This window comes from Mustelus asterias, chromosome 2 (assembly GCF_964213995.1).
Source record: "Mustelus asterias chromosome 2, sMusAst1.hap1.1, whole genome shotgun sequence".
In the NCBI taxonomy this organism is placed as follows: domain Eukaryota; kingdom Metazoa; phylum Chordata; class Chondrichthyes; order Carcharhiniformes; family Triakidae; genus Mustelus; species Mustelus asterias.
In genome coordinates this window covers 22,399,944-22,655,946 of record NC_135802.1, presented here as the reverse complement: position 1 = coordinate 22,655,946, position 256,003 = coordinate 22,399,944, and the positions used below count along the sequence as shown (strand labels likewise).

The 256,003-nt window shown below is 42.7% G+C and overlaps 1 protein-coding gene across 5 annotated transcripts; it reads right to left on the bottom strand.

Annotated features, from left to right (window-relative positions):
- Positions 1-54,728: 54,728 nt before the first annotated feature.
- rbm33a (RNA binding motif protein 33a) lies at positions 54,729-227,816 on the bottom strand. Of its 5 annotated transcripts, XM_078232278.1 has the most exons (20): positions 227,583-227,800; positions 223,731-223,809; positions 192,962-193,010; positions 191,741-191,811; positions 170,590-170,920; positions 165,341-165,481; positions 149,077-149,242; positions 137,838-138,025; positions 134,754-135,036; positions 131,838-131,896; positions 125,815-125,938; positions 125,254-125,573; positions 123,786-123,956; positions 113,551-113,877; positions 95,642-96,274; positions 86,991-87,026; positions 86,817-86,894; positions 82,073-82,261; positions 59,878-59,966; positions 54,729-58,034 (listed from the first exon to the last, which is right to left on the bottom strand). In XM_078232278.1, the coding sequence occupies exons 1-20, from the start codon at positions 227,599-227,601 to the stop codon at positions 57,983-57,985; spliced, it is 3,405 nt and encodes a 1,134-aa protein (XP_078088404.1). In that variant the 5' UTR covers positions 227,602-227,800; the 3' UTR covers positions 54,729-57,982. The 5 variants fall into 5 exon arrangements, with proteins under 5 accessions (XP_078088404.1, XP_078088395.1, XP_078088386.1 ...); XM_078232269.1 differs by having other exon boundaries at positions 86,817-87,026; positions 165,341-165,445; positions 227,583-227,816; XM_078232260.1 differs by having other exon boundaries at positions 86,817-87,026.
- Between the last annotated feature and the right edge of the window lie 28,187 nt (positions 227,817-256,003).

Genomic DNA, 256,003 nt, shown 5'->3' with positions numbered 1-256,003 from the left:
CGCTGACATCGTTTAAGACTTACCTGGATAGTCACATGAACAGCCTGGGAATGGAGGGGTACAAATGATTGGTCTAGTTGGACCAAGGAGCGGCACAGGCTTGGAGGGCTGAAGGGCCTGTTTCCTGTGCTGTACTGTTCTTTGTTCCAATGAGTTGACCATGAGTCTCCCAAAGTCACATACAGGTGTTGTTGATATCAGAAAGTTCCCCTCCAAGTCACTCACCATCCTGACCTGGAACTACATCATGTGACTTCACTGTCACTGGGCCAAGATCCTGGACCTCCTTCCGTAACAGCACTGTAGGTGTACCTATACCACAGGGACTGCAGTAGTTCAAGAAGGCAGCTCACTACCAGCTTCTCAAGCACAATAAGGGCTGGGCATTAAATGCTGGCCTGGCCACGTGATGCCCACATCCCATAAATTAATAAAGAAGGTTATAAACACTTGTGTTGTAGACCATCCATTCATGCCTAAGATGAAAGGGAGTTTGGATCAAGGATGGCTAATTAACATTTCCATCTGGATGCAGGGTTAATGTGTTTCACATTGCCATGGGGAAGAGGGCAGAGGGAGCCATCTTTTGAGATCAGGTTACAAGATTCCCTACAAGTAAATTAATGTGACAAACATACACCGGGAGCTCAGGGCAGTCAGAAGAGAGAGAAGCCAGATTGACTTTGTGAGCCACAACTGGATGTGCGAGGGAGATGGTCTCTAGATGAAGAGTTGCATGCTGCAGTCCTCTAAGATTTCCGCAAGATTTATTCTGACATGACCGGGGGAAGAAGAATGATCAGGGCAGATGATGGATTTAAGGATTCTCCAAAAACTGAGGAAAGCACTTGGAGATGGTCATTCAAAGTTACTAATCAGTGAAATGGAGATATGGAAATCTATTAGAAGCTGGAAACAACTATAATTGGTATGTATGTAGCCTTATTGACTGTAATTCCATCGTGACCGCAATGTGTAATTCACTTAGATGGGAAATGTTCCTTTCTGTGGTGTAAAGAGTACGTTGCCTACAAAAAAAATGTTTAGTCAATAGTGCTTTTGGTCATTTGTTAAAATAAAAGTTTTAGCCCATGGAATCTTAAGGGGAGGATCTTACCAAAAAATGGCTAAGTGTTGGCTCTGGTGAGAAAAACAGTGCGCTACTCTCCTGAGAAACGGGTCGGTTTTCTCTCCTGATCCACACTCTGAAACAAAGAAACAGCTGGGTGTGTTTCATGCCATCATGTAGAGGGGTGGGGCTTCAACGCACTGGCAAAACCTGACTGCACTGAGATTGGGGTGCCATGTTTAAAGGACACCCCAATCAAAGCAAAAAATAACCTCTCCCCCACCCCACCACTGAGGTCTCGGGGCTTCCTGTCACCCCTTCTGATTGGAGCTGGCATTCACCCCCACTGTCGCCCCTGATTGGAGCCATGATTTATCCCCACCCTCCGCCCAGATTGGAGCCAGCATTTACCCCAACCTCTCCAGCAGTCACTGCCAGCATTTGCCCCCTTCCCCCTGAACACCGGACCTCTTCACCCCCATCCACAGAGCCATTACCGGCACAACCCCCCAGAACATCAGACCCCTTACCCACCACCCGCCCCCCCCCCCTCCAGTAGACAGTGTCTGCACCCGTCCCTCAAACCGCCATCACCAGCATCCCCATCTGCCACATCTGTTCCCACCACCACCACTTATAAATGAATCCTTTCCCTCCCCCCATGAGGCTCCCAAAGGGTCTGTCCCTGCCCCTTGGCACAGATTGGCGCAGCAAGATTGACATTGTAAAGCTGGCATGGGCATGTGTGTCTGGGAGCAGTGCCAGCAGGCGTTGCCAGGCCACCGCCTGGCCATGTCCCTCTTCCCTGGGGGCTATATTCACCTTTATGCCCCTGGGGTGGATTCCCGCACCAGGGTGAACCTTTTGTAAGTTACGCCAACATGACCTCAGAACAGCATGGTTTGAAAATACGGCGGGGGCTCAATATCGGGTGGGGGGGATGGGGTTCTTTAATCCTATGGAATAATTTTGTACTATATGTAAATCAGGTTCACGCCCACTGTGGGTATGAACATGACTGCGTTGCCGGTGAGAGGTGGAGAAAATCAGAATTCGCCGATCTCACCAGCAAGATTTGCGACTTTGGGTTTCACCCGATACTGAGCTCCTGCTGCCGATTCTGCGGAGATTGAACGCGGGCTCAGGATCCCACCCTTATTAAGGGCGGAACTTTACCAGCACGTCTGCCCGAGGTTCGTACGATCCCGCCAGAGGCCAATGGAGAATGCCCTTCTCCGAGCCTCGCCCACCCCCGGAATTGGGGCGGGCTTGCCAGTAAAATTCCAGCCTATAGACTCATTCTTTCAGCTGTTAACCAGAAGTCAATTCTTCAAAAAAATCTTATCAGTCTCTATGGAGATAATGACAGACGGAAAGGTTAAGTTCCGACCTTCAGTCGAATGCACTGCCGGTTTATGATGAATGGGGCAAGACTTCAATTTCTATGGGAAGTTGCCTCAACTTTGAGAAGAACTCTGAGGTCATGAACTCTGGAAATGGTCTGGACCTGTAAGGGGTTTATCCCAACTGATTGTGGTTAGGTGTGTGGCTCATGGGTCAACCTCCAGGGGGATGTCACTCCCAGGATGTCACTGCCAAGGTGTTAGTACCTGGGTGTTAGTGCAGGGGACAGTGCACATTTGGCACTTCCGAGGGAGGGGGGGCTGAGGAGGAGAACGGGGCACTCAGGGGTCGGTCAGGAGGTACGGGGGGGGGGCGGTTGAGGAAGGCTGTTGGGGGCAGGGGGCTTCGGATCACCCTCATGCCTGTGTGTTGTGGTGGTGGTGGGGGATTGCACCTCTTTGCTGAGGGTGCTCCCCCTGCTCAGCGGGGTCGGGGGGAAAAGGGGCCTTATATGAAAACAAAGATCAGGGAGCCCTCAAAAATCGGCACGCCATCCTCTGAACAGCCAGGTTGGTGGGGGTGTTTCACACTCTGCATGAATTTAAATGATTAAGATGGGTGAATCGCACCTCAAACCCACTGTCAGCAGGAAACACTTCCATTCTCCTGCCAGCGGGACCACTTAAAGTGCAAACGGGTGATTTGCACCCAGAATATATAATTGGGAAATGTTACAGAAATGCAGAATATTTGCAACACAAAAGGAATTCAATGCATTGGACGGAATTTTACTGGCTCACCCATCGATGGAAATAGGAAGCACCCTGGAGCTAATGGACTCTGGAGTGCTATAAAAACAAACAAACTTAATTCCTCCTTTGAAATAGACTGGAGTTGTCAATCATAAAACTTGCAAAATTTAATGGAACATAAAGAGGGGCGGCACGGTGGCACAGTGGTTATCACTGCTGCCTCACAGCACCAGGGACCCAGGTTCAATTCCCGCTTGGGTCACTGTCTGTGTGGAGTTTGCATAATCCCCTCGTGTCTGCGTGGGTTTCCTCTGGGTGCTCCAGTTTCCTCTCAGTCCAAAGATGTGCGGATTAGGTGGGTTAGCCATGCTAAATCGCCCCTTAGTGTCAGGAGGGACCAGCTAGGGTGGGTGCATGGAGTTATGGGGATCAGGCCAGGGTGGGATTGTGGTCGGTGCAGACTCAATGGGCTGAATGGCCTCCTTCTGCACTGTAGGGATTCTAGGAAGTGCTTGTATCAACAGGACTAATCCCTCTTTTGAAATAAACTGGGACTGTCAGTGAGGGGGCTTTAAAGAGCTCTTGGGCAATCTGATGCTTTTCAAGGCAGGCTGAGGAATTTCCTCCTTTGAAATAGACTGGGATGTCAATCAGAAGGATTTTAAATGCTCATGGACCATGAAAGGACTGCAGAGTGAACCACAGCAACAGAGAAATGAGCCTTCAACCCAAAAACTGCTTGAACTTCACATGCCGAGGATTTCTAAGATAACATGGTGAGTACTAGCCACGTGACTCCCATCCTGAAGCCCCACCTCCCCCAGCCTGAGCCCCACCAACCTCCATCTCCCTTGAAGAATCCCCATGCACGCTGGCAGCGGATGGATCACCCATGGGCACATTGGAGGTAAGTGTTCAGCAGTACTCCTTGCTCCCACATGGAGTCCACGAAACCTTGCCCTTGCTTTTTAGTAGCAATTTGCATCTGGGTGACTTTCCACTGGTGGGGGAGTGAGTGGGGAGATGGTGGTGGGGCAGTTGGGGGGATGAGTGGGGAGGTGGTGAGGGGGGGCAGTGTGTCGGGGGGGGGGGGGGGTGGGGGGGGTGCAGGATGGTGAATACTGGAGGCCACTGCATTCAACTTTAATCTCGCTAATGAGATTGGAGCGCCACCTACAGAGAGTGAAACGCTGAGCGTTGAGGTAAGTGTGGCAGTTTATATAAGTGGGGGAGGGACGTATTTGCTGAATTTTGTTTCCCTTACTATCTCCACTGGTCCAGTGGGGCAGGTGTAGACCAGATGTTACAATTCAGAAAGTGACTTGGGACCAATGGGAGCAGCTGATTATTGAATAAGTCCTGGTGGGTATTTCCAAGCTATATTAAAGTTGGATCTCATGGGATAAAGGGGGAGGTGGCTAGATGGGTGGAGAACTGGCTTGGTCATAGAAGACAGAGGGTGGTAGTGGAAGGGTCTTTTTCCGGCTGGAGGCCTGTGACTAGTGGTGTTCCGCAGGGCTCTGTATTGGGACCTCTGCTGTTTGTGATTTATATAAATAATCTGGAAGAAGGAGTAACTGGGGTGATCAGTAAGTTTGCGGACGACACAAAACTGGCAGGACTTGCAGATAGTGAGGAACATTGTCAGAGGCTACAGAAGGATATAGATAGGCTGGAAATTTGGGCAAGGAAATGGCAGATGGAGTTCAATCCTGATAAATGCGAAGTGAAGCATTTTGGTGGGAATAATGTAGGGAGGAGCTACACGATAAATGGAAGAACCATAAAGGGTGTAGAGACGCAGAGGGACCTGGGTGTGCAAGTCCACAGATCTTTGAAGGTGACGTCACAGGTGGAGAAGGTGGTGAAGAAGGCATATGGCATGCTTGCCTTTATAGGACGGGGCATAGAGTATAAAAGTTGGGGTCTGATGTTGCAGATGTATAGAACGTTGGTTCGGCCGCATTTGGAATACTGCGTCCAGTTCTGGTCGCCACACTACCAGAAGGACGTGGAGGCTTTGGAGAGAGTACAGAGGAGGTTTACCAGGATGTTGCCTGGTATGGAGGGGCTTGGTTATGAGGAGAGATTGGGGAAACTGGGGTTGTTCTCCTTGGAAAGACGGAGGATGAGGGGAGACTTAATAGAGGTGTATAAAATTATGAAAGGCATAGATAGGGTGAACGGTGGGAAGCTTTTCCCCGGGTCGGTGGTGACGTTCACAAGGGGTCATAGGTTCAAGGTGAAGGGGGGGAGGTTTAACACAGATATCAGAAGGACATATTTCACACAGAGGGTCGTGGGGGCCTGGAATGTGTTGCCGGGCAAGGTGGTGGAGGCGGACACACTGGGAACGTTTAAGACTTATCTAGACAGCTATATGAACGGAGTGGGAATGGAGGGATACAAAAGAGTGGTCTAGTTTGGACCAGGAAGCGGTGCGGGCTAATTGTTCTTTGTTTCTCGTTTCAAGGCTTCATTCTATGATCATCATGCTGGTGCCAGTACAGAGCGAGACTGCGGATAGTTGGGAACCTGTCTCGGGGGCAGGGAATTCAGATGGTGTTCGTAAAGCAGAAGTGGAAATGAATAGGGTTGGGAAGCATTTTCTGATCAGGGCCAGTGTGATCTCCTGGACTCGTTTCGATCGCCTCAGGGGGTCGGAAAGGAATTTCCCAGATTTCTTTTCCCCATATTGGCCCTGGGGTTTTCACTCTGGGTTTTCGCCTCTCCCTGGAGATCACATGGTCTGGAATGGGGGGGTGGGGGTGAGTTAATAGGTTGTGATGAACAAAGCATCGTAGCTGTGAGGGACAGCTCGGTGGATAGGATATTAGGATGTAGATAGGCTGGAAAATTGGGCGGGGATCCTGGATTCAGGATTCAATCCTGGACCGGGGAGCGGCGCGGGCTTGAAGGGCCGAAGGGCCTGTTCCTGTGCTGTATTGTTCTTTGTTCTTTGTAAGTCATTGTTCAAGCAAGGGTAGGGAATTATTTGATTTATTTCTTTTTAAAAGGTCTTCTAATGTTATTAAACTTAGAAGGGTTTAGACAATGCAGGTGAGCCCGAATATGTGGTTTGCTCTTCTTGCTCCATGTGGGATGCTGGACACATTTCCAGTGTCTGGAACCAGCATGCATGGAGGAAATGTGTCCAGCTGCAGCTCCTTTTTTTTTACATTTACATTTATTTATTTATTAGTGTCACAAGTAGGCTTACATTAACACCGCAATGAAGTTACCGTGAAAATCCTCTAGTCGCCACACTCTGGCGCCAGTTCGGGTACACTGTGGGAGAATTTAACATGGCCATTGCACCTAACCAGCACGTCTTTCAGACTGTGGGAGGAAACCGGAGCACCCGGAGGAAACCCACGGAGACACGGGGAGAACATGCAGACTCCGCACAGACAATGACCAAAGCCGGGAATTGAACCCCAGCCCCTGGCACTGTGGGGCAGCAGCTCTAATCACTGTGCCACCGTGCCGCCTGGGAGCTTGGGTTTCAGAGCTGGAACAGCGGCTGGGGACACTGTGGAGCATCTGTCAATCCGAGAGCATTGTGAATAGCACATTTAGAGAGGTGGTCACACCGCAGCTGAAGAGACTTGAGGAAGGAAGGGAATGGGTGACCACCAGGCAGCCCAAGGAAAAAGAGGCAGATAATTGAGGCGTCCCCGAGGGTCTCGCCCACAAATCAGTATTCCATTTAGGAGGCTGATAATGATGTCGGTTCCTCCAGTGGGTGCAGACAGAGCCATGCTTCTGGCACCACAAGCAGCCCGTCTTTACAGGGGGGAGGGGGGGTGGCGTTAGGCAGGACAATAGTAATAGGGGATTCTATAGTCAGGGATAGAGATAGATGCTATTGTGGCCATTAACGTGACTCCAGGATGGTGTATTGCTTCCCTGGTGCTAGAGTCCGGGAGGTCACTGAACGGCTGCAGAGCATGCTGAAGGGGGAGGGTGATAGACCAGAGGTCATTGTACATGTTGGTACCAATGACATGGGGAGAAAGAGGGATGAGGCCTTGCACCAAGAATTCACGGAGCTAGACGGCAGACTAAAAAGCAGGACCTCTGGATTAGTCCCAGTGCCACGTACTAGCAAGCACAGAAATAGGAGAATAGCCCAGAGGAATGCGTGGTTTAAGAGTTGGTGGAGAGAGAGGATTTTTGTTTCCTAGATCACTGGGACCATTTATTTGGAAGGTGGGACCTGTACAAGTGGGACAGTCTACATCTGAACCAGAGCGGGACTAATGTCTTTGCGGGACGTTTTGATAGTGCTGTTGGAAGGAATTGAAACCAATTTGGCAGGGGGAGGGGACACAGACTATTAGCAACAAAAGGAATCATACAGAATCATACAGTGAAACGATCAAATCAGAGGGAGTGGAGATGTATTAAATTTCAAGGTAGTAAGGCAAGGCTGGATGGCCTCTACTTTAACGATGTGGAGATGCCGGCGTTGGACTGGGGTAAACACAGTAAGAAGTTTAACAACACCAGGTTAAAGTCCAACAGGCTTATTTGGTAGCAAAAGCCACACAAGCTTTCGAGGCTCTAAGCCCCTTCTTCAGGTGAGTGGGAATTCTGTTCACAAACAGAACTTATAAAGACACAGACTCAATTTACATGAATAATGGTTGGAATGCGAATACTTACAACTAATCCAGTCTTTAAGAAACAAAACAATGGGAGTGGAGAGAGCATCAAGACAGGCTAAAAAGATGTGTATTGTCTCCAGACAAGACAGCCAGTGAAACTCTGACATGTCACACTATTTGTAACTCCCACAGTTGCGTGGACCTGCAGAGTTTCACTGGCTGTCTTGTCTGGAGACAATACACATCTTTTTAGCCTGTCTTGATGCTCTCTCCACTCCCATTGTTTTGTTTCTTAAAGACTGGATTAGTTGTAAGTATTCGCATTCCAACCGTTATTCATGTAAATTGAGTCTGTGTCTTTATAAGTTCTGTTTGTGAACAGAATTCCCACTCACCTGAAGAAGGGGCTTAGAGCCTCGAAAGCTTGTGTGGCTTTTGCTACCAAATAAACCTGTTGGACTTTAACCTGGTGTTGTTAAACTTCTTACTGTCTCTACTTTAACGCCAGGAGTATTGAAGGTAAAACAAATGAGTTAAGGGTGATGATTCACACGTGGAATTGTGATATAGTAGCTGTCACAGAGATGTGATTGAGGAGGGGGCAGGACTGGCAACTCAATATTCTGGGATTCAGAATCTTTAGGCAAGACAGAGGAAGGGGTAAAAGAGGAGGAGGCATTGCATTATGCAACTGCAATTGGGACCAGCTGGGAGGGGACCATGGTCAGCATGGACCGAAGGGCCTGTTTCCGTGCTGTATTGCTCAATGACTCTCGATAGGGAGTCAGTTACTACAGCAAGGAGAGATGATATCTTGGAGGGGGCATCGAATGTGAGTAGTGTTATGAAGCGGAGGTGGATCCCCCTTCTCAGAACTAACATCTAACTACCCAAAGAGGACTACCTCACCTCATAATCTGTAAAAGATAAGTGTGAAGTGGTACGATCTGTTCTTCAGCAACTTTTAACGGCTAAATCAAAATAACTCCATGACACTCTCTCTAAAGTCAACAAGTAACAATCTATTTATCTAACAGTGAACAGGTTAACTAAACTATTAACAAACCGAATAAACACGATTCTAATGGAATGCTGTTCAGATAAATACAATTCCCATTTATTAACAAAAAAATAGAATTTTAGTCACTCTCTAAATTATAACCAGGTTTAGTGTTTCCGGAATATTCTGGGCTTTCTCTGTTGATTCTTCTGTCTGGAACTTCTGTCTTCTTTGATATCTAGATGAGACTTTGAGCTAAAAGCTATGAGCTGTGGCAGGTGGCAGCTGCTGTCTCTGCTTATTGTCCCACTGTCCTCTTCTTTTGTGGACCCCGACCTCTTCTTTTATACCTGTGATGACATATCAACATTCCTTACAATATGATTGGTCCTTGGTACCTAAGTGCCTCATTCAAATTGATAGGCTGAATTAAAATAATTCAGAAGCCTGACAGCCTATTGCCTTGGTAACCCTGCTGCTTGGCCTTTAGATACAAATGTTTCATTTTGGGCACTATATGTACAGTGGAGCCCCGTTGTAACGCGCCCCAATTTAGCGCAAAATCGGATATGACACAATGACGCGATGGAGCCTTTTTTTTGCTATTTCCAGTTTAGTGATTTAGCACGACCCCGATTTAGCGCGACCCTGATAACATTCGCGATGACATTTTGTGGACCCCGACCGTCGCGTTACAACGGGGCTCCACTGTACTTACATTTTTTTAACCCTAAACACAGAAAAAAAACACCACCTTTTAACAGACAATTTTACCAACTTCGCAACACCTCCCTCCATAAGAAAAAAATGAACCATCATCATGAAAAGATGACTTCATCTTTTTTTCTCTTTTAAACTCACGATAAAGAATCCACGATAACATTTTCACGACCCGCAACATGTACAGTCTGTAAATTAAATGCTTGTAACGAGACTTCAATGAAATAATCTGGTGTCCTTGTCCTTAAATCTTCCCCGAAATGTCGAAGGATTCTGACCGGTATACACAATCGTCTCTGATGCATTGTTTGCAATGTAAACATTAAAATGTTGTGAGGCCATGACCAAACTCAATAATACTTTTTCAATTGTTGAATATTTTGCCTGGTGGATGTAGAGTTTTCTTGAAAAATAACCGATTGGCCTTTCAATTCCACAATCATCCTCCTGTAACAACACAGCTCCAACACCTACACTGCTGGCAACGATGGTGACTTTGAAGAGTTTCAAAGAGTTTGGTGTGGCTAAAACGGGTGTGGTGGTTAACGCTGCTTTTAAATTCTCAAATGCGTCCTGGCATTGTTCTGTCCACCAGAATTTCATATTCTTTTTTAACAAATCCGTCAACAGTGCCACTACGCTACTCAAGTTTGGTACAAATTTCCTGTAGAATCCGCTCAATCCTAAAAATTGTAGCACTTCCTTCTTCAAGGATGGTCTTGGAAATTCCTCGATGGCATTTGTCTTCACGTTTCTTGGTGTTATCCGCCCGTATCCAATGTTGTGCCCTAAGAATGTCACATCCGCCTTCGCAAATTTTGTTTTTGCCAAGTTTATGACCAATTTTGCCTTCCGTAGTCTCGCGAAGAGCTCTGCCAAATGTTCCATGTGGTCTTTTCATGAATGGTTAAAGATCACTAAGTCATCAATGTGGACAGCGCAATTAGTCAATCCTGCAACAACTCTGTTCATAAGCCTTTGAAAAATGGTTGGTGTGTATTTCATCCCAAAGGTTGAGTTGATATCACCCATGCGGGCTGAATTTCCAAATTATTTCATCGCACATGAACTACTTTGACAGGGTTTGGTGAGATCCAAAATGATAAATTTAAGTAATAATCAAGGACAGGGGCGGTGCTTATTAATGATCTGAAGTGGGGGAGGGGAGAGCCTCTCAGAAGCCTCATTAATCATAGAATCCTATAGTGCAGAAGGAAGCCATTCGGCCCATCAAGCCTGCACCGACCACAATCCCACACAGGCCCTATCCCTGTAACCTGACATACTTACCCTGTTAGTCCCCCTGACACTAAGGGGCAATTTAGCATGGCCAATCAACCTAACCTGCACATCTTTGGGGTGTGGGAGGAAACCGGAGCACCCGGAGGAAACCCACGCAGACACGGGGAGAACGTGCAAACTCCACACAGACAGTGACCCGAAGCTGGAATCGAACCCGGGTCCCTGGCGCTGTGAGGCAGCAGTGTTAACCACTGTGCCACCGTGCCACCCCATGGACTGGTAAAATGTATTTCTTAGGAATCAGTGTGGAATGTCACACATGAGATTCCTCAGAGGATAGCACAGAGGGATGGTTACTCAAGAGGCTTTGCAATGGACTGAACAGAGATAATGGCTGCAATTTTACCATTCCACCCACCACAGGAATCAGAGTGGGCGAGGGGCGGACCATGGGAAGGTTCATTGACCTTAGGCGGGGTTTTACGGTTTCAGGACAAGCGAGGGGGCAAAATCCCACCCAGTACCTCTGGGGTATTATCAAAAGAGATACTGCAGAAGGAATATAGCTCATGAGTTTCCTAACGGGACTATCTGGAATGAAGTGTCCTTATAGTTCTCATTAATAGTCAGAGTGGTAGGAATATGGCTCAGCAGGGTGGCTAAGGTTGACAGGGTAATCTACTCTTGAAGATAGAAGAAGAAACCACTCGCATTGATATAGCACCTGGAGCTAACAGGCATCAAGATAATTTTCAGAGCCACTGGGTGGAATGTAGGGGAAGTGGTATCCAATTTGCACGCAGCAGACCCCTCCTCATCATCTGTTCTAATGGTCTTGGTTGTGGTGGAGATGGATTCTTATCAATGGATTCTTATCTCTCTAGGTCAGGATATAATCTCATCTTTGGAAAGGGAATGCCAATGACCTGGAGAGATGGCTCTTCAAATGTTTCACGAATCACTGTTCACAAAAAATATCACTCACTTGGTCAATTACTCTGAGAATCCAACAGGAGAAAATGTTACAATAATGAATTGGTAATTCAGATGCTCGCTAACTGCCTGTTAAGAGGTAGGGTCACCTGGAGGTGACATGGGCTGGTCCATAAAAGCCTGAGATATTCACAATACCTTCAATCTTCAATCCGTTTCAACTCATTCATACGTTGCTTCACCAAGAACGTCTGGAGTTGACTATTGCCAAACAGAAAATTGATCTCTTCGTAGAGAGCTTTGCTTGCTTCCCCTCACATGCATCCTGCGTTCTGAACTGCAAGATCTGAGGCCAGTTGTAATTCGACCTTTGAAGTTATCTTCTATTTAACCATTCGCTCTTTTTGCTTTCATCCCCACAGCAATCTGAAGTCACATGGGAATTTCTGGGAACTAAAATGCTTGCTCGGAAGTCCTATCACACCCTTTTCAGAATATTCTCAAGTTTCAACTTTGAAATTAAAGGGACGTTCTCAAAACAAAATACAGGTTTCTCCCCAAAGCACAAGAGTGCAGGAAGCATTTCACTGAACAAAGGGCAATGGAAATCTAAAATTTTCTTCCCCAAAAGGCTATGGATGCTGTAATTTAGACTTGGAACAAAAAACAATACAGCACAGAAACAGGCCCTTTGGCCCTCCAAACCTGGGCCAATCACGTTGTCTTATCTAGACCAACTGCCTCTATCCCTCTATTCCCCTTCTGTCCATGTGTCTATCCAGATAAATCTTAAATGTTGATAATGTGTCTGCCTCAACCACCTGACTGGACATGCGTTCCAGGCCCCCCCCCCATTCCTCAACGTAATAAATTTCCCCTGCACATCTCCACTGAACCTTTCCCCCCTTACCTTGAACTTGTGTTTTATAAACTTCTATCAGGTCGCCCCTTAACCTCCGACGTTCCAGTGAGAACAAACCAAGTTTCTCCAACCTCTCCTCATAGCTAATGCCCTCCATACCAGGCAACATCCTGTAAACCTTTTCTGTACCCTCTCCAAAACCTCCACATCCTTCTGGTAGTGTGGTGACCAAAACTGTACACAAAACTCCACGTGCAGCCTTACCAACAACTCATACAACTGTAACATATTGTCCCAGCTCCTCTACTCAATGTCCTGACTGATGAAGGCCAGTGCGCTAAATGCACAGAGACCACTCTGTCTACCTGTGACATCACTTTCAACAAACTATGTACTTGTACTGCTAGGTTCCTCTGTTCCTCAACACTCTCCGGGGCCCTACCAATCACTGTATGACTCCCACCCTAGTTTGACTTTACAAAATGCAACTTTTCACACTTATCTGTATTGAAATCCATTTGTCAATCTCACTTCCCTCAATGATCAAGATTCCCCTGCAATTTTGGATAACCTTCTTCACTATCAATGATAACTCCTAATTTAGTATCATCTGCAAACTTACTTACCATACTTTGTACATTCTTATCCATATCATTGATATAAATAATGAATAACAAGGGTCCCAACACCAACCCCTGAGGCACACCACTAGTCACAGGCCTCCAGTCCGAGAAACAACCTTCAGCCATCAACCTCTGCTTCCTACCATCGAGCCAATTTTGAATCTAATTTGCTAGCTCTCCCTGGATCCCAGGCAACCTTACCTTCCAGACTGGCCTGCCGTGTGGGACCTTGTCAAAGACCTTGCTAAAGTCCATATAAACAACATCTACTGCCTTACCCTCATCCATTGTCTTGGTTACCTCTTTGAAAAACTCTAAAAGATTTGTCAGACACGATTTCCCAAGCACAAAGCTGTACTGACTATCCCTAATCAGACCTTGACTATCCAAATGTTGGTAGATCCTATCCCTCAGAATCCCCTCCAGTAACCTACCCACCACTGATGTCAGGCTCATTGGCCTCTAATTCCCTGGTTTGTCCTAGCTACCCTTCTTAAACAACAGGACAACATTTGCCACCCTGCAGGCTTCCGGAACTTCGCCAGTGGAAAGAGATGAATCAAATATCTCTGCAAGAGCCTCTGCAATTTCTTCCCTTGCCTCCCACAAGATCCGAGGATGCACTTGACCTCGGTCCAGGGGACTTATCCACCTTAATGCGCTTTAAGGCTGCAGATACCTCCTCCTTAGTAATATGCACGTGTCCCAAGACATCATCACTTGTTTCTCTTATTTCTTTGGCACCCATGATGTTCTCCACAGTAAACACCGAGGCGAAATCTTCATTAAAAATATCACCCATTTCCGGTGACTCCACACACAGACAGCTGATCTTTAAGGGGACCTATTCTCTCTCTAACCCCCCTTTTACTCCTAATATAGCTATAGAACCTCTTGGGATTTTCTTTAACCTTACCTACCAGATCCATCTCATACCCTCTTTTTGCCCTTCTGATTTCCCTCTTAAGTGGACTCTTACACTTTTTATAGCCATCGAGGGATTCACTTGTCCCTGCTTGACTAAACCCAATGTATGCTTCCTTCTTTTTCCTGACCAGAGCCTCAAGGTCCCTCCTCGACTAGGAATCTCTAAACTTGCCAGCCTTTCACTTCATCCTTACAGGAATATATTTTCTTACATTCCTGTGTATTTTTTATTTGTTCATGGGATGTGGGTGTCACTGGCTAGACCAGCATTTATTACCCATCCCTAATTGCCCTTGTTCAGAGTCAACCACATTGCTATGGATCTGAGGTGTAGGCCATGCATGTTAAGGACGGCAGATTTCCTTCTCTAAAGGGCATTAGGCGCAATGTGTTCATGGTCACCGTTTAGTTCTATATTTTTACTGAATTCAAATTTCGCCATCTGCTGTAATGTCCCCAGAGCATTACCCTGGGTCTCTGGATTGCTAGTCCAGTAACAATACCACTACACCACTGCCTGCCCAGGAAGGACTTTTAAACAAGGCTGTTGGGCCAGATTCCTCCCTCAACTCCTATGGCCTAAGTACGGGGAGAAACAGCAAATGACTACAATTAAAATGTAAAACACGCTACATATCAGCCTTATTCTGGTGTGATTATTCTTGTACCCATTACTTAGTGTTGAATGATGTTGATACGAAGAATTAGTCACAGTTGATGGGGATATGGACTATATTACCAATATCATTTATTCAACCTTGGAAGTCACGATTAATTACTCTTTACACTATGTGCTTCTGAAGTACTTCTTTCTGGAGTTTGTTTTGTTGCTGTTATGTGCTGCGTGTGGGCTGCTTTATCACATTTTTTCATTCATTCGTGGGACATGGGCATCGCTGGCTGGCCAGCATTTATTGCCCATCCCTAGTTGCCCGACGGCAGTTGAGAGTCAACCACATTGCTGTGGCTCTGGAGCCACATGTAGGCCAGACCAGGTAAGGACGGCAGATTTCCTTCCCATAAGGACATTAGTGAACAGGTGGCATGGTGGTTAGCACTGTTGCCTCACAGCCCCAGGGACCCGGGTTCAATTCCAGTGACTGTCTGTGTGGAGTTTGCATATTCTCTCTGTGTCTGCATGGTTTTCCTCCGGGTGCTCCAGTTTCCTCCCACACTCCAAAGATGGGTTAGGTTGATTGGCCATGCTAAATTGCCCCTTATGTGAGGGGGACTCGCAAGGTAAATACATAGAGTTACGGGGATAGGATCTGTGTGGGATTGTTGGTGCAGGCTCAATGGGCTGAATGGCCTCCTTCTGCACTGTAGGGATTCTATGATTCTATGAAGATGGGTTTTTTCCAACAATTGACAATGGTTTCAAGGTCATCAGTAGATTCTTAATTCCAGATATTTTTTTGTGAATTCAAATTCCACCATCTGCCGTGGCTGGATTCGAACATTAGCTAAGTTTCTGGATTAATAGTCTAGTGATAATACAACTAGGTCATCGCCTCCCCTCAAAGGCAGAAGAAAAGTGTACGGCACTGTTATACTGGCTGTCAGAGTGAAGGGGCATCGAAGTGACCCGAAACCTAGATATGTGGTGAAGCAGTGGGATTATCAGCCAATATGCCACACGCCAATGGACTGATAATATTCAGTGCCTATACACCAGAGAAGAGGAACTGAAGGAAAACTGCCATTAATTGGGTGTCATGGTGGCACAGTGGTTAGCACTGTTGCCTCACAGCACCAGAAACCCAGGCTCAATTCCAGGCTCGGGTCACTGTCTGTGTGGAGTTTGCACATTCTCCCCGTGTCTGCGTGGGTTTCCTCCGGGTGCTCTGGCTTCCTCCCACAGTCCAAAGATGTGCAGGTTAGGGTGACTGACCATGCTAAATTGCCCCTTAGTGTCTGGGAGATTAGTCGGATAAATAGGGTTACAGGGATAGGGCCAGGGTGGGATTGTGGTCGGTGCAGACTCGATGGGCCAAATGGCCTCCTTCTCCACTGTGGGGATTCTATGATCACTCTCCAGTTATGCTCCTTCCCAATTTCTCCATTACAAATTCCACAGCGCAGAGTCGGGGTCCCGAACGAAGCATTGCCCCATTGCTTGGCCCATCATTACTGCAATGTTGTAAAGCTGACTGACAGTTCCAAGTTAAAATAGCTAAGATGTGAAAAAAGAAAATCTTGCATTGATATAGCGCCTGTCAAGAGCTTAGGATGTTAAGTTCTTTACAGCCAGTGGAGTACTCCATTGAAATAGAGTTGTAGAGGTTTACAGCATGGAAACAGGCCCTTCGGCCCAATTTATCCATGCCGCCCTTTTTGAAAAACCCCTAAGCTAGTCCCAATTGCCCACATTTGGCCCATCTCCCTCTATGCCCATCTTACCCATGTAACTGTCTAAACGCTTTTTAAAAGACAAAATTGTACCCGCCTCTACTACTACCTCTGGCAGCTCGTTCCAGACACTCACCACCCTCTGTGTGAAAAAATTGCCCCTCTGGACACTTTTGTATCTCTCCCCTCTCACCTTAAACCTATGCCCTGTAGTCTGTAGAAGTGTAGTCACTGTTGCAATGTAGGAAATGTTATTCTGTTATCTTTGTCTCCATTCCTATGCCTGAGGTGCCCAGACATGCAAAGCTAAATCCTCAATTATCTGCCGGTCTCCATTCTCCACCAGTGGAAATCTCCATTCAGTAGGTGACAGAGCTTTCTCTGGAGACTGTATGAATTAAGTGTGGGAAATAAAAACTGCCCAAGAGGTCTTGAGGTCCGAATGCAATTTAGTCAAGTAAGCAGACTACTAACTTATAATAGGGCTGACTTGAAACAGAGTATGAATGTTTCCACAGGCAGGGCAACAACTGAATGTGTGTGTCGCTGAAATATAGGCAATTTCAGCCTCAACGGCATCCAATTGAAGTACAAGGAGACTGAAATTGAAGAGACGAGCAGTGACAGTGCAGTGAAAGCTTTATCACTGGGTTTCTATTTTTGTGCCTGTCGCATTGCTATTCACAGCACTGTTTGTTCAGAATCCATTAGAGAATTGGAATCAGGCTACTTCTCGTTCTCTCTCACTTCCAGAGGGACAATGTTGATATAAATAAGGCAGATTACACACCTCCATGGACAGGGAACAACACCTCAACAATGTGACCCAACCAGCACCTTCAACAAGAAGGTGTGTGGCACGATGGCACAGTGGTTAGCACTGCCGCCCCACAGCGCCAGGGTCCCGGGTTCAATCCCAGCCTTGGATGACTGTCTGTGTGGAGTTTGCACGTTCTCCCCGTGTCTGCGTGGGTTTCCTCCGGATGCTCCGGTTTCCTCCCACAGTCCAAAGATGTGCGGGTTAGATTGATTGGCCATGCTAAATTGACCATTAGTGTCAGGAGGATTAGCAGGGTAAATATGTGGGGTTATGGGGATAGGGTAAGGGTGGGATTGTTGTTGGTGCAGGCTCGATGGGCCGAATGGCCTCCTCCTACACTGTAGGCATTCTACAAGAAACTCGGAGGTTGGGAATCAATAAATGGGGTTGTTGGTGGGAGCTAGTTTAAAGTTTATTTATTTGTCACAAGTAGGCTTACATTAACACTGCAGTGAAGTTACTGTGAAAATCCCCTCGTCGCCACACTCTGGCACCTGTTCGGGTCAATGCACCTAATCAGCACGTCTTTCAGACTGTGGAAAGAAACCAGAGCACCCGGAGGAAACCCACGCAGACACGGGGAGAACGTGCAGGCTCCGCATAGAAAGTGACTCAAGCTGAGAATCGAACCCGGGTCCCTAGTGCTGTGAGGCAGCAGTGCTAACCCACTGTGCCACCATGCCGCCCACAAACTACCCCTGCCACATATGCTAGCCATCAATCCCATTGTATTCTGCACACCAGAGAATGTGGTTTGAGGAGGGGGGAGGGGTTGGAGGTTGCTGGGCGGAGAGGTGGGGGAAGCATGGGTAAGCAAGTGAGAGGGTCAGGGGAAGTGTGGGACCTAACCTCACAACACACCTACGTATTGAACAAAACAATCCTCATGTTACTAACCTGTGTGGGTTAGCATAAGTGTTAATGCTCTGTATAAAAGGTAGGTTTGCACTGTAGTAGACCGAAGGTGGCTCGATGAAGAATGAAACTAAAAGGCTTTATTGCGAACAGGGTAATTATATGCAGGACAAACAAGGAATGAATAAACTATAAGTGCGATTGCTCCCCTGGATTCCCAGGCTCCAGCTGCCAGTCCATCCTCGACCCGTGATCCATGCCTCCCTGCCAATTGGCTCTGCTTCTTGCCGGAATGATCCATAGAGTCCTCACCGGTCACGTGGCCCTCGGAACGCTCCCTCTTTCAAGGGCCACACTACTGCACTGCTCCCCCCAAAACCCCAAACACTCCTAAAGAGAGACAAAGAACAACAGCAGTACACACGTCACAGACTCTCATACAAAAAGGATATCCCGAAAAGCCTCTGGAAAACTCATCAAATCTTCAAACGGTCCAGGGTCTTCCTACCTCTGTTAGGGCGCCTCTGTTCGGTGGCTACCTCATCCTTATTTAAAGGGCCAGACTGGACAGATGAAAACGGCAGGCTCATTAACCCAGGATCCAGTGGCTATTCAACAACTTCAGGCTCCTCTGGTCTCCCCACCCATGGGTTGCTCAGGCTTCACACTCTCCACTGAAATTCCAGTAGCCAGGCTTGTACTCAAACTAACTGCAGGGGTTGCCTGGGTATCCCCTGTGTCCAACACGACTCTCCTCCTCAGGTGGTCCACGTGTTTCCTAAGCCTGCGGCCTTGTACCTCCACGACATGGGAGACAGATCGATCGGTGGACAATGGGGAGGTCCGTTGACCTTGGGCGGGATTTTTCGGTCTCGGGTCGAGTAAGGCCAAAGAATCCCACCCGTAGCTTTTGAATCGACAATCTTCCCCACAGTGAAAACACATTTCAGCCTTCAATGTGGCACTGCTTCTACCAGGCCCTGTTGTACCCGCTCCTGGACTGTTTTTCAGCACAAACGATTTATCTTGTTCAATACTCCTTGCAAACCTTGCAACTCTGTCACTCTCTGTTCTGTGCATTCAGTCACCCGGGCCAGCTTCACAGCTTCTTTGAAGGAGATTTTGGTCTCCGCCAGTAATCTTTTTTGAATCGTTAAGTTGTTTATACCACAGACTAGTCTGTCCCTTAACATTTCAGCTAATGCTGTGCCAAATTCGCAGTATTCTGCCAATCCCCCAAGTCTTCCAATGAAACCTGAAACAGCCTCCTGGCTTATGGATTGCCTTATGAAATTCGCATCACAAAATGATAATCGAGGGGTAAAAGATCCCATCGTACTATTGGCCAATATTTACCCCTCAACCAATACCTGAAAGAAACAGGTTATCTGGTCATTATCGAATTGCTGCTTGCGGCGGGATCTTGCTGTGTGTAAATTACCCATTGAATTTCCAATGTTACACCCGAAACAACAGCTCATTGGCTGTAAGGTGCTTTGGGATTTCCTGAGGTCATGAAAAGCACAATGTCAATGAATGTAAGAGAGGAAATGGCTCTTAAAAACACTCAGGTTCACAACGGCCCCACGGCTGTTTGCAATGTCAGTGCTGATCTCAGAGTGCTGCCTCCGGCAGATATGTAGTCGGTTTGGAAAGTTGACAGGTGTGTTGTGATGCTGAACCTCTCCGATTTCAAGCAACCTCTGATATAAATGAGTTGTCAAGAACTGTCACATTTGTCAGTGGCTTCGTTAGTTTTACCTGTTTAACCCTGAAGATGTAAAACTAAAATGGATAGAATTCATCCCTGGTGTGGATACATAGATATCAATGTATTCCTTTAAAATAACAAGTATTGTTGGACAATTATAATTACAGAAAGTGCTTTTAATAGTGTTTTGATTTTTTTGCAGTTGTTACAAAGTGCCTCCTGTTATTACAGCGCAGAAGGAAACCTTCCCAATTTTGTTTCCCAAATTACAATGCAATATTGTGACTGGCATTTTTTTAAAATGCAATTGCCCCTCAATATTGCCCTTATTGCAGGTCTTCACATCAATGGCACACCTTGGGCAAGGTGCCATTAGACTTAAATGGCCCATTCAGTTGGTGAAAGTAGAACATTGAGTTCAACAGCTTCAGAGCATGAACTCTCCCCCTCCACCTTCACCCCATTTCCATTTATTTTATTTCATTTCTTCGTATCATCTCATTCGTCCATTTTTATCACTTTTCATTCTTCCTTCTACTTTTCCACTTCGGAAATCTCGCTCTCCATCTTGCCTCCAAACGCACCCCGCCCCCGCCCCCGCCCCCCCCCCCCCCCCCCCACCCCCACCCACTCCACCCCCACTCCAAAGATGTGCAGGTTAGGTTGATTGGCCATGATAAATTACCCCTTAGTGTCAGGGGGACTAGGAGGGTAATTATGTGGGGTTACGGGGATAGGACCTGGGTGGGATTGTTGTCGGTGCAGGCTTGATGGGCCAAATGGCCTCCTTCTGTACTGTAGATTCTTTGAGTCTATGATCTAGGGCCAACTGCCATGTTCCTCAGGCAATCCCTTAACAACCTGTACCTCTGGTCTGCCATTCACACATTCTGATCACTTAATGAACACTTTTCACACCTTTCTCAGCCTTTATCATCACCATTTCGATTCACTTTGTCGAATTACAGCACCCCCACTCCCCCCCCACCCCCCTCCCCCCTCCCCCCACCGCCCCCCCCCCCCCCCCCCCCCCCACCCATCCTCATAGTATAAATCTTGTCTGATATTCTTTGCTTTCAGTTCTGACGAAGGGTCATCCAGACTTGAATCATTGGCTCTTTCCTCTCTCCACAGATGCTGTCAGACCTGCCGAGTTTCATAGAAATCATAGAAATCATAGAAACCCTACAGTGCAGAAGGAGGCCATTCGGCCCATCGAGTCTGCACCGACCACAATCCCACCCAGGCCCTACCCCCATATCCCTACATATTTTACCCACTAATCCCTCTAACCTACGCATCTCAGGACACTAAAGGGCAATTTTAGCATGGCCAATCAACCTAACCCGCACATCTTTGGACTGTCGGAGGAAACCGGAGCACCCGGAGGAAACCCACGCAGACACGAGGAGAATGTGCAAACTCCACACAGACAGTGACCCGAGCCGGGAATCGAACCCGGGACCCTGGAGCTGTGAAGCAGCAGTGCGTTTCTCCAGCATTTTCTGTTAATGTGTCTGCGTGTATGTATGTGTGGTGAAAGTAGCACCCTATCAAAGGGATAAAAACAGAAAATGATTACTGACCTGAAACATTAATTCTGGCTGGGATTCTCTAGTCTCGGGTCCCACCCACAATCAACAGGCCTTTGGCTGGTCTGTCATAGAATCCTACAGCGCAGAAAGAGGCCATTTGGCCCATCGAATCTGCACCAACTACAATCCCACCCAAACCCTATCCCATATCCCTACATATTTACCCACTAATCCCTCTAACCTATGCATTCCGGGACACTAAGGGGCAATTTAGAATGGCCAATCAACCTAGCCCGCACACCTTTGGACTGTGGGAGGAAACCGGAGCACCCGGAGGAAACCCACGCAGACACGGGGAGAACGTGCAGTCTCCACACAGACAATGACCCGAGCCGGGATTCGAACCCAGGTCCCTGGAGCTGTGAAGCAGCAGTGCTAACCACTGTGCTACCATGCCACCCTCTAAAAATTTCCATTCCGTCTGCAATGATTCCAGCCATGGATGGTACTGGAAAATCCTGGCTTCCATTTCTCCCTCCAAAGATGATGCCAGACCAGCTGAGAATATCCATTCTCTATTTTTATTTCCAATTGGTGATTGGTTGATGAGTATTAGGTTTCTTTTAAAACAAACACTAGGACTGAGAAACTATAAAGTTTCTATAAACTATAAACTATTAAGTTTATAGTTTAGTTAATTAAACTAATTAATAATATTTCAGTCGGGATCACTATAACAATAAGGGAATATTAAGAGTATAACCAGAGAGCAGGGTTAGAAAATTTAACTAAATTAATAGTTTATTAACTAAATGCCAAAAGAGGGAATATAATATAACTTTCTCCTTAGATCTGCGATGATACTGTGCCTTTAAGAAATGTATTTGTGTCATGTTTCTTATGCAGGATTTGTTTCAGCAGTCAGTTCTATTAACCGGTGCTGCTTTGTCTGTAACCTGCAGCCCTGTTACTGCAGAAACATAATTACTCCTAATTCTTGGAACGTTTGCTTTAATCTGAGCTAATGTACTTTTGTTATTTTAGTCATTTTCCAGAACTTGATTAGGTCGATTGACAAGAGAAGTCCTGAGACTGGGCGGAGCTAGGCTTAGAGAGAAAACAAGCTGGCAGTTGATGACTGAGTTTGGACAGAGCAGAGCAGCTACTCTTTCACACTCTCTGGAGTTCTACTGCTTGAAAATAGATTATTTTCTATAGAGGCTGCTGTATGGGAGTCATAAGACAGGTGTCTTTTGTCTCTCTGTCCAGAGGTGTTAAAAGGCTAGAGGTCTAGTAACTCGTGTAAGTATGTATGTTTTTGCTAATTGATTCTAAGGAGGGGGTTTTAGGTCTGTGAGGATATTGCTTACATTGGAACTACAGAGATAGCTAGTTGTTAAGAATTATGCCTTGGCATGTTTAAGTATTTCAATTTATAAAAGTTAGGCAAATTCTTTTTGTTATATTTTAAGTAAAGTTTGTTTTAATAAAAGTTCCTAGAGGATCAATCGAATCATACCTGGAGTGGAACATCTTATGCACACATTAATGCCAAAATCTAAAGTAAAATTTGGGGTCTAGGTTAACTTTATAATACACTTTGGAGTTTCTGATTTAGTCCCTAACAAACTGGGGCTCTTGTGGGATTAATATCAATAATCCCTTGTTTTGTTTAGGATTATTGGACTCAGAGACAGTGAGTGGTAAGTGTGTTTTCTTTTCAGGTGTTGCATTTGGGTTTTAATAGGGAGCACCTTGTGGAATAATGGCTCTTTCAGAGGCTAAAGGATTGCTGGGTGTGGAAGAAGTCACTCGGGGTGGTTTAGAAAAGGTGGTTAAAGCAAAGCTTTTGGAATTGGCAAAAACACTGCAGTTGACATTTACCTGACCAGGTGCTGAATCTAATTCTGCTCAGTTAGAAAAAGAAGCATTGAGTATAATTTTTGGCGTACAAAAGTTTCATCATTATTTATATGGTCATCATTACACATTATTGACTGATCATCGACCCTTTACTAGTTTTGGGCCATTTAAAGGCACATCATCATTAGCTGCTAGCCGTTTGCAAAAAGAGTCACTGATCTTATCTGCACATTCTTCCAATATAAAGCATCATCAATCAGAGTGCCATGCTAATGCTGATACACACTTACTTTTACCTATTGAGCAGATACCACCAGCTAGTTTTGCTAATATTCTTTAGTTTTCACTAGTAGATTTTTTGTCTGTGACATTCTCAAGTCCAGAGAAGTATCACAAATGATCCCATGATGAGGAAGGTGATGGATATGGTATTGAGAGGAATGATAGCTGGAACTCCTCATCCGCATCCTGATTTGAAACCATATGTGTCAAGAAAGCTTGAATTGACTGTCCAAGGTGGGTGACTGTAATCCAAGTGATCATTCTTCCTATTCTGCGTGGAAGTGCTCCTGAACAACTCATGAAGGACATCCCTGATTTGATTTGATTTATTATTGTCACATGTATTAACATACAGTGAAAAATATTGTTTCTTGCGTGCTATACAGACAAAGCATACCATTCATAGAGAAGGAAAGGAAAGAGTGCAGAATGTATTGTTACAGTCATAGCTAGGGTGTAGAGAAAGATCAACTTAGTGCAAGTTAGGTTCATTCAAAAGCCTGATGGCAGCAGGGAAGAAGCTGTTCTTGAGTATTATCCTGGTATAATCTGGATGAAGGAATTAGTAATCAGTTATTTTTGGTGGCCGGGTCTGGATTGAAGAAAAAGTGGGAAAGTGACAATCCTGTGCATAAATAAGAAATACACCACCGTTGTCTCCTTTACACCCTTGGTTATAGCCTAAACTGCCCTGGCAACAATTGCAAGTCAATTTTGCTGGTCTGTTTGAGGGTTTTATGTTCTTAGGCATAATTGATGCACACTCAAAGTGGCCAGTAGTTGTTATCATGAGACCTACTTAATCTGAGCAAGCCATTGAAAAACTTGATGAAATTCTTTGCAAGATTTGATAAACTGGAACAGATTGTTAGTGATACTGATTCATGGTTTACTTCACAATGGTATTCAGCATGTAAAATCTGCACCTTATCAATCATCAACCAATGGAATAACTGAAACTCATACAATCCTTGAAAAATTATTTAAAAGCTTCAAGAGAGCCAGGTTTATTACCACATTCTGTGAATAGTTTTTTGGCATCTTACAGAAACAAGACTCACGCAACTAGCCAATGTAAACCTTTATTACTATTCTTAAAGGGAAAGTTGAGAACTACGTTTGATTTCTTATTACCTCCAAAGACATCAGAGATAATAAAGCTTCAACAACAATTTCAAGTTCCTAGACAAGAAATGAGAGCAAAACAACACTCATTTCAACTAAGAGATCGAGTGTTAGCGTGTAATTATGCCACGAGTGGGAAATGATACCAGACATAGTTTTAGCAAAAGCAGGTCCAATTTCTTACCCTGTTCAAACTGAAGAAGATAAACTAGTTTGGTAACGCCAAGCTGACCAATTGTTATCATCTCAAAATGAGTTCTCAGAATCACCTCCAGAAGTACCAACTTCTTTAATCCTTAATATTGTGAATTCCACTACGGAAAACTTATTTGAATCAGAGTTCCCTGATGATTGTGTTTATACGACTCTACCATGTGAAAATTTGTTCCAAGAGAAGAAATGTTTACTAAAGTTCCAAATCATATTTCTAATGTCAAAACAGCCAAATTTCAAAATGCCATAAACAACCAAAGAGGACATCCTCCTGACTGACTTTCTTATTGACTTTGTATAATGATTAATGATGCATAGTAATGTGTCTAGAGTATTATTGATTCTCTGTACAACATCATATAAACTTGTTGTCATGACCCCAGGAGTAAAGGGGGAGGGATGCGATATATAAGCTTCATCCCAGAGTATTTAAGGAAGTGGCCCTGGAAATAGTAGATCCATTGGTGATTATTTTCCAAAATTCTTTGGACTCTGGAATAGTTCTTACAGATTGGAGGATAGTTAAAGTAAGCCCACTATTCATAAAGGGAGGTAGAGAGAAAACAGGGAACTATAGACCAGTGAGCCTAACGTCGGTACTGGGGAAGTTGCTAGAGTCCATTATTAAGGATTTCATAACTCAGCATTTGGAAGGCAGTGGTATAATCAGAGAAAGTCAGCATGGATTTACAAAAGGGAAATTGTGCTTGACAAATCTACTAGAATTCTTTGAGGATGTAACTAGTAAGGTTGACCGAGGAGAACCAGTAGATGTGGTTTATTTGGTCTTTCAGAAGGCTTTTGACAAGGTCTCACATAACAGACTACTATGTAAAGTTAAAGCACATGGGATTACAGATAATGTCTTGAGACAGATAGAAAGCTGGTTAGCAGGTAGGAAGCAAAGAGTTGGCATAAATGGGTCTTTTACTGATTCACAGTCAAAGACTAGTGGGGTTCTGCAGGAATCTGTGCTAGAACTCCAACTATTTACATTATAAATGATTTGGAAGAAGGAACTGAATGTATTATCTCCAAATTTGCAGATGATACAAAATTGGGTGGGATGGTGAGCTGTGAGGAGAATGCAGAGATGCTTCAGCGTGATTTGGACAGGCTGAGTGTGTGGGCATCTGCATGGCAGATGCAGTATAATGTGGATAAATGTGAGGTTATCCACTTTGGTAGCAATAATAGGAAGACAGATTATTACTGGAACTGGTGTAAGTTGAGAGAGGTGGATACTCAATGAGACCTTGGGGTCCTTGTTCATCAGTCGCTGAAAGTAAACGCACAGGTACAGCAGGCAGTAAAGAAGGCAAATGGTATGTTGGCCTTCATAGCAAGAGGATTTGAGTATAGGAATAGGGATGTTTTACTGAAATTATATAGGGCATTGGTGAGGCCACACCTGGAGTATTGTGTGCCATTTTGGTGTCCTTATCTGAGTAAGGATGTCCTTGCTATAGAGGGAGTGCAGCGAAGGTTTACCAGGCTGATTCCTGGAATGGCAGGTCTGTCATATGAGGAAAGACTAAGTCGGTTAGGATTATATTCACTGGAGTTTAGAAGAGTGAGAGGGGACCTCATAGAAACTTATAAAATTCTAACAGGGTTAGATAGGGTAGATTCAGAAAGAATGTTCGGAATGGTGGGGGAATCCAGAACTAGGGGCCATAGTTTGAAAATAAGGGGTAAACCTTTTAGAACTGAGGTGAGGAGAAATTTCTTCACCCAGAGGGTGGTGAATGTGTGGAATTCACTACCTCAGAATGTCGTTGAGGCCAAAACATTGTGTGATTTCAAGAAGAAATTAGATATAGTTCTTGAGGCTAAAGGGATCAAGGGATATGGGAGGAAGGGAGGATCAGGATATTGAATTTGATGATCAGCCATGAATGGCGGGGGAGACTCGAGGGGCCAAAAGGCCTCCTCCTGCTTCTAGTTTCTTTGTTTCTATGTCCCTCAGCGCGGTGGGCCGGCACTCACCTGATTTTATTCTTAGCTATCAAATCCTAACTAGTGCATCACTTGCAATATCTTCCCTTCCTGCTCCCAGACTGTGGACTCTTTCCTTGACACTCCCTCCCTCCATTCTGCCTCTTACTATCCAAAAGCACGGCATTATTTTTCACATGGACGCTAGTGACACCCACCTCACCACTATCTCTGTTTGAGTTTTCAGATGTAACCAGTCTGATTGGCACGAGATGTGGGCGTCACATTTATTGCCCACCCCTAACTGCCCTCCATTTCAGAGGGCAGTTGAGAGCTGTGGGTTTGGAGTCACATGTCGGCCAGGCTGAGTAAGGACGGCAGATTTCCTTCCCTAAAGGGCATTTTAGACAATCGACAATGGTTTCAGGATCAGCAGTAGACTTTTTTTTTAAATTCCAGATTTTGAATTCAAATTTCACCATCATTTAAATCCGGGTCCCCAGATCTTACCCTGGGTCTCTGGTTTGCTAGTCTAGTGACAAGACCACTCTTCATCGCCTCCCCGAGAGGCAACTGACTTCTGGGCTGCCATTTTATTATTTAAAGTTCATTTATTTATTAGTGTCACAAGTAGGCTTACGTTAACACTGCAATGAAGTTGCCGTGAAAATCTCCTAGTCACCACACTCCGGCGCCTGTTCGGGTACACTGAGGGAGAATTTAGCATGGCCAATGTACCTAACCAACGCATCTTTCAGACTGTGGGAGGAAACCAGAGCACCCAGAGGAAACCCACGCAGACACGGGGAGATGGTCTGAATGGCATCTTTCTGCAGTGTAGGAATTCAGGGATCCTATGATTCTATTGTGGTTCCACTATTTAAGAAGGGTTGTAGAGGTAAGCCAGGGAACTACAGACCAGTGAGTCTCACGTCAGTGGTACGGAAATTATTGGAGAAACTTCTGAAGGAGAGCATCTATCTCCACTTGGAGAGGCAAAGCTTGACTGGGGATAGTCAGTATGGCTTCATCAGAGGGTGGTCATGCCTAACAAATTTGATTGATTTTTTTGAGGAGGTGACCAGGTGTGTTGACCAGGGTAGTGCAGTCGATGTAGTTTATGTGGATTTCAGCAAAGCCTTTGACAAGGTCCCACATGGGAGACTTGTAAAGAAGGGAAATTCCTATGGGATACAGGGCAATTTGATAAAGTGGATTCAAAATTGGCTCAGTTGTAGGAGACAGAGGGTGATGACAGAAGGTTGCTTTAGTCACTGGAAACCAGTGTCCAGTGCTATACCACAGCGATCCGTGTTGAGCCCCCTATTTATCGTCATTTATATAAATGATATTGATGACTATGTGTGGAGGGTAGGATTAGAAAATTTGCAGATGAAACAATGATTGGCCGGGTGGTTAACAGTGAGGTGGAGTGTTTTGGGTTACAAGAAGATATCGACGGAATGGTCAAATGGGCAGATAAGTGGCAGATGGAATTTAACTCTGAAAAGTGTGAGGTGATACACTTTGGAAGGAATAATTTAACAAGGAAGTACTCAATGAATGGTAAGACACAAGGGGCAGCACGGTGGCACAGTGGTTAGCACTGCTGCCTCACAGCACCAGGGATCCAGGTTCAATTCCCGATTTGGATCACTGTCTGTGTGGATTTTGCACATTCTCCTCGTGTCTGCATGGGTTTCCTCCCACAGCCCAAAATATGTGCTGGTTAGGTGGATTGGCCGTGCTAAATTGCCCCTTAGTGTCAGGGGGATTATCAGAGTAAATACGTGGGATTACGGGGATAAGACCTGAGTGGGATTGTGGTTGATGCAGGCTTGATGGGTCAAATGGCCTCCTTCTGTACTGCAGGAATTCTATTCTAAGTTCTGTGGAACAAAGGGACCTTGGCGTGTTTGTCCACAGATCTCTTTAGGCGGAAGAGCACGTTAGTAGGATGGTGAAAAAGGCATATGGGACACTTGCCTATATTAATCGAGGCATAGATTACAAAAGCAGGGAAGCCATGTTGGAGCTGTATAGAACTTTGGTGAGGCCACAGCTGGAGCACTGTGTGCAGTCTGGTCACCACATTATCGGAAGGATGTGATTGCACTGGAGGGGGTGGAGGGGACATTTACCAGGATGCTGCCTGAGATGGAACATTTAAGTTATGAAGAGAGTTGGGTAGGCTTGGGTTGTTTTCGCTGGAGCAGAGAAGACTGAGGGGTGACCCGATTGAGGTGTACAAGATTATGAAGGGCATGGACAGAGTAGATAAGGAGCAGCTGTTCCCCTTTAGTTGAAGGGTGAGTCATTTGGTGACATAGGTTCAATGTAAGGGGCAGGAGTTTAGGGGGGATGGGAGGAAAAACATTTTTACGCAGAGGGTGGTGATGGTCTGGAATGCGCCGCCTGGGAGGGTGGTGGAGGTGGGTTGCCTCACATCCTTTAAAAAGTACCTGGAAGAGAACTTGGCGCATCATAACATTCAGGGCTATGGGCCAAGTGCTGGCAGATGGGATTAGGTGGGAGTTCAGGTGTGTCTAATGTGTCGGTGCAGACTCAATGGGCCGAAGGGCCTCTTCTGGAGTATTGGGAGTCTTTGTGAGCAGTTTTGAGCCCCGCATCTAAGGAAGGATGTGCTGGCCTTGGAAAGGGTGCAGAGGAGGTTCACAAGAATGATCCCTGGAATGGAGAGCTTGTCATATGAGGAAAGGTTGAGCACTCTGGGTCTGTGCTTGTTGAGTTTAGAAGGATGGAGGGATCTTATTGAAACTTACAGGATACTGCGGGGCCTGGATAGAGTGGACGTGGAGAGGATGTTTCCACTAGTAGGAAAAGCTAGAACCAGAGGGCACAACCTCAGGCTAAAGGGACGATCCTTTAAAACAGAGATGAGGAGGAATTTCTTCAGCCAGAGAGTGGTGAATCTGTGGAACTCTTTGCCACAGAAGGCTGCAGAGGCCAGGTCATTGAGTGTCTTTAAGACAGAGATAGTTAGGTTCTTGATGAATAACGGGATCAGGGGTTATGAGGGAAAGGCAGGAGAATGGGGATGAGAAAAATATCAGCCATGATTGAATGGCGGAGCAGACTCGATGGGCCGAGTGGCCTAATTTTGCTCCTATGTCTTATGGTCTGCTCTGTGTGATTCTATGATTCATCAGAATGATAGAAATGTGGGTCTTTAAGCCTGTGGAAGGGGATGAGGGACAGGAAAAACAAAGGAGATGGTCTGTGATAGGATGGAGGCCAGGAGAATTTAGTTGACAAAATAAAGGTTGTGCCTAAATGAGGTGTGAACTATAAACATTAATGCCTCAATTTGGGGATATCTGGATGTCGTGTCATAGTCGGCCACAAGGTGGCAGACCTTCACTTGACCAAAAGCTGCCCACATAAAGATAGAGCTTCCTTTCCCTCACAGGCCTGGTTTTAATTTTCTTCCAAAGCGAATAGAATTATTTTCCCGAAGGATTTGTGTCAAGTAACAAACCATTGAGAATTTACTGTATTATTACCCAAATAACACCCGAGGGTTCAAAACATTTTCAATGTCCATAAAGTGCCCAATTTCTGTTGTGGGTAATTGATTTGTGAGTCAGTGGTATTGAGGTGAAAGCCTGGGGATTGCACTGGGTCAGAGTTCAGCACCTTGGAGAAACTTGACCATTGCACAAGCAAGGCCTTTACGTCAATTACTTTAGACCCGGGTTACCAACCTTCCTGCCACTGAGAACAGACTCTCCTTCGTCGATTGACATTGCATCCTTTCTGTGTGGATTCTACTCCATGTACCATGCAGAAAACGCAAGGATTTATAAATATTTCATCATCGTAGACTTAAAGGTTGCCGTGGCAACTCACTAGTCATCTTAGTGAGAACCGACACACGGATAAAAAGTCGGCATTCATCCTCTGCCCGTTGGGGAGGGCAATTAAAGCTGACTGGATATCAGCTGATGAATAAATAATATCAGTTTAATCATCATTTTAGCAATTTGGGTGATGAATGAAAAAGGGGGCAATACTCCGAATGGCCACTGTGGGGCAGTGTTGACACACAGTATTCCAAACCACTGAAGAATGTGAGGAATTTGAGGAGTTGAAGGGAATAATTAGGCTGCGAATATGTCTGAAATGGCAGCATGCATTGAGGGCCAGTGTCGACTTTTAGCTGTCCTACCTTCGGGCATGGTCTCTCCATTTCACGAATTAGGTTACTCGCCGTGCAACTGCGGCCCGTCAGGCAGTCTGCGGGGAAATCATTTGCCACGCGACAGTGTTAGATATTTTCATCCCGGGCCCACGTGACTCTCCCTTTCCCAAGACTTCAAGTAATCCCTCGAATGGGCCGCCCTTCAATTCTTTGAACAAAGGAGGATTAAGGAGCGCAAAATTTGTAGCAGGGAACATAATTGTGTGTTTTTTAAAAAAGAATGAGTCCAGCCTGAACAATTTTACTGAACAGTCTACAGATAAGATTAAACCGCACGCTGAGCCAATAGTCTCATTGGCTCATGAACAATCTCCCCGGGCCAGAGTTCCTTTTCTTCATGAACATCGTTCAAAATTTCAGAATGCTCGGGGTCGCTGAAGCACCAATGCAGGACCTGCTCGCACCTAAAATGTGCGGGTTAGGTTGATTGGCCATGCTAAATTGCTCCTTAGTGTCCCAAGGTGTACAGGTGAGGTGGATTGGCCATGCTAAATTGCCCCTTAGTGTCCCACGATGCACGGGTTAGGTGGTTTGGCCATGCTAAATTGCCCCTTAGTGTCCCAAAATGTGCAGGTGAGGTGGATTGGCCATGCTAAATTGCCACTTAGTGTCCCAAGATGTGGTTAGGTGCATTGACTATGCTAAATTGTCCCTTAGTGTCCCAAGATGTGCAGGTTAGATGGATTGGCCATGCTAAATTGCCTCTTAGTGTCCCAAGATGTGTAAGTTAGGTGGATTGGCCATGCTAAATTGCCCTTTAGTGTCCAAAGATGTGGTTAGGTAGATTGGCGATGCTAAATTGCCCCTTAGTGTCCCAAGATGTGGTTAGGTGGATTGACCATGCTAAATTGCCACTTAGTGTCCCAGGATGTGCAGGTTAGGGGGGATTGGCTATGCTAAATTGCCCCTTAGTGTCCAAAGATGTGGTTAGGTAGATTGGCGATGCTAAATTGCCCCTTAGTGTCCCAAGATGTGGTTAGGTGGATTGACCATGCTAAATTGCCACTTAGTGTCCCAGGATGTGCAGGTTAGGGGGGATTGGCTATGCTAAGTTGCCCCTTAGTGTCCCACGATGCACAGGTTAGGTGGATTGGCCATGCTAAATTGCCTCTTAATGTTCCAAGGTGTGCAGGTTAGGTGGATTGGCTATGCTAAATTCCCCCTTGGTGTGCAAAAATATGTAGGTCAGGTGGATTGGCCACGGTAAATGTGTGAGGTTACGGGGATACGGCCTGATTAAGGTACTCTGTCAGAGAGTTGGTACAGACTCAATGGGCTGAATAGCCTCTTCTGTACTAGAGGGATTCTATGATTCTATGATTTGGAGCTGGGGTTTTGCAACATAAAAGAACACAAGAAATAGGAACAGGGGTAGACCAACTGGCCTGTCGAGCGTGCTCTGCCATTCAATATGATCACGGCTGATCTTGGGCTTCACTTCCATTTTCCCGCTCACTCGCCATCTCCCTTCCCTGAGAGACCAAACATCTGTCCATATGGCCTTACTGATGGAACATCCACAACACTCAGGGGTAGAGAATTCCAAAGATTCACCATCTTGTGAGTAAAGAAATTCCTTCTCATCTCAGTCCTAACAAATCAATGGCATTACAATTGTTGATTGGATATGGGTTTCGATTGAAATATCTGATATATATTGGTTAAGGGTTATACATTATTGTGGTTGTTTTGTTTTCACTTGTAATCGATAAAAGTTATTGCTAATTTTCGTTCTGTATAATGTTGACTATATTCTTAAATAAACTTTGGTTGATAAAAGCTCCCTAGTGGGTCATTTGAATCATACCTGAAGTGGAACATATCATGTTTATCCTAGCCAAATTCAATGCAAAACTTATGATCCCAGGTGGGCTCCATACAACACTTTGGAGTTTCTGACCTGAACTATAACACACCACAGCCAATATTGTACCTCCGACTGGAGAGGCAAACAATGTGGGAGACCTGGCAGCTTTCACTGTGCAGGCTGGTGTCAGGTAACGGTGGGTGGGGTGGGAACCTCCTTTGAGGACCTCCCAGGCCCCTTTGAAGGCACCCACCTACAAAGCCGACCCAACTTTGACCCTCCCTCTCTAAACCACTTGAAGCTGCTCCCACCAGCCCCACCCCACTCATCAAAGCCCCTAACCGTGGACTCAGAACCCACATTCTCAAGGGCGATTAAGAAGGGGCAATGAACGCTGGCCCAGGAAGCGATGCCCTCATCCCCTGAATGAATAAATAGGAGAAAAAACTTTGCTAGGTTCCTTGGCACGGTGGGACATCCTGAAGTCCCAGCATTTTCCAACGTTTCTGGCCGGAACTGCTGGGACCACTTCTGGTTGGTCAAGTTATTCCTGAAATCCCACATTCGTGCAATTTTTTTCATCAGCTGCGTGCCGTACAAATTACTCCCTGAATCAAATCAATTTGACATCAAATAGTTCTCTATATGGTAACAAAGCACCTGTTAGCAATGGGATTCATCCCATAAGGGAAGGTGCTTGGAGGCTTGTGTGGACTTTTATAAGGTAGAATTTAATTCAAGCAAACATATCATTGAATACAGATAAAATATAAAGAGTCACGTGGCAGTGCAGAATTTGAGTATTGCTGCAAAAAGAGAAAGGCTGTTGAAGTTTTTTATTTTGCACCCATCAGGACAGGTTCGCAATACCAAATCTTAAAAGGAACACCTGCATGGAGAAGAGAGTGCTGATTGATTGGTAAATGGACTCTGATTGATAAGAGTGTTGCCTTGGAGAATGCACTAGAGGACAGTTGGCTGCCAAACTTTTATTTAAATTCAAACCAGGAAAGACACCTCTGATTGGTAAAGACATTGTCCTGGGGAATGAACCAGGCGATGCCTTGACTAATCAGAGTCAACTTCCCCCGATTTGACAATAAAGTGCACATTAAGAGAGGTTGGGGTAGAGTTTCTGGTAATTGATTCCAATTGAACGAGTCGTAAAGTATTTAAACAAGAGTTACACCCAAAACCACTTAACCTCACGTTCTGTGTGATCTTTTCCACTGATTTAAATTTACCCAAAGCCAGTCCCCATCCACACAGGTGGTCATAGGCCCATGTCGAAATGGTGAGATTCTGATGATTGTGGGTGTTTAGGAAGGCCCTTGCACTTGTTTTCTCAGGCACGCAGGTACCACACATGCTTTAAATTGGGATGGCCAATGTCACGCTGACAGTTCTCAACAAAAGGATCAAGAGCAAGTAAGAGGCCAGAGGGAGGGGTCCAGGTGGAGGGAGAATGTTGGAGGCAGGTAAGAGAACTTGACAAGGAGATTGTTTCCACTTCGGGCTGAAGACTGGAACTAGGGGACACAGTTTAAGAGTAAGAGGTCTCCCTTTTAAGACTGAAATGGGGGGGAATCAGGCCAGGAAAATGGAGTTGAGTTCGATGACCAGCCATGATCTTGTTGATTGGCAACGTGGGAGCGAGGTGCACACTTACCTACTCCCGCTCTTGTTCCATTTCCTGAGGTTCACTATGATATTGAAGAACACAATTTTTAGCTTCACAAAACTGCTGGAATCCAACCCAATATTACATTGGGCCAGTAACATTAACAACAACAGTAATAATATTACATTGGGCCAGGGTGGCACAGTGGTTAGCACTGCTGCCTCACAGCGCCAAGAACCCGGATTCGATTCCCGGCTTGGGTCACTGTCTGTGTGGAGTTTGCACATTCTCCCCGTGTCTGTGTGGGTTTTCTCCAGGTGTTCCGGTTTCCTCCCACAGTCTGAAAGCCGTGCTAGTTAGGTGTATTGACCCAAATAGGCGTCAATACACCTAACCAGCTCGGGGAATTTCACAGTAACTTCATTGCAGTGTTAATGTAAGCCTATTTGTGACAAAACAAATAAACTTTAAAACTTTATTAGACATGGAAACATAGATTAATATAGCACAGGAGGAGGCCATTCAGCCCATCAAATCTGAGCTGGATCTTCAATTGAGAAATTTAGTTGCTACCATTTCCCTTATCTTTCTCAGGTCCCTACACTTTTTGTTCTCCAAGTATTTAACAATTCAGTTTGAAAAGTACTATTGCATTTATGTGCACCTGTGTATCAGGCAGTGCATTCCAAACCCTAACCACACATTGCATAAAAATGATTTTCCTCATCACCACTCATTCTTTTGCAAAACATCTTAAATCTCTACTCTCCAATTAGCAGCCCTTCAGCCTCCATAAGTGGATCACACTGTGCCCTCCAAAGCCTTTATAACCTCCAAGAATGAGCTGGACTGGATTTGTCCTGTTTTTCTGTGGGCAGGACAAATCTGGACAACTTTCCCTATTGCTGGGTGGATGCTGTAACTGAACAACTTGACTAGAGGATGACTGATCCTAGAACACAAGGAGTGAATCGAATTGTCTGGAGGCTGGTATCTGTAACGTTGGGACACCTGAAACAGTCCGAGAGGAATCAGCCGCCTGGCACTTCTGGCTGAAGAAGGTTACAGCTTCATCAGCCTTGTCTTTTGCACCGATGTGCTGGGTTCCCCCATTAATGAGGATGGGGATATTTGTGGAGACTCCTCCTCCAGTGAGTGGTTTAATTATCCATCAATCATTATTCGATGTGGCAGGAGCTTTGTTCTTGTCCATTAGTTGTGATATCACTTAGCTCTGTCTATAAGCATGTTAGTCTTTAACTATTTCCAGATCCCAGGTTACTGTCTTGCATGGTTCTGCCACCAACAGGCCGGCTGATTCCAGAATGTTCCCTCTGCGTCTATTACCATGTGACTCTATATGGGGATGGGGCCTGGGTGGGATTGTGGTTGGTGCAGACTCGATGGGCTGAATGGCCTCCTTCTGTAGTATAGGATTCTATGATCATACCATGGGTGGTGTCAGTCTCCAGTGTCACATTGAGCCATGCTCTGCTGAGCACTTGTACGTTACCATGCTTCTGCTGTTTCACCTGTAGAAAGTGTTATAGCTTCACCAGATTGACACCTCATTTTTAGGTATGCCTCGGGCTGCTCCGTCTCCATCAATGTTTTCCTTAGGCTGAGTATAGAATCCTGGCTTTTGTATTCCATGCCCCGATTAAATCCCATAAGTTTCATTAACCACTTTGTTAACCTACCCTTCTAACTTCAAAGAATTCTGCACAACTGCCCACATCTCTCTATCCCTGCACCTGCCTCCCCCACAGCCCTGACCTGTGGTGATAGGCTTTAGTTTGCTGCCACCATAGACTGTATTATAGGTTCTTTGGATGTCTCAATAATGAGATCATGACTTCTATGTTTAAGCATGAACCATTTAGTTAGTCTTTAACTATTTCCAGATCCCGGGTTACTGTCTTGCATGGTTGTGCTACCATGCAGGCCGGCTGATTACAGAGTGTTCTCTCTGAGTCTGTTACCATGTGACTCTATACATCCTACGGTGGGTGGTGTCAGTCTCCAGTCCCACATTAAGTCTTGTTCTGCTGAGTACTTTTATATTACCATGGCATGCACACAATATCACAACGTCCCCTTTTTTACCCCTAAAGAAAACTGTCCTCCTTTCTCATTGTAAGAAGTCTCACAACACCAGGTTAAAGTCCAACAGGTTTATTTGGTATCACAAGCTTTCAGAGCGCTGCTCCTTCATCAGGTGAGTGGAGATTTGGGTTCACAAACACGGCATATATAGACAAAGGCACAATTGCAAGATAATGGTTGGAATGCGAGTCTTAACAGGTAATCAAGTCTCTACAGGTACAGCCAATGTGAATGGACAGAGGGATAATCACAGGTTAAAGAGGTGTGAATTGTCTCAAGCTAGGACAGTTGGTAGGATTTTGCAAGCCCAGGCCAAATGGTGGGAGTTACAGGTAGTGTGACATGAACCCTTTCTCATGGAGCATTACAATCTTCTTCCTTTCCAATGGAGCATGACAATACAATCTTTATTTGTTATCCCTTCCGCCCTCACCTCAAGTCTCTGACTTTACAAATTCAGGTGGTCCCGAGTCTTGGCATTTCTTCCACATCTCGGTCTCACATGTGGAGGAATCGGAGCAGCAGTCAGTGTTTCTGGTACTTGGCGATCTCCATTTGATTTGCGCTCCGAGCTACGTTTCTCCTTGGTAACGACCCGACTGCTTCTCTCAGACTCTGTCGGTTGGCCCCGTTCCTTTCAAGGGCAATGTTCGTTCCCAGAGTGGGTTCAGGTTTTCTTTGTCTGTGGCGTCTGCAGTGTTCTTGCTGGATATTTATGTTTTGAAAATGGAACCTTCATTTCCACTTGTTCCACAATTTCAGCCAAGCGTCAGTTTTATTTTCAAACCATTTTGCAAGCTTATGGATCTTTTCATTCAGCCCAGTGGTTTTCAGTCCGGTTTCATTCAGTCCAATTTTCAGACATCCAGTGCTTTTTCTTCTACTCGTGCCGTGTGCTGTCCTGTTGGATTTACAGTTTCTGTTCTTTCTCTATCTGCAACAGGACTTTGGAATTATAGAATAGAATCATAGAATCTCTACAGTGCAGGAGGTGGCCATTCGGCCCATTGAGTCTGCACCATAACAATCCCACCCAGGCCCTATCCACATAATCCCACGTATTTACACTACTAATTCTTCTAACTCACACATCTTGGGACATTAAGGAGCAATTTAGCACGGCCAATCCACCTAACCTGCACATCTTTAGAGTGTGGGAGGAAACCGGAGCACCCGAAAGAAACATACGCAGACACGGGGAGAATGTGCAGACTCCGCATAGGCACCCGAGGCTGGAATTGAACCCTAGTCCCTGGCGCTGTGAAGCAGCAGTGCTAACCACTGTACCACCGTGCCATCCCATTTCACAAGAAGTTTGTCCTTGTCCTTCATTTTGTTTTCTCTGTTGGCCAACTCTGTTCCCTCCAAGTCTTAATCAGTTCAGTAACTGTGCCACTCTTTGCTTCATCACCCGCTCGTAACTTGCAATGGATACAAAATTGGCTTGATGACAGAAGCCAGAGGGTAATTGTTTTTCAAACTGGAGACCTGTGACCAGTGATGTGCCTCAGGGATCAGTGCTGGGCCCACTGTTATTTGTCATTTATATTAATGATTTGGATGAGAATATAGGAGGCATGGTTAGTAAGTTTGCATAAGATTGGTGGCATAGTGGACAGTGAAGAAGGTTATCTCCGATTGCAACGGGATCTTCATCAATTGGGCCAGTGGGCTGAGAAATGGCAAATGGAGTTTAATTTAGATAAATGTGAGGTGATGCATTTTGGTAGATTGAACCAGGGCAGGACTTACTCAGTTAATGGTAGGGTGTTGTGGAGAGTTACAGAACAAAGAGATCTAGGGGCACATGTTCATAGCTCCTTGAAAGTGGAGTCACAGGTGGACAGAGTGGTGAAGAAGGCATTCGGCATGCTTGGTTTCATTGGTCAGAACATTGAATACAGGAGTTGGAATGTGTTGTTGAAGTTGTACAAGACATTGGTAAGGCCACACTTGGAATACTGTGTACAGTTCTGGTCACCTTATTATAGAAAGGATATTATTAAACTAGAAAGAGTGCAGAAAAGATTTACTAGGATGCTGCCGGGACTTGATGGTTTGAGTTAGAAGGAGAGGCTGGGTAGACTTTTTTCTCTGGAGCATAGGAGGCTGAGGGGTGATCTTATAGAGGTCTATAAAATAATGAGGGGCATAGATCAGCTAGATAGTCAATATCTAGAGAGACTAAAACTAGAGGGCATAGGTTTAAGGTGAGAGGGAAGAGATACAAAAGGGTCCAGAGGGGCAATTTTTTCACACAGAGGGTGATGAGTGTCTGGAACAAGCTGCCAGAGGTAGTCGTAGAGGCGGGTACAATTTTGTCTTTTAAAAAACATTTAGACAGTTACATGGGTAAGATGGGTATAGAGGGTTATGGGCCAAATGCGAGCAATTGGGACTAGCTTGTGGAATTTTTAAAAAAAGGGCGGCATGGACAAGTTGGGCTGAAGGGCCTGTTTCCATGCTGTAAACCTCTAGGACTCTATGACTCTAACTTGGAAGGTTCTATGGCTTTTCCTCTCAGTGCCTCCTCTTTGCTGTTCAATGGCACAATGGTTAGCACTGTTGCCTCACAGTGCCAGGGATCCAGGTTCAATTCCGGCCTCGGGTTACTGTCTGTGTAGTGTTTGCATTTTCTTCCTGTGTCTGCGTTGGTTTCCTCCAGGTGCTCCAGTTTCTACCCACACTCCAAAGATGTGCAGGTTAGGTTAATTGGCCATACTAAATTGCCCCTTAGTGTCAGGGGGATGAGCAGGGTAAATGTGCGGGAATAGGGCCTGGGTGGGATTGTGGTCGGTACAGACTCAATGGGCCAAATGGCCTACTTCTGTACTGTAGGGATTCTATGAACTGCTTCTTCAGTTTTCAGTCTCTTTCTTGTAGCTTTCTGTTTCTTCCTGGAATATGGAACATTGCTAAACCTCCTCTGCGAACTGGTCCTTCAGTCTGTTCAGAGTGACGCAAAACTCATTTTAACTCTCTTCACAATCTTCCAGAGGAATAAACCTTGATCTAAGGAATTCTTGTAACAAGTGAAGTTCTTTTGACAGGTTTTTCTTTTCTCTGCAAAGCTCGCTTTCTTCATCTTAAGTTCTCCTATGGTTCAGTCGAGCCTCCTTGAGTTTCTTCTGCTGTGTTTCTATTCAGCTGTTTAATGTTTATGTTGCTGAATGGTTACGCCTTCCTTTTGCATTTGATCTTGAAGGACAATCAATTGCTCTTTCAAGTGTATATTTTCTTGTTGCCAACTCACTCTGAGTTTCAGTTCACGTTTCATTGTTATGGATATCTCCAATGCAGCTTTTTCTGAAGTAATATTCAACATCTTTTCAGCTGTTCAAGTTTTTCCATAGCTACATATTAATTTTTCAAGGGGTCTTTCAGGGTCACAACTTCTCTGCCTACCTTTTCTGCCCGCTGCTCTGCCTGGCTGTACATCTGGTTGTGTTTTCCCAACTTGTGGGTCATTCTTTCCTCCTGGTACCTTTGTGTCAAGGCTGAAATTTGTTTGTTTGGATCTCAAACAACTTGGTTCATTGAAGACTTCAGTTTATCATGCGTTTCCAAAGGTATATACTCAGCTTGAATCTTCACATTTTTTCAGTTTAGTTCTGATCCGAGCACTTTCCTGTAGAAAAGTTTCATTCTCAAAAAGTTCTATCAGTTGCCTCTCAGCCAATTCTTTCTTCTACACTAAACTCTTCAGCTCATACGTGTCATTGCACACATATACTCAGCAGCCACCTTGTGGTTAACTCGAATGTTCTCTCTCTTGCTCTCAGGTCTTCTACTTCCTTCACTCTGGAGTCTTCCCATGGTATGACCCTTCTGTGGAAGGATCATTTAGATCTGAAACATTAATTCTGTTTCGCTCCACAGAAGCTACCAGAACTGCTGAGTTTATCCAACATTTTCTGTTTTATATTAGTCACTTAGTCTTCCTTATATCTGCCAAGAAAGCTTGGCTAGGATATAGGTTCAGCAAGGCTGTTGGAAGCCTACTTCTGCAGTTTGTTTAAATTATTTCATGAGATGTGGGAGTTGCTTGGACAGCATTTATTACCCATCCCCAGTTGTCTTGAGAAGATGACCGTGAGCTGACTTCTTGAACCGCTACAGTCCATGTGGTCTAGGTACACCCACAGTGCTGTTAGGATGGGAGTTCCAGCATTTTGACCCAGCAGCAGTGAAGGAACAGCAATATATTTCCAAGTCAGGATGATGAGTGACTTGGAGGGGAACTTCCAGATGGTGGTGATCCCATGTGTCTGTTGACTTGTCCTTCTAGTGGTCATGAGCTTGGGAGGTGCTGTCTAAGCAACCTTGGTGCGTTCCTACAGTGCATCATGTGGATGGTCCACACTGCTACTACTGTGGTCGGTGGTGGAGGGAGTGGATGCTTGTAGAAGGGGTAGCAATCAAGCAGACTGCTTTGTGGTATGGTACGGCAGTTGCTCCATTTCTGACCAGAAAGCCCTGCAGCAGCTAGTCAAACCTGACCAATGCATTATTGGCACCCAGCTACCAGCCATCCTGGACATTTATCACAAACGCTGACCGCGGAGATCTCTCAGCATCACAGGAGATCCCACCCATCCCAGCCACAGACTGCTTGCCCCCCCCCCTGCCATCTGGAAGACGCGATAGAAGCATTTGAGCCCGTATGACCAGGTTCAGATACAGCTTCTTCCCCAGAGCTGTTACCCAGTTGAACTCCATCCTTTAACACATTCCCAGGCGATGGGTATTGTGCAATATGCATGTGTACACTTAATGACTATTGGCACTATTTTATAATGACTACTTGCATTTGCTTTTTTTTCTTTGTATCTTGGGAACCAGCAAGCTCACTTTTCATTGTATTTGTACTTGTGCATTATGCAATGACAATAAAGTTGAATTGAATCGTCCTTGAGCGTTGTTGGATCTGCACCCATCCAGGCAAGTGGAGAGTGTTCCATCACTCTCCTGACTTGTGCCTTGTGGATGGTGGACAGGCTTTGGGGAGTCAGGTGAGTTACTCTTCATAGGATTCTGAGCCTCTGACCTGCTTTTGTCACCATGCTATTTATATGGCTGGTCCAGTTCAGTTTCTGGTCAAGGTAATTTCCCAGGATGTTGATAGTGGGGGATTCACTGATGATAATGTCATTGACTGTCAAGGGGCGATGGCTAGAGTCTCTCTTGTTGGAGATGATCATTACCTGGCACTTATGTCATTGGAATGTTATTTTCCACTTGTTAGCCCAAGCCTGGATATTGTCCAGGTCATGTTGCATTTGGACATGGATTGTTTCTGTATCGGAGGAGTGGTGAATGCTACCAGCAAACCTCCCCATTTCTGATCTCATGATGCAAGGAAGGTCATTGACAAAGCAGCTGAAGATGGTAGGCACCACCCTGAGGAACTCCTGCAAGGGTGTCCTGGAACACCTCCAACATCTACAACTATCTTCCTTTGCCCCCAGTTTTGACACCAACCAGCGGATTTCCCCGAAGAGTCATGGAAACGAAGAAAATAGGAGCAGGAGGAGGCCATTGGGCCCTTCAAGCCTGCTCTGCCACTCATTACGATCATGCTTGATCATCCAACTCAATAGCCTGAACCCAGCTTCCCCCCTATCCTTAGATCCCCCTCGCCTCGAGTCTCGAGTGCTATATCTATAGAAACGTAGAAAATAGGAACAAGAGTAGGAGTAGGAAATGTTAACTAGGTTTCTCTCTCCACAGATGCTGCCAAACCTGCTAAGTTTTTCCATAACTTTGTTTCTGTTTCAAATTTTTTAAAGTTTATTTATTCGTCACAAGTAGGCTGACATTAACACTGCAATGAAGTTACTGTGAAATTTCCCTAGTCGCCACACTCCGGCGCCTGTTCAGGATAATGCACCTAACCAGCACGTCTTTCAGATTGTGGAAGGAAACCGGAGCACCCGGAGGAAACCCACGCAGACACGGGGAGAATGTGCAAACTTCACACACACACACACAGTGACCCAAGCTGGGAATTGAACCTGGGTCCCCGGCGCTGTGAGGCAGTAGTGCTAACGACTGTGCCACCGCTCCAGTGCCTGTAAGTATGTTGCTTTTATTTCCCTCCAGTTTTAGTTTGACTGTCTGAAATACATCCCTTCACGATGCGTTTGCGTTTATAGTGTAGGCACTGCCCGACAATTAAAGGTGATCACTCGATCAATTCTGGACAGGAGGCCTATTTGAGTTGAAACAAAAAGTGCTTAAAAGTGTGACTGAATGATGCATAGGACTTGTTCAGTACCCTGGCCAGATTGCATTGAATGCAATCAAAAATTTTAATGATGAAGAAATAAATCCTCTACAATAAACCAACAACTCAGTAAAACATATATGTGAACCAGTGACGTTAACATATGCATGTAAAACAAAGGATTATTCATCAAGTTTAGAACAAAGAACAAAGAAAATTACATAACAGGAACAGACCCTTCGGTCCTCCAAGCCTGCACCAATCATGCTGCTCGACTGAACTAAAACCACCTCCCTTCCGGGGACCATATCCCTCTATTCCCATTCTATTCTTGTATTTGTCAAGATGCCCTTTAAAAGTCACTATCGTATCCGCTTCCACTACCTCCCCCGGCAACGAGTTCCAGGCACCACCATCGTGTAAAAATCCTGCCTCGTACATCTCCTTTAAACCCATGCCCCCTAGTAATTGACTCCTCCACTCTGGGAAAAAGCTTCTGACTATCCACTCTGTCCATGCCTCTCATAATCTTGTCGACTTCTTTCAGGTCGCCCCTCAACCTTCGTCGTTCCAGTGAGAACAAACCAAGTTTCTCCAACCTCTCCTCATAGTTAATGTCCTCCATACCAGGCAACATCCTGGTAAATCTTTTCTATACCCTCTCCAAAGCCTCCACATCCTTCTGGTAGTGTGGTGACCAGAATTGAACACTATATTCCAGTGCGGCCTAACTAAGGGTCTATAAAGCTGCAACATGACTTGCCAATTTTTAAACTCAATGCCCCGGCCGATGAAGGCAAGCATGCCGTATGCCTTCTTGACTGTCTTCTCCACCTGCGTACCTGTACACCCAGATCCCTCTGCCTATCAATACTCTTAAGGGTTCTGCCATTTACTGTACATTTCCTTTCTGTATTAGACCTTCCAAAATGCATTACCTCACATTTATCCGGAACTAAACTTGAACTAAATCAAAGAAGGTCAAGTTGGAATGGCTTCAAATTCCCCGGTCTTAGCTACAGAAGCTGAGGGCCTAGTTCAATTCCAGATTGGTATTATTTTATAAATTGGAAGAGGCCACAGAAGAGAGAAGTCAGTATTATTGTCCCTCAAACTCATCAGCTCTTTGGAACATCAAGGATTTGGACTGTCAGGAACAGCATTGTAGGAATTTCATATTTGGTTCTGCTTACTTATAAAGCAATGGTTTTAAGTTTGCTTGTAGGGATGTTCAGCCTGTAGAAACCCTACAGTACAGAAAGAGGCCATTCGGCCCATCGAGTCTGCACTGACCACAATCCCACCCAGGCCCTACCCATATCCCTACATATTTTACCCGCTGATCCCTCTAATCTACGCATCCCAGGACACTAAGGGGCAATTTTAGCATGGCCAATCAACCTAACCCGCACATCTTTGGACTGTGGGAGGAAACCGGAGCACCCGGAGGAAACCCACGCAGACACGAGGAGAATGTGCAAACTCCACACAGACAGTGACCCGAGCCAGGAATCGAACTGTGAAGCAGCAGTGCTAACCACTGTGCTACCGTGCCGCCCCGTGTCTTTGGCAGTAGAACAGGAAAACGCATCACAATATTACTCCAGTTCATCATTTGTTATTGACTCAATGGTCACAGTACAACAGGAGATGGCCAGTAAATGAAGCTGTGCCAATGCTGTCACATCTTGAGGATCAACACACAATGATGCCATGCTGTACACAGCATAATGTTAATCCCTACAATGCAGGTGGCAATTCAGCCCATCTAGCCTGCACCGACAACAATTCCACCCAGGCCCTATCCCTGCAACCCTACGTATTAATCCCTCTGATGTTAAGGGGCAATTTAGCATGGCCAATCCACCTAACCCGCACTTCTTTGGAGTGTGGGAGGAAACCGGAGCACCCGGAGGAAACCCACGCAGACACGGAGAACGTGCAAACTCCACACAGAGAGTGACCCAAGGCCGGAAATGAACCTGGGTCTCTGGCGCTATGAGGCAGCAGTGTTAACTACTCTGCTGTCCAGAAATGACCAACTCTAAAGGATCATCTGGACTCAAAACATCAGCTCTTTTCTCTCCTTACAGATGCTGCCAGACTTGCTGAGATTTTTCTAGCATTTTTTCTTTTGGTTCCTGGGAAGTATTGGCTATTTTTGAAGATTTGAGCAGAATTTGTCAAAATATTATGTTCCAGCACCAGCAGATAATAACATGCAAACCAGCCAGCAAGTTCAGGAAGAGATAGGTTTTGAGATCGGTTTTGAGATAACTTTTTCAGTCCATTTGACCATATGGTTCACACAACCAAAGCTTCTCTTTTACTTTTGAGTACTTGCTAAATTGTCATTATGATTGCCTATTAAGCTCATTACAGAATGCTAAATCTAGTCGGTAATAGTGCTCGTACACTTTTAACATATGATGATTGTAAATGACAACTAATTATTTTCAGACAATGCTGAAAAATCTCAGCAGATCTGACAGCATCTGTGGGGAGAGAATTCTGTCAGAGATGCTGTCAGACCTGCTGAGATTTTCCAGCATTTTGTTTCCGATTCCAGCATCCACTGTATTTTGCTTTTAACTAATTATTCTCTCTGGCCTGGAATTAAATTGTAGAGCCTCATTTCTCCAGGTACTCAATCGTTGTTGGGAGATTTTCAAAATAATAATTTTTTTCCATATTTTTACTTCCCTTTGTATTCTTCTCTCTCTTAATCCAATCTTTCTCCCACTCAATTTCATCTGCATCCGATTTTATAGAATCAGGAAAAGTCTACAGCACAGAAAGACGCCACCTAGCCCTTTGCTCAAAGACAAGCCATCCAGCCTAATCCCACTTTCCAGTATTTGATCCATAGCTCTGCAGGTTATGGTGCTGGAATTGCCTAAACAGATGTCTTTTAATGAGTTGAGGGCTTCTGCCTCAACTACCCTTTCAGGCAGAGTTCTAACCCGCCCACAACCCTTTGTCTGAAAAAGAAAATCCTTATCTCCCCCTCTACCAATCGCTTTAAATCAATGCCTCCTAGTCACTGATCTCCCTGCTAAGGTAAATAGGCACTTCCCATCCACTAACCAGGCCCCTCACATTATTGAACATCGCAACCATATCTCCTTTCAGCCTCTTCTGTCCAAGAAGAACAAGCCCAGCCTGTCCAATCTATCCTCATAGCTATGATCTTCCAGTCCTGATAACATGGCTCCTAATAGGAGGAGGCTCCACAAATATCCCCATCTCAGTGGTGGGAGAGTCCAGTACATCAGTGCAAAGACAAGGCTGAAGTATTCACAACAATCTTCAGCCAGAAGTGCCAAGAGGATGATCCATCTCGGCCTCTTCCTGAGGTCCCCGCCATGCCAGCCTTCAGCCAATTTGATTCATTCTACTTTACATCAAGAAACGGCTGAAGGCACTGGATACTGCAAAGGCTATGGACCTTGGCAATATTCCTGCAATGGTACTGAAGACTTATGCTCCAGAACTTGCTGCACCCCCAGCCAACCTGTTCCAATGCAACTACAACACTGGCATCTACAGGGAAATGTGGAAAATTGCCCAGGTATGTACTGCCTCTAAAAACAGGTCAAATCCAACCCGGCTAATTACTGCTCCATCAGTCTACTCTCGATCATCAGCAAAGTGATGGAAAGTATCATTGACACGGTTATCAAACGGCATTGACACAGCAATAACCTGCTCACTGATGTTCAGTTTGGATTCTGCTAGGGTCACTCAGTTCCTGACCTCATTACAGCCTTAGTGAAAGCATGGACCGAAAGCCTAAACTCAAACATGACTATATTTGATATCAAGACAGCATGTGACAGTGTGTAGCATCAAGGAGCCCGAGCAAAGCTGGTGTCATGGGGAAACGTGGGAAAACTCTCTGCTGGTTGGAGTCATACCTGGCATAAAGGAAGATGGTTATGGTGGTTGGAAGTCAATCATATCAGATACAGAACATCACTGCAGGAGTTCCTCAGGGTAGTGCCTAGTCCCAACCATCTTCAGCTACTTCAATGACCTTCTTTCCATCAGGTCAGAAGTGGGGAGTTTACTGATGATTGCACAATTTTCAGCGCTATGCATGACTCCTCTGATCTTGATGCACTCCTTGTTCAAATGCAGCAAGACCTGGACGATATCCAGGCTTGGGCTGGATATTGGCAAGTAACATTCACGTCACACAAGGCCAGGCAATGACTATCGCCAACCAGGGAATATCCAACCATCTCCCCATGACATTTAATGGCATTACTATCGCTGAATTCCCCACAATCAACTTTCTGCGGGGGGTTATCACTGACCACAAACGGAACTGGACTAGCCATATAAATACTGTGACGACAACAGCAGGCCAGAGGCTGGGAGTAATTCACCTCCTGACTCCCCAAAGCTTCAAGTTAGGAGTGTGATGGAATACTCTCGACTTGCCTGGATGAATGCAGCTCCAACAACATTGATGAAACTCAACACCACCAGCCAGCTTGATTGGCACTCCATTCCCTACTTTCAAAATCCACTGCCTCCGCCACAAACACACTGTCAGCAGTGTGTACCATCTACAAGGTGCATTGCAGCCACTCACCAAGGCTCCTTTACAGTGCCTTCCAAACCTGAGAGTTTTATCACAGGGAAGTACAAGCTCAGCAGATGGATGGGAACACCATCATCCTGACTCAAAACTATGTTGCTATTATTTCACTGTCCCTGGGTTAATATCCTGGAACTCCCTCCCCAACAGCACCATTTAAATAGCAATTGTTGTGGACAAAGGATCTCAAAGAGAATTCTTCAGCCACGTCAGATCCAATCGCAAGCACTTCAGCCTCTCACCCACAGTACCAGCCACATGGCAACATCTATTCACATAATGCAGTAAAACACCCCAAACAGGAGTGTTATCAAACAAAATTTGATACTGAGCATTGGGGCAGACGACCAAAAGTTTGGACAAAGTGGTAGGTTTTAAGGAGAGTGGGTGGCACGGTGGCACAGTGGTTAGCATTGCTACCTCAGTGCCAGGGACCCGGGTTCAATTCCCAGCTTGGATCACTGTCTGTGCAGAGTCTGCGCGCTCTGTGTCTGAGTGGGTTTCCTCCAGGTGCTCCTGTTTCCTCCCACAGTCCAAAAAACATGCTGGTTGGGTGCATTGGCTATGCTAAATTCTCCCTCAGTGTCCCCAATTAGGTGCTGGAGTGTGGCGACTAGGGGATTTGCAAAGTAACTTCATTGTTAATGTAAGCCTACTTGTGACCATAATAAATAAACTTTAAACTCAAAGGACAAAAGGGCAGTAGAGGTTAGGGAATAAATCCAGGAGATTAGGGCTTTGGGAGCTGAAGGCACAACCGCCAATAGTGGAGCAATTAAGATCAGGGATGCTCAATAGGCCAGAACTGGTGGACTCCGGAGGCTTGTGGGGTTGGATGTGGTTACAGAGATTAAATAAAGGATGAGTCCATGGAGGGGTTTTTAATCAAGGATGTGAATTTTCTTTAACTTGAGCTTTTGCTTAACCAGAAGCCAATGTAGGTCAGCACAAGGGCCACAAGAGATCAGCACTTGATGCAAATTAGGACACAGGCAGCAGAGTTTTGGATGACCTCAAGTTTAGGTAGAGATGCAAGCCAGAAGTGCATTGTAATCAAATCTGTAGGGAATAATGGCATGGGGCATAGTTGATCAATATTGCAGAGGCCAATATAGAGTTTTACTAATGGCACAGATATGTGATTGGAAACTCAAATTAGGCTCAGATACTACCCCAAACCAAGTCTTCTTCCACAAGTTCCAATTGCAGCTCTCCTCATCTCTATTGCCACATTCTGTCTCCTCCCATCCAGCCGAGCGTCTGCTCGACACCAAGAGGAGTCATACGGGCTCAAAAGCTTAACGCTGTTTCCCTCGCCACAAATGCTGCCCAGACCTGCTGTAATTTCCAGAATTTTCTGTTCTTATTTGAGAAATTTCCAGCATTTGCACTATTTTGCTTTTATTATCCCCAAGGGTTCTCTGATTTTTAAAATATGATGAAAAGCAGTTGGCAAAAATCATAATTCTTTTAAGTTTTTCCTTGCAAAAAGAGAAACAAACCCTTGTATTTATATAGTGACTTTTGGCATTTTAGCATGCTCCAAAGTGCTTGAAAACCACTCTGTGGTGCAATGTACGAAATGTGATTTGTACACAGTAAGCACCCAGAAACAGCAATGTGATAATGACCATAATTGGACTTAATGATATAGGCTGAGGGATCAATATTGGGGGGGGGAACACCAGGGATAACTCCCTTAGTGTTCTTTGAAATATGGTGCCCTGGGATTGACGTTGGGGGCGGGGGGGGGGGGGGGGGGTGGATATGGGGCCTCAGCTAAACATCAGCCAGCTGCCTTGGAATATTTTCAACAGGACTGAAACTGGGGTTCAAAACAGGTTAGAGCCTCAAGAAAATCAAAGTACAAGTGCTCACTGTTGAAAAGGGAAGATAATTTAGGCAAGATTTACAATAGCATTGTCCAAGATTATTTTGTTGCAATTCCTTCCAACTTCCTCTGTGCTGGCCCGAGAATGAAATTGGCCTGAATAACATTAGTAACCTTTTAGGGGCAGGCAGTGTAGTGGTAATGTCACTGGACTAATAATCCAGAGGCTCAGACTAATGTTCTGGGGACATGGGTTCAAATCCCACCATGATAGCTGATGGAATTATAAATCCAATCGATAAAATCTGGAATTAAGAGCTAGTCTCGGTGATAGTGACCATGAGACCATCATCAATTGTCGTAAAAACCCATTTGGTTCACTAATCACCTTGAGAAGGAAATCTGCTGCCTTTTCCTGGCCTGGTCTACATGTGACTCCAAACCCACAGCAGTGCGGCGAACTCATAATTGCCTTCTGAAATGGCCCACGAGTCATTCAGCTCAAGGGCAATTAGGGATGGGCAACAAATGCTGGCCTTGCCAGCAATGCTCACATCCCATTAAAAAATAAATGAAAAAATCCAGTTCTAAGTAGATTGGAATCTACACGACAAAACTGCGCTATATGAAACTTGGTGAAAAATAAAAGCTGAATAAGGTAGAGATGTCTGTCACGTGTGACATTATCATATGAACTGGGTAGCCAGCAGAGACGGAGAATTGTTCGTGATATCATGAATGTCTGTGCTCCAACTCAAAAAGACAAAAGATGCCAAGATTATTTTAAGATTTTTTTTATTACCAAACCGTTCCAACTCACAATTCAGTAGTATTAGTACAATTCATTTTAATGCAAAGTCAATATTTTAAAAGTCAAAATATTAAAATCAAAAATCTTATCCACTCCACAAATTAAAAAATTAAAAATTCAAACAGATAATGCATTTATAAAATGTAACACAGTAATACATTTGAAGCATCAAACAACTCCGAATCCATTCATCAGCAATTAGAACCCTTACATTAAAGTACTCTAATGTGATATCACAGTATCAATATGTTTAAGCTGCTGTAACTCCTAAGAGCATCTACTTAAACCTCAATTGTAAACTCAGGTTAGGAAGGATCAACTTCAGTTTGACTTTGAATACAACAACCCTTTTAAGTTAACCGTGCTCAGTTTTCATGTGTCGAATTGCTAAACTGATAATCGTTTCTACCACCGAAAACAGTGGCAAGTGAAAGGCAATCCCTCTATATTCCTCCTGTGCGCTTAAACTGTAAGAAAAACAGCAAGTTAGTGACATACATTAGGAAAATCTCAACATATATTTGACAAGCTTGCATGGCAATGGGTCATCTCCTCCTCGAACCACCTGTAACAGAATGTAATTAGCAAATGCCATAATAGACAAGGCATTACCAAACCCTGCGCCACTCGTCAAATACTGAAAACGGAACAGTTTCTTAGGTGGCGTCCATGTTCTTTAGCTATTTGTTATTGATGCATGAAATTTTCAAGCAGCAAAGTTTAACAGCATCCTACAGACCGACAAAGCAATTTTTCTCAGCCATTGAACTGGGAATAAGTAAAAGTGTTGCTGCTCGTGCCAAATGCAGTTAGATATGAATCCGTCTTACTGCCGTGTAAAAAATTACAACAGCTCGCAAACAAATTTAAACACTGCTCAATATTACACTAGCAACTGTGAAACTCTCCCTAACAGCAATAGAGAACTGAATAGTTCCATGTCAAACAAAACCCTAACTATCAACCAGAAAACACACATACAAAAAATACACCCCACTTGTGCGTGAAAAACAAGCGTAAAAACATTTTCTGAAATGTACGCACACTTGACTGCAGCAAAAATTGAAAACACACCATATCAATACCAAATAGATTTCTATAGCAGTTAAGAAACAACGATATTTTAAAAAAATAAAGCATTCAATTCCCTGTGGAAGAAACAAAGTTAATTCAGACAAAACTTAACATCCAGACGGATAGAATCTTCTTAGAATACTCCATCTGTAAGGAGAGAAAATCTGTTAGAGAAACTCCATCTCCGATGCCAGCTGACACTTCTTGTTTCCTACAATAAAACACACGTGTGAATGACGTTAAGCATTTAAACCATTGTAACACAATCTAATACCAGGCAACATACATTTTCCCTGCTAACCCTCAGCCCAGGCTGGGAAAGAATACGCATGGGGACTGCTTGCAGTTTCAAGGTGGCGGTTTTTGACCTAGCAGTATTTCCTAAGATGCTTGGGAGGGGTGGGTACCTGAGGGGGGGAATGGCATAACTTACACAGCGGCTTTTAGCATCCCAAAGTTACTGGGTAATCACTGTTACTTTATGCTGGTGAGCTTCATTTTTCAAGCCATACATACTTAGTGAATGAATTTCTAAATGGTAAGGACAAATCTCTGCAAAGGCACAATCTACTGCACTGGTTAAATTACTTACTCTAGCCATCTACTACAATATTAAAACATTGTCTATTGTCATAGAAAACCATCAAGCTCACCAGTAGTACTTTTTGAAACTACACTTATAAAGGGACTGACAGTGCTATTTATTTTCCAACTATTCTGCCTAGCTGTCAAATTGTGGTAATCTAAGAAATCAAATATTGATGTTGTGGAGGAAAATTGTCACACTCTGCTCTGCAGAAAGGATGTAACTCCGTGCATACAATGTGGCAAACAAAAGACGTCTCAGATAAATAAATTTTTGAGCTTGTGTTTTTCCTGTTCAGATAGCATTGATAAAAAGAATTTTCTCCAGAATAAACACAGTTCACTGGAGAATGTCAGGTAGCAAACACATTCAGAAATCCGGTACCATAATTATAGAAAACTAAAGATGCAGCAATGTAAAATAAAATTATCCTGAAATATCAGGAAAGGGATATTCTTTTCAGCATTACACAACCGTAAGCCGAATACTTTTACACAGGAACTTTGCAGCTTTAAGTGGTTACAATGTACACTTACTCTGAAGTTAACACAAAATCCCCTTATTCTGAGTTTCAGAACATGTATGAAAATCTTGTTTACCTATGCAAAGCAACCCACAAACAATCAAATAAAACTGCTCCGCAGCAGATGAAAATTTCAGTAGGTTTAGACACACACAGGCAACATGTTTTTCTGGAAAGCCTGGATCAAGAGTTTCAGGGACCAAACAGCGTAAAAGCTGATGTTACAACACAACTGATCCTTCCCAACTGTGTTCTATACAGAGCTCTGATAAAAGCTACACCAAGATTCAATGTGAATCAGTTTGTTCATAAAACACTTGCAATATGATGGTCACAATTTCCAGCACCAACCTAGTCGGCAATTAAAAAGCAAGTCTTGTACAAAATCTTTTAGATTAAGATTTTAACCGCATGGCACCACAGCAATGCTTAGTATTTAATTACCCGCTGGATATTGTCTAACGAACCAGTAACCAGTTTAAATGAATAATACTTGCATACAGACTCATTAAGCTCTGTTGCTTAAAAGTAAATGTAGTGCAGATTTTTTCAAGTTTAGGGAAGGAACATACTTTTACATCTCATACTAATAAATATAGTTCGGCATCAAAGCAACTATTTTGAACTTGGGCTATTTTAAAAATAAGAGGATAAAATGTTGTATTCTAATAATTTAAAAATGTCAGTTGTAAACATTGGACAGAAAACAGAAAAAAGTGATTATTAATAGTTGTGGAAAAAAAGTTATTTATAAAGCACCAACATAATAAGTATAAAAGAAGGGATGGTGAACTCTACTGAAATGTCTGACTTGTTGTCTAACGTTAAATACAGCTTGAACACCAGGGCTGTATAACAGCTCAACAAACATCAAACTTTGAGCCATGATTGATCAATTCTTGATCTCTCTACCTTTTATATAAACATTAATAGAATTTCCATTCCACAAGTGCAGGAAATAACACGATATATAAATAAATCTGTAACGTGAGTAAGTGAAGCCAAATTGAAAACAAATAAAGCAACACCACATAAATAAAGCGAGACAAACTTGAACAATGCCACACTTAGGAACATCACAAGTGCAAAAGCGGCACCAGTAACACAATACTAAACTAGCAGGGAATATAGTTCAGGCTTTAAACTATCACAGAGCTGGTTGTTTCATTCCAACTATTTTGACAAGATAGTCACAACCTAATCAAAAATCCAATACATTCACACTTGCTGACAGGCAAAGATATTAAGGATATTAAACTAAAAGGGGGCACGTGGCTACTCCTGGTCCCTTAGTTTTACATTTTAACTCTTCAATCAAGGGCGGTGCTAGTTGTGGTCAGTTTGAATTTCCACAAAGATAGTGTTATTCATATCCACTACTACAGGATTTTTATCTTATCTAATAAACCTAATTAGCTTATTATCTATCCTTTCAGGTTTTATGTAGCTGATTCGAGGTGGGAGGGGGTGGTGGAGACATGACAATTACAGTACCAAATTCAGTGAGAATCTTCTTTTAATAGTTGATGCTTTGCTTAGTGTCTTTCAACAATCCAGTTAAGACTACTCCAAAATTTCAACTAAATATTCAACTATTAAGCTAACAACCTAAGAATGAATAAATTTTCCTTTCACAGCTGTTAACCTGCAGCTATTTATAACACTATGGTGTTAAATCAAAGAAAAGGTACAATTAAATGGGAACATCCTTTTTTGGGGAGGGGTAGAGGGGAGCAGTGGCAAGAGCTCTTCCCATGTTTTCTACATACAGCATTTTAAAATTTCTCCCCGACCAACTCTTGCATTGAATGGGTGGTCCACAATGTGTCAAACATTTTAAGTTACAGTAGCAGCAAGCAGATGTTGGGAGTGAAAACTTGCTTAGAGCATGTTTCATGAACCATCAAGTTATGAGTTCCCAAAACTAGCAGAAACCGTGGTCTACATTTTAAAATTGGCATCAAGAGCTCAGCTGACATGGTTTAGAACACGAAACCACGGTCCCCATAGTAAAGTAACAGCATAATTCAATGTTTCCTCGAGCACATCATTTGTCTGTGGCATTAGTTTACCGCTTCCATAGTCATAAAATGTTGGTTATCCTAGCACATCAAGACAACCACTAATTTTAGAATACTGTATGTAGGAGACGTAAAAATGGACAATTGTATACATTGCAAGCAGCCTCCCTCTACAAAGGTGAATCTCTTTAAACTAGCAATGTGTCCAGACTCATCACTGACAATACAAAGTTATACTTTCTACAATGTGCAAGGCAACCAATTTAGAAGCTATATAGTGCAAACAAAATATCAATAAACCTTCAGAAAATAATGCAATCTAATTTAATTTAAATCATTCTATATTAAAACTCAACTATAACAGTCAAATTTGTGTTTAAACCACTGTGCACCCCACTACTCACACAAGGGCTTTACTGTATGAGGGATTTTTAAAATTTGGCTCCACATACACACAGAAGCGTTGGTAAAATATCATCCCTGAGTAAGAAGACCCATGTAAATAAACAGGAGAAAGTACATATGGAAGAACTGTGATCTTTATAAAAATGTATTAATACACAGGATGTCTTGTTTCAGGTCAATAAGTCATTGCATCCAATAAACTTTGAAATAAAATACATGGAAAAAACAGTCAACTTCAGAAATAATTAGCAAATGCACAACGTCTAAAAAGTAGATGAACACCACGTATGATGACTTTAAAGCATTTTGCTCTAATTACATGCTGTCATACAAATGTTTCTTTGCATTTTAAGTGAAACCAACTAATGTGCAGTGAACAACTCTGATGATGGTTGCAGCACATCTTCCCCTATGCGCCTACAGTTTTACCACACTTATGTCCTTAATATGACATATCCTATCCTGCCATCTATTCCCTCTAGCAACATGGCCATTAACAAGTGACTTCTATATCAACCGGAAAACACTCCTCTCTCAAAAGCAATGCGAGTCACTGCTTCAATATTGCAAACATTATATATATATTACATACAATATATATATAATACGCTAGCCATATATATTGTTGCTGGGAATATGCACGAGTTGTCGCCCATTTGGTTTTCCAAATTGAAGATGTTAGAAATGTAAACATCAAAGGAAAACAAAATGTCTGACTCGAGTTTTATGCACATCACACAAACCCAAATAAATGAGAGAAAAAAATAAAGGCCAGCAACCCTTACCATTTGTAATACATTTTAATCCATCTATATGTGATCATGATACAATCAAATTGTTCCTCATCTAGCAGGGACTGGCACAGACAGGCAAGATACTTCTTCCTCAAGTCTGTGGTGGGCCTGATAAAACTAAAATGAAAATCTGCATGATACTTTCAATCCTTGCGCTAACTCAGGATTCAGCATCCAATACAAAAAAGGACAGCTCGCACACAAGTTCAGTTTATTCCTAACTCTACAACCGCCACCTCCTATCATTGGAAATTTCCTACTGCTTATTCTTTTTTGTAGGTCTGCATCGTCAGTGATAAACCTCCAATGTCAAGCGTAAGAAACTGCATTTTACAACCACAAATCAGCATTAACAGAAAATGCAGTTAACATACTGATCTATCTGATGAAAGCAATTAAAAATCCTCAATGAGCTGCAACATCTGACAAATCTGGGAATTAATCAATGAATCTGAAACATTTTGTTCCCCTATAATTGTTAGATAGTTTCATTAAATGGGGTTGCAGAGGGCAAACTCTCTCAAAGAATGTATTAAAATCTTACTGTAAACACCCAGATATTTTTCACCTCATTGCAAGTCAGATTCCAAAGCCCCTTTGACTATCAAATCTGCCATGACAGTTTCTACAGCTGTACTCCAGCTAAATACTAATCTGAATGCCGACTAGGTCAAACAAAAGCTGACTTAATTGCACAATTTCCTTCTGCACAGAATGATCGAGATGCAGGTGATACAATTAGCTGAATGCTGCAACTCCAATTCACAATCTTCTAAATAGGAGGAAAATTACTCTCCCTCACACAAAGATACTTGATAAAACGTGTTCTGAGATACAGACTTGCGAGAGGTCTATGCAGCACACACTTAAAAATAAAAATAAAATCGTTCTCTCTTCTCACACACCCCCCCACCCCAACCCCCACAACAAGCCCCAACCAAAAAGTGCCTTGAGAAACAACTGCATTTCTGAAGGTCTCAGTTTTTGTCATCAGCAAGAAGCAGAGGCCCATCTGTTTTGGCAGTCTGGTGGTTGGATAATTCCACCAGCAGATCCAAGACGTGAAACTGAGCAAGTCAGGAGTCATCGCCTGTGGCAGTGAAACATTTGTTTATTCAGATGGCTGGAATTCAGCAGATATGATGGTTAAAAAAAAGTCACTAACCAGCAGACAGGCGAATGAAAACCTGATTCTGGGGTTTAATGTACATCAATGTCTGTTGGAGCTCAGCAGTTTATAATACTTAAATACAAACTGAAAATGTTTCACAGTAAGTAATAAATTACTACCGCCACAGTGATGAATGCTCTACGGTACAACCATGGACAAAATATTCAACACACTGCGGAAAGCCCAGAACTCGTCCTCAGTTCAAACACAATCTCATGGTCTATTATGTGGAGCAAACCAACTACAGATTAGCATGTAGCAACGTGACAGGACTCTCATTCTGCTCGTGCCCTGGCAGTCCTCACACACTGTCTGTAATTGAATCTATCCATAGCACTAAACCCATTTGCACCCTTGTCTACCACTCAAGTAACAGATAGCTGCTTTCCAGACGATCAGGTATTTTGGATATTTAGCACAAAGGTTAGGCCTTCAAGATGATTTTGCCTAGAATAGGTTGAAAACCTTCACAGTTTAGCTTTTAAGTTAAATAGTCTTTGAGATTTCATTGCTTGTTGAACAATTAGAAGGGATCGGAATGTGTTTTTGTAGTCTCTCGTTTTTCACTTCAAGTCATTTTCGGTTCAAATTATGCCTTTCATTAAGATTAATAATGTGCATCTCAATGACAGAACTGATTGATATTATTTTCAACTATTTCCCAGTGAAGCTTTTGCTAGAAAACAAAAATAAAATCCCAATCTCCAACCAACAGGCAAGTCCCCTCATCAAATACACTGCCTTCAAATTTCTTTCTAGCATTATCAATCTTATGGTTCAGCACATTTCAAGAGGTTTAAAACAATGGACTAATTTGCATTTGAAACTCAAAGTCATCGGCATGCATTTCTCAATGCAATTCTGAGTTCCTTTCAGCTAATTCTTACTTTAGAAGGGCAAAATGATGCACTATTTTGAAGCTAGCCATGCTATAGGTACAAAATAGTTTAAAAAGGGGCCTATATTTAGCACCTAAATATAAACCTGCAAGGAAAGTCTGCAGCAACCATTATCTAGTGTTATTCACCATTGAAGTCCTCTATTACGTTTGATAAGCAGCTGTCCTACTTCTACAGTGCCTACTTCAGTCACTGTTCACAGTTAAGTCATTCTTTTGTGGCATTTTGAATCCACAAGAGGTGTTTTTGCCAAAGACTTTGTTCCATTTGGTGACAATAAACAATAAACATGTAGAAACAAGAGTACAAACATAGTCTTCTTCAGTGGCATCACATCCTTCATCCCACACTGGACCTGGGCCAACTCCTTTGGTTTCACCAATTTAACAGCATACACACTGGCTAGAAATTGATCACCGTATGATAGTTCAGCCATTTCACATCTTCACTTGACTTGATCTGAGCTTCTGCACTAGAACGAAGCTTTGTTTTCAATCAAAGAATAATCATTCATCCATGATCAGTGCCACATTGATATGAGACAGATCAATCATGTGCCTGCAAAATGTGCAAGGAACAAGTAATGCAAAACAATCAAAAAGGTTTCCAGGGTTAAATGAATGCATGTAGACAGTCAACAAGTGTTGTAAATATCGCTCCTGTTCATTTGGAATTTTTTTAAACGTTATGATTAAACATGAAATAACAAATGAAAGCCCAAGTGTCGCCACTTTATGGGGTTTGATGTCTTAGTTATGTTGCACCTACAAAGCAAAAATTCAAATGCGTAGCTCAGACAGCGCAAAATTGGGAAATTAGAGATGATCAAACGTATAGTCAACGAGCCAAGTTTCATGTTAACTTCTGATGGTGGGGAAGGTGTGGTGATACAAGGAGTTAGGGAGACAGCGTGCAGCAGAATGTTAACTGATAGCTCTGCTACTAATGATGGAACAGAGGCAGGGGTTGCGCATAGTAACTGAAAGAAACATAGAAAATAGGTGCAAGAGTAGGCCATTTGGCCCTTCGAGTCTGCACCACCATTCAACATGATCATGCACTCAGTATCTCACTCCCGCTTTCTCTCCATACCCCATGATCCCTTTAGCCGCACGGGCCACGTCCAACTCCCTCTTGAACGTATTTACCAAAATGGCCCCAACAGTTTTTTGATGATAGAGAATTCCACAGGTTCACAACTCGAGTGAAGGAGTTCTTCCTCATCTCAGTTCTTATTCTTAGACGGTGACCCTAGTTCTGGACTTCCTCAACAATCGGGAACATTCTCCCTGCATCTAGCCTGTCCAGTCCCATCAGGATTTTATATGTTTCTATGAGATCCCCTCTCATTCTTCTAAAGGAACAAATTTGTATTTATATAATCTCAAAATAATTGTAAAGGACTTTATTACTAAGCAAGTACTTTTGCAATGTAATGTAATTCTGAGTATAGTAGGCCATTTAACCCCTCGAGCTTACTCTGTCATTCAATTTAAATAATTTTCTGCTAGTCTATCCGTCCAGCCAAAGTGGACAACATTTTCCCCCATACTTCTGCCAATTTTGTTTGCAACTCACAACCTATTTACAGTACATCCCTTCGCAGACTTTTTGTATCCTCATCACAACTTACTTTCCTACCTTTGTATCATCAGAAAATTTGACAATACATTTGATCCCTCCATCCAAGTAATTAATACTGGATTTAGAACAGTTGAGGCCCTAGCACTAAGCTCTGTGGTATTCCACTAGTTATAATTTCCCAACGAGAAAACAATCCACTCGTCCCGATTCTTTCAGTAATAACTGAGGGGATGAATGACTGTAGCACTGTATGGAATGGATGACGGCAGCAGAGGTCTAGATGACTTTGTTGGCTATGAGCATTTTAGAAAAGTCCAAGTCTAGAGATGATAGAAGCTTTTTAACCCATGAAAAGCTGGCTGAAAAAATTTACTTGCCCAGAGCAATCTTGAGGGGCCTTGAGATTTTTAATGCTTGGGTTCCTTAACACCCTGCAGGCCAGCTAGGAGAGGCGTTCAGTGGCTACTTGGTAGGCCAAGGAAGTGGCGCATGTGGAGGTGGGCATGAAGTACAGGGTTCCACAGGCTTGAAGCAATCCCTGTACTTTGCCTTTGGGATCTCCACTTATTTTTCTGCAGGTTTTATATGTCAGAGCAACCACGGCAGTGGTCTGAAATAGTAGGTAATTGGGTCTCTATCCTCTCTTAGAGAAAGGACCCAGTTACCATATATTAATGAGGTGTCTGTACAATTAGGCTGAAGGTACAACTTTCCACTTGGCTTATATGCTTTATTGCTAAACTTGACCAAATTGTACCATAAGCATTTTCTGAAAATTTCCTTTTCCAATGTTAAAACAGCAGTGATGACTATTTACCTGTGGAATTTCTGCTGAAATGCTGATGCATGGGCAGGTTCCCTGAACTTTGCAAGCGCCTTGCGTTGCTCTCGCATCATCTTGAAGTCCTGCAATAACATGTTAAAAAGGCATAAAGAAGGTGTTTTGTAGTGTGATCTTGGAAAAAGGGTGGTGGAAGCAGATTCAATAGCAACTTAAAAGGAAATTGGTTAAATGTTTGCAGAATTAATTTGGTTTTAATGAGCAAGGCAGTAGGGTTAATTAGACAGCTGTACCAAAGAGCACAGATACGATTTTCTGTGCTGTATCAGTATGTGTTTCTATAATATGGCAATTCATGTTTACTTACTTCCAGCTAAATGACAGCAGAATAAATCCCATATAACTTAAATAAACAAAATTGTGCTAATTACAAGCTGGCAATAGCTATTAACAGTAGTCAAGTAAAATTACTAGCATCCAAAAATAAAGCACATCTCATTCAATCCATTTACTTAAAATGTAAAAATATTATTAAAAATTCATCAAGCTCTCCTTACTATTAATTTTGTTAATCTTCAACTTTTAGAACAAAGAAATTTACAGATCAGGAACAGGCCCTTCGGCCCTCCAAGCCTGCACCCACCATGCTGCCCATCTGAGCTAAAACCATCTACACCCTTCTATCTCTCTATTCCCATCATTTCATGTATTTGTCAAGACGTCCTTTAAAAGTCACTATTGTATCTGCTTCCACTACCTCCCCCTGCACGAGTTCCAGGCACCCACCACTCTCTGTAATAAACCTATCTCGTACATCTCCTTTAAACCTTGCCCCTCGCACCTTAAACCTATGCCACTTAGTCATTGACTCTTCCACCCTGGGAGAAAGTTTCTGACTATCCACTCTGTCCATGCCCCTCATAATCTTGTAGACTTCTATCAGGTCGCCCCTCAACCTCCGTCGTTCCAGTGAGAACAAATCAAGTTTCCCCCAACCTCTCCTCATACCTAATGCCCTCCATACCAGGCAACATTCTGGTAAATCTCTTCTGTACCCTTTCCAAAGCCTCTACATCCTACTGGTAGTGTGGCTATCAGAATTGAACACTATTTCAAGTGCGGCCTAAGGTTCTATAAAGCTGCAACATTACTTGCCAATTTTTAAATTCAATGCCACAGCCGATGAAGGCAAGCATGCGGTATGCCTTCTTGACTGGCATGGTGGCACAGTGGTTAGCACTCCTGCCTCTCAGCACCAAAGACGAGGGTTTAATTCCCAGCTTCACTGTTTGTGTGGAGTCTGCACATTCTCCCGTGTCTGCGTGAGTTTCCTCCGGGTGCTCCGATTTCCTCCCACAGTCCAAATGATGTGCTGGTTTGTTGCTTTGGCCATGCTAAATTCTCCCTCAGTGTACCCAAACAGGCGCGCCAGAGTGTGGCAACTAGGGGATTTTCACAGAAACTTCATTGCAGTGTTAATGTAAGCCTACTTGTGACACTAATAAATAAACTTGTGTTGCCACTTTGTGATCTCTGGACTTGTACACCCAGATCCCTCTTAAGGGATTTACTGTGTATTTCCCCAACTGTATTAGGCCTTCCAAGATGCACTACCTTACATTTGTCTGGATTAAACTCCAACTTTTGTGTTATTTTCCTTATTCTTCTTGGATGCCTCAAGTTTTCTTTCACAATGGATTGCCTGAACATCAGATATTGTGTTATGGATGAGTCAGAAATTTTTTGAACTCAACTCAAAGATCAAAGCCATGCTATTCAACGCTCATCAGAAGTTCAGCCTCGAAGTTTCCCTCCCCACCTTCAAATCCCATCTCCTTTACAGATGCTCTCAGGTTGAGTCTAATCATGCACAATTTCAGTGCTCTGTTTGATCAAAAATAGTTTTAAACCTCACACCTGATACATCGTCAAGATTCCACTTCTAACATAACACCAATCGTAGCCAGCCTTATTTTCTCCATACCTTGCATCATCCACATCTGCAACTTCCTCCAGCCTGACATCCAGTGTGTATTACTATTCTTCTGATTTTGATCAGGGCACTATCACAGTATATTCTGACCTGATCCTCAGTTGACGCCAGAGAAAGAAATCCAGTTGGTTTTGAATACTGATACTCAGGCTCGGAATTATGCCTCAATATCTGCCTTCATTGAACTGATTGGCAGACCAGAGATTAATGTTTGATATTGGCTAAATGTCATCTAACTGGTACACAGTTATCACATCAACCACATCAACACAGTTATCTGCAGAGCCATCAGCAGCAGCTCATATATTCTGAAAGCATTCTTTCAATCTAAAGAACTCTGCTAATCAACAAATTCAAAAAGAAAAAAAAGTTTCCAGTCCTGGTTTCCAAGAGGTTCTCAATTTTCTAGAAGTCCTGATCAATAGCAATCCGCTGCTAACTTGAATGCTAGTTGGAAGTACCTAAAACTCTGGAAACTTCAATACCAAGCCAATATACAACTTAGAAAATACTGACCAGTGAGGTAGGTTAAACAGTTAATATTTACTCAATGCCCACATAGACAGTCATGTCCTCTAGTAAAATTAGATGGTATGCAACCAGATAAGAATCGTGGTAAGCAGAGAGAGCTGAACAAGATAACTGATAGCAGGCCCTGATGGACCAGCATCATAATGCAATGTTTTGTTATTGCCAAGTATCATGGAGCATCCAATCTAGTCCACCTTCGAATCAATTGTGTTAACTTAGTCCAAAGCTACTGGAATCATACATCTCAGCAGAAAACACAGTATTACAGCCAGAGCAACATCTTAAGGACAAGACAAAGCAGTCCACTTTATCAGCACCCTGCCCACCACTGGTGCATAGTGGCAGTAGTACCATTTACAAAATGAACTGCAACAACTTGGTAAGGCTCCTTCAACAGCAACTTCCTAACCTACGACCACGATCACCTAAAAGAACAAGGACAGCAGACTTATGGAAACACCACCATCTGCAAGTTACCTTCAAAGTCTCACACCGTCCTGACTTGAGACTACATCCCTGTTGCGGGGTCTTTTCAGAGACTAGGTATTGCCAAAAACTTCAGCTAATACAAAGACTCACAAAGTCAGTGTCCCGGTTAAAGACGTATCTTTATTTCACCAACGATTGACGGGAGAGATTAGCATTGGGCAGTCCAACGCCTCTCGAAAAGAGAAGGCCATAAGCATTCCAAAACCACCCCGAAGTTACAATGCATTAGTCAGGTCAATTGTACATTTCTCAAGTTTTACTTTTCACGTCTTTCCAGTAGTTATGAACCAGTCATCATTAGTACAAATCAGTTACTGCTAACAGTTGTCAAATACCTTAGCCAATTAAATTATACCCTCTGACATCATGGCATTTCATTGGTCCGCAGAATCCGGATGCTTCTCCTGTCACTTAGCAATTCCAGATGCTTAGCTACAAAGGTCAAAGTTACTGTTCCCACCAACTCTCATTTACGTCAATGGCCGAACCAGACAGTTGAAGTTCTCAAGTCTGAGAAGCACCAACTTATCAGGACAGCTTGAACAGCCCTATTCATAATGTGGCTTTGGGAACCATACTGCTCGTAACTTTTACTGATAAAACTATACGCATTCTGTGGTTTCATTGTTCCAAAGAATGTGGTTCATCTCGCTAAGTCTTCATTGCATCATGCCCCGCAGCAGCCTGCCTTTGGCTAAAATGTACAATTACTTTAAAAATACAGCTAAAATACATTTTAAAATCCAAAATACACGTTTAAATCAGAAATAATTGTTCAAATCTCTTACTTGTTTAAATCTCTTGCTGTGTTTATACTGTCTTCATGTCGACAGTTCTCCTGTTAGTCTGAGAGTCTGATCTGAGGTCATTTCACTCAGTGCTGGTAATTTATTAATGTCTTAAATCCCTAATAGTTGGAAATTTCCTTAACCTATTATGAATTTCTCCAACAATCCCCATGTATGGCTGCAGGACTGATGCAGAAATTAGTCACATTTCTGGAAAAAGTGAAGGTTATTCCAAAGGGATAGTTTCCACCTAATCCAAAGTTACACCTTGAACATATCGTAAATAGAGCAGTGGTAAAGGATTTAACCAAGGGTGGTCCAACACCTAGCCCGATCCCCAAAGCCTCTGTATCCGGTCCGCAAAAACACTGTTCAAATTACGGGAACTTTGAACGTAAACCTAATAGCAGCAAATTCAGGAATATATAAATCTCTGATTGGAGAGTGAATGGACACACCTTTTACCCTTCCCCACCCCACATGCTGTCTCTTGGCCTCCTGCACAAGTACCAAATGAAGAACAGGACCAAGATGACAGAGCAAGTGGGAAGGCTATGAGGAAAAGGCAAGGGGTCAAGAAAGAAGTGGTTACCAGGTTGGCAAGCAGGAAGCAATAAATGTCCAGCAATCGAGAGGAGCTTGGAAAAGGTCCCAGCAGCAGCTGGAGGTTGGGAAAGGGCCCAGGAGTGGGTAGAGGTCAGGGAGAGTGTGTGTGCAAGTGAGCGAGGGAGTCCGAGAGTGAGTCTATTGTCTGAATTCTTTGGATGGTGGGAAATGAGACCCTGCCATTGGAAGGCACCCTGCCAACTTTGTGGCACAATGGGACAGTGGTTAGCATTGTTGCCACACAGAGCCAGGGATCCAGGTTCAATTCCAGCCTCGGGTCACTGTCTGTGTGGCGTTTGCACGTTCTCCCCTTGTCTGTTTGGGTTTCCTCCAGATGCTCCAGTTTCCTCCAACAGTCAAAAGATTTGTAGCTTGGGTGTATTGGCCATGCTAAATTGTCCCTTGGTATCCAGATGTGTAGATTAGGTGGATTAGCTATGGTAAATGCGGAGGGTTAAGGGCGGGGAGGGAGGAGGGGCATGGGGGTAAGATCAGAGGCAGCCAAACTACCCTCCAGTGAGCAGTAATTGGCTGTACGTGGGACCTCTGCACCTCAGCTCGGAGAAAGTCCTGGGCCTGAGCGCGCTGCTGGCCACTCTTCTCACCAGTCCTTCCAGTAACAGCGCTGTAGAGGCCCTAAGAGAACGTTGGATACTAAGTCCGGGAACTGTGTGTGAGCAAGTGCCAGAGCATGCACGCGAGGAGTGACAGTGAGCACGAGCGTGTGCATCAGTGTGAGCAAGTGAATGTCAGTGTGAACGAGTGTGTGTGTATGCGCACAGTGTGAAAGGGGGAGAGAACGAGAATAAGGGACAGGCTGGATTTAAACCAATACTGCAGGATGGTAGGGAAAAAGTGATGGGTAGGTTTGGTAAAGGAAAGCATTTCCTGATAACACTCGATGTGGCCCCAGCCAGATTTTAACGGTTAGCTAAACAACTAGTTCCAGTGGCACCTGTCCCTTACCAGTATTGTACAGAAACAGCCAGTAGTCATGCGTAGTCTTCAAAAACGACTGTAGATGAGATATTCAGTCATTCAGAAGAGGCAACTTCCGCTTCGATGCCCTACATACTAAGGATAATTCTGGTGCTTGTGAAAAACTAGGTTTGATCTTCCTGGTCCATGTGGTTCAGTGACTCACTGGATAAACTCGCTGAGCCATCAGGGAGCTCGTTATACAGATTTTCACCAAAAGACAGTTTGTACTACTCACTCAGGGCTACCAATCCTCAGTCGTTTTCTTATTCAATTGCCTTATTTGCATATTTTATTCTGTTTTATGAACTAGAGGTACTTTCTTGCAGTCTGACTTCCTAACTACCCACTCAGTCTTTCATTTAGTGTCGGTTAATTAGTAGAGGCATTAGGTCTGACACTCAGTGCTCATTAAATTACCAAAGTGGGAACAGAATATCGACAGCTTTCTTCTGCTGCCATTAGCATTTTAGAATCTTTTTCAATTGAACACAACTACTTTTGAGTTAGTTAGCAGAGTGACCTGAAGACCTTTCTGTGAAAGACATTTTGACAGTAAACCTAAAGGCATATCAGGGAACACCTCCTTATGCCAAATGAGCATTATGGGTTGTGTGTGATAGCTACGGCTGACAGCTGAACTTAAAAGTTCCATTTAAAAGAAAATGCACGAGCTATACACAATTCCCCCAAATGCCTTTTTATATTATAGCAACAAGTCTGCAAAAAAATATTCTAGTGACTGCTACTTTTTTTCATCCTTGCCTCTTAAAAATAATCCAATTTTTTCCCCAACATGAAGCCGTACTTCGAAGATGGAGTACTTTGTAATCATGCAATAAGGAATTCATAATAGTGAAAACTCTCAGTAGTTCAATCAACAGAACCACCACTTTTAACAACTGTGTACCATTATGAATCTCAGAAATTCATTTATCTAAAGTGGCTTCATTTTCAGGAAAGGATATGTTTGTAGTCCAAGGGATATTTAATATAGTACTTTACTTTTTGGACTCTACAGGTTACACTCAAGAGAGCATGCCTCAGAGCATTCCACAATGAGGGGGAAAAAAACATGGTGCGCACTGAATCATAGAATCCCTACAGTACAGATGTAGGCCATTCGGTCCAGTGAGCCTGCACCAATAACAATCCCATCCGGGCCCTGTCCCCCACGTATTTATCATAACTAATTCCCCTGTCATTAAAGGGCAATTTAGCATTGTCAATCAACCTAACCGACACATCTTTGGAGTGTGGGAGGAAACCAGAGCACCTGGAGGAAATCCAGGTAGACACAGAGAGAACGTACAAACTCCACACAGTGACCCGAGGCCGGAATTGAACCCGGGTCACTGGCGCTGTGAGGCAGCATTGCTAGCCACTGTGCATAGGAAAGGCAAAAAACAAATCGGAGGCTGGTTGCAAGTCTTCAAGGAGCCTTTTGTAAACAGGGCAGCCAAGTGCTCCACATGACAGAAATAGTGCCTGAATAAGCTGGCTGTTCATGGCAGAGAAGTGGAATTGAGGGGTGAAAAATTTAAGTTTAAGTTTTTAAAGTTTATTTAGTGTCACAAGTAGGCTTACATTAACACTGCAATGAAGTTACTGTGAAAACCTCCCAGATGCCACATTCCGATGTCTGTTCAGGTACACTGGTGAAGAATTTAGCATGGCCAATGCACCTAACCAGCACGTCTTTCGAACTGTGGGAGGGATCCGGAGCACCTGGAGGAAATCCATGCAGACATGGGGAGAACATGCAGACTCTGCACAGACCCTAGCTGGGAATCGAACCCAGGTCCCTGGTGCTGTGAGGCAGCAGTGTTAACCACTGTGCCACCATGCTTAAGAGGAGTGCAGCATGTGCCCATAGATACAAGACAGGAGGTGATCACATAAATAGAGGCAATCAAAGCCATGGGAACATTTGAAATTCAGGGTAAATCAACATGCTGGGGCATGGGAACATAGTGCAGCTTGGACATGGGTACTGGAAATACAAGACAATGTGGGTACACTGTAGGTTGCAGCTTGCAGGAGAATTGACACTTGGTTCAGAGAGGTGCTAACCAGAGTCAGATCAAGCTTCATTTCACAGATATTCAGTCGAAGGAAGTTTTTGCTTTTTCAGGTTTTGAAAATGAACTATTTTATTTCCAGCGAAGACTCTCACTTCCACCCTAACACTCCAAAGTCCCTTAAAGATCGATGCTGGCCACCTCCTCATCTACATGTTACCCCTTCAGGTTTACATCTGCCAATGCATAAATTTCCATACATCCATTGAAATGCCCTCAGCTGTACCATGACCATGTCTGTGGTGTCACGGCACGGTGGCACAGTGGTTGACACAGCTGCCTCACAGCACCAGGGACCAGAGTTCAATTTTGACCTTGAGTGACTGTGGATTTTTTGTATTCTCACCATGTCTGCATGGGTTTCCTTGGGGTGCTCCAGTTTCTTCCACAGTCCAAAGATGTGCACATTAGGTGGATTGGCCATTTTAACTGCCCGTGGTTACAGGGATAGAGCCTGGGTAAGATGCTCTTTTGGAAAGTTGCATGTACACTCAATGGGCTGAATAACCTCCTTCTGCACCGTAGAGATTCTATGATTCTAATCTGTGGTGTCAGCCTGTCCAACATCAACCTGAACATTGGGAAAACCAAAACCAGTTTTTATTTCAGTTCTCACCATTGACTTTGTTTCCCATCACCACCAATTCCACTGCCTTCCCTGGAAACTATGCCCGTCTCAGACAGTTGCAAAACCTTGAGATTCTATTCAATGCAGAACTGAGCTTCACTGTTGCTCCAACACATTCCTTGCTCTCAACACCTACCAGTAGCAGACTCCAACCTATGCAAATCTCTGCTGTCCCACACCAATTCCCACTCATCCATGTCTCTCTGGCTCCCTAATTTATTTAAAGCCCTCAAATCCCTCCAGGTTTGTTTCCCCTCATTTCTGCAACCCTATTCAAGCTCACTTCCCCCCTATCACAACAGTGACTACATTTCTACAAACTAGAGGACATAGGTTTAAGGTGAGAGGGGAGAGATACAAAAGTGTCCAGAGGAGCAATTTTTTCCACACAGAGGGTGATGAGTATCTGGAACAAGCTGCCAGAGGTAGTAGTGGAGGCGGGTACAATTTTGTCTTTTAAAAAACATTTAGACAGTTACATGGGTACAATGGGTATAGGGGGATATGGGCCAAATGCGGGCAATTGGAATTAGCTTAGGGGTTTTTTTTTAAAAAAAGGGCATCATGGACAAGTTGGGTCGAAGGGCCTGTTTCCATGCTGTAAACCTCTATGACTCTATAACCTACAAGACTTCTGACTAGCGTTTTATGCAACCCACTTCCATTTCCATTACCCAAACACTGGGAGTACAGCTACTTTAGCTCTACTCCCCAGAAGTCTCTCAACCAATGTGGGAAGGCAAAAATGAGATTGGTCTCTATACAACAAAATTAATAACTTGAGCATATAGTAGAATCGCAATATAAAGCTGTTACTAAGAGGAGAGAAAACATGCAAGTAGTACATTTAGATTACAGCTCATGTTAAGTAATGAACACATGTTGCTCCCATGGACTGAAGTGAACAGAATCTCTGATAAATAAAACATTTAAAATAGATTCGCCAACTTTTTTCGTTCAATCATCATCAAAAATGATCCTTTAGAAGAAACAACACCAAAACACTTGGTTATAGCGCAACATATTACTTGAAATTGTGTTGTGGCAAACTAAGTCTGCACAGACAGATGAATATATTAAAACAATTGTGTTTTCTTTCATCAGTCAAGCAGGATAATTAAGAATGAGCTGGACTTCTTAAGGCTGCAGCTGAAGGCCATACAAAAAGTGCATTATTTAAAAGGCATTTCATACAGCGTGTTGAAGAAGCCATGCACAACTGTTGATACAAAATTTGCAGGTTTTCGAAGAGTTTAGTAATACAGTACTATCTGACAGCATTTATCAAATGTTGGCTTTGTGACAAAAGCTTCCCCTTCAAGTTTGCGCAATTAAAAAAACATAATTGATCATTCTGTGTGTGTGTAGCAAGGGGAATCTTTTTTTGAGAAGTAACTGGAGACATAAACCTAGAAGCATTCTCTGTTACAAACACAAATTAAAAGGTAAATTATTCACTCTAAGATTCAGCAATCAGCTCCCTTTGATGAAGTTGCACACAATACGTCCTACCTAACTGGAAAGATTGGTGTTATCTGTCCCTTGAACAAATCCTGGCAGAAACCCAAGTAATGCTGTTCCTGCACATATTAACACCTAATTAGGGTCACATTGAAAACAGAAGAGGGATGGAGAATGAAAATAGAAAGAGAAGGGAAAGGGAGTAAAGTAAAAATGAAATCTTCTGTTAATAAGACATTAACTGAATACAATTTATTCTCAATAAAGCAATGCCCTTTTTGTGCATTACAATTTGAATTCACCAATAATCCAAATTAAACAGAGGAGCGAATAATTTAAATCACTAAATAATTTTGAAACAAAGAACTTCAAGTTACAAATAGAATGCATAAGGAAAACATCACAGAACCACAACCCTGTATCATGATCTGCTACAAATATCTATCAAATTTTCCCTGGTCTCTGATTCAACTGCACCCTGTGGCAAAGCATTCTGCGTTCCAAAAATCCTCTAAAGAAATCTTTACTCATTGTGACAATTTTTAAATTGATGACCCCTCATCACTAATGCTCTGGAGGAAACAATCCTTCCCAATTTACCCCATCAAAACCTTTCATAGCCTCAAAAATGTCTATTAAATTGCCTTGGCCTTCTCTGCCCCATTGGAAATAGTCCCAGAATCACAGCTCTCCTCATAACTCTGATTTCCCAGCCAAAATACCATCTTGGGTGAATCTATGGTGAACTGTTATCCAAAATTTTACACATTAGATATATGTGCCAAAGATTTCAGATGTGACAAAACACACTTGTAAATAAAGTGAGTTGGAAAGCGTGTCACTGGTCATATGCTGTACAATGAGCATTGAACTCACAAGCATGTGTACTTCAATCTTTTTATCTATTAAATAAACAACAGAGTGCAAGTGTGTTTTGCTCATTATTACTTCATTAATTAGTTTATCAGTTAACAGCTAAGATTGTGTCAGTAAACTTCAGCACCATGGAAACATTGTACTGAAGGGGGAGCTGGCATTGTGGTCAGTTTGACCAATCAGGTCAACATAAGAAAGCAGCCAAGGTAAAAGAAGTGGTTTGAACAGGGCACGTTGTGAAGGACAAGTGAAAATCTCTGGATGGAGACTAGGGATGGGTCTGGCAAGTCTTGCTCTGCGGGTCAACATCCTCAGCCACATCCCCAAGGATATGCTGTTCAGGGAAGCAGCTTATGTCAAGGGACCAGCAGAGCATCCAAAGCTCTGATTCAAGGATGTGGTCAAAAGAGACATGAAAGTCCTCAATATCAATCTTGACAAGTGGAAGACTCTAGCTGATGAATGGTGCAAATGGCGATACCAGCTGTGGGCAGGACTTCACCACCATAACACATGGTTTCAGAAGCTCCAAAGCAGATATCAGTCCTTCACAAGGCGCCAGTGTTTTGAGTCCAGATGACCTTTTGTCAAAGCTTGAGCTTTGATAAAGGGACATCTGGACGTGAAACGTCAGCTCTTTTCTCTCCTTACAGATGCTGCCAGACCTGCTGAGATTTTCCAGCATTTTCTCTTTTGCTTTCCAGAATTGGCTTGGTCAGCCAGCAAAAGAGGTGTAGATGATCTCACCTGACCTCAGGATGCCAATCACAACTGCTGGCTAAAGCCCCAGAAGTTGCACCAACACGAATGGTGTTTGGTAAATTTATGGCAGAATACCCAATGTTGGTGAAATAGAAAGACTACAAAGTTTCACACTGCACGGTGAAAGATGTTAAGCAAAAACACATGAAAAGTACATCTACTTGTAAATTATGTAGTGGGTTTTCTCCAAAAGCTACATGTCTTGTCAGCAATTTCTACTGGCCAATACTGCTTCATATAACTGAGCTGCACGCAGCACCTCCAGCTACGGTTTAACCATTTTTATATGAAGACAGTGGGTCGGGCCTTGTTTTGGCAGGGGGGGGGGGGGGGAATGGGAGGGGAGGTGTTTAGTTATGTGCCATCGTGTGGATTGGGGAGATCCTGTTGGGTGCTGCAGGTATACATCTGTACAACGGTACCCAGAGTTAGAAGAGGTTTTAATTTTCAAACCTTTTCAGGATAACTATTGTTGCAACCCAATTGGAATCATCCAAAGTTTGAGATTTGAATCGCATTTTTCAGATAGCTCCCAGAGCATGGCAATTGCCGAAGGAAACTTTGCACTTCTGAGAAACTGCCATGTAAACCTTACCGGTGAACTTCCGAAGGAAATGCCCAGGGCATCTTTTTTTTCTTCATTAGTTCCATTTTTATTGAAACAGAGATGGGAGATACAATATAGGATTGAAAATTTATGAATGATTTTGATAGGATAAATAGGGAAGGAACTATTCTTCTTGTTGAAGAATCAGTCTCAAGCTTTCAACGTATACTAAATAGGTCTAATACAAATAGGAAATATGCAGTAAATGGCAGAACCCTTAAGAGTATTGATAGGCAGAGGGATCTGGGTGTACAGGTACACAGGTCACTGAAATTGGCAATGCAGGTGGAGAAGGTAGTCAAGAAGGCATATGGCATGCTTGCTTTCATCGGCCGGGGGCACTGAGTTAAAAAATTGTCAAATCATGTTGCAGCTTTATAGAACCTTAGTTAGGCCCACACTTATTGAGTATAATGTTCAATTCTGGTCACCAGACTACCAGAAGGATGTGGAGGCTTTGGAGAGGATACAGAAAAGATTTACCAGGATGTTGCCTGGAATGGAGGGCATTAGCTATGAGGAGAGGTTGGAGGAACTTGGTTTGTTCTCACTGGAATGACGGAGGTTGAGGGGCGACCTGATAGAAGTCTACAAGATTATGAGGGGCATGGACAGCGCGGATAGTCAGAAGGTTTTTCCCATGGTGGAAGAGTCAATTACTGGGGGGGGGGGGCATAGGTTTACGGTGCGAGGGGCAAGGTTTAAAGGAGATGTACGAGATAGGTTTATTACAGAGAGTGGTAGGTGCCTGGAACTCGCTGCCAGGGGAGGTAGTGGAAGCAGATACAATAGTGACTTTTAAGGGGCGTCTTGACAAATACATGAATAGGATGGTATTGGAGGGATATGGTCCCCGGAAGGGTAGGGGGTTTTAGTTGAGTCGGGCAGCATGGTCGGTGCAGGCTTGGAGGGCCGAAGAGCCTGTTCCTGTGCTTTTCTTTGTTCTTTGAAAAAAAGCTATGTTGCCACTTGAGCCTGCTTCCGCCATTCAAGAAGATCGTGGCTGATCTGTTTGTGTTAAGAATTCCACACCAGGTTACTCCCGATAACCTTTGATTCCTTTGCCTAACAAGAATCAACTCCCCCCTCATCTGTCCTAAAAGAGCAACCCTCAATTTTAAAATAGTGTCCCTAGTTCTGGACTCACCTGGAAGAGAAAACATGCTTGCCATGACCACCTTGTCAACTATCCAAAGTAACCATTTAAAATGAGTGTGAGGTGAGGGGCCAGGGAAAATGCCCTCTGGAAAAACCTGGCTGAAAATGTGGAATGGCTCGCCAGTGAATAGTTGAAGCACTGCACCTTTATTGTGCAAAGTAGGCAAACATTTGAAACCCGGGGTTCTGGGGATGCAATAGCACTAGAGTGTGTACACAGGAGGTTCACCAGAATGTTGCCTGGGATGAAGCATTTGAGCTACAAGGAGAGACTAGATAGGCTTGTTTTCTTCAGAGCAGAGAAGGCTGAGAGGGGGCATGATTGAGGTGTATAAGATTATTAGGGGTATGGACAGGATGAGTAGTGAGCAGCTGTTCCCCTTGGTTGAGGGGATATAGTTTTAGGGTAAGGGGCAGGAGATTCAGAGCGGATTTGAGAAAAATCTTTTTCACTCAGTGGTGGGAATGTGGAATGCATTGCCTGGGAAGGTAGTGGAGGCCAGAAAGCTTATAATCTATAAAAAATATTTGGATGAGCACTGGAAATATCAGAACATTCAAGGATATGGAACAAGTGCAGGAAAATGGGATTAGCACGCCTGTAGTGGTAGTTTTTGTCAGTGCAGACTCGATGGGCTGAAGAGCCTTTTCTGCGCTGTATGACTCTATGCAGGGCAGTATAATCAATTCTGAACTGTTCTAACCAAAAGCCAACACAGACAGGATGGAATGAAGTCTCACACTGTCATCTAAGTAGTTAGGCCATTTTAAAAGGATCTGAAAAATGTGAACATAGTGAGAAAATGGTGAGCAATATGATAGTCACAGCAAACCGTCAATACATTTATACAGAATGGCACGGATTCACTATACTCCGTGAAGCTGAATTTAAAGCCAACCCATCATGGCATGCCAAATGGAAAACTGAAACAATCCAACAGCAGCAAATGTCTCACACATACTCCACCAAAATTATTTTGCAAGCAATTTCCCAATGTTAATATTCATTGGTTGCACCCTCATTGGAAAAGAAATACCAAGAATTACTCTCAATAATTAACATTTTGACTTTGGATAATGCAGATATTTCAATGAGCAGTTTAAATGCAAATGCCAAATTGTTATTACTGTTTAATTCATGGGCAAATCAACCAACAGCTAACAATAATGAATGAATACGGGGGATTTATTTCACAATTAATAGATCAACTGGAATGATGCAGTCATTGCAACAAAAAATTACTGTGCAGTGCTCACACAAAAAAGCAGGAATCAATCACATCCCTATTAAATACTGGGAAAAAAGTATGTCCAGTAGAAATTAGCACTGGCTTCACAAGTTCTAAGTTAATGCTGCATGTGCTCAGATTTCACCATTGTATAAATTCCTCAGTCTTGTTTCTACCAGCTCCCATGGTTATTCATGGCACGCAGAACTAAATTCCAACTTCTAAACTTTCCCCAAAGCAAGCACCAGGTGCTTAAATTTGTGGCTTATGAAATAATTCATGTCCACTGGTGTGAAGATACCATAAAACAGGTCAAAATGAAAAGACTTGGGGGCTAACAACAAAAATATTGAAAACAGTTTTAATAAAGAAAAACGGTAGTGTTATTCTACATTCTCGTAGTTCAGGTCTTTTTAACATGACCTATCTACTCAGATTACAGTGTGGTCCTTCAGTCCATCCTGGCAAATATTTTAACTAAGTTTTTAAATTGTGGAGAAATCCACTTCACAAACATCTCCTAACAACAAAGCATTTTTAAAAATGCTACTACTTTGCATTTTAGAGTACTCTTAAAATCAGGTCACCCATAATTGAAGTCATCTCACAAATTAGTCAAGGGTGATGCAAGCCATGAAACTGAAGTTGGTGTCTACATTTTTATTGACGATAACCAAGTATTTTAATAATTTGAATTTGAAAATTATCAAATCATTTAAATCCAACAGCATTGGATTTTACATGCAAGGCAGGCTGACAAGTTTTAAATATTGGTAGCATGAGCTGGAGGTTGATTTAGAAGGGCTCATAAACATATATAATTCGAAATTGATCATCTTTCTCAAGTGCAGATGGAGTGGCTGATAGACAATAACAGTTGGCTTTTGCTAGCCTGGTTCAGACAAATGTCAGGATTACTTTTGGCAAACTATTTCTAGTCTGTAAGACTAATTACAAACATAGCAATTACAAGCAGTAGCAGGTCACTCGGCGCTAAAAGCCTGCTCCGCTATTCAATATGATCCTGGCTGATCTGACTGCAACCTCTGCCAACCCGATAACCTTTCACCACCTTGTTCATCATGAATCTATCTATCTCTGCCTTGAAAACATTCAAAGACTCTGCTTCTACCGCCTTTTGAGTAAGGGACTGCCAAAGGCTCACTACCCTCAGAAATAAATTCTCCTCATCTCTATCATAAATGGATGACCACTTATTTTTAAAACAGTAACTCCTAGTTCTCTATTATTCCACAAGAGGAAACATGCTCTCCACATCCACCACAGCAAGACCCCTCAGGACCTTATGTTTCAATCAAGTTACTGCTTACTCTTCTAAACACCCAGCGGATACAAGTCCAATCTTTCCTCATAAGCCAACCTACCAATTCCTAGCGTTAGTTCCCTGAACTGCATTGAAATCCTTCCTTAAACGAGACCAGTACCGCACACAGTACTCCAGACTCGGTCTCACCAGTGTCCTGTACAACGGAAGCATAACCTCACTACTTTTATATTCAACTCCCCTCTCAATAATTGATAACATTCTATTAGCTTTCCTAATTATTCGCTGCATCTGCATACGAGCCTGCAAGTGATTCTTGTACTAGGGCACTCAGATCCTTCTGCACCTCAGAGCTCTGCAATTTTTCACCATTTTGATTACCTGTTTTTTTAGTCTTCCTGCCAAAATGGACAATTTCACATTTTCCCACATGATACTCAATTTGCCAGATCTTTGTCTACTCACTGAACCAATGTCCCCTTGCAGCCTCCTTATGTCCTATTCTTTTCTACCGATCTTTATATCAGCAAATTTAGCAACTATACCTTCGATTCATTCATCCAAGCCATTTATATAAATTGTAAACAGTTGAGGTCCCAGCACTGATCCCTGTGGCAAACCACTCATCACATCCTGCCAACCAGAAAAAGACCCATCTATGCCAACTTTTCTTTGAGATAACCAATCTTCAATCTGTGCCAATGTCACCCCCTAAACCTTGAGCTTTTATTTTCTTCATGAGCCTTTGATGTGGCATCTTATCAAATGCCTTCTGGAAATCTAAATACAATACAACTACTGGTTCCCCTTTATCCACAGCACAAATTACTCCTTCAAAAAACTCCAATAAATTAGTTGAACATAATTTCCCTTTCACAAAATCATGCTGACCCTGTCTGATTGCCTTGAATTTTTCAAAGTGCCCCGCCATAACATTTTTAAAAATAGCCTTCAATGTTTTCCCCATGATAGATGTTAAGCTATTTGGCCTATAGTTTCCTGCTTTCCATCTCCCCCACTTTTTCCTGCTTTCCATCTCTATTTGCCTATCCCTCAACCTCATTTGCCAGTTCACTTTAGCTAGCTCTGCTTTCAGTCCCACATAATTTCCCTTATTTAAGTTTAAAACACTAGTCTTGGACTCACTTTTCTTCCTCAACTGAATTTAAAATTCAAAATCATATTGTGATCACTGCTACCCAGGGCTGCCTTCACTATGAGATATTCAAATAGTCCTAGTTGGTTGAGCAATACCAGATCGAGTAAAGCCTGCATATAAAAGAGCAAATAATGCAGATGCTGGAAATCTGAAATAAAAACAGATCATGCTGGAAATACTCAGCAGGTCAAGCAGCTTCTGTGGAGGGAAAAAAAAGCAGAGTTAACATTTGGCGTCTGCAGGAGTCAAACTGCTGAGTTTTTTTCCAACATTTTCTGCTTTTTGTTCTGGTATAACCTGCTCTCTGGTTGGCTCCAAAATGTGCTGTTCCAAGAAAATATCTCAAAAACATTCTATGAAGTCCTTCTATGGGCTATCTTCACCCATCTTATTTTTCTGGTCTATATGTAGACTAAAATTCCTCATGATTATCACCATAACTTTCTGACAAGCTCCCACGATCTCTTCCTTTACACTTGGTCCCATCATGCGGTGACTGTTAGGGGACCTGTACGCTACTACAAATGACTTGTCTTTATCATCATTTCTCACTTCCTGCCCTTCCTAAAAATCATGTGCCCTTCAATATTCAAGCCCTAATCTATGTCATCCTGCAGCCTCGTCTCTGTAATGGAAATCAGATCATACTTACTAATCTCTACTTGCACCATCAGTTCATCTGTTTTTCAAGTGCCACATGCATTCACATACAGAACACAAAATCACAAGAAATAGAAGGAGTAGGTCACCAGGCCCTTGAAGCCTGTCCCATAATTTAATACGATGACTGATTTATGCCGGCCTCAACTCCTTTTCTATGTCATTTTCCCAAAGCCCTTTATTCCTCAATCTAGCAAATATTTTTCCACCTCCACTCTGCATACTTCTAATGATCCAGTTTCCACCACCCTTTGGGGAAGAGAATTCCAGAGATTCACCACTCTCAGAGAAAAGATTTCTACGCACCTCAGTTTTAAACGACCAGCCCTTTATCTTGTAGCTATGTCCCCTTGTTCAAGACTCTCCCACTAGTGAAAACATTTCATCATCTACCCTGTCAGCCCCTCCTCAGGATCTTATATGTTTGAATAAGATCACCCTTCACTGTTCTAAACTCCAAGGAATGCAGACAGACTATTTAGTCTCTCAATAGCTTAACCCTCCCATTCCAGGAATTAGCCTGGTGAATCTCCTTTGGACTGCCTCCAAAGTTACTATATCCTTTTTTAGGTAAGGGGACCAAAACTGTACTTAATATTCCAGGTGAGGCCTCGCCAACACCCTGTACAATTTCAACAAAATCGACATATTTTTAAACTTCAACCCCTTTTGCAATAACGGCCAAAATTCTGTTTGCCGTAACTATTTGTTGGGCCTGCCTACTAACTTTGTGATTCATGCACTTGAACACCTAGATCCCTCTGTACTTCACTCACCTGCAGTCTCATTCCATTTAGATAATCTGCCTTTTCATTCCTCCTACCAAAGTGCATGACCTCACATTCCCACACATTATCTCCATTTGCCAGGTTTTCACCCAGTCACTCAATCATCAATATCCCTTCCACCTATCTTCGTATCATCAGAAAATCTGGAAACCTTGCATTCTGTTCCTTCCCAATTGCGGGCCAAGAACTGATCCCTGTGGTACTCCACTAGTTACATCTTACAGAGCCCTTCATTTTATCCTTTTATAGTTTTTGTAATTTCTAGTTTTGTTTTACTTTTAGATTTGTACACTCTATCCCTGCCTGTCACCTTTTCTTTATCATTTCTCATATTCATACCTTTCTCTTTTGCCTTGTCTCTACTCTTTGGTTTACTACATCTTCCCAAATTTGTTCCCTTGTCCCCACTATTTAGATTAAAATCTTCTCTAAATAAAAATCAAGTTGCAGACTGGGAAAAATACTGATTGGCTTCAATCAGCTAATACATCTGATCAGATCAAACTATGCTACAATGTTTTGTAACATATTCATGCCTCTACGGTTCGAGAATCTTCCTCTTTATTTTGCAAGCCAAGATGTCGATGGGATGTAGCCATTACATAAGAACATAAGAACTAGGAGCAGGAGTAGGCCATCTGGCCCCTCGAGCCTGCTCCGCCATTCAATAAGATCATGGTTGATCTTTTCGTGGACTCAGCTCCATTTACCCACCCGCTCACCATAACCCTTAATTCCTTTACTGTTCAAAAATCTATCTTTGCTTGAAAAACATTCAATGAGGTAGACTCAACTGTCTCACTGGGCAGGGAAATCCACAGATTCACAATTCTTTGGGTGAAGGAATTCCTCTTCAACTCAGTCCTAAGTCTGCTCCCCCTTATTTTGAGGCTTTGTCCCCAGTTCTAGTTTCACCCACCAGTAGAAACAACCTCTAGAAGCAGGTTCTATCTCATCTGTTCTGTTCATTATCTTATATGCTTCTATAAGATTCCCCCACACTCTTCTAAATTCCAGTGAGTAGTCCCAGTCTACTCAGACTCTCCTCATAAGCCAACCCTCTGAACTCCAGAATCAACCTAGTGAATCTCCTCTGCACCCCCTCCAGTGCCAGAATATTCTTTCTCAAGTTAGGAGACCAAAACTGTACACCAGCACTTTATACAGCTGCAACATAACCTCGCTGCTTTTAAACTCCATCCCTCTAGCAATGAAGGACAAAATTCCATTTGCCTTCTTAATTATCTGCTGCACCTGCAATCAACTTCTTGCGATTCATACACAAGGACACCCAGGTCCCTCTGCACAGTAGCATGCTGCAATTTTAAACAGTCCATTTCGCTGTTATTCCTAGCAAAATGGATGACCTCACATTTACCAACATTGTACTCCATCTGCCAGACCCTCGCCCATTCACTTAACTTAGTCCCTTTGCAGACTTTCAATATCCTCTGCACTTTGCTCTACCACTCATCTTAATGTCATCCGTAAACTTTGACACACTACATTTGGGCCCCAATTCCAAATCATCTATGTAAATTGTAAACAATTGTGATCCCAACACTGATCCCTGAAGCACACCACTAGTCATTGATCGCCAATCAGAAAAACACCGGTTTACCCCCACTCTTTCATAGAATCATAGAATCCCTACAGTGCAGAAGGAGGCCATTCGGCCCATTGAGTCTGCACTGACAACAATCCCACCCAGGCCCTAACCCCATCACCCCACATATTTACCCCGCTAATTCCTCTAACCTACACTAAGGGACAATTTAGCATGGCCAATCAATCTAACCCGTACATCTCTGGACTTTGCTTTCTATCAGTTAACCAATCCTCTATCTATGCTAATACATTACCCATAATGCCATGCACCTTTATCTTATGCAGCAACCTTCAATAAACTCATGGCTGATTAAGGGGATGACCAGGCCTGAAACATTAATCCTACCTGGCTCTCTCCACATATATTGCGCATCACATTCAACTTATTCCAGAAACATCTTATTTCAAATTCACAGCATTGGCAGCATTTTCCTTTTTGCACTTGTGTAATGAAACCAAAATATTTCAAAAATATTCATTTAATATTTGTCATTTGACAAATATGTTGTTTGTCATTTATATTAATGATTTGGATGAGAATATAGGGGGCATGGTTAGTAAGTTTGCAGATGTCACCAAGATTGGTGGCATAGTGGAGTGTGAAGAAAGTTATCTCCAATTGCAACGGGATCTTCATCAATTGGGGCAGTGGGCTGACGAATGGCAGATGGGAGTTTAATTTAAACAAATGCGAGGTGATGCATTTTGGTAGATTGAACCAGGGCAGGACTTACTCAGTTAATGGTAGGGCGTTGGGGAGAGTTACAGAACAAAGAGATCTAGGGGTACATGTTCATAGCTCCTTGAAAGTGGAGTCACAGGTGGACAGAGTGGGGAAGGCGGCATTCGGCATGCTTGGTTTCATCGGTCAGAACATTGAATACAGGAGTTGGGACATCTTGTTGAAGTTGTACAAGACATTGGTAAGGCCACACTTGGAATACTGTGTGCAATTCTGGTCACCCTATTATAGAAAGGATATTATTAAACCAGGAAGAGTGCAGAAAAGATTTACTAGGATGCTACCGGAACTTGATGGATTGAGTTATAAGGAGAGGCTGAATAGACTGGGACTTTCTTCTCTGGAGCGTAGGAGGCTGAGGGGGTGACCTTATAGAGGTCTATAAAATAATGAGGGGCATAGACAAGGTAGATAGTCAATATCTTTTCCCAAAGGTAGGGGAGTCTAAAACTAGAGGGCTTAGGTTTAAGGTGAGAGGGGAGAGATACAAAAGTATCCAGAGGGGCAATTTTTTCACACAGAGGGTGGTGAGTGTCTGGAACAAGCTGCCAGAGGTAGTAGTAGAGGCGGGTACAATTTTATCTTTTAAAAAGCATTTAGATAGTTACATGGGTACGATGGGTATAGAGAGATATGGGCCAAATGCGGGCAATTGGGATTAGTTTAGGGGTTTTAAAAATAAAAGTGCGGCATGGACAAGTTGGGCCAAAAGACCTCTATGACTCTAATAGAGGTACAACAACTTGGATTTATACAATGTATTTTCTATAGAAAATATTGCAAAACAGTGGGGCTGTGGGGAGGGGAGGGAAAAAAATATGAATTAAGCAATAAGCACCAAGATTTGGTGGAAAAGTTAGGACAAGTGGACAATAGTTTCATTGAAAGGCAAGGTGTTATCTCAAGTCAGAATCCAATAAAACTGGGGCAAAGTGGAGGGAGACTCAGTTGTGGGGGGGGGGGGGGGGGGGGGGATGGGAAAAGAGTCTCGTTTGGTTTTGCTTCAGAATGAGATCAGGGCATTCTTCCAGATGTACACCTGTTTTTTATTCATTTGTGGGATGCTGGTGTCACTGGCAAGGCCCATCTCTAATTACCCTTGAGAAAGTGATGGTAAGCCTACAAACTGTTAGTACTGGCACAAAGTTGTTTTGCTTCACACTGCCATTATACCAAGTGTATATGTACTCTAACTAGCTGTACTCCACTTTATATTGATGTTAAAAAACATTTTATTAATGCATTACAACATGTGCTAAATACTTTTTCAAAAATTGTTCTGTTTACAATGCAGTTTACAATATGAAAACTTTACCGGTTATAGCAGTAAATAGCTATATATTAAACACCAGAACTACCAGAGAAGCCTGTTGAGCTGAAAAGGTAGCCAAGGGCAAAGACTGTAAGACAAAGGAGAAAGCAAGGTACAGAGAATTAAGGGAGATTATTGAGTGGAATTTTGGAGATGCACAGCAATCCATGTCTAAAGAGACACCTCTGTCAATAGGGTGACAAGCTAGGACAAACCACTGCCATCTGTGCATTAGAGAAAACTGCAATCAATGTAAAAAGCTGCATGCTAATATCGTGAAATAAACTATAGATGCTAAAATTTCAATTGATAGTGACCGCTCATTACTATTTAATCCAACAGGGCAATATTTACCAATAAGAAAATCTAGTACACTTTGATACAACTTTAGATTAATGGATTAAACTGGACAGCTCAGATCAAAATTGATTTTTTAAAAATGCCTTACAATAATTTGTGTGCTAAAAAATGCATGCAAGGGGTCACCTACCTGAATAGGTCCAACTGACATCAGCAGGTTTTTCAACTGAAAATCAGTGGTTGAAGAAGAAAGCCCTTCAATTGACACCACACATGGTTGAGGTCTGCATTCCACCACTCGCAGATTCTGTTTATGTTGCATCATGCGTCCTCGGCCCATCTGGCCTGGTAATGCTATGCCGCGCCCCTGCATAATGACCTGTAGAGAACACAACACTCAGCCAATTTATTTTGTCCTTGGGGTGTCAGCGTGTGGCCTAAAACTTTGTGGGTCATATAATGGCTTCACAGCAATAACTACTATGTGAAAACTACGGTTTAAGATGGGATTACATTTTTAAAGCTGCTGTGTCCCATATTTAGTAACTGAGAGTCCCAAATTCATGAATCAGCGTCAGTATGTTCAACTGGCAGCAACATTAAAACAGCGAAGCTCTAATCCATATGCATTAGAAATAATTTATTTGCCTCTACCAAATAAATGACAAAAGAACAACTGATGTACTATTTTGCTTAAATACCAGTTCTGTACTGAAATTACACACGGGGGGATAAAAAATAAAACTGAAGCAATGTTGTTGTAATAATTTGAGAACATCTGAGGACACAAGATTTGCAGAGGCACTCGCACCTAAAAACGTTGGATGTTGAGATTAAAGATAAATCTTTGCATAACAATCCAAGAGATGACAATTGAAAAGTAAATGAAATAAACTATTACTTTTCCTGTCTAATACACACATTGATATCTGCGCAAACTGCATCAAGAAGTACTAATAAAGCCGTCTCTCCTATAAAATAGTATTTAGTAAAAAACTTGTAATGTAGCCTTAATCTCCTGAGATGGGAAAAAAACAATTTCAAAATTTGGGGCAAGTTCCAAAGTTGATCTGAATGTAAGCCACAAAAGTATGACACTTACTTAGGAAGACAAAGAAATCCTGACACTATCAAACTAAAGAACGCAAAAATCTCTTTCAATTTCAGTTCAAATTAGCTGGCAAATAATAAGATTTAAATCTTGGGAATGATCATTACCGAGCATTTATTTTTAATATTTCTTTTATATTCTCTCTCAGAATGTGGACATCATTGCCTAAGCCAGCATTTATTGCCCATCCCCAAATGCCCGAGAAGATGACGCACCACTACCTTCTCAAGGGCAATTAGGGATGGGCAACAAATGCTGGCGTAGCCAGTGACACTGTATGCAGCATAAATGTTACCTGTCCCATGTCAACTTAAGCCTGAATGTTATCTAGGATCTGTATAGTGTGGTACTACATTTGCACTACATTGTAAGGTATGCCTGATACTGCTCCTGACTTATAATTCTGCTGTTTCTGATGGCGCACCTCAGTTACCAAAGTTTGGGCTGCCAAATTTGTCCTTAGTCTAAAACACTTTGCATGGTGATTATACCACAATACATTATGGAGTTTATCCCTACTTTGGTCATTTTAGTCTTCACAAGGAATATCAATGCTATTATGGACAGACATGTTTGCAACAAGTATGCCAGTGAATGGAGTTCCTCATGTATTGGTTCTCTCATTAACTGGCACAGGTACAAAAAACAGATATGTCCATTGGGGTCTGCCAACTCAACCTGTGACAATAGTATTTTGCCATTTTTGCTGGCAGGCATAAGTCTTCTACCCCAAATATACTGTGCCCTTATTTCCCTCAGAGCTTGCTTTAAACAGTGTTCAGTATGGATGAGAGTTGACTGAACAGTTGAGAGATGTGCAAGGGGTGGTGATCAGCAGGAAGCTTCCTTGATCCTGTTTGTCCAAAACTCATGGATTCAGTTCAATGTTGAGGACTCCCAGGGCCGTTTCCACCCAAACAGTATTCAACTATGCCCTCAACTCTGGTGGATATCTCCAATCACAAGAGGTGATACAGAGGTACACTCAGGGCTGGTGATGGAGGAATCTGGTATGCTGTGATTTGATGTGTTCTGCCAGTTATGAATCTGCAAGACTGTCAATTGGTAATTCTGAGAGCTATTTCTCTTAGTTTGGACACCAGCCTTCGGGTGTTCTTGTTTCAGGGTCAACTGAATGGATTGAGATACCCTTGGATCTTGTAGTATGCTACCCAAGTTCCTGCCAAAAGGTTAGATGATTTTGTTTTAAATTAATGAACTTTGTTGCAACTGTTTACAACTGGATAATTTGTTAGCCTACTTTGGAAGGAATCAAGATCACATGCTTTGACTTATTTCCAAATGGATTTCCCTGCTTCAGAGATTATGAAAATCATCCTTATGAGGAACATTGCTGAGAAAAAGTACAGCAAGATCATCTCAAAAGTTCACTTATGTTATGCATCATCCCGACTTGGACATAGTCATGCTTGTTCATAATCACAGGATCAAAATACTGGAACTCCCTTCCGAACTATTGTGGGAGAATTAACATTTCAAGGTTGCCCACCAGACCCTTCTCAGGGAAACTAGGAATGGGAGATAATTGTAGCCTTGCCCGCATCCAGAGAGAAGGAAAAACAATTATAAAAAGGAGACATATTAAATATGCTCAGCAGGCAAGGAGGGTTTTTCTGTCCAGTTAATCCAGATCAGATGAAAACCTAGACCATCCTAAACCCAAGTTTTGGCAGACCAGGAGGAATTTAATATAGAAAATCCTGGAACATCAGGAAATGTTAATCATTCAGGCTTCTAGGAGATAAAGACAAAAATTGACAAGTTCAATGTTCGAATAAAATCTAAGATACAAGCTCGTCTAGAGATTTCTCTCAGCTACAAGCCTAAGGCGGGTGTGTGAAAAATGCGTGCTCTGCATACATTCAGAAAAATGATCGATGTTGAAGGTTGCCTCGATGTGACAATTGATGATGAATGGAGAAAGGGCTGCACAAACGTTGGCATGTACACCACTGATTCCAGTAGCTCGAAGTTCTGAAACTTTGAACGATGCTCAAGGGCTATATTCGTCATTTGGAATAAATATAACTGAAGACTTGTGGTGTAATCATAGTTGATATATTTCTGTAAACATAGGGTTAACTTGGTATGAAATTTCAGTTCAATGGCAGAATCAGTGCAAATGTCTTAGTTTCTGGCAACTCCATTTTCTAGATTTTCGTTAATTCTTTCCATGACTCTTTTGATTTGCTCTTCTGACTTGCACCAAGAACATGTAGATCAACCCTTAGTATATGTCGGGCTATATTAGCCGATACTATTGCGGTTACAGCACTGGACAAGCAACCCAACAGTGAGAAGTTTAAATTTCACCATGACAAGTTTTGAAATTGAATTCAATTAAATTCAACTAGTCTGATAATTTACAAGATAGCACCAGATAAAATAATCATGAAAGCTGCAGAAACATTAACCATCCAACTAGTTCAGCCTTGTAACTCGCCCACACCAAAAGAACTTGCATTTATACGACAACTTTCACAACTACAGAATCACCCCAAGTGCTTCACAGGCAACAAAATACTTTCATGTTTTGATGCATAGGACAGAATCATTCCGGTCACGAAGCAGGCTCAAAAACAGGGGAGAAAGGTGGATGGGAAGGGGGTTAGGTCAGTGGGCTGACGAGTTTCCACCTGCAGTCAATCGAGCTGGAGGCAGGCCGGAAGCAGCAAAAGTTTCCCTGTCATGGACAGGCCTGCAGTTGTGGTCACATTTTATTTTCAAAAAATACAGACCTCTTCAGAAGGAACTTCAAGTTGAAGTCCTCATCTTGCAGTAGCAGCACCCATCTCTGCTGATGGGGCTATGTCTCCCAAGGCTGCAGGAATCCTGACTGGGCCTGCATCCTCGGGTCACTGCCCATTGTGCTCAATGAGATGGTCAATGTGGAGGTGGCAGACGGAGAGGTCAGCCTCCGGAAAATCATGTCAGTGGGCACTGTGCCAGAAACTGTGGGGTTGGGAACCGGAAATGGCACCAACCCATGGTTATTTTTAAAAGGCATAAGGTCATGACCATAGTCACTGTTGTAATGAATGTAAAAGATCCCATGGCACGACTGGAAAAACAAGTGAATTCTCCCACACTCCCAGCCAACATTCAACCCTCAAAACATCATCATTAAAACATTATTTCATTGCTGTTTGTGGGACACACTACAATAGTGGCTACACATGTTGGTGCATTGTCTAATCAATATGTTGCTCAACATAACCCAGTTTCAATGTAATGAAAACTGGAGAACTATGCGATGGGTTGGCAGCAGCATTCACTCTGCCATATTACTGACCAGACAGCAAAGGTGCAAAATATCCCAATGTTTTAAGGTATTCCTTCCCTCTCAATCTGCCAACTGCTATCAGTGGCAGAGGGAAGACATGGGAGAGCACTTTGTTTGCCAAGTGAGCAACTCTCAAGGTAGCATAAAGTAGGAACATCCATTGCTTCTCATGGAGACAGATGCTCTCTGATGGTGACATCACTAAGAGTAACAGGTAAAAAAAAAAAACAAATATTTTCATTAAAACATCAGTCAACCTGCTGTGATTATTTCTTTCTGTGCAAATAGAGGAGTATCTTTTGGGGGCAAGGGAAGAGGGAGAGAAAGAAGAGTGCCGATCCAGACTCCTTTCCCTATAAAGAGGCTATAGTTAATTACCAAAATTTAAGAGCTGAATACTAAGAAGGGTTAATGGATTTAAGACAATTAGCCTCTTACTGTTTTGTGGCTGAGGGCCTGTTCTACCATCACAGCATAAGGCAGCTGCATTTATAGTATTTGAAAAATACATGTGCTCACCCTGTTCTGTTGAATGGCTGAATTCGTTGTCATTCCTAACAATTGTGGTACAGATTGCTGCCGCTGCTGCTGTGGTCGCTGCTGCTGCTGTTGGGCTCCTTTTGTCAATGTGACCTTTCGAACAGGCTGCTGTTTGTGAAGATGCTGCTGGTGCTGCCGCTGCTGAAGTTGGACTTCAGGATGAGAAAAGCCAGTGTTCTCACTCCCCTGCTGTAAGAACACAGCATCATGCTGCTCAGTGTCTTCACTCAACACAAAACCTTTTACCACTCACCATGTGCTAAATGCAGTATGACCTTGCAGAAACTGGAAAAATATACTACAGATGCATTCACTCCATCTACACAAAGACGATGTGATAATTTAAATGCACGTTGCAGGACGAAAGCAAAAGATTCCTTTGCCTGTAACGAGGGCAATAAATATCCCCCGGACATATTTTAATTCCCTCACTGCTAACATGTTGCTCACCCACAGTTACAGCTCTGAAGCATGGAAATGAACCACTTAGCAATTTTCAACACTACTGCATATAAACATTGTCTGGTCGCTTCCATCTGGACCCAAAAAGGAACCCAAATCTGTGTTGCCTCTGAAAAATCACCGCTGACAGGCAAGTTAGATCAACTGAGCACCTAAATTCTGATGTAGGGTTGACAACATCCTGACTATATCATGATCCCAGTTTGGGTGTAAACAACAGCTCTGTGGTGGCCTGGTGGGTAAAAGGCATCATCTGGTGCAGTATCAAGATAAACAGACCAGAAGGCTGCATGTTTCCATCCTTACCTGTGCTGGTATCAGTTATTAACATACTATAATTGCTGCTTTCGCTGTTTAGAGTCATGCAGGAAGAAGATGGTAATTTTGGAGCAGTATAGGGGAGCTGTCAGTGACATGGATTCTCACTCTGCAACTACAGAAGTTGGGTACTGTAAAAATGGTGAAAAAATATATTTATACTACTCCCTTAGTGTTTCCCATAACAATTTAATTCAAATCTACCATAACAGTACAAAGTCTAACCCTATCAAACAGTATGACGTGCAGAGTTTGCAATTATCACTGCTCCCTTACCTGCAATAACTATCTGCAAATCTCATTAAAAACCTTGAACACTGTCTACTTACAGTCCTCCCTGTTACATTTCTCATGGCAACCTCAACGTGAAAAACACTTCACGTGGGAGAACTAAATAGACATTTTATAACTAGAAAACTATATATATTTAAAATAATTACTGGTTATGAATCATTCAAAATTCAAAAAAAGTTAAGAAAATTTCTACTGCTCAAAAGAAAATCACATCTCGAAGTAATATGATTACATTTACCAACTGATTTTTATTGTATATTTTAAACCTTAATTATACTTTTAATATCAAATCCTCAAATTACATCAAAGGCCTGGGGTTCAACTTGAGTATTTTCACTTGGGTTTAATCACATCTGTGCATCTGGAGCAGAATGCAATTTGTTCATCAGCTGAGGTAACATTCTCTCACCTGACTGAGGATTTGGGGGCTTCTTTGCTTTTTCTAAAAGTCTTTCAAATAAAATGGAGATAATTTCTCAAAATGCTACTTCAGCTTTTCCCCACGTACAGACAGAACCTGGAATTAGCAACACCTCTGATTCTGGTTTAGTAGAAAACAAAGGTTTTATTTTTTTAACAAGTGAATATTATTGTTGAACACTCATTTCTGTTCCTGCAGAAAATGCACTTCATTTTTTTATCTTCTGATGCATTTCTGAGCATTGGCTTCCTTGTACAAAAGCACCAATGAGCATCTGAAGCAAATCTTCAGGAGTCCAGGAGTGTTATCAAGGACAGGTAGTTAAAATGGGAAAATGCGGCTCAGTGTGGGTAAGCATTCAGGAGGAGTTTTGAATGAGATGAAGACAGAGTTTGAAATAGAGGGCCAACCAGGTGAGCATCGGCGTTAGTATCATTGATGTTGAGGTGACAAACACAGGAAGGGCTCCAGACAGAGGTGGGCTTTGGGAGGAATGGAAATAGGGGATGCAACGGTGCCATCTTTGCAAATGACAAGGATAGGCGATCAGAAGCTCAAGCTTGAGGGTAAATAAAGATTCTGAGATGGCGAACAGCCTGGCTCAGCAAGAGATAGGAGCCGAGGAGGGGGACGGAGTTAGTGCCAAAGTGTTGAGTTTGTAGCCAAGACAATGGAATTCGTCTGAGACTTCTGATTTTAAACAAATTACCTTCAGTATCTTCATAAGCAAGAATTCTTTTGTATGTTGATACATGGCGCTTCAAACATTTTCTGTTTCTCTCAATACTATTCCTAGTTTTTAAGCCACCTAATTAATGCATACCAGCTGAAGGAACAGTCTTGTAATAAATAGATACTTGGATTAAAATAATGACCTGCTTATGCATAGTGAACAATAATATGATTAGTACATTTCCAAAGTGAGGTTTTTTTTTTGCCAGATATCAAATTGCACCACAAGGTACCAAAAGTATTCTGCTTGTACAAATTTTATAATCTGTTGCTTATTTTTGCAGTTTACAGCATAGTATCAAACTAGTATTCTCAGACTGCCAGTATACTCTCGGGGTTAGATTTTTATTTGTTAGTCAGGATAAATAGCATGCTGTTTCTGTTGCCTATGCCAATTAAAAAAATACATGTTCTACATTAATAGTGCTTTCCTAGATTAATTTAAAAGTTGGACAGAGGATAATCAGGATTGGATCGCTGGATTCACAGTGAGAAGTTTGAGAACAGAAAACAGAAACAGAGAATGGTGGAAATACAGAGTCAGGAATTGTGGAGAGACCAAGTGAATGGAAGTAACTTTACCATAATCCACCCATCTGAAAACTGACAGGATCTGGTACAATGCTGATTTTGCACCTTCCCCAAATTCACTCTCTGATCCAGTCAGTTTACTGTCCTGACAGCTAGGTTAAAATTACCTTCAATGTCTCATGGACAAGTCCTTCATCTCAACTGGAAAATACTATACATGAAAAGTAATTAAAAAGGCTCAAGGCTCAGCTGCCAGCAAAATATGGCAAATGTTTATGATACAGATCAGAGGGAGCCCAGGCAGGCTTGTAGGGAGATTGCCGGGAAGAAGTGAGAGTCAACATAGAACACAACAATGATGGGGGTAATGGTTGGATAAGCATATGACACAGGCAAAATTGTGGGTGGACTGCTGTTTATGGAAAGTAAAAGATGGAGGATGAATGATGGGAGAGGACTGGAGATGACAATGACATGGAAATGGAGTTCAGTGTCAGATGGGTTGAGTCTGAGATGGGGCCAGGTAACATTATTAGCAAGGTGGAAGGAGATGCTTTTTGTGTTGGAGAGCTTACAGGGATGGAAGCTCAGCTCTGGGTCCTTGTAATTTATTCATGGGATGCGAGCAACACTAGCTGGGCCATCCCTAATTGCCCTTAAACTAAGTGGCTTGCGAGACCATTTCAAAGGGCATTTAAAAGTTGCTGTGGATCTGGAACCACATGTAGGCCAGACCAGGTAAGGACAGCTAATGTCCTTCAGGGAAGGAAATCTGTGAACCAGATGGATTTTTATGACGATCGGCAATGTTTTCATGATCAATAGACTTTTAATTCCAGATTTTTATTGAATTCTACTATGCTGGGCATTGTTGATCATTGCTTTGGCTTTGCAGATTGCTTAATTACATGCAAGTTTGATTCTATTCATTTATTCCCATTCTACTGTACAACTATTTCGGTGTAGGTACAGAGATCCCCGACATTAACAATTTTAACTGACCGACCACTCTATTAATTGAAGCAATTCCTCAATTTTTTAAAAAACAAGTTTTTAAGAAAGAAAGTAAATTAACTTTTTTAAACTGGCAAAATAAAGATATCAAGCCATTTGAATCTTCCCAGGCTGTGGTGATATGGTTGGGGGATGGGAAAGATGAGGTGATCTTTATGTCCATATGGTACAGGGCAGTTATTAAATACAAGCACATTTAATCCAAAAACTAGTGCAATCTTACAATATTGAGAACTTTGCATTATAGCAGAAAAAAAGCTATAATTTACTAAGTATAGTAATAGTTTCAGATTTTCAAAATCGTGATTGAATAAAACATTTAAAACTATCAAAATAAAACATACATTTTCTTTAAATCAAGAAAGGGTGGGGTTGGTTCTATAGAAACAGACTATTTCGAGTAGCTGAGCCCTCAAAGACAAGGGAAAGTAAAGCTCCTTTAACACAGAATTGTGAAGCTATGGACTTCACTTCTCGGAATAGTGTATGAATCAGAAACTGTGTCAACTTTCAAGCTCAGTTTGGATAAATCAATGAGAGGAAATGGATTAAAGGGATATGGAAGCGGTGATTCATTGTGATTAGGGTTATTTGCATGGAGAGCAAACAATCCCAGAAACTGCCTGGGCCCAATAGCTGTGTATTTTTTGTACGCTATCAAGTTTTGCAGGTACCTTTACAGATCAACTGACAGCACAAATAGAGATAAAAATCAACATGATCTGAGAGCCATTACAGAAACATGGCTTCAGGAGGGCATAGATTGGGACCCGAATATTGAAGGTATGTGACATTTAGGAATGACAGGAAGCTCAGAAAAGGTGAAGGGGTGCTTCTGTTAATAAAAGACAATAGACAGGGATGACCCAAATCTAGGAAACCAGGATGTAGAAGTGGTTTGGGTAGAGATGAGGAATGATAAAGGCAAGTAGTCACTTGTAGAAGAGCCCTGTAATATTAAGCACACAGTACGATGGGGCATCAAGGAATAAACAGTGGGAGCTTGCCAGAAAGATGCAGTGATTATCATAGAGGATTTTAATCTACATACAAGCTGGAAAAAAATTGTGTGCGCAAAGATAGCCTGGATATGAAATTCACAGAATACTTTTGAGATAGTTTCTTAGAACTGCACACTCTGGAGCCAACCAGGGGCCAGGCTGTACTAGACCTGGAACTGAGAAACGAGATAGGATAAATGACCACGTGGGAAAGGAGCCACTAGATAGCAGTGATCATAATGTGATTGAATTTTACATTCAGTTTGAGGGAGAAAAGAATGGGTCTAAGACTAGCATTGTAAACTTAAATAAGGGCAATTATGAGGGCATGAAATAAAGCTAGCAGAGTGAATTGGCGATTCTGGGTCAAAATCCAGAAACCCTCTCCCTAACAGCACTGTGGGAATACCAATGGCACATGGACTGCAGCAGTTCAAGGCAGCAGCTCATCACCACCTTCAAGGGCAATTAGGAACAGGCAATGAATGCTTGTCCAGCCTGTGATGCCCACATCCAGTGAATGAATTTAAAAAAAATAGGTTAAGGGATAAGTCAATAGAAATGCAATGGTAGACATTTAGGCAGTAAGGTGGTACAGTGGTTAGTGCTGTCTCACAGCACCAGGGGCCCGGATTCGATTCCAGCCTTGAGTGACTGTTTGTGGGGAGTTTGCACATTGTCCCTGCATCTGTGTGGGTTTCCTCCGGGTGCTCTGGTTTCCTCCCACAGTCCAAAGACGTGCAGATTAGATGGATTGGCCATGTTAAAATTGCCCCTTCACATCTCTGGACACTAAGGGTAGATTAGGGGGATCAGTGGGGTAAATAAGTGAGATTACATGGATAGGGCAGTGGGTGGGATTGGGTAAGATTCTCAGTCAGAGTCAATGCAAACTCGATGGGCCGAATGGCTTCCTTCTGCACTGTAGAGATCCTATAAAGCGATATTTCAGAAGACACAGAATAGATACATTCCAACAAGAAAGAAAAATTTCCAAGGGGAGGACCCACTAGTCATGGTTAAATAAAAACTTTAAAGATAGTTTCAAACTGAAGAAAAAACATAATTGCACAAAGATGAGTCAGAAGATGGGACAGAATATAAAAAACAGCAAAGAATGTCGAAAAAATTAATACAGTGGAAAAAATTAGAGTACAAAAGAAATCTAGCAAGAAAAGATAGAAAGTAAGAGTTTCTGCAGATATTAAGACAAGTGGTCGTATAGAAAGTGAGTCCAGGGAATTAATAATGGAAATACGAAGATGGCAGGTGAATTTAACAAGTTTGTTGTAGCGATCTTCACTTTAGAGGGTACAAATTAACATTCCAGAAATAGTGGTAAATCAACAATCTGAAAGGAGGGAGGGAGGAGCTCAAGAAAATTACAATCACCAGGGAAGTAGTACTTAGGAAATTGTCAGAACTGTGGGCCCACAAGCCTCTGGGTCCTGATGGATTTCATCCTAGGGGCTTAAAAAGAAGTGGCTAATTAGATTATGTGTCGGTTTTAATTTTCCAAAATTCACTAGATTCAGCAAAAGTTCCATGAGATTGGGACTTAGATAAATTCAAAGTAATCAGGCAGAGTCAACATGGTTTTGTTAAAGGAAAATTATGTTTAACCAATTTATTGGAGTTCTTGTAGTAACATGATGTGGGTAATGGGGAACAGGGTTGATGTACTGTCATTAGATTTTCATAAGGCATTTGATACTGTGCCATAACAAAGGTTATTGTGGAAAATTAAGGCTTATGGTGTAGGGTATAATATATTGGCATGGATAGAGTACTGGCTTGCTAACAGGAAACGGTTGGCATAAATGGTGCTACAGGGATCACTGCTGGGGCCTCAATTCTTCACAATTTATATAATTGAATTGGATGAAGGTATGGTTGCTAAAATTGCTGATACAAAGATAGGTATGAAAGTAAATTGTGAAGTGGACATCAGGAGGCTACAAAGGGACATAGGTTAGGTGAGTGGGCAAAAATCTGGCAAATGGAGCATAATGTGCGAAAATGTGAATTTATCCATTTTGATGGGAAGAATAAAGAATCACATGATCTAAATGGTGAGATTGTAGAGCTCAGATGAAGAGGGACCTTGGTGGCCTTGTGCATGAATCGCAAAAAGTTAATCTTCAGGTACTGCAAACAATTAGCAACGCTAATTGAATTTTATCGTTCATTGCAGTTATACAAGGCATTGGTGAGGTCACAGCTGCAGTGCTGTGTACAGTATTGGTCTCTTTATTTAAGGAAAGATAGAAATGCATTCAGAGACTAGTACCTGGAACAGGTGGTCTGCCTTATGAGGAAAGGCTGGACAGACTAGCCTTATATCTGCTTGAGCTCAGACTGAAACATACATGATCTTGGGAGGACTGGACAGGGAGGATACGGAGAAGATATTTCCTCTCATGGGCTAATTTAGAACGAGGGGTTACTGGTTAAAAATACGTGGTTGCCCATTTAAGACAGATGAGGGGGAAAAAAACTCAGTGTTGAGCGTCTGTGGAACTCTAAGGCAGTGGAAACAGAGTCTTTGAATATTTTTAAGGCAGAGGTAAATAGATTCTCGATAAGCATGGGGTTGAAAGATTATCAGAGATAGGCAGGAATGTGGAGTTGAGGTTACAATCACAACAGCCATGCTGTTATAGAATGGTGGGACAAGCTTGAGGGGCCGAGTGGCTGACCTGCTCCTTATTCGTATTTTGTATGTACGTTCAGAAGAGCATTTTCTGTATGATGAAAGAAACACCCGCTTCTGTAAATACCAAAAAAAGACTGCCTCTTTAGAAATTCCTTTGCACCCCTTTAAAAAAAATTATCCATGATTTAAATTCAGCAAATACGAACTCTCCGAGTATGAACTGCGTACATCTGCCAGCGCACTAATGTGTTTTTATTAAATTCTATCAGTTCTGTCTAGGGGAAAATCTTTTCCACAAGTCCTTCAAAATCTGACTGATCAAATCTTATTTCTATTCTAAAACCCAAGCAAGAGGTGATAACACCAACCACATTCAGCAGTGCAAATTGATTAATCCCCTTTTATAGAATTGCACCTCTCTTGATTACACCTATCAAATGTTAAGTACCATTATTCTGGAGTGACAACACATGGCAAATTCCCCATCCATTTGCTGCAGTCTTTGTGGTCCTGCTAGCCTGTACTAACCCTGATGAAAAATTAATTTCCCTTATCTACAACTAAGCCACGAAATCCAAATCCTGCAAACTGGCAACTCTTTCTGTACAGGTATTATGAAAACCTCTGAAGATTAATTGCACGTCAGGTGACATTAAATTAATTTCTGTATTCCTGACAGACATTTGATACTCTGTACGGAGAGAAAAGATAACATTGTCAGAGTACACAGAACGACAGCAGTGCAGCTTCCCGGGCAGCATCGCAAGGATTCCCTTTATAAAAAGGCTACACTGCCTGTCAAAGGTACTGCCACCAATCCAGCTGCCGGCAGACTTTGCAAGACAAGAATCTATTAAGTGATACAATGCTTTTATTACCACTTGCAAAAAAAAAATTCAGACTTCTGTCCAAATCCCGATGACAGTTATGGGAAAATAAGCAGATTTAACATTCTGCTTCAACCCTAAGCCACAAAACCCTAAATCATTTGAAGTACTATTAAGATCAGTCAAAAGTTTAATTAGTACACATGGGCTTTACCTACAGAAGATTTTACTTTGGGGCGCATGCTGTTATAGATTATTTTGCATTTCTACAAGAAACACCCTCTGGCAAAAAAAAATAGATTTAAAGCTGATTCACCATCAAATCAAAAACGTTGATATATCTTCAGAAAACAGTTCTATCATCCAACATTAACATATACCAAATGTTGCAGGCATATAAGAAAGAGATGTAACATTAAAATACAAAGGCAGAACATCTGCAATATGCATACAACTATGACTTGGGTAAACTAAGTAATCAAAGACTTGCTTTTTTCAAAATTAGCACCAATTGCATGTGCACCGTTACAAAGAAACTTGGGTCTTACCATAGTTGGAAGCTTGAGCACCCTTATTTTGGGATTAACGTGAGGCCCATCCCCTCCTCCACTGTTCATTCTTTGCATTACAGTCCGTTTTACACCAGGCTTTAATTCTTGGGCCTTGACTACAGGAACAGTCATCTTCCCAGGCTGCATACTCGACCCTGGTATGTTAGTAGGTTTACACGGGATCATTTTTGAAAACGGAAGTTGATTTAAGGGTGCAGGTCTGACCTGTTTGGCTTGGTTGAGGTTCTTTTTTATTTCTGCCTGTATCTGCAGAATATTTCCAGTTTGATGAGTTTTAATGAATTGCTGCTGAGCTCCTACTCCCAAGCCTGGTTTCTTTGTGAATAGTCTGTTCTTTATGTTTGGTTGTACTAGGCTTACAGCCTGTAGTGTGGACGTGTTAATGTTCTGAGGAGCCTGTGGTATATTTACTAGTTGTTGTTGTGATGGTTGTTGTGCAGCAGGCGGCTGTTGCTGCTGTTGTGCAAGTCGTTCAAGCAGTTCTTTCTTTCGGGCACCAGCCTGTTGCTGACGTCGGAGTTCCTTCTGTTTCAGGATTTCTTCGCGGAGTTTTTTCTGCTCCTCAATTTTCAAACGATACACTCTTGTTTCCTCATCTTCATCTGTAGGCTAATGCAAAAAAAAACTGAAACTGTTAATTAATTCAGCAGCACAAAACAAATTCAATGAGTTGATTTTAGATAAGTTTAAAACTGCTGACTTGACAGCAGAAAGTAAAAGGAAAGATGCTGCAGTCAAACACTGCAAAGTAAGTTACTGTCAGAACCAGGCCTTCTGGAGGTGGTCATCACATGGAAAGAGGGTGGTGTGGTGGTAGGGGAGGGGGAGATTTGGTGGAAGTCAACTCACATCCCTTTAAGTTGGTCCCTGAGGGATGTTTGCAGATGCTGGGAAATAAAAAGAAAACGTGCTCATTCTCTCCCCACAGAAACAATGCGAGAAGATGCAACAAGTCGAAAGATACTTTCCCAAAGTTTGAACAAATATACATGCTAACAGTTGCTCTGAAAGTAAGCATTGAAAGTAATACACTGAAAATTCATGTGCAGATATTGTTTCATGTGGTTCAAAAGGAAGAACATTTAAAATCAGGAAAAGCAGGAAAATAAGGAACTCATCAGTTCCAATTAAAGAGCCAAGACATGCATAAGTACGATGGAGCTGAATGGTCGTATTTTGCTATGTCAATTTTTAAATCTATGTTAAAATACAAGAAATACACAGAATGCAAATACCCCTTGAAAAGTTAATATCTTGTCTTCTCAAAACTGGAAACAATTATAAAAACAATTGTGAAGGAACTGCTTTAAGAGTACTTTGCTTGAAATGTTAATTTCCAAAACTGGGGAAAAAATCCACCATGTAAATTAATTGGAATGATTCCTTCCTCACTCGCTCACAAAATACACATATATACATCAACATTGTAATTTTTCCTCTAGTTAGTCACTGTACATTAATCAATGTACAAAGATGTTTTTGGTGAACAGAAAAAGTTGAGAAGAATTTACCATCTGTAAAGGAGTAGTGCATGTTTGTGGGGGTGTGCTGGGGGAATTACCTAACCCACTCAAGCCAGAACTTATCATCATTTTCCTGTGATCTCAGCCAGAGCCTCCTGGGGCTGTTGCCCAGTTGATTTGATTATTTGAACCGGGGTCCTGTATTCCAATTTTGGACTGAACAAGAAAGTACGTCATCCATGCTGCAACCAGTTTGAGTTTAGATTTCACTTCCATGTACCAAAGTGGTCCTACAGGTCATCCGGGGGGGCTCCAAGCCATACTACCAGTTGCATAACTTCTTTGGGCCCAGAAATTCACTGGACCACTTGACGCAGAGACAGCCTGGGACCAGCAGACATGTGATGTCCAGGAGTAGCTGTCACCCTCATCCTAATGAGTTGTGGAACACATAGGACCACCTACAGTGATGATCAAGTGGCCAACCAGGGCCTTCCACAGGCCTACCACTTACATGGGAAAATACGCCCACAATAAATGTTTGTTTCTTATTTTTGATCAGTTGCCACTGACAAGGTGAACATTTGTTGCCCATCCCTAATTGCCCTTGAACCGAGTGGTTTGCCAGGCCATTTCACTGGACAGTTAAGATTCAATCACATTGCTGTGGGCCTGGAGTGACATGCAGGATGGCAGATTTCCTTCCCAGATGTGTTTTCCACCAATTGATGGTATTTGTTATGGCTGCCATTACTGAAATTAGCTTTAGATTCCAGATTTTTATCAACTGATATTGATAACTATATCAATTATTGATATAACAACATAAATTCCAGCAGTTGTCGCGGCTGGTTTTGAGCCCACATTCCCAGAGTATTAGCCTGGAACTCTAGATTACCAGTTGAGTGACATTACCACTATGCCACCATCCCCCCGCCTTGCCTAGCAATTCAAACAAAGTAACAAAAGTTGGAGGAATAAAATATTTGAATATATAATAAAGCTGAAATATAAAACCATAAATATATAACATTATTGCTGGCCACATTATGGCTATTTAGAGATTGTATGGACAAATCCACAGCATGCTGTCATACTGGTAATTGTCACATTCTGCCCATTATGAAAGCAAAAGGGAAAAGAAGCTGAAAGGGCAATGAACTTAATTATTATTGATTTTCTACAGAATTTCTCATTCTGGGCTCAAAGAAATTTGTCACTTAATAATTGGCTCTAATCAACAGTTCACAGTCAATCATTCTGACCTTGAGCTAATTGTGTCTCTGGAAATTATTTCCAATTGTCCTTCCAGACTGACTACTAACACATCTAAACAACACAAAAATAGTCCAATAATAAGGTTTAGTTTTACAGTGCAGGAAATGGTCTGCTTTTGCACCCATATTTCAAACGTTAAAAGTTGAAAACTACTCTTACTCTGACACAGATTTAAGGAGCTTACTAAATACTACTTTTCAGATGAATGGCATGGGAAAGCAACGCTTAAATGATCAGTACAACATCTATTATAGTTCAGCCAAAAGAAAATAGGGATATTCACTTCCTTTTTTTAAAAAGGTCTTGACTCATGCTAAAACCAGAAAGTGATGTCAGCAGAGATCAATTTGGTCATATGGTTTACCACTGCTTTTAAACTATTTGCTGGGCACGCTGTATTCTATATGGATTACGTGATCTGGCCTCCATCTGGCAGTATCATTCATTGATCACACTCATTTTGCAGTTTCATTCTATTTAGTTGAACAGTAACAAGTTTGGAAATTGGCCTTAAAGAGTGAGCACACGAGGACAGCCTCAACCGGGATCTTGGGTTCATGTCACATTATCTGTAACCCCCACGACTTGCTTCGGCTTGCAAAATCTCACTAACTGTCCTGGCTGGAGACAATACACATCTCTTTAACCTGTGCTTAACCCTCTCTCCACTCACATTGTCTGTACCTTTAAGACTTGATTACCTGTAAAGACTCACATTCCAACCATTATTTTGTAAATTGAGTTTGTGTCTGGATATGCCCTGTTTGTGGACAGAACTCCCACTTACCTGACGAAGGAGCAGCGCTCCGAAAGCTAGTGGCTTTTGCTACCAAATAAACCTGTTGGACTTTAACCTGGTGGTGTGAGACTTCTTACTGTATTTACCCCAGCCCAACGCCGGCATCTCCATATCTTAAAGAGTGAGCCCATAGATGCGAGGGAGCTGAGATAAAATCAACAGTCGAGAGTACCACGGCTTCAACTAGTTTTGTCAAGATTCTTAAAATAAACTGGCTCAGCAGGGCAATGACATATATTCTTGACGCATCTGAGTGTAACACAGGACCAACTCCAAACAGATTTTCACATCTATACGGAGGCACTTAACTCAAGGAAAGATCATAGTAGTGAAATACGCATTAATACCCATAAACTTCTCTTGACCGACTGCTACTTCCAGCATTTTCAGCTTTTGTTTTTACATTCCCTGCTTTTGTCTCCCCACCGCACAACACCCCCTCCCCAATCCCGTCAGTTGATCCAGATCAAAACTCTGAGTATCTCTAAGGAAGGTGCCCCCAAATGCATTATTCCTTTATAATTGGAACAGAACTGTTGCAAGAGGACAGTGAAATGCCAGGTCTCCACAGGAAGTTCATTAATTTAAATATCTTTCTCAATTCCTTTGAATTCATACTCATTTGTGGAGGGCAGGTGAAGGAGAGCACTGCTGTACTTTAGTTAGCAGGTATCCCTTACCCCCTTGTATTCCCTCCCCTCCTTTATTTCAACATTTAATAAATTGATTTATATACAAATAAATGCTAGAGCTGCACCTTTTCAAATTAAGGGAAAACAATGTATATTAAACTGAACAATTGCAGACTGGTCTCCTTCTGTGCTGTAACCATTGTGATTCATAAATCAGATTTTTCCCGGCTTGGAAATTCCTGGCCAGCATCCAAGTTCTGCAGAACAATCTCCATGTTGCTGTTGTCTTTCTCAGACAGTGGTTCTTTGAAGTGAGAGCTGACCAAATGGCAGATCGCCATAGGTCAGCAATATCAAAGTATCTGTTACCAGGTAACAGGTTTTATTTTGAACCCAAATGTTTTTACTATTGAACAGTTTTAACAGGGCAGTAACTGACAAGTAAATCACTCTTCAATTTTTTTTTAAATGAGCACTTTTAAAAATACAGGTCCCAATATTAACTTTAGGGTGTGAATCCATTTGAAGGAGGCAGGTCAAGCGATGGTTTGCGGTGTCAGAATTGACTGTGGTCACAAAGAAAGGAAGAGCTGTCTGAGCAAAAAAGGCTCCGGTCCAGGAGAACTTCTGTTCTCCTGCGACTCCAGAGTAGCCTTCAAAAATTAATTTAGAAATTACACTTACCTAGCCCTCTTCTGGCCCTGGAACTCTTACGCCAGTTTTCTCCCTCCGCCGCTCCCCCCCACCCCAGACTTAAATGAGTATTTTGTACCATCTCAAATAGAGAAACTGCGCAAAATATGAGTGGTACATACAAGGGAGCCTTAAAATAAGCAACAGTGAATTTAATCATAAGTAAGACACAGAGAGTAGGCCATTCAGCCCTTCAAGCCCAGTTATAGATGGCAGAGGGAAGTTATGTGTGGAACCGGAGGAGATTGGTGAGGCATTGAACCAATATTTCTCTTCGGTGTTCACGCAAGGGGACATGAATATAGCTGAGGAGGACACTGGGTTGCAAGGGAGTAGAATAGACAGTATTACAGTTGATAAGGAGGATGTGCAGGATATTCTGGAGGGTCTGAAAATAGATAAATCCCCTGGTCCGGATGGGATTTATCCAAGGATTCTCTGGGAGGCAGGAGAAGTGATTGCAGAGCCTCTGGCTCTGATCTTCAGGTCGTCGTTGGCCTCTGGTATAGTACCAGAAGATTGGAGGTTAGCGAATGTTGTCCCATTGTTTAAGAAGGGGAACAGAGACTTCCCCGGGAATTATAGACCGGTGAGTCTCACTTCTGTTGTCGGCAAGATGTTGGAAAAAATTATAAGGGATAGGATTTATAGTTATTTGGAGAGTAATGAATTGATAGGTGATAGTCAGCATGGTTTTGTGGCAGGTAGGTCGTGCCTTACTAACCTTATTGAGTTTTTTGAGAAAGTGACCAAGGAGGTGGATGGGGGCAAGGCAGTGGACGTGGTATATATGGATTTTAGTAAGGCGTTTGATAAGGTTCACCATGGTAGGCTTCTGCAGAAAATGCAGATGTATGGGATTGGGGGTGATCTAGGAAATTGGATCAGGAATTGGCTAGCGGATAGGAAACAGAGGGTGGTGGTTGATAGTAAATATTCATCATGGAGTGCGGTTACAAGTGGTGTACCTCAGGGATCTGTTTTGGGGCCACTGCTGTTTGTAATATTTATTAATGATCTGGATGAGGGTATAGTTGGGTGGATTAGCAAATTTGCTGATGACACCAAAGTCGGTGGTGTGGTAGACAGTGAGGAAGGGTGTCGTAGTTTGCAGGAAGACTTAGACAGGTTGCAAAGTTGGGCCGAGAGGTGGCGGATGGAGTTTAATGCGGAGAAGTGTGAGGTAATTCACTTTGGTAGGAATAACAGATGTGTTGAGTATAGGGCTAACGGGAGGACTTTGAATAGTGTGGAGGAGCAGAGGGATCTAGGTGTATGTGTGCATAGATCCCTGAAAGTTGGGAATCAAGTAGATAAGGTTGTTAAGAAGGCATATGGTGTCTTGGCGTTTATTGGTAGGGGGATTGAATTTAGGAGTCGTAGCGTTATGTTGCAACTGTACACAACTCTGGTGCGGCCGCACTTGGAGTACTGTGTGCAGTTCTGGTCCCCACATTACAGGAAGGATGTGGAGGCTTTGGAGAGGGTGCAGAGGAGGTTTACCAGGATGTTGCCTGGTATGGAGGGGAGATCCTATGAGGAGAGGCTGAGGGATTTGGGATTGTTTTCGCTGGAAAGGCGGCGGCTAAGAGGGGATCTTATTGAAACATATAAGATGATTAGAGGTTTAGATAGGGTGGATAGTGATAGCCTTTTTCCTCTGATGGAGAAATCCAGCACGAGGGGGCATGGCTTTAAATTGAGGGGGGGTAGTTATAGAACCGATGTCAGGGGTAGGTTCTTTACCCAGAGGGTGGTGAGGGATTGGAATGCCCTGCCAGCATCAGTAGTAAATGCGCCTAGTTTGGGGGCGTTTAAGAGATCCGTAGATAGGTTCATGGACGAAAAGAAATTGGTTTAGGTTGGAGGGTCACAGTTTTTTTTTAACTGGTCGGTGCAACATCGTGGGCCGAAGGGCCTGTTCTGCGCTGTAATGTTCTATGTTCTAAGTCCACCTCACCACTCAATATTATTGGAATCAGATTGTGACCCAACATTCATTTCCATGCCTGCTCCTTAATCCTTGATTCACTCATCAATCCAAAATTTGTCAGCGTTTAATATATACAATGACTCAGCCCCTACTGCTTTCTGGAGAAGAGAATTTCAAAGATTAACAATTCTCGGAAAATTACTCCTCATCTCAGTTTTAAATGGAAGTCAGTTTATTTTTTTAAATGTGCCCCTAGTTCTAGATTTCCCCACAAGGAGAAACATCCTCCCAGCATCCAATCTGGCAAACCCCTTGGAATTTTAAATGTTTCAACAAGATTATCTCTCATTCTTCTAAACTCCAATGAGTATAAGACCAGCATGCTCAACTTTCCTTATAAGACAAGTGAACCTTCTCTGAGCTGCCTCCAATGCAATTACATCCTTCCTTAAGGAGACCATAGCTGTACACAAAGCTGTTTCACAAAGGCCCTGTACAACTGCAGCAACACTTTCCTACTTTTTTCTTCAATTCCCCTTGTGATAGAGACCAACATTCCATTCATCTTCCCAATCAATTCCTACCTGCTTGCCTTTTGTGATTTATATACCAGGATATCCAGATCCTCTGCACCACAGCATCCTGCAGCTTCTTGCCATCCATATAACATTCTGCTTTTCTATTCTTCCTGCCACAACGGACAAGCTCACATTTCCCGCATTATACTCCTTCTGCCATATTTTTGCCCACTCACTTCACCAATCTATATTCCTTTGCCGATTCTATATCCTCTTCATAACTTGCTTTCCTATGTATGTTGGTGCCATCAGTGAATTTAGCTACAAAACACTTGGTCCCTTCATCCAAGTAATTAATGTAGATTGCAAATAGTTGAAGCCCGAACGCTGATACCTATGACACTGCACTAGATTGCCAACTAAGAAAATGACCAATTTATCCCTGCTCTCTGCTAGCAAACCAATCCTCCATCTATTCTCAAATGTTACCCCAAAACACCACATTTTGTGTAGCAAACTTTTATGAGGCAAGTAATACAAGCAAAAAAGAGGGAAATGAAGAAGCAATGGAAATTAAGAAGGACATACCTCCACAAACTGGCGGCTTCCATCTCAGGATATTAAAAGAAATAGGCAAAGAATTTGCAGATGGGTTAGTTAAGGCTTTTCAAAGCATCCAGGACTCAAACAACAAATCAAATAATGTTGCTCTGTTTTCAGAAGGAGAGAAACCTGTCAGCTTAACAGTAATGGTGGGAAAGTTACTGCGATCTATCAGAGACAGGGCCATTGGGCATTTGAACTAACAGATGACTGGAAACAGTCAAGTGTGAATGTCACAGGTAGGTCACATCAACTAATCTAGTTAAATCTTTTTGAGGTGATCGCTAACATAGTAGGTAGGGGACTGTCTATGGATGTTATCAGTTTGAACTTTTGGAGGTACTTGAAGTTTGACAAATGAGATTATTAGAAAAAAATTGAAAGCATACATAACTTTGGGTAACTCTGTGACATGGCAATTTGTTGGAAGGCAGGTGACAAAGAGAAAGGGTTAAATCCCTGCCGAGCAGAATGCGATACAAGGTCACTGCCAGGGACCTTTATGTTTCACTATACACATGTACTTTCAGAGGGAGAGAGAATCTTGTCATCCTTACCTGGTCTGATCTACATGTGACTCCAGATCCACAGCAATGTAGTTGACTCTTGAATGTCCTCTGGATGGGCAATAAATGCTGACCCAACCAGTGCACCCTGGAGTACTGTGCCCAGTTTTGGTCGCCTCATTACAGAAAGGATGTGGAAGCCATAGCAAGGGCGCAGAGGAGATTTACAAGGATGTTGCCTGGATTAGGTGGCATGCCTTATGAGGATAGGTTGAGAGAGCTCGGTCTTTTCTCCTTGGAGAGGCGAAGGATGAAGGGTGATCTGATAGAGGTGTATAAGATGTTGAGGGGTATTGATAGAGTGGATTCTCAGAGGCTTTTACCCAGGGCTGAAATGGTTGCCACAAGAGGTCACAGGTTTAGGGTGCTGGGGAGTAGGTACAGAGGAGATGTTAGGGGTAAGTTTTTCACTCAGAGGGTGGTGGATGCGTGGAATCGGCTGCCAGTAGTGGTGGTGGAGGCGGATTCGATAGGGTCTTTTAAGAGACTTTTGGATAAGTTCATGGAAGTTAGTAAGATAGAGGGTTATTGGTAAACCTAGTAGGTAGGGACATGTTCGGCACAACTTGTGGGCCGAAGGGCCTGTTTGTGCTGTAGCCTTTCTATGTTCTATCTACAATGAGCTGTAATACTCTCCACTTGCCTGGATCAGTGCAGATCCGACAACACTGAAGAAGCTTGACACCTCCCAGGACAAAGCAGCCTGCTTGATTGGCAACCCATCCACCACCTTCAAAATTCACTGCCTCCACCACTGACATGTATTAACAGCAGTGCGTACCATCTACAAGATGCGCCGCAGCAACTTCACCAAGGCTCCTTGAATAGGCAAGGCAGGTCACAGAATTGTTCACAATGCATAAGGAGGCCTTTCTGCCCACTGTTTCTACACTGGCTCTCCAATTGAGCAATTCACTTCGTGCCACTCTTTTCCCTTCTTCCCCCCCCACCCCAAAGACTTTTTCCCATATCACTTTTGATGCACAGGAACACTCCACATGCAAGGTCCTCTCCAAGGGCATGGAACTATATCACTATTCCCTTCATGGTCACTGGGTCAAAATACTTTCCAACAACACTATGTCTACCAAAACCACAGATTGTAAAATTCAAGAAAGCAGCTCACCACCACCTTCTGAAGGGCAATTAGGGATGGGTAATAAGTGCTGGTCTAGCTAGCAATGCCCACATCCCACAGATTAATAAAATTCCCTCGAATGCCTCAACAGAATCTGCCTCCTGTTCATTCCAGATCCTACCAACTTGCTGTGCGAAAATGATTTCCCTCATGTTGCCAATGTGTTCTTTGCCAATATACTTGTGCCCTCTGGTTCCTTCCACCAAGGAGGAAAGACACCAAGGAGAGGAAGAACTGATCCTGGATAACCAAGGAAGTTGAGGAGAGTATTAAAACATAAGATGGCAAAGATTAATGAGATAGATTCAGAATGCAGCAAAGATGGACGAAAACATAATCAGGAAGGAGAGAATAAACCACGAAGGCAAGTTAGCAAGAAACGCAAGAACAGACATTAGGAGCTTTTTAAGTGCATTAAAAGGGAGAGAGGAGTAGAAGAAAGCATTAGTCCCTAAGACAGTGGTTCCCAAAGGGTGCGGCGCGCCACACTGGTGCGGCGAGAAAGGATGGCAAGTGTGGCGGGAAGATTCAAGGACAATCAAAGAAACATTTAAACATGGTTTAAACAAGCATTGTTTTATACTTTCTGGATGTCCCATGATCATATTATAAAGTAATTGTGTTCTATGTTATGAATCAAGCACTGCTCGGAGTTGTTTTTGAATGTATTTCTTATCAACAAAAAATTCGGTGTGGCGTGAGCAAATTTTTATTCCGAAAGTGCGGCCCAGTGAAAAAGGTTTGGGAACCACTGCCCTAAGAGAATGAAACTGGGGAAGTCTGTGAAATTCCCTGCCCAGTGAAGCAGTTGAGGCTACCTCATTGAATGTTTTTAAGGCAAGGATAGATAAATTTTTGAACAGTAAAGGAATTAAGGGTTATGGTGAGCGGGCGGGTCAGCGGAGTTGAGTCCACGAAAACATCAGCCATGATCTTATTGAATTACGGAGCAGGTCGAGGGGCCAGATGGCCTACTCCTGCTCCGAGTTCTTATGTTCTTATTCAGTAGTTATGAGGAATGGGAAATGGCAGAGGAGTTTCTGCCGACTCAGTCCAGACCAGTCACGATTTTGAATACGTCTATTAAAGCTCCTCTCAACCTTCTCTTCTCCATGGCAAACAGTCCCAACTTCTCCACTCTATCTACGTAACTGAAGTGAATTATATATTCACTTAACAACAGATGAATAAAGAGTTGTATATTCAAGCTTTGCTGATGACACAAGTTAGAAGCCACAGAAGTTTCATAGAGTTTCAAAAAATCCCTACAGGGCAGAAGGAGGCCATTCAGCCCATCGAGTCTCCCCGACCACAATCCCACCCAGGCCCTATCTCCGTAACCCCATGCATTTACCCAACTAGCCCCTCGATACTAAGGGGCAATTTAGCATGGCCAACCCATCTAACCCATACATCTTTGGACTATGGGAGGAAACCAGAGCACCCGGGAGGAAACCCATGCAGACATGGGGAGAATGTGCAAACTCCACACAGACACTGACCCAAGCCGGGAATTAAACCCGGGTCCCTGGTGCTGTGAGGCAGCAGTACTAACCACTGTGCCGCCCAGTTGCATGGATGGAAAGGGGCACAGACAAATGAAAAAGTGGGGAAAAACTATGTTTGACTGAGTTCAACATGGGTGTGGGTCTTCTTTGTTAGGTTTGAAAAAACAATTTCAATATTTTCTGAATGGTGAAACTAGAAACTGTGGTGGAGCAAATGGATTTAAGGTCCTTGCATACTAATCACTAACAGCACAAGTACAGACTGCGGTCAAAAAAGGTTAATGAAATGTTGGCCTTTATCTCGGAGTCTTGAATTTGAAAGTGAAGAAGGGATGCCCAATTTGCAAAAAAATCTCTCAAATTCCATGTGGAGTGCTTGGGAACTGAATCTCAGAAAAATATACTGGCTTGGACTGAATGCAGCACAGATTTGAATGGTATTGCCATGGCATCAGGAGGATAGGTTGCATAAATTTGGCTTGTATTTAACCACAGGACCATTAAAAATTATGGCACAGAAAATGGCCACGTGGCTCATGTTTGCACTGGCGCAGGTTCAGGGAGCTGAGGGCTGATCAAATCAAGGTGTTTAAAAAGAGAGGGGGATTTGGTAAGGTGAAGATGGAGAATCTATTTCCTCTTATGTGGGGGAAATGAAGGAAGGGGGGTGCAATTGTAAAAGCTAAGCGCAGCCTTACAGGTGTAAAATCAACAAGCACTTTTCTACATGAAAGTTAGTGAAATGTGGAATTTGTGCTCATAGGGGCTGGGATTGCTGGAGCAATTGAAATTTTCAAGAGTGAGTATTTATAACAGCAAACCTGGTCCGATCCGACATTATGAAGGAATGGTTGACTCAAAGCAAAACTGACGTTGCCATGTACAGTTAAGGCTTCTGGTTTTCTCCCTTTTCGTACATACCCACCATAACAGAATAATGAAACAGGGAGAGGAAGCATGGAGAGGATTAGTCAACTGTTTACTCAACAGTCCTTGGCTATCGGCTCAATTATAACCCAGTTAAATTGTGAATGTTCATTGTGTCATCTGGCATAGAGTGTAAAATTAGCACTAAGTCACGTTTGGGTAATTGGCCCAGATGGGGTGAAAATATGCTCCTTTTTGAAAAGACCTAGATGAACTGCAGTACTTTAAGTTTAAAAAGACCAGGAAATTATCTTGTCAACAGTATAATGAAACATACTATTCACGGTAAAATTATATCTGCTTCCTTATTAAATTATCATTTAATGGTGGGGCCTTAATGGAATCAAATTAATTGTGAGGAGAGTTGGTATTCCCTCCACATTGATATCTAACCTGAGTAGTATTAGGTTAATAGTGATTTGGATTTTATGGACAATGACATGGCCGACAGGTGCTGTCAATGTTTTTGCAGGCTTTTGAGTGTTAACGTGTTCTTATCCAGTGTTTAACACAGCGTGGCACCCTCTACAGGCTAGCTGTGAGCAGGCCAAGAAACAGCGAGGCTCTTTAATCAATAGACATGCACAGGCTACCCTAGGAAGTGTAAAGCAGGAGGTATAACTTAAGATTTAAATCATGGATTGGAAACAGACGGGATTGAAAGAGATGAACAAAGTCATGTTTTTTTAAAATTTCTAACACCAATTAACTATTGAAGGAATGAGACTTCACACTTGCAAAATTACATCTTCAGAGTTGAAGGTGTTGCTTGGCAAACACTTCTAAGTGCATTTTTAAGGGCTCAATATCCCAAATGCATACCATTGCTTCTCTTTCACAGCCAAGGCCATGGGTGAGCTACTGTGTACCATATGGAGGAGCAGGGCATCTTTGACAATAACCTCCCGATTTTCTGGTTTAAATTCACATGCCCAAATGCCAGATGTTGCTGTCTTATGTACGCCATAACAATAGTGAGTGCTGCAAGTGTTCATGCCTCAATTGGGGTCGTGTCAGGGGCTCTGGTTTGAACAAAAAACAAGTAGGAGGTTGCACTTTGGAACGTTCCTCTTCTTGTATCGGGAGAATGACAATGAACTGAATATACACACATTTGCTTCAGAAATAGTCATTCAAACATGGTCTTTAATGAAGATTCATATACCAACAGAGAAATAGTCAAATTCCATTTGTTTCTTTTGCCCCCGCCATATAGAAACAGAGACATAGAAACATACATAGAAAATAGGAGGAGTAGGCCATTCGGCCCTTCGAGCCTACTCCGCCATTCATTATCATGGCTGATCATCAAATTCAATAACTCTGATCCTGCCTTCCCTCCCATATCGCTCAACAACTTTAGAGTCCAGAAATCTATTTCCTTCGTAAATATATTCGGTGATTTGGCTTCCACAGCCTTGTGCTAGAGAATTCCACAGGTTCACCACCCTCAGCAAAAACATTTCTCCTCACCTTAGTCCCTAAATGCCTTACCCAGTTTTCTGAGACCTTGTATTAAAGACCATGCTTGTGAGATTATTTCTAAAGCAAATGCTGGTACAGCCAGCTCATTTGTCTTCCTTTCAGACCAGAAGAGGACTCTTTCACCTGCCCAATATATTGCAGTTTTTGAAATTATTTTCAAACAGGGAAGTTAGATCAGGTTGCCTAATATTCTCAAAGTGCCATAACTATCTGAACTTCAAATGAGGCAACATATTGGGATTGGAAGAGAAATGCGGGAGACACCCAAATCAAAAGAGTACCCACTATTGAAAAGTGGCATGTTGCTCAGGTTCTAAGCGTATATGATGGCTGCCTATGCAACTCTCAAATGTACATTCTTCAGTAAAGACCAGCAATAATTTTATGTTTAAATTAGAATGCCAGCCAGTACCATGCTTGACTGAAATTCTTCAACATGCTGAGAAGAGATTACACCATAGGTTGATGTATGGATATTCTGCCCCTATGATTCATCAGTGAACTTCTGATTTCAAAGTTCCCGTTAGATTGAATCACACCAGTGTTATTTAATCATAAGAAAATCCAGACATCCAAGTGTTTCCCTTAAACTGGATGACTGCATAGATGATCAGAATCAGCATCTCGGACATGGGTGCCAAATTCTACAGAACAGAAGAGCACCTTGCACTGCGTACAGGGAGACATTTCAAAGCACTTCATAATTAAGAGGATACAGCAAATAAAGTCTTCTGGACAGGAGGCTGCTTTTTCATTTCCAAAAGCTGAAATTTCCCTCTGTGCCAAAATAAATTATAGTAGTGCTTATTTTTGGAGTTTGGGAAGGTGCCAAAAGCATTTTAGTTGCAAGTAATATCCTGAGCATTTCCTCCTTTAGCCATTTCACAGAAAAATTAACACTCCCTTTCTGGAATTGGTCCCAAAGTCGCAAATGAGCAAGGTGCTCAATTCTTTAGGAATCAGCAATTAAATATGACCTTTATTGAAGGATCCCCCCTGTGGAGCTGTTCCTTCGAGAAGGACAGAAATCTGAGAATTGATTGCCTTGGAATAGGGATAAGATTTTGTCTCTGGGTCCGAAACAATGCAGCTGATTAAAGCTGCCAAACCTTAGATAGGATGCAGAAACACTGATTTAAATTACCTGCTGCGTGACAAAATTCAATCCTATTTTGGATGAGCAAAATGTTTCAGCAATAAAAAATAGGATACTATAGCAAAAATTAATGTAATTGAATGCGACTTTTATTTGGTGCACTATATTTTGCAATTACATGATTTTCAGGTGAGAGCAGGGTCAAGATATTTGACATTTTGATATAATAGTGGAAAGCTATTTTCACTAATTCAATTAGCTGCCGGGACCCCCGGTATTTCAGGTGGACCATTCTCTTGTTACTTATACCACCCTACTTTTCACTTTGCCAAGTACCAGGCAGCATGACGGTACAGCAGTTAGCACTGCTGCCTCTCAGTGCCAGAGACCTGGATTTGATTCCGGTCTCCACTGTGCATGTGGAGTTTGCATGCTCTCACTGTGTCCGTGTGGGTTTCCTCTGCATGCTCCAGTTTCTTCCCATTGTCCAAAGATGTGTCGGTTAGGTGGAATAGCCATGGTATATGCATGGGGTTACGGGGAGAGGGTAGAGGGAAGGGCCTAAGTAGGGGTGCTTTTTCAGAGAATTGGTGCACACTCAAAGGGCTGGATGGTCTCTTTAAACCTTCTGGGGATTTGATGGTTCTATGGTCTCCCAATAAACCACAACATAAACAGCATTTGTCCTACAATCTCTTTCCATGCCTGACAGCTGCACAATCTTTCCACACAAACAACAATTTACACAAATTCTCAAACCAATTTTGGATACTATCTTTGTTGCTTACAGTGCAATTTCCTTTGTTACATTAGAGATCTAGCAAAAACTCGGCGACCTCTTGATCCTGGCTCTGCTGTGCTTTGCTAAAAAAAAAATCAACCAAGTCTCCTATAACATTCTAACAAAGTGCTAAAACTCAGAAACTATGGCACAGATTCTGACTATCATCTTTAAACGCCAATGAGATGAGGTGGATAGAATAAAGACACTCCATGGAGTTCCCCAGAGCAAAACCAGAAAAAGGTCGGTCACTGGATTGGGACCGATAGGGAGGAAGATTCCGATTGCTTTTCTGCAGTCGGACAGAGCATACTTACTACTCTTGGCCTCATAGTCAAATACCTTACTTCTGAATTTCCGTGTGGCTGGATCACCTGCTGCAACTGTTCAATCTTAAAACACCAAAGTCAATGATGAAAAGAGCCACAACATGATTCCTCATCTTCAGAGATATATTTGGAATGGTCTTTTAAAGGTATAGATATAGAAAAGCTAAATCTGAAAAGAAAGTTAAATTCACACCATACAGCATTCTGATTTGGACATGTATTAACATTTCTACATCAGCGCTGGATCAAATCCTCGAATTTCCTAATTTAACAACATGGTGAAAATACCTTCACCACATGGCCTGCGACGGTCCACGGTTCAACAACATCCTTGCAAGAGCAACTAGGGATGGGCACCAAAGGGCCATAAAACAAACCCAGCCGAAGTTAAATTTAGAACAGATTATCGATAATGAAAACTGAAAGTGCTGGAAAAACTCAGTAGGTCTGGCAGCATCTATGGAGAGAAAAACAGAGCTCAACTCTTGAGTCCAATATGACACTTTTTTGGAACACCTCAGTTTATGCAAACAGTGATGAATACCTGGAATGAACGCCATGATAGAGAAGCAGAGATGATAGCATCTATTATTCCAAAGACCGACTTGGATTTATGCAGCATCTTTCACAATTTCAGGACATTCCCAAGTACTTTACAACCAATGGCACACTTTTGAAATGTAGTCACTGTTGTAATATAGGGAACAGAGCAGCCAAATCGTACTCGGAAAACTTCCACAAACAGTAATAATGACCAGTTCGGTTTTAAATGATATTGAGGGATAAATATTAGTCAGGGAAATATCCCACACCCAATTAGATGCTGTAGAGTGAAGATTAAGAGTTGCTCCCACTGGGGGAATCAAGACACACAAAATGGTCTCCATTATATGCGCCTGAGTCCAAAATGTTTCATACACCAGAGATGCTCGAGCTTCTGTCTTTAAAGAGCCATTTTGGCGCACATCATGAAGGTTGCAGCCAGATTATGAAATATGTATCCTCAGTTGATGTGATTTAAAGATTTAGCTGGTCAGGTTACATGACACAACAATATTACAAATTATTGGCCCAAGTCTTCCGACCAGAGTCGGAACAGCTAGGTCCAACACTGATCCAACATAAAACTACACACTGAGCTGGATACATTTACAAAAGAACAAACTACCAATCCACGATGCAGAAGAACATCACTCAACATAGGAATCCACGGAGCGGGGGGAGAAGAGAAGAGGAGAACGGAAGTAGAGTGGGATAGGTGGGCAGGGGAGAGGGGTGAGTTGGTGAGCAAGTCATCGGGTGTAAGTCCAGGGTGGAAATAGTGGGGGTCCCATCCCTGGATGGCATGAAGATTGAAACTCTGGGTCTGTATTTCGTAAATGTGCTCCCAAATAGGAAGTCATCAGAGCTACAAGGGTCAGTTCATCTGGGATTAGCGACTGCATGATGCCCCAATGCTATAGGTCAGACAGCCCTGCTCCCTCTCAAATTCTTAACCACTAGTTATACAGCAACAAAGGAAGTTTTTGTTCATTTTAAAGATCAAACCTTTAAAAGAAATGAGCGATTGAGTTATAAAAATCTGTTTGGTTAGTGGACTGAATTTCACACATAACATTAATACAAAATAGGTAAAATTGCACTGAAGAACTGCCATATTATTAATGTAATGAGCAAACAATTAATCTAATATGGTCAAAACCATCATAGATTTCTTTACTCAACTTTCATTAAATTAAGCAAACACAGCAAAATTACTTGACGGTGGCTCACACAAAATCCACCACAATTTCTACTACTTCTCTGCTGAGTCACAACTTGCCATTCTTTGCCCTGCCAACAATGCAGAATGTCATTCAAGTACTTAGGTCATATTAATAATTTTATCCAAAATGCAATTAGGTCAATGCATCACAACTGGGGAAAAGAAATACCCAATTTAAAAGACAAAGCCTTTATAAATATTGCTTTCCAATCTGACAAGCTCTTGAAGTCATTACTGCCGCCTGTCGAACACAGCATTTAGCGTAAACAAGTCAGGGTTCAGTTACCCCTCCTGAATCTGCCAACGATTTTCAATCACCATTGCAGAGTTTTGAAAAACCTGTTGACAAACATAGTTGAGAAAATTCTGACCTCTGATACTGTAGAATCCTGTGAAGGAGGCTTTTGTTTCTTGTTTTTTTGCTGCAAGTTCTTCTGTGGCATCCTCACCCCAGGTGCAGTCTGAACAGGAGGTGCACTTTGAGGAGTCTGTTTCATTCGAGGAGAGGTTACAGTTGAGGCTGTGGGTTTTGTCCAAGAAACAGATGTAGTTTGAGCAGCAGGAGCGGACAAAGGACGGTGATGTCTTATGCCACTGTTATGAGGAGCGATAGGCAATTCACGGAGGTTGCTATTTCTTTGAAGAGAGGCCTGAAACTGATTTGGTAGCTTATTCATGTTTTGAATTCCAGGTATATTCTGTAGATACAAAAATGTACAGGAATTTGCAGTTCAGAAAAAAGCAAATCAGTTTAAGAAAATCCATTCATAAAGTTCCATATTTGTGCAAAGACTCAAGCAATGTGAATTTTTCAGAGAAAAATCCTTGTTAAACAGCACAGAAACAATGTTTGAAGCTGACGGCCGCATGATTTTAAAAATAAATTTGGTTGTGCAGCACAAGTATTGGAGACGAGAGGATAAATATACCACTAGGTGTATAACTGAGGATCCAGACCAGAAGGCCCCATATTCAATTCCTTTCTCAACGATGGAAGTGGTCAATCTCAGCCAGGCTAAAATTTAAAATAGTACAACTGACCACAACATCTCAGAATTAGGAAAAAGAAAAAAAAATGGTCCCAGGCAGGATGCAATGACTTGGGGCTCTTCAGTCAACTCACCAATTTTAACCTCTCCCAAACTGTTCCACCCACTGGAAAGAGAGCAAAGGAGGGCCGGTTAAAGTTGATTTCACACACTGGCTAAACTCACAAATGAGAATTTGGATGCAGAATTTAAGAATACTCCTACACGTGAATCTGTACCATAAGAGCCTTCATGAAAAGGGAGAAATTTGGGGAGCAATGGAGAGACATGAGAGTGCAAAGGGACTGCAGTGAGAGCAACCACACCAAGTTTCTGTTAACTGGAGGCAGTTCTATCCATTTAACTTAATGCTTTAAATAATTCTATTTATAAAAGATAAGAGATAGCAATTCAAATTTAAATATTTATTTGCCTTTGTGAAAAGAGCTTAATAAAAATACCTTTACAACAAATTATCCAGCAACATTTTTTAAGATTGGCCCTTTTTCCAGACAGATTGTTGGTACTAATAAGAAACAATTCAGATAGGTTGCTTCCACGGACATAGAGGTCACACAGAGCGCATGGAGAGGCAATTAGGCTTAGACAATTGCAAATTATTCACAGCCTAGGTCAAGCCACCAGATCAGGATTTCAAGTTATCAGGTCATCCATGGGATGCATGGAAATGCAACACAAAAGATATGGTAGATAATGAGTGGAATAGATGAGTCTGTTATAATACATGACACACCATTGTAGAAATAGATGACTATGATGAAAGCATGACAAATTAGGCATAGTTATGAGTCTATTATAGCAACTTACATTTTCCACCTTTAACATAGAAAACATCCCCAAGCATGTGAGAGAAGTGAAAACAGTGGGAAAAAATAACACTGAGCTAAAGCTGCAGACATCAGAAAGAGAGATTAAAAGCTTGGTCAAAGGGTGGCTTTTTGAGAAGAGTCCATAATATCTTAACGACCACAAAAATGATAAATGAAGGAAGGGTACAATGCTTGAAATTAATTGTGGGTCTCCCAACAAATCAGTCCTCACAACCATCTGTCAAATTCCTGTCAAAAAGCACCCAAAATATTTTATTCTTACTCATAAAGACGATAAATTATGGAGTTCTCAAAACAATATGAAAAAATGTTACTGGCTGCACCAAAAATGCTGACATTATATTGCATTTATTTCTACTGCAAAATCTGTAATTAAGTGACAGACTGGATGCTGGTAGACACCCCACTGCTCTCACCGACTATCCGAACTGGATAACTTTGCATTTATACACATTATACTGTATTTGCCCACTGACTCAACTTGTCTCCCCCAATCCTTTCATCTCTTTCCCGGATCTCCTCTCCCAATCCCTCGCGAATCCTGACCTAACTGTCCCCCATCTCTCCCCCAGGACTCTCCCTGAACCCCAGAACTATTCCCCTGATCGCTTTCCAATCCTGCAATCACCCCTGGACCCTCTAAAACACTCTGTAAGCCCCAGTCCCAACATCCCAGCAATTCTCACATTGAGCAACGTAAATGTATTTGCTCCTGGGCGTAGTTTATTCTACCTCGTTCTCCATCCGGGAGCCATGCCCATCAATCACACTGGCTTCTGGGCAAAGGGCCTGATCAAAAAAAAAAGATGCATGCCATGGAGTTAAAAATTTCACAGTATTGCAGAATCCTGCCCACTGCTTGGAAATCTCACCTGAGTAAATGTGAGGGACATTGTCTAAACCACAAAGTTTAAATTGTGATAATCATTCAACGTGAAAGTAAAATACGAAGAGGGAAAGGAGGAATTAGGAAAGAAACAAGAGACAAACAAAAATACATTTTCTCAAACAATAAAATCTGAGGAAATGCGGCTCTAAAAGTAAATGTTTGGGGGCTGAAAGTGCCCTATTTTATAATTGGTTCACAACAAGATAAAAATGTGTGCGTGTTTAGGATTCTCACAGTCACCTAATCTGTTTTTTCAGCACTCTGCCCAACCCTGCTTCAGGGAAACGAAGACACGAGTCCTGGGAAGAGGGGCAAGAGAGACACCCTCCCTCCCTTCCCCATGAATCCTCTGCAGTCACAAAGTGGCTCAGGAATCTTTTTGATACCACTGCGTTGTGCAACACTCTATTCTAGGTACTCAGTCAAACTGGGAGAAATTCCCATTTACAAGTCTTTCCATCATGAACGCTCTTCCCCAGGTTTATAAAACATTCCATCGATGACAGAAATGGAGTGTGCAGCATTTTATACTGGAAATCCCTCAGTGCAGAGTGGAAGGGCAAAGTGCTGTTGTCGGGACAGACACCGATAATTGGATTGTGACTATAGCAGCTGTCAGATGTGTTTTTAAAAAATGGGAGCCAAGAACTGCAGAAAAAAGTCATGAAGCAAAATCAGTCTATGATGATAGCTGGCAGAACTAGAATTTTAAAACATTTCATAATTGTTGAAATAACTTTAAAGGAGCTGCTAAGTGAAGGTACCTATATCATGTAGGTAAAATCCCCCCATCACTAGCAACAACTCTCCGGCACGGATAAGAAATGGTTGAAATTTTGATGACAGTACTCACTTTAAGCCATTGCTACAACTTAGTAAAAAATAAGAATTTGATGAAGCAAAGGCAAATGAAGGATTAATAAGCTGTACGATGGAGTGACAGGGCATTTATATCATCCCCACATTAGTCAGTTTCTCATCATAGCTACACATTGAAACATCAGTGAGCACTAACTGGTAAGCTTGGGGAGTGGAAGAGAGAGCGTGCGAGAGTGACCGAGCGCGAACAAGGATGAGTGTGAGAGAGCGACCGAGCGAGAGAATGCACCATTCAAAACATTCTCAAATTTTATTTTATAACACCAGAAGCCCTAATGATCTTTTGGCATGGTCAAGCACACTGTAACTTAGAAACTTGTGAGTGCCCTGCATGGAATCTTTCAGGTTGCTGCACAGCAGAGGAGGAACGCTGGTGTCAATCCCCTTTCCCCAAGTAAGCTACCTATTTGAGATATGTTACACAAAAGGCCAAAGATTATTCATCCCCTCTTTTCAGGATACTCTACGCAGTGAAGGCTAACTGAGTGGAGTATTTGCATAAGATCGCTTTGCACCACTATCTGCCAGCACAAGCAATGTTCTGCAAATGTGGTCTCCATGGCACTCTTACCAAGGAACGCACTTCAACTGGAGAGTTCAACAGAGTAGACATTCCATTACAAAAAGCAAAAATAAGCACAACAATATTCCCAACTAGTTTTGCAGAAAAATTAACAGAAAATGTTCAAAATACCTAAATGAGTCAGCATCTAGAAAGGGAAAAAACAAGCTATGACAGTTACACAGCTGATGCATCATCATCTGGTTACTTTATAAAAGTTGACATATCCCCAAGAGCTCGCTTTTATTCCAGATTCTAACATTTACTGTTTTTCCTCTTATTTTACAGATTTTGTAGTTACAGCTTTAAGCAACACAATAAATGATTTCAATTTAATAAACATTATCAAATGTCAGGCACCTTAAAGCAATGTACATATTTTATTTGTAAATGAATTATGGTGATGTGTAACATGATACACGTACAGCTTATCAGTGATATTCAATGTCAAGTATAACTGCACATATGCTGTGCAACTCACCTATAACTTGCTGATAATTTGAACATTTTTTGCGTATCCAATTATAACTTAATTTGATACACTTTCCAGTGACAAGTTTTAACAAAACTTTAAACGGCATGGCAGATGCAGTATGTGGATAAATGTGGGGATATCCATTTTGGCAGCAAAATTAGGAAGGCAGATTATAATTTGAATGGATCTAAATTGAGAAAGATGGATATTCAGCGAGACCTTGGTGTCATAGAATCCTACAGTGCAGAAGGAGGCCATTCAGCCCATCGAGTCTGCACCGACCACAATCCCACGCAGGCCCTATCTCCATAACTCCATGTATTTAGTCCCCCTGACACTAAGGGGCAATTTAGCACCTAACCCACACATCATTGTCCTTGTGCATCAGTTGCTGAAAGTAAGTGCAGGCACAGCAGGCAGTAAGAAAAGGCAAGTGGTATGTTGGCCTTCATAGCGAGGGGGTTTGAGTATAGGAATAGGGATGTTTTACTGCGATTGCATAGGACGTTGGTGAGGACACATCTGGAGTAATGTGTGCAGTTTTGGTGTCCTTATCTGAGGAAGAATGTTCTTCCTATCGAGAGAGTGCAGCAAAGGTTAACCAGGCTGATTCCTGGGATGGCAGATGTGTCATATGAGGAGAGAGTAAGTTGGTTCGGATTATATTGGATTTTAGAAGAGTGAGAGGGGGTCCCACAGAAACTTACAAAATTCTAACAGGATTCAACAGGGCAGATTCAGAAAGAATGTTCCCAATGGTGGTAGAGTCCAGAACTAGTTTGAGGATTAGGGGTAAACCCTTTTGGACTGACGCGAGGAGAAATTTCTTCATCCAGAGTGCTGAATCTGTGGAATTCACTACCATAAAAAGCAGTTGAGGCCAAAACACGTGATTTCAAGGAATTAACTATAGCTCTTGGGTCCAAACAGATCCAAGGGATATGGGAAGAATGCGGGATCAGGCTGAATTTGATGATCTGCCATGATCATAATGAATGGCAGAGGAGGCTCGTAGGGCCGAATGGCCTGCTCATGCTTCTATTTTCTATGCATATTCAAGCAAGGTAAATTTTCATATTAAAAAGAAACAATCATAAATCAGAATTTTCATATGATAACTTTACATATTTATAGCTTTAGATAATGAGCCATTAATATATGGAAGGCAGCATTTGAAGATTTGTATAACAGAACTGCTTGCAAAAGTAGATGTCAATTGTAACAGAGCCATTAAGAGGGTGAATGATTGTTGTGGATTCTTTTGGGTGCTAGCTTTATTTGACACCAGGCTATAGCCCAACTATTTGGTGTGCTAGTTGTAAACCTCAGATTTCCTTTTACATTCAAGCAAAAGGTTTAATATTTCTTTGTTGAAACATTTAAAAATACAGACAGTGAGTGACTTTAAAATTGAAATAAAGCCAATTATATTACAGGGTCTTTCAAAGTGGGGAGCGCGACTCACGCGTGGGTCATAGGGATGTTGAAAATGGGTTGCCAGGTATTCTGTTTAAAAAAAAACACGGGGTGGTCTTTTGTCCTTTTTAAAATATGGCTCTGTGATCCTGTTCAAAAGAAAAGAGGGATGTTCTGTTTATATCGCACGCTTTGTCAAAGGCGGTATGGCGATTAGGACCTCGCAATTCTGACAATGACATAGCCAGCATGAGGAGGAAAAGCTTAGTATTGCCTGATGCAATTCAAGTTATGTGCATTTTATGAAAAGGGTAAGGTGTATTTTTAAATGTGCAGTAAATCCGATTTAGATTGTGACTGTAGCAGCAGTACTGCAGCTTGCCTGGGCAGTGGGTCACGAGGAGTGGCCATTTTGTAAAAGTGGGTCACCGGAACAAAACTTTTAAAATTTTATGACATATACTGGAAAATGCAACAGTGACTGAGGAATTTATTAAAAGTCAAGTCGGCAAACTTTCCAACAACAAAACTGATGGCAGGTCAAATTCAGAATACAAACAAATTGCAAGATCTAGAACTATTAGAAAACTGAGCCTGAACATGGCAACTACAAAGAACAAAGAACAAAGAACAGTACAGCACAGGAAACAGGCCCTTCGGCCCTTCAAGCCTGTGCCGCTCCTTGGTCCAACTAGACCAATCGTTTGTATCCCTCCATTCCCAGGCTGCTCATGTGACTATCCAGGCAAGTCTTAAACGATGTCAGCGTGCCTGCCTCCACCACCCTACTTGGCAGCGCATTCCAGGCCCCCACCACCCTCTGTGTAAAAAACGTCCCTCTGATGTCTGAGTTATACTTCGCCCCTCTCAGCTTGAGCCCGTGACCCCTCGTGATCGTCACCTCCGACCTGGGAAAAAGCTTCCCATTGTTCACCCTATCTATACCCTTCATAATCTTGTATACCTCTATTAGATCTCCCCTCATTCTCCGTCTTTCCAAGGAGAACAACCCCAGTCTACCCAATACAGAACAACCCCAGTCTACCCAATACAGAACAACCCCAGTCTACCCAATACAGAACAGTATAAAAATTGTATGGGATATTTTAAAAAAGGGGGTGGTGGGGTGTTGATGTTGCGATGGAGAACAGTCAAAGTCTAAACTTGTTAGACTATCCCCCTCCTCTTGATGTCCTATAAGGGGTGGGAGGTTTGAGATGGAGAAGGATGGTCAGTCTAAACATTTTAGGCTTTGCCCCTTCTCCTCCATCATTACCTTCTTTTATGTCCCATGCATTTTCTATCAATGTCAAATCTGTTCTTACTCCCTACAGATGCTGCCGGATCTGCATTCTGTTTGTTTCAGCTTAGAGCATCCATGGTATTTTGCTTGTAATGAGTTGAGCCTGCTCCACCATTCAATGAATATAAGTGAATTAAAAGCCAGATGATATATGGTTAAACGAGGAAATTAGAACAGACTAATTAAAAAGGAGAAGTTAATAATATGATATAATCTTTTCTTATTTCTAAAATTTGCTATGTTCTAATAAACCTGCATTGATTTTTATTCCTATGTCTTTTACTGCATGTCAGTTCCACAGTTCTTCATATTACGCTCAACCTTAGATGCCCTGAAGATACAGGCCATGAAGCTTGATTATCAGAAACTGTTTTCTGTCATTTATGGTTAACCACAGAACAAGGACCTCAATTGATAGCTGACAGATTGTACGGAACTCTAAAATGAAAGTCCCAGAGGCCCATAGGCTGCTCTCCCCTTTTTGAGAGAGAGCTGACTGGTGGTGATTTAACCTGAGGATCTCCACACCTCAGGCGAGGGGCAAGGTTGAGAAGGTGGAGGGGGCACCTCCATGAATAAGCTCAGCCAGTACGGGAATTTAACCCACGCCATTGCTCTATCTCAAATCAGCTGTCCAGTCAACTGAGCTAACCAATCTCCGTCATAGGATCCCTGCAGTACAGAAAAAGAGCCCTCCGAATACACAGGATCTGCTCGGATGAGGAGGATCGCAACAGACACCTCCAGACGCTGAAAGATGCCCTCATAAGAACAGGATATGGCGCTCGACTCATCGATCAACAGTTCCGACGCGCCACAGCGAAAAACCTCACCGACCTCCTCAGAAGACAAACACGGGACACGGTGGACAGAGTACCCTTCGTCGTCCAGTACTTCCCCGGAGCGGAGAAACTACGGCATCTCCTCCGGAGCCTTCAACATGTCATTGATGAAGACGAACATCTCGCCAAGGCCATCCCCACACCCCCACTTCTTGCCTTCAAACAACCACGCAACCTCAAACAGACCATTGTCCGCAGCAAGCTACCCAGCCTTCAGGAGAACAGTGACCACGACACCATCCAACCCTGCCACAGCAACCTCTGCAAGACGTGCCGGATCATTGACACGGATGCCATCATCTCACATGAGAACACCATCTACCAGGTACACGGTACCTACTCTTGCAACTTGGCCAACGTTGTCTACCTGATACGCTGCAGGAAAGGATGTCCCGAGGCATGGTACATTGGGGAAACCATGCAGACGCTACGACAACGGATGAATGAACACCGCTCGACAATCACCAGGCAAGACTGTTCTCTTCCTGTGGGGGAGCACTTCAGCAGTCACGGGCATTCAGCCTTGGATCTTCAGGTAAGCGTTCTCCAAGGCGGCCTTCACGACACACGACAGCGCAGTATCGCTGAGCAGAAACTGATAGCCAAGTTCCGCACACGAGGACAGCCTTAACCGGGATGTTGGATTTATGTCACATTATCAGTAACCCAGCTTGCCTCCTGGGCTTGTAGAATCTCACTAGCTGTTCTGTCTGGAGACAATACACATCTCTTTAACCTGTGTTGAATGCTCCCTCCACCCACATTGTCTGTACCTTTAAGACCTGGCTGGCTTTAGAGATTCGCATTCTAATTAGTATTCTGTAACTTGATTTCTGTGTCTGTGCACTGTTTGAGAGCAGATATCCACTCCATCTGACAAAGGAGCAGCGCTCCGAAAGCTTATGGTATTTGCTACCAAATAAACCTGTTGGACTTTAACCTGGTGTTGTGAGACTTCTTACTGTACAGAAAAAGGCCATTCAGCCCATAAAGTCTGCATCGACTCTTTGAAAGAGCATCCCACCCAGACCCTCCACCCTATCCCTGTAACCCTGCACATTTTGCCATGACTAATCCACCAAACCTATACATCTTTGGACACCTCCTCCTTCTCCCTGTAACCCTGCACATTCTTCTTGTTCAGGCAACAATCTAATTCCACTTTGAATGCTTTAAGTGAACCAACTTTCACCACGCCAGACAATTCATTCCAAACTCCAACCATCCGCTGTGTAAAAAAAGTTTCTCCCCACATGACTTTTGCTTCTTTCACTAATTACTTTAAATTTGTGCCCTCCTGTTCTTAATTCTTTCATGAGTGGGAACAATTTCTCCCCATCTATTTTGCCAAACCCCTCATAATTTTGAATACCTCTATCAAATCGCCTCCCTGTCTTCTTTGCTCTAAGGAGAGAGTTCTAACTTCTCCAATCTGTCTTCAAAATTGAAGCTCTTCATCCCTGGAACCATTCTCATTAATCTTTTCTGCACTCTCTCCAATGCCTTCACATCTTGCCCAAGGCGTGGCACCCAAAACTGGATGGAATACGCCAACTGAGGCCAAATTAGTGACAAATTCAACACTACCTCCTTGTCAAGCAAAACCAGAAAATGTTGAAAAATCATAGCAGGTCTGACAGCATCTGTGGAGAGAGAATAAAGCTAAGATTTCTAGTCTGGATGACCCTCCGTAAGAGCTCTAACAGACTCAAAACATGAGCTCTGTTCACTCTCCACAGATGCGGTCGACATGCCGAGATTTTCCAGCATTTTCTGTTTTTCTTTCAGATTCCAGCATCTGCAGTTCTTTGCTTTTACCTCCTTGCTCTTCTACTCTAAGCCAGTATTAATAAAGCCAAAGATAATATATGCTTTAACTGCTCTCTTAACCTGTCCTGCCATGTTCAATAATTTATTCACATATACACCCAAGTTCCTTGTCCCTCTTATTTTATATATTGTCTCTCCATGTTTTTCCTACAAAAATTAACCACCTCCCACTTCTCTGCATTAAAACTCATCTTCCACGATTTCGCCCACTCCACCAACTTGTCTATATCCCTTTGAAGACCCTCCTCACAGTTCACGATGTTTCCAAGATTTGTATCATCTGCAAACTTTGAAACTGTGCCCTGTTCACCAAGGTCTAGGTCATTAGTGTGTGTCTGGAAAAGCAAAGATTCTAACATTGACCCGTGGGGAACTCCACCACAAACATTGTCTTCAAGAATTCTGTTTCTAGGGTAACCAAGCACTGAAGCAGTTTATAAAACGAAAAGCAACTAAATAGCCAAATCTACATTTTAGATTAATACTTTCCACTTTACGGTGTGAAAATATTAAAACAGAAAGGGTGCTCACATGTCGAAGCTTCATTGTATTCTGCCGCTGCGGTCGTTGAAGTCGTTTATCATTTACAGATGTAGGAAGAATCTGCAAGTGCGGCCTAAACTGGTGCGGAGGGTTAGGAATGATCGGCTGAGGGGAGCAGTTATTCTGGTGCTGTGGTAGGGGCTGGAGCTGCATGGGTGGCTGAAAGGCAGAAATAAGTAAATACTAAGTTAATATTTCAATACTAGGAAATTATGTTCTCTACTGTGCAAGAAATATATATTCATGACACAGTAGCACTGTAGATTAGAGATAATTTTCTGCTCCTTAGGCCTACCCCTGCGTGAGTGCAACAAGCTGGAATTTACCCCTCAATGCAACAAACAGGTCAGGGACAACTAGCACTCCTTTTAAGATGCACATGTGAGCGGCCATACAGCAAACTTAAATGCACTATTCAGAATAGCAAACAAGCTATACACCAACCAAGAATTGAGAGAGAACACATTACTCCCAAATACAACAAAAGTCATGCATACAATGTGCTTGTAGCACTTAAACCTGCTTTGCTCTTACTAACCACTGAGCTCCAGCTACATTTTCCAAGAATAGAGGGTTTCTTGTTTTAATTTCATCAAAAGTTTCATCATAATTCATCTATAATTTCTTCCACTTTCTCCTTTTCCTCTCTAATTACTGAATTCATATCAACTGGGAGCCACTTATTTTCATTTACTCTTGCATTACTTAAATATAGTTACAAACATGCTTAATGCTTCAACATAGCTGGTTAAACCTATGCATAAAATTTGCATACTTAGTGTTTCAGTAAACATATTGCAATAATGGTCGATAATACATTTTCCAAAACAAAATCACTTCTACAAGTTATCCAGTGGACAGGAACAGTTTATCGTTCAATTAAAAAAAAAATGATGATCTATGACTGCTACATGATGTATAAATGCTGACATATTACATTACATATAGCTTGTTTTTAGTTCATAGCATTTATATTGTAAGCAAAAGAATAGTTTTTACATGGTTTAACTGCCAGATATCATCAGTCACTTAACTCAAGGTAACTTAATTTGATATTTTCCTGCATTATTTGCAGTACTTAATTCAAATTATTAAACAATTCAGTTTTTAAAACTTGTATTGATTAGTCCAGCGTCAGTCGACTGCATTAAACTGCTGAACTCTTTTTATCATTTAAGCAGCAGAGGGCGCCCCTATCTGCTTCAATTATGCACCCCAGGCATTTTCACGTTGATTTCACATTCGATACAAATGCAAGAAATAGATTATGCTCCCAGGCACACAGCAGAGCTGCCATATTGTACAAGTATCACATCCACAGAAACCTACTGCACAAATACATAATTTAGCGTCATCGCCTTTGTCTCCCACACAAGAGACTGCTTAGCTAATCATCACTGTCAGAACCAAGGTTAAATTCTGATTACTTTGGCTACTCGTTGAGTCTTTCTCTTACCTGCATATTTTGTTGAAGGTGAGGTGATGGTGGAAATGGTTGTCCAGGACCTTGTGGAAATTGCTGTCTTGGAGGGATAAATGGTCTTGGATTTAATGGGCCAGGCTGGTTAAAGGGGGGCATCCCCATATGACCCTGGGGTTGAAGGCCAGCTCTGATTGGAGCGTCCCTTGGAAACATGTGATGTTGCCCTGGCTGGTTGAAACCTGGACCTGGATGGCTGTACACCATGGGAGGTTGCAAAGACATAGCATGGTTGTTCATAAGTGGGGGTGGAGGACTTCCCTGCTCAAATATATGTTGTCCTTGGAACCTTGGTTCTGTGAATTCAAATATGCATTCATGTTATGACAAACTGTGCTGTGTTAACACTTCCTCCAACACTATAAATTGACCCTTTCACTGCAAGACCTTTAATTATTACAAAATACCCAAAGTTGAATATCCAAGATCAATATTTTTCAAGTTATTCATAACTTGCATTAGTCCAAGAATATACTTTCCCCAGCAATTTTTCAATTGAAGACTTTTGCCTTTAAAAATACCATATACTTTTCTTACCACCAATGAAGAAGTGCTCTCTCTCTTGAGGGTGCGGTCCTCTCCATGGTTCCTGAAGAGGTAGCCTGGGTGGCTGATTAAAATTAGCAGGGACTGGAATAGGTGGTTGAAATTCTGGAGGGCTCTGATAATGAAAATAAAATAGTCATAAGGTTGCAGTGAATTGCTTCTTGCAAATTATAGGATCAGATTCTTGGAGATAGTTTTTTTCAGGTGAGTCACAACACCGAACATCTGATAAATCCTACCAACATAAGAAATAGTAGGCGGCCATTAGGTCCCTCAAGCCTTCTCTGCAGATCATGGCTAGTCTGTATGTGTTGAGTTCCACATCATCTATCCCCGATAACCTTGGATTCCCTTCCCGAGCAAGAATCTATCTACCTGCGCTTTAAACAAATTCAGTGACCCCCATTTCCACCGCCTTCTAAAGGCAGAGTTCCAAATCATAGTTTAGATTACACCATCAGTATAAACCAGCTGATGGGCACCCTGGATCATCAGACTATCAATTTTCATTCCTAAAGGTTTCAATGCAATCATCAACTCTCAACAATCTAACATAGCACACTACTATAGTCCCAATTCAAATTGATCTGTGATTCTCTAATGATTTAGAAACTTAAGTTGTGATCAATTTGCTTCTAGTGCTTTTAAAAAACATAATATGATGGGCAAAGATACAGGGCGGAGAGTTAATTATTCAACGAGTTTGATGAGCAATTGACTTGTTTCAGTCACTTCTACAGAAGCAAGAGTTTGCCTGTGCCAACAATTCATTATATATTGTGAATAGTTTATCATACATTGTATTTACATGCTAGAGCCTGCGTGCGCACGCACACCACACATATATACACACACGTAGACACCAAATAAGCAAGATAAGGAGCTTTAATCCCTTTGCAGAATAAGATGACACTTAGCTTTCTCATTTTATCCTCTCAGACTCTTCCCAGTTAAGAAATTAACCTTCTTTGGCATATGATCCTTACATAAATTGTGCTTTTGCTTTTCCACCTTGTGTTAATTATATGATGTTATCAATGGTAATCCATCTTTTCATATGGAATGATGGCACTCGCTTACAATGGTAAAACAGCTAAAACTTCACATAAGGTGCTCAACAAAAAGTTAATCAACTACTGAAAGAAGGAACAGCCAACCAAGAGGATCAAATGGCTATTATATCACTTATCAGGTTTTTCAATAGCTTCAGCTGTATAGCCACAAAAACCTTTAATTAAATACCTTAACAACATTGTTGAAATCTTATGAATTGTTCAACAAATTAATAGCGTCCATCTTCAAGGCAGGCATTTATTATTAATCCTACTTAAAATGTAAAATAGTTATACGTGAAAATAAATCTGATATTGTGGGTGAGCACAAGTTAATTCAACTGACTGTCACTGACCGGAGAAAAAAAGGCAAAACCTAAGTAAATTAAATGACTGCTATACAGCCTGCATTACTATTACAATACACAGTGAAGGATGTTCAGTTACTGGATATAGATCCCCTTATCTTCCAGACCAGAAGTGACAGTATCAAGCACTCGTGAGAAAAAAAAGATGTCATGAATAAACCTGTACGCCTATCTCTTTACATTCACAGAGGCTATATACACCAGAGTGGTTATTAACCCCAGAGATATCCCTCAGGCGTACATATTTTTGTTTTTAAGTGTAGCCACATCACATGTTAGAAATATATAAATTTGGATCCTTTAGATCTTTATTTAATGTTCACATTTGACAAAAGGTGTAACTATAACTATTGCTTTCTAAATGCTAATGTTAACTTCAGCTCATTTATAATAACCAACTGTAAAGCCTACTGAGCCTCAACACGTGACAGTTCATTAGAACAGTTGTAAATCTGAAATTTAAACATTAGCCTACAATTTAAAAAGCCTTCAGACTAGGATTTTTTTTTAAATTTTAACTACTCTAGCTTCAAGATGAGCTAATGAGAGCAAAGAGTTGGAAGCAACTATTGTAAATATTTCGCACTATATCTAACATCTCTCGGCCTGAATTTTCATTTTAATAATCCAAGTGCACACACTTTGCAAATGTTAAAGGATATATATAAAAATGGGAATATGGTACATTAGCCTTAATTACCATTTTAAGCTCTATATTCACTCAGCTGCCTTTTCAAATCAAGAAATTTGAAGATTTTTTAAGCTGCATTCCTGAATACAATTGCATCAGAATGCAAACTAGTGAATTTGATATGCAGGACTTAATTACAAAGAAAATTTAAATCTTATTATACTCTTGCGCCTAATGATAGTTTTACTGATGTTAATTACCTCCAGCAAGGTTAGTAGCAGCTTCAGGAAGAGAGACAGATTGGTGAAATAGGCAGACCATGCACAGAAGCAATTCGTTTTGGAAGGAAGAATGAGAAGGGGCAATATAAAATTAATGGAAAATTTTGGAGTTGGTGCAGATACAAAGAGGCCTGGAGTTCAAATATACAAATCTTTGAAGGCAGCAGGACAAGTTGGTGAGTGTGTTAACAAAGTATATGGAATGCCTAGCTTTATAAATAGAGGAAAAGCTTACATAAGGATGTTATGCTCAATCTTCATAAATTATTGGTAGACTTTAGGCAGAGTACCAACTCTGAGCACGAACTTAGGAAAATAGTCAAAGCCTCCGAGAGGGAGCAGAGAAGATTTACTACAATGGATTATGGATTAGGAACTTTAATTGTGTGAAGAATAGAGAATCTGGGATTATTCTCTTTAGAGCAGAAACCGCGTTATAATACGTGTTCAAATTTATGAAGAGTTTTGATAGGTTAAATATAGGGGAAATGGAGAGAAACAATTCGCATTGGCAGAGGAGTCTGTAGCCAGATTTAAGCAAACTAGCAGGGAAACTATAGGGGAAAAAGAGAAAAATATTTTTATGCAGCAAGTTACGATGATCTGGAATGCAATGCCTGAGAGGGTGGTGGCAGAAAATTCAACAGCAATTTTCAACAGGCAATTAGAAAGGAAACATTTGAAGGGTTATGGGGAAGAGGAGGAGTGAAACTAAATCAGATAGCTATTTCCAGGGGACAGTACAGGCACAATGGGCTGAATGGTCATGTAAGCATACTATGCAGCGTAGATAGATTGTACATATTGCACAAAACACTCATCAGAATATTAATATTCTGATAATGTTATCTTAAATTAATGTAATACCAACAATTAAAACCCTCAGTTCCTATTTAACTTGGGTTAACAGTAGGACATGCATAATAGGCTGATAGTCTATTCTTGGTCAATTTTGCAGGCATCATTAGAAAAATGCTGATTAATTTCTTTCAAATTCACGCCAATTTGCTCTCCTGTGCTCTGGATCACATAGAACCTTTGTTCATTGTAATTCCATTGGAGCCAGTCACCCTCTAGTGTGACCATTATTCCTGTAGGAGCTGCAGGCCATTCAACTGCAGAGACAGCACAGGGAAGCCACATATGCAATTCCAGATGCTCGACAATCAGGAATCTTGGCCTGTTAATTCCTCAGTAACTCAGGTGTTGAGGCCACTTGTACCTGACAGCTTTGCTGGCAGAGATCAGCTAACTATGCACAACAGAGATATCCCCCATTAGAGTTAATAAAGAGGCAGGGGTTAATTTATTGTTTTCCCAAAATCAGACAAACTCTCTCATACCCAGGGTTTCAAAAAAAATGTAAATAGTAAATTTTAACATGTGTTATCTCTTCACCACAAACCAGGTTTGATAATAATAAGCTGGCTTTCAAATACTTCACCTTATCCCAAAATTAGTTTTCCATTGTTAATTTTTTATTTTATTTATAAAACTCAATTACACGAGAAACTACTTTAAAATAACATGAATTTGGAGGACAGCCCCTGATTAAAGCTCTACAGCATCGTTACGTTTTGAGAAGAATAACAATCCATTTTCTTCAAATTTTTCATTGAATCGTTTTGGTACAGGAGGCCATTCAGGCCATTCTGTCGGTGCCAGCTCACTGTAAGAGCAATTTAGCTAGTTCCACTCGTCTGCCTTTACCCCTTGTAATTTTTTTAATTCCATGTAATTATCCAATTCCCTTTGAAAGCTGCAAATGAATCTGCCGCCACCACACTCGGGCAATGCATTCCAGGTCCTTACCACTCGCTGCACAGAAAATACTTTCCACACGTCACCTTTGGTTCTTCTGATCATTGTGAACCTCCCTCTTCAGGATGTTGACCCATCAATGGGAACAGTTTCTCCCTATATACTCTATCCAGCCCCCTCATGATTCTGTGCGCCTTTTTAAAATATAATTTAAAGAGGCTTTGATGCAAACAAATTAATTTTCTTAGTCTGATCCTTTGGCACCTCAGCATTTTCTCAGCTCAGCTCTTTCTGGAAACTGAAAACTGAAAAGAAATGAAGAGCCAAATTTTAGCACCAAATTTCAACAAAGCTGTGAAGGGAGTGGCCTCAATTAGGGAAAGGAAATTCCAATCCAACCCGTCAGCAATAATGCTAGTTTCACACCACTCATTCCCAAGCTGCTGGTATTTTTTTTCAAATTTGAAAGGTTGCAATGCCACCAGTAATCATGAACAGGAGCTGTCACACAACAAATACTTTATACCTTGGATTTTTAAAAAATTGTTCCTCAGTAAATTTTGTATTTTCTAATCTTCAAATAAACATATAAAGTACACGCAGGCACACACACTCAAATCCAAACCATATTATATATAGCTACATTGAGCTCTGCAGATGGAAACTCGTGGATATGATTAAATTTGATAGTATGATAATGTATGCTAATCATGATTAATCAGATGCCTGGTGGCAAATGGAAGTTGCTTGGTATTATGTCACCTGCATTTTAAATTGTGCACTGTATACGCCAGTCTGACAGTATTTGACAGCTGGTGGTATCTAATACTGCATCTGCTCTCCTCTGCCCAAGATCTGATGAGAGAAAATGCCCATCATTCCTTTACCACCTATAAAGGTTATAATTACATGGCTTTCCAAAACATGGCTTGAAAACACAAAAAGCTCAGGCGGAAATCTTACACTACTCAGAACACAGCTCTGCCTCATTTTAGCAAGGTCCATAACCTAAATGAAATATAATTTGCTGCAGCAACCTTGTTCGTACTCAATCTGCATAAACTGATATGAGAAGCTCTACCCAGGAAGTGTCAATCACCACCACCTGATGTCTTGTACCCTGTAGACTACAATGCAACTCTCCATGGTTCTGAACATTAAGTACAGCATACTACTGATTCTCTCTTAGTTGATCTGCTTTTATTTTTGTCTCCATTACAATCATGTCTGCAAATTGTGTAGGCTCATCTGCTCTTGTTTACTGCAAATCTGGCAGTTCTTCCTGATTGACAAAAAAGGACTAGTTTTGAGGGTGGATGGGTAGGTAGGGATGGAAGCTGCAAAAATTACAGAAGAGTAATATCAACTGTTTAGATATTCACCCTTTCCCACTGTGGTGTTCCAGATTTATTTTGCAAAATACTGATTCAGATATACAATTAAAAAAACCTCAACAGCATATGCTCAAACCAAAAGAAAAGCAAATGCAAAACCATGTAGATATAACAATGAAATGTCAGGAAATAAATTAATACACAGGATTTAATCAAGCCCTCTGACCTTGACTAATACTACCAAATGGAACAGTGGGAGTATCTCTTGATTTGAAAAATAAAACAGGGTGTTCATAAAACAAAAGTCTGTCTTATCTATTCTAATAAATTTTATTTTTTGAAATCACATGAAGTCCCTGTTACATATCCTGTCGCTTCCCCATTTGTAGAGCTTTCAGTAAAATCACCAAACCTATCACAGAATAAAGCTCATATCAAACATTTCCAGCTGTGCAGACAACCAACAATGTTTACAGATTCTCAAAACTTTATTTAGCTTTGCTGGTATTTAATTACTATGTTAATACTACTTTACAGGGGTACGTGCAATCAATATTGCAATACAAAGGGAAGCAGCTGCTACTCACTAGGAATCTCTGGGGGCCCACAGCAGGCCTCGGCTGGTTTGGCGTAGGCATCAAGGGCACTGCAATTACAATGAGGAGAGAAAAAAAACACCAATCATTACCTTTGTGTTCTGACCTTACAAAGAATTCAGGCATATGTGCTGCAATAAATGCAACACCCAAAACGGAAATCATTTTGTTAACATTTAAAGCAAATTGCCAGCTATTTCTCTGTATTTTAAAGCAGAAAAAGCAGCTAATGCACAACCATGAATATCGATCAAGCTAGTTAAAAAAGAAAATCAATTGGGCCTGGACCTGTAACAGTTAATGTTGTCCAAACAGATTTTGACATATGTGAACTTCCAATTAAACACCACTTGATCCCATCACAAACTGATTAAGCAAACCAACTGGCATGTGTATATTTTGACATCAGCATTTGAAAGTACTCAACAAACTTCACTAGGTGCCTAATGCAACCAATTTGAACTCACATTTTTTTAAAGAAAACTTTATGAATTAACAAAGTTGCTATATTTGGGAAATGTAGTACAAAAAAAATTAATTCTGGGGGGGGGGGGGGAGAGAGAGAGAGACAAAACTTTCCAGGCTTGTTAAAGGTGTTTCCATTCTCCAAAAAATGCAAATTACATTTTCTCCTACTCTGCTTGTTATTTTTGTGTCCGATTAACACCTGACTCTTTCCCCTCACCACCCCCATCTACATCCTAAAGCACTATCATATAGTCAGGTACACTTGCCCAAACTATCAGGCAAACACTGCTTCATTTAATAAGCATCGCACTGACAAAGTGACTGTATAACATATGCCAAGATTTGAAAATGTTGAAGCAAGTAAAATAAGAGAGATATCTAGAAATTGGCAGAAGAGCGACATCACAGAAACAAATCTGAATCACAAAACAGTTCTTTTTCCCAGATAAAAGAAACATCAAATATGAAACAACACAATTTTGGAATCAGATACATATATTACTTTGCTAACATCCATTTCTGTATCAACATTCACAGAAGCTTGCAGGACAGTGTTAAAAGCACACAAATAGAGAGTAATTCCTAAGCAAGCTAGGGTGAATTCGGCAATCTAACACAGCATTGCACATGGGAGCTCTGGAAGCCTTTTAGAGCTCTGTGTCCAAAATTAATTCATTGACAGCTGTACCAGTAATTCAACCATTGTTAAACCATCTTCCAAATTTGAAGATTCAATAGCAAGCCACAAACAAAATAGATTTGTTTTTTTAAAAATCTATTAGTGTCAAATTAGCTTTTATATAAACTTAAATATCAATGGCTATGAAATTCTAATGAGCCTTGAATAGGTATACGTACCTTGCATAATCAGTATATGCAAGCAAAAACAAGGCCAAAGACTTTTCTCAAGAGCTAATTTATTGCACATTTTCTTGATTCGTTCATGGGCTGGTGGCATCACCACGATGACTATCCATCTCAAATTGACCTCGAGAAGATGGTGGTGAACCTTATTGAGCCACTGCAGTCTATGTGGTATCGATATTCCCAAAAATGTTGGTAGGTCAGGAGTTCCACATCTGTGAACCCTGAATCAATTTTGCATTGGCCACAAGACACACAACAGGAATTACATTGAACACGAGTGTAAACTGCTGCACAGCCATTAATTTTGAATTGTAAATCCTAATGGGTATGGTATTATAACTTCAATGCTGAAAAGTAAAATTCCTTCAATAGATATCTGAAAATACTTGCTGCAAAATCATGGTTCTCCATACTTTGACATCATCTGTTTCACTGAAGACAAAAGCTAAATGACTCAAGTAGTATGACCGAAAATCAATTCATGGCAACAGTTTAACATATCACTGATGCAAGGGGAGCAACATCGACTGGGTCAAAATTGAAGTTACAGAAAGAATTTCAGCCTTGTGAGAATCACTCTCGTTTAGGTTGAACGTATTTACTTTTAGGTTGGGCATTAGCTCCAAAAGAAAAGACAGGAATTACTTCAGCTGACATCACTCTGTTAAGATGTAGGTGGAAATATTATCAAATTATAGAACAACAACAATTATACAGCTGTATGAATCAGTCAATAAGAGTAGAGCGATGGTGCTAAAGCAAAATTATAATTTGACTGCACCACTTTTGGAGTGAATTAATAGAACAGTAATAATGTTGAAACTTTAAGCAGCAGTAAAAATTCTGCATGCTGGAAATAAGCCTCCCCCAAAAAATGCTTCAATCCTGTTAATGTAAACAGTATAAAAATGCATAATTAAGCCAAAGGTAAAAAATGTTATATTCTTCTTAGGTCTATTAGCAAATATTTTTGTGGCATTCTTTCTACACTTGCAGTCCGATTAATTTGTTGTAATGGGCAAGAGAAACAAAGAGTAAAACATTTAACCTAATTAAACACATATTTTGTTTTAAGATTAAATTTGATTTTTGACAGCAATTCTCATTCCTGAATCTTGCCAACACATTTTAATTAAACTACATTTAAAATAGTACCCAGCCTTCCCAACGGCACAGCCTACTGAATTCAGTCTCTGGTCTTTCACAGGTTGGCTAATCTCAGATTTAGCAATAGACAGAATCAGAATCAACAGCTTCAACTGTTCCCGGTCCATTGAGAGGGAAGAATAGCTAAACTTTCTGCTCCTGACATCGAGTAACCTGTACTAGAAAAAGATTGCGTCTGTCAGCTGAAGACAAGAGCAGGTTCAAATATCACTCTCAAAGAAATGCCCCCTGAACATTTTATGCCTAGGCTTAAACGTGAAAGGTCACTTTGGCAAAATGTTGCCGAGAACCCTGGTGTTCAGACAGTGCAGCACTGAACACGTTACTGTCTTCAGGACAGGAGAAAACAGAAAGGGGGATTATCTCCCAGAAAGTTGAATTTACACACACTTTTGCAGTTCTAACCTTGCACAGGTGTAACCACTGGACCTCGGAAATGAGGGTTTATATGAATGTTCTTTGGTTGCTGTGCTGGGATTACTGTTGAATTCAAACCAATGGAAGCAGTTTCCGAGTTCTGCTGCTCTTGCTGCTGCTGCTGTTGCTCCGGTTGCTGTGGAGTGCAACTAGACATTTGAGGTGTGGGAGGATGGCGCTGGGGTACCAGAAGAGGCGGTGGCTGTCGTCTCTGTTGTAAATTACCTCTACCAGGTTGATGCTCTGTCAAATTCATTGCCATACGAGGATTCTGGGGAAAGAAATAGCTCATTTTAGTGTTTTCACCAATCAAAAAGCCAAGGCAAGATCTTTACAGTCAATAAAAACTTAATTTTATGCAATACATTAGACCAAGTAATTTATTACGATTCAAATGTTAAGAATATCCATAGAATCCCTACAGTGCGGGAGGAGGCCTTTCGACCCAAGTCTGCACCAATCCTCCAAAAGAACGCGCTAGCTAGGCCCACTCCCCTGCCCTATCCCACACATGGATCATGGCCAATTCTCCTAACCTGCACATTTTTGGACAACATAATTTCTGATGACTTACCAATGCAACTAACAGTAATAGTGTTGAAACTTTAAGCTGCAGTAAAACTTCTGTATGGTGAAAACAAACCTCATTGACCCGTGTTCAATTCAGGCCCTGGGTGACTGTCTATATGGAGCTTCCACATTCTTCCCATGTCTGCATGGGTTTCCTCCGGGGGGGGGGGGGGGGGGGGGGGAGATAAGATACTCTTTCAGAGAGTTGGTGCAGACTCAATGGGCCAAATAGCCTCTTCTGCACTGTAGAGATTCTATGAACTCTGATACCTCATTCAAAATGACCATTAATTATCTGAAAAGTCGTCTCCAGATATATGATTGAAAAAAAAAATCAGAGATGCTCACCAACCTTTCAGCATATACATCCCATTGCTGGATGGCAAATCAAAACAGGAATCACAGCCAGACAAATTTTGGGACCTTACTAGCCTTGATAGTATTTACATTTTAGGTAAATCCAATACATTTAAAGTAACCCATCTGTCTTCTCTTCACCTACCAGAAATCACAAAGCTTCACTAATGTCTGGCCAAGAATGCTCGATTCAATCTTTTTGGAGATAGTCATTGCTTGACACGTGTGGGGCGCAAATTTTATCGGCCACGTATCAACCCAAGCCTGAACTATCTTGCTGCATATGGACACTAACTGCTCAAATGGCACTAAATGATGACCCTCTCCATCACTTTACTGATGATTGAGAGTAGACTGAAGAGGCGGTATTGGCCAGGTCGGATTTGTTCCGTTTTGTGTGTATAGGACATACCAAGGCAATTTTCCACATAGTCGGGTCGATGCCAGTGCTGTTCTGGAACAGCTCTAGGGTCATGGCTGGAGCACAAGTCTTCCATACTATCATCAGAATAGTCTTCAGCCATTTCTTGCTATCATGTGGAGAGAAACAAGCTGGCAGAAGACTGACATCTGTGATGCTGGGGACTTCAGAGGAGGCCAAAATGAGGTGAGAGCGACTGCCCTTGACATCAAGGCAGGACTTCACCAGGTACGGCATCAAGGAGCCCTAGCAAAACTGGAGTCAAAGGGAATCAGGGGGAAAACCTTCTGCTGGTCAGAGTCAAACCCGGCACAAAGTGGTTAGAGGTCAATCATCGCAGATATAGGACACTGCTGCAAGAGTTCCTCAGGGTAGTGACCTCGGCCCACCCATCTTCATTTGCTTCATCAATGTCGTTCCTTCCATCACAAGATCAGAAGTGAGGATGTTTGCTGATGACTCCACTACACTCAGCGCCTCCTCGACTTCATGACTCCTCAGATACTGAAGCAGTTCATATCCACACGCAGCAGGACATGAACAGCAGCAAAGTGTACCACCTACACCAAGGCAGCAACTTCCAAACCCACGACCACTACCATCTAGAAGGACAACAGCAGCCGATACCTGGCAACACCACCATCTGGAGGTTCCACTCCAAGTCACTCAAGATCTTGACTTGGAAATATATCGCCATTCCTTCATTGTCATTGTGTCAAAATTGTGAAATTTTCTCCCTAACAGCACCTTGGGTGTACCTACACCTCAGAAACTGCAGCAACTAGAGGTGGCCAATAAATGCTGGCTAAGCCAGCGACTCCACATCCCAAAAATGGTTAATAAAACATTTGCAGCTGGTGCTTGCTTTAGAAAAAAAGCTGGCAATATTCTGAGCATATGAAAAAGATCAAGAAACTGTAGATTGTCTCATCTTCAGATGGAATTTTACAACATATTGGCAGTATAAGCTACGCATCAATATGTTTTTAAACTAGCTTTTCATTTGTACACTTTGTCCAAATCTAGATTTCCTTTTCCTTCTCCTGTTTTCCAGAATTTATTTGATTGCACACTGATTTCTAAATTTCTAAATGAAAAACAATTGAAGGCAACGATAACTCTCCAGGTTTCGTAAAATTGAAAAACAGATAAGCAGCACAGGAAACCTGTGAAAAAATACACAGGGCACTATCGTCTCCACAAGGCACAGAAATCATGGCTGAACAGGTAATGAAGAAAGACAAATTACCTGACTGCACTCGAACAGGCAGGCTGGATGCAATCACTGGCAATTCCACAATACTGTCAACCTCCACTTGCACAACCACTAAACTGACAGAACAGAATCATGGAATAGAATCCCTACAGTACAGAAGGAGGCCATTTGGTCCATCAAGTCTGTACCGACCACGATCCCACCCAGGCCCTATTCCTGTAAGCCCACACATGTATCCTACTAAGCCCCGACACTAGAGTCAATTTTATCATGGCCAATCAACCTAACCCGCACATCTTTGGACTGTGGAAGGAAACCGGAGCACCCGGAGGAAACCCACGCAGTCATGGGGAGAAAGTGCAAACTCTGCACGCAGTGAACCGAGGTTGGAATTGAACCTGGGCCCCTGGCGCTGTGAGGCAGCAGTGCGAACCACTGCGCCACCCAAGAACAGTTTCTAATGAAAAAATAACAAAAATAGAAACAAGTTAAAAAATATGACAGTTACCTGCAGTGATGGAGGCACTTGCATCAAGGGTGGCCGTTGCTCTCTCCTCCTACCAGCATCTCTCCTTTGATCACAAAATGGAAAGTTGGCTGCAGGCCCTCCTCCTCTTCGTCCTCGTTTTCCCTGTTTTCGTTGGCGTTCCGTCTCCTCAAACTCGCGCAATGCTGCCTTAGCCTCATCAGAAAGTTCTAAAGAAATACAAATATTACTTGGTTGCGCTATTATATTACGATCCAAAACATTTAAGTCAAATGGTACAAATAATTATTTTCTACTTCAAAATCAGGATACTGCCAGCTAACCAAAATTATAAACCCCAAGAACCATTGCGATTAAAGTATATACAGAGAAATGAGCAACAAGGTAAGATTCAACGAGATGAATCTTGGGAGAAAAGCACTCATGGAGACCGGATGGGCAGACAAGTCTATTTTTTCACTCCAGTTTCGTATGATTGTGTATACAATTCAGATTTCAAAAATAAACACCAATTTGCCAGTTAAACATTAAATCAACATTTTTTTCATTCAAGGTATGCAGGCTTCACTGGCCAGGCCAGCATTCATTGGCCATCGCTAATTGCCCTTGGGAAGGTGGTGGTGAGCTGCCTTCTTGAGCCACTGCAGTCCATGTGGTGTAGGAACACCCACAGTGCTGTTAGAGAGGGGGAGTTTGCTGAAGGCTGGATCGAGTAAAGATCCTCAGTTGAGAAAAAGGGCTTAGATTGTGTGCAATAGCTATGACAAAGAACCAACCAAACAGCACTTTCAGGACCTGGAACGTAGTCAGTTCACTGCCCAACGTAGAGTGCTTCCAGCATTCTCTTATTTGCTTTAAAATTTCCAGGAACTGCAGTATTTTTCTGAAAATGGCCACAGCTACCTTGTTAGTGTGTGCACATTAGAAACCAATGGCATTTCATTTGACTACATACTCCCTCCTTCAATCGCTAACTGCTCTGCAGATTTTGACCAGTAATTTCTTCACTATTTCACCACCATGGTTCTTTTCCATGATAATGCTGTCTTAGTTCCACTCCTGCATTTCTTAATTCAGTTAATGCATCTCCCCAATTTCTCCTCACCATCTTCTATGCTCAGATGCTGTTTAACCAGTGAACATTTCTAGCTTTCTCGACTTCCGAGGTTATTTCAGAGGACAGTCTGTGGCTCTGAAGTCACATATAAAATAAAGACAATAGATTTTCAGTATGCTACTGCTACCCAGTTCAGTGCTAATCCACATTATACGCACAAGTATAATGTGGATTAGTACTCAACTGGGTAGCAGACAAGACTTTGACTCAGAGGCAAGGTTACTGCCACCAATCTTGACCTCTATGGTGTTGTAAACGTGTATCTATGAACTCCTCCAATTTGTCCACCATTCACAACATAAGGCAGGAGGCCATTATCTCTGGCTACTCAAGATCTAAACTCACAAGTTGAAAATCACTTCTGCATCAGTGAAAGTTTAATTGAAAATCTGCACTATGTCAACATAACTGTGGAAAACAACTTACCTTAAGGATATTTGAGAGTTTAAAAACAAATTTATAAGCTATAATTCTCAAAACTGCTCTGCTTAAATCTGAGCCTCCTATTGCTCAAGCTGGTGGAAGGTTTATAATGATGGAGACAGACTAGAAGCCCCAATGGATTGTCAATTTAAATTTCTGAGTAGGCCTTATCATGAATGGCATAAATACTATCCATCCAGATATACAAAAATTGTGCAGATACTTTGAACAATGTAAGCACCAATTCTGAAAGAGATCTGCATGGGAAGTACTACTTAATATTGTGACACTGATCCAAGTTTATTTTATTTTACATATCCGACCCAATGTACTGAAAAGTGCAGAAACAACCAGACTCAGATTTAACTGGGAACTCAGCCCATGGTCATAAAGGTAGAATGTTATTGCGAGTCCTTTTCTTACTGTATGAAGTTGAGTAGCACTATATAAAACATGGAACTCAGGAAGATAGTTAGATTGCTAAAGAAGTGAAAAACACATTTTATCTGTTAAGGCTCAAGCTTCTACAACAGGCTTGTCTAACATTTCAGGCATGGGGCCACATTTCAAATTAGAGGGCATAAGTTTAAGTGAGGGGGAGGGATACGAAAGGGTCCAAAGGGACAATTTTTTCACAGAGGGCGGTGAGTGTTTGGAACAAGCTGCCAGAGGTTGTAGTAGAGGCAGGTTCAAATTTATCTTTTAAAAAGCATTTAGACGGTTACATGGGTAAGATTGGTAAAGAGGGATCGAGGCCAAACATGGGCAATTGGGACTAGCTTAATGGCAAAAGCTGGGCAGCATGGACACGTTGGACCGAAGGGCCTGTTTCCATGCTGTAAACCTCTGATCCTATAAACTGGCCCTCTCCCACATTTGCTGCTGATTCACATGTAGTCACTGGCTTCAAGTCACTAAAGAAGCCTTCTGTCATCATCCTCTGTCTTCTACAACTGAGCTAATTTTGAATCCACCTTCGCAAATTACCCTGCATCCCATGTGCATTTGCCTTCTTTATAAGCTTCCCATGTGGGATCTTGTCAAAGGCTTTACTGAAATCCATATAGACTACATCAACTCCTGACAGAGTGGGATTTCAAGGTAAACTGCATAATAAATTGTTCTCTAGACACCTATGCTCACAAATGCACAGCCCTTTACAAAAGTGCAACATATTTTGTGCTTCACGGTTTACAATAGCAGTGGTAAAGGAAGCAGACATTTTATTGAGCACCTCAAGAATACTTAAGATCAATGAAGGTAGAAGTGATAATCTACAGGTATTTCACAACCGTCCACAACTATGGCACATCCCAAAATATTATTGCAATGTAAAACACAAGCCAACCAATTGGACAAATCTCCACAATCAAGCCCCGATGAAGTGAATGACCAAAAAATGTTTCACTGATATTTGGCTGAAGGATTAGGACACCGGGAAAATTCCCAGTTCTTCTTAAATGGCAGCACAGAATATTTTCCATCTACCTGAGTGATTTAATGCTTAATTGAAAAGCCAGCACCTCAACATTCTCTCTGCATAGCAACAAATATCAAGTCTCTGCAATGGGTCTTGGGCTCAACATATTGCCTCATGGGTGAAACTGCTCTCTCTCAGCCAGGGTTGACACTCAGTTAAAGATTAAATTCAACAAATTTTCCCAAAGATCACTTTCAAAATCTGGTACAACTATAATGGAAGCAAAACCAATTCTTTAACACTACACAACATTTCAGATTTTGGTCATGTTTCTATTAAAACTATGAATTGTTTGGAAAAATCTACTCAATCAAAAAGAGTTCAAGCACCAACTTTAGATAAGACACTTTTCACATCAACAATCACACTTTAACTGAGAAAACATTCGAGATTACAATAACCTTCGAAAAAGGCTTTCTATTTCAAATATGCATGGAACATTTTTCATATTTCAGCAATACAGTGAATCAGCAATTACAGACGTTACTCATGCATTCTTAGATGTCGAGATTAATTTCAGTATAGCCAATAATAAAATGGTTTCACACGACAACTCTAATCAGTTGGCAAGAACGCTTTCATCCAATAGAAATAAGCTGTCACATTAGGTCAGCAAAATCTGACAAAGTGGAGATTACATTTGCAACTTGAACTGAAATGTCAATTGTCCTTTAAATGCTTTTTCAACTGCTTCAAGATTTCAGTTGAGAGTGGCTGCAGAGTTCTGTTCTTTGTGTAAGTGTTTATCGATTTTTCTGCTTTTTAACCTGTTCATTTACCATCCTCCACAAAAAACCTCAAATTTTCAAAATTTGCCACCATTTTAATGCAAAAAACACTAATTGAAGAAAAGCAAATTGCAGTCAAGCCTCTTATTGCTGTTTGCGGAGCATAATTGTGTGGAAAATGGCTGAAAATCTTTTTCTACATCAACAATGGTTTGAAATGAACAATGCTCCAGTTTGCTTTTGAGAGATCCAAATAAAGCAGAGTATCGTTTGTTAAATAGAACCGCAGATTTTTTCATTTCAAGGAGGAACAGAAGAGTCATTTCTTCTGCTCTTTCTGAGAGCAAAAGGACACTTTTCCCATCTTCAATTCATGATGGAAGAAAAGAGAAATAAAAGCAATTTCCCACGTTGCCATTCGCAATACAACAAAGTGTAATGAGTGGAAAGACATTTGCAGCCTCAGACTATGTGCTACTTTTAGTGATATAAAACTGGAATGGCACAAAAATAATCAAACAACGAGGAATTCAAAACAGTTCCCCATATAATTATACTAATCACCACCCGAAAACAGATTCATCTATTTGTGTCATCACCTCTGCCTTGGTGTGACATATTCATGAGCTCCCTTCAAGATTCCTGATATGTTTTCTAAAGAAATAGGATATATTTAATTTCAGGTGTAGGGTATCAAATAAAAGTAACGCGTTTTTCATATGGGGAGGGGATGGCGTAGTAGCATTGCCACTAGACGAGTAATCCAGAAACCTCGGGACATGCTTTGGGGACCCAGTTTCGAATTCCATTAAAAAAGTCTAATAATGACCACAAAATCAATTGTTGTAAAAACCCATCTGGTTCACTAATGTGAACTAAGGAAATTTACCATCTTTACCTGGTCTGGCCTACATGCGACGCCAGATCCACAGGTTGACTCTTTAAAAAAAAGATGTCCTCTGAAAATCACTCAGTTCAAGGGCAATTCAGGATGGAAGTCCACATCCCAGGAAACAATTAAAAATTATAATTAATTTCAGGCTCCTTTATATTACAAAGTCATGATCTCACTCTACAAATTTTGGACAACATTTTCACGTGTTTGTATTCCGGTCATGAATATGCTGTCAATCTTCAAACATCCCCAATTTATAATTCCCCATTTATAATGTTGCTAATTCCCTCATTTATAAAGGGGAACTAGCAACAATTGTAATGGAGGATAACCAACGGTTTCCCTGCTGAGTCAGCAAACTTGTCAAATATGTCAAACATACCAGGAAGGTCCCTGTTTTGATCCCTGATCTACTAGACGAATTGCGCTGAGCTCATGTGAGGCTCACACACGAATAATAGTCATTTGGATCAAGGAAACAAACTATTCTCTATCAAGGAGTCAATCTTTTCAGCAAAGAGAGGAATGGAGAGGAGGACATGAAAGAAAATTGGCAGAAAAAGAGAAAAATGCATAAAAGTGCACTGATAAATATCTTCAAGGATGAAGGTGACAAGGGAGTAATTTTTGAGACATACATATATGAATCATGATCACAACTAATTTCATTTCAGATTTTAGGGGAAGTGATGGCCTAGTGGTGTTATTGCTAGACGATTGATCCAGAAACTCAGCTAATGTTCTGAGGACCATGGTTTGAATCGTGCCACGGCAGATGGTGGAATTCAATTTTTAAAAATCTGGAATTAAGAATCCACTGATAATCATGAAACCATTGTCGATTGTCAGAAAAACCTATCTGGTTCACTAATGTCCTTTAGGGAAGGAAATTTACTGTCCTCCAGAACCACAGCAATGTGGTTGACTCTCAACTGTCCTCTGAAATGGCCCAGCAAGCCACTCAGTAAGGGTAACTATGATCTTACTCAACATACTCTCAAGCAGTGCATTCCAAACCCTAATCACCTGCTGCATAAAACATTTCCCTGCATATCACTTTTGCTTCTTTTACTAATTTCTTTAACCTGTGCCCTTTTCCTTCTGATCCTTTCATGAGGGGGAAGTTTCTCCTTATCTATCCTGTCAGGAACAGTTTCTCCCCATGCATCCTGTCTAGACTCCTCATAACTCGGAATGCTGTTATCAAATCACAACCTTCTTTGCCCACGAACTGTTCCAACTTCCTCAGCCTTTCCTCATAAAAGTGAAGATCCTCATCCCTGGAACCATTCTCAAGAATCTTTTCTGCACTTCCTCTTATGCCTTCACATCTTTCCTGATGTGCGGCGCCAGAACTGGACACAAAATTCTGGCTGAGGTCAAACTAGTGACCTATTCAAATTCAATATAACCTCCTTGCTCTTGTACTCTCTGCCTTTATTAAAAAAGGTTAGGATACTGAATGCTATATTAACTGCTCTCTTAACCTCCCCTGACACCTTCAGTGACAATGTTTTTCCTACCAAAAAAAAATCATTTCACATTTCCCTGCATTGGACTTCATCTGCCCGTCCATCCATTTACCAACTTGTCTACATTCTTTCACAAGTTCTACACTACCCTACTCAGTTCACAATGCTTCCAAATTTTCTAACATCTGCAAACTTTGAAATTGAGCCCGTACACTAAGGTCTAGGACTTTAACGCGCACCAGGAAAAGCAAGGGTCCCAACATTGATCTCTGGAAAACTCTACGACAAAGATCCTCATCTGCACTTGTGGTTTTTCTGATAAATTCAAATTGCACAGCATAATTCGATACAAATGTCAGCCTAAATGTTGCATTCAAATTCTGCATTGGAGCCGTAACCCACAAACCTTTGACTGAGGCAATAGTCAAACACCCTTAAGCTTGGGATTCAGTGTGGATCTGTTTTACAATGAATCAAAATATCAGGAACTTGTGAAAAGCAGTGTCCAATTTGAGACATTTTTCCTGTAGTGCCTGACAGAGACTAAGGGGGCTTCAAACATTCAAAGCTGCACTTGAGAAATTATCTGCAAACATGAACAAAACAGGGACCCCTTACAAATATCAAAACATTGAGGGACCGCTCCAACACATCAAAGGACCCCTGACTTAACTTGCAAAACAACGGCATCAGCTACCCAAGGAAAATACTACTCCTATCTTGCACCCAAGCCTCTTTCACCCATTCTGATTCCACTTACAGACCGCCAATTCTCCAACGCCTTCATTTTAATTCTCATTCTTCTTTTCAATTCCTCTGTGGTTTCACCCATTTCTGTGATCTCCTCAAGCTTTACAACCCTCCTATATCTTTGCACTCCAATCCAGGCTGCTTCTTAACTCCTTTTGCCCTATTACTGGCACCCTATCTTTAGCAGAATAGGCTCTTAAGCTCATGAATTCCTAAATCATGCAAACATCAGGAAACACTGATGAATGCAGAAATCTGATGACACATGCATTAAAATTTGAAATAGAGCCTTTTGCAGTTCCTACGCTCTAGGATTCACAATTGGCAAACCTTTAATTGTGACAGTAAGTGACAGCAAGGATAAAATAATGCTTAGTTAGGGTGGCACAGTCATTAGCGTCAGGAGCGATGGCCTAATGGGATTATCACTAGACTGTCAATCCAGAAACTCAGCTAATGTTCTGGGAACCCGAATTTGAATCCCACCACAGCAGATGGTGCAATTTGAATTCAATAAAAAATATCAGAAATTAAGAATCTAAAAGTGACCATGAAACCATTGCTGACTGCTGTAAAAACCCATCCAGTTCACTTTTTGAAGAGGTGACAAAGATAATTGATGAGGGAAGGGCTGTGGATATAGTTTATATGGACTTTAGTAAGGCGTTTGACAAGGTCCCACATGGCACACTGGTACAAAGCTAAAATCACATGGGATTCAGAGTGAGCTGGCTAGATGGATACAGAACTGGTTTGGTTATAGAAGTGATGTGGAGATGCCGGTGTTGGACTGGGGTAAGCACAGTAAGAAAAATTTGGTTATAGAAGACAGAGAATAGCAATGGGTGTTTTTCAGAATAGAGATTTGCAGTTAGTAGTATTCCACAGGGATCAGTGCTGGAACTTATGTTGTTCGTAGTATATATAAATGATGTGGAGGAAAATGTGGGGGGTCTAATTAGTAAGCTTGTGGATGACACAAAGATTAGTGATAGCACTGGGGATTGTCAGAGGATACAACAGAATATAAAGATTGGAGACTTGGGCACAGAAACGGCAGATGGAATTTAATCTGGACAAATGCGAGGTGATGCATTTTGGAGGATCAAATTTAGGTGTGAATTATACCGTAAATGGCAGAACCCTTAGGAACATTAACATAGAGGGATCTGGGCATGCAGGTCCATAGTTCCCTAAAAGTGGCCAAGGTGATTAAGAAGGCAAAAGGCATGCTTGCCTTCATCAGCCAGGGCACTGAGTACAAGAGTTGGGAAATCACGTTGCAGCTATATAAACCTTGGTTAGGCCGCATTTGGAGTATTGCGTGCAGTTCTGGTCATCACAATATCGGAAGGATGTGGAAGCTTTGGAGAAAGTGCAAAGAAGGTTCACTAGGATGTTGCCTGGTCTCGAGGGCGTTGACTATGAGGAGAGGTTGAATAAACTAGGTGTGTTTTCACTGGAAAGACGGAGGCTGAGGGGAGATCTGATAGAGGTCTACAAATTGAGAGGCATAGACAGGGTGGATAGTCAGAGGTTTTTCCCCCCCAGGGTAGAAGTGTCAATTTCAAGGGGACACAGGTTCAAGGGGAGAGGGGAAAGTTTAAGGGAGATGTGCACGGGAAGTTTTTCTGCGCAGAGAGTGATGGATGCCTGAAATGTGCTGCCAGAGACAGTGATGGAAGCAAACACATCAGCAACATTTAAGAGGCATCTGGATGGGTACATGAATAGGGAAGGAATAGAGGGATATGGATAGACGTAGGGCAGAGGGGTTTTTTTAAGTTTAGTTTTTTCGTTTATTGGTGGGACATGGTCATCTCTGGCTGGCCAGCATTTATTGCATGAGCCAGTAAGGACAGCAGATCACACTTAGTTTAGTTAGGGCATCATGATCAGCACAGGCTTGGAGGGCCGAAGGGCCTGTTCCTGTGCTGTACTGTTCTTTGTTTGTTCTTAATGTCCTTTAGGGAAGGAGATCTGCTGTCCTTACCTGGTCTGGCCTACATATGATTCCAGAGCCACAGCAATGTGGTTGACTCTCAACTGCCCTCCAAGGGCAACTAGGGATGGGCAATAAATGGATAGTCAGATGCTCTTTCCTAGGATAGAAAAGTCAAGTACTGGGGGACATAGGTCAAGGTGCGTGGGGAAAAGTTTAGAGGAGATGTGCGAGGCAAGTTTTTTTTTTACACAGAGGGTGGTGAATGTCTGGAACGCGCGGCGTGGGGAGGTGCTGGGAGCAGGTACAATAGTAGCATTTAAGGGGCAACTAGATGAATTTTTGAATAGGATGGGAATGGAAGGATACGGACTCCATAAGTGCATACAGTTTTAGGTAAGGCAGGCATCATGATCGGCGCAGGCTTGGAGGGCCGAAGGGCCTGTTCCTGTGCTGTACGTTTCTTTGTTGTTTGCAAATGCTGGCCAGCCAGAGATGCCCATATCTCACAAGTGAATAATACTGAACCGAATTGGTTGCAGCCCTGATAATCTACTTAACACGGAGCTGAATTTCTGACCTCATATCCTTTACCTCACGACAATAGTCTACTTCAATGGCTGTCTCTCGTTGTGCATACGGACATACAAGTTAGGAGCAAGAGTAGGCTACTCAGCCCCTTGAGCCTGCTCTGCCATTCAATAAGATCATGGTTGATCGGCTTGTAACTTCACCCCACATTCCTGCGCACCTGATAACCTTTCACCCTCGTTAATCAAAAATCAACCTCGCCTTAAGTGAGCAACCCCTATTTTTTTTTTAAATCCCTAGTTCTAGATTCTCCGACAAGAGGAAACATCCTCTCCACATCCACCCTGTCAATGCCCTTCAGGACCTTAAAGGTTTCGATCAAGTCGCCTCATAGTCTTCTGAGTTCTAGTGGATACAAATCTAACCTTTTCAACCTTTCCTCATGTGACAACCAGCCCAGTCTGGTACTAATTTAGTAAACTTTCTCTAAACAGCTTCAAAACACATTTATATCTTTCCTTAAAACAGCAGACCAATATTGCACACGATACTACAGTTCTAGTCTCACCAATTCCCTGTACAACTGAAGCATAACCACTCTCCTTTTTAATCAATTCCCCTCACAATAACATTCTACTAGCTTTCCTAATTACTTGCTTTAACCTGTATACTAAGCTTTTGTGATTCAAGCACTAGGACACACAGACTCCTCTGCACCTCAGAGCTCTTCAATCTCTCACCATTTAGGTAATAAGCTTAGTTTTTATTCTTACTGCTAAAATGGGCAATTTCACATTTGCCACATTATACTCCACTTGCCAGATTTTTCCTCACTGACTCAATCTATCTATGTCCCCTTATAGCCTCCTTACATCCTCTTCACAATTTGCTTTCAAACCTATGGTTGCTCAATTTGTGTCAACAAATTGAGCAACCATACTTTCAGACCCTTCAATCAAGTCATTTACATAAACTGTAAAAAGTTGAGACCCAGCACGGATCTCTGTGACACACCCTGGATTCTTGTGGTCATTCTGTGGGCGGCACGGTGAGACAGTTGTTAACACTGCTGCCTCACAGCGCCTGGGACCTGGGTTCAATTCCCGCCTCGGGTCACTGTCTATGTGGAGTTTGCATGCTCTCCCCATGTCTGCATTGGTTTCCTCCGGGTGTTCCAGTTTCCTCCCACACTTCTAAGATGTGCGAGTTAGGTTGATTGGCCATGGTAAATTGCCCCTTAATGTCGGGGGATTAGCAGGGTAAATATGTGGGGTTACGGGGATAGGGCCTGGGTGGGATTGCCATCGGTGCAGGCTTGATGGGCCAAAATAGCCTCTTTCTGCACTGTAGGGATTCTGTGATAAGCCCTCAGCAATGGTGAGTTCTATGGATGTACATTTCATGGACTGCAGCAGTTTAAGAAGACAGCTCACCACCACCTTCTCAAGGCCAATTAGGTATGAGCAACAAAGGCTAGCCTGGCCAGTGATGCCCACACCCTGTGAAAGAGTGAAAAAAAGGATTCTATCATTCCTCAGTTCTGATAAAGATCAACGACCTGAAATGTGAACTCTGATACTTTCCACATATGGTGCTTGACCTGCTGATTCTTTCCAGCATCAATTCATCTTTATTTTCTGCAGTGCGTGAGAGAACAGAATTGAGATAGTGCGCAAATTTCCACACAGTGAACGCTATACTGACAGGTACTGTCGGGTTAAAGAATGTTAAATGGCCACTTTCGGAAGCTATCCAAATGCTGCATCCTCCCATCTAACTGTTGGTTGACATCAGTTGTCTCAGTCAAAAGAAGGAATAGGAAGAGAGAAGCGTCAAACCGAAGGAGAAAAAGAATCGTCTTGTTGACAGGATTAGTAAAGCACAGCTATCCAGCAAAATTCTGTTTTCTGCTGGTCACTTACCCAAGGTGTCTGGAATGTTTCTCCTCTTTCTAGCTGCATCTGTTAACCTAATAACAGTTCCTTCCTTCCGCTCAGTTTTGAAACGCATTCTTCCAGACTCCTCATCATCATCATCTTCATCATCAGAGACTTCTTTTCTTTCTTCATCCTGTATTTGTTTCACTACCTAAACGTATAAAAAAGGTTACATTTTTAATCGAACTAGTTACGTATTAGATGGACAATCTAAGACTTTAAGGTGTTCATCACAGGTTAACAGCATCTGGTTGGCAACGTAACATGACAGAATTGACATAAAAGCAACCAACCTAAAATTGTTGGCAACTTGAATTATTACCATTATATATTAAATAAAAGCCTTCAAACGGTGAGGAATTGGAACACAGCCAGAATGGATAACCATGTTTAGAGCTGATATCGTTGTTAAATAAATTTTCAAACGCGAAATCACTTCTGATAACCAATAACCAAAAATGTGGTCTTGTATAAGAAACTTAGCTCATACAAAGTCTTGAAGTAAATCTAACTTCTGGGAAGAAATCAATTTATTTTTGGAAGGCAAAACATTTCAAAACACACAACTACACAGATTAGAAAGAACACAGTCTTAACTACCACTTGAATTGCTAAAATGCATTAATAAGCAAGACAATGAAAGTCTGTTTCTTAACTTCAGAGACTCTCTTTAAAAACACACACCATTAACTGCGAGATTTCAGTCAGCCATTTTTGGAAGACAATGGGTTGAATTGAATTGATTTATTATTGTCATATGTGTTAGTATACAGTGAAAAGGATTGTTTCATGCGAGCTATACAGACAAAGCATACCATTCATAGAGGACAAAAGGGAGAAGGAAAGGATAGGGTGCAGAATATAGTGTTGCAGTTGGATAGGGTGTAGAGAAAGATCAGAAAAGATGGTGTCAGAGGATATGCTGGGGACAACTCGCAAAATGTCGCCACGCTCCAGGGCCATCTTGAAGAATTCCCCGAGCTTGAGGCAGAGATACTTCAAAATCTAATGTAACCATATTGGATCCGATAGTATTTTTTTCATTACTATTTCTTTGATTATTAAATAAGGTTTGCTGAACAGATGGAGTTAGACATTTCATGTATTTAGACTACATTGTTGACATCTTAAAATTACCTTTAGTTATCATTTAGAACTTCACGTATAAGCTGTAACCTATAATGGGCTTCAATAAAAGGTATACATTTTTGAAGTATATAGGACATGTAGACTGAAATATTTATTATCTCAAGAATCCACATAAACATGTTACTCTTGAAGTCTTGAGATTTCGAAGAACAGATATTGATAAACTTTTAAATAAGTGGGCTACTAATGTATGTCCATCCTAAGATAATTTTGTGGGATTTGAGACCCTGGAAGAGAGAATTTGTTTATCTGGATGCAGTCTAAGGCTATGTTCTTTTAATACTCAGAAATCTCTTTTAATTGAGACTTTAAGCAGTAAGTTTGAGGGAATTGGTTTACCTTCTCAGAGGAAAGAATTGTAGAAACATTAATATTTACAGTAACTAAAAGCACTGCAATATTCACTAGACAGCCTACAATATTTTTCTGTTCTGCACTGAAAGGTCAATGGTCATCCAGTTTCTGGAATGGGGTGTGAATCCAACACTTTCCAACTCTTGCAAACACACTACCATTGATCCAAGGATGACACCTGAATACATAAATTGGTAATGTTAAATCTGACTTTAAATTTAAATTATTCACAAATATAGGTTTGTTAAGAAATTTGTTGGTAGATAATGCATCCAAAGCAATAATGCAGTGCATAGCACTGGTACACAAGTTAACCACAAGTACTGTCAGATGAGAAAGCACAAAGCCCATGAGACAAGCCCACACAAGGCTCTGATATGTCTCTACACTATTCGAATAAAAGCAGCAAACAGCACCTGAACAGATATCCACGGCATCCAAGTCAAGAGAGACATTGGAATAGTTTAGGATTGCATCATCTGATAAAGGACATAATAAATATGGTGATTAATATTTCTTGCATAGTTTATGGATTTACTGAATGTGGTTGATGAATTTTTGCCCAACTTCAGATCCAGTTCCACATAGAAGTGGTCAGGATTTACAACCACATCTAAGGGTTACTAAGTACCAAAACTTGCAGCCTCCCTCTGATAAATAAGGTACACCAACAACTCAAGTAAACAAACTCAAACTAATGAATGCACACATTACTGAATGAACAGATTAACAAATCAAAGACAGTCTGATATAGAAATCCTTGTTCGCGGTTCTGTTCATAATATGGTAATTAATACAATGACATACAATGAAATATTGGAGCTCACTAATTGCCAGCTGTAGGGTGGTTTTCATGCATCACAATATCTCACTGGTGAATAGGCTGTGTTTACTACAGCAGAGACTTGCACTTCGTGTACATGATGCAAGTCTGCAAGATTACTCATTACATGGTTGACAGATAGTTTTCGACAAGTCTATCAGGTGGAGCAGAGTATCCAATTCTGCACACCACACTTCAGGAAGTACGTGAAGGCTTTAAGAAAGGGTGCAGAAAATATTTACAATGGTTCAAGGGATGAGACACTTCAATATGTGGAGAGATTGGAGAAGCAAGGTTATTCATCTTACAGATAAAAGATCGAGAGAATATGTAACAGAATACTTCAACGTCACGAGTGGCCTAGGCGAGTGAATCTAAGTAAACTACTCCCATCAGCAGATTAGTTGAATAGGTGAAGTGGATTATAATCCTAGCCTCTTTTGGTACTACTCTGAAGCAGGCATACCCTCGGATGATCATGCATTTAATTTTGAGAAAGACAGATCACATAAGTACTTAAGGGTCTTAAGAACTAGTCTAACTCTTCCAGAAGGAAAGGAACCACCAGAGTATATCATCCTCCAAATAGTTTTCTTGATAAAGTTTAGCTGCATTGTAACAACCCACATATTATAAAGGTCCGGGCATCTCTCTTCAATAACATACCTCTCCAATGAAGAGTGTAAGGAGATGGGTTCTTGAGTTCGGATAAACTCAATGAGACAATATGTTTACTAAATTATATAAAAGTTTAAAAACCAAACATGCAATTCACATTTGATGGTTAGTCAACATTAACAGTGCTAGCGAAAAAGTATAATCTTGTTTCTATTAGAGAATCCAGGTATGAATAATGTTACAAAAAGATGCTTAATATTTCTATTAATATTTGTAGTATTTACCACAAATCCCTGAGATGAAATCTACAGAGTCTAGCAAGATACTACTACCCCAATTAAGGGGAGAACTATCATTGGTCCACTACAATAGATATACCTTTACCGTGAGAAACTCTGGAGTGAATTCACCAAATCTAAAAAATCCTATTGTGAGGTTATTTGAACCATAAAATAGCTGAATCATCATGAAGCATGCTGAGCACATGTCCTGGACAACATCCTTCGTTCTAGTTTATAACGTTTGAGCTAACAGGACACAAAGATTCAGATGGTGGTAACTTCCTTGCCACATAATTCTCTCAAAATTAAAACTCAGCTTACCGAGATTCAGAGACATCCAGGAATCAACCATGATTCTACTGAATGCAGAGCAGGCTTGAGGGGCTGAACAGTTTTCTTCTGTTCCTATTTCTCATGGTCTTAAAATTTGAAAGTTATCCATCATTAGATTGTGGAATTTTACGATTTATCCATGCGTTACTGAGGTGATAGATCCACGATTTGCAGAGAACAGTTGCTGCTTTTCAGGAACTGCCTTGTGTGAGATGATAGGGAGGGTGAACAATCAGTGGTCATGGTACACATTGGTATAAACGACATTGGTAAAAAAAGAGGGATGAGGTCCTAAAAGCAGAATACAGGGAGCTAGGAAGAAAGTTAAGAAATCGGACCTCAAAGGTAGTGATCTCAGGATTACTACTGGTGCCACGTGCTAGTCAGAGTAGAAATGACAGGATATATCGGATAAACATGTGGCTGAAGAGATGGTGTCAGGGGGAGGGTTTCGGATTCCTGGGGCATTGGGACCGGTTCTAGAGGAGGTTGGACCAGTACAAATTGGACCGGGTTACACCTGGGCAGGACTGGGACTGATGTACTAGGGGGACTGTTTGCTAGAGCGGTTAGGGAAGGTCTAAACTAATATGCCAGGGGGATGGGAACCTAATGTAAGGAGTCAGAGAAGGAGGGAGCAAGAACAAAAACAAAAGGTAGAAAAGGAAATACGAAGTGATAGGCAGAGAAACCACGGTCAAAGTTCAAACAGGGCAAGAGAGAAAAATACTGGCAGGAAGGCAAACAATGTTAAAAAGACAAGCTGAAAGGCTCTGTGCCTTAATGCGTGGAGCATTTGCAATGAAGTGGATGAACTAATCGCGCAGATAGATATAATTGGGATTATGGAGACATGGCTGCAGGGCGACCAGGGCGGGAATTGAATGTCCCAGGGTATTCAATATTTAGGAAGAATGGGTATAAAGGTAAAGGTGGTGGAGTGGCACTGCTGGTTAAAGAGGAAATTAACACAATAGTGAGAAAGGATATTAGCTCTGACAACGTGGAGTCTGTATGGGTAGAGTTGAGAAATACCAAGGGGCAAAAAACATTTGTGGGTGTCAAATATAGACCCCCAAACTGCAGTGGTGATGTTGGGAATGACATTAAACACAAAATTAGAGATGCATGTGATAAGGGAATATTGGTGATCATGGGTGATTTTAATCTGCACACAGATTGGGCAAATCAAATTAGCCACAATGCCGTAAAAGAGGAATTCCTGGAATGTACACGTGATAGTTTTCTTGACCAGTATGTGGAGGAACCAACTAGAGAGCAGGCCACCTTAGACTGGGTACTGTGTACGGAGAAGGAAATCCTTGCCAATCTAGCTAAACGAGACCCCTTGGGGATGAGCGACCATAACATGAGAGAATTTTTTATCAAGATGGAGAGTGAAGTAGTTGATTCAGAGACATGGGTGCTGAATCTTAATAAAGGAAGCTATGTGGATATGAGGCATGAGTTGGCCTTGATAGATTGGCGAGAGTTACTTAAAGGGATGACAATGGATAGGCAATGGCAAACATTCAAGGTTCGCATGGGGGAACTGCAGCAACTGTTTATTCCTGTCTGGCACAAAAGCAAAATGGGTAAGAGGGCCAATCCATGGCTTACAAAGGAAATTAGAGAGAATATCCAATCTAAGGAAGAAGCATACAGATTGGCCAAGAAAAATAATAGGTCTGAGGATTGGGAGCAGTTTAGAATTCAGCAAAGAAGGACCAAGGGATTGATTAAGAGGAAAATACAGTACGAAAGTAAGCTTGCAGGGAACATAAAGACTGACACAAAGAGTTTCTAGAGATACAGGAAGAGAAAGAGGATGGTGAAGACAAATGTAGGTCCTCTACAGACAGAAACGGGGGAATGCATAATAGGGAACAAAGAAATGGCTGAGCAACTGAATACATACTTTGGTTCTGTCTTCACAAAAGAGGACACAAATCAGATCCCAGAAATGTTGGAGATTGCAAGATTTAGTGAGAAGGAAGAACCGAGAGAGATCAATATTAGTAGAGAAATGGTACTGGGAAAATTGATGGGATTGATGGCAGATAAATCCCCAGGGCCTGATAATCTACATCCCAGAGGACTTAAGTGGCTCTATTGGATGCATTGGTGGTCATCTTCCAGGATTCTATAGACTCTGGAACAGTCCCTGCAGATTGGAGGATAGCAAATATCACTCCACTATTCAAAAAGGGAGGTAAAGAGAAAAAAGGGATTATAGAGCAGTAAGCTTAACATCGGTAGTGGGGATAATTCTCAAATCCATTATCAAGGACTTTATAGCAGAGCACTTGGAAAGCAGTGGCAGGAGCAGACAGAGACAGCATGGATTTATGAAGGGGAAATCATGCTTGACAAATCTGTTGGAATTCTTTGAAGATTTAACTAGTAGAGTTGACAAGTGGGAGCCAGTCAATGTGGTATATTTAGACTTTCAGAAAGCGTTTGACAAAGTCCCACACAAGAGATTATCGTGTAAGATTAAAGCGCATGGGATTGGAGGAAGTATATTTAGATGGATAGAAAACTGGTTGGCAGAGAGGAAACAAAGAGTAGGAATTAATAGGCGCTTTTCAAATTGGCAGCAACTAGTCGGGTGCCACAGGGATTGGCGTTGGGACCACAGCTGTTCACTATATTAATGATCTGGATGAGGGAACAAAATGTAACATCTCAAAGTTTGCAGATGAGACCAAGTTGGGTGGGAGGGTGAACAGTGATGAGGATGCAGAGATTCTTCATAATGATCTGGACAGGTTGGGTGAGTGGGCTAATCAATGGCAGATGCAGTATAATTTGGATAAGTGTGAGGTTATTCACTTTGGAAACAAAAACAAGGTGGCAGATTAAGCATGCAGGTGCAGCAGGCGGTAAAGGTGGCAAATGGCATGTTGGCCTTCATTGCGAGAGGTTTCAAGTACAGGAGCAGGGATGTGTTGCAATTATACATGGCCTTGGTGAGGCCACACCTAGAGTGTTGTGTGCAATTTGGGTTTCCTTTTCTGAGGAAAGATGTTCTTGGTCTCAAGGGAGTGCAGCGAAGGTTTACCAGGCTGATTCCGGGATGGCGGGGCTGATGTATGAGGAGAAAATGACTAGGTTAGGGTTGTTTTCGCTGGAGTTCAAACGAATGAGGGGGGGATCTCAGACTTATAATATTCTAACAGGATTAGACAGGGTAGATGCAAGGAAGATAAACCCACTGGTGGGGGAGTTGAGAACCAGGGTTCACAGTCTGAGGATTCAGGGTCGACCATTTAGGACAGAGGTGAGGAGACATTTCTTCATCCAAAGAATGGTGAGCCTGTGGAATTCATTACCACAGGAAGTCATTGATGCCAAAACATTGAATGTATTCAAGAGGCGGCTAGATATAGCATTTGGGGCGAATGGGATCAAAGGTTATGGGGAGAAAGCAGGATTAGGCTACTGAGTTGAATGATCAGCCATGATCGTAATGAATGTCGGAGCAGGCTCGAAGGGCCAAATGGCCTCCTCCTGCTCCTATCTTCTATGTTTCTATATACTGTATTGTATGACACAGGACGCTGGTGTATTTGAGCACACAATTATGCCTAGGCTTACAATATTTATGAACTCCTGAACTCTTGTCCAGCAGATGAACTCTGCTTTTACTTTTTAAACCATATTGCACGGAATCACACTTTTTAATCTTATGAACTCCTGATTATAGCAAGATTCCTTCATGTAGTCTGCTTCTGTGCGTAAGCATTCTATGATCTTTGCCTTCTTTGCTTCACATTTCCTATGCTCACTGTAGCTTCACCAATTCTTTACTATTTTGGAATTCTAATTAATCAAAATCTCCCATATCTGCAGTTAATAGATTGTGCAAAGCGGAACTGTTTTTTGAATGTGAATGGTCAATACAAATGGATCTTGGAATACTCCTAAGTCTCGTCGGAGTCATCATTGATCACCCTTTCCTTTTGAAGGGGGCTGGGGAGGGATACAGTTACACATGTAGCTTATCCAATTGGAAACTTGTATTCCTGGCAGAAATGAACAATTTTTTTGAAAACAAAATGTTCAGTAATAAGAAATTTTAATGATAGTGTACAGGGAATGTTATTTGTTTCATTTCAATTCAAATTTTATTTCTTTCATGGGATATGAGCAAAACTAAGGTGGCCAACATTTGCTGCCCATTTGTAACTGCCATTCAACATGGTTTGCTCAGCCAGAGGACAGTCAAGAGTCAATTTATATTGCTGTGGGGCTAGAGTAGCAAGTAGGTCAGACCAGGTAAGACTGGCAGATTTCAGTCCATGAGGGACATTAGTGAACCAGATCAGCACCACACGACTTCCTCAGGATAGTTCCTCAGGCCCCGAGGCCCAACCATCTTCAGCTGCTTCATCAATGGCCTTCCTTCCACCAGGGGGGGATGTTTGCTGATGACTGCACAATGTTCAGCACCATTTGCAATCCCACAGATACTGAAGTAGTCTACGTCCAAATGCATAATAGAGGTGTATAAAATTATGAAAGGCATAGATAGGGTGAATGGTGGGAAGCTTTTCCCCAGGTCGGTGGTGACGTTCACGAGGGGTCATAGGTTCAAGGTGAAGGGGGGGGAGGTTTAACACAGATATCAGAAGGACATATTTTACAGAGGGTGGTGGGGGCCTGGAATGCGCTGCCAGGCAAGGTGGAGGAGGCGGACACACTGGGAACGTTTAAGACTTATCTAGATAGCCACATGAACGGAGTGGGAATGGAGGGATACAAAATAATGGTCTAGTTTGGACCAGGGAGTGGCACGGGCTTGGAGGGCCAAAGGGCCTGTTCCTGTGCTGTATTGTTCTTTGCATCAAGGCCTGGACAATATCCAGGCTTGAGTTGATAAGTGAAAAGTATTATCCCTGCCACACAAATGCAAGGCTGTGACAATCTCCACAAACAGAATACAAGCATCTCCCCATGACATTCAATGGCATTGCCACTGCTGAATCACCCACTATCAACATCCTGGGGTTACCATTGAAACTAAACTGAACTAGCCATGTAAGTACTGTGGCGACAAGAGCAGGTCGGGGGCTAGGAATCCTCCAGTGAGTAACTCACCTCCCAACTCCCCAGAGCCTGTCCACCATCTACAAGGATCAAGTCAGAAGTGTGATGGAATAGTCTCTACTTGCCTGGATGGATGCAGAAATGCAGAAACATCCAAGATCATCAATATTATTCAGGACAAAGCAGTCATTTGATTAGCACCCCACGCATAAATATTCACTCCCTCCATCACCAATACACAGTGGCAGCAGTGTACACAAACTGAAAAATACACTGCTAAGGCTCCTTAGGTAGCACCTCCCAAGCTGACAATCGCTACCATTTAGAAGGACAAAGGAAGCAGATACATGAGATCATCACTAACTTGAAATTCCCCTCCAAGCCACATCCCTCCTGAGTTAGAACTATATCACCATTCCTCCACTGTCAAAGTCAAAATCCTGAAATTCCCTCAAAAGGCAGTTCACCACCACCCCTTCTCAAAGGTAATTAGGGATGAGCAATAAACACTGGCCTTGCCAATGACCTCACACATACTAAGAATGAATTTTAAAATCTTGGCCAGCAGAGTGGTGTAGGGTAGGGAAAAAGCAATATAACTGATATAGCTTCAACCAGTGCATTAAATAACAGTCAAGTGTTACACTTAATATAGCATTTTCTTTATACTGATTAGGAGTTTAAATAAGTTAGATCTTACTTGATACATTAACTGTAATTTTCTTATTTCTATTTATGTATTTCAGATTGAAAATATTTCAGACAATACCATTTGAAAAGTAGCTAATAGTGAATGCTCAGGACAGACGTCTCATTCACAAATTGCATTAAAACTGATCTGTGTCTCCTGAACTGTTGCTCTTCTGGCTCCTGTTAGATTGGCTTGGATAGATTCATTGAAGGTTTTCATTACTGGATCATCTCCAGAATTGATGGTAGAATTCCCACAAAGGTGTGAACAGGGAAGAGTGAAGTTAATGAACAAGCTGAAGCTAGGAAGCATTTCCAAGAAATGGAACTGAAACAATGAGTAAAACAAGAAACTATTAGGAAGCTGTAAAGAGTTTTACCAATAGATGATTATAGCATAGCATTTGGAATATAATATTTTCATTGCAATGTAAAAGCTGCCTGTTTTCTGAAAAATTATGGGTAGTTATTCATTATCATGGACAATTTTGCCATCTCCTTTTACAAAGGCATACATATCACCAAACAAAGAGTTCACACAGCTTTTGTTCAATTACTGCCTAAAATTGAATGCTACCATCAAGAACATATGAACAAGTTTTTGTTGGGGCTCACACTCAATGTTTCTTCTATTTATGAATATCTTAAATCATTTTTCAAAAGGCCATTCCAAACATGATGAAAATCTCCAGAAGTTCCAAAGTGCAGTCTCGAGTACAGGCTGAAAATATATTGTGACAGAAATTCTGCTTCAAAATTCCTCAGAATATCAATGTCTGAATGTTTGAAGGATACACGTTTAAAATGATTGCTCGATACATCAGTAAAATTCTAGAAATGATCAGGTTACCATTCTCTACTCATGACAAATAACATTATTTTTCACTGCTGTTAAATCTATTGTATCTCAACTGGAATTGAGCTCTCTGGCCCCAAGGTTTCTCTTGCAAAAAGTGTACCAGTTATCCAAAAGCGAAAATGTTATGTGCAGTTAAGAAATCATGCCAGCATTCACCATGCAATGCCAAGAGGACATTAAAGATAAGCTGAACTTCATGCAATTCTGCCAAACACGTTATACAGACATCTAAAGTTCCATAAAGGAGAATTTAACAAATATGAGAAACAGCAGTCAGATGAACATGGATATAAAATTATAACATGGAAGATAGGTACTTTCAGTTATGAGCCTATATAATATTATATTTTCTTCTTCTTGAAAAATTACTTTCACTTAAAAAATAAGGGTGGAGAGCCAACTCGAGAAAAGTTTTCTTATTTGGGAAAAGAGATTAGAGAACAGATTACAAATTCAAAACGAGAGAAAGGGGATAAAAAAGAAAAGAAACTATCCAGCAGAAACGGAAGTGCTTTAAATCTATAGGTTAACACCATCAACAAAGCTACTCCTACTATCATGGTAGCATTCCTAACGCAACACTGTGTATTTTAGTATAAAGGAGTGAGGTCAGAAAATGCATCCAAACCAGCAAGGGAGTCACTGTTGGGAACTTTCAGTGAATGATGGTAAATGCCAATTCTAATTCTTGTTTCACAATTTACAAAGAGGACTTGCAAACATTATTGGAAATGTTGAGCATTAAATATTCCAAAAAAAATGTACAGCACTCTAGAAGTTCAGTTATCTTCAGCTCACACAGGAACAGAGAATTTAAGAGGAAGAGGCCATGTGGCCCTTTGAGCTGCTCTGCCATTCAATATGATCATGGCTGATCCTCTACCTCAATGCCACATTCCCTCTTTCTCCCCATAACACTTGATGCCATTAAAACAATTATCTCTCTCTTTCTTGATTACAGTAACTTGGCCTCTACAGCCTTTTAAAGTTTATTTATTAGTGTCACATTAGCTTACATTAACACTGCAATGATGTTACTGTGAAAATCCCCTAGTTGCCACACTCCAGCACCTGTTCGGGTACACTGAGGGAGAATTTAGCATGGCCAATGCACCTAACCAGCACATCTGTGGTAGAGAATTCCACAGATTCATTACTCTGAGTGAAGACATGTTTCCTCATCTTAATCCACATGATTTACCCCATATCCTCAGACTGTGTCCCCTGGTTTTAGATTTCTCAGTAAGAAGTTTAACAACACCAGGTTAAAGTCCAACAGGTTTATTTGGTAGCAAAGGCCACGTGGCTTTTGCTACCAAATAAACCTGTTGGACTTTAACCTGGTGTTGTTAAACTTCTTACTGTGTTTACCCCAGTCCAACGCTGGCATCTCCACATCATGTCTAGATTTCTCAACCAGGGAAAACATCCTTCCTGCATCTAGTCAGTCCAGCCCTGATTAAATTTTACATGTTTCAATCAGATCTCCTCTCATCCTTCTAAATTCCACTGAATGCAGACCCAGTTGAACCAATCTCTCCTCATAGAACAGTCCCACCAACCCCAGTATCAGCCTAGTGAATCTCTGCTGCACTCCCTCTCTGGCAAGTAAATCCTTTATTAGGTAAGAGACCCCCAAAACTATACACAATACTCCAGGTGTGGTCTCACCAAGTTATTACAGCAGTAAGACGTCCCTACTTCTGAACTCAAATCCTCTTACAATGAAAGCCAACTTACCATTTGCCTTCATAATTGCTTGGTGCATCTGCCTCCATTTTGAGACTAGTGTACTAGGACACCCAGATCCCTTTGTACATCCACACTCACCAATATATCACTATTTAAATAATACTCTTCCTTTCTGTTTTTCATTCCAACGTGTACAACTTCACATTAAGCCACGTTGCACTGCATCCGTCACGTGTTTGCCCGCTCATTCAACTTGTCCACATCACCTTGAAGCTTCCTTGCATCCTCTTCACAACTCTCAATTCTGTCCAGTTTTGTGACATCAGCAAACTTGGAAATGTTACAAAAACAGAAAATGCTCGAAAATCTCAGCAGGTTGGACAGCATCTGTGGAGAGAGAATAGAGCTAATGTTTCAAGTCTGGATGACTCTTCATTGGAACTCTGATGAAGGGTCATCCAGACTTGAAACATTAGCTCTATTCTCTCTCCACAGATGCTGTCCGACCTGCTGAGATTTTCCAGCATGTTTTGTTTTTGTTTCAGATTTCAGCATCTTCAGTAATTCACTTTTATCTTAGTGCTGGAAATATTATATTTGGTTCCCTCATCCAAGTCATTTACATATGTCATGAACAGCTAGAGCCACATCGCTGATCCCTTCAGTACCCCATTAGTCACTGCCTGCCACTGGGAAAAATACCCATTTATTGCCACCCTGTTTCCTGTCAACCAATTCTCAATCCATGCCAATACATTACTCCCAACTCATATGCTTTAACTTTGCCCACCAAACTTGTACCAAAAGCCCAAATACACCACATTCACTGGTTCTCTCTTATCTATTCTACTAGTCACATCCTCAAAAAGCTCCAGTAATTTGTTAATCATGATTTGTCTTTCATAAACCCATGCTGGCTTTGTCCAATCCAGTTAATGCTTTCCAAATATTCTGTTATCATGTATTTAATAATAGATTCTAGCATCTTCCCCACTACTAATAACAGGTTAACTGGTCTGTAATTCTCCCTTTTTTTCTCTCCTCTCTTCTGTTCCAAAAATGCCTACCCTGAAGAGGTACTACTCCTCTCCAACAGAATTACCGTTTGTCCCTTTTACCCTGTCCACCTTCATTGCTTTCCATTTCCCTCCTGGTGTTCGACAAGGTGTTTACCAAAACTCACTTTCACATCCATATTTCCTTGCTCAGCGACTGTCTCCATCTCTGACTTACCCCAAGTGGATTCCAACTGAAGTTCCATCGCTCATCTTTTGAATCCACCCAGGATTACAAGTATCTCCAGGACAAACAACGGTATGCTCTTAGCACCGTTTTCAGCCTTTATCATCACCATTTACATTTCATTTGTCTTTTCAGCTATGCCATTCCCATCAATTACAACACCCCAAAGCCCCCTATCCCCATAGTATAAATCTTGTCTGATTTTGCTTGTCTTCAGCTCTGATGAAAGGTCATCCTGACTCAAAACATTGGCTCTATTCTCACTCCACAGATGCTGTCAGACCTACTGAGATTTTCCAGCATTTTGTGTTTTTGTTTCAGGTTTATCAATCAACGGATTGATCAATGGCCTTTATCAATCGAGGGATTGAGTTTAGGAGTCCGGGGATAATGATGCAGCTATATAAGACCCTCGTCAGACCCCACTTGGAGTACTGTGCTCAGTTCTGGTCGCCTCATTACAGGAAGGATGTGGAAAAGATTGAAAGGGTGCAGAGGAGATTTACAAGGATGTTGCCTGGATTGAGTGGCATGCCTTATGAGGATAGGCTGAGGGAGTTCGGTCTTTTCTCCTTGAAGAGACGTAGGATGAGAGGAGACCTAATAGAGGTATATAAGATGTTGAGAGGCATAGATCGGGTGGACTCTCAGAGGCTTTTTCCCAGGGTGGAAATGGCTGCTACGAGAGGACACAGGTTTAAGGTGCTGAGGGGTAGGTACAGGGGAAATGTTAGGGGGAAGTTTTTCACACAGAGGGTGGTGGGCGAGTGGAATCGGCTGCCGTCAGTGGTAGTGGAGGCAAACTCAATAGGGTCTTTTAAGAGACTCCTGGATGAGTAGATGGGACTTAATAGGATGGAGGGTTATAGGAAGGCCTAAAAGGTAGGGATATGTTCGGCACAACTTGTGGGGCCGAAGGGCCCGTTTTGTGCTGTAGTTTTCTATGTTTCTATGTTCCAGCATCCGCAGTATTTTGCCTTTAATCTTGTGTTTAGCTCACTGCTACTTCACTCTCCACCACAGTGAAGAATTCTACCATATTATGGTTGTTCTTCAACAAGACTGTTTATTAATCCTTTCTCATTTCAGAGTACCCAGTCTGGAATAGCTTGTTCTCTGGTTGGTTTCTCAACATATTGGTCTAAATAATAACCATCACAACCACATTCCAGGAACTCCTCATCCACTATACCATTGCGAGTTTGGTTTGTCCAATCTATAGGTAAAGTCACCCACGATTACAGTTGTACTCTTATTACATGGATCTCTGATTTCTTGTTTAATACATGCCCTTATATCTCCACTATTGTTTGGGAGCCTATAGAGAACCTCTAATTTTTCAGCCCCTTAGTATTTCTCATCTCCACCCCACACAGATTCTACACAATGATTTTCTGAGCCAATATAGTTTCTTGCTACTGCATTGATTTCCACCTTTTGTAACAATGCTACCCCACCTCATTTCCCTTTTTATCTGTCCTTCCTAAATATTGAATACCCCTGGATGTTCAGTTCCCATCCTTGGTAACCCTGCAGCTTTGTCCCTGTAATTGCAATTTTATTATAACCATTTATATCTCATTTGCGCTATTAATTCATCCACCTTATTGTGAATGCTCGATGCATTGAGTCACAAAGGCTTTAGATTTTCCCTTTTAACCCTGTTAGACATTTTAGCTTTATCTTGCGTTATGGCCCCATTTGTTTTTGCCCTTGTGTTTTCTGCTTTCCACTCTTCTTTCTTTTGTTTCTATCCTTGTTTCTCCCTCCTCCATCTCCCTGCTCAGGATCCCATCCCCCTGCCATTCTAGTTTAAATCCTCCTATAGAGCATGAGCAAACACCACACCCAGAACATTGGTCCTGGTCCTACCAAGATAGTTTGTAATAGAAATCAGTTGTTCATTATGTTACCATTTACTTGCACTTCCTGGAGGTCACCTACTGCTGCAAAACCTCAACCATGCTAACGTTACCTCTAGGTTTGACTATTCCTACACTTTCTTGGTCAGCTTACCTGTTTAGACCCTCCATAAACTTGAACTCATCCAAAACTCTGTTGTCTGTACCTTAACTCACACCACGTCCCATTCATCCATTACCCTTCATTTGTTCCATTCCAGCAATGCCTCAAACATAAAATTCTCATGATTATCATTGTAACCGTTGCAATTATCATTGTAAACAGGCGACATGGTGACACTGCTGCCTCACAGCGCCAGGGAGCCAGTTCAATTCAAGCCTTGGGTGACTGTCTGTGAGGAGTTTGTATTTCTCCCAGTGTTTGTGTGGGTTTCCTCCGGGTGCTCTGCTTTCCTCCCAAACACCAAAGATGAGTGGGTTAGATGGATTAGCCATGTGAAAATGTGTGGGGTTACAAGGATTGGACAGGGTTGAAGGCCTGGGTAAGATACTCTGTCAGAGAGTTGGTGCAGGCTCGATGGGCCCAATGGCCTTTTCTACACTGTAGGGATTCTATGATCCTATGAACCCTTGCCGGCCTGACAACCCTCCAAGATCTATACATTTCTCCTGGTCTGCTTTCTTACACACCTCTTGATTTTAATCAACCACCGGGGATGGTCGTGCTTTCAGCTGTCTAAACCGTAAGCTCTGGAATTCCCTCGCTAAATCACTTTGCACTTCTCCTTTAAGACTCTGCTTAAAACCCATCACTTTATCAAACTACCAGTCATTCGTCCCGATAGCTTATTACGTGGCACAGTGTAAAGTTTTGTTTGATAACACTCCTGTGAAGCACCTTGGGATGTTTAGTGTTAAAGGTGTGAGATAAAAGCAAGTTGTTGTTGAGACTTGAAAAACAAGTAAACATCTTTTCACATTGCTATGAAGAACACTTATCCCAAAATACTTTTTCTCACTACTTCAGCAAAACTGCTCAGCTGGGGTGCCTGTGTCCTGCTAAGATTAATTAAACCAGCATGGGCAGGTAATCAAACCTAGGGTCTTGTAGCTTGCATGGTTTAATGCATAAGCAAGCAGATCATTAGGCAAAACTGCTTTTCAAACTGTTTGTTAATTCTTCCCCCAACAGTCCACAGTTGAGATGATGAATCCCTGTCCACTGTCAATTCCACAATTTAGCCACTATTGAATGTGTCAAAATTCCTCTGTGGAAACACTTTGAAGTTCTTACCTCTTCATGTTCTTGGGCAGTTTCGACAACTTGCTCCTGTGTATCGGCAGCTGCTGGTTCTTCGTATTCTTCATTGTCTTGAGTTTGCAGGTCTCCAGCTATATCCTGGTTTGTGGCATAAAATTGGGTATAGTCTTCATCCTGACAATAATGATAAGTTTACCCTTGCAGAAAATTGTATAATTCAATATATTGGGAAGTGCATATAATTTTTCCTTCCTATTTCAAACAGCTGAGGTGTAGTCACTGCAAGGCATCATTGTGAAGCAATCTCTTAACCACACAACTGATCACTAGCAGCTCTATTTATTACATAAACAGAAGTAGATATGGGTTTCTTACAAGTTTGTACTGACCTGCTGAACACATGTATACGTTGGAGCTTGGAAAACAGATATTTTTAACGATTTCACACCCAAGCCCCACATTATTTACTTCAGTCCAGTCTTTTGATTTGATTTATTGTCACATAGATTAGTATACAGTGTAAAGTATTGTTTCTTGCGCACTATACAGACAAAGCACATCATACATATGGAAGGAAAGGAGAGAGTGCAGAACGTAGTGTTACAGTCATAGCTATGGTGTAGAGAAAGATCAACTTAATGCAAGGTAGATCCATTCAAAAGTCTGATAATAGCAGGGAAAAGGTGTTTTTGAGTCGATCTTCCATTTTGTTTTACTGTTTCTATTTTGCCAAACTTGGTGCATTTCCAGCATTCCTTCACAAAGGTTATCACTCAGCTATTAGCGATTTATCTGGAAATATCCTTTTGTCCTCCGAATACGTTTATTCTAACTCGCATGATGTACCTGCACCAGAACTTGTAAATATCAAACAGTCAGTATATCAATATTCAGTAGTTTAACCTCAAATCTGAAGCCGTACTTTAGTATACACCAAATAATGTTTTGCTGTTTGGAACCAGTATCTGCAGTAACTTAATCATTTAATTGTCTACTCTCAAGTTGAGTTGTGATGTAATTTGATTCAAGCATATCTTGGCTTTATCAATTTGCACTTATCATAACCTACATACTAAGGCTGGAACCCAGATTTAGAATGCAGTGGTGCTCAATTTCAAATTTATAAATTGCAAATGTCACTGTTATTTGAAAAGGGAGGGAGAAAAACACGGGTTATTACAAACCTATCACTATATAAATGGTGGGAAACTTACAAAATCTCAAACAAATATTAGCTGATCAGATAGTCAGCACAGATTTGTAATGAGCAGGGAATGCCTGACTACCGTAGTTGATACTTTTCTCTGAGATCACCAGCATTGTGTAGGCGAGTGTCTTCGGATGTGGTCGATATAGACTTCAACAGTGCATTTGATATTTTCCACATAAGAGATTTTTTAAAATGACAGCACATGGAATTGGAAACATTTTGTGATATGCACTGGTAATTGGAAGCAGAAAGTTGAGATAAAAGAAAAAATTGAGATTGGAGGAATTTGATAACCAAGGTATCTGCATTGGAGTCTCAAATTATCACCATGGCTTGGATGAAAGAACAGAATGTTGCAAGTAATACTCGAGTTAGGATAGATGGTAAGTTGCATGGTTGAGATGAGAAGTTACAAACATACATAAGATAAAGCAAATGACATCACAAGTTCTGCGGGGAAGTATGAGGGACCTGAAGAAAAATAATCGGAATATTTTCCTAATGGTGAGAAAGTGGTAGCAATGCAGGAGCAAAGGAAATTGGATATCCATGTATATAAATCACTAAATTACTAAAAGATCTTGCACAGCTAGAAAACGTAATCAAAAGAGCTAATGGAACATTGGAAACTACGCTTCAATGCTACAGTGCGTTAATCAGACCCTATGTGGAGTACGACATTCCTTTTGAGCACTCAACTTCAGGAAAGATATATTCCTGGAAGGGAATATATCACAGATTCACCAAAACTATATCAGGACTAAGTTATAAGGGCTGGATGCAAAAAAATTGGATGCAGACTCTGCTAATTTAATAAGCACTTTAGTTAATTTACAAGTACAAATCCTGGAATGTAAAAGCTTCTTGTTTCGGGACCATGATAAAATAGGGGGAGGAGTGGAGGGGGGTCAGAGGCTAGGTATCCAGTGATGAGTAACTCATCCTCCCTGACTCCTCAAAGACTGTCTACCATCTACAGGGCATAAGCCAGAAGGGTAATGGAATATTCTCTCCTATCTGGGCAAGTGCAGCTCCAACAACACTAAATTTTATTTATTAGTTACAAGTAAGGCTTACACTAACACTGCAATGAAGTTACTGCGAAATTCCTCTAGTCGCCACAGTCCGGCACCTGTTCGAGTCAATGCACCTAACCAGCACGTCTTTCAGACTGTGGGAGGAAACCAGAGCACCTGGAGGAAACCCATGCAGACACGGGGAGAACATGCAAACTCCACAAAGATAGTGACCTAAGCCAGGAATCGAACCCGGGTCCCTGGCACTGTGAAGCAGCAGTGCTGACCACTGTGCCACCATGCTGCCCCAACACTCAAGCAGTTGGGCACAATCCAGGGCAAAGCAGCTCACTTGATTGCTACCTTTTCACAAACATTGAATTCCTCCACCACTGGTGAACAGTGGTAGCCCCTTGCACCATCTACAAGCTGCACTGTAGGAACACTCCAAGGTTCCTGAGGCAGAACCTTCGAAACCCACGACCACTGCCGCCTAGAAGGACAAAAAGCTGGGAATACCACCACCTGGAAGTTCCCCTCCAAGTCACTCACCATCTGGCTTGGAAATGTTTCACCATTCCGTCATTATCGCTGGGTCAAAATCCTGGAACTCCCTAATAGCACTGTGGGTGTCAGTGTACCTGCGCCTCAGGGGCTGCAGCGGTTCAAAAAGGCAGCTCACCACCACCTTCTCAAGGGTAAGTAGGGATGAGCAATAAATGCTGGTCTAACCAGCAATGCCCACATCCCATAAATGATATTTTTTTTAAAGTCTGGGGTGGGATAGAATGCCATGCCCACCACTTACCTGGATGAGAGCAGCTCCAATGACATTCAAGCTCAACACCATCCAGGAATATGCAGCCCACTTGATCAGCACTACCTTAATTATTCATTCCCTCCACCTACACACAGCAGCAGTGTATACAAATGATAAGATCCACTGCAGCCACCTGCCAAGCCTGCTTCAGCAGCATCTTTAAATCAGCAACTTCTATCACCGAGCAGGATGTGGGCAACAGAGGCATGGGAATACCATCACCTCTCCTCCAAGCAACACATCATCCAGACTTGGAACTACATCAACATTTCTCCATTCTCACTGGACAGGATTCCAGAATCCTCAAACTCCCTTCCTAACAGTACGGTTAGGACCTGTAATAGATGGGCTGCAGCAGTTCAAGGCAGTGGCTCAACAACACCTTAAGAGTAAATAGGGATGGACAACAAATGCTATACTTAGCAGCAAAGCTTACATCCTCTCCAAGAATAAAACAGGGGCATAATCTGAAGCTAAGAATTTTAGGGATGAAATGAAAAAACAAAATGTTTATTCAGTGGAAATCTGGTACACACTAACCAAAAAAGCAATGGGTGCTGGGTCATTTTAAATTATCAAGGAAGATCCATAAGTCTTTGAGGGGTCAGAATATTAAGGGATTTGGAAGAAAGTTGGGTAAATGTAGGAGAGGTATACATCAGCTCTGAAGCAATGAAGTTGAGGTAGGGGTCAGCTATGATCTAATTGAATAGCAGAACAGGTTCAAAGGGCTGAACGGCCTCCCTGTTCCCAACTCCCAATTTATCATGGTCCCAAAAGAAGAAGCCGTGCAATTCTTTTTCACAATACATCCTTTGTACTTCCATATAAAATAAAATTATATAATTTACATAATCTGCATTACAAAAAAACATGTTGCAGCCAGGAGAAACTGAAGAATCTGGTGATCTCCAATTTGAAAAAATGCAAATGGATGTCATGCCATATTTAAATTTTTTTCTTGCAGTCAAGGCAGGAGGCAAGGATGCTGAGAAAATGAATAGTTTCACTTTTTCCAACTACTGTGTGTGTCACTGTATGCTCGAGTCATATCTACAGATGTGCGTTCAATGCACAGTAACGTTCTGTCAGCATGGCCCAATAACACATCTTAACCAATTTTTTTTTTTAAACGCTCCATAAAACATCAGTAAACCTCCATTTTCTACTGCCATTTTTACATCCAAAAGATTTACCAGAGGTTACAATGTTAACAGCCTGGAGACGCAAATTCAAATCAGTTTCGACAGGCATTCACACTGACCCCAATAGAATGAATTTGCTAGCCTTGAATGAGTCTCTGAAAAGGGAATTTTCCTGCATTGCTTAGGGCACTTCTTGGCAGAAATAGAATTGAGCATCCACGAGAGATGAGGGTAAATTGGACTGATCAGTCATCACAGAAGAGTGTGCGCGTTTTTGGGTAGGGAGGAAAAAATTGTATTTAAAATACTACAATGCTTAATTACACCACATTATTTTCCCAATAATTCACTAAAATCAATATTAAAATCTCAAGTGATATTGGAGAATTCTGAAAGCTCTTCTCATACAAATATTCTTGTATGTTTCAAAATTACGACATCACTCGAAAGAATTTAAATTTTCTGGTCAAATGTCAGCTTTAATCATTTTCCCGAAAATAATTTTCCATGTCATAACAGATTCACTGTAGAGAACAGCTTCTATTCCCATTCAGAAATGCACTGACTTATGTGGTTTTACCCACTTAATGATGATAAATGCTTCTACACTAGAGATCATCTCAAAAGCTAAGAGTTAATCTCTTTATTCAGCTTAAAGCTGCTATGTGCTGAAAGAAAGGATGCAGAGAACATCAATCATTTCTGGAAAATTAACATTCTAAAGAGGTCAGTAATCTATGCACCTTTACAGAGCTCAATCAGATCCCATCCAATCTGCTGATAAAAAACCTTTCACCTTAACTGTGCTTGACAATTGGCAGTGTATCTGCATCAGACAATGCAGGCTTTTTCACAAAGATACAACCCTCAAGGTCATAATGCCAAGCAGTCTCTAAGCCTGTCAGAAGAGTATTGCCTACCTCCAAACAAGCTGTCAACATAAACTTTGTCAGACAGGAGATAAAGAAACTGACAGCAAGTGATAATAGGTCTAATTTTCACACCTCCCCTGGGACAGAAATAGTTTTAAAATCAGCCTGGATCCTGGTGATGAAGTGTTATCTGAAATGATACAACAGAAAAGGACTTACTTGAAATTCATCATCTAGAGGGTCATTGATTTCAAGGTCTAACACTTCATCATTGTACATTTCTTCGCCCTGTTCTGCTGGGTAATCCATTTGGTCGTCTCCAAGCTCTGTGTCGTTGTCTTCATACTCCACACCTTCTCCCTCTTCAGCATATTCGTCCTGACCATAGCCTTCCATTTCTTCTTGTGCATCTTCTACAACTTCGAGAGCTGCATTTTCTCCGTAATTGAATACCTCTTCAGTAGATTTATCGCCAACACTCTTGGATAATTCTAAGGATGTACCCGTAAAAGACGTTGAAGCATTGATGTCGATAGACACACCTTGGTAACTGCAAGGAAAATATAACGGACTTCATATACTTTAAAATGGTAAATAAGTGACCAAAAAATGCATCGATTTATATCAAAATGTTATTCAACTTAGAGTTGCATATCTTTTGCTTTTAAATTCCATTGACATTTCAAAAATATGTAACCAATTTTAAAAAACACATATTTTGGATGTATACCAGACAAAAGCACAATATTTTATGTAAAATTCAGTCTTTATTAACATTAAATAACTGGCCACATTTTACACCTTGCAATGATGACCCGAAACCATTATTATAATCACACAGTCCATTCCAAATTAAAATCCTTGATACTTTGTACAGTAAAATTATCTAGCATGCAAGGGAAATGGGCAATGTGGGTTAACCATAGAAATCATCAAAACCCTACAGTACAGAAAGAGGCCATTCGGCCCATCGAGTCTGCACCGACCACAATCCCACCCAGGCCTTACTCTCATATCCCTACATATTTACCCATGAATCCCTCTAACCTACGCATCTCAGACACTAAGGGCAATTTTTAGCATGGCCAATCAACCTAACCCGCACATCTTTGGACTGTGGGAGGAAACCGGAGCACCCGGAGGAAACCCACGTAGACACGAGGAGAATGTGCAAACTCCACACAGACAGTGACCCAAGCCGGGAATCGAACCCAGGTCCCTGGAGCTGTGAAGCAGCAGTGCTAACCACTGTGCTACCGTGCCACCAAAATGCTGTTAATGGAAAATTGCATTTACTAATGGAATACAGCGCAATACTTATAAGCGTGGATTAACTCAGGGATTAAAGAACAGTATTCTTTTTACACCAATCTTCCAACAAAGTTAAAATGGCAAGTATAAGATAATACAATATCCAGGAAGGGGTTCCATTTAATTTTGCAATTGCTTCCGGTTGATGACAATTCAAATTAAGGGAACATTAAAAATTGTAGTTAGTAGAATGCCGGATATCTCAAAGTTTACTGCATTACAATTTAATTACAACAAATCTTAAATATGAATTAAATCATTTGCCATTTCAAACTTTCTCAATTTTCTTCATAAGAATATTTACATGGCAAGAAGATTTGATCTCATCTGGTTAGTCAACTTAAAAAACTGTGATCACTAGCCAAGCATATAGATTATTACATCTGTTACCATTTCTGTCTTGCACTTGTTTTCTTCTCGTTACATTTTTGTCATGAAAGTATGACAAGACTTTCATACTTTTTGTTAACCTTTGCGATCCTAATTGACACTCCGATAATGGAAAATGCCTATGTAACCCTGTCACTTCGATTGGACGATCTTACCACCATATATTGAAATGTCACTTATTGAGGAACGTGGGATTGGCCACAGTAAACCTGGAAAAACTGCACAATATCTGGCTCACCCAGCTTTTCACCAAACGTGATACTGGAGTCCTGGTTAAGTACATTCAAGGTGCTCCACACCTGCTTTAGATGGGTGACCCAGTTACTTGGAAGTCACTGGCTTACAACGTGGCACTTGACATGTTTCCACTTGGGTGAGAAGGTTCGGGGGAATGGGGCAGGCACGGTTGTTAAATCTGATTTGGGCGATGGCACACGGAGATCCAAAAGCCAGGTGGTGTTAGATGAGAAAGGTTTATTTGTAATTCATTCGTGGGACATGGGCATCACATTTATTGCCCATCCCTAGTTGCTGCAGCTCTGGAGTCACATGAAGGCCAGACCAGGTAAGGATGGCAGATTTCCTTCCCGAAAGGACATTAGTGAACCAGATGGGTTTTTCCTACAATCAACAATGATTTCAGTAAATTCTTAATTCCAGATACTTTTTATTGAATTCAAATTCCACCAGCTGCCATGGCAGGATTTGAACCCTGGTTCCCAGAACATGAGCTGAGTTTCTGGATAATACCAGTAGGCCATAGGTTAATAATATGCAGAAATACTACACGCAACTATTAATTAAGTGAAATTAACCAGATTTTAAAACAAATAGTAATTTAAATATTTAACTTCAAGAGGGGAACAGGTTTGGCAGAATCAGAATGAAATTATTAAATTCTACGTAATTGCCACCTACTCCTTAAAGTTGCCGCAATCTGTGGATGTGTTCTGGCGCCCCTCAGTCACCTCTAGTTTCTTCAGAGGGAACACTATAAATCGGTCTTCTCACAGGCAAAATTAGATTAAAATGATGGAAGTGCAAAAGGGAAAAATATTCAGTGATTCAGCTTGTTCTTCGAAAGTTATGAATTACACAGCAAGTGAGACTGCCCCAACAAGTCAGCCAATTACATCCCTGCTCTGTGTGTAAAATGTTAATGTTACGCAAATAGTACATAAATGCCCACGAGGCTCTATTTTTGGAGAAAAGAGAGATAGTTTAAATGCTAGCAAAGACGGATTACATGGAAAATAATTATGTTTTTAATTACACCAGCTGCAAGTCACTGCTTACAAGTGGGTTTTATAAAGCAAATACTCCAACAATTGCTAATAACATTTCTGTAATTTTAGGGATTTTTTTAAATGCAAATTTTATGTTACATCAGTAAGTTCTGGAAAAAAATTATGTTCCAATACCATCTCTCATCCCAACCAAGAGATACTGGAAAATGCGACCGGCATCGAGGGTTAGGATGCCTCCTTAGTCTGAAACTGCTGTTTATTATAAAAGTTCTACCACATTAAAAGAACTCAATGGTTAAAAACAGTCCATGCTGCCAATCAGCCACAGTGCGTTGGCTACTGACTGCAATTTTACTAGCAAGGGAAGAGAAACGATTACAAAGAGCAGTGCTTAAAAATCAGCATCAAAAATTCAGTTACCAATTGAGATGTAACTAACCAAATTAGAAACTTTAAATAAGCTTCATTTCCCCTTTTTATTTAAAACAAATCAAAAATAACTGATAAGAACATTGGTCAGGTAATAGTAATGCTGATTTTCTGAGAGAGGGTCCAAACAGGTAATTGACAAAATGCCTACCCACTGATATTTACTTTAACATTTTCCTTATCCCCATGCCTCTTTTATATTACCGATGTTTCCGAAACAAATTAGATTTTGCTAGAAGGGATAGATGTTCAGCATTTGAAAAGGTCAGTGAATGCGAAATATAATGAAGCAATATCTTGACTGCTGGCTTCTACTTTGCTCTTGGATGCTTTCTCAGTGTTCTACGGACTGTGTTCTGAGCTCAACATACCTTCATATCTACAGGACATCAACATTCATATAACACAGATGTTTTCATTTATTAGCCCACTATAGCAAACAAAATGAGGGGAAAGCTACATTTTAAATAAAAAAATTCCTTTTTTGCACGTGAAGAGCTTCCAATTCTAAATTCCCAGCACTGTCTCATTGCTGAGTTTTCAACCTGCACCTTAGGTGACACCTAAACCCTAATATTAAAATGACAAGGTGACAGAGACCAAGGAAAAGAGAGTATATATGAACATTCCATTCAGCCCATCAAGACCACCCTTCATATAAGCCTACAACTCCCCAACTGTGGCATCTCAATAATGTTTGAATGATTCCAGTTTTTAACCAGCAATCTCATTGGAAAACCATACCAAGTATTAAATCGTGGCGGTAAAGGGTTCAACAGCACAGGCTGTTTTTAATTATTTGCACCCAACGCCCTTTATCCTACAATTATCAGCCTTTTTGCCGTTCTCTATATTGCTCCAAGGCTTTGATCATCTTCCTTGTGTTTCAATGTCTAGAAATGAACAGTACACAAGCTGTCACCCGATTCGAATATCAGGCAATGTCACCGTGATGGCTTGAGACCTGCGCTCTACTGAATTAGCAGTGTCGCTCAGAATTCTGTTGACTGCTGTTCTGCAATGACTGGACATCTTAGATATTGAGTTTACTATCACTTCCAGATTGCTTTTAGATTTTCCCCGAACCATTTTGGCACCATTCATTGAGATGTCAAAAGATCAATCCACAATGGAAACTAGTCTGTCAAATGCTACGATAATTCTGAAAAGAACCCAAAGGAAAGCAATCCATAAATCAATATTACAGCCTGAGGTTCAGGCAAGAAAGACTCAAATTTTCTGCAAAGTACCAAAATAAAGCGCCTGTTCTCCACCTATTGGAGGACTTAATGTAAATTGAAGTACAATGTGTGCTTCTTAAAATAAATCTGAAAAAAGATTTCAATGCATGAGATGTATATTCAAATATGTGTTTCCAATTTAGAAATGTTCACTGCACCAGATACATGTCCAAAGATGTGTGGGTTAGGTTGATTGGCCATGATAAATTGCCTGAGTGCCAGAGGGATTAGGAGAGTAAATATGTGGGTTTACGGGGATGGGATCTGGGTGGGATTGTTGTCGGTGCAGGCTTGATGGGTCAAATGGCCTCCTTCTGCACTGTAGATTCTATGACTCTATATATAAACACAATTAGCCATGGGTTCATCACTGAACAGTTTGAGTTGGTAACAAGTTTAAATTTAGCACCCACAGGATTTCAACAAATGAAAACCCATAGGGAGAAAACGCTGGAAAATCTCAGCAGGTCTGGCAACATCTGTAAGGAGAGAAAAAAGCTGACATTGCGAGTCCAAATGACCCTTTGTCAAACTTTTGTCAAGCCCTTGACAAAGGGTCATCTGGACTCAAAACGTCAGCTCTTTTCTCTCCTTACAGATGCTGCCAGACCTGCTGAGATTTTCCAGCGTTTTCACTTTTGGTTTCAGATTCCAGCATCCGCAATAATTTGCTTTTATTAAACGAAAACCCATCTTTTATTTTATTCACTCATGGGACATGGGTGGCCAGCATTTATTGCCCATCCATAGTTGTCCTTAAGAAAGTGGTGGTGAGCTGCCTTTTTGAAATGCTGTAGTATATCTTTTTCCAAAAGTTGGGCAAGAACCCCAGTCCAATAAGCCCCAACATAAACTTGATCTAAACCTTTAAGATCCTGAGAGGTATTGACTGACAGGGTGGATACAAAGTGGATGTTTTCTCTTGTGGGAAAATCTAGAACTAGGGTTCACTGTTTAAAAATAAGGGGTGGCTTATTTAAGACAGAGATGAGGAGAAATTTCTTCTTGGAGGATAGCGAGCCTCTGGAACACTTCCTCAAAAGGCAGTCTTTGAATATATTTAAGGCAGAGCAAGATAATTTTTTGATTAACAAGGGAGTGAAAGGTTTCGGGACAGGAAGGAATGTGAGGTTTAAGTTACATTCAAATCAACCATAATCTTACTGAATGGTGGAGCAAGCTCGAGGGGCCAAGTGGCCTCCTCCTGATTCAAATGTACATAACTGCAATCTAGATATATTGTTTTCAGCCAGTCAATATGCCACAGAAACTTTCAGCAATTGCTAATAGAAAGAATGTTTCTATTACCCTGATAACTCAAATGCTCAAAATGCCAAAAAAACCTAAATATTGAACGCCACTCACCACAAATTCGGCAGTGAAGGACCTTCAACACGGCATGGCATTTATCACAGATCAGGCCCTGAACAATAACCTGAACTGAATAAAATAAACATTTAGTCCAACACCGGACCAATCTATAAATCTGAAATTTCCTTGTCCCCAATGTCAGTACCACTGAAACAACTACACCAAAAAGACTGAGAGCACAGCGTTATTACAAAAAGCAGATGGCACTGAAAGATTGACAGTGCTGAGATTTACTTACAAATTACACAGAGACAGAAATACTGTGTGTGAATATTTATGAAGATATGTTCTTTTAAGGGTATTTTCTTTTCCATATTCCATTGTTTTTGTTCCAGGAAACAACAAAAAAATGTCAATTACAATTAAGATTAAATACATTCTAGCATTTTTTTAATCAGTCCTTAAAGAAAGCATATGCCAAATACAATGGAAATAAACTCAGATTGCAAACTGAAATGGTTAAAAGGCAGTCTAAAAATATTGATGAGTCAGTGATTTGCTGTTGCCTTGTGATTTATCCATACAGAGGAATATTCCTTGAGATGTACAGTATTTCCTTGACACTTGGAGACAGGAAAACAACCCCAAACCTATGTAATAATATATATGCAATGATCAAGCCATGGCAAGGAAATAGTCTTGGGAAGCATGCAATGATTTTTTTAAAAACCACAATCCTCCAACGCAAGCAATTCCTTACTGAGGATCATCCACACACCTCAGAACTTGCATAGTGTACCTAGGAGCTGCCTAGTGGTTTCCTTCATTGAACCTGTCGAAACAAATCTGTCAAAATTGTGACTGATAAGTGAAAATTTAGTGAAAAAAACACCTTTCAGGCAATGACAAATATGACTTTCAAAACAGCCCAAGTTACGGATGTACACAACATTCTGCATAACTCTTCATGCATTGGCGGATAAAGTAAAACATCAAATACTTATTTTTCCAGAATTTAGTAAGAAATAGTAGATTCAAGTGGAGATCCTTCATGCTAATTGTGTATCTCGGGTCACTATTTGTGTGGAGTTTGCATGTTCTTCCCGTGTGTGTGAATTTCCTCCGGGTGCTCCGGTTTCCACCCACACTCCAAAGGTACGCAGGTTAAGTTGATTGACCATGCTCAATTGCCCCTTAGTGTCAGGGAGATTAGCAGGGTAAAAACATGGGGTTACGGGGATATGGCCTGAGTGGGTTTCTTGTTGGTGCAGGCTCAGTGAGCCAAATGGCCTCTTTCTAAACTGTAGGGATTCTATGATTCTATCTTGCGTTTATTTTCCTGTCAAAAGTGTGATCTATAGCTTTTGGCAGTCACAATCTGAAGTACAAGTCAGAGTGATTTCCACTGGGGTAGTGATGTTTGTCCACACGATTTTGTGCTGGTTAACCCATTACTTACTTTTGTGTGTAGAACATGATGAATCTCATGTGGGGGTAGGCAGGAAGTCGTCCTCTCTGCCGTTACCTCATGGGGTTGAAACTCTGGGCACCATTTTTAAAGGGCACCTTTGCTTGGCCACCACTCCACCTTTCTCGCTATCGCTACCTCCTCTCACTGGACCTCCATGAAACTTTCACCTCAAGCATACACTTGCATTCATAGACGCTCCCCAAAAAGGACAATGTTGCAGCAATGCATTGTTAATCATGGAAGAGGTCCACCTCTCCAGGTGCATGCCATTTATGGCGGTCATCGAAAGTTCTAATGCCTTGCTGGTGGGGAACTTAATTCCAGCAAGGTTGACTTTTAAGAGCATGTATGGCATGCTAATATTTGCAAAAAGGCTTCTCAACATAGTCATAGAGGTTTACAGCATGGAAACAGGCCCTTCGGCCCAACTTGTCCATGCCGCCCCTTTTTGAAACCCCCAAGCTAATCCCAATTGCCCACATTTGGCTCATATCCCTCTATACCCATCGTACCCATGTAACTGTCTAAATGCTTTTTAAAAGAAAATTGTACCCGCCTCTACTATTACCTCTGGCAGCTTGTTCCAGACACTCACCACCCTCTGTGTGAAAAGATTGCCCCTCTGGACACTTTTATATCTCTCCCCTCTCATCTTAAACCTATCCTCTCTAGTTTTAGACTCCCCTACCTTTGGGAAAAGATATTGACTATCTACGTTGTCTATGCCCCTCATTATTTGATAGACCTTTATAAGGTCAGCCCTCAGCCTCCTACGCTCCAGAGAAAAAAGTCCCAGTCTATTCAGCCTCTCCTTATAACTCAATCCATCAAGTCCCGGTAGCATCCTAGTAAATCTTTTCTGCACTCTTTCTAGTTTAGTAATATCCTTTCTATAATAGGGTGACCAGAATTGCACACAGTATTCCAAGTGTGACCGTACCAATGTCTTGTACAACTTCAACAAGACGTCCCAACTCCTGTATTCGATGTTCTGACCGATGAAACCAAGCATGTCGAATGCCTTCTTCACCACTCTGTCCACCTGTGACTCCACTTTCAAGGAGCTATGAACATGTACTCCTAAGATCTCTTTGTTCTCTAACTCTCCCCAACACCCTACCATTAACTGAGTAAGTCCTGCCCTGGTTCAATCTACCAAAATGCATCACCTCGCATTTGTCTAAATTAAACTCCATCTGCCATTCGTCAGCCCACTGGCCCAATTGATGAAGATCCCGTTGCAATTGGAGATAACCTTCCTCACTGTCCACCATGCCACCAATCTTGGTGTCATCTGCAAACTTACTAACCATGCCCCCTATATTCTCATCCAAATCATTAATATAAATGACAAATAACAGTGGGCCCAGCACTGATCCCTGAGGCACACCGCTGGTCACAGGCCTCCAGTTTGAAAAACAACTCTCTACAACCACCCTCTGGCTTCTGTCAAGAAGCCAATTTTGTATCCATTTAGATACCTCACCCTGGATCCCGTGAGATTTAACTTTATGCAACAACCGACCATGCGGTACCTTGACAAAGGCCTTGCTAAAGTCCATGTAGACAACATCAACTGCACTGCTCTCACCTACCTTCTTGCTTATCCCTTCAAAAAACTCAATCATATTTGAGAGACATGATTTTCCACTCAAAGCCGTGCTGACTGTCCCTGATCAGTCCTTGCATCTCTAAATGCCTGTAGATCCTGTCTCTCAAAATACCTTCCAACAATTTACCCACCACAGATGTGAGGCTAACTGGCCTGTAGTTCCCAGGCTTTTCCCTGCAGCCCTTTTTAAACAAAGGCACAACATCTGCCACTCTCCAATCTTCAAGTACCTCACCCGTGACTATCGATGATTCAAATATCTCGGCTAGGGGACCCGCAATTTCTTCCCTCGCCTCCCACAACGTCCTGGGATATACCACATCAGGTCCTGCAGATTCATCTACCTTGATGCACTTTAAGACTTCCAGCATCTCCTTCTCTGTAATATGTACTCTCCTCAAGACATCAATATTTAATTCCCCAAGTTCCCCAACATCCATGCTTTTCTCAACAGTAAATACTGATGAGAAATATTCAATTAGGATCTCACCCATCTCTTGTGGATCCGCACATAGATGACCCTGTTGATCCTTAAGAGGCCCTACTCTCTCCCCAGTTACTCTTTTGCCCTTTATGTACTTGTAGAAGCTCTTTGGATTCTCCTTTGCCTTATCTGCCAAAACAATTTTGTGTCCCCTTTTTGCCCTCCTGATTTCTCTCTTAACTCTACTCCTACACCCCCTATACTCTTCAAGAGATTCACTTAGAAACACAGAAAAAAACATAGAAAAACTACAGCACAAACAGTCCCTTCGGCCCACAAGTTGTGCCGAACACATCCCTACCTTCTAGACCTACCTATAACCCTCCATCCTATTAAGCTCCATGTACTCATCCAGGAGTCTCTTAAAAGACCCTATTGAGTTCGCCTCCACCACCACTGACAGCAGCCGATTCCACTCGCCCACCACCCTCTGTGAAAAACTTACCCCTAACATCTCCCCTGTACATACCCCCCAGCACCTTAAACCGGTGTCCTCTCGTAGCAGACATTTCCACCCTGGGAAAAAGCCTCTGAGAGTCCACCCGATCTATGCCTCTCAACATCTTATATACCTCTATTAGGTCTCCTCTCATCCTACGTCTCTCCAAGGAGAAAAGACCGAGCTCCCTCAGCCTATCCTCATAAGGCATGCCACTCAATCCAGGCAACATCCTTGTAAATCTCCTCTGCACCCTTTCAATCTTTTCCACATCCTTCCTATAGTGAGGCGACCAGAACTGAGCACAGTACTCCAAGTGGGGGTCTGACGAGGGTCTTGTATAGCTGCATCATTATCCCCGGACTCCTAAACTCAATCCCTCGATTGATAAAGGCCAGCACACCATACGCCTTCTTAACCACCTCCTCCACCTGCGGGGCCGATTTCAGCATCCTATGGACCTGGACCCCAAGGTCCTTCTGATCCTCTACCGTGCTAAGAGTCTTTCCCTTTATATTGTACTCCATCTCATTTGTCCTACCAAAATGGACCACGACGCATTTATCTGGGTTGAAGTCCATCTGCCACTTCTCCGCCCAGTCTTGCATCCTATCTACGTCCCTCTGTAACTTCTGACATCCCTCCAGACTATCCACAACCCCACCAACCTTCGTGTCGTCAGCAAACTTACCAACCCATCCCTCCACTTCCTCATCCAGGTCATTTATGAAAATGACAAACAGCAAGGGTCCCAGAACAGATCCCTGGGGCACACCACTGGTGACCGACCTCCATTTAGAAAAAGACCCATCTATACCCACTCTCTGCCTCCTTTGGGCAAGCCAGTTCTGGATCCACCGGGCAGCAGCCCCTTGGATCCCATGCCCTCTCACTTTTTCTAGAAGCCTTGCATGGGGGACCTTATCGAACGCCTTGCTAAAATCCATATAAACCACATCTACCGCCTTCCCTTCGTCAATGTGTTTAGTCACATTTTCAAAGAACTCCACCAGGCTCGTAAGGCACGATCTGCCCTTGACAAAGCTATGCTGAGTATTCTTGAGCATACTAAACCTCTCTAAATGCTCATATATCCTGTCCCTCAGGATCTTCTCCATCAGTTTACCAACCACTGAGGTTAGACTCACCGGTCGGTAATTACCTGGGCTATCCCTATTCCCCTTCTTGAAAATCTTCACTTGATCCCAGCTGCCTCTGCACGTCATGTGCCTCTTTCTTCTTCTTGACCAGGGCCTCAATATCCCGAGTCATCCAGGATCCTGACTTCTGCCAGTCTTGCCCTACACTCCAAGAGAAATGTGTTTACCCTGAACCCTGGTTAACACACTTTTGAAAGCAGGCCACTTACCAGACGTCCCTTTTCCTTCCCACAGACTCGCCCAATTAACTTGTGAAAGTTCCTGCCTGATAACCCAATTTAGAACATTAACTTTTGGGACAGACCTATCATTCTCCATAGCTATCTTAAAACGAATAGAATTATGGTCACTGGTCCCAAAGTGATCCCTCACTAACATTTCTGTCACCTGCCCTTCCTTATTTCCCAAGAGGAGGTCAAGTTTTGCCCCCTCTCTTGTCGGGCCATCCATGTACTGAATGAGATATTCCTCCTGAATACACTCAACAAATTTTTCGCCATCCAACCCTCTAATACCATGGCTGTCCCAGTCAATGTTGGGAAAATTAAGATCTCCGACTATTACCACCCTATTTTTCTTGGAGCTATCTGTAATCTCCTTACATATTTGCTCCTCAATTTCCCACTGACTATTTGGGGGCCTATAGTACAACCCTATCAAAGTGATTTTCCCCCTTCTTATTTCTCAGTTCTACCCATATAGACTCAGTGGCCGAACCCTCGGATATATCCCCTCTCAGTACGGCCACAATGCTTTCCCTAATCAAAAAGGCAACTCCCCTTCCTCTCTTACCTCCTGTTATATCTTTCCTATAGCATCTGTACCCTGGAACATTAAGCTGCCAGTCCTGTCCCTCCCCCAGCCATGTTTCAGTAATTTCTATAATATCCCAGGCCCACATACCGATCAATGCCCTCAGTTCATCTGCCTTGCCCGTCAGGCCTCTTGCATTGAAATAAATGCAGTTTAATCTGGACTTCCCTTGCTCTCTGTCTTGCTTCTGTCTGATCTGTCTGGTACTAGGATTACTGACACTGCCTTTACTAATTAATGCGCTCTCTTTAACTTCCGTGCTGTCCTCAAACTTCTCTTCTATCTCCCTACTGCTTTGGATCCCACCCCCCTGCCAAACTAGTTTAAACCCTCCCAAGTGGATCTAGCAAATCTCCCCGCCAGGATGTGAGTCCCCCTCCAGTTCAAATGTAACCCTCTTGAACAGATCAGCCCTTCCCCAGAAAAGATCCCAATGATCCAAAAATCTAAATCCCTGCCCCCTGCATCAGCTCTCAAGCCATAAGACCATAAGACCATAAGACATAGGAGCGGAAGTAAGGCCATTCGGCCCATCGAGTCCACTCCACCATTCAATCATGGTTGATTTCAACTCCATTTACCCGCTCTCTCCCCATAGCCCTTAATTCCTCGAGAAATCAAGAATTTATCAATTTCTGACACTGCCAGGCATTCATCGGCCTAATCCTCCTATTCATCACTCACCAGGAAGCTCAACCCACCTTTAACGTCCCGGTAACAGAACTCCGACTCATTGAGGTCAGGAAACTGATTTTTAGCCTCATGACAAATTAAGTTCGCTGCCCACCAAACTTCCCACTGCTGGCAGGACCAATCCACTCAATATTTCAATTCCAATTCTTTCAAAACTGAACCCAAAAAAAAAAGCAATTTCTTGATCAAAACTTAGAAATGACCTAGAGAGGGATTCAAAGTGAGCTTGATAAATAAGGACTACCAGAAAACACTGCATTTAACAACTGAAACGGAAAATGAATCCTATTGGGATTAACAGATTAAAATCCTCAGAGAGGGAGACATGAATTTAAACACAGATTCACCAAATTATATTTCTAATTCAACACTGAAGATATATCCACAGAGATGGGTGCCCTATTGTGAGAGAGAAAATGTGTGATCAATATTGGGGGGGGGGGGGGGGGAGCTAGGGAGATCAACGCTTTCCTTGTGAGGCTTGGTGGGAGGGGCAGGGTTTTTCCAGACCCGTGCCTGAATCACCACCTTCACGATTACAGCATCTGGGAAAGGCGTTGGATTACGTGAATGATATTTTAAGCCCCACCTCAGCTCCTCCACTTCTCCTCTGTCAGGGTAGCAGAAACAGAACTAAAATCAAGGCCATAGCATTAGCTGGTTACCAGCACCTGTTTTAACAGTTTCACAAAAGGTAGGGAGGTGTCAAAACAAACAATAAAACGAAGAATATATCTATTAGTCTTTTTTTTTAAGCTGCCACACAGAGATAGTTGAGCAGAAGGACATCAAGAATGCCTCACTACTAACATGGAATAAAGAATTTCACAACATCCCAAGGGGTGTCTTGATATAGCACAACGTGAAAAATTAAAGAGGCAGACCAACATTATACTGCAATCAAACATGCCAAATTCTCACCACGGATCTCACCCTACAGTACTGGGAGGATGATGAACCAAAACAAATGTTAGCTTTTCAGTAGCTTAGCCTTCTGTTCTCTTCAAATCGCTACAAATTAGGCAACCGTGATTTAGTAAAGTATTATTATAATCAATCTGAAGGCATGCCATTAATGCATGTCAGCATGATGGATTTGTAAAATATTACTGTTGAAGCTTTTAGGTAACAGTTCATCAAGCAAATTTTAAGGTACTTATGTTGTTGAAATCACAATTTCATTTTAAGGTAGGTGGTGCAGGTGTCCCCATCACTCCAGTGGCAGTAAATCTGCAGCAGGTACAAATTCTTTAGAACCTAATTAATTTGTAACCTAATTTAAAAACCATCTGGCCAGCAGAAAAGTTACATGGCTAATTTGTGTTGTTATTCTCACCTATCAGCAAAAAACTGCCTTGAAGATTAATTAAAAGGTTTCTTTATGTGCCCTGAAGCTGTGGACAGCATGAATTTTAGACATTTTCACATTACAATAATAAAACTAATACATATAAAAAGTACAGAATACCAAATCAGAGTTAACTGTTTTACCTCAAGAATGCGAGATCAAAGATATCCATGCAGAAATTTAATGGTATTTTATAGAATCCCGACATTGTAGAAGGTGGCCACTCGGTCCATCAAGCCTGCACTGGCAACATTCCCACCCAGGCCCTAACCCCTTAATCCCATATACTTTTAACCATGCTCGTCCCCCTGACACGAAGGCCAAGCAATCTAACCCACACATCTTTGGAATGTGGAAGAAAGCCAGAACATCTGGAAGAAACCCATGCAGACACAGGGAGAATGTGCAGACTCCACGCAGACAGTAACCCAAGGCTGGAATTGAATCCAGGTCCCAGATGATATGAAGCAACAGTGCTAATTACTGTGTCACCGTGCCACTCCATTTTGCTGTACATAAAGCACAGCTCACCAGAGTGTCATTATTGGTGGAATCTTCTGGCAAGATGAACTGTAGGAATTCTGTTCTCAAGACCTTAAAGGTGGATCAAGTGGAACAATGAGTGGAAGCGCTTTAGCTTGCATGCATTCTTGTTAAAGGGTCACCTAACCGGAATCAAGTTCCTCCACCAAATTATGTTCCCTGGCAGTGAGAAATTAGAATGTTCATTTTTATGACTAAGTAAGTGGCAAGGGTTGGGTGAGGGTTCTCAAGGGGATCAAGATGCTGATGTCCCGACCATCCAATTGCTGAGACTCCTACAAATCTCAGTCCTAGAAGGCTTTGGCACTACCGCAAGACCGCAAACATCAATCATTGCAGACACGCCAGCCAAGGTAAGTCTTTCCGGAAACAAAGACAGAAAATGCTGGAGAAATGCAGCAGGTCTAACAGCATCTGCTCAGAGACAATAGAGCCAACGTTGCGTCAGTAGGACTTGTAGGGGTAGGCCACTCAGCCCCTCAATCCTGCTCTGCCATTCAATAAAATCATGGCTGATCTGATTGTAAACTCAACCCCACATAGCTACTTACCCCCGATAACCTTTCACCCTCTTGTTAATCAAAGATCTATCTAGCTCTGCCCTAAAAATATTCACGGATTTTGCTTCCATTGCCTTTTAAGAGAGTTTGAGACTCACGACCCTCAGAAATAAGTTCTCTTTACCGTAAAAGTTTAAAGTTTTCATCCATTAGTCACAAGTAGACTTATATTAACACTGCAATGGAGTTATTGTAAAAATTCTCTAGCCGCCACACTCTGGCGCCTGTTTGAGTACATGGAGGGAGAATTTAGCATGGTCAACGCACCTAACCAGCACATCTTTCAGACTGTGGGAGGAAACTGGAGCACCCGGAGCAAACCCACGCAGACAAGGGTAAAACGTGCAGACTCTGCACAGTGACCCAAGCCGGGAATTGAACCCGGGTCCCTGGCGCTGTGAAGTAGCAGTGCTAACCACTGTGCCACCTTGTTGCCCACTATCTTAAATGGATGACCACTTATTTTTCAACAGTGAGCCCTCGTCCTAGATTCTCCGATAAGAGAAAACATCCTCTCCACATCCAGTCAATACCCCTCAGAATCGTAAAGGCTTTGATCAAGTCATCTGTTTATTCTTCCAAACTCGAGTGGATACAAACCAATCTTTCCTCAAGACAACCCGTCCATTCCTGGTATTAGTCCAGTAAACCATCACTGAGTCCAGGAACCTTTTAGGACTGAGGTGAGGAGAAATTTCTTCACCCAGAGAGCAGTGAATCGGTGGAATTCACCACCACAGGAAGTAGTTGAGGCCAAAATATTGTGAGATTTCAAGAAAAAATTAGATATAGCTCTTGGGGTTAAAGTGTTGAAGTGGAAACTTTCCTGTTTCTTGACTGTGGTAGAAAGACTCAACAAAATTTGTTTCGACTAAATAACAAGCCTTTATTTACGAAAAGACTGCAAGCAGTATATGGCTGAAACTTGAGGTCAGAGCAGTTGGTACAACTGCTGATTCTTCCACAAGTCCGCAATTACACAAAGAATCAGTTCAGTATTTATACATAATCATTATCAGTTTGCATGGCGAGAGCATATTCAGGAATTCGATTAGTAATAGAATCATAAGCAATGTCATTAATCATGTCATAACTTGCTGACCTCCTAGAACTCTTTGTCTCAACATTCATACCCTTATCTTGTCCTTTGATGGAACAGAAAAAGGTCGGTGACTCCTTCATCCCTGACCTTATCTTGTTTTATTTACTCATACAGCCTTAAGTTATGCGGAGTCAACCTTGCTTATATTGTTCCAAATAGCTGACCAATTTTCCCATCATGCTATTCCTTAGTTTGTACAACTTCACACTCCCTCCTTTTATCATATCATGACAACTAATTAAATAGGTATATCTATGACCCGATTAAAAATGCATTTACACAAGCAACCAAGTAATCCTATCCCCAGTAGTAGTAATAGTAACATGAAGGCCTTAAAGATGCAATCCTAACCAACCCGGTGGGTCATAATCATGAAAGTCACAGCCAATCTTTTGAATTTGAATATGGTCGGCCAGGTTGGTAATATTTTCAGAGGCATCTGGGATATAAGTACAGCATTCCTGACCTACAACGGCGCACGTTCCTCCCTGCGAGGCTAACAGATAATCCAAAGCCAGTCAATTTTGTAATGCCACGGTCCGGACAGCCACCAGCTCAGCCGAGACATCGGCCAGTGCCTGTCCAGTTGCCCTGGCATTTGCCGCCGTTATGTTTGCCAGTTGTTCCAGTGCTGAGGCCATAAGAATCAGTTCGTTGGCTGCCCTGCCCCTTCCATATAGTGGAAAGGCCATCATAAAAGAACTGTTCGGTTCCATTAATTTCCTTTTGGCTCGCATGGGGTGGTGCTGAAGGGAGGTTAGGTGGTGCATGTAGGGTACGACATATCCCAGATAACAGGATCCTATCCAATTGTTGGGAAGCCATGAGTATGCTTTAGTGCCACATATAAAATATGTTCCATTATTGGCCGTAAAATTATCAGCCAATGTCATCCAGGGTGTTGGTGAAGTACGTGCCCATTAGCTATTAGAGATTATATTCCATGCCCTGGACCAATCAAGAATAAACATACCCTTGGTGGATAGGTTTGCTACTGGTCCTTGCCACTCAGCTGTAAGGTTACATATACTTTGCCCCATCAGCTTTCCTTTCCCTGATTTACTAAAACATAGGGAACCTCGCACATCACTCGAGGGGACGGTAAGGGAGGGTGGAAGCAAGGCGTGATAATAAACAGACTGGTACCAAGCCGAAAACCTAGTCATTTCATAGCCAGCCGATTTCCAGTCTCTCATATTCCCCCCCCCACCACCCTGTTCGGTTTTGACGTAGAATCCATTCAACTGTCTCTGCTATCTGGAATGGGAGGGATTGGAGAGGTATTCCTTCCCTCGAATGCACAGGGATGTGGGTACAAACCCAACACTTGCTTACATTCAATTTTTCAGCATAGATATATGACACATATAAATAGGTATTGGCATGCAGTCCCCGGGTAGGTCGCTTTTTCACTACCAAGTGGCCATTAAGGCCAAATAGTCCAGAAAGTCCAAAAAATATAATGAAGATCTTCATCCTGTGTTCATATCTGGGTTGGAGACAATCTTCTTACAGTCTGACAGGTGAATCCAACTTGAACGTCCTTCAAGCTTGATGGAAGTCGGTGTGGTCAGTAGTACTTGAAAAGGTCCGCTCCAGCGTTGTCCTAGCTTCTTTCTATCCCAGTTCTTCACCAATACGTAGTCTCCGGGTTCGATCACTGGATATTTGAGACGAACTGCTACCATGTACGGTGCTACTGCACGGGATCAGTATGCACTGATTTATTCCTCACTTCCCCCGGAGTTAGGGGAGAGATGGAAAAAGGAATTAGGAGCTTCCGGGGCCACGTGGGCGGCATTTAGCGCCGCACACCAGACGGAGGAGGATCAGCGCACTTTAATATTTCCAGCGCTGAAACGGGCTCTCCGTAAGCCCGTAGACATCTCCAAACTCCTTGACTGTAGACCCGCTCCTAAGGAAGACGATACAGAATTTTTTGACCGCTTCTGTGGCATTTGCACACATTACTCCGGGGTTGATACTTTTAACGATGAGAGACAGTCCCCCCAATTTAATGCGCTACTAATGCAGGTATTGCCTGACCACATAGCATCCAGTATTAAAACTAACAACATGAACTGGTCTGACAGTTCTAAATCTCAAATGAAACGTGCTGTTTCCTAATACTGGAGCAATGGCTGCGACCGTGAGGCCGGTCATAAGGACACTACGCCTAGAATTAAGGCCGAGTTTGTCCAACAGCCCTCTCAAAGGAAACCTCCTAAATATTCGGCAGTTCAAGGGTCTGAGCCGGGTCCACATCACTATCGCCCAGATTGCGCTGACCCTACGGGATATGGTTGCCGCTCGCATGCTGATAGCCCCTGCGCCCTGCGCAGAGGATTTTGACTGCGCTCCTCCACCTCAGCCTGTAGCCAGAAATAATGTCACTTGTTTTAACTGCCAACGAACAGGACACTATGCTGGGGACTGTCCGGCTCCCCGCTGACACGGTAGATCTCATCCCAGTTGACAGATGCCCTTCACTGCCTCTTGCCCCAACTGACTGGCCCGCTCTACCTTTCTGGTCCTCTCAGGGGACCACTCTGACGAGCCCACGGCTACGATTTACATTGAAGGCGTAGCTATCCCCTTCCTGATTGACACTGGGGCGACTAATTCTACGTTAGACTTGACATTAATTCAGATGCATAAATTTCCCCTCTCTGGTAAGCATGTGGAACTTACTGGCTTCATGGGTGCGGGTGCTGTTTATCCACTTACGGAGCCACTCTCTGTCCAATTTGAGGGCCGAGGATGTTGCATCCCTTTCACGGTCACCTGGGCAGGATTTGCTGTGTCTCTTGCAGGTGGAAATTGTTTGCCTTGATAACAGCATAACAATATCAGTTATCCCGCACGCCCAGCTTCGAAATTTCCCACTTTTTACTACTCCACAGTGGTGGTCGGTTGATTTTGATCCCTCCCACTTTTCCCCTCCCTTAAATATACCTAATCCACATGTAACTCTTTGTTACGATCACACGGGATGCTCGACTGAGTTGGAGACTATTTACCGGGACGCCCTTGGAACTCCACTAACCATTACCTTTGTTGGCCTGGCTAAGGGGAAGGAAGGTTCTGCCTTTCTTGTTGACGTACCCCAGGTACTCTGGCATCAGTCGGGACTCGTGTCACCTCATGTGACTCTTACTGTCAATGAGGGCTACAGTGCCAAATCCTTGGGATTTTTGGTAGCCGCCCTGTGAGGAAAGGCTGATCCTTTCTTTACCGGGTGACAAACCTTCCCTGAAGGCACTTTAGAATATTTCCACAACCGTTTTGTTTAACTGGTATATTGGACCACCATCGAGCCGCCCAGTCTCCGATTTCGGAAGTCCCCGCGGATTTATGGGCAGCTTCCAAACATGTTGGTCTTACCGATGTACCTCCCATCGTTATTAAAGTCAAGTCTGGTACGTCCTTGCCCTCCATTTCACAGTACCCTTTACGCCCCGAAGCTGAAGGAGTCTCGATCATGATCCAATCTTTCCTTCAACAGGGTATTTTGGTGCCATGCCAATCGCCCTGTAACACCCCGATTCTTCCAGTTCCAAAGATAGGAAGACTGTCCGAATGGCGTTTGGTCCAAGACCTTTGCCATATCAATCAGATCCTGGAACCCTTACATCCTATTGTCCCGAACCTGGCTACAATCCTTAGTAATATCCCACCTGGAGCGACTGTTTTTACCCTTGTGGATTTACAGCATGCCTTTTTTGCGATACCCCTCGCCCCTGAATCACAGTATTTATTTGCCTTTACATTTAAGGGCAACCAGTACACCTGGACTAGGCTCCCTCAGGGCTTTATTCATTCTCCAACCTTGCTCGCAGCATCAAATGTTGAAGTGGAAACTTTCCTGTTTCTTGACGGTGATAGAAAGACTCAACAAAATTCGTTTCGACTAAATAACAAGCCTTTATTTACGAAAAGACTGCATGCAGTATATGGCTGAAATTTGAGGTCAGAGAGCAGTTGGTACAACTGCTGATTCTTCCACAAGCCCGCAATTACACAAAGAATCAGTTCAGTATTTATACATAATCATTATCAGTTTGCATGGCGAGAGCATATTCAGGAATTCGATTAGTAATAGAATCATAAGCAATGTCATTAATCATGTCATAACTTGCTGACCTCCTAGAACTCTTTGTCTCAACATTTATACCCTTATCTTGTCCTTTGATGGAACTGAAAAAGGTCGGTGACTCCTTCATCCCTGACCTTATCTTGTTTTATTTACTCATACAGCCTTAAGTTAAAAAGGCCAACATTCAGTTTGTCGTCTTCATTACTTTGTCTTTCTCAGATCCAACGCAGATGACCACACATTTCCTCACACCAAATCGCCGGCGCACCTAACAGCATCATCGATAAAACCCAGCAGATTTTCTGGCACTGGTGCAGAAAACTCAGAAATAGTTCTTCCCCGACCTTGCTTAACAAAATACGGCATGCTTACCTTTGGCATTGACACCAATTGCGCAAGACCCATACATTTTCAGTTGGTAACATTTGTACAACACAAAAGTGGCTCTTCTGCATGCACAGTGACTATCTAATAAGCCCCAATTGAACAAAATTATAACAGACAGAGAATTATTAACAGCAAGTGAATTTTACTGTATGTTTGACATTTAGCTGATAGTTGAAGATGGGCAAAACAAAGCCCCAAAAGAGAAAGGTTGGGATAATATTAATGGCAAACATTCATCATTGGTAAACGGTAGTGATGAAAAAATACAGAAACTGCAGCTTAAAATGGTGAAGCAATAATGATCTTTGGTGTCGCTGAAATGCTTATCAGCTCCTGATCATTTCTTTCTCCTTCGAGGTCAGTAAAGATGGCCACGATTAAAACGGACACTTCTACGTAAAAGTATTAACCTCTATGCCATTTAGTTGCCAGGACGTTTTCCATAAGTTATTGGTTTAAAACCCCTTTCAGTCGGATGTACTAAGTATCCAGCATTTGAATGGATGGCTGAACCTAGAGGGGAAAGGCACAGACGAACAGACTCTGTTGCTCAACAGAATTTAATTTACTTAAAATTTTAACAAATTGCATTTCCAATGTACAATGATGTGCAGTCTGAATCATAGTTATGATCTTTTATCTAATGTTCTGGATCACAAATAATCATTTTATTTCCAAGTGTACATTTTTGAAATTCCACACAGCACAAAATACAGGACCAAATCTACTGTACCTTTCACTTGCTTCTTCATCACTTTGCAAAAGGTTATCATCAAGCTCTTCATCAGATTGGTCAGACTGATTCTAATGTGGGAAAATTTTTACAAAGCATTAAATGCAGTTAAATGAGAAAGCAAGAACATCTTAACCGAAAACTTTTCTAAATTACCTCATCAAAAATTCATTATCCAAAAAGTGTTTATTTGCAATTGCACAATTTTAAGTTTTAACCTGCTAGATTGCAGCCATTTTAAAACTGTTTCTGAGCAACAGATTCATGTTTTTACACATTAAATTGCAACTTAGAAGACGGGTACAAAAGACACCTCAAGTATAAACTGAAGATTAGCATTTGGTGTATTTTTGTATTGCACAGAATAGCACTGATTCTTGCTGCATTCTCAAGTATCTGCCTCATACTCCTGGACTTCAATTTAAAATCTACGTGCTTTGTTTTGCTTTTATTTTCTGATTAACAGGCAAAAGAAGGCATTCTGTTGGTCATTGATACAATTACAGATGCAACCGGACAACAATTTTAGAACTGCAATACCAATACCAAAATCAAGATAAAATTAGCAATTCTACCAGTCTGCTAGTAAACTAGCAATCTGACTGTATATTGCAGCAGAACATTTGTCACGAAGCTGGACTTTCTCCCTCAAATTGCAAATCTCAAGCCAGTGTAAGCATCGCCTTTAATTCAAAATGCATTCCATTCCCAAAAAGTCCTCAAAACACTATTGTGCCAAACACTTCATACTTCTTTCAAAACCAGGACATAAAATTGCACGTGCAGACAGAGTAAATCACCTCTTCAAATCTGCAGCAAATTCAAGAGCAATTTGTTCTCTGTTCAGTTGGATCAGTGCAATTACTCATTTAGATGATGCAGCCAGCAACTAGCTGATGAACGAAGGATATCTTATTACTCTATTAAGATGCAAAGTGTAGCATAATTTGTAGCAGAAACAGTTTACTTAATACATTTAACTCGTGCATTATGTACCGCTCATTTTAAAGTCAAATTTTACTAATTTATGTTATGCTTCATTCTGTGTATTTAAAATACAGTAAGTTCTGTACATCAATCCAATTTTAAAATAGGACAAACACTAAATCTTTTGCTACTTCCATGACCCATTACGCAAAGAAAAGGTTACAAGATGGAAAGAAATACGGACTCGAATAGGCCATCTCAAAAGAATACCAGAAAATTTTATTTTCATCTTACCTTTTTGCTCAATCCCCAGTCATCACTAAGCAAGTCATCTTCAAGATCACTGTAAGAAAGACAAAATTAATTAATGTCTAACCATTTAAACTTGCCGACCAGTGCTTTAAGTGACTGCAAATTTACCATTTTGTTATCTAGTTTGAAATGGTGGAATTATTAATATGTTAGCAGGGTGCCATTAAATGGCTAATATTCTGATTGAATGATTATTGCTTTTTTAAAAAATCAATTCTGGTGCATTAAATTGCATTTTCATGCAATTTGTCACGGCCAGCCTATTTGTACAATAATAGCTAAAAGTCACAAAAATACAAATTATGTACCATTATGAAAAGTGACTCTCCTTTACATTTGTTCATGGGATGTGGACATTGCTGGCCAGGCCAGCATTTATTGCCCATCCCTAATTTCCATTGCAAAGGTGGTGGTGAACTGCCTTCTTGAACTGCTGCAGTCCATGTGGTATCGATGAACCTATGGTGCTATTACGGAGGGAATCCCATGATCTTGACCCAGTAACAGTGAATGAATGGCAACATATTTCCAAGTTGAAATGGTGAGTGGCTTGGAAGGGGACTTGTAAGTGGTGGTGGTCCCAGGCATCTGCTGCCCCTGTTCTTCTAGACAGTGTAAGAAGTTTAACAACACCAGGTTAAAGTCCAACAGGTTTATTTGGTAGCAAAAGCCACACAAGCTTTCGAAGCTTCGAAAGCTTGTGTGGCTTTTGCTACCAAATAAACCTGTTGGACTTTAACCTGGTGTTGTTAAACTTCTTACTGTGTTTACCCCAGTCCAACGCCGGCATCTCCACTTCTAGACAGTAGCAGCCATGCGTTTGGAAGGTCATGCCTGAGGAGTCTTACTGAGTTCCGGCAGTGCATCTTGCAGATGCTACACATGACTGCCACTGTGCGTCTGTGGTGGAGGATAAGTGTTTGTGGATGGGGTGCCAATCAAGCAGGAGACCTTGTCCTAGATGGTGCCAAGTTTCTTGAGTGTTGGAGCTGCACTCACCCAAGCAAATGGAGAGTACTCCATCACAATCCTGACTTGTGCCTCCGAGATGGCGGATAGGCTTTGGGGAGTCAGTAAGCGAGTTACTCGCCACAGGATTCCAGACCTCTTGATCCGCTCTTGTAGCCACAATATTTATATGGTCAGTCCAGTCTCTGATCAATGGTAACCCCATGACAGTGGGGCATTCAGCCATGGTGATGCCGTTGAATTTCAAGAACGATGGTTAAAGATTCTTTCTTGTTGGAGCAGGTCATTGCCTGGCACTTGTGGGGCTTGAATATTACTTGCAACTGGTTAGCCCAAGCTTGGATATTGTCCAGGTTTTGTTGCATTGGAAATGACTCCAACCAGCATAGAGTATTCCCCTAAGATTCCCATTGACTCCAGTTTTGCTTGCAGTCCTTGATGTCACACTCATGCAATGCTGCCTGGTTTAAGTGACAGGAAACAGAATAGCAGTGAATGCTTGTTTTTTCAGACTGGAGCTCTCTAGAGATCGGTATGAAGACCATGGTTCTTCTCAATGTATACTAATGAACATAGATTGGGTGTACACAGCACAACTCAACATCAGCAGATGAAAAACACTGAAGTACTGTGAACTATGAGGATAGTGATAAGACTTCAAGACGACAGGCAGGAATGGACAGACGAGTAACATGAACAAATTTAATGCAGGGAAGTGTGAAATGATATATTTTGGCAGGGAGAACAAAGGGAGACAATACAAAATAAAGGGTACAATTCTAAAGGTGCAAGAACAAAGGGACCTGGGGGTATAGGTATAGTGACTGCCCTTGACACCAAACTCTCCACTGACTGGAGTCAGACCTAGCACAAAGGAAGATGGTTGTGTTTCTTGGTAGTCAATCATTTCAGCTCCAGAACATTACTGCAGGAGTTCCTCAGGGCAGCGTCCTAGGCCTAACCACCATCAGCTGCTTCATGAATGACCTTCCATTCATCATAAGGTCAGAAATCGGGACGTTCGCAATTGCACAATGTTCAGCACCATTCACGATTCATATACAGCAAAACCTGGATAACATCCAGGGTTGGACAGACTGGTACAAAAACTAAAATGACATGGGGATTCAGGGTGGGCTGGCTAGATGGATAAAGAACTGGCTTGGTCATAGAAGACAGTAGCAGTGGAAGGATGTTTTTCAGAATGGAGACCTGTAGCTAGTGAGTGTTCCACGGGGATCAGTGCTGGGACTTCTGTTGTTTGTTGTATTTATAAATGATTTGGAGCAAAATGTGGGTGGTCTGATTAATAGGTTTGCCGATGATACAGAGATTGGTGGAGTTGCTGATAATGCCGGGGATTGTCAGAGGATACAACAGGATATAGATAGGTTGGAGGCTTGGGCTCAAAAATAGCAGATGGAGTTTACTCTGGGCAAACGCAAGGTGATGCATTTTGGAGGATTAAATTTAGGTGTGAATTATACTGTAAATTGCAGAACCTTTAGGAACACTAACATACAGAGGGGATCTGGGTGTGCAGGCTCACAGTTCCCTAAAAGTGGCAACAGAGGTGGCCAAGGTGATTAAGAAGGCATATGGCATGCTTGCCTTCATCAGCCAGTACAAGAGTTGGAAATCATGTTGCAGCTATATAAAACCTTGGTTAGGCCACATTTGGAGTATGGTGTACAGTTTTAGTCACCACATTACCAGAAGGATGTGGAAGCTTTGGAGAGAGCGCAAAGAAGGTTCACCAGGTTGTTGCCTGATCTCAAGGGAGTTGATTATAGGAGAGGTTGAATAAACTAGGATTGTTTTCACTGGAAAGACTGAGGCTGAAGGGAGACCTGATAGAGGTCCACAAAATTATGAGGGGCAGAGACAGGGTGGATAGTCAGAGGCTTTTTCCCAGGGTGGAAGTGTCAATTACACGGGGGCACAGGTTCAAGATGAGGGGGGAAAGCTTTTCATACAGTGGTGAGTGCCTGGAATGCATTGCCAGAGGTGTTGGAAGCAGCACATTAGTCACAATTAAGAGGCATCTGGATGGGTACATGAATAGGGAAGGAATAGAGGGATACAGACCGAGTTTGGTCAGAAGGTTTTTTTTCGCTTAGATAGGGCATCATGATTGGCTTGGAGGGCTGAAAGGCCTGTTTCTGTGCTGTACTTAAAGTAGGAAGTCTCACAACACCAGGTTAAAGTCCAACAGGTTTATTTGGTCGCAAAAGCCACTAGCTTTCGGAGCGCTTGCTGCTCCTTCATAAGGTAAGTGGGAGTTCTGTTCACAAACAGGGCATTTAAAGACACAAACTCAATTTACAAAATAATGGTTGGAATGCGAGTCTTTACAGGTAATCAAGTCTTAACGGTACAGACAATGTGAGTGGAGAGAGGGTTAAGCACAAGTTAAAGAGATGTGTATTGTCTCCAGACAGGACAGTCAGTGAGATTTTGCAAGCCCAGGCAAGTCATGGGGGTTACAGATAGTGTGACATGAACCCAAGATCCCAGTTGAGGCCATCCTCATGTGTGCGGAACTTGGCTATCAGTCTCTGCTCAGCAACTCTCACAATCTGTCACTAAGTTTTTTATGTTTGATACGTAACTAAATAGACAGAAAAGACACCCAACACATGAGAATGGTTTATGGACTGGGCAAACAGACTTGGGAAGCAAGGGGATGCTGATCTCCATGGCTGATGGTGGCATCTCCTCAATGGTTTACTGTTCCTGAATTGGATGAAGTTCAGAAGTGGTGGTTTCTGTTTTCTTCCATCTTCTTCAGCTAGCCAAAGTATCAGGCCAGTGGCCTGCATGGATCACTTCAAAAAGCTCTCCTCTCTCTTCCCTCCCCTCCCCCTTTACGACTGGGAAAGTAAGTTCCTTTTCAGCCAAGGAAGTTGTAACGGGAACTTTCTTCATTAAAAATGAGAGCTATTTCCATAATATTCAATAAATTTGTCAACACCTTATCAAGTTATTATATGGTGACTTCTTAAGTTTTTTGTTCTTATACCATCTTCTGGATTTTACACTAGGCAACTATTATTCTCTACCCCCAAGATAACATATATACTCACTGACACAATCCTGGTGATGTCCAATACAATGTCTTGCACCTTGGCATTTCATATTAAGTTTGTGTCTTTTATGTAAAGGCATGAATATAGGAGTAGAAATGTGCAGAATTTTTTCGCACAAGTCGTTCAGTTCAGAGAGCCAATTACAATTCCTCAGTGGCATAGTGGATAAAGGTGCTGGCTCGAGTAAGTTCCAGTCAATCGTGTGTTACCTCATGTCAACCAGAGCCCCAGTTGCTATAATTAGCCTCTGGCCCTCTGAGCTAGTGATGAAAATTACCATAAAATGTTCCTGCTCCCAATTACTAGTCATTAATTCTTGCTAGAAAATGGTTATGTGCAGGTATTAGGCTGAGTATAAAATTAGATTCATTTGTGCTATCTTCCATGGTTAAATATTGCACTGACATTCATTTTAGATGGAAGCAAACAAAATGGCCTTTAGATGAGGGACCAGAGGCTTATAAGCACAAATGGAACTGCTCCTCAGAAAGCGTCGACACCTCAGAAGTGATGGAGAGAAACCTAGAGAATACGGAAGGAGAGAGAAAAAACATTTCCCTCATCCCTCGTTATTATTTGTATCCTGTGTGTTATTGTGCGACAGTTTGATTGAAGTCCCTTCTAGAATTTATTTTAATATGAACCTATATTTATTTGATTCAGGATTTGAGATAATCACCCAAACTGAGGTAACATCAAAACTAGCAACTTACTTTTAGAAGCCTTTCATCCAAGTTGGAGATCAATTACTCACAATATGTATTATTCCAAATAATTATTCCCTCCTGCTCTATTATTGGAAATATTTCCCAAAACAATACTTTCTACTCTGCATGCACCACCAACTCAAGTACCCAATTGTGCCGTTATTACTGTGAGGTTATCCCCTTCGGTAGCGAAAATAGAAAGGCATATTATTTGAAAGGGGTAAATGGAGAGAGGTGGATATTCAGAGAGACCTTGGTGCCCTCGTGCATCAGTTGCTGAAAACACACAGGTACAGCAGGCAGTTAAGACGACAAATAGTATGTTGGTGTTCATAGCGGGTGAATTCTATTGGAATAGGGGTGTTTTACTGCAACTGTATAGGGCATTGGTGAGGCCACACCTAGAGTATTGTGTGCAGTTTTGAATGTCCTTATCTGAGGATATATATTCTTGCTAAAGAAGAATTGCAGCAAAGGCTTATTTGGCTGATTCCTGGGATGGCAGGAATGTCATATGAGGAGAGACAAGTTGGTTTGGATTATATTCGTTAGAGTTCAGAAGAGTGAGCAGGGATCTCATAAAACTTACAAAAGTCTAACAGAATTAGATAGGGTGGATTCAGAAAGAATGTTTCCGATGGTGGGGGAGTCCAGAACTAGGGCTCATAGTTTGAGGATTAGGAGCAAACCATTTAGGACTGAGGTGAGGAGAAATTTCTTCACCCAGAGAGTGGTAAATCTGTGGAATTCACTATCACAGAAAGCAGCTGATGCCAAAATGACATGTGATTTCAAGAAAGAATTAGATATAGCTCTTGGGTCCAAAGGGATCATGGGATAGGGGCGGTGGTGAAGGCAGGATCAGGGTAATTTAATGATCAGTCATCAGTCATGATCACAATGAATGGTGGAGAGGCTTGAAGGCCCGAATGGCCTTCTCCTGCTTGTATTTTCTTTGTTTTGATTTTGATTTATTATTGTCACAGGTTTTAACATCGTGAAAAGTATGGTTGCTTGCGTGCTATACAGACAAAACATACCGTTCATAGAGAAGGAAATGAGTGCAGAATGTAGTGTTACAGTCATAGAACATAGAACATTACAGCGCAGTACAGGCCCTTCGGTCCTCGATGTTGCGCCGACCAGTGGTACCAATCTAAAGCCCCTCTAATCTACACTATTCCAATACCATCCATATGTTTATCCAATAACCACTTGAACGCTCTCAACGTTGACGAGTCCACCATTGCTGCAGGCAGGGCATTCCACACCCTTACTACTCTCTGAGTAAAGAACCTACCTCTAACATCTGTCCTATATCTCTCACCCCTCAATTTAAAGCTATGTCCCCTCGTGCTAGCCAACACCATCCAAGGAAAAAGGCTCTCACTATCCACCCTATCTAATCCTCCGATCATCTTGTATGCCTCTATTAAGTCACCTCTTAACCTTCTTCTCTCTAACGAAAACAACCTCAAGCCCCTCAGCCTTTCCTCATACGATTTTCCCACCATACCAGGCAACATCCTGGTAAATCTCCTCTGCACCCTTTCCAACACTTCCACATCTTTCCTATAATACGGCGACCAGAACTGTACGCAATACTCCAAATGCGGCTGCACCAGAGTTTTGTACAGTTGCAGCATGACCTCCTGGCTCCGAAACTCAATCCCTCTACCAATAAAAGCTAACACACCGTACGCCTTCTTAACAACCCTATCAACCTGGGTGCCAACTTTTAGGGATCTATGCACGTGGACACCCAGATCCCTCTGTTCATCCACACTACCAAGTATCTTACCATTAGCCCAGTACTCTATATTCCTGTTACTCCTTCCAAAGTGAATCAACTTACACTTTTCCGTCATAGCTAGGGTGTGGAGAAAGATCAACTTAGTGCAACGTAAATCCATTCAAAAGTTTGACAGCAGCAGGGAAGAAGCCGTTCTTGAGTGGGTTGGTACTTAACCTCAGACTTTTGTACCTTTTTCCCGAAGGAAGAAGGTGGAAGAGAGAATGTCCAGGGTGCGTGGGATCCTTAATTATGCTGGCTGCTTTGCCGAGGCATTGGGAAGTGTAGACAAAGTCAATGGATGGGAGGCTGGTTTGTGTGATGGATTGGGCTACATTCACGACCTTTTGTAGTTCCTTGTGGTCTTGGGCAGAGCAGGAGCCATACCAAGCTTTGATACAACCAGAAAGAATGCTTTCTATGGTGCATCCATAAAAGTTGGTGACAGTCGTAGCTGACATGCCAAATTTCCTTACTCTTCTGAGAAAGTAGAGGCATTGGTGGGCTTTCTTAACTATAGTGTCGGCAGGGGAGAGGGGACCAGGACAGGTTGTTGGTGATCTGGACATCTAAAAATTTGAAGCTCTCGACACTTTCTACTTCGTCCCCATTGATGTAGACAGGGGCATGTTCTCCTTTACACTTCCTGAAGTCGATGGCAATCTACTTCGTTTTGTTGACATTGAGGGAGAGATTATTGTTGCCACATCAGTTCACCAGATTCTTTATCGCATTCCTGTACTCTATCTCGTCATTGTTTGAGATCCGACCCACTACGGTGGTGCCGTCAGCAAACTTGAAAGTCGAATTGGGAGGGAATTTGGCCGCACAGTCATAGGTGTACAAGGAGTATCGTAGGGGGCTGAGAACACAGCCTTGTGGGCACCGGTGTTGAGAATGTATGTATGTTTTACAAGAGGAGAAACTTTCTCCTGGTGGGGAGAGAAAAAGTGTTCAAGTTGTAATGAAATGCATTGAAGAACAGGCTTGTAACAATTATCAATTTTCACTCATTTCTACCTAAAGTTTTTATTCAGCAATGGATACAGAATGCATGATACCACTGAAAAGAACAAACATTTATCTTACTACTTTGCAGCCAGTAAAGTATCTAAAAGAAATGTAGTCGTCAAATATACAGCACAGTTCCACAAACATGAGCAATAAATGGCCACTGTTTCAGCGACAGTGGGCAAGAGAGGTCATGAGAATTTCCTTGGCCTTGTGCAAATAACACTATGGGATCTTTCTTGTCCAGTCAGGGTGAGCGTGTCTTGATGCAAGATCTCATCCATAAGCTGGAGTGTCAGTTTAGATTATATTCTCCAGTGTTGAGCATGAACCCGTGACCTTCTGATTCAGAAGAGGGCTTCCATTGAACCAAGACTGACACCCAACATTTAACCCTACGTTGGTCCCCAGTAACTCATCCTTCCATAGTGTTATCTTCTTCTGAAAGCATCAATTCATGTCAGCATACAGATACTCGAGTGCTAGGCACCCTCATACATACCTGAAGTGTGACCGTCACCAAGTTATTCAACTGTGAGGATATCACAGTATGGCATAGTCCAGTCCAATCCTCACCATGATTTACAGTAGGTGAAATGATTGATTGCAATCAGCAGCAAGAACCCTGGTAGACTTTTCCTTCCATTTTCTTCACTTTTGCTGGGTCAAAAATCTGGAATACCCTCCCAAAACTTCCCATTGGGATCCAAGGGGCTGCTGCCCGGTGGATCCAGAACTGGCTTGCCCAAAGGAGGCAGAGAGTGGGTATAGATGGGTCTTTTTCTAAATGGAGGTCGGTCACCAGTGGTGTGCCCCAGGGATCTGTTCTGGGACCCTTGCTGTTGTCATTTTCATAAATGATCTGGATGAGGAAGCGGAGGGATGGGTTGGTAAGTTTGCTGACGACACAAAGGTTGGTGGGGTTGTGGATAGTCTGGAGGGATGTCAGAAGTTACAGAGGGACATAGATAGGATGCAAGACTGGGCGGAGAAGTGGCAGATGGACTTCAACCCAGATAAATGTGTCGTGGTCCATTTTGGTAGGACAAATGGGATGAAGGAGTACAATATAAAGGGAAAGACTCTTAGGACTGTAGAGGATCAGAAGGACTTTGGGGTCCGGGTCCATAGGACTCTAAAATCGGCCCAGCAGGTGGAGGAGGTGGTTAAGAAGGTATATGGTGTGCTGGCCTTTATCAATCGAGGGATTGAGTTTAGGAGTCCGGGGATAATGATGCAGCTATACAAGACCCTCGTCAGACCCCACTTGGATTACTGTGCTCAGTTCTGGTCGCCTCACTATAGGAAGGATGTGGAAAAGATTGAAAGGGTGCAGAGGAGATTTACAAGGATGTTGCATGGATTGAGTGGCATGCCTTATGAGGATAGGCTGAGGGAGCTCGGTCTTTTCTCCTTGGAGAGACGTAGGATGAGAGGAGACCTAATAGAGGTATATAAGATGTTGAGAGGCATAGATCGGATGAACTCTCAAGAGGCTTTTTCCCAGGGTGGAAATGTCTGCTACGAGAGGACACAGGTTTAAGGTGCTGGGGGGTAGGTATAGGGGAGATGTTAGGGGTAAGTGTTTCACACAGAGGGTGGTGGGCGAGTGGAATCGGCTGCCGTCAGTGGTGGTGGAGGCGAACTCAATAGGGTCTTTTAAGAGACTCCTGGATGAGTACATGGAGCTTAATAGGATGGAGGGTTATAGGTAGTCTAGAAGGTAGGGATGTGTTCGGCACAACTTGTGGGCCAAAGGGCCTGTTTGTGCTGTAGTTTTTCTATGTTTCTATTGAAGTATCTTAACTGCATGAGCTGCAGCAATTCAAGATAGCTCACCACCACCTTTCTCAAGAGGAATTAGGGATGGATGATAAATGCAGCTTTTGCCAACAACATTCAAATCCCATGAACAAATAAAACAAAATTTAGCATAAAAAACACACACTGGGGATTGTGTATGTCTATTATGCCATCAGAAACCAAATTATATTTTTAGTAAAGTTGATTTGAAGAAGATTAATACTCCTGTAATCCATTCCACCCCTGCAGTTTTAAACATAGGCTGATTAAGCAGGCTGCAGTTGCACGTTCTCTGAACTATTTGCATTTCACAGATGACACTGGGTGAAATATGATCTGGCATATTGAGAAACCAAATGTCAAATGCAGTGATTACAGGAGCACATAAAAATTCCATCTTATTATTAATGTTAAGCAATTACAGATTTTATAACAAAACTGCAAGTAATTACTCATTTATTAATCTTTTGATCTGGACAGCATGCAAATGGTCAATTGCTGGCACTGATAGCTGCGACTGGCATTAATAGGAAACACCACAAGAATGAAACCATCTTTACAAATGCACAACCACTTCAGGACTAATCTCATGCACCAATAACTTTAGATATAACTATATTGTACCAAGCAAACTGGAAATCCCTGAAGTTCACTTTGGCCAGGGCTTAGAACACCGACTCTTCCAATGACTAATTTGATTTCCTGGATTTAAATGTTGTGAAGACTAATAACCTTGCAACCCAATGCTTGGGATAATTTACAAATCCATCAGCCATTAAAAGTATTTCCTGCATTAGCCTCAAAAGGGAAAACCAAAGGTTCAGAACATTTTTGCTTAATTTTGGAATTATTTATTTCCTGACAACACTTCAGCTTGCTGCATCCTACTGTGTACCTTAACTGCACTGCAGAAGATCAGTTACACAGGTGTCTGGGATTTATAGTTCTGCTTTCAACTGCCAGCACTTCAGGGTTCCACTTTAACACCCCCAGTGTAATCCATTCAGACCACAGGCCCAATTCCCCACCAATATACGAGATTCACCGATTTCAATACTGGATAAGCACCTTGCTGCAACACCAAAGCTGATGGGCAATTTATGGTGCATTCACCGGAGGCTGACATAATTGGATGACATCAGATCCCCTTAATGAGATTAATACCTTCTAAATTCAGCAGTTTGGCTTTAAACCACATCCAACTGGATTACTTCTTTATAAAGCTAGCTGGTGGCATCACCTAATCTTTTCAACATAATTGATCCTCTTGTAAATGCGCTCAAGTATCCATTGTGTGAAGCAGTCAGGTAAAGAAAGCAAAACTAGGATGAAAGATACTCTGGTTCCTCACTAGCCTTGAGCTTAGTATATCTGAACAGAAAATGTAATTACTGCATTTCAAGACAACAGCACTCATTGCTCAACTGAGATGGTACCTTTTTACTTGTCAGTTCGCAAAGATCCAACCGATATAGATGTAAAAACAGGGTCACTAATAAAAGCTCGTCTTACTGAGAAAACTTTGAAGTGTTAAAACTTGGAAACCGATCAATTATAAAGTATTCAGATTCAAACATCTTGCATGTTTAAATGAAGCGTTCAAAAGTAAATACAGGAAACACCAACAGAGTTTAAACAAAACAAAAGCATGCCACTGATTTGAAGGAGCAGTGCTCCGAAAGCTTATGGTATTTACTACCAAATAAACCTGTTGGACTTTAACCTGGTGTTGTGAGACTTCTTACTGATTTTATAAACAGATTTAGTTACATGGAAGCTTACATCAAAGCCTCAAATACATCATGGAAGCTTACATCGAAGCTACACAAAAAACTGTGTGGTTTTGATGGGATATAATTCCATGAGCATCAATAGCCTCCAGTATCTGAGAGAGAGCCATCTGATTAAACCCTTGAATGAAACCTATACAAACACACTCTCTAGCAGCAGTTCCTCAGTGGTGACTAGAAATGGCAACCCTTGTTTATTTTTCCCTTTCTTGCCCAGGGGTAAAGGCCATTTTTAGCAATTCTATTGCAAGTGAGGAGGCAGTGGCATAGTAGTATTGTAATAGCAATGGACTAGTAATCCAGAGACACAGGGTAACACTCTGGGGAACTGGGTTCGAATCCCACCGTGGCAGATGGTGAAATTTGAATTCAATAAAAATCTGGAATAAAAAGTCTAATGGTGACCATGAAACCATTGGTAATTGTTGTAAAAACCCATCTGATTCATGAATGTCCTTTAGGGAAGGTAATCTGACATTCTCACCTGGGTCTGGCCTACATAAAAAATAGATGCACGAGTGGGCTTTTTGGTCCTTCGAGCTTACACCACCATTCAATGTGGTCATGGCTGGTCGTGTGACTCCAGACCCACAGCAATGTAGATGGCTCTTAATTGCCCTCAGGGATGGGCAATAAATGCTGGCACAGCCAGCAATGCTCACATCCCGTGAACAAATTAAAAAAGGAAAACACCCAAAATATCATGAACAGCCCCTTTACAGATGCTGACTTACCCACTGGGTATTTCCTGCATTTCCTTTTTTTTTGAATTTCAGATTGGTTAGTAACTGCCTTTTAAACATTCTCTTTTGAATACCAGCGATGGCTCAACTGGGAGCACTCTCACCTCGTAAAACAAAAGGGCATGGGTGCAAGTCCCACTCCAGGACCTGAATACAAAATCAGGTCAGACACGCCAGTGCAGTACTGAAAGAGTGTTGCAATCTCAGAAGTGCTGTCTTTCAGATGAGCTGTTACACTGAGGCCCATCTGCCTGCTCAGGTGTGCAATTGGCACCAAAGCATAGAATCCCGACAGAGCAGAGGAGGCCATTTGGCCCATCAAACTTGCACCAACAATAATCCCATCCTATCCCCGTAACCCCCCTGCTAATCCCCCTGACACAAAGGGGCAATTTAGCATGGTCCACACATCTTTGCACTGTGGGAGAAAACCAGAGCACCCGGAGGAAGCCAACATAGACACAGGGAGAAGGTGCAAACTTCACAGTCACTCAAGGCTGGAATTGAACCTGGGTCCCTGGTGCTCTGAGATAGCAGTGCTAACCACTGTAGCATCGTGCCGCTACGTCAAAGAAGAATAGGAGGGCTATCGCTAGTGCCCTGGCCAATACTTATCTCTCAATCAACATCACAAAAACAGCAACATGTTAATCATTTTGTGGGGAACAAATTGGCGACTGTGTTGCTTACATTAGAGCAAGTACACTTAAAAAAATACACGTGGTCGCGGCCAGACGGGTCTGTCTGCTCCAGGATCGACTTCATGTTTGCATCCCGCGCGCTCACGGTCAGGTCCACCGACGTCAAGCCGGTGTTCTTCTCTGACCACTGCCTTCTGCTGGCAGACTGTCAGCTGGAGGAAACTCAGAAAGTGGGCAGGGGGTCCTGGAAGCTAAATGTAGAACTGTTGACCCCAGAGAACCTCGAGGAACTTAAAAGGGTTTACCATGGTTGGAGAACCGTGAAACCCTTCTTCAAGTCTACATCGCTCTGGTGGGAAACCATCAAGGGCAACATCAAGAGGTTCTTTATCCGCAAAGGGGTTCAGAAGGCCAGGGAGAGACGAGGGGAAATGTCCCGACTCCAGAAAAGCATGCAGGAACTACTCCAACTGCAGTCGATGGGGGTTGATGTCAAGGAGGATCTCCGGGAGGTGAAGAGCCAGCAAGCCTCGCTCTTTGCCTCGGAGGACTCCAAGGTTATCTTCCGGTCCAGGGTCCGCTCCGTGGAGCAGGACGAAACATGCTCGCGTTTCTTCTTCCAGAAGGTGCACAGAGAAATCTCTGTGATCACAAGCCTGAAGGAAGAAGATGGCTCTGTAAGGTCATCGCATTCTGACATTCTGAGGATTTGCAAATCCTTCTATGCCGGACTGTATGACCTGAAGCCAACAGACAGCACGGCCTCCCAGTCTTTCCTGTCGTCTATCACAGAGGTCTTAGATGACAGCGAGCGGGAGAGCCTGGACAGACCGGTAGCTCTGGATGAGCTGACAAAGGCCGTCGAGTCCCTTCAGAAGGGTAAAACTCCCGGAAGCAATGGCTTACAGGCTGAGTTTTACTCGGCGTTGTGGGACTTGACGGGCCCGGACCTCCTGGAAGTATATGAGAGTATGCTTCTGGAAGACAGCATGTCAGAATCCATGAGGAAAGGCATCATCACCCTCATCTACAAGCAGGTGGAGGATGCGGTCGGGAGGACGTGCGGCGTGCTGGCCTTCATTGATCGGGGGATTGAGTTTAGGAGTCGGGAGATGGTGCTGCAGCTTTATGGGACCCTGGTTAGACCCCACTTGGAGTGCTGCGCGCAGTTCTGGTCGCCTCATTACAGGAGGGATGTTGAGGCCATTGAGGGGGTGCAGGGGAGATTTGCAGGGATGTTGCCTGGATTGGGGGGCATGCCTTGTGAGGATAGGTTGAGGGAGCTTGGTCTCTTCTCCCTGGAGAGACGAGGGATGAGAGGTGACCTGATGGAGGTTTGCAAGGTGTTGAGAGGTCTGGATGGGGTGGACTCTCAGAGGCTATTTCCAGGGGCTGAGGTTGTTGCTACGAGAGGACACAGGTTGAAGGTGCTGGGGGGTAGGTACAGAGGAGATGTCAGGGGTAAGTTTTTCACTCAGAGGGTGGTGGGTGAGTGGAATCGGCTGACGTCGGAGGTGGTGGAGGCAAACTCGTTGGGGTCTTTTAAGAGACTTCTGGATGAGTACATGGGATTTAATGGGATTGAGGGCTATAGATAGGCCTAGAGGTGGGGATGTGATCGGCGCAACTTGTGGGCCGAAGGGCCTGTTTGTGCTGTGGCTTTCTATGTTCAGAAAGGGGAAAGGGAAGAAATTAGAAATTGGAGACCCATCTCACTATTGAACGTGGATTATAAAATTCTGGCCAAGGTCATCGCCAACCGGGTCAAGTCTGCTCTGGGGTCAGTGATCCATCCTGATCAAACCTGTGCTGTACCCGGCAGGAAGATCTCTGATAGGCGATCGTATCCCTGAGTAGCGCGAGGCTATGTGCAGGACAAGCAGGTGGGACACCTGCCTCATCAGTCTAGACCAGAAGGCGTTTGACAGAATATCGCACAGCTACATGATGGACGTGCTCTCCAAAATGGGCTTTGGGGAGGGAATTCGCAATTGGATCCAACTGCTCTACACAGACATCAGTAGCGCAGTTTCAATCAATGGGTGGGAATCAGATATGTTTCAAATCAGGTCTGGAGTCAGGCAGGGCTGCCCTCTCTCCTCTGCCCTTTTTGTGTGTTGCATTAAACCCTTTGCCAAGGCCCTCAGAAGCGACCCAGGCATCAAAGGGGTTACAATCCCAGGCAGCGGAGGCATGCAAGTCAAAGCCTCCCTGTACATGGATGACGTGGCTGTTTTCTGCTCGGACCCCTCATCTGTCTGCAGGCTTCTTCAAGTCTGTGAGCATTTGGAGCTGGCCTCGGGGGCCAAAGTCAACCAGGGTAAGAGCGAGGCCATGTTCTTTGGGAACTGGCCTGACACATCCTTTGTCCCCTTCACCGTCAGGGTAGACTACCTCAAGGTGCTGGGGATATGGTTTGGGGTGGCAGGGGCATGGGCCAAAAACTGGCAGGAGCGCATCGCCAAAGCCAGACAAAAATTGGGATTGTGGGAGCAACGCTCCCTCTCTATCACTGGAAAAACCTTGTGATCCGATGCGAGGTACTGTCCGTGTTGCTGTACGTGGCGCATGTGTGGCCGATCCCCAAATCCTGCGCATCAGCAGTGACCTAGGCCATCTTCAAATTTATCTGGAGATCAAAGATGGATCGTGTCCGGAGGGAGGCGATGCACAAATCTCCAGAGAACGGAGGGAAAAACGTTCCCAACGCCGCCCTCATCCTGACGGCCACCTTTGTGTGCGGCTGCATCAAGCTGTGTGTAGATCCTCGGTACACTAACAACAAGTGCCACTATCTTTTGAGGTTCTACCTGTCCCAAGTGTTGCGGAGGATGGGTCTGGCCACATTGCCGCGTAACGCTCCAAGTAGTTGGACCGTACCGCAGCACCTGTCCTTCGTGCAGAAATTCTTCCGGAAACACGCCTTTGACCACATGGCTATCAAGCAGTGGTCAGCACGTAATGTCCTTGAGGCCCTGAGAGAAAAGGAGACGGCGGATCCTGTCGGATGGTTCCCTGAGCGGACTGTCAATGTCATTTGGCAGAATGCCTCATCACCAGAACTCACAAACAAGCACCAAGACCTGGCTTGGCTGGTGGTGAGAAGGGCACTCCCCGTCAGATCCTTTATGCATGCCTGAGGTCTCAACCTCACCGCACGCTGCCCTCGAAGCGGCTGCGGGGGTGATGAGACGGTCGCACACCTCCTTGTGTAATGTGCCTTTGCAAAGAAGGTCTGGAGTGAGATGCAGTGGTATTTGTCGCGGTTCGTCCCGAGCAGCTCGGTGACGCAGGACTCTGTGCTCTACGGGCTGTTTCCGGAGTCGCACACCGAGACAAATATCAACTGCTGCTGGAGGGTCATCAACTCGGTGAAGGACGCGCTTTGGTCCGCCCGAAACTTGCTGATCTTCCAGCTGAAAGAATTGTCCTCGACCGAGTGTTGCAGACTGGCACATTCCAAAGTCTAGGGGACTACGTGCTCAGGGACGCGCTCAAGCTTGGGGCAGCCGCCGCAAAGGCACAATGGAGAAAGGCCACCGTGTAAAGCGTCTCAACCGAGACAGACCGAGGGTCCGGTAACTGCAGAATACCCTTGGCCTGCGTAACTGTGTGCCAACCTAAAAAATAACAGCACACAGTAAACTCTGATGTATGTACATAGTTTTAAGTAATGAAATGTAATGAATGTAATGTTTTGTAAATAAGCACTGTATTGTACTGTAAAAATTATTCTTTTTTTTGCACTGTTTGTAACTTTTGGATCTGTCGTTTTGTAATGTTCTATCTGAGAGTTTTTTTTTGAATAAAGTATATTTTTGAAATTTAAAAAAACTGGTCAACAGGTGCTAACTTGAGGGAAGGAGCAGTCTGAGGGGGGCAGGAGGAACTGCAAGATCGGAGACCAGCAGTCTGGTGAGCAGATCAGTGATTGGTGTGTTTGTTTTCTGAACTTAGGCAGTAATTTAAAGTGGGACTTTAATAAATTTATACCTTGCCCCCATTAAATTTATTACAGTATTTGTATTAAATTTACACTTTGCCTCCATTAAATTATTTGATATAACTTCAAAAAGTCATTTGAGTGATATTTCAAAACTTGAAACCCCAATTAAACTACAATGGAAATGGCAGGGCAAGTGATGTATTGCAGCTGTGGGAGCTGGTGAACACCAGTGTGATTCACAGCAACGACATCTGCACCAAGTGCCTTTGGCTCAAGAAATTTCAGCTCAGAGTTGAAAAGCCAGACTAGATTTTTTGAACATTGTAATGCATTATGGAGGGAGAAAGTTACCTTGTCCCAGGAGACAGTTGCTCCCCTTACTATACTTCAGATTTAATCCATGGTGAGAAACAGGAAGAGTGTGACTATAAGTGAGGCAGGTATGGGAATCCAGGAAGCAGCACTGAAGTAATCTCTGCCCTTGCACTTGCCCGACAGGTTTGAGAATCTTGCAGCTTGAATGGACAAGAGCAGGGACTGCAAGGAGGATGAACAAATTGACCACAGCACATGCTACAGGAATCAAGCAAATTGAAGGAGCAGAAACAAATGTTGTAGGTCACGAACAACGCTGACGTGATCTGTGAGGGGTATCAAAACTTGAAACATCAATTCACAGTGCTGTATAGTTTTGCTTTTGGAATGGTGTGAGCAGTCATGTAAAAACCCCCCAGAGAGAATAACCAGCCCAGTCGTCGTATAACAATTGGTAAATACTATTTAATAAATTATGGAAAAGACAAATACACATGGATAGGAAAACTTTACTTATTAGTGTCACAAGTAGGCTTACATTAACACTGCAATGAAGGTACTGCAAAAATTCCTTAGACGCCACACTCCAGTGCCCGTTCGGGTACACTGAGGGGGAATTTAGCATGATCAATGCACCTAACCAGCAAGTCTTTCGGATTGTGAGAGGAAACCAGAGGAAACCCACACAGAGATGGGGAGAACATGCAAACTCCACACAGTGAGCCAAGCCGGGAATCGAACACAGGTCCCTGATGCTGAGAGTCCGCAGTGCTAACCACTGTACCACCATGTCACCCTTCGACTATAATACTCTTACCCCTTGTTGCAACGTATGTCTGCCATTCCTGAATTCCTTAAAATTTTCCCATTCCCAAACAGCATCCAAAGGAGATAAATCTAAGTCAAATCTATTTTTTTTTAATTCATTCATGGGACATGGGCATCACTGGCTGGCTAGTATTTTTTGCCCATCCCTAGCTGCCCTTGAACCGAGTGGCTTACTAGATTATTTCAGAGGGCAGTTGAGAGTCAACCACATTGCTGTGGCTCTGGAGTCACATGTCGGCCAGACCAGGAAAGGATGGCAGATTTCCTTCCCTAAAGGACATTAGTGAACCGGATGGGTTTTTCCAACAATCGACAATGGTTTCATGATCATCAGTAGATTATTAATTCCAGATATTTTTATTGAATTCAAACTACACCATCTGCTGTGGAGGTATTTGAATCCTGGTCCCCAGAACACTAGTGGAGTTTCTGGATTAATAGTCTAGCGATAATACCACTAGGCCATCCCTTTCTTTATAGTTATCACAAAATACAAATGGATGATCAAGTCTGGGAAATGTCTTTTCCTGGTCCAGCAAAGATATTTAAACTGCCTTTTACAAAGGTTTCTGCACTACCAAGGGTCTAAACTTCTTAGATGTTAAAATGGCATCTCTGCTCAGAGATATTAAACTGGTCTCTTGGCTCTCAGATATTATAATGCCTGCCTGCTTCTGTAGGTGCTGGCAATTATACCCTGGTTCTTCTGTGATTTTCCCTGTGTTTTGGGGCTATCTGCATCTCTCAGATTCCATGACTCTCAAAATTGGCATCTATATATCTCTGACATTTGGTAAGCTGTTTCCTGATGATATGGCTATTTACACCTGATTCTGTCTGGATGTCTACTAATCTCGTTACTGGGGAAGGTTGCATCTCATCATCTCCTTTGAATGCCAGCTACTGCTGTTTTTACCTATTGCTAGGCAGATACACAAGGTGACTTCATCCTTGTGTAGTCCGGGCCAATAAAATTTGTCTTTGGATTTTCTTTATTCCAAGGTGTCCCCCAATGGAATCTTGTGAGCTATCCTTAAAATCTATTTCCTACACTCAAGCTAACACAATTTGGTGTACCTCTGCCCATCTGTCCTCTGCACCATGTTCCCCCGTACACAATAACACTCAGGAATGCATTGAGCTTCCAATGCTGAGTATGCTGTCTAAGAGTTGTTTTAATTTTGAGTCACTCTGCTGCAGTTTAGTCAACTTCTTTGAATTGAGTATATCGGTCTTGTTCTCTGTATCTGTCTGTCTCAGTCTCATTTAGTTGGCTAAAAAATGGTATCAGATAACTTGATCTCACTGGCCTTATGCTGGGCTTGCAATTCCTTTCTCTTCTGTCTTAGTTTATGAACTGTGATCATGTCACTACACAATCCAGAAATATCCCAGGATAGTCGGTTAGGAAGTTCTTTATGGCTGAATTCTCTATCAGCTGTTAAGACTACAGTAGGCATCACTGCAGTCTAAATCATTCCCTAGAATGAATTGAGTGCCTGCAGTGGGCAAGGTTTCTACTATACCTACCACTACTTCCACTGTCTTACTCTTTAAGCTTCTTACCATACAAATTTCTTATGTTTCACTGTGAATGTTGCTGGCCAGAACCTTTTCCTTCAATATCCCCTCTGGCCAACAAATATCTTGATCCCACATCAGGAATTGACCAGCACCTGTAGAACGTAAGATTCAAGTATCTTTTCCCATTCCAACCCAGCCACATGGAAATACTTTACCAATGCACACAAAACCCACACCGGCCACCTGCTGGTCGCTCTGCCCCTTTACAAGTTGTGCACACATTTCGCCGCTAGTGTCTGCTCTCTTTGTATTCTAATCCAGCTGGCTTCTCTCACTCTACAGTTTCTAAATTCATTTTTTCCTTATTTAAGATTGATAAACCCAATCTGTCAACTGTTTAATCTCTAGCGATTGTGTGGCCCAGTTTATTGCAGTGAAAACGTCTAATCTTTTTCATATCTCTCAAACTCCGGCAGACATTTTATTTTGAGGTTAAGCTTCCTTGGAGTTTCCGACCACTCCCTCTCTTACTGGTCTGTCTTCTTTCATATCTTCGCAATTTCTAGCTTTCTCGAATTTAAAAGTGGGACTATAGAAAGGTTTTGGTCTATGAACCAGCTCACAGTCATCTGCAAGCTCTGCAGCCTGTCTGGCAGTTATAACTTTGTTCCTCAACATGAATTCTGATCATTGTAGGCAACATATCCTGAAATTCCTCCAACAGAATTATCTAGGGGCGTCATATGTTTCTTCTATTTTTAACGCTGGACCCACCTATCAAAATGACAACTTAATTCTTTTGAATTCCACGCAAGTCTGTCCAGATTGTTTTCTCAGTAAGAGTTTTAATAACACCAGGTTAAAGTCCAACAGGTCTATTTGGTAGCAAATACCATTAGCTTTCGGAGCGCTGCTCCTTCGTCAGATGGAGTGGAAATCTGCTCTCAAACAGGGCACAGAGACACAAAATCAAGTTATAGAATACTGATTAGAATGCTAATCTCTACAGCCAACCAGGTCTTAAAGATACAGACAATGTGAGTGGAGGGAGCATTAAGCACAGGTTAAAGAGATGTGTATTGTCTCCAGACAGGGTAGCCAAGTTCCGCACACATGAGGACGGCCTAAACCGGGATGTTGGGTTTATGTCACACTATCAGTAACCCCCACAGCTTGCCTCCTGGACTTGCAGAATCTCACTGGCTGTCCTGTCTGGAGACAATACACATCTCTTTAACCTGTGCTTAATGCCCCCTCCACTCACATTGTCTGTATCTTTAAGACCTGATTGGCTGTAGAGATTAGCATTCTAATCAGTATTCTATAACTTGATTTTGTGTCTCTGTGCCCTGTTTGAGAGCAGATTTCCACTCCATCTGACGAAAGAGCAGCGCTCCGAAAGCTAATGGTATTTGCTACCAAATAAACCTGCTGGACTTTAACCTGGTGTTGTTAAAACTCTTAGTGTTTCCAACGCCGGCATCTCCACATCAGATTGTTTTCTTACAGCTCTAAACTTTTGCCTGCAGTATCAACTTATAAGCACCCAAAATAGCTTTCTTCACTGTCTCAGTCCCCAGACCTTTCCTCTGTCAACAACAGACTTAACGAGCCCTACCTGCAAGTTTAGTCTACAAGAGTAATGGCCATTTGAGCTGTGTATTTTCTCAAAAACACAGAAAAATGTCTTTGTACCCCGTTCATCGAATTTGGGCAGAGATCTGAACAGCTCCCCACCAAGAACCACCCTCATCCACTGTGTGCTTTAACTTTTCGTTTTATGCTGCACATGTACAATGTTGGAAGTCTTTTTCTCTCTCTTTCTTCCATTGTGGCTTACTCCATTTCCCTTTTAAATTCCCTCTCTACTTCTCCTCATTCCCACTGGAAAGATCTCTCCCTTTCTCCTTCCTGCATCTCTAACTTCTTAATTTCTATGTCTCTGTATTTGAAGCCCAGCTAATTCCATTTCCTCCCTTCTCAAAATAGTGGTCTGGCTAATCCTCATATATTTAGATGTGTTGCTTTGCCTTCAGTTAGCTCAGCCTTCTTAGCCCCTGGAGCTAATTTACCTACCAATTCCATCAATTTAGTTTTAGGCACACTTTCCAAACTTGCTACGGTTATATTGTCTACTTCCAGATAAGATCAAGCTAGATTTTGAAGCCATTTTTTTGCAACCTTTTTACTTTAAATAACATGTTCTCACTTAGTTCCACGTAATCCTCACTCTCATTACATTTATAAAGTCAAAAATCCCCTACATCCAAGGAATGGGCAGCACGGTGACAGTGGTTAGCACTGTTGCCTCACAGCACCAGGGACCCGGGTTCAATTCCCAGCTTGGGTCAGTGTGTGGAGTTTGCACGTTCTCCCTGTGGGTTTCCTCCTGGTGCTCCAGTTTCCTCCCACAGTCCAAAGATGTGCGGGTTAGGTTGATTAGCCATGATAAATTGCCACTTAGTGTCGGGGGATTAGGACTGCAACTGTTTGGAGTGGGACCTGCATGGGATTGTTGTTGGTGCAGACTCGATGAGCCAAATGGCCTCCTTCTGCACTGCTGATTCTATGAATTAAGCTTTTTTAAGACCAAATTTTCTGTTAAAACAACACTGATGTGATCTGTGAGAGTGTCCCAACTTGCGGACGGGGAGGGGACTTCAAAGCATGAATAATTTCATATTCAGTTTGAGGGTGAGAAATGTGGGTGTGAAATGAGTGTTGTAAACTTGAAGTCAATTACAAAGATATGAAGACAGTATTGGCTCAAGTGGACTGGGAAAATAGGTTAAAAGGTATGACTTAATATGGAACAGCAGCAGGTAGATAAAGGAGATATTTCAGGACACTCACCAAGATTTATTCAATTATAAAGGAGAGACTCTACAACAAGGATGAACCACCTGTGGAAGTTAAGGGTAGCATCAAATTGAAAGAAATGTACAATGCTACAAAAGGGATTGGGCTAGAAACCAGCAAAGGATGACAAAAAAGGAAGAAATTAAAATATAAAAGTCTAAATTAGCAAGAAATATAAAAATGGACAGCAAAAGCATCTACAAATATATAAGGGAACATTAGCTCCTTAGAGCATTAAACTGGGAAGCAAGGAATTGGCAGAGACTTTGAACAACTATTTTTTAAAATCTATCTTCATGGTAGAGGATACTAAAAGCATCCCAAGAATAGTAGAAAATCAAGGAGCAAAAGGGGAAGGAGAAACTTTGAACAACCACTATCACTAAAGAAAATGTACTCCGAAAAATAATGGGGCTAAAGGTCATCAAGTAACCCCACTTTTCAAAAAAGGAGGGAGAGAGAAAAAGGGGAATTATAGACCAGTTAGCCTGATAGTGGGGAAAATGCTGGAGTCAATTATTAAGGATGTAATATCTGAGCATTTGGAAAGCGGTGACAGATCGGTCCAAGTCAGTATTTTGGATTCACTAAAGGGAAATCATGCTTGGCAAATCCTCTGGAATGTTTTGAGGATGTGGCCAGTAGAGTGGTCAAGGGTGAACCAGTGGATGTTGTGTATCTGAACTACCTAAAGGCTTTTGACAAGGTCCCACTCAAGAGATTAGCGAGCAAAATTAAAGCTCATGATACTGGGGGTAATATATTGACATGGATGGAGAACTGGTTGGCAGATAGGAAGCAGAGAGTGGGAATAAACGGGTCCTTTACAGAGTGGCAGGCTGTGGCTAGTGGGATACTGCAGCGTTCAGTGCTGGGACACCAGCTGTTCACAATGTACATTAATGATTTGGATGAAGGAATTGAGTGCAATATCTCCAAATTTTCAGATGACACTAAGCTGGGTGGCAGCATGTGCTGTGAGGAGGATGCTAAGAGGCTGCAGGGTAACTGAGTGGGCAAATACATTATAATGTGGATAAATGTGAGATTATCCACTTTGGTGGCAAAAACAGGAAGGAAGATTATTATCTGAATGGTGGCATTTTAGGAAAAGGGGAAGTGCAACGTGACCAGGATGTCATGGTGGAACAGTCATTGAAGGTTGGCATGCAGGTACAGGAGGTGGTAAGGAAAGCTAATGGCATGCTGATCTTCACAGCGAGAGGATTTGATTATAGAAGGATGTCTTGCTGCAGTTATACAGGGCTTTGGTGATGCTATGCCATGAGTATTATGTGCAGTTTTGAAATCTTAGTCTGAAGAAGGACATTCTTGCTATTGAGGGAGTCCAGCAAAGGTTCATTAGACTGACTCCTGGAAAGGCAGGACTGACATATGAAGAGAGACTGGATTGACTGGGCTTGTACTCACTGGAATTTAGAAGAATGAGAGGTAATCTCATAGAAACATATAAAATCCTGATTGGACTAGACAGGCTAGATGCGGGAAGAATGTTCCCGATGTTGGGGAGGTGTAGAACTAGGGTTCACAGTCTAATAAGGGGTAAGCCATTCAGGACTGAGGTGAGGAAGAACTTCTTCATTCAGAGTTGTGAACCTGTGGAATTCTCTACCACAGAAAGCTGTTTGGGCCAGTTCGTTAGATATGTTCAAGAGGTAGCTGGACGTGGCCCTTGTGGCTAAGGGAATCAAGGGGTACGGAGAGAAAGCGGGAGTGGGATACTGAAAGTGCATGATCAACCATGATCATACTGAATGGTGGTGCAGGCTCGAAGGGCTGAATAGCCTACTACTGCATCTATTTTTTATGTTTCTAAGTCCCCAGGACCTGAAAGCCTGCATCCTGTGGTCTCCAAACAAGTGGATGCATTGATGTAAACTTCCAAAATTCAATAGCTTCTGAAGAGGTCCTGGCAAATTGGAAGACTACAAATGTAACATTAGAATTCAAACTAATTAATGTCTGTCATTGCAAAAATGCTGGAATCTATCATGAAGGACATAGCAGCAGGACATATCGAAAACCATAAAATCAAGTAGAGTCAACATGGTTTTATATAAGAGAAATATTGTTTGAGCTCTTTGTGAATGTCGCAATCAGGGTGGATGTACATCAGGGTACATGATGTAATGAATTATTACATCATTAAATCCAGATGTAATGTACTGGATTTTCAAAAAGCACTCAATCAGGTATGACAAAACACAGGATTGGAACTCATGGTGTTGAGGATGATAAATGTGCAGAGAACTGGCTAACTAACAGGAAACAGTCAGGATAAATGGGGCATTTTCAGGTTGGCAAACTGTAACTAGTGATGTGCTACCAGGATCACTGCTGGGGCCTCAAATATTTACAAACTATTAATGATTTGGTGAAGGGACATAATGTATTGTAGCCAAATTCTTTGTTGATACCAAGACAGGTAGAAAAGCTAGCTGTGAAGAGGAACAGTTTACAAAGGGATATAGGTAGGTTAAGTGAATGTGCCAAGTAGTTTCTCAATGTGGGGAAATGAGAGGTTTTCACATTGGTAGGAAGAATAGAAAAGCAGAACATTATTGAAATGGAGAGACTGCAGAATGCCTTGGTACAAAGGGATCGGGGCGCCTTGCACATAAATCACAAAGTTAACATACAGGTACAACAATTAATTGGGCAGGCAAATGGAATGCTGGCCTTTATTGCACGGGGAATGCATAGATCACACAAAAACCTGTTCCAGTTGTACAGAGCATGGGTTAATCGGCATTTGGGCTCTATAACCAATGACATTTAGAAGAATGAAAGATGATTGTATTTAAATGCATAATCTTCTGTGGGGGGGGCTTTCCAGATCAAATGCCGTGAGGTTGTTTCTCATCATGAGGGCAATCTAAAACTTGGGGCTGCAGTTACAGAATAATGATTTACCATTTAAAACTAGGATATGGTTGATTTTTTTTATCTGAGGGGATTAAACTTTGGGATTCTCTTCTGCAAACAAGTCAAGATATATTCAAGGCTGAAATCAACAGATCTACAAAGTAGTCAAAGTTTATGGGGCAATGAAGCTGGGGCCACGGTCAGAACAACCTTGAGCTGAGGCTCGAGGGGTTGAATGGTATTTTCCTCCTATTTAATTTCTTCACTGAGTGAATGCTGGGGAGAAGATAGGAATATTCTCATCTTTAATGAATTTTGTAAACAATAGAGCACTATAATGCTGCAAATGCACAGTAAACTATTAAAGCTATCATGCAGTAATAGCTTTGAATTCTTAATTTAATTCTAAAGTCCAAAAAAGTCACTAGAAAAAAAACAAATCAGCCCATTGTGTCAGTTTGGGCCAAGTCGCATAAATTTAGATGCAGCACAAATCTATTTCAACATTCAGTACAAATTCCAGATTATTTCGCATTGAGATCTGCTAGACAAGTATTATGATTTTACACTTCAGAAAACAAAATGTCACCTGCAAGCAATACTAAGTCACAAGAATACAACAGAAAACAGCAGTAGGCCATTCAGCCCTTCCAGCCTCCTACGCCATTTGACAAGATCATGGCTGATCGGACTGTGGCCTCAACTCCACTTTTCTAACTGCCCCCTATAATGCTCGACTCCCTTACATAAATCTAACTCAGACTTGAATATATTCAATGAACAAGCCTTCATTGCTCTCTGGGAAAGACAGTTATACAGACTACACAAGAAATAGCAAGAGTAGGTCACCAGGCCCTTCTAGCCTGCCCCGCTATTCAATGTGATCATGGCTGATCTATTCCGGCCTCAACTCCTTTTCTGTGCCATTTCCCCCACAGCTCTCTATTCCACAGTCTATCAAATATTTATCCACCTCCACTTTATATACTTCTAATGATCCAGCCTCCACTACTCTTTGGGGCAGAGAATTCCAGAGATTCACCACCCTGTGGGAAGAAATTTCTACGCACCTCAGTTTTAAGTGACCAGCCCTTTATCTTGTAGCTGTGATGCTACTGTGCCTTTAGGGAATGTGTGTTAAGCCTGTTTCTCTGCAGATTTTTTAAGCATGTCTTTTTTGTATTGTTGCTGTGATGTCTGTTGAGGGCATATAATGGACCTTGTAGATTATTTTTAATTTGGGCCTAATGTAATGTCCTGGAGTTTTACGACCCCTTTGAATTGACCTGATTGACAGGTCACGGTCAGCTGATTCCTTCACAGAGGAATCCATGGATTCATTTTGGCTGCTGGCTAGTTAGAAGCTGTTGGGCTTAGGCTGCAAGCAGTGTGTCTCTGGGTCTCTCCCTTGTATTGGAAATGTAGTTCTTTGTGACTAGCTCGCAACTAGAGGCAAGGGGTGCCTCTATCTCTTGAAGTGGTCTGTTGGCTAAAAGCTACAGGCCAGCAGTGGCTCTTTCTCTACCTCGAGGTGTGTTGGGAGCTCCAGGACATGGAAGCCAGAGCTTCAATTCTCCATCAAAAGGACTAAGTCACAGGAGGTGTTGCAAAGCTACAAGATCCAGCATCACATGAGCATACTTACTTTCTGCATTAAGCCTGGAACGGGTGTATGTTTGTAGGGGTACTTGTGTTGGAATAGTATTCATAGCTGTTAAGGTTTATACAATATCATGGTTGCTTTTTTTCTTGTTTGTAATTGGTAAAAGTTATTGCTAATTGTTTTACATGTTCACTGTATTCATACTTAAACTTTGTTTGATAAAAATGGGTCATCTGAATCATACCTGGAGTGAAAGATCTTATGCTTACCCATGCCAAACTTCAAAGTGCAAAACTTACGATCTAGGCTGACTCCATAAAACACCTTGGAGTTTCTAACCTGGATAATGTTCCCTCTTTTGAGACCTGCCTACTTGTGAAAACATCTCACCATCTGCCTTGTCAAGCCCCCTTAGGATCTTATATGTTTGAATAAGGTCACCCCTTGCTCTTCTAAACTCCAAGGAATACCCAGACTATTTAGCCTCTCTTGACAGGACAACCCTCCCATCCTTATATTGTCATGAGACATGGGCATGACCACGATGGCAGCATTTACTGCCTACATCCAATTGCCAGAGAAGGGGGTGGACAGCTACCTTAAGGAACTGCTGCCATGGTTCCAACAATGAATCTACAACTTCTAAAATGACTTCATTGGTTGTAAAACATTATGGGACAACTGCGAAGAAATGCAAGTTTCTTTTTTCTAACTCAAGGTAGAATTATTATAATAGAAAATTGAAAACGCAAAGAGCATCATGGCTTATATAGTTTTTACGATTGTGCCGGTTGCACTATCCAGGGAAAAGACAGAACATTTGTGCAGAACTGTCCGAATATTGCGTAAATACATGCAATAATGATCACTGCAGCCTGATTATAAACAAAATCTGTGAAAGGACTAGCTTGATGCCATTTTCTTGTTTTTCAACTTGTTCAATGAGGTAACCAATATAATTGCTGCATCACCAGCTATGTACTTTCTTACAGCCGGTATCATGTACAGATTTTGTTGTTTATGAGGGCAATATACATTTTGGAACCATTCCTGCTAGATATTTTAGTACAGAAAAAACCCATAGACACCTTTTTACATTTATTTTGTCAAAGTGCCTGTCTTTTTTTCTTTTTAAAAACAAAAAGCTTTCACGTGCCATCTTAGTGTAAACTTCAGTTTAATAACTGAAAATGCTATCCTGTTAGTTTTTATATTTCATTTTTGTCATAACCACAATAAAAATGAACATAAATCTTTAACTGCTTTCACACAGAAGCATTTTATCACCAGGTGATATAATAAGACTAGCTGCTGCTCATGAAGAGATTACAGAGATATAACTCCTGTGTCGAACATCGAGAAATACATTTAAGCTCACCTCAGCAAACTCTGGACCTTTACACTAAGGATATTAAACTGGTAATCTAATAATTACTTTAGCATCAAACGCATGACATGTTATAACATCTCAAATCATTTACACATGCATGCACTTCACACTGGGATTAATTTTGCATTCATCCATATCTCCTGTCATGGTGTAAATGGAGAGCTGAAGTTAATCTAGCTGATACTTCACCCCAGTTACACTAAAGCAGCAGAAGCATAACTTATAAATTGTTCACTTTCACATACAGGTCGACTATTCTTTATCTAAAACCCTCCGGGCCGATTGCATTTTGGATAACTTTGTTTTTCAGATACCACGTTTAAACTTACATTACAATAGCCCAAACTAAAGGAAATAAAATGGCTAGAAAAATAAGATGCATCACGGAATAATAAAGAGTGTGCCTGGAATAATTTTAGTTTTGACATGTTCACTAAAACATCATGCAAAGTAGACTTCCTGTGCCAAAGGTCATTGAGATTCAAAAACATTGTGGTTTTTAGATGCGTTTGGTTTTCAGATTTACAGATAAAGGATACTCAACCTACAATAGCATTTTTTTCTTCATTCTTTCACAAATCGCAGGCATCACTGACAAGGCCAGCATTTGTTGTCCATTCTTAATTGCCCTTGAACTGACTGACTTGCCATTTCAGAAACCAGTTAAGAATCAACCACATTTCTGAGAGTTGGGAGTCACGTGGAGGCCAGACCAGGTAAGGATGGCAGATTTCCTTCCCTAAAGTGAACCAGTGAGTTTTTACAACAATCTATGATATTTTCATGGTCACCATTATGCAGACCAGCTGCCTTGGTGGGAACGGAACCCGTGTATCCAGCGTATTAGCCTGAGCCTCTGGATTACTAGGCAGTGACATTACCACCACCATTTCCCCCTAGATTTTGCTCTCCGAGATACAAGAACACCATTAACCGATGAAAACAAGAGCCCATTATTAAAGGCAATATGAAATTGTGGCATTATACTGTTCATCAAATTCTTGACATAGCTGCTGAGGCCCAACACAAAATCAACATACTATGATCACAATACAAATTGAGAGTTATTGAACTAGAAGAATAAATGTTAGTATCACCACCTCTTAAAGTCAATCAACTTTCTGCCATTTCTGCATATTTTGTTTAAAACTAGCTCAGAGGGGTTACGAAACTTCAACGTTAAGTTTCAAAATTAGACAATAATTGTGAACTTTAGCAGTAAGCTAATTAGCTTTATTGACTTTCTGCCTCATTTGAGTTGCTTTCATAGAATGGAATTGTGGAAACATACAGCACAAACTAGGCCATTCATCCTTGAAGAGCAGTGGCAATCAGTTCCATATTCCCCTTGGTTACAACTACGCACAGTATTCCTACCCCAAAAGATGGACAGTCATCTGAAAGAGCCTCTGACTATACTCTGTGAAGTGCCACTAGATGTACAACTGGACTGGGGTTGTCATCTTTCGATATTTTATCTTGCATTGTCCCCCCGCAGTAAGCATGAAGAATTCAAGAATCTATTTTGTCAAGACAGTAATTATCGATTATCTTAGGCTGACAGCCTCTATATTCTCTATATGTGATCAGACCAAAGCAATCAACCACACAGAAGATATTGCTAATCGAGGCTCCAGATCTGTACAACTATCAATAGATTCATAAGAACATAAGAACATAAGAAATAGGAGCAGGAGTAGGCCATCTGGCCCTTCGAGCCTGCCCCGCCATTCAACAAGATCATGGCTGATCTGAAGCGAATCAGTTCCACTTACCCGCCTGCTCCCCATATCCCCTAATTCCCTTATCGATCAGAAAACTATCTACCCGTGATTTAAACATATTCAACGAGGAAAGATGTGCGGGTTAGGTTGATTGGCCAGGTTAAAAATTGTCCCTGAGATGCGTAGTTAGAGGGATTAGTGGGTAAATATGTGGGGGTAGGGCCTGGGTGGGATTGTGGTCGGTGCAGACTCGATGGGCCGAATGGCCTCCTTCTGCACTGTAGGGTTTCTATGACTTTCTATGAAGCCTCCACCACTTCAATGGGCAGAGAATTCCAGAGATTCACTACCCTCTGAGAGAAGAAGTTCCCCCTCAACTCTGTTCTGAACCGCCCTAGAGATTCACTCTAGGTCAGGGACATGGTCAATGATTTATTTGACTGTCCAGCAGGAATTTTTTTTAAAAGCTGAAGCTAGATAATCTTGCATTAAGCAGCAGCCTGATAAGTAACGGGAACAGTGGAACAAAGTTGTTAGACATAAACAAGGAGTCTTTAAAGCTTTACTTGAAAGTCTCTTCATAGCATTCAGGAGTTGTTGCAAAGACTGATGATGCATGGCAATAGTCCATCAGAAACTTTAGCGCTTGAAGTGGTATCTGAGAGTTGATTCATTCAAAGTGGTATCTGAGAGTTAATTCATTCACACAGGAACACAACTACATAATCACAATACTTGTGTTTTTTGCTAGCTCAAGCAAGCAATGGTTCAAAAGAATTCCTCTGCACTTGTGTCAAAAACTGCAAAGATCAGTGTTCCATAAGACAATCCCACAGACCTGGACAGAATACTATACTAATTTGCCAACAATCTAGTGAACCATCTGTACAGAGATCAGAAAAGCAGGTGGAATTTCCTGCAGGATTTAAAGCCTTAAATCAGCCAATTTAATGGAAATAAATACTCTGCTTTTTCTTTGAAAATACAATATTTTAATAATCAAAAGGGAAATTTCTCCATGATCTTTTTTTAAAAGAGTCTTTCATCTGCAGAAGCGTCTGTTAACTATTTGCTTAAGAGAGTAATTCAGAATTTTGAAAATGATGTACAAAAGTAAAATTCTAGAGCTACCTGTCCCACTCTTCATTAGTTGTTCGTCTTCTCCGAGATCTCTCAGCACCAGGTTTATCAAGCTGGTCAAATTCATCTTCTATAGAAGTAAAACACAAAGGTAGCAGTTTACCAACCACAAGTCAAACCCCAGAAATACTACCAGTTTAGTGCATATGCTGTACTGACAAGTTCTAAACTTACCAATCTTACCTTTAGGTTACCTGATGTAGTCAAGCTGGGAAGATAATGTTGAAATATTGCTAGCAGATTTAACTGGCTACAATAAAGTCTATTACTGAGAAAGAGACCATATGCACGTTAAATAATTGCAAATGGACCACTGTACAAATATCAGCTGAGCACCATGAACTGCAGGCCTCATTTTTGCTGTACACATCAACAATTAGTATGCATGATGCTCACAATGGAATATCTAAAATTCAAAATGTATGTGAAAGCAAACCAAACCAATTCATGATTAATGTAAATGAATTGGGGCCAGCCTCTCAGATTTTTGCATGTTGGACAAAATCCCATCTCTGCATTGAGGACCGTGATCGAGTGTTGCACTATAACTGTAATAATTGGCACAACCAGAGGCAACTTTGGACATCACGAGTGCGACAGCAGAAGTAAATAACCATAACCATTTGAACTCCACACACATCCCCCGCCTCCAAACAATAAATTTGAAAAGGAACGGAGGGAAATTAAATCAACTACTCAAACGGATCATTCAGAATACTTAGAAATTAGGATTACTGCAAAACCTAAACACTATGAATGAGATAAACCAGAAGACAATTGCAGTTACCAGTCATGTGTGGTTGTCAGTTTCTCAGCTGAAGCAAATCCCAAACACAAGAGATGGGTGAGATCCTAAATGAATATTTCTCATCAGTATTCACTGTTGAGAGAAGCATGGATGTTAAGGAACTTGGGGAAATAAATAGTGATGTCTTGAAGAGTGTACATATAACAGAGGTGGTGGTGCTTGAAGTCTTAAAGCGCACCAAGGTAGATAAATCCCCAGAATCTGATGAAGTGTATCCCAGGACACTGTGGGAGGCTTGGGAAGAAATTGCGGGTGCCCTAGCAGAGATATTTGAATCATCGATAGTCACAGCTGAGGTGCCTGGAGGGTGGCAAATGTTGTGTCTTTGTGTAAGAAGGGCTGCAGGGAAAAGCCTGGGAACTACAGGTGGTGAGTCTCACATCTGTAGTGGGTAAGTTGTTAGAATGTATTTTGAGAGACAGAATCTACAGGCATTTAGAGATGCAAGGACTGATTGGGGACAGTCAGCATGGCTTTGAGAGTGGAAAATCATGTCCCACAAATCTGATCGAGTTTTTTGGAGGGGTAATCAAGAAGGTAGATGAGGGCAATGCAGTTGATGTTGTCTACATGGACTTTAGCAAGGCCTTTGACAAGGTACCACATGGAAGGTTGTTACATAAGGTTAAGTCTCACAGGACCCAGGATGAGGTAGCCAAATGGATAGAAAATTGGCTTGATGACAGAAGACAGAGGGTAGTTGTAGAGGGTTGTTTTTCAAACTGGAGGTCTGTGACCAGTGGTGTGCCTCAGGGATCAGTGCTGGGTCCACTATTATTTGTCATTTATATTAGTGATTTGGATGAGAATTTAGGAGGCATGGTTAGTAAGTTTGCAGATGACACCAAGATTGGTGGCATAATGGACAGTGAAGAAGGTTATCGAGGATTGGAACGGGATCTTGCATCAATTGGGCCAGTGGGCTGACGAATGGCAGATAGAGTTTAATTTAGATAAATGTGAGGTGATGCATTTTGGTAGATTGAACCAGTTAATGGTAGGGCGTTGGGGAGAGTTATAGAACAAAGAGATCTAGGGGTACAAGTTCATAGCTTCTTGAAAGTGGAGGCACAGGTGGACAGAGTGGTGAAGGCGGCATTCGACATGCTTGGTTTCATTGGTCAGAACATGGAATATAGGAGTTGGGACATCTTGCTGAAGTTGTACAAGACATTGGTACGACCACACTTGGAATACTGTGTACAGTTCTGGTCACCCTATTATAGAAAGGATATTATTAAACTAGAAAGAGTGCAGAAAGGATTTACTAGGATGCTACCAGGACTTGATGGTTTGAGTTACAAGGAGAGGCTGGATAGACTGGGACTTTTTTCTCTGGAGCTTAGGAGGCTGAGGGGTGATCTTATACAGGTCTATAAAATAATGAGGAGCATAGATCAGCTAGCTAGTCAATATCTTTTCCCAAAGGTAGGGGAGTCTAAAACTAGAGGGCATAGGTTTAAGGTGAGAGGGGAGAGATATAAAAGGGTCCAGAGGGGCAATTTTTTCGTACAGAGAGTGGTGAGTATCTGGAACAAGCTGCCAGAGGTAGTAATAGAGGCGGGTACAATTTTGTCTTTTAAAAAGCACTTTGACAGTTACATGGGTAAGATGGGTATAAAGGGATATGGGCCAAACGCGGGCAATTGGGACTAGCTTAGAGGTTAAAAAATGGGCAGCATGGGCAAGTTGGGCCGAAGGGCCTGTTTCCATGCTCTAAACTCTAATTAATTAAAATATATCCTTACCCTGTACACCCCAAAACATTGCTTTTACATGTTTTGTATATTTTAAATTCACCCACGGAAATAAGTAAATAACAGCTTCCCTTTAAAAAATACAAACATAAATCATTTATTAGGGTGCACCCACTACATGGCACAGTCAAAGTTCTAAAACTTACTATTTTCACAAGTATACTTTATGGCTTAACAATAGTTGCAACACTTCTGCTCAGATACATATATACAAAGCTGTTAGCATTTCTCAGCACTTTAAGTGAAAGAAATATTCCACTGCTGTCAGTTGCTAAAACAATCTAAGTCATGTATCCCAAACATACTTGCACTTTGTCACTCATTTTACACTGGCAACTATGAAGCACATAATTTTTGCGGCATAGTCCTGTGCTTCAGAAAGACTAAATTACCAAAAAAGTGTATGATGCAGCCATTTGAATTAAAAAATGGAAATTTAACTGTTTAAAAATGTAAGTGTCATTATAGACGATTACAACTGACATCTGACAGGCAAAACAGTTCATGACTAGTTACAATAACCCAGGTGTAAGGCTGTGATCATTGAGATTCGGACCAATATAGGATCAAAACATGAAATTAGTGGTCCGTACTACCTTTGAGCAGCATAAAATATTCGAAAAAAAATAATCGAAATCAAGACAGAAAATGTTGAAAACAAGATATGCTAGGCTTTATATACATTATTTATAAAGACAGTGACAGCCAATATCATGCCTGGAAAGAGAAAAAAAAAGATCAGGCAAGTCAACTGGCAATAATTAAATAAACAAAAAATAAATGCAAAACCTAGACGTTTTTAGTACCAAATGGCAAACATTTCAAAGAGCCAACTCTTTGTCTCTCAATACAAGAAAGCAATGCATACCGATTGAAGAAATTGATGAGTCAAGAAATTCGAAGGCTTTTATATTCACCAGTCCCTCTGAAAATAAATTTTGGGACTGGCTGTACATCGAGGAAGAGTTGGAGTGGAGAACGAGAGCATCAATCGAGTGGTTGCGGGGGGACCCAGCAATGGAGGCCGCGGCCGTCGACACAAGACCAGCTCCACATCAGAGACGGTCAGAGCGCAGCCTCTAACCCGGTGGGAGTGGAGACAGTCACCGTCTCAGCTGCAGCGGCCTCCGGGGGGGGGGGGGGGGCAGACAAACCAGCCCGGGGGCTGCTAAGGCCGAAGCCAGGTTCTTCGCCCGAGGCCGGGCATAGGCCTCACTGAACTATTGATAATTCAATGCCTTGTTTTCAGTTACCTGGACGTGCGTTCAGGAAAATTACCTTGTGCGTTGCAGGCCATCGTGCAGCGGTTGTACTAAAGTCGACTGTCAAAGTTGCATCAACCTGAATTCACTTCGCTTCAGTCGTCCAGGAGCCGAGATGAAAGAAGGGAAATAATAAGCCCTGAAAGAAATGTTTCGCTTTTTTTCCCCCTCCTCCTCCGCCGCTCGAGAGAGAGGGTAAATCACAACATGGCGGAATGGCGCTGTCCCCCGTACAGCATCACGGTACACTGGAGGACTCCTCCGCCGCGGCGCATGCGTGCGGGAGCTGGTCCACCACCCTTGTTGGATCAAGCTTCATATCCCCAGTAGCAGCAAAAAAACAGACAGGAGTCGAGTGGCTGGGGGGTGGGCTGGGGAGGTACTGTGTTCAGCTGAAGACTTTCTCCGGTTCAGTTTCTTAAACAAATGTTACCCAGTAAAGTCTGACTGCATTACAGCAAAGAATTGCCAAAAGCAAATTGTCAAAAATTGTGTAAATATATTTAGTTAAGTTTATTAGTGTCACAAGTGGGCTTACATTAACACTGCAATTAAGTTACTGTGAAAATCCCCTAGTCACCACACACTGGCGCCTGTTCGGGTACACTGAGGGAAAATTTAGCACGGCCAATGCACCGAACCAGCATGTCTTTCAGACTATGGGAGGAAACCAGAGTACCCGGGGGTGCAGACATGGGGGGAACGTGCAAACTCCCCACCAACAGTGACCCAAGCTGGGAATCGAACATGGGTCCCTGGCGCTGTGAGGCAGCAGTGCTAACCACTGTGATGCCCCCCACTTAGGGCTGTGCCCTAACATTGTGTGGATACAAAGCTGTTGCCATTAATTCTCCAGGATTGCCTGAAAGTACACAGGAATTAAAGATACTATACAAGCAACCCAGGACATAAATCATAGAGGCATTACATTTTATTTTGTTTGAAAACGTTTGCTGATTAGTGATGAATATTTGGAAGATGAGTGAAGAAAAAGTTGTGTATCATCATAGAAACCCTACAGTGCAGAAGGAGGCCATTCAGCCCATCAGGTCTGCACCGACCACAATCCCACCCAGGCCCTGCTCCTACATATTTACCCACTAATCCCTCTAACCTACGCATCTCAGGACTCTAAGGGGCAATTTTTAACCTGGCCAATCAACCTAACCCACACATCTTTGGACTGTGGGAGGAAACTAGAGCACCCGGAGGAAACCCACGCAGACACGAGAAGAATGTGCAAACTCCACACAGACAGTGACCCGAGCTGGGAATTGAACCCGGGACCCTGGAGCTGTGAAGCAGCAGTGCTAACCACTGTGCCACCGTGCCGAGTTAGGACAGTTGGAGACAGAGGTAAAATCATAATGAATATGACCAACTGGAGTTGATAAACCTAGGTTATGTGAACTTGGTAATTTAAGCTGTAAGTACAAAAGAAATTCCTTCATTTGGCTGGGGGAAATCATAAGTGTATGTAAATCTGAAGGGGGAAGCCTAAAATTCAATGTCTTGAATCAGTGGTACCGTTCAAGGATGGTCTGAATACATGCAGTTCCGGAAAAAAATAGTAAAATGATTAATTTTGATTCATTCTGAGTGATTTAATATTGATACATTTTTATTCTGGGGGGAAAAAAGGGATTTAAAGAGACCAACCAGACTAACACTCCCCAAGACTACCTCAATAAATTGCTCTAAGATTGAACACATCCTCTCCCCCATATCAATTCTGACAGACATACTATGGGTGGAATTCTCCATCCCGGGTTTGGTGGTGGGTGGCAGCGGAAAATCTAGCAGGAGCTGGAAACCCACCTGCATAAAATCAGGTTGCAATTCACCCAGTGATGAGTTAATGGGGAATTGGTCTTTCGCTAGCTGGTTGTGTGAACATCATTTGCATTGATTTACATCTCACGATTGCCAAAGAGTGGCGTGTGCAAGGCAATCCTCAGTTGGCAAGAGACTTTGAGATGAGTGCAACAAAGCTTTCTGACATTGTGCTGTGTTGCTCCTGATATATGGGGCGGCACGATAGCACAGTGGTTAGCACTGCTGCTTCACAGCTCCAGGCACCTGAGTTCGATTCCCGGCTTGGGTCACTGTCTGTGTGGAGTTTGCACATTCTCCTCGTGTCTGCGTGGGTTTCCTCCGGGTGCTCCGGTTTCCTCCCACAGTCGAAAGATATGTGGGTTAGGTTGATTGGCCATGCTAAAATTGCCCCTTAGTGTCTTGAGATGGGTAGGTTAGAGGGATTAGTGGGTAAAATATGGAGGGATATGGGGGTAGGGCCTGGGTGGGATGTTGGTTGGTGTAGACTCGATGGGCCGAATGGCCTCTTTCTACACTGTAGGGTTTCTATGATTCTATGATATACTGTATACCACACAGCCGGAGCAGACCAGATCCTGCCCTCCATCTCCATGCTGAGCTGATGTTCATGGCAGCACCGTGCTGCTGGACCCACGAACCCTCCTGTGTCATTGAGTCAAATAGGCACAGTGCCTGGGGTTGGAAAGCACAGGGGTGGCCTTGCCCCAAAGAACAATACAGCACAGGAACAGGCCCTTTGGCCCTCCAAGCCCGCGCTGCTCCCTGGTCCAAACTAGACCATTCTTTTGTATCCCTCCATTCCCACTCCGTTCATGTGGCTATCCAGATAAGTCTTAAACGTTCCACCACCTTGCCCAGCAGCGCATTCCAGGCCCCCACCACCCTCTGTGTAAAATACGTCCTTCTGATATCCGTGTTAAACCTCCCCATCCTCACCTTGAACCTATGACTCCTCGTGAACCTAACCACCGACCTGGGAAAAAGCTTCCCACTGTTCACCCTATCTATGCCTTTCATAATTTTATACACCTCTGTTAGGTCACCCCTCATCCTCCGTCTTTCCAGTGAGAACAACCCCAGTTTATCCAATCTCTCCTCATAACTGAGCCCCTCCATACCAGGCAACATCCTGGTAAACCTCCTCTGCACTCTCGCCAAAGCCTTCACGTCCTTCTGGTAGTGTGGCGACCAGAACTGGGCGCAGTATTCCAAATGCGGCCGAACCAACGTTCTATACATCTGCAACATCAGACCCCAACTTTTATACTCTATGCCCCGTCCTATAAAGGCAAGCATGCCATATGCCTTCTTCACTACCTTCTCCACCTGTGATGTCACCTTCAAGGATCTGTGGACTTGCACACCCAAGTCCCTCTGCGTAACTACACCCTTTATGGTTCTGCCATTTATCGTGTAGCTCCCCCCTTCGTTAGTTCTACCAAAATGCATCACTTCGCATTTATCTGGATTGAACTCTATCTGCCATTTCTTTGCCCAAATTTCCAGCCTATCTATATCCTTCTGTAGCCTCTGACAATGTTCCTCACTATCTGCAAGTCCAGCCATTTTCGTGTCGTCCGCAAACTTACTGATCACCCCAGTTACACCTTCTTCCAGATTGTTTTATATAAATCACAAACAGCAGAGGTCCCAATACAGAGCCCTGCGGAACACCACTAGTCACAGGCATCTAGCCGGAATAAGACCCTTCCACCCCACCCTCTGTCTTCTGTGACCAAGCCAGTTCTCCACCCATCTAGCCACCTCCCCCTTTATCCCATGAGATCCAACCTTTTGCACCAACCTACCATGAGGGACTTTGTCAAACGCTTTACTAAAGTCCATATAGACGACATCCACGGCCCTTCCCTCGTCAACCATTCCAGTCACTTCTTCAAAAAACTCCACCAGGTTAGTGAGGCATTACCTCCCTCTCATAAAACCATGCTGACTATCGTTAATGAGTTTATTCCTTTCTAAATGTGCATACATCCTATCTCTAAGAATCCTCTCCAACAACTTCCCGACCACGGACGTCAAGCTCACCGGCCTATAATTACCTGGGTTATCCTTCCTACCCTTCTTAAATAACGGGACCATATTAGCTATCCTCCAATCCTCTGGGACCTCACCTGTGTCCAGTGACAAGACAAAGATTTGCGTCAGAGGCCCAGCGATTTCATCTCTCGTCTCCCTGAGCAGCCTTGGATAGATTCCATCAGGCCCTGGGGATTTGTCAGTCTTTATATTTCCTAAAAAACCTAACACTTCCTCCCTTGTAATGGAGATTTTCTCTAACGGGTCAACAGTCCCCTCCGAGACACTCCCAGTCAACACATCCCTCTCCTTTGTGAATACCGACGCAAAGTATTCATTTAGGATCTCCCCTACTTCTTTGGGCTCCAAGCATAATTCCCCACTTTTGTCCCTGAGAGGTGCGATTTTTTCCCTGACAACCCTTTTGTTCCTAACGTATGAATAAAATGCCTTGGGATTCTCCTTAATCCTGTCTGCCAAGAACATTTCGTGACCCCTTTTTGCCCTTCTAATTCCTCGTTTGAGTTCTTTCCTACTTTCTTTGTATTCCTCCAGAGCTCCCTCCGTTTTTAGCTGCCTGGACCTAACGTACGCCTCTCTTTTCTTTTTGACCAATCCCTCAATTTCCCTGGTTATCCACGGTTCTCGAATCCTACCCTTCCTATCCTTCTCTTTTACAGGCACATGCCTATCCTGCAGCCCTAACAACTGTTCCTTAAAAGACTGCCACATGCCAGATGTGGATTTACCCTCAAACAGCCTCTCCCAATCAACAGCTGCCAATTTCTGCCTAATCCCACTAAAGTTAGCCTTCCCTGGTGCCACACACCAGTGTTTATCTGGACAACACTGTGCTGTGCGACTCATGCAGCCACTGCAACAAAGGTCCGAAGTTTAACTGGGAATGGAGTGCAAGATGAGGCGACAAAGTGGCCTGATGAAGATGGGGGGGGGGAGTACAATGTGGAAGGAGGGGTGTGAGAGCTGACGATGTCAGGCAGAGGGGAAAGGCAGTGGAAGAAAAAGACAAACAATGGGAGAAGGGAAGCTGGACCCTGATGAGGCTGCATGGAAAGCTCACAAACAAGGGAATGAAAGGGATATCACATCTTTTTTACTGGAAGGGGATGGACGAATAATCCAGATGTGGTGGGTAGAGGTCCAACTGGGGCATGGGTGCCTCGCAGGAGATGGGCCCATGGGGAAGGTGGTTGGATTGAGGAACAGACTTCTTCTTGAGGCTCGCCTCTTCCCTCTGGGTTGCTGACATCCTGCACGGTCTGCCGAAGACAGGTGGGTAGGAGGGAATGATATGAGTGTGCAGGACTGGTGTTTAAATATGGCGCTGGGACTTTCGAATCTGTTAGCCGCAGGTAGGAAGACGAATCAGCTCCCAGCCTGTGAGGAGAGTCAGAGGGAAACTCACCTGTGCATAACTAATGAGGTTCCAAATGCAGAATCTGGCACGGAATTCCACCATTCTGTCCAGCAGGTCAGGCACCACCGAAACAACCCGCCATCACGCTTAGTCTCACAATGGGCAAATTGAACCCAGTGGCTTCCCGATTCAGTTCACAGAGATGTGATCCTTACATAAATGATCTTCTTCCTCCAACTCTTTAAGTTTATATTGGAATGCCTTCCCGTCACCACCACCCTCCCCTCTCCCCACCCCACCCTGCAGCAGTCATGTGGACTGCATGTCTTGGAGTATGTGTGGGACTTTGCAGATACTCCTGGTGTCCTGGATAACCATATGTGCAGCATCAGCTGCAGAACCTTGAGCTCCACGTTTCAGAGCTCAAGCTGTGGCCAGTCACTGTGGCGCATCCGCGGGACTGACAGCTATGTGGATAGCACATTCAGAGAGGTGGCCACACCACGGCTTCGGAGCCTGAAGGCAGAAAGGGAATCGGTAACTGCCGGGCAGTCCAAGAAAACTAGGCAAGAAATGCGGGAGTCTCCCAGCACCCACTCACCAAACGGTTTTCCATTTTGGATACTGGTGAGGGTGTTGGTTCCTCAGAGGGGTGTAGTCAGATCCAGGTTTGTGGCACCGCAAGTGACTCTGCTGTACAGAAACGGAGAAAGAAGAGAAGAGCAGGGAACAGACAGGCATTTCTGTGGTTGTAGATGTGACTCCAGGGTGGTATATTGCCACCCTGGTGCCATGGTCAAGGATTTCACAAAGTGGCTGCAGGACATTCTTCTGGGAGATGGTGAATAGCCAGAAGTTATGGTCCATGTTGGTACCAATGACTTAGGTAGGAAAGAGGATGAGGTTCTTAAGGCAGACTTTAGGGAGCTATGAAGGAGATTAAAAAAACAGGGCATCCAAAGCAGTAATCTCCAGATTACCCCCAGTCCCACGTGCAAGCAAGTTGAGAATTGAGCAATTAAACACGTGACTGAAAAGCTGGGGTAGGAGGGAGGGCATCAGATCTTTCAAGCATTGGGACTGGTTCTGGAGAAGGGAGGACCTGTACAAGCCAAATGGTCTGCACCTTAACAGGACTGGGATGAATAACCTCACAGGGAGATTTGCAAGTGCTGTTGGTGGGGGTATAAGGTAGATTGGCAGGGGGATGGGAGCCTGAGGGAACATTCAGAGCATGGAATGGGAAATAGAGAATTAATAAGTGACCATGAAAGACAGAAGTAGCATGGGTTAAAAAGTGTACAGCTCAGGAATATGGCAGTGTTCAAAGGTATATAGGTAAATCCAAGGAGCATAGTAAGTAAAACTAATGAAGTGAGGAGACAGATAGACACATGGCAACAGGACATCATCGCTGTAACAGAAACTTAGCTTAAGGATGGGCAAAAATGACTCTTCAACATCCCTGGATTTGATTTGATTTATTATTGTCACATGTTTTAACATACAGTGAAAAGTATTGTTTCTTGCACGCTATACAGACAAAGCATACCGTTCATAGAGAAGGAAACGAGAGAGTGCAGAATGTAGTGTTACAACCATAGCTAGGATGTAGAGAAAGATCAATTTAATGCAAGGTAAGTCCATTCAAAAGTCTGACAGCAGCAGGGAAGAAGCTGTTCTTGAGTCGGTTGGTACGTGGCCTCAGACTTTTGTATCTTTTTCCTGACGGAAGAAGGTGGAAGAGAGAATGTCTGGGGCACGTGGGGTCCTTAATTATGCTGGCTGCTTTGCCGAGGCAGCGAGGAGTGTAGACAGAGTCAATGCATGGGAGGCTGGTTTGCGTATGGATTGGGCTACATTCACGACCTTTTGTAGTTCCTTGTGGTCTTGGGCAGAGCAGGAGCCATACCAAGCTGTGATACAACCAGAAAGAATGCTTTCTATGGTGCACCAGTAAAAGTTGGTGAGAGTCGTAGCTCTTCTGAGAAAGTAGAGGCATTGGTGGGCTTTCTTAACTATAGTGTTGGCATGGGGGACCAAGACAGGTTGTTGGTGATCTGGACACCTAAAAACTTGAAGCTCTTGACCCTTTGATGTAGACAGGGGCATGTTCTCCTTTACGCTTCCTGAAGTCAATGACAATCTCCTTTGTTTTGTTGACATTGAGGGAGAGATTATTGTTGACCGGATGAAGGAGCAGTGCTCTGAAAGCTCATGATTCCAAATAAAGCTGTTGGACTTTAACCTGGTGTTGTGAGGCTTCTTATTATGTAGTTAGATTTAGCACCATTAAGGAAAAGACCAAAGTTAGTACAGGAGTAAACGTCCTAAATTGGGGAAGACCAATTTTCCAAAGCCGAGAGGTGAGCTGGCGAGAGTGGACTGGGTACAGTTATTAGAAGGAAAAACTGAGTCAAAGTAGTAAGAGACATTCAAAGGGGCAATTCTACAGGCACAGTATAGATATGTCCTCACAAAGAAAAAGGGTGGGACTGCCAAATCTAAAGCCCCCTGGTTATCCAGAAGCACACAGACCAAAATAAAGCAGAAAAATAAAGTTTATGACAGTAACAAAAGACTTAATACTGTAGAAAGCCTAGAGGCGTAAAGCGAGTGCAGGCATGAAGCCAGCATGGAAATTCGGAAAGCAAAGAGAGGATACAAAAATTATTGGCAGGTAAAATCAAAGAAAATCCCCAGGTGTTTGACCAATACATTAAGAGCAAGTGATTAACTAAGGGAAAGGTAGAGCCTATAAGAAATGTCCTTGGTAACTTGCAGGTTGATTCAGAAGATGTGGGCAGGGTTCTCAATGAGTACTTATCACTGTCTTCACTGAGGAGAGGGATGATTCAGATATTCTAGTGAATTTTCATAGGAAGTAACAAGGAGGATTGCTGAGGGAAGTGCAGTACATGGCTTTTACTAAAGCATTTGACAAGTTCCCACATGGCAGACTGGTCAGAAAAGTGAGATCTCATGGGATACAGGGAAAGGTGTAGGTTGGATCCAAAATTGACTCAGTGACAGGAAACAAAGGGTAACGGTTGATGGATATTTTTGCAAATGGAAAACAATGTCCAGTGGTGTTCCACAGGGCTCAGTGCTGGGCCCTTGCTGTTTGTTGTACATATTAATGATTTAGACTTAAATGTGGGTGGGAAATTTGCAGATGACACAAAAATTGGCCATGTAGTTGATTGTGAAGAGGATAGCTGTTGAAGTGAATGATATTGTCATAGCCTGGCCCCTTTAAGGGGCGGGTCTTTGTGGGCCATATGACAGGGTTGGAGCCAATGGAGTGCGAACGTGTGAACCTGGGCCAATCGGCCAATCATTCCTGGGCTAGAGTGAGCTGCAAAGCATGCTGAGTGAGGTGAACCAGTTGTGGCGGGAAAAGGCTGCTGCTAGGAACAGCCTGATTGGTGGCACAGCAGAGCCTGAAAAGAGTCGTCCAATACCGGAGCTTGAAACGTGTTTTAGGTGTGAGCGTGACCACCCCTGAGAGATGCGTCAATGCAGAAATTTTGTCTGGTTCAGATGTAAAAAGAAGGGTCACCTGCAAGCCAGGTGTGTAGTGAAGCAGGCTGCATATTATTCAAAACAAGAAGGAAACGATTAGTACAACCCTGAAAATAAGCTGGCAGAAGAACCACAGGATCAAATCCAACTCAGCAAGGTACCACCTATAGAGATTGTCCTAATGGTAAACGGCCACCCCCTGGAGAGGGAGGTTGACATTGGCATGACAACCACTGTCATCAGGGAAAAGACCATAAAACCATAGAATCCCTGCAGTGCACAAAGAGGTCTTTTGGCCCATCAACTCTGCACTGACTCTCCGAAAGAGCATCCCACCCAGGCCTTCTCCTCCCTTCTATACCCATAATCCTGTGCATTTACCATGGCTAATCCACCTAACCTCCACATCATTAGACACTAAAGGGCAATTTTAGATGGCCAATCCACGCACACTGCACGTTTTTGGACTGTGGGGAAACCTGGAGCACCCAGAGGAAACCCACGCAGACCCAGGGAAAATATGCAAACTTCATACAGACAGTTACCCAAGGCTGGAATCGAATCTGTGTCCTGGGAGCTATGAGGCAGCAGTGCTAACCATTGTGCCACCATGCCTACCTCAAGCATCTCCGGCAGTGATTACAGTCCTTAAGCCTCAGCAATTCTGAGGCTACCTTGGCGATGTATACTGGAGAAACATTAAGAACAACAGGGACAACTTCTGAGTTGGTATTGTACAGGAGACAGTCTGCTGTCATGGTGATTGAAGGACAGAGGCCCAGTCCCATGGGACTGCTTAAAACAAATAGAACTGGACTGACTGGTTATATTAAGGTCCAGGATGGAGGATACCAGGAACTCCTGTGTAAATAGCAGGAGGTGTTCCAAAGGGAATGTGGTCAAATAAAAGGGGTTAAAGCTAAAATTTACTTGAACCCTGAGGCTATGCCTAGATTTTTCTATGCTCACCCTATATCATATGCATTGCATCATAAATTCATAAGTTCATAAGATGTAGGAGCAGAATTAGGACATTCAGCCCATCGAGTCTACTTTGCCATTCAATCATGGCTGATACGCTCCTCATCCCCATTTTCCTGCCTTCCCCCCATAACCTTTCAACCCATTACCAATTAAAAATGTCTAACTCATCCTTAAATTTACTCACTGTCCCAGCATCCACCGCACTTTGGGATAGCAAATTCCACAGATTCACAACTCTTTGGGAGAAGTAGTTTCTCCTCAACTCTGTTTTAAATTTGCTACCCCTTATCCTAAGACTATGAATTTGCTACCCCTTATCCTAAGACTATGAATTTGCTACCCCTTATCCTAAGACTATGATCAGAAAGTGGAGGTCAAACTTAAAAGGCTAGAAGACTTGGGCATCATCAAGTTTGTACAATTTTCAGAATGGGCTATGCCCATTGTCCCAGTCCTGAATCCAGATCATAGTGTGAGGTTCTGTGGGGACTGTAAACTGACAGTGAACAAAGGAGCCCAGTTGGATTGTTACCCCATTCCCAGGATAGAAGACCTCTACGCTAAGTTAGCAGGGGCCTCAAATAAGCTAGACCTAAACCATGCTTATCAACAACTGAAACTGGAAGAGGTCTCCAGAAAGTTAGTTCCAATAAATATCCACAAGGGGTTATATCAGTACACCTCACTGCCATTTGGTGTCTCGTCAGCCTGTGCCATTTTAAACAAACTATGGAGAGCCTGTTACAGGGGATCCCAAAGTGGTGGTATACTTGGACATAGTCCTAATTATTGGTGCGTCTCCGGAGGGACATGCTGCAAACCTGGAAGAGGTTTAAGAAAGCCAGCATGCTGCTGAAATGGGAGAAATGGGTTTTCCAAGTTGAAGAGGTTGCATACATACCTTGGGTTCAAAGTGGATGTAAAGCAGTTGCATCCCTTGAAGGATAGGTGAAAGCTATGAAAGGACTGTCAGAGTCGAGGAATGTGATGGAATTGAAGTCTTTCCTAAGAATGTTCAATTACTACAGAAGTTTCTGGCAAACGTATCAACAATACTGGCCCCCCTCTACGCCAGCTTTTGAAAATACATCAGCGTTGGAAGTGCAGAGGCATGAAAAAAGAAACTTTAGTAAAAGTCAAACAAGCTTTACAGTCGTCATCATTGCTTCTGCATTTTGACCCGAGCAAACTATTAGTAGTTATCTGTGACATCTTGCCATATGGAGTTGGAGCAGGTGTATCCCACAGAATGGCAGAAGGAATGGAGAGGCTGATTGCATTTGCTTCAAAGGCTTTGTCAGACGCTGAGAAGAACTCACAAACCGACAAAGAAAGCCTAGCAGTTATTTACACAGTGAAAAACTTTCACCAATATGTCTATGGTCGGCATTTCACCATTATGTCAGTCCATAATGTCAGGGCGGCACGGGTAGCACAGTGGTTAGCACTGCTGCTTCACAGCTCCAGGGACCTGGGTTCGATTCCCGGCTTGGGTCACTGTCTGTGTGGAGTTTGCACATTCTCTCCGTGTCTGCATGGGTTTCCTCCGGGTGCTCCGGTTTCCTCCCACAGTCCAAAGATGTGCGGATTAGGTTGATTGGCCATGTTAAAAAAAAAATTGCCTCTTAGTGTCCTGAAATGCGTAGGTTAGAGGGATTAGTGGGTAAATATGTAGGGATATCGGGGTAGGGCCTGGGTGGGATTGTGGTCGGTGCTGACTTGATGGGCCAAATGGCCTCTTTCTGCACTGTAGGGATTCTATGATTCTATGATAAGCCACTATTGGGCCTTTTCCAAGAGGATAAGTCAGTGCCACCTGTTGCTTTGGCTAAGGTGCAGAGATGGGATTTATTGCTGGCAGCATACAATTTTACCTTCCAGAGTAGGCTGAGAACACATACATCAAATGCGGAAGCATTAAGCTGCCGTCCCCTACCACAGACTATACCATCACTGCCTGTTCTACAGGAGACAGGATTGGCCATGCATTCTCTGGACACCCTGCCTGTTTCAGCAGCCAACTTTAAGTCGTAGTCAGATAGGGACCCATTGTTAGCAAAGACAAGAAAATGGTACTGAGGGGGTGGCACTTTGACAAGGCAGAACAAATTAAGCCACATTTGCAATGCAGTGATGAGATAACCTGGGACGAGACTTTAATCTGCATATAGATTGAGAGAGTCAAATTAGTCACAGTACGATAGAGGAGGAATTTCTGAAGTGCATACGGGATGGTTTTCCAGAGCAATACGTTGAGGAACCAACAAGGGAACAGGCCATCTTGGACTGAGTGTTGTGCAACGAGAAAGGATTAGTTGGCAATTAGTTAGCTGGCAGCAGTTGTGAGAGAACCCTTGGGGATGAGTGACCATAAAATGGTAGAATTCTCTGTGAAGGTGGATAGTGATGTAGTTGATTCTGAGACCATAATCCTGAATCTCAATAAAGGTAACTATGATGGTATGAGGCATGATGGACTGGGAAACATTACTGAAAGGAAAGACAGTGGACAGGCAATGGCAGGCATTTAAAGAACAAATAGGTGAACTCCAGAAGTTGTTTATTCCTGTTTGACACAAGAGTGGTAAGGGAATTGTGGCCAAAACATGGCTTATAAGGGAAATTAGAGATAGCATCAGATTCAAGGAAGAAGTATACAAATTGGCAATAAAAAGCAGTAGGCCTGAGGATTGGGAGCCATTTAAAATTCAGCAAAGGAGGGCCAAGGAATTGATTAAGAAGGGAAAAATAGAGTATGAAAATAAGCTAATGGGGAACATAAAAACTGACAGTAAAAGTTTCTAATTCTAATCCTGTTAGAATTTTATAAGTTTCTATGAGATCACCTCTCACTCTTCTAAACTCCAGTGAATATAATCCGAATTGACTTAGCCTCTCCTCATACGACAGACCTGCCATCCCAGGAATTAGCCTGGTAAACCTTCGCTGTACTTCCTCTATAGCAAGGACAACCTTCCTTAGAGCTTAGTTAGACTTTTCTATGGTTATAAAACAGGAGGGGAGACAAAGAAGGGTCAAGTGACAGAACTGGAATAATATGGAGTATAAAAATTGAAACTATCCTGGTGTATCCTGGCATGCAGTTTGAACTTTGGACACTGGAGGTCAACCCCAATATGTAAAAGGCAACATCCAGGCTGACTAATGCTAAGTAACTTGGATTTGTGGGATTTACATGTGTTTAATGATTGACATTAATACAAGGGAAGGCACTAGCTAAGTAATACATCTAAATGATGCATTAAGTTGTTTACCACTAGACTTTTGGGCCTTCAGTTAAGATTACATGCAGTGGCATTTATTTGGTACCTTGTTGTCAACTATTGTTCTTTCACTGCTGTCCATTGCTCCATCCCTTTCATTGCCATCTTCATTAGCATCAACCTCCTCTTCGACTTCCAACTGTCCTCTCCTCTTCAATGCTATCTATTCTCCCACTTATTGTCACCCATTTCCTCTGTATTACCATCCTGCCCACCCTCCCATTTTTCTTCTCTTTTCTTCTTATTGCAGTTATCCTCCACACACACAATACCATCCATTCCCTTTCTCAGGTGAATAAAGTCTGTACATCCAAGCTTCTACTATGTCAAAGCTACACCTTGTAATTTATATATACACACTTATAGCAAGACATTTATAGATTTTTAAAACATTTATGGTCACCCAGACTATAATGAATATTAAACGACCAGACACCCTCTCTCCAAAATATTCCTGCCACTAATGACAGTGATTTCAGTCACTCTTTACTTTGGGCAATTTGGCAATGCTCAAAGGCTCCCTCCTGCCACAGCACTGCATAGGAGCTGGAATCGATGGAAAACCCCTTGAGCTGTATTCACCAGAGAATGCTTGACATGAAATGTAAATGTATATTGTAAATGTACAATATTATAAGTTTAGAAATCATAAAATCGTAGAAATTTACAGGTTGTTTGGAGGCGGTTTGGCCCATCACATCCAGTTCACCTGACAATTAACAATCCAGCCTCATCCCACTTTCCAACTCTTGTATAATTGTAGGTTCTTGCATGAATGAAGCTGTTTTTCAGGCAGTGAGTTCCATATCCCCACCATGTTGGGCAGGAACCTCAGAGTGCCATATATAAAATTGAAATAAATTGAACTGTTACGTAAGGTACATTTACAAATTTTATGAATACATAGGGCGGAATTTTATGAGAAAAATTCTAAGTGTTCAGCTAGTGTGAAAATGGGAGAGTTGCAGGTCCATTTTAGGCAGTTTCTACACCCAATCTTGTCCACATGGTGCATAATAAAATGGGCTAGAACATTTCTAGCTACCACAGGCAGTGGGCGGGGATTAATTTGCCAGTCAGCAGCAGAGGGAGCTCTTGCGCATGTGCAGACCTCTGTATCAACACATGCACAATTCCAGCAGCAGAAGGAGTTATTAGCAATGACAGAGGCCTGACGGAAAGAGAGAGAGCTCTCAAGCCTCTGCTATTGGAGCCAGCCTCAACAAACCACCTTCCCCCCCTCCTCCCACCCCGCCCCCGCAATTGCGGAGGCCCACAGCCAATCGCAAGCCTCACACCACCCAGAAATGTCGCCTTCACAACCACCCAGAAATGTAGCCGCCTAGACCAATTGCTCCCCCGAACTGATGCAGAGTGGCAGCGAGCTCCCCCCCTTCCCCCCACCGATCGCCGGCAGAGTGGCAGCAAACTCCGCCCTCCCACCTCACCGATCGCAGGTAGAGTGGCAGTGGCCTCCCCCCAACCCCCACCCCCGCCCCACCAATCAGAGCTGCAGAGTGGAAGTGGGGCCCCTCTCTCCCCCGATCGGGCTGCCCTGGCCTGGCTCCGCCCCCATAGGCCCTGCTTCCTTCAAACCCCACCTCCATATCCCCATAGGCCTCGCACCCGTAGACTCCAGTGGGCGGTGCCAAGGTGCCTGGTGGGCATGGCCAAGGTGCCAGGTGGGCAGTGCCAAGGTGCCTGGTGGGCATGGCCAAGGTGCCAGGTGGGCAGTACCAAGGTGCCTGGTGGGCATGGCTAAGGTGCCAGGTGGGCAGTGCCAAGGTGCCCCCTTTGTCCTCGGCCTTCCTGGTTCTACCGGCGAGGCCAACATTTCCCATTTATGGTGAGCAGGTGTTTCCCTTGCCAAAGAGAACCTCTCCTGGCAAAGCTATTAAGGCAACTGAGCCCAGACAATTGAGCACCGAGCTCACTAATCGCATAGGAATCAACATTTTAATATATTTAAGTTAATTATTCAGCCTCTTTCCAGAAATGGCTGACCTTGCCAGAAAACCGGACAAACAATTGGGCACAATTCTGATTTCTCGGCTCTCACACGATTTTACGGGCTCGCTCTGCCCATCAATGGGCGGGGCGAACCAGTAAAATTTCACCCATATACTTTTGGGAAAAAATCTTGGCAATTATGTTTCAGATGAAAGCCACTCAAGTTAATATTATTAGCTAATACTCTTGTGAAGAATGGCCACCGCTGACTGAGGAGAAAGGAGTCCTTTAACACTGGAAATGGGTACAATGGAGAAAGAGATGAGTGATAATACTGAGGTCTGAGGGCTCTATTCACAGCTTTTGCCAATGAGGGCTGACCTGTTGATCAAGTCTCCAAAATGCTGACTGTCGGCATAAAACCCTGACAGTGACACATATTATGGTGTGTATACATGTACCGGCATAGCAATGAATCCACACAGTGTGTGGGGTGTTATACTGTTCACTTCATCACCTGTGGGAAACTTCTGGTGTTACCCAGCAAGGAATTCAATCCTCACTTTAATTATCCAATGACCAATAGTGATGATTGCTGCTGGAGGTTGCTTTTTTGGGGGGTTGTTGCGGGGGTGGGGTGGGGCGGGGGGGCAGCAATGACATGTAGAAACTGCTCACCATGTCCATGAATCTCCAAACCAAGTTGCTGCATATCCATTGGCCAAATTGGAAAATGCATTCTTTCTCCCAGTGCCACCTCCCTCTTGCCTCGTCCATTAAGCCTAAAAGCAGAACCAAGTCTTATGGATCAGCAAGGTATCGGAATTCTAAACAACAGCATCACCATAGTTTAACCAGCTAAAACTTCACAGTCTTAAAGTATAGGTCTCTCTGTTGCTTGCCCAGCTAAGACAATGTGCACATTGAAGATTTGACATGCAGGATCAACTACCTCCGAGATGAAATACCTGACAAAGAAAGATTGGAGATAGAACCTCTTATAGCAAGGTTTGGTACACTAATCCAATACCTGAGCCAAGCAGGTCCACAGTACTCCAGTAACTCCACTGTGACTGAATTAGCACTCAGTCTGGCTCATTAATGAGGTCCATACGGGCAGGCATGCAGAAACCCGATTCTTTCCACACAACCCGAGATAAACCAGAAGCCAATGCTCTAACTGACTGCACAAGTCAGCAGGAAGTTTAGTAGTGCCCTGTGTGTTGCTGAATGATGATATCTTAGCTGACTAAATTACAGCAATATCCTTGTCCTTGTCAGCAACTAATCCTTAGATCCTGCCAACCTAAAAATATGAAATTTATGCAGAACAGCTTGTAATGTGCCAGCCGCATTGATGTTCTAGACTTCCAAAGCTGCTTGCCAGGCTCACTCATTAAGACTTTATGTGAGGAGCTTTGGCAAGGAGATGTAACTGGCGTGTGGCTTCCTCTCCTTCTTAATGCTCAGTAATTAGTTTCAGGCCAGATGATTATTTCTTGATAGCTTTGTTTTTGTTTTATACCCTTAGTCCTCAGCCCTCACATCTCTGAGGTTTGCCTGTTTGGAGTTTTATGCTACAGTTTGATTACATGCCTGTTCTAGTTTTCTACATTAGATTGGAAGTTACACTATAGTCACTATATTGCCTAATGGCGAGGATACTTAGGGTTCCACTCGTATCTGAATCACTTGTAAGAATTAACCACTTCTTGGCGGTTCACTGAACCACTGAGCCAGGAAGCAATCATCGAATATCATCAAAGCAAGTTTCACAACATTTGATGACCCTTTTCTCATTGAACATCAACCAGAGAATTTGTGTTACGGATTTTCCTGTGTGACTGCTTCATTTCAACTACTTTAACTTCCAGGAAATGCCTGATAGTCAATCAACAGAATAGAAACATCACATTATAAAGATTCACACGACAGAGATTTTATTAATTATTTTAAATTAATTCATTAGCAACAGAAAGTACAGGCTAGAAATATGTATATATACGTACAAGTAAGATATCTATCAAGGTTTGAAGTTTCTCCAATCCAGATTAGACCTCAGTTCTGATTACCAAATAGCGACTGAAAAGTGATCTAATTTATACACTGTGAGGAACAATTTCTAAGCAACTGACTCCCTTTGAACCTATCAGTTTTAATATTGTCATATGATCCTTATATGTCATATGTGACTGTACCAGTAGTTGTCAGTATTGCATCCCATACAGTTCATCCTTATTGGAATCATAGAAACAAATCCCTACAGTGCAGAAGGAGGCCATTTGGTCCATCGAGTCTGTACCCACTCTCTAACAAAGCATCTTACCCAAGCCCTGTCCCCCACCCTATCCTCATAACCCCACACATTTACCATGGCTAAGCCATCTAACCTATACATCTGGGGACACTAAGGGGCAAATTAGGATGGCCAATCCACCTAATCTGCACATCTTTGGACTGTGGGAGGGAACTGGAGCACCCGGAGGAAACCCACACACACACGGGGAGAACATGCAAACTCCACATAGTTACCCAAGGCCGGAATTGAACCCGGGTCCCTGGCACTGTGAGGCAGCATTACTAACCACTGTGCCACCTGGTTGGTATTCACTTTATCAGTAAAAGAAAAAACAATTTTCATTGTTGTAAACATCACATACTTTCCAGACATGTTCAGCTGAATTTTAACATCCAAAAACCACTGGGTTGGGGGTCAGGTCAGAGTCAAATTTTAAAAGATCTCAAGCCTGACCCCAACATGCCACCAACTCATTCATTTCTGGATATGGAGGTAGGACAAGTGGTGGGCAGCCAGCCCGTTCCCAGGAGAAACTTAAATATTTTACATAGACTGGCAGCCTCTATAACCTGTTTCACATATTTAACTGTGGTCTGTCAGGTTTCCCAGGCATCAGGAAACCCGACAGCTGAAGGGAGGTGAGGACTGTTTCAGGGAGGAGGTAATTGTGCTGGGATTAATTGACGAGCCCCTGAACAGTAATGTGTGCTGCTGAAATCTTGTCTACTGTGTTATTTTCAACTTGAACCACACAACATCTAAGATCACAGACCACTTTAAGAAAATGCCTTTTCCATATTTGTGACAAATCCAGTACTATCCTTAGCTTTTCTGCTTACTCGTGGTTGTACTATTTTTCCATACTTATTCTTCAAAGGAAGCGGTAAGGTTAGCACTGCTGCCTCACAGCGCCAGGGACCCGGGATTGATTCCTGGCTTGGGTCGCTGTCTGTGTGGAGTCTGCACGTTCTCCCCATGTCTGCGTGGGTTTCCTCCGGGTGCTCCGGTTTCCTCCCACTGTGCAAAGATGTGCTGGTTAGGTGCATTGGCCATGCTAAATTGCCCCTTAGCGTCAGGGGAATTAGGAGGTTAAATACATGGGGTTGCAGAGATAGGGTGGGATTGTTGTTGGTGCAGACTCGAAGATCCGAATGGCCTCCTTCTGCGCTGTAGGAATTCTATGATTCTATGAATGTCAATTCATTGAGAATTATTTCTGTAAATGCTCACCATTGTTTATTTACCATTACATCTCATAATTTAATTTCCCAATCTACCTAAACCAACTTGCTCCTCATTACTTCTGTAACTGGCTTTGTTTGAATTTAGGACCTAAATATTGGACTTAACCTCATCACTCTCAAATTCTATAATATTATGATCATTCTATATTCCCCAGAGCATCTTTTACTGCAGGATTCCTAATTAATCCTGTCTCATTACACAGTACAAGATCTAAAATAATGTGTTCCACAGTTGATTACTTGACATGTTGTTATTATTGGTTTTATTACTGTAAAAATGCATTGGAACAGCAACTGAAAGTTGATGCGCACGTAGGAATGCAACTGGTGGGGTGTCGTAAAGTTGAAACCAACAAGTCAAAACAGTAATGATTTTACCATTTTCATTCTCAGTGCTGAATCTGGGCGCAATTCAGATCCGACTTGGAACTCTGCTCTCAGGCGCCCCCATACGCACTCAGCCTGAAAAAAATGTCGCGGGTCTGAATCGCACTGTGGGCGGGGCTTAGCGCACCTGAAACGATCGGAGCTCTGAACTGCGCATGCGCAGTGAGAAAAAAAATTGAAAATCGCGCCGCAGTCACATCGCTCCCGGGCCGCAAAAAGTGGATAAAGCAGCCCGGGAGCGAAAACCGGGAGTGATGGTCCCCACAGGCATCATCCCCACCCCCACAACATAACTTTCCCCCTATCCACCCACCCCCGCTACCCAGAATGATCGCAATCCTCTTCCCCCTTTCCCCCCCACCGATTGCCTTCAGAGCGGCAGCAGACTCCCCCTGCCCCTCCCCTCCTCCCCCAAGATCCATCCGGCCACCCTCCTCCCCACCCCTCCCCCCCCCACTCCGAGATCCTTCTGGCTTCCCTCTCCCCCCCCCTCTGAGATCCATCTGGCCTCCCTCTCTCCCCCTCCCCCCCCAACCAGAGATCCATCTGGCCTCTCTACTGCCCCCCCCCAACCAGAGATCCATCTAGCCTCCCTCCCCCCCCCCACCCCACCCCACCAGAGATCCATCTGGCCTCCCTCTCCCCCTCAACCCACCCCACCAGAGATCCATCTGGCCTCCCTCTCCCCCTCAACCCACCCCACCAGAGATCCATCTGGCCTCCCTCCCCCCCCACCCCACCCCACCAGAGATCCATCTGGCATCCCCCCCCGCCCCCCCCAACCCACCCCACCAGAGATCCATCTGGCCTCCCCCCCAGTATAGTTCACCTACTCACAGCTGAGTACTTTGACAGTTTCACTAATTAAGTGCACGTGTACTATTATAGCTGTGGAATCCCTTCTCTCTGCTGCCTGTACTTGCAAAATCAACCCGGGTACATATCCAGGCCTTTATTGAAGTTGTGTAATGAAACATATTGGTGCGTGTACAAATAACCGTTGCTTGATTCAACAACCTTTGGAATTGTGTTTAGCAACAGCCAACTTGCAGTAAATTCTAAGAGCTGCATTTCCAAGCTTAGAAGATAATTTGGGAAATGGTAATAAGATAATTTCTACTTCTTCTGAACTTGTTGGTGTCGGGGAAAAAACAACATCCATGGCAAGTGAAAAGAATCTAAGTAGCATTTATAACAGGAGTGATCAGAATTAGAAATGTGATGGGATAGAATGAACTCCCCCCCCCACCACCAGAATGATCAGGCCTCTCCCACCAACCCCCCCCAACTCCCCGCCCCCCCAGAGAATGATCGGGCCTCCCCCCCCCACGGAGAATGATCAGGCCTTCCCCATTCCCCACCCAGAAAATGATTGGGCCTCCCCTATCCCGCTCCCCCCCAACCCACGCCCCCCCCCCGAGAATGATTGGGCCTCCCCCACCCCCCAGAGAAAGTTCGGGCCTCCCCCCACAACCAGAAAATGATCGGGCCTCCTTTCTCCCACCCCCCGCTCCAGCAGACCCACCTCCTCCTCCCTCTCCCCCACCAGAGAGTGATCTGACCTGCCTCCCCTTCCTCCCCCCACCAGAGATACATCTGACCTGCCTCCTCCTCCTCCCCCCCCAGAAAATGATCGGGCCTCCCTTCTCCCAAACCCCCCCCCCGCCGACCCACTAGAGAATGACCTGGCCCGCCTCCCTCCACCCCCCCCCCCCACCACCGATCTGAGTCAGAGAGCCGTTGGAAGCTCTGAACTTACCTCTTCAAAAGCTGGAGCGCCCGAAACATACTTTTTGCCGAGCATGCCTGTTTCACGCCGAATCTGGACGCGCGAACGTGATGGTGAAGGGGGAAATGCTGATAAAGTTGGGCGGGCAGTTCATTCATTCAATTTAAATGCATGCAAATTCAGGCACGAATCAGATCGCGGCCATTCCCGGGCCTTGGTAAATGGGCATCTGCACGGACTCGGGCGCGGATCACGTTAATGGCCTCACGCCTGACTTTACCATGTTTTCGCGCCCCAATGGTAAAATCGGGCCCAGGGTGTCAATTTAATAACAGTTTGTCTTAACTTGAATGCCATAAAATTGAGGATTGCCTGTAATTCAAAGTCCCCTTATCAACATTAGTGTTCAAAAGGGGCCCTCGTTTTCACAACTTCAGGGAAAGCAATTTTCTGCTTGAGGACTCACTGAATTTTAAAAGTCTTTTCATGTTTGGGTACATCTGCCTGCAATCTATTTACAGCTTTCTGGATGTTTGACTACATTGCAGTTGAATAGGTCAGGTGACTTTTGGCAGCCATCTTTGAGGCTTCATGTGTCCACTTAAAAAAGCTTTTTTCCAAAATCTATAATAGCACAACAAACGTTCATGACAGCTCAAAAGAGGTTTACAAAACTGCCAAAAGAGTAGCAGGGTATTGTCAGAGTTTTAAAAATGAGCAAAGGATGACCAAAAAAATTGACGAAGAGGGAGAATTATGCCAGCAACCCAGAGGTTTTGGCAGCATATTTCTTAGCAGAATTGTAGAATCATTGAATCCCTATAGTGCAGAAGGAGGCCATTTGGTCCATCGAGTCTGCACCGACAACAATCCCACCTAGGCCCTCTATCCCCGTAAGCCCACATATGTATCCTGCTAATCCCTCTAACCTATGCATCCCGGGACACTAAAGGGCTATTTAGCATGGCCAATGCACTTAACCTGCACATCTTTGGTGTGCCAAGTGTTCATCCAGGTCTTTTTTTTCAAGGACGTGAGGTAACCCACGTCTACTACCCTCCCAAGCAAAGCATTCCAGAGCATCACTACCCTCTGGGTAAAAAAAGCTTTTCCTCACATCCCCCTAAACCAGAGCTTTCTTTTTAATTTGTTATGAATAAAGGTAGGTATTCGTTTCTAATATAACAAAGTCAGATTTTAACAAACAGTCATTCTGATTAACAACCTAATCATCTCACATTGAGCATCTCTGCTCTTTGGACGACATGCTTTGCTCCCAAAGGAAGATCTTTTCTCAGGGGATTTTTAACCACTGTATTTGCATCTGGCGAGGTTTTAATTTGAGTGGGCAGGCATGGTGATGGCCCACATCAGTCTGTTTCTGCTCCACTATTTAAGTGAGAAGCCTGCCTCTCGCTGTGCTGAGGCCACAGGAGATACAACACATTGTAGTATTGTAAAAGGGATTTGTGGTTGCAAAAGGATGGGATTCTCCAATCTCATCTGTGGCCACCCTACTGCAAGTGAGAATGGAGAATTTGGGCACGGTGGCACAGTGGTTAGCACTGCTGCCTCACACCGCCAGGGACACGGGTTTGATTCCCGGCTTGGGTCTCTGTCTGTGCGGAGTCTGCACTTTCTCCCCATGTCTGGGTGGGTTTCCTCCGTGTGCTCCGGTTTCCTCACACAATCTGAAAGACGTGCTGGTTAGGTGCATTGACCCGAACAAGCGCTGGGGTGTGGCGACTAGGGGAATTTCAGAGTAACTTCATTGCAGTGTTAATGTAAGCCTTACTTGTGACTCATAAATAAACTTTAAACTCCATTCATTTTCAGCGGCACCGGAGAATCCCAGTCACGAACGAGGACTGAGATTTTTGGTGCAAATGCATTCACTTAGAAGTTTAACACCATGTTACATTGTCACAGTTCTATTTCATGTCTGTGAACCATAAACTTTATTTCAAAGTTCCCTTGCTCTGTCCTCCCCATTTTTGCATGTTGTCTGCCAAGTGGCCTTGTCCCTTATGAAGGATGATATCAAGATGGGTCTGGACAGAATAGATGGGGGAGAAACGCTTCCTATTGGCAGAAGGAGAACCAGAGGATATCAATTTAAGATGAGTGGCAAAAGGACGAAAGGTGACATGAAAAACTTTTTTACACAGCGAATGCTTAAATTCTGGAATGCACTACCTGAGAGTGTGGGGGAGGCAGAGTCAATTGCAGCAATGGTACTGAAATAATTATCTGAAGACAAAAGATATTCAGTGCTACGGGGAAAACGTGGAGGAGTGGGACGAGCTTGGTTGCTCTAGCAGTGAGTTAATACAGACACAACAGGCTGAATGACTTCTGTCTGCAACTATTCTATGATGACTAGAATTAAAGACTAGCAATGGCTGGCCGTGGGAGAGACAAAGTGTTATTTATGGAACTTCTTTATGCTAAGGGCTTGAGGAGGCACAATAGATTCAGAACCGGTGTGCCCAGATGGCTGTACTTTCCTCAGATTAGCTCAAGGGTGCTGAATTAGTCCACCCTAGGTACATTGACGCCTGAATTAGTCCACCCTAGGTACATTGACGCCTGAGTGAGCCCTCACTACAGTCGCAGCCTCACAGCTTCCCGGCTTGGGTCATTGTCTGTGCGCAGTCTGCACATTCTCCCCGTGTCTGCGTGGGTTTCCTCCGGGTGCTCCGGTTTTCTCCCACAGTCCAAAAGACGTGCTGGTTAGGTGCATTGGCCATGCTAAATTCTCCCTCAGTGTACCCGAACAGGCACCGGAGTGTGGCGACTAGGGGATTTTCACAGTAACTTCAATGCAGTATTAATGTAAGCCTACTTGTGACACTAATAAAATAAACTTTAATCTTTTTCTGACACAGAATAGCTTAAGATAATCAAGGGACCAGATAAGAAAAGAATACGCGGTCATGACCAAAGTACCTTAAAAGGTAACAGTATGTGAATGTCAGTCAGATGGACTTGGACCAAAAGAAAGAAACCCTACAGTACAGAAAGAGGCCATTCGGCCCATCGAGTCTGCACCGACCACAATCCCACCCAGGCCCTACCCCCATATCCCTACATATTTTACCCACTAATCCCTCTAACCTATGCATCTCAGGACACTAAGGGGCAATTTTAGCATGGCCAATCAACCTAACCCAATCATAGAACAGTCAGATGCCAATCATCAGGTAGAAACAGATTGTGTGCAAGGGAACCTCCATCTCCAAAACAGTATAAAAGGAGCAAAGCAAAGAAACCCTTGTCATAGTGGAGAAAGAGACCATCACAGAAGGCCACCTCACAGTTGTACAAAAGATGAAATTACAAGCAAGGGAAGATCCATGACAATAAATAAAGACAATAAAGACCATGTGGCGAGTCCAAGCTCATTTTAATATATTAGCATGTCATTAGCAAGCACTCTCTCCAGATCTTGAGCCCGCACAGAATTGTTAGTTGGCGCCGGCAAGACACAGGTCTACAGAAGCGTGAACCTGGCACCTTCACATCTGAGGGGGATTTTGGAGGTGAGCGCTCAGGCAGCCAGCACTTGCCGCAATGTGCACTGAGAGGACTCGGGGGACACGGGTAGGTTCAACTTGGGGCTGGGGTTGGGAATCCAGAACTGCCATTTTGGGGAGAGGGGTCGGGAGAGGTCACTTGGAGGCCTTCTCCACCCTTCATGTCGAGGCGCCCCTTGCTTTAAAGGGGTTGTGGAGGTTGGTATGCAGGTAGTGCTTCCCTCGTCCTCCTTCCTCAATTCCTGTCGATATTGCAGCTGAGCCAGTGTCTTTCCTGATTAGGGGCTGACAAGAGGGTGGGAGGGACGTAGCACTGCCATTCTGAAACAGGGTTGAGGTGCCAGGTGAGTGCACTGGTACACCCAAGCTTCATGACATGAACAGACAGGGTGGAGGCTCTGTGGGTGAACAAAGGGAGATTTAAAAACAATGAGAACAGGATGGTGACCTTACTGCAACAGGGCCTATAATCATCCATGCCCACTAAGTGCCTACGGTTTCTTCACCTTCCTCACCCTCCCACTATGTCGAGGTGTATCCCCAGGATCTGCAGCTGAAGTTGAAGCGACCTGCTGACTACCACACCCTTTTGACTTTGGTGGGCATCCGCTGGGGGGCCGGGACCTTAAGGGCAGTGCTGACGTTGGACTGCTGCCCTCTTTGGTGTCAAGGGCTGGAGGCTTTCGCTCACAGGGGAGAGGGGGTGTCACATGGGCCGGAGAAGGCCAAGGTCCCCTGGCTCGAAGGCCCCAGGCTGTACTCCTGCCGATCCTCTTCCCTTTGGGTACCCGAGGCCCCACATTTAAACATGGCACAGTGATTACCACTGCTGCCTCACAGCGCCAGGGACCCGGGTTCGATTCCCGGCTTTAGTCATTGTCTGTGTGGAGTCTGCATGTTCTCCCCGTGTCTGCGTGGGTTTCCTCTGGGTGCTCCGGTTTCTTCCCGCAGTCCGAAAGATGTGTTGGTTAGGTGCTTTAGCCATATTAAATTCTCCCTCAGTGTACCCAAACAGGTGTCGGAGTGTGGCGACTGGGGGATTTTCATTGCAGTGTTAATGTAAGCCGACTTGTGGCACTAATAAATAAACGTTAAAACTTTAAACCTATGCTCCTCCATGGGATGGAGGGGCAGCTGGAGTGAGATCCAGAAACCCCATCATTCTCTGGCACACACACAAACACACACACACACACACATGTATTCCCACCAGTCAAAGCCCTGCATCATGGTGCGGACATCTCCTGCCATGGAGTGCATGTCCTGCACCAAGGTCCCCACTGCGGACACCTATCTCATAGTGACGGAACCATGTCCTCAGATAGAAGGTGATAAAACTCCTCCAATCAGCCTTGCACTCTGAGGAGGGTTGTTGTAATCCCTTCCTGGGTTTCGCGACTCTGCCTTTGCAGCTCCAGCAGCTGTGGAATGTCCGAGCCCAGGAGCATATCATCGGCCTGGGCTCAGCAGAGTCCTGTGCTCCAGCGTCCTTCCAAGTGCCGGTTTCCTGTGAGGTGTGAGGTGCTTACCAGCGAATGACTCAGAAGCCTGCCTACTTATTAGACCCCCCGAATATCTGTACTGGTGTTGGGTGTGGGTGACAGTTGTGATGCATCTTCCACGATGGGGTTGGAGAAGTCCCTCTCTGTACTGTTGGAGTCCAATTGTTTCAGGGGGCGCAAGGATAGTCTGGCCTCCTCCGGCGGTTGGCCTGCAAGAGAAAGCACATGACATCAGTGCATTAGGTTGGACATGGCATGAACAGTATTTGCTCACTTCAGACTTGAGGAATTACAGTAGTTGTGTGAATGATTCTCGCGCTTCTTTGCTGTCCCTACTTCACCAGCAATGCAGGCATGGTCTTCCTCCTCCTCGGCCAGCTCAAGGGCCCGCTCCTTGAAGCATGTGAGGGTTCGCAACTCGGACATCACTCCAACTGGCTGCGCCCGCTGATGCGTGTTGTGATTGAGTTTGTCCTGCAATGTCACGGATAGGGAGAGTGTAGGTGGGAGTGTTGACATTTAAGATGGTGATCAGGCATGGGGCCTGGGTGGGAGCTGGAGTTTGAGGAGCATAGCAGCTGCTGGGGGAACATGATACTGGGGGATGGGGGGGAAGGGGGCGGGGTGGTTGGGGGTGGTGGAATCTGGCGCATGGTGTTGCTAGAGGGCAAGTTGGCTGAGTGAGAAAAAGAATTGTGGGGGCAAGGGGGGTGCAAAGTGTGCAAGGCGGTCCAGTGGGAGACTGGGGGTGGTTAACTTACCCTATCTGAATGAAGAAGATCATTCATCTTCTTCCGGCACTGCTGCCCAATTCTCTTCTGCAGAGCACTTGCACTGACCAGGGCTGCCAGTGCATCCCAGGTGGGGGTGGTCACCCTGCTGGATGGCCACCTCTTGCTGTGTGGGTACAGCGTTTCCAGCCTCTGTGCCACTCCATTGAGCAGTGTGGTCAGTGTCCCCTTCATGAAGCGCGATGCTGGCTTCTTGGCTGCCATCCCTTACAGACATTGTGAAACAAGTGCTGGGGGCCGTTTATATAGAGCTCCCCAGTGCTTGCAGCAGAAAAGTCGTCACGAGGCGGGTGAGTCAGAGGGAACACACTGCCGGAGCAGCATGTAGCTCTTGGGAATAGCAATTAATACTCATGAGCTGAAAGATTCGGCCCAAAAATATGACGGCGCCGTTGGTGTGAAACAGTCCCATTTTTAGTGCCGCACCCAACACTTTGTCAATTTTTTGGTAAGATTTTGTCATATGTCAGAGTCAAAATGGAACTTGCTGGTATCCTGCCTGTGTTATTGCTTGTGCTGAGATATTTGCTTCAATTAAACTATTTGTGGCTTGCCTTTTTGTTGAAATTTGGAGGTGTTTAGCCCATTCTGTATGTGGGCACACAACAAAAGTAGTTTCCACACAGAATGGTGCAATTCAGGAATTTCTTGTTTCCTTTGCCAATTTGTCCATCACTTTTCACAGGACCAGGAAATGTGATGACCCAGGGGTCAGTGACAGAGATTACAATCCACCCAGTGTCAGCTTGCCGGCAAACATTAAACTGCAATATTAGATCAGTGACACTCTAATGGTCCCTTGCATAGTTTTAAAATTCTTCAGTGTTAATGGCAACTCTTGCCCGGGCTAGTGGGACGGCATAATCTCCAGATGCTGACCCAGCATGCCTCAATCAACTGAACAGCATGCCACAGATGTCAGAGCTTGGTAAGGATGGGGAAGGGATTCTGTAAGGGACCGTGTACCTAGCTCTCAAACCACAGTGCATGCAAGTGAGTCAGAATAAAAGGAATGGCCAACAGCAGTCTGCCTGGTTGTCATGGTGTTAGCACTGGACTAGGCTGGAAGTAGCTTGTGGGCTCTAACTGGATGCCAGCCAATGCCAGTCAACACTGAGTACATCACATCTGCAATGTGGCCAGCTGGCACTCGCCATCCAATGAGAGCAGTGACCAGATGTCAGTCCCTTGCCCAAACTCACAACATCCACTAACATCAGTTGAAGTCTGTTAGCCCTGAGCCAGCCAGCCCTCTGGGTTGTGGCAATCCTGAAAGTAATGGGGGAGCTAAGGAAAACTGAAACAGAGCGCATTAGACCTGAGCAAATAAATCAAAGCAGGGTGCATGTTCAAACTGAAATGTGAGAATGTATTAATCGTGTCAATTTATTAAGTTATTTATATATATATATATGTATGTATATACAGGAATAAAATATTTCTGACAAAAGAACCTCGATTTATGTGTCAATCAGTCACTGATTCTGGCTTGAGCATTTGAACAGGTTTCACAATCAAAGTCTATAAGAAAAAGGTTGAGAAATGAGATGCCTTTTAAATTAAGACATTTAATTTTTTAAAAGGGGGACGTGTCATGAATGTACCAGCAGGTTAGAAGCCACCAGCATTTCAAAAAGGTATTCCACAGGATGGGAAACCCAGTAATATGAGATTAGCAGTGTAGACAGACCAAAAGAATACATCTCCCTGCTAATAGGAAACACCTTATTCGGACAATGTGAAACTATCAAGGGAAGGCATACATATGTTAATCATTTAGAACTACAGAAGCTTGGGGGACAGACAGCAAATATACCGAGAGAATAAGAATATAAGAACATAGAACTAGGAGCAGGAGAAGGCCATCTAGTCCCTCGACCCTGCTCCACCATTCAGTAAGATCATGGCTGATCTTTTCGTGGACTCAGCTCTACTTACCTGCCCACTCACCATAA

What these genes read in the sequence shown, in the direction of transcription:
- rbm33a (XM_078232260.1), bottom strand. An exon ending in CTCTAGATGATGAATTTCAA is followed by an intron (nt 165,482 to 170,589) that starts GTAAGTCCTTTT and finishes CATTATTGTCAG; the next exon opens with GATGAAGACTATACCCAATT. An exon ending in ATACAATGAAGCTTCGACAT is followed by an intron (nt 113,878 to 123,785) that starts GTGAGCACCCTT and finishes TTGTATCTACAG; the next exon opens with AATATACCTGGAATTCAAAA.